This window comes from Gopherus evgoodei, chromosome 5 (assembly GCF_007399415.2).
Source record: "Gopherus evgoodei ecotype Sinaloan lineage chromosome 5, rGopEvg1_v1.p, whole genome shotgun sequence".
Classification (NCBI taxonomy): domain Eukaryota; kingdom Metazoa; phylum Chordata; order Testudines; family Testudinidae; genus Gopherus; species Gopherus evgoodei.
In genome coordinates, this window is record NC_044326.1 from 103,394,710 (window position 1) to 103,683,067 (window position 288,358).

At 40.6% G+C, this 288,358-nt stretch overlaps 3 protein-coding genes across 15 annotated transcripts; all 3 read left to right on the forward strand.

The window, feature by feature from the left end:
- Positions 1–1,469: 1,469 nt before the first annotated feature.
- NDNF (neuron derived neurotrophic factor) lies at positions 1,470–30,710 on the forward strand. The gene is made up of 4 exons (XM_030564978.1): positions 1,470–1,799; positions 25,339–25,527; positions 26,836–26,960; positions 28,613–30,710. Exons 2-4 carry the CDS (start codon positions 25,340–25,342, stop codon positions 30,007–30,009), a joined length of 1,710 nt encoding a protein of 569 aa, XP_030420838.1. The 5' UTR covers positions 1,470–1,799; position 25,339; the 3' UTR covers positions 30,010–30,710.
- Positions 19,896–20,733, forward strand: LOC115652637 (protein Hikeshi). Its single transcript, XM_030564979.1, has one exon. It carries the CDS (start codon positions 19,977–19,979, stop codon positions 20,568–20,570), a length of 594 nt encoding a protein of 197 aa, XP_030420839.1. The 5' UTR covers positions 19,896–19,976; the 3' UTR covers positions 20,571–20,733.
- Positions 30,711–71,243: 40,533 nt separating the features above from the next.
- PRDM5 (PR/SET domain 5) lies at positions 71,244–235,493 on the forward strand. 13 transcript variants are annotated; one of them, XM_030564630.1, is made up of 19 exons: positions 71,244–71,273; positions 71,964–72,076; positions 89,421–89,504; positions 104,254–104,376; positions 120,857–121,061; positions 121,797–121,971; positions 124,098–124,190; positions 124,453–124,574; positions 134,153–134,232; positions 139,187–139,271; positions 140,526–140,683; positions 145,654–145,740; positions 147,930–148,023; positions 161,614–161,774; positions 162,039–162,116; positions 171,706–171,799; positions 193,919–194,004; positions 220,931–221,035; positions 232,700–235,493. In XM_030564630.1, the coding sequence occupies exons 2-19, from the start codon at positions 71,984–71,986 to the stop codon at positions 232,862–232,864; spliced, it is 2,088 nt and encodes a 695-aa protein (XP_030420490.1). In that variant the 5' UTR covers positions 71,244–71,273; positions 71,964–71,983; the 3' UTR covers positions 232,865–235,493. The 13 variants fall into 13 exon arrangements, with proteins under 13 accessions (XP_030420490.1, XP_030420489.1, XP_030420492.1 ...); XM_030564629.1 differs by lacking the exon at positions 71,244–71,273 and adding an exon at positions 71,780–71,869; XM_030564632.1 differs by lacking the exon at positions 71,244–71,273 and having other exon boundaries at positions 71,882–72,076; positions 120,857–121,052.
- Positions 235,494–288,358: the final 52,865 nt, after the last annotated feature.

Consider the following 288,358-nt stretch of genomic DNA (forward strand, 5'->3'; position numbering starts at 1 on the left):
GCCATGGAAAATTGCAGAAAAATAATTATGGACCTTATTGTTTGCAGTAATAAATTCTCATTATTTTTCTGAGATTTTTTTCTGCTGTTGGCTGCCCAAGGCTGAAAGCAGGGGCTCCCACTGTCAAAACCGAGTTGGAAGCCTAAAATTGCAGATTCTGCAATATTGCAAGTTAAGCAGGGGCTTAGTTATATATCATTTAGAAATATGAATATTTTCCAAAGAGTGTTGGATTTTTTTTTTCTCACTGGCATATGCAGAACCCATGACAGTGTGGTGTGGTATAATTTCTTTTGGCACTCTGGGATAACTCATTGTTTTGTCACTCTTGAGTAACGTTGCTATCCCAAACTTTCATATCAATCTAGATTAATACAGCTCTTCTAGAGATGTGTCTGAGCCAAACCTCCAGAACTGATCAACCCAGAATATTGGGAAGAGGTAAAAGAGCTCAGATCAGAACTGAGGTCAATTTCTAAACTTCACAGCTGGGCCCCATGTCCTTAGTAGACTGAAGTAAAATCATGTCTCCAACCGCCCACAAACTTTAACAGATTTGAATCCACTCATCTTTTTTACAAAAGAGGGCCTCCTTCCATCATTATTTATACAGTGTTATAAATGAAACATGCCTCCCTCAGTGACTTACTGTGTGACCTTGGGCAAATCACTCAACCTTTCTGTGCCTCTGTTCCCCATCTGTACAATGGGGATCCTATTAAAGACAATGCTAATCATAATCGTTTACCAACCTGGGAGAGGTGCAGCAAGGATATATTTAACTATATATTAGTGAGCCAGTAGGCTGCCCTATGGACACGGGTACAAAGGGAGTTAGGAGTGTTGCAGGACCAGGCTAAGAGCAGACCTGTTGAGGCCAGTGGAACTATGCTTGCCCGTAGGCACTGAATCTATGAGCAGTGGCCTGGAGGGTCAGCTCCTAGCTAAACTAGGTTCCCTGTTCTGCATGCCAAGTGCCATGCTCTAGCCCGGAAAGCGCTCACTCCCTAGCGGGGGTGAGTTGGTCTATAGCCCCAGGCTCTTGCCCTGCCCTGCCTAGGCTCTCCAGCCGGGGGAAGCCCTGGCCCTGGCGCTTCTCCACCCTGGCAGAGCCCCTACCCTTGTTCTCCCTGCGGGCCGGGGCGGTGATAGGCTTTGCTCGGTGTCCCTGCGCTGTGTGTGTGGCAGCGAGCGGAGGAAGGGAGGAGGGAGGGGAGCGGGCTGGCTGGGGGAGCGGCTCTGCGCTGCACCAGTGACACTCGGTGAGAACACGCTCCTCACCCAGCAGCCGGGGCGCCGCGCTGCGCCGAGAGCGTCACCCAGCGCTTCGCGTGGCAGCCCCACGCCCAGAGCATCTGCCGGGCGGCGGCCGAAGGACCCTGCTCGCCCAGCCGCCGCTGCCTCTGCCCGCGCCGCAGCATCCTCAGCCCCGCGCCGCCGGCCGGCGCTGCCCCTCTCCGCCTCCGGCTGATGCTGCTCCAGCCGGGGGCTCGCCAGGAGTTGCAAAGAGCCGAAAACAGCTTGTCGCCGGCTGGTGCGGTCCCGCCCGGGCCACTTGTGCACTTCTGCAAACTTTGTCCGCCCTCCTGCCCCCGCTGCTCTCTCCTGGGGGCCGAGCTTCCCTGCCCGGGTCGCTGAAAGGCAAAGCGGGGACTCGCCTTCCCTTGCCGCTGGGATCCTCGCTGTGCTTGGTGGGAGGGAGGCCAGAAAGCAGGACAGACGTTCCCAGTGTCCTGTAACCAGCACCTGCGAGCCCGGGGCTTTTACACACCTCCCCGGGAGGAGCAAGACTTTTAAAGGTAAGCAAAGCGGAGCGACGTGGAGTTCCTCTTGTGTGTGTCCCGGGAGGAGCTGAGACCAGACCCGGGGAGAGGGGGCTCATCGGGGGCGTTAGAGAGGAGGGTCCCCCATGGATGGGGAGGGGGGGAGTCATGCAGCGGGTGTCCTGCATCGCAGGGCTATGAAGAGAGGGGGACCACGCACTGGGCACCAGGAGAGGTCCGATGTTTTTAGGCGGTCGCCCATCTCGTCCCAGCACTGCCTCCCAGTCTGTGCGCAGGGCTAAGGACTCTGGGGAGTGGGATGAACTCTTGGGCAGCAATGCAATGAGGAGTGGGGCCCCTGACTCCTGGGAATCCCGGGGCTGAGCAGTTGCCTTGCTTGAGAATTACCAGAGTTGAGGGGTAGGAAGACGGGACGATTGGGTACCAGGAACGTTCCCGCTTGATCAGGCACCGGTGCTGCTTTACTCCAGATTTGGAATGAGCTTGGGAAAGCAGGATGGTGGATGGGAGCTGGTTGGTTAACCTTGTGTGCCCCTTCCCCCCTCCCCCCCCGACACACACCTCTTCCAGCTGCGGGACGCTTCACTTAACACACCAACCCAACCCACGGGGATCCAGTGGCAGGAAACGTTTGCCTTATGAATAGATTGAAGCAAAGCCCCATTTAATGAGCAAAACCTCGTGTCTGTATGCCCTGATCCTGCGTCTGATCTTTTGTGGCTTCTTCCCTGCAGGGGCGGAGGGGTGAGAATTAGCCCAGCCACAATTAAAATCCGTTTAACTATTCAGGGTGCCAGCTGCCATGCTGGAAACTCTTTGTAAGGTGCTCTTGTTTTATGCGTATTTCTTACTAAGGGAGAGCGATGATTCGGGTGATGAGATGCAGACAGCTCAGCTGAAGGGATCAACACAAGTTCAACCACTGGAGGCCTCTATATACCAGCTGTAGATACTTGTCTAAACGGGATGCCATCCGCTCCCCCACGGGTTGGATTTCCCCCCTCTCACAATTCTCGATCCAATCCCGTCCTGTCCCTTCTTCCCATCCTATGCAGGGTCAAATCCCTGGGGCCTCAGGTGGGGTTGTGGACCAAGCGGTCACACAGCTTCGGCTGTGGAAGACTGCCTCGTAAAGTCACCAGGAGCATGCGGCTCTGATCAGATTTCCTCTGTTCTGTGACGTTCGTTCGGTAGTCTTGTTTTGTGTCTTTTTCTACTTTCTTTAAACTCCCAGTGGCTCTCCCTACATTCCTCTGCCGCATCCCAATACATCCACTTGAGAAAGAACACTTTGGCTCCCAATATTCTCTTTCTCTCCCCCCACCGGGAGCAGTTGTTGGGGAATTGCTGGGGTTTCATTTTTTATTATGATTATTATCTCGAAGAATAGGATGGATGGAAAGGTGAGAAGGATATAGGCCAGGGAAAGTCATGCTTTTTAATATACTTTAATGCCCCCCCCTTCTGTCAAGCTCTGATCAAACAGTGCTAAAATCTCTGTTTGAGGGAGTGCTCCGGGTATGACACTTTCCCGCAGCTCACCGCATGTTGCTCAGAATAAATATCAGTCAAACTACATTTTAACGCTGAAGTTGGAGTGATTACTTGAAATGCTGGGCTAAGGTTTTCAGTGGGATCTCAAGGTCCTTATTTTTCTCCTTCCTTTTTTTTTTTTTTTTTTTTTAATTTTAACCATAAAAGGGACAACTAAATTATTTACATTCCCATTTTCAATGTCAGTGTGCTTTAGGGATTATTTTCAGTTTCTTCCAATACATTTTTATTTTGATAGGATGAGAGAAGATGTTTTAGATAAAGTTATATTCAATCCTTCTGGGAAACACTCCTATTCAAGAGAAAGAAAACTGGCTACTGACACCTTACACCCTCCACCCCCACCAACTCTAAACTATAAATCCTTACCAAACACTCTAGAAACAAACATTGTTTTCAGACAGTCTATGTTGTTTTTATTTTTGTCTGCACTTTTTAAAATAGAGTGAAGGGATACATCAACGAAGAAAGCAGGTCAGGCAATCACAGCATTTGAATTAGTAACTATAATTTAAAAAGAAGGCTGTAGCAAAATGAAATTTCTGCAAATTATGTGTAGTTTGGGTTACACGTATTTCAAAAGAACAGAGACAAAGACAATATATAATATTTTAATCACTTGCAGATACAGCTGCTATCGCTTTTAAAAAGTATTTAATTGAAGGGTGTCTCTAATCTAAAAAAGCCAGTTCCACAAGTTTATTTGTTCTGGACCCTTTTAACATTCAAGTGGTAAAGCATTGTGCTTATTGTTATGGATAAATGTAATATCCTTGCCCGTGTCATAATGACAGAATGCTACATTAGAAATAGCCACAGCGGGTCACTCTAGGGATAAGGTAGTTTCTTTAATTATTGGTTTCAGGGACCCGCTGGTGCAGTTTTCAGTGCCTTCTTCCCCAACCAAAGAGTGGGGAAGAGTGTCTTCTTCCCCAGACTCACAGAATTATATCATTATAATTGCTTTTTTTATGGATGTCTATTAGTGTGCTGGACAAAATCTAGAAGAAGACACGGGCCCTAACAGTGAATATATTCTGTTTGTTTGTCAGTCTATCAGACAAGGTTTTATGACTCAAATGGAGAATCCGTTCTCAATCCTGGGATCTATGCCAAGGCCCATGTAAGGCAGTGGTTACTCCAGCTTTACAGAGTGTAATTCTGCTGATTTTTAAATCTGATGAAATTTAAATCAGTAGTTATATCTGGGTAACACTGGTGTCCCATCACAGTGAATCAGATACAAGATATCCAGTTGTAGGCTAATATTGAGCTATTATATATCAGCTGCTGACAGGTAATGCTGATTTACTCATAGTCTACCTTGCATAAAATAGTACTTAGATCCGTGGTGATGAATGCTATCAGCATGTGGAATTAGAGATTTCCAGATCCACTTGAAGCCCCATGTTCCTATTCTATCCACTCCCAATTGCTGTGACTTACCTATTTTAAGAATGGCAAGTTTCAGTTGATTCTTGTCAAGAATAACTTGTGCTCCCCACACCTTTCTCATATTTACTCACGAGATAGGCAGAGATATGTACCTGTAGAAGTAGATCTGCTGAGGTCAAGCTCACAGTACCACTGAAAAAGCCTTTTTTATGTATTTGGAACATTGTCAAGAATTTGTTAATATTTGAGGGTGAAGGGAGTTTTGACTGATGTTGTCTCCTCTTTCTCCTACAGTTTTGACCTTGTTGTTAAACAGAACTTGACACTACAGAATATATGCACAATCTTGCTTCTACATATTATGGTATTTAAAGGGGAACGGTAACAACTTTTCTCAGACCTACATTCTGATATGTCAAAAGATGACAAGTATGTCTCAACTTGTATAAACTCTAAAATGTGCCAGAAAGGTGTTTGGGTTTTGTTGCTGTTTGGTTGGGGTTTTTTTAGTGTCATCTTTAGGCATGTCATATTTCCAAGATGAGAACGAAACGGTAGAGATCACAGCAAAATAAAAATTGTTTCTCTAATTTTAGTGTGGGTAATTCAGCTCTTTATCATATGCATGTAAATGAAGTGAAGATATGTCACACATCGGTGTATAGACTGCTACATGCTATCTAAACTGTATCAGTCTTATATCAAATTAGCAATAGCATTTCATGGCATACATGACATGTCTGAGCCAACAGCATGTGTATGACATGTTTTTAATTTAATAGAAATATACCACGTTACATAATGCTGCAACCAACTTTCCTTCTTTTGGAAGCTTAGCACAATGATAATAAGCACAATGTAATTGAGAACAGAAATGTTACACAGTACAGGGTTGAACAGCATCTATGTTGTGGAGCATTTACTCATGCGAGTAGTTCTGTTGAAATTAATAGGGCTGCTCACCAATATCAGGAAGAGTTCCATAGTCTAGTCGTGTGTGACTATTTAGTTTTGGCTGACTGCTTTGGAAAACATTATCTGAGTATGGAACAATATTTAGGTTTCCACAACATTTAGGTTCAAACAGCCAAGCAAGCTGTTTAAAATCATGTAGTGCCTGTGCTATGTCGCCAATTAAGTTTAGATGCATTATTCACCATATATTCGACATTCGGCTGCTAATTGAAGATCCCAGCATAAAACTATGGACTATCTGTCCTCTTTCCCGTGTTTTACAAGGTGCTTCTAATTCTCATATCAGCTCCATTGGAGGTTCAGGATTAGAAAGAGTCAGATCTCCGAATATTAATTTATTAAAAGGTCTAATCCTGCAAGGTGCTGAGTAGCAACTCCCATTTAGGTCAGTAGAAGTAGAAGATGCCTAAAGTCATTCAGGTTCAAGCTCCAAAATTGTAAAGGCAGAGGGGTGTGTGTAAGTTCAATCTGTCACCCACTCTGTCCTTAGTCTTTTTTTTGTTTGTTTTAATTTTGAATTAAATTTATTACACTCAGAACTATGCTTTTTTTCTTTTGTACTTTGTTTTGAAAAGACCTCAATAACAGTTTACTAAACGAAATCCCAGTTCCTTTCTACAAGTGATTACACTTTAAGATGGCATCACACAGATCTGTAAGAGACCACCTTTTATGCGTCTCATGTCAGTTAAATGATTGCTAGAAAAACAATCCAAAAATCTGACCAGGTTTTGATAAAGGAGAGCCAGTAATGTGTTTCACTGTATGTGGTATTTTTATGCAATGAAGCGACAGATTTAACCACAGAACATCTGGGTACTGGCTTCTGTTACAGTAAAGATTTTTAGGGGAATAACAAGCCTTGTTTGATTTTGCATTCATTTTGAAGTAATTAAACTTTACATTAATAATAAAAGCATATAACCATTACATCACTATTTTCAAGGGGTAATGTCAATCTTCCCTCAATATCTTAATTTTCAGAATCTGCATTTGTTTTGCTATGTGTGTATTTATCTTTTCACTCATTCTTCAAATTTCTTTTCAGGAGGTAGACTTAGTAATTTATGCCAGTGGATACGGTATAGATTTAGTGTTTCCACGCATTTTTGCTAACTTGGCACTTTTCCCTGCATTATAGGTAGTCTAATGGAAACAGCACATTTAACATTGTTCAATACATAGAAAACTTAATTAATGTGGAACAATATGTAGGTTCTTCGGACTGCCTTTTCAAACACTAATATTTTAAAATAAAATATATTTGGGTTGTTTTTAGCTTTCACTGCTTGACTATTTCAATCCCACTCTGTCAAGGGATAGAGGGTGTGCATTTTATTTACAAATATGCTTGTAAACAGCAGAAATGCCTAAGAATACTCTTGATGTATGGTTTTTATTTAATTACAAATAAGTAATATGCAGCTGGAATAAGGGGTATATAATATAATGCATGCACTATACATATGATGTAATGATTACAAACATGATGAAACTGATAAGGTCAAAGTACTTTTAAATTGTACAGTTCAATATCTTTTAGTGTGCCTTATTTTAAATGAAAATAGAAAATATTCTCCTTTCTCTTACATCAGTGCAAATCAGGAGTCACTCCATTCAAGTCCATAGAGTTGCTTTATTTTTACATCTTTGTAAGTAAGACTAGAAGAGAATCAAGTCCTGTGTATTTAATGTTTATAAATGTTATGTTTCCCCAAATGCACTTTTCTTCATAATTGGAAATAAACTCACTGATAACAATGTTTAGCCCTTACAAAACAGAAATATCTTCTATATGCAGATGCTTTACAAGGTGAAATAAATGATAGTTTATTTTAGTGCTTGTCTCAGAAAGAAACTAACGATGTTATAAAGAACTGTGAAGGCTGAGGAATGCTTTATTTTTGAAAACTTGAATGAGGGGGAAGTATTTGCCCCTTAATCTGGGGAATGAGTTAGAGAAATCAACTCAATAAGAACATTTTTAAAAGATGAAAATAAAAGAAGCTCTAGTAGAGGTATGCAGTTACTCTAAAATATGTAAAGAACAAGAGTAAATACAAAAAGAATTTGGTTATTTTAGGATAAATTACTTAACCTTAGCTTTGTTAGTTCACCCACTGGACTGTAGAAGAATCAATGTTTTAGCACACTGTAGTGAAATGTAACCAAAAGAAATTCATATGAGCTACATAGATGGCTTTGATTGTACTCTTGCACGCAGGTCATGTGTGAGGTAATTTAAAAGCACAAAGTTCTTGCCAGGGATGACAACATATTTTTCAGAGTAACTTTCTGGATTTCAAAATGCATGTTTAAGGAAACAGGTGTGAAATCTGATACTACTTTTTTGAGAGAGAACAGAAGTGTTTTATGAGAGGGATACTCAGTGTGTATAAATCAGCATGGCTCTGTTAAAGTCAATAGATATATACCAATTTACACTAGCTAAGAATGTGGACCTCTAAGTTTTCTGATAAAACTATTGTGTTAGCTTGAAAACATCATTTGTATTGTCTAACACTAAATGTTACTGTATACTTAACAGATACCCAGTGTGACTTTCATTTTCTGCATCTCATGGGTACACTGAATAAATTCAGATAATTTTCAGTGTAACTAATAGTCTATTGAAAGTTGGAATAGTCTGTTGAGATTCTGATAACTGAGGTTCTGGTAATCAGTTTTGCAGTATGACAAATTATACCACCCTGCTTTTTGGATAATGGAATCCAGTAATTTAGAAGATGTTTGTCTGCATTATGGCTGAGATCAGAAGCAGTAGTGCTAGCCCGCAACACCTGGAAATCTGAAAAACAAAAGGCAATAATTTATTTCTTCCACTTCATTCCCCTCACCACTGGTTCCGGATATGAGTGCCCTTCTAAGTATGACCCTCAGACACTTACAACGTGGCACACTAATGAAACTGACACTTCCACCATGAATCATTGTCTTCTTAATTAAGTATATTATTACTTCTTTCCAAAAAATAACTTTAAAGAATGTTATAATTTTATTAGGCTCAAAGTTTGATACTTTTTAATCTCCTTCAATTTTAAACTCATCGCTGCCAAAAGAACAGTGTTAGAGAAACTGTTTCCTCTTCTATAAACTTTAATAGTTAAATGAGTCATACTTACTAATGGGGTGTAACAGAGTCCCAGGTTCTTTGTACAGATCAACAAGAACGAAATAGACTGCCTCATTTTCCAAAATTTCCATGATGGCATGAGGTTGAGAGCACATTGCTTATTTGTTTAGATAGGGCATATTTACTACTAATTTGTTTACATTCAGCCATTCTAAATTTAATTTGCATCAGGATTCTGGATTTCAAAATACTGAGAAACTGTTTACAAACTGGGGTGGTGATGATTGTTTAAGAAAGCCAAATATCTTAGAACTGCCAGCTGGGGTTAGGATGCAAAGGGAAACAAAAGGAAACAGACCTAAAGGTTCCTATTCTACACTAGTTCTGTTCCTCTAACAAAACATAGGGTTAAAGAAAATAATTATTCCTGAAATGGAGGATTGGCTACTAAAGCTAGGCTCAATTCTCATGGGAGTATGTTCGTGAGTAGAAATTGTGTGTATGAGTAAAGGTTGTAGGACTAACAGTGACTTGTATTTATTTGGGGAAGAATGCTCTTTGTGTCTGCTTTTTCGCCAATGGCAAATAATTAATTTTAAAAAAAAACGTCACTCACTGAAGTATAGTGCCAAATCCTGTTTGCTTTATTCACGCAAGGTGAAAAGGTTTTAACTATACTTATTTTTAATATGGTAATTTTAAAAAACTTCTTAACTACTCCTTAACTTAAATATAAATGTTTTAATTGACTGACATAAAATCTTTCTTATGAAATTAGAAGTTCGATATCCCACATGACTATACATTTTTTTAAGCTTAATGTAACGTATGGAATAATCAGGCATTTTAATCCAAAATATCACATGTTCCTTGAAAACATGGAATATTTGAGATGGAATGGCTGAGAGCAAACTCTGTAAAAGAAGCATATCAGTTTAAGAGTACATCTACACTACCTGCCAATCCAGCGGGTAGCGATTGATCTATTGGGGATCGATTTATTGCATGTAGTGTAGACGTGATAAATCGATCCCTGATCACTCTGCCATTGACTACTGAACTCCAGCAGTGTGAGAGGCGGAAGCAAAGTTGACGGGGGAGCCACGGCCATCAACCCAGTGTTGCGAGGACGCAAAGTAAGTAATTAATTTTAATTCAATCTAAGATACATCGATTTCAGCTATGAGAATAGCGTAGCTGAAGTTGCGTATCTTAGATCAGCACCCTTCCCTCCCCCCCAAAGTTTGGCACAGGCCTAAGAAAAGGAAGCATTTTCAAACTCTCCATCAAAAATAAAACAATACAATAGCTTGTTTCGATAGAAAGCTCTAAAAGTTCCTAACTCCCTGTATTAGAGCATGTATGAACAATGGGCAGTAAATTAATATTGTTAAACCTCTAAGGGTATGTGTACACTGCACGCTGTGCCTGGGGCCTGTGAGACTTGGGCTTGTGAATTTGGCGTTTCCAGGCCCATGCTTGAGCACCCACACTGAATTGTAAACATAAGTTTACAATTGCTGCATCTGGGTCCCATAATCATGCTGATATGTCCATGCTGCATGAAGCAGACCTCTGACTCAGTTCTATAGCTTGAGCTGCATCCACACTGCGAAGTGACAGGGCTGGGACCCAAGTCACAGCAGGATCCAGGCTCTAACCTACCCCCTAACAAAGTGCTAGGACCCAGGCCTGAGTGCTTGCTGATCTGAGTCAGACTCATCTGGGTATAGATGGAAGGAGGGGCTTGGGCTCAAAATATACAACAGTCACGTCAGGAGCAAAAATTGACTTGAAGTTCTTGGAGATATTTGGGGTCTGATTCTGACCTTATTATCATCAGTGTAAATTAACAGTAACCTACTGAAGTCACATTATGGTAATACATTCATATGATAACGGAGACCAAAATCAGGTTCTTTCCTAGCTAAGTTTTTAGTCCTAAATTAAAAAATAACAAACAGACAATTTATTTGGCAGTATGGACTTTACATTCTGACAAATGTAATATTCTTTGAACCTGAAATCCTATCACTGGCAGCCTACCTTTTTGCTGATAGTGAAGAAAACACTTAGCCAGGTTTCTGAATCTTCATGTCTGGATACAATAACAGACAGCAGTAACTAGGTCCCCTCTTTAATTTTACAGTAGCTGCATTAACAATAAAACAGTATTTTGTGTTGATTAGTAACTTTCATCCAAGGATCTCAAAGTGTTTCACAAACATTAGCTAAGCCTCATAACACCCTTCTGAGGCAGGCCTTTGGCCCTCATCAAAGCTCTCACTACATCTTCTGCTTCTGGAAAATGAAATTCCCTTGACACACATACCAATCATCTCTTTATCCAGAAATAATAATGCAAGACAAGAAAGAACTGAGGCAGATCTCCCACTGCCTAGTCTCTACATATGTCCTCGAAATCCCCTGTCTTTGCCAGAAGCATGAACATCCTGAACTTTGAACTAATTAAAGCCTTTCTTCCAGAAACTGTTTTCATTCTTTTTTTTTTTTTTTTTAAGCGATGTTAAAGCTCACAGATGAGGAGGTGGCATGGTGAACATATAGAAGGTCTGAAGGTTTCCAAATTGTTTCTATGGCCATTCACCCAGAACAGTCTGACCTATCTGCCTGTATCTGTTCCTTCTGGTTTTGTTCAGAGTAACTACATAAAGAACTAACCTTTTCACCTGCAAGGCTGGACAAATAAACACTAGATCAGCAGCAGAGTGAAGCTGATACCTATCCCCTTGATAATCTGATTTTGAAACCTCTTATCACAGCTCCGTATTTGACAGTTTTGAATACCCCTTAGCATTCATGTTTAGACCGTAAGTCTTTTCAGTCTCAGCAGAGTTTTTGCAGCTTGATCTCACAGTAAGTACATGACTAGAGCTGTTTAGAAAACTGACACCAATCAATCAAAAAGCATCACAGTGACTCGGTCAATGTACTCAGGCCTCAAATATGTCCCCATCCCATGTCACTCTTACATGGTTCTAGTCCCAAAATGACTCTGGAAGGAGAGTTACAGCATCTTAAAGTCAAAGGAACTAATTTCCCCTACTTATACTTCTACCTAGGAAGGAGCACAAAGGAAAGGATGTTATTCCACCAAAACAGTGTGTGCAGCCACTGAAATGGTCATGGGCAGGGTTGGGCTTGACAGCAGTGGTTCAACTTCAGAAAGAGCCACAGATGCTTACATAGGAGATTTCCCTCCAACTGCCCAGTATAGCAAAATTGTGCTGATACTGAAGGAGCCTCACAGGGAAAATAGGATAGGTTCAAAAGATGTAAAACTAAGCTAAGCAATCTAAGAAAGGAAAAGAGCGCAAGGGCATATGCAGGGTTAATGTGAATATCACACTGTTTGTTCTAGCACTGTCAGCTGTGTTCTTCCACTCATGCCTCACCTGTACCACTTAAGGCTCACCCTCAGGTTAGAACTCTGAATGCAGACTGACCTGTGTGGGAGGAGTTTCAGGGTCTGCTCTTTGGGCACAGTTTCACCATATGGAGGCTAGTACCTTCTCTGCTGCCTGGGTTCTTGGTCCTGGAAGCATGGAGTGAAGCTGCCTGCTTCTACCTACTTAAGAGCTCACTCCATTGTCAGACAGACTACCTCTGGGAGTGTGGTGTGCAGGTCATTGTCTTGTGGCGCCTCCGGGAAGTCAGCATGGCTGTTTTTCTGATAACACACTTGACTTTTTGGGCAGTACGGTAGCTTGGAATACTCCATGTCTGGGGAGTAGCCATGGGAATAATATCAGTGCACTCTTTTTGGGGCTGAGCTCCCCTTTTAGATGACCAAGAGGTGCATGTTGCTTGTTGTTTTTCTCTCCCTTGTACAGAGTGACTAGGCAGCGAACACTAGTTCCATAAATTTTAGGATTCACAATCCACACAAAACATGGCCAAAACTTGGTGAAACATTAGACATTCCATTTCCCTACTGGGAAAACAAGAGAACCTTAGAAATATTAAAAGTTGAACATTCTGGAGGTAGAGTATGGTGGTCCGTTCCCACAGCTAGACTGCTTTGTTTCTAGTAGCATTTTTTAATGCTGCTGATGCATCATTAATAGAATGATATAAAAATTACTGTAGATGCAGATAATTTGTATTGACAAAGAGGATATTAATGTCCATAGCTATTGCAAGCTCTTTTGTCCTGTAGCAAAGCAATTATAGCAGAAAACATGACAATTGGGTTCCTAGCTGTTCGGGTAATACAAATAATAATAATTGCCAGGGAAAATATTGTCAGCACAACTGGGGGGGAAAAACAAAGAAAAACAAAACAATCATCCCCATCTGGACTAAGCAGAGACACTTATAGGAAAAAGTCATCAGTGGTGAAACAGAAAATAAGTCTAAACCTGCAAGTTTCACTCATATGACTAGCCCTATTGATGTCAAAGAGACTACCCATGTGAAGAGAGCCCTGTGTGAGTAATGCTGAAGACGGTAAGCAAGGGCTATGAGTGCAAGTAAAGCTATGCAAGACTTTCTCTCTCTTGAATCCAGATGGGGATGCTTGTTTTGGTTTGGGGGTGGGGGGTTTTCCAGTTGTACATATCAATGAACAAAACAAATAATGCCAAGAATATCCCAGCGAAGCTATAGAGAACTTAATATACAATAAACATTCAGGGAAGAAATTGCAGGGATAACAGTTTAATTTATATTATGGACATATTTGAATGTTAAGGACCTTGCTGTGCTCTTGTTCCATGTACACAACTCCCAATGACATCAGCTGCAGCTGAACCTAAGGACCAAAAGCTGTATGGCCATGAGTATGACATTTTTCAGGAGTATGGGAATCAATTTAGAGTTTATCGACCTTCACAGTGTCATGAAAAGTCTTTGTTTCTGTAACTATGGATGATGTCTGAGTGTATAAAGAAGGGACCATCCCATCTCTTCAGTGCTGATATGATAGAGATATGTAACTAGTTGTTAATATTCTTAGCACGTACATAACACTTTCCCATTTCATAATGCTCTAATACATCCCTCCTAACAACACTCCATTTTATAGCTAGGGAAAATTAAGCACAGAGATTTTGTAACTAATAACAATAAGAAGCAAATAATTAAACCATCAAACATAGCATTTGGTCCCATATTCAGTAAGGACTAGTAGGGGTACTCTCATGCCTGTGCAGTTTGAAGGATATAATGTTAGAGATAATCCAAAATTTGGCTCATAAATTCAAATTCAGATTAAATTTTGTAATTTTGGATTCTGGTAAGTGGCTGAATTATAAAAACAAAACTTCTGTAATCCATCTGTATAATTTATATTTATGTGCCCAGTAAAGAGACAAGTCCTGACTCTCAGCTAATGTAAATTGGCATAGCTGAGGATCTGACCTATACAATTCAGCTATATCCAAAAATAAGGCCAAAAACAGTAAAACAGGCAAAATTTACAAATTTAAATATTTTCTCCAAAATTAAATAGTCTCCTTTCACTCACAACTACTAAATAAACTACCGAGCCTTCCAGAATTTAACAAAAGCCAGTAGCCCCAGTTTACAGATGTATTTGGAGTGGGTTGTCAAAGTTTTTGAATTGTGCTCCATGGCTAGTTCACTATTCCAAAGGACAAGGGTTCATGTGAGGGCCATAACAAGCCACCCATACAGGATACTGCTTCACTTGCATTTCAGTCACTGGGTCAATTACCATGGAAGCAGGGAATAGCCTACTGGTTTCATGCAGTGTGGTATGGGCCATTACAAAGGCTACTGCTCTAGTGCTTTGCTCTTACAACTGAGAGATAGCTAAGAGAGCGGTTGTTACCACCCTGGGTGTTCTGGATGTTTGTGCTAGTAGTTGTTATCTTTTAGACAGGAACCACTTGTCAACCATTGAGAAACAATAACCACAAAAGCAAGGTATTGTAAAATTACAAATGAGGAATTTGAGTAGCTATTCAAGGAAAACAATTAAGAAAGGAGGGAGAAATAGCCTTTGTGTGCTTTCCAGACTCTTCATAAAATAGTGGAACAACCTCTCCCTACCTCTAACGCACCAAAAAGTAATACAAAAATGTGAGGAGTTTCAGTGCACTCACAACCACTGTGCACAAGACAAGTACTCCTTTGTAGACACACACCTTTGTGAACTCAGCCCGTTTAGCAACAGAATGAGATGCAGAGGTAATTCAAATCCAGATTGGCCCTGCCCTCCCCTGCCTTTGTTCCGTGCTCCTGCTTTGGGCCCTGTAAATCAGAGTTAGCCTGGAGACATGTTCAGTGCTTCAGTGCTTGCTCTCTCATAACTCCCTGTGTACTCAGTCCTTTTATTTTTTCCCTCTTCTATAAACAACCTCCTCAGCTGCTGGGATCTGCCAAGGCTCAGCAAACAAGTGCTCCAAGGCTACTGGTTCAAGTAACTATAGCTGCTAGTTTATACAGGTTGTTGTTTATTCATGTGGAGAGCCTTCTGAAGATCCTCTCTTACCTCCAGCCACAAATCCCAGTAGACTGATAATGGCATCCAACAAGAAGTGTAGGCCCTGTTAACTCCCCCAAATCTCTGTTTGGCTTTTCATGCTAACTTTAGATCATTCTAAAGTCACCACTGATAGTCCAGGATTTCTGCAAAGACATTTAGTCCCATCATCGTTCAGAACTGCCCATATCTGTGCTTCTATAATAATAGTGACAAACTTGGTTTGATCCGAAGCCCATTTAAGTCAAAGGAAAGATTTCCATTAACTTCAATGGGCTTTGGATCAGACCTCAACGAAGCATTCTGAGATCAGTATTTGACATGGAAGACTAGACTTCTGTCAGGGGAGGTAATGAGCTTTGAGTTTGTTTGTTTTTTTAAATCATTTAAAAAAGATGTTGAGGGCTTTTGTAAGGTTTTTGCAGGGTGAGTTAATATGATGGTAACAGTTGGACCAACTTTTATTCAGTCTGCAAAGTGAAACTCTAGGCTGCTTTGGAGACTAGCAATGAGCAGGTGCTCATCATTATTACTACAGTGACATGAAACACAACTCTCACGAGGTGCTCTAATTCCTCCAGGGCAGTGGTTCCCAAACTTGTTCCACTGCTTGTTCTGTGGCCAGTACCTTCCTCGGCCCGCGCAGCTTCCAGCAGCTCCCATTGGCCTAGAGCAGTGAACCATGACCACTGGGAGCCGTGATCAGCTGAACCTGTACGCGGCAGGTACACAAACCGGCTCAGCCTGCCAGGGGTTTTCCCTGCACAAGTGGCAGAACAAGTTTGGGAACCACGGCTCCAGGGAATTAGATTCTCTCTACAGAAAGATATACAAAAAAGTCAATTCATAATTGCAGTGCTGAGTGCATTTGCAAAGGGATTATTGCCAAACAGGAGGCCAGAGTCTCCTTTCATTTTCACCAGTGTAAATCAGAAGTGATTCCACTGAGTCACACCAGTGTAAATGAGAGAAGAATCAGGAACATTGTGTGTGTGTGTGTGTGTGTGTGTGTGTGTGTGTGTGTGTGTGTGTGTGTGTGTGTGTGTGTGTGTGTGTAATATATCTATAATGTCTTTCCTCACAATTTACCTTCCTGGAGCTCTAGCCTTTTGATGGCAGTATGTAGAGGCTGAAATGTGTTGGTTAACCTTTCTCTGTAGCATCAGACAAGCTGGACCAGTGGTCTGCTCCAGAATGGCAACTCCACAGTAGTCATAAGCTATTGTAATCACATGAAAAGTAGAAATATAAATCTTCATTTAGAAAACAAAATACTCCTTATAGCTTTTGATATTTTTGGTACTATATTTTCATGAATATTTCTATTTTCCTTTTCACCATGCCTACACTGAGACATTTCCTGAATATTACTATAACAAAATCTCATCACTTTGCAGGTACCATACCCTATTTGTTGCAATACAAGTCTCTAATGGTGTTCAATCCATTGAAAATATAAACCTGACATTTATTGTATTTTTATTTTTCTACAGATTTTTCTTTTGTATGCTACTGTGATTCCCTTTGTTAAAACAACATTTTACAGCAAAAAAAAAAACAAGGTTTGAATTTGAATTGCAAGAGAAGGTCTCTTAATCCACAGATGATTGACATGATGGATCCTAAAAGCTTCAAAGGGGCCATTATAGTCCATTTTGTCAGTCTGGATTTAGAGAGCTTTAATCCACAGATTATGGAAACAATAGTGCATAAGTGCTCTTTCCCCCACAGTTATAGTCTGCCACACCAATGAAATATCGGATGTTAATCTGGACACTGTGTTGTACAAGCCCACTCGTTATGTGTATTAAAAAAAATCTTCTGAGAAAAGTAAATACTGTGCATGCCCTTATAGCTGTTTCCTTTTGTTTGTCTTTCTAATCTGTACTTCTGGACAAAGGGGCAGATTCTGAAAGGTGCCAAGCACTTTCTTCAGTAGTCCATGTGAATTGAAGTGAATGGAGTGGTGGGGAGAGGGAGTTTGCTGAGCACCTTTCACAAGACCCTGAGCACTGATCAGACCTAAATATGCAAAATTAAACTATTTTAAAAAACAGATACTTGCTGGAGAAACAAGTAACCCTTCCTCAAGTAATTTGAAAGTACAAATTGTCCATTTTTCTCCCTTATATACTAATAGCCAAATACATTTCAACCAAATTTGATAAATAATTTTTAAAAAACGCTCTCTAGCTGAGACTGTGTATTGTTCTCTGAGAAATTTTTTTGCAGATGAATTATAAAACCCTGAAAAATAGGGGTTTATAATGGAAAAGCTTGTAGATCCTTAACACTAGTGTTCCTACAGTAAGTCAGAGATGACATAGCATGTCCTTTTATTTTCCAAGGCTATGTTCTCTTTACAGTTAAATCGGATTCTACAGATTTATTATCAGAAGTGACACAAAGGAAAAATGAATGCCATTAATTTTAAAACTAGGCTGTAGATTAAAAAAAAGTTAACCATTCATACAATAAAAAGAAAAGAAATACAAAACAGGAACCTCTGCGGCAGACTGTGCCTTGAAATTATCCTCACTAAATTACAATCATGCACTTTCCACTCCTTGTAATTAAACATTAGGTTTTATTTATTCCAGATGCATTTGCTTCAAGTAAACCCAGATCCTTTTTTGTTATTGTAAATCTTTTACAGGACTCTCTGACCTGCAGATAGTTGGGGAATAAAGGAAATATTTTCCATAGATAAGGCATTTGATGAATAATTTGTGTATTACAATTTATGATCAATGCAATTTGTTTGGCAAATCTCTATTGGTTAATCTAATATTCATGCAACCTTGTAAGAGAGTATTGTGTGCCTTGTAAGAGAATCATGTGTATATTTGTCTATATACAGACCTATGTGTATAAGAAGTAGATGTGCAAGGAAATTTTTTTTTTAAGTATTTATTTTCACCTTTGCTCTGACCACAAACAGCAAAGCAAAATGGAATTACAAGCAAGCAAGTAAGTTTCATAAGAGATTTACGAAAATCCAGAATCCTAAGGATAGTATATCATATCACATCTCTTACCATCCTTGGTAGATTAGTGAGTTTTAAGAAGTTTTTTATTTATTCTGCTCAGAGAATGATGTTTTATTTGCAAATAAGCATGTAGTTTAGATCTGTCCGAAAATGTTTGCAACTCAAATTTTTTAGATGAAAAAAGGGACTTTTTGTTCACAAATTACAGAAAAAAATGTATTCTTTTTTTCAACCAGCTCTAATTTAAATCAGTATGTGTTTTGTCGAGAAAGACAATGTGATGTTATAACTAATTTAGGGATAACACTTGGCTTTCGCAGAAGGAATTCCATTGACCTGAAAACTGGATAGGCCCAAGCTGGAAGCTAAAATATGAAACATGCACCCTAAATTTTGGGAGAGGTCTCCATATGCTGGAAACTACTACCCCTAAGGTTTTGTTTCTAGGTTTTACCAAAACCAGGACGAGTCTATTTTTGGATCTGGTTCAGATGCAGCCCAACATGTAAAAATTTCTTACTCCCTGCTTATCTGCAAGAATACTACCATTTTGGCTCAATATTTTGTGAGAATATCTTGTATGGTTTTGTTGCTGTTGGACCTAAACTCTAATCTAATTTGGCCCCAAACATAAATTCAAAACACAGGCTAAACCTAAATCTAATCCAGATCCAGAGACTTATTTCTCTCATCATTCTCCCCTTCCCACTCTACTTTAAAAATACAAATTATCCAGATGTTTGTATTCACTTTCTGAGCCCTAAATATATAGGTAAAGTGCAATTATATAAATGTTTTGAAGACCATCCAAAATGTTTATGTGATTGGACTTTTGGATAAATGAGATTGTTTGTTTGCATATGAATTTTGCATTCAGGAGACAGACATTGAATTATAGATAATCACAGCCGAGATGATCAGGTTTAACCTATATAATTTTCATGCGTGTGTTTTTGTTCATAAAAATACACAACATGTCATACAATATTCATTTATTATGGCATTTTTGAAGGAACAGTATTCTATCTGTCTATCCATCAAAAGGTGCCTGCCATTGTGGCCTCTAAGCTGTTTTATTTGCTATTTTGAATTTACAAATTAATAGTACTGTATGCATCCATTGATATATTTAGATAACTGTTCAGAAGCATATACTTTTAGCCCATTATACAGTGTACCCTGGTACTGCATTTCTATTAGAATGAGTGAGTATTCAAACTGTTTTAAAAGTGGTTAATTTTTTCAGTGGCGATTTGTTTGGCTCTTTTTATTCTAGGTCTAGGGCCTGTGTATGTGTGTGTGTGTTTGTTCTTTCTGTATATCTGTCTGTCTCTGTCATTCAAATGGTGACTTATTTTTCTTGTCCTTCAGTGAGCTATTTTGCTTGCTTCGCAATATTTTTTTCTTTGTTTTGTAAATTAGGAAGATTGGAGTTATGACATTGTAAGAGTGATAAATGGTCCCATTTCTTTTTGAAGTTAGCAGGAAAGGCCATGTCAGTATTTGCCCTTCTGAGGAACAGCAGCACAAGCCATGTCTCCTACTCTCCTGTCTTCCAGTTCTAAATATCCAGAATTTAGAGATCACAGAGGCGACCAAGCATCACATTCACATCCAGATTCAGGCTTGCAGGGGGGTCCAGGCATTATGTAGGCTGCGGAGTGGTCCGGTGTTTCGCGAAGCTTCTGCGGCTGTAGGGCTCCGCGACTGCCGCCATGTTCGGCTGTTTGGTGGCGGGTAGGCTGGTGCAAGCAGTGGCACAACAGGTGGCCCAGGATAAGTTTGTATTTGACTTGCCTGACTATGAAAACATCAACCATGTGGTGGTCTTTATGCTGGGAACTATCCCATTTCCAGACGGCATGGGAGGATCTGTCTACTTCTGCTTTCCTGACCAGAGTGGGATGGCAGTATGGCAACTCCTGGGGTTTGTCACCAATGAGAAGCCAAGTGCCATCTTCAAAATTTCTGGTTTAAAATCTGGGAAAGGCAGCCAACACCCCTTTGGAGCAATGAACATCCCTCAGACACCATCTGTAGCCCAGATTGGGATCTCAGTGGAATTGCTGGAACATTTGGCCCAGCAGACTCCTGTAGCAAGTGCTGCTGTATCATCAGTAGACTCATTCACTCAGTTCACTCAGAAGATGCTGGATAGCTTCTATAACTTTGCCTCGTCGTTTGCTGTCACACAGGCCCAGATGACACCAAATCCCTCTGAAGCTTTCATTCCTGCAAACGTGGTTCTGAAATGGTATGAGAACTTCCAGAGACGACTGGCTCAGAATCCTTTCTTTTGGAAAACATAAACTTCAATCAGGTCTTTGGAAGTCCTTTCCAACTATAGTCATGTCTTAAAGATACAGTAAATCACCCCACTAAAGAAAATTGGTGGAGTAATCAAAGTCAAAGCAGACTACATGGATTTTATAGTACCACTGAAACTTATTTAAAATTAAAAACCTGAAAACAAAAAAAAACAACAAAAAAAAAAAAAAACTAGAGAGAGAGTTGTGCGAAGGGGGAGAGGAAGGGAGGGGGGAGATAAAGATGGGCCATTAGAGGGCACTTTTGCAATCCTAGAGAAGGAAAACTGTTTATTATTTCACTTAGGACTGTCTACTCTAGCTTTTGCTTAAAATCAGTGATAAATAGCAGGCAAATCCTTCCAATCAGCAGGAATATATCAATAAAATATTGATTCTTGCTTTAAAAACCAATCAAACAAAAAAGTAACCAAGATAAACCTGCAGAAAAGGGAATAAAAGATATTTAGGAGGTGGCACAGCCAGGAGAACAAGAAGTCACACAACATATTTCAGATAGTTGTACAGTTTCAGAGTAGCAAAGTTTAGGCCTCTTCTTGTACATGTGTTCTAAAAATAAACCAGGCTCCAACCTGGTTACACAGAACAAATAAAAACATTCTTGGCTGAATGTTTCCAAGAAGTGGGGATGGGGAAGGGGTGAGGTGGTTTGGCAATAATTATGCACTCTCAAGCAGTAAATGAATTTTAAGAGAGATGTCATTGAAATCAATGGAGTTTCACCCACCAGTGCCAGTGGTGAATCTGACCAAAAATATATTTACAAGGAAATAAAACAAGAGGGATTTACGGCCACAATGCATATGTTGTGTGAGCAATCTGTACGGGGTGTAACTCCAGTCTATGCCAAAATGTAACTGCTCTGTTGTAGAAAATTCTGTTAATTAGGTTTAGTATGAAAGGATTGTGCAAAACTAGTGCCTTAAATTTTCAAAACCAAATAATGATTTTGGATGCCTCAGTTTTCCCATGTCCAATTTCAAAAAGTGTTGTCCAAGAAAATTAATCCCCTTTAAAGTACCTCAGGTTGGGTATTTGAAAATGAAGGCACCTAAAATCACTATTCACCTTTAAGTATCAAGGCGAGGGATTATAAACCATTCATTTTTCATTTACAATTTTAAAGGGTATAGAGTGGGCTAGGCTGTCGTCCTCACTCAGGTAAAATTCCCATTGACTTCATTGGGTGTCATGCCTGAATAAGCGCTACAGAACTGAACCCAACATATCGCCAGTGTTGTTTTTAATCCAAGGAATACTTTGATAATTAGATACAGAAAATGAAGGTAAAACTGAATCTTTTCTACCTCTCCATTGTTAAAGTTGACAACCCATCCACAAGGGTATTTAAAGTGGATTATCTGGCGAAATAATTTAAGAAGTCTAGCTAATCCTATAATCAAAAGTAGTTTATTTTAATAAAGGTTAAATTGCATTGGAGCTGACACTAATATACAGTATTGGGATATCAGGGGGGGTTAATTTAAAGGATGCTGTCTTCAGAAACTGTCAGCGTTTCTTACCTTACCATCGTCTGCTGTAATTGTTCTGGTTAAGTCAGAATTCTTCTCCCCATTGGTTGAGGATAATACTTGAAACATAAATAAACAAAGTGTTTCATCATACCCACAACTCATTCAGCATGGTACAAGGAAGGAGGTTTTTTGCTGACTTTGGTGATTTGAGTCAGCAACTATTTTGATTTACAATCTTTGTTTCCAACATGTCAAATATCATTAGCTTTGCTGGTAAGTATCAATGTTTCAATCTGAATTCAAGAAAATAGGAGCTAGTTAGGATGAAATTTGACAAATTTTGGAGAGACGGAATCATGATTTGACTATAAAAGAGGCTAAGAATTTGTGACTTCCAGAGACCTCTATGATATTTGTGCTTCAGCCCCAGGGCAGCGGGGCTGAAGCTGTCAGCAACGATCCCCTGCAACTCCCAGCTACTGTGGAGAGGTCGGTGGTGAGGCCTGCAGTCCCGAGCTGCTGCAGCTCCCAGCTCCCATGTGCAGCAGAGACTCCTGCAGCTCCAAGCCACTGCCGGCAGGGGGATTCCGCAGCTCCCAGCCAGCATGGGTGGCAGATGAAGGACCGCACAGCTCCCAGCCACCATGAGCAGATCCCACAGCTCAAAGCTGCTGCTGGAGACAGGGTGGGACCCCATGCTCTCAGCCACATGGGTGGGGAACCCTGGAGCCCCAGCAGCAATGGGTGCTGGACTCTCCTCCCTCCCTATTTCCTCATAGTTATTTTTAATAAAAGTCAGGGACAGGTCACAGACTTCTGTGGATTTTGGGTTATTGCCCATGACCTGTCCCTGACTTTTACTAAAAATAACTGTGACAAAAATCTTAGCTTTAACTGTAAACAGTAATGACATTTTCTTAAATAAAGCACCCATGCCTTTTTTCCTACCAAAATGCTTAGCACACTGCAGCATAATAACAATATAATTAATTAAAAATCAGTGAAGAAGAAGAATAGAACATGCATTTTAAAATACTGCAAGTGATATATATGCAGAGGAAGGGAAGATGCAAAGAACGGGAGGGTACATGAAGGGAGAAAGTTTAAAAGGACCATGTGGATGGAAGGAGCAGTTAAATAGCAATGATATTATAGGCAGATGTTGCAATTTAAGGGAACAAGAATAGTATCAGATTTCTTGAGAGTTGAAGCAATCTATAATTCTTGCTGTGTATGAAAGGGGAGCTGACTATATCACAGAGAGAAGATCTCTGAAGCTGTTCTCAGGGCAGAATTGGGGAAGGTGAAGATGGAAAAGAGGAAGAGGCCTTGCTTGTGGTCCATGTGACAGGAGTAGAGAGGAGAGAGCTGTTGGGGCCCAATGTCCCTAAGCAAGTTCTACCAAAAGTCTGTGTGGAGGGAGGAGAGGGAGGCTGCCAGTCACCTCCTCTGTTGATTGCCTGCTACCACTCTTCAGAGGGAAGTGGAACTTGTGGTAGACTGGCCCCCGGAAGGGAGACCCTGCTGGGGTTCCATAATGTGGAAGGGAGTGAGGGGGAACCCTTGGGATCTTGTGTCCTTGGTAATCTCTGCTGAGGGTCCAAAGGAAGAGAACAGGGGCTGGGATTAGAGAGAAGGGGGTACACTGGCTGGCAGGGACCTGCATTCAGCTCCTTCTGGCTGCTGATGTTCTTTGGGAGCTGTAGTAGGCCATCCTCTGGAATGGGAAGGAGGAGGCCTCTGGTGCTCCCATTGGGGCTGAGTGTTTATATTTTCATAAAGAAGTTGAAGGGAAAGAGTAGGTTTATTATGATTGAAATTACACACTCTGCTTCTCAAGGAGCCATGGGTTTGATATTTCACATAAACTGTCAGAGAATGGTCAAGTAGGGGTAAAAAATATTTTGTAAGATTTGATCTAAAGAAGAAAGTGTGTGTTTATAGAGATATAATCAACCTACCCTGTAGAATAGAAAAATATTGTAAACCCATATGCATAGCCCTAGTAATAGCAAGGAAAGTAAAATAAAAATGACACTACAAATTAGTTCCCCAAACTCACTGAAATACACATGGCTTAGGAAGCGGACTAGAAATCTCTCAACTAATTTTGTAACTGTTATCAAAATATAATTTAAATGCCCTTTACTATTCTTGTAATTGGGGTGTTCTTTTTTATTTTTCTATACCAAATCCATTGCATATTAGATCATGTCCTGTATTGAATGGAGAATTTAATTCCATCCCACTGTATATCTAGGGATAGTCATTACTGATCTAGTTATAGGCATAATAATGAAAGTCTGGTCTTATGAATTATTGTGCCTAATTTGTAAAGGATTCTTTGCCTTTGTGTTTTGGAATCCCCGTCAGGCCTAAGGACTAAGCACTGCTGAATTGCATGCTAATATCAATATGCTTTAAATGTATATGGGATAATATTTCATATTTTCCTAATTCACTATTTATATAAAGGGTAATTTGACTGGAAAAATTTACTTGTCGAAAGGATTGCTAGGAGTCCAACCAAAATCTATGGAAAGTGAAGTTGATATAACCTCTATCTACCATGTGTTAGTGCTCGCTCCCAGGTCCAGCAAGTTATATTTCATTGTGGCAAAATGTCAAATTATAGATCTACAAAAATATGTGGAAGGCTTTGCTCACTGTTAAAGAGTAGAAAGAGAGAGAAATACCAGACAATGGCTCATTTTGAAATCGGTGGGTAAGCTCAACTTCATAGAAGTTGGAGATGGAAAAAAAGTCTATTTAGATTGTTCCTTACCATATATATTACTAATGCTTGTATAGTTAGCCACATGAACTGAAAGAGCCCCTGAAATATAAAGCGCATGTGTAACTACTAACATTAGTGCTGTGTGTGCATATCAGGAATATATTAGACTCTTCAGTTTGGATCCTTGCTAAAAAAAATTTATTATTTTTTTTACAGCTTTGGAAAACATCTACATATTCTAGTACCATTTATTTTAAATATGACTTGCTTAAGAACACAGTAGGTATAAAGGGCTAGGTCCTCAACTGGGGTGAATTGGTGTAAGGTGCAACATCAGCTTATAATATCTAAGAATCTGACCCAAAGTCATGAGAAAAATATTGCTTTATCAAAATTTCATCTTTTCTGAGTCGATATATTTGCATAATAATAAAGCCATACAATTAAAATGGAACAACACTGTATATCAAAAAGTAGCAGTTACTAGTGAACTTTTCATTTAGAATTCATCAGACATGAATCCCTTTTGTTGCTGTAGGATGCTCTTGTTCCATTGGTTTGTGTTCTTGCTGCTGCTCCCGCTCAATTCCAGGACACAGAAGCTGCCTACCAGAGATGAGGAACTTTTTCAGATGCAGATCCGGGACAAAGCATTTTTCCATGATTCATCAGTAATCCCAGATGGAGCAGAAATTAGCAGCTTTCTCTTCAGAGATACACCTAAAAGGTACCTTGACTAGTATAATTTATAGGGTTGCACGTGGAACTTAATATTTATATTTGTTTTGGATTTTTTAGAATCAAGTTTTAGATCCAAAAATGAAAAATACAAATATCTTCTTGCATCAAAAAATAACTGTGTTTCTGTCCCAGTAGGTCACACTGACCCAGGCTGAACCCCAACCCTATTCAGTTTATTTTCACTATCAGTGTGATTCCAGAGGCCACACAAACCACAAAATTTTCCTGAAGTGAGGCCACAAACCAAGTCAGGGGGTGGGTGGGGGAAGGAAAAGGAAACCAATTCTGTAGAGGGTCTCTAACCACCCTATTTTCATATACTTGTACTGAGACCCAAATACACACAAAACAAACCCCAATCACCCCACCAAAAATAACATAAAAAATAACAACCATCTTCAATAGAATTCTCTCTCCGGTATGTGGAAACCAGAGTATTAATTTCACTTTACAGTGCCTGTTTAATCCATTTAGTAATGTGATAAATTGAAGAGAACTAGTCATATCCTACTGAAAAACAAAACAAAAACCAACCAAAGAAACAAACAAAAAAACCCCAAATAAGTCCAGGATTATACATAATATTTAACCAACCACAAATAAAGGGTTAAGTGAACACTTTTTGATATTTTGACACCCCACTTTGAACTAAGTATGGAGAAAATAAATTTTCAGTTGGTCTGAAAGGACATTGAAGGAATACATCAAGTGTGAAATCAAATCTATAAGAGTTTTGCCAGTGTCTTGAGTGAGGGCTGAATTTCACCTCCAAGTAAAAATTGTTGTAGTCTAGAGCTGATGATATACAAAATAGAAAACATTGCTTTTCAAGGATTTGTGTTTTCCAGCTTTCCCTTCCCCCTCCCCCATGTAATAATATCTACAGAAAGGAGTATAAAATAAAAGCAAAATATGATTGTTCATTTGAAAGCACAAAATATTTTCACTCACTTTGGGGGTAAAGCAAGAACTGTTTACATGGACTTCATGGTACTTGGTATACATCAAACAGTTAATAAAAGCATTTTAATATGCCAGAAAGAGAGGAGGCGGTTGTGTGTGTGTGATATTTTATATGCTTAGAGAGTCCCATTGTGCTAGACACTGTACAAGCACATGACAAAGAGATGGTCCTTGCCTCAAAGAGCTTTCATCTTAAGTGGTAGGTAACATCATATTTGTCCTCGTTTACACCTTTCTCAGTTACCCATGAGCACCAGTCCAGAAAATTTGTCAACTGCTGTTTCTTGTCATTATAGTTTATTAATGTTATACTTTTGTTAATCTGTCATAGGTATTTCTTTGTGGTTGAAGAAGATAACACTGCCTTAGCAGTTACTGTAACACCATGTGATGCTCCTTTGGAATGGAAGCTGAGCCTGCAGGAACTTCCAGAAGAGGCCAGTGCAGAAGGTTCAGGTAAAAAAAAAAACCAGTGAAAACTCTAATTCTGGGACTTTATGGGAGAATTGATAATGGGAGACTTTAATCTCTAGCTGATTCAAGTCTGCCCAAATGAGTAGTGATGTGATACACACAATTTTGTGGTGTGTGTAACATTTAAGAGGATGTCTGAGTCCTTACTGTTTGAATATGAATCCCAACCTTACATTAGTTTAGAAGGCAGGCAACAGTCAGTGACATGGAGAGTGAAAGAGAGGAATACACTCCCTTGGGTTAAATAAAGAAAAAGGTGACTCTGTCAGTCCTCCAGGTGAGTCTAACACATTGGAAAGCACTAATCTCATCTAAAGGGAGCTTCAAGAGAAAGAACTAGGAGTAAACAGATCAGAAAGTACATTATAAATCTAAGCAGAGCAATGACCAGGGAATGTAATGGAGAGCAGAGGGAGGGAGTATGCATATTTGAAAATAAAACACTTAATTTTATATGGAAATATCATAAAGTAAAACTTTGCTTATTGATATCATGTGGATTTCATTTGTTAACAAACCACATCATTCTGAACACTCAGCCTGATCTCCTGTGTAACATTGGCCATAAAAGTTCCCCAAAATTATTCCTAGAGCAGTCCTTCTGGAAAAACATCCAATCTTCATTTAACAATTGTTAGTGATGGAGATTCTACTCAAATCCTTGGTAAATTGTTCCAATGATTACTTATTCTCATTGTTAAAGATGATTTATTTCCAGTTTGAAATTGCCTAGCTTCAACTTCCAGCCATTGGATTGTTTTGCAACTTTATCTGCTAGACTGAAGAGCCCATTATCAAACATTTGTCCCCCATATAGGTATTTATAGACTGTCATCAAGTCACCCCTTAACTGTCTCTTTGTTAAGCTAAATAGATTGAGTTCCCTAAGTCTATTACTAGAATATCAGAGGAGTAGCCATGTTAGTCTGGATCTGTAAAAAGCAACAAAGAGTCCTATGGCACCTTAAAGACTAACAGATCTATCTTTAAGGTGCCACAGGACTCTTTGTCTATTACTGGAAGCCATATTTTATAATACTTGTGGCTCTTCTCTGAACTCTCTCCAGTTAATCAACATCCTTCTTGAATTGTGGGCACCAGAACTGGACACAGTATTCCATCAGCTGTTTCACCAGTGCCAAATGGATTTGAGTTCTCTCACTTCCCTCTCACCCCTAGTGTGTTCCTTTGAGAACATACCTATTGTGGGCTATTGATATGGGGAAGCCTGCAATTGGGGCTTCTCTCCAAGCGGTAGCTGTTCTAGAGAGAAAGAATGTGATATTTGATTTCCAGATCCTTTTGTAAAAGCATTAAAAACCAAATACCTGCCTTTAAATACAAAGTGAATCAGTCTTCAAAAAAAAATCACATACCGTACAATTTCTGTTGTACTTGTAAATAATAGGATCTCTAAATCAGTTTCACTGTGTATTAAGACTCAAGTACTACTTGCTCAAAAGTGGATTGATTTCATTAATAACTGATCATTATTTATGATTGGAGTATCCTATGCTCCAGAAACTGTTTCATCTGCTCTGACATTTTACTTACAAGTAGCTATTAGAGTTTCATTTTCCTATATCATCATATCTTGACACATTTTTTAACATTTTTCTGTGTTCATATTCTAGGTGAACCAGAACCACTTGAGCAGCAGAAACAACAGATTATTAATGAAGAAGGCGCAGAGCTGTTCTCTTACAAAGGCAATGATGTTGAATACTTTGTCTCTCCTAGTTCCCCATCTGGTTTGTACCAGTTAGAACTGCTGTCAACTGAGAAAGATACACATTTTAAAGTATATGCCACGACAACTCCAGAATCAGACCAGCCTTATCCCGAATTACCTTATGATCCAAGAGTTGATGTCACCTCTCTTGGACGCACAACAGTCACATTGGCATGGAAACCAAGCCCTACAGCATCTTTACTGAAACAGCCAATTCAGTATTGCATCGTCATCAATAAAGAACACAACTTCAAAAGCCTCTGTGCTGCTGAAGCCAAACTCAGTTCTGATGATGCCTTCATGATGGCTCCAAAACCAGGCCTGGATTTCAGCCTCTTTGATTTTGCTCATTTTGGCTTCCCTTCAGACAACAATTCTGGCAAAGAACGTAGCTTCTTAAAATCATCATCAAAGCTTAGTCGCCAAATGTCTTCGAAGCCAAGAGTTGACCTGCAGAAGATTTGCATTGGGAACAAGAACATTTTCACACTATCTGATCTGAAACCTGATACACAGTACTACTTTGACATGTTTGCAGTAAATGTTAACACAAATATGAGCACTGCCTATATTGGCACCTTTGCCAGAACTAAAGAGGAAGCCAAACAGAAGACAGTTGAACTGAAAGATGGGAAAGTTACAGATGTGTTTATCAAGAGAAAGGGAGCCAAATTTCTACGGTTTGCTCCTGTTTCATCACACCAAAAAGTCACCTTCTTTGTTCATTCATGCCTGGATGCTGTTCAGATCCAAATTAGAAGAGATGGAAAACTTCTCTTGTCTCAGAATGTTGAGGAGGTCCGTCAGTTCCAACTTAGAGGAAAACCAAAAGCTAAATATCTAATTAGGCTGAAAGGAAGTAAGAAAGGTGCTTCCATGTTGAAGATCTTAGCTACTACAAGACCTAATAAGCAATCATTTCCTTCTCTTCCTGAAGACACAAGAATCAAAGCCTTCGATAAACTTCGCACATGTTCTTCAGCCACAGTGGCCTGGCTAGGCACACAAGAAAGAAACAAATTTTGCATCTACAAAAAGGAAGTGGGTGACAATTATAGTGACGAGCAAAAGAAAAGAGAACACAACCAGTGCTTGGGTCCAGATACAAGGAAGAAATCAGAAAAAGTCCTCTGTAAATATTTTCATAGCCAGAATCTACAGAAAGCAGTTACCACAGAGACAATTAAAGGCCTGCAGCCTGGCAAGTCCTACCTGCTGGATGTTTATGTTATAGGGCATGGAGGACACTCAGCCAAATATCAGAGCAAACTGGTGAAAACAAGGAAGTTCTGTTACTGACCTGGTGTATAGAAATATATGGAACTCCAGTCTGAACATTATCCTACTTTCAATAAAGAGATTGACTACTTTCACAACTGAGAAGTTGTGACCTGTATTTGTACTGTGTAGAAAAATATCAACTTGTATATTTATGTTTACATAAATAATTGTCTGGAGAGACTAAGCCCGGTGCTTTCTGATGGCATCTGGCAGTTGTATTATGTGTTCGGTGGTCCACGTTTGATGCTCAGTAGATGTTCAAGGTAGCAAGAAACCTTGAAGGAACTTCCATTCTTTTGCTTCCATATTGCATGAACTGCATCTAAATTATTTTATTACTTAAAAGGCTGAGGCAAGTCATTCAACTGCCTTGTTATTCTCTCTCTCTCTCTCTCTCTCACACACACACACACACACACACACACACACACACACACACACACACACACTTCCGCTTTACGTAGATGGTAGGATTTCTGTAAATTATTTTATAAAGTTTCATTTTAAATGTTTGTTTATATGATTGTAAACTAATTAAAATCATGCCCATCAAAATACAGATTTAAACTAAGTATTAACTGGACTGCACATGAGTCTGTTTCATTGCTATTGTAAATTCTTATCTGGTTGATTTTAACGTTTAAATACTGTATGTATTTCGTGTACAAAGTTGTCATACATTATATTCCTGTACATAAAATTAAAAATATTAGATTATATATTACTTCTCTTCTCTCGGTATTCTCAAGAGGAACCTAGGCACCTAATACATAAAAGTGTGACCATGAACTAAGAGACGGGGTAAAGCCGATTGCTGCAGAGGAGAGTCTATTGATAGAGAGTCTCTAGGTTTTAGTCAGGAGGACAGGATGGAAGAGGATAAAGTAGGGGCCAGATCAGACAAGAAACATTCATATAAAAAAGAATCTGACACATCAGAAAAGAGCAAACAAATAAACAGTGACAAACTTTTAAAGTGCTTGTACACAAATGCTAGAGTCTAAATAATAAGATGGGTGAACTAGAGTGCCTTATGTTAAAGGAGACTAGTGATATAATAGGCATCACAGAAACCTGGTGGAGGGAGGACAATCAATGGGGTACAAAATATATTGGAAGGACAGAACAGGTAATGCTGGCGGGGAGAAGTGGCACTGTATTCTTTGCTTCAGTCTTCACAGCTGAGGATGTTAGAGAGAGTCCCAAACCTGAACTATCCTTTGTAGTGAGGAATTGTCACATATTGAAGTGTCATTAGAGAAGGTTTTGGAATTAAGTTTAACAATTAACAGTAACAAGTCACCAGGACCAGATGGCATTCACCCAAGAGTTCTGAATGAACTCAAATGTGAAATTGCAGAACTATTAACTATGGTTTGTAACCTGTCCTTTAAATCAGCTTCTGAACTCAGTGACTGGAAGATAGCTAATGTAATGCCAATATTTAAAAAGGGCTCTAGAGGTGATCCTGGCAATTACAGACTGGTAAGTCTAATGTCAGTACTGGGCAAATTAGTTGAAATAATAGTAAAGAATAAAATTGCCAGACACATAGGAGAACATAAATTGTTGGGCAAAAGTCAACATGGTTTCTGTAAAGGGAAATCATGTCTTACTAATCTATTAGAGTTCTTTGAAGGGGTCAACAAACATGTAGACAAGGGGGATCCAGTGGACATAGTGTACTTTGATTTCCAGAAAGCCTTTGACAAGGTCCCTCACCAAAGGCTCTTACATAAATTAAGTTGTCATAAGGATAAGAGGAAAGATCCTTTCATGGATTGAAACCTGGTTAAAAGAAAGGGAACAAAGGGTAGGAATAAATGATACATTTTTAGAATGAAGAGGGGTAATTAGTGGTGTTCGCCAAGGGTCAGTCCTCGGACCAATCCTATTCAACATATTCATAAATGATCTGGAGAAAGGGGTAAACAGTGAGGTGATAAAGTTTGCAGACGATACTAAACTGCTCAAGATAGTTAAGACCAAAGCAGACTGTGAAGAACGTCAAAAAGATCTCACAAAACAAAGTGATTGGACAACGAAATGGCAAATGAAATTTAATGTGGATAAATGTAAAGTAATGCACATTGGAAAAAATAACCCCAACTATACATATAATACAGTATGATGGGGGCTAATTTAGCTACAGCTAATCAGGAAAGAGATCTTGGAGCCATCGTGGATAGTTCTTTAAAGACATCCACGCAGTGTGCAGCGGCAGTCAAAAAAGCAAACAAAATGTTAGGAAACACTAAAAAAGGGCTAGAGAATAAGATGGAGAATATCTTATTGCCCTTATATAAATCCGTGGTATGCTCACATTTTGAATACTGCATAGAGATATGGTATCCTCATCTCAAAAAAGATATACTGGCATTAGAAAAGGTTCAGAGAAGGACAACTGAAATGCTTAGGGTGTAGGAATGGATCCCATATGAGGGGAGATTAAAGCGGCTAGGACTTTTCAGCTTGGAAAAGAGACTAAGGGGAGGGAGTAGAGAGGTTAGTAGGGGTTCGTCTCTCCCTCTGGGGTGATGGGGCAGCACACCGCCTCACTAAATTGGGGAATAGGTGTTGCGGGGAATTAGTCCGGCCGCAGGAGTCATCCTCTGAGGCCTTTGTGAAGGTAGAAATAACAAAGTAAGCCCAGGCCTTAGGTAAGGGCAGAGCAATGATGAGTCAGGTGCTCAGGCCCTCAGGTAGGGGCTGAGCAATAACAGTATTTAATAGCTGTAGGCCCAGGCCCTTGGCTCCGAACAGCCTGGGAGAGGGAGAGACTGCCACCAGCGAGTTGGGTGGCAGGGGGGACGCAGGCCCTCCCACTCCACTGTGTCCCAGCCCGGGGCCCTAGCAGCGGCAGAAGACCCACTACTGTGTCAGTGGGGATCCTGGCCACAACACGCTGACATGGACTCTGGCAGTGCCGCAGCCAGACTTGGATTGGCTGCCCCCGGGCCACTTCCAGATTCCCCCTCTTGCGGTACCTGGGTCAGGTTGATGTCCTCAGGGCGGGGGTCCAGCACCATGGGTTCCTCAGGATAGCTGGCAAGGAGTAGACTTGGCAACTCCTTTGGGTGGCTGGTGAGGGGCAGGCTCGACCACTCCTCCAGGTAGCTGGCATCAGGCAGGTTGGGCCAGTCCTCGGGTTTACTGCAGGCTGCTGGTGTTTCCCAAGTGCGAGCTATGCCAGAGGCATCTGGCCTCCCCAGCGGCTGCTCGTTCAGTGAGCCCTGAGGTCGGACCTTTATACTTCCGGGGCAATGCCTGACCATGTGGGGGGTGGGCTTAGAGCTCCCTGGCTCCGCCCACTTGTCTGGATGGACTTATCTGTCTCCGGGATGGTGGGGAACCATAACGCCTCACTACAGGAGATATGATAGAGGTATATAAAATCATGAGTGATGTGGAGAAAGTGAATAAAAAAAAGTTATTTACTTGTTCCCATAATATAAGAACTAGGGGCTATGAAATGAAATTAATGGGCAGCAGGTTTAAAACGAAGTGGGTATTCACCCACGAAAGCTCATGCTCCAATACGTCTGTTAGTCTATAAGGTACCACAGGACTCTTTGCTGCTTTTACAGATCAAGAGTAACACGGCTACCCCTCTGATACGAAATAAAAGGAAATTCTTCACACAGCGCACAGTCAACCTGTGGAACTCCTTGCCTGAGGAGGTTGTGAAAGCTAGGACTATAACAGGGTTTAAAAGAGAACTAGATAAATTCATAGAGGTTAAGTACATTAATAGCTATTAGCCAGGATGGCTGAGAAATGGTGTCCCTAGCCTCTGTTTGTCAGAGGGTGGAGATGGATGGCAAGAGAGAGATCACTCGATCATTACCTGTTAGGTTCACATCCTCTGGGGCACCTGGCATTGGCCACTGTCAGTAGACAGGATACTGGACTGGCTAGACCTTTGGTCTGACCCAGTATGGCCATTCTTATGTTCAGTTAGGACTTGTGTGTAGTTGAGTTTTTAATGTGTTTAGAAAGGGATGTTTGAAGAGCTCTAGAATTACTAACGCTATTGAGGAAGTTTGTTAACATTTGTAATTGAATATAGGACATTGACAAAAGGGCTTCTGTTGCAACATTGAGATTGCCCTGATATAAGTGTTAGAAGAACAGGACAGCATAGAAAGTCTTTAAAATATACTTTGTGATTGAAAATAGATTCCATTTTGTTGTGGATTTTTTTTTTGAGTGCTGATAGTATGCTTGGCACTGTACATTGTCTCACAATCTAAACTGAACAGAGTATAGTTCAAAGATATAACATGCCAGAGGACCTAATGATATGAAAATGGTTTACATATGTATTTTAAAAATATTTTTGACAGATTATAATTGAAAGCTTTTGTCTTTTGGACAGATACACCTTCTGTTATAAACCGCAGAAGTAAGAAACTCGGAGGATTTTTTTCCATTGATTCAATCGCTGTTGCTAAAGTATTACATTTAAATGAAAATATTCTTCAGTTCATACCATGGTGAGCCATGGTTGCTAATAGGAGAATTATCTAAAACTTTCTGTTGCACATACTTAACTCCTAGGTTTAACTTGTTTCCAATCTTTTTTAATTCCTTTGGTTTTAAGGTTTCATTTGTTTAGACTCAAATCTTTAGGCTTAATATTAGGAAAATTTCTTAACAGTAGTAAGAACAAATGGGTAGTGAAAAGCACCCCTAAGAGAGGTAGATAACACAGTGTCACTCTAGACCTTTAAGCGAAGGTTAGATACAGCATTGGTGGGAATACTACAATGAGATTCAGGGCATCAGAAAAAGATGTCCCAAGTGGTCATTGTGTTATTTTCTGGTCCTATATTACATATGAGTGCACTGACATATTACAATGTATATTTGAAAAGGCATTTTCATGACCATTTTGGGTCATATAGGTACACTTGAGCTGTCTTTCTCTAATTGGACTTGCATCCAATGCACCTTACTCTTCCATGCTCCAAGCATTTCCTTGGCTGGTCAGAAAGTGGAAATTTTCACACACAAAAATGTGTCCCTCTTTTTTTACTGAAACATTTCAAGAGTGATATTTTTCATGAAAATGTTCACCAAAAATTGTCCCTTTTTGTTTGAAGAAATTTGTGGGATTTTTCGGGTTTTTTTGACCAGCTCTATTTATTTTTTCTACTGGGTGCAGCAGAGAGAATACTTACATTGTTAATAATCACTCTAGTATGGGCCGTCTGTAATGCAGTCAGGTAAAGTAGGCATGAAGGCAGGTCGGTCTCACTTTCGAGGATGGATTAGAAGAAGAGTATGGATCTTTGTATGAAAATATGTCCATAAACGGAGGTGGAAACAGAGTGGAGAGCATTTTAATGTGAAGTAAGTGCTGACAGAAAGGTCCACTTTGTCAGTGCTGGAAAGCAATGCCCTCAGATGGACTGTAACGGGCAGCAGAACAAACTTTCTTGCCATCGGTATACCTCAGCCTTGATCTGAACTGATCACTTCTGAACCACAGTTCAGGCTATGTATCTGTCCAGTCTTTGGGTTTTTTTGCTGATGTCTCTCCACTGAGAGCTAAAAATGAGCTTAAGAACTCATTTCACACAGTCACAAAATAGTTGTTATCTGGCAGTACCTTTTAAGCTACTGTCATGGACAGGATCTGATGCAGTCACCATTCTGGATCCTATTACTAATTTCCTGAAATATCCAGTATCCCAATTTTTATAACAAAACCTGAATATGAAGCACCTCAAAAGTATCACAGATGAGGATCTGTCATGAGAGGAGATTTTTTTTTTAAGATCTACATCTTTTAAAGCATATGGTTCAATAGGGGGTAAAAAAAACAAGACTCTGAACCTAGAAACAAGAAAGTGCAAGGAAAACCCATGCCTTGGGAGGGAAACCAATATCACATGCTGGAATCTGCTGGTGGGGAAAGAGCCAGGTTATGGGAAAACAGCATATTTTAGTGAATGTGGGTGACAGACTCTCATTCAGAAATATGTAGGGCAGGAATGTGTAATAGAGAAGATATACTGTGTCTTTTTTTCATCTCAAAACCAGTGAGGAGTCACAGAGCCATTTTACACCACATCAAGACAATCTTTAACATCTTCATCAATCAAAGCCTATCTAATTTGACTGATTTACTTACTGACAGAAGCCTTACATTTACAAGCTTCAAACAGCCCATGAGACAAAATGGTTTATGAATTACAAAACTCAAATGAAGTTTTTGATGGTAGGAGCAGTGGGAGAATAAATCAATGAGCTATAAACAGCTTTATAATTATACTTTAAGAACAGCAGCTATGAAAATTATCTCTTTGCCTCAAAGAAACAGTTGCTTGTGTAGTAATTTTATGACCTGAAGCATGCAAGGGAAAAATTCCCCCTTCAGAGCAACAAACTATTCCCTACCATAACACCTCACAAAATGTCTTGATACATTGTGTGTTGTTTGCATCAAACATGTAGAAATAATAATAATGACGATAAAAAGAAAAGAAACAACACAACCAAACAATAACTTTGCATTTGGGGTTATAATTTTTGGCCTAAAATTTGAACTGCCAAACAATTATTATAATCTAGTAGGGAATAGCTTCTGGATTCTAAGTGCCACATTCAGTGGGCCAATGATTCCAATGGAGTTATATGAGGGAAAGCCCTCATTCTGTATCTTAAATAAATAACCAACCCCAAAACTCACTTTTTAGGTAATGCTTACATATTATCTGATCACACCCATGCAAGTCCAGAGATTTCATTAGTATGTCACAGATGTATAAAGTCTCAGTGTCTTTTGTCTGCTTCAGCAGAGCCAGCCCATTCATCAGAGGAGTCAAACACACCTCCTCAGAGCTGTTCTGGAATCATGGATGAATATAGCATGCAGACAAGACAATATGCAAGGAAGAGCCATATTGCTAACAGCTCTGGAGATTGGTTTGTATCTAAACTGTTTTGTCTGTATATTTTAGGCCCTATAATGGGATCCCCATACATTGACTGGGGCAGGGGTCTGTCTGGGCAGATCCAGTTACAGGATTTGGGTTTTAGATTGTAAACAGGAGAGGGACTCTGGTCCAGATCCTGAGGAGCTGGTCCTATGTCTTCCTCTATGGATTGTACAGGGCCATGCAAAGTGACAGCACTCAATAAATAATAAAAGGTGTGAGATAAATTATATGAAAATTATGTTGCATTTTCCAAGACTATATTTGACTGGGACTTTTTGCAGTAGTAAATTTTACTCTTCTTAACCCCAAAGTAATTGCTTTCTGTGAACTAAAATTGACCATTTAATTGTATATTTCTATTTTATTTCCTTGCTCCAATTTTACAGCGCAAGCATTCCTGCAGGTCTAAGTTAAAATGCACATTTAAATTCCTGGGCTATGCAAAGAAAATATCTGATAAAGTTTTGGGTGCCAAAGAATACAGGAGGCTCCTGCACCATTCTGGAAAGTTAGAAAGGGAAGGAGCACCTCTGAGGCATTAATATTTTCTTTTATGTACTATTCTGTTTCACAGTGTTAGCTATTACTTTAAAACGCTTCTGGCATTCAATGATCGTATAAAGGGGATAGGGAAGTGTGAACGTTCTTTCTTGCCTTTTTTGCAATTCTAGCCCTCTAAATTTTAAATCAAATACATCTGCTTAAAAGTAGGCAGTAGCATTAGAAGGGAATATACCAATACATTAAACAAACTCAGAATCTTTCCCCAGTGGCAAAGCAAACACCCAGCATCTTGGTAAAAGATAAGTGGCCACATAAAGGCTGTTGGAGGTGGCCTGTGAAGCCAGTTACTATTCACAGAAAATTCAAAGACACATATGGCCTGATTCTCTATTGTCCTGCAATTTGTATCGTCGTGTTCAACAATGCAAGGTGAGAGCAAAATGGGTGTAAAATTCTACCAGATCAGAGTGGTGGTATTTCACTCCCACTTTGGTCTCACATTACACTGGTGTAAATGACTATGCAAGGTGCAAGGCAATGGAGAATTAGGCCCCTTGGGCCAGATCCAAAAAAGGACTTAGGTGCCTAAAGCTCAGATTTAAGCACCTAAGTCTCACTTTTCTGCAATCCACAAAACCTCTGCTGGGCTGCAACCTAATTCTGTAGGCACCTAAACTCACTCAGGCCTGGTCTACACTGTGCGGGGGGTCGATCTAAGATATGCTACTTCAGCTACAAGAATAGCGTAGCTGAAGTTGCCATATCTTAGATCAACTTAGAATCACTTACTTCACATCCTCATGGCATGGGATCTACGGCCGTCACTCTCCCATTGACTTTGCTTCCGCCTCTTGCCGAGCTGGAGTTCAGCAGTTGACAGGACAGCGATTGGAGATCGATTTATTGCGTCTACACTACACGCGATAAATCGATCTCAGATAGATCAGTTGCTACCTGCCGATCTGGCGGGTAGTGTAGATGTACCCTCAGTGTCTACTGTAAAAGTTACCTAGCTGCCTAAGTTTATGCCTCTGGTCACGCATACCCAAGGAATATAGACATTTCTCTGCCTGAGGGTTCCCTCCATCTCAGGCAAGTGGACTATAGGCTATTGTGATGTAGGCCTCTCTCTGTTTCTCTTGTTGAGTCATTCCATGTTAGTGAAATATTAAGTGGGCCAGAGAGCGAGTCTGGAGGCCAGTAGTTAGGGCATTCACTCACCTAAGAGGTGAGAAATCCCTGTTCAGATCCCTTTTCCTCATCAGGTAGAGGGGGAATTGAACCAGGGTCTTTTACATTCTAGATCAGTACCTGCACCCATGCCTTCTCCTCTAGCCGGTTTGTGGCAAGTCACTAAGCCATTCTCACAATAAACAGCTCTACCTAAGCCTAGCCTAACAGGCACCTAAACCACCTCCAGAAGAGGGGTTCCTAGTTTTGGATAATAAACACAAATAGGTACCTTCCTCCAGCCCAGATTTGGCACTGAACTCTGTGGGAGGGGCAGAGCTTAGGACACACCTATTTCATCAGCCTTTCCCATTGGCTACTTTAGGGAGCTCCCTGCATAGCATGCTGGCTTTTGTGGATCCCATTCTCAGCATCTATGTCTCCCCCTCTGTTCATTGTATAGAAGCCTTGGCGCCTAAATAAGGCTCTTTAGATCCCTGTGCTTTTCTAGTTGCCTAAGTCTCTTTGATTCTAGTGGAGTCTCATGGGTCTCTGGTAGTGGCACTCTTGAAGATTATCTGGGTTTGAGTTCTACTCTCTCCAGTTCGTCTATGGCTACGTGGAGGCAAGAATGCCTCATTACTAACTCAAATAGTATGGTCAGGTGACCTTGTTTCCTCAAACAAGCCTTTTAAGGTGAACTATAAAAGGTGCCTGTTCTGGTTTAGAAAGGTAAGGAAGCTGGAGAATAGTGTTAGGCTTTATTCTATAGGGAGTGCTGTACTACAGAAGTTGTGTTCTAGTTTTTGTTTGCTATTAGTTTTGTTGGGGGGAGTATATCCTAACAGTACTACTGTTATTTCAGCCAGGTGTTTACAAACACACAGTAATTATAACACTATTAGGGTTTTTTTTCTTTCACATGAAAACCTATATCTGTGTCACCTTGTCTTTTTATCCCTATTAGATCTCTCAAGCTAGTCTGGGTCTCTGCTTAACTGTTCCTAGGAGAGGACTCTTCAATGTGGCAAGTGCTGCAAAAAGTCTTTATTTCTGGATGTGACTCTCTTTCCTCTGAGTGAGTAGTGACTTAATGTCTGTGGAATGGTAAATCTGTCTCCAAAACTATTGTAAACCTGTTACAGAAAAGTAATTCTAACAATACACTATTCCCTAGCAGCAGGTGAGGATGCTGACTCAAAGTGTAGACTGTTACCTAATGGGTATTACAATACTTCCTACAACATCTGAGACCTATATATCTATCTAGGTTCTTATATGGTGCCCATATCTGAGTGCTGAATTCAGATGTCTCCCAACCATATACTGATGAGCAACCCAGATCCTTCTTTGTTGAGGGGATCATAGATCTAGGTAGCAGAGCTGCAGGTCAGGCATTGATTTATTTCTTGCTACTAAATGTTGTTTGCTTTCTTGCCTTTTCTATTTTGTTTAATTACAGTTAAGTCAACTGTAAGTGCTGGATGTACTATTAGCTTTATATCTATTAATCTGTTTTATAAACCTTAAAATGCTTTCTCAGGAAGGTATATAATTTATCTTCGTTAGCAACAGATATGTCAATATGTTCCTTGGTCATTATATCCTATAAATATCTGCAGGAAACAATTTCCTGTTTCATATAGCTGGAGTGAAATTTGGCCCCAGTGAAGTCAATGGATTTTGTCTCTGTTCTTTACCAATCATGTATTTATCCAATAATAAATCTTACCAGCATAGGCAATACTGCAAGTAACCTCAGACATTAACTTATTTTTTCCATTGTAAAGCAAATGAGATTTAGGAAGTAGTAAGTAGTCTTAGTAATTAGAGGAGATGTTTTCAGAACCAGTGAGCCCCTTATCCCATTATTTTCAATTGTGATAGAGTTTGGCAAATACTGAGATGTAGATCCGAACAGGTATCGAGGCACCAACTTACACTGATGTCATTGGAAGTTGGGAATCTAAATGCCTTTGTGAATCTGGGCCTGAGTTCTTCAGAAAATCTCACTTGCGGTGTCCAAGTCAAGAGTGAGTAAGTATCTGGAGAGTACAGAGCTTGTACAGCAGTTTGGCCTGACTTGGTTGTAGTAGTTATCCTGCTGCACCCATCTGAATCTCCTCTCAGATTTAAGCAAGGTATAGGAGGACATCCTCCCAACAGAAACAGATATGTGCAATTGGGTTAAATCTGTGTTCATTGACAACTGAGGTAAGTGAAAACTGCTTTCATGGTTTAGTTAAAATAAGTTTGCTGTAACAGGATTATTAACTGTTAATTTTAATAAACTTGTTACATGCACTTTAAGTGTAGCAAGAGTGTGTCTCTGACTCTAATGACTAAGGCTCCTGTCCTGCAGTCCCTAAGAGTCTGGCCTCTCAGACCCAACTGTAGGACAGGGCCCAAGATGACTCTCCTGCTGTAGAAGGAGAAGCACCTCTTTGTTTGATGATTCAGGAAGCCTCTTTATATCCTGTTATCTGTGAATTTAATTAACCTGCTTTATTTCCTCACGTGTGGGGGACTATAAACACAAGAGAAATAAGCTCTGCTTGTTTTAAAAACAAAATGTACTTTTCAGACAGCACAAAAGCTAGGAGGACCTGAATTAGAACATGCAACACGATTAAATATGATTCAATGCCTGTTACTCATTGGTCCCATGTAAGTCCTGAAGCTTATAACAGTTTTGATATCTGTGCTCTTGTAAAGTGTGGGATTGCTTTAAATGTAACTGAACTTCATGAATATAGAGTTAAAGCTAAGTGAAGTACAAAGTATCATGAACAAAAGAGCATCTCTTATTTTGAGGTTATAATGCTTTGCTAAATGAAAGGTTTTCACAATTTCTAACAGCTTATTTTTCAGTTGCTCTAAATGTTTCCAGCATGCTTATTTCTATTTGTTTTGTTCACTCAGAGCTGCTGTTTTGCATATGTAGCCTTCTTCTGCTGAGCAGCAGCAGCCGTTGATGGCTATGTAATTTAAGCTCACATGTAGTACAGGCGGCTCAGTTTTCACATAATTTTCTTATTAATTTTTTTCCAGTTGTTCCATATTTATGCCTGTCATTGGGGAAAGCCTTTGATTAGTCTCCTTTGGCTACAGTATGGATTTACAATACATTTAACAGCTTTGGATTAAAGCAGATATATGCTACTATTAGCAATTGGTACAATAAAGAGAAGATTTAGCCTACTAAACAAAATAATGTTTAAAGTAATTTACAAACATACAGTATTAATTCAGCTGGTGATGATACAAATTCCTATTTGACTTCAATTATTAAACAGTTTCAGCGCAAGAGTTCCAGATTCTACTATCCTGCATCATGGTTTTTCTCTTCCATCTGCCTTCCACCTAAATCGTTATGGCTATAGGCTGCCCTCAGCCTGCGCAAGCAACAACTTTTGTTGTCCATGTCAGTTGCATGTATGGATTCTATTTCAGCATTTTTCCTTTAAGGCCAGCAAAAAATGAATCATCTTTAAAGTTAAATGAACTAATAATGGTGATCACTTCCTAAACACAGATGGCTGTAACTCCAGTACAAATAACCTTTTAATAACAGATTTCCTATCTGTAAAATCGGGACAACAGCACTTACCTCCCTCACAGGATTGTCATGATTGATTACAGTCCTAGATTTTAAGGGAACAAGGGACCACTAGATCATTTAGTCTGATCTCTTGTATATCACAGGCCACTAAGTGCCATTCCGCACAAATCCCAACCACCAGAATTAGACCAAATTTTTACAGCCTTAGGAAACTTTTGTGTGCCACAGACAGAGAATGGGCAGTACACTGATGCCCCTGGCCTCTGCAATGGCAGGGAATTGATTAAGTGAGAGAGATCCAGATGATCCTAGCAAGTATCCTGCAGTCCCTGCTGCAGGAAAAAATTAAAAACAAAAAACCAAGGTCTCTGCCAATCTCACCTGGGGGAAAATTCCTTCCTGACCCTACATATGGCAATCAGTTAGACCTTGGACATGTGAGCAAGACCAACCAGCATCTGAGAGAGAATTCTCAGTGCTACGTGAGAATTCATTTTTATGTGCCTGATCTTGCATTCCTTACACATCCAACACTCCCACTGACTACAAATGGATTTCTGGGTGCTCAGAGAAATGCGGAATTGAGGTCCTTCTTTGTGAAGAGCTAAATAAATGCTCATGATTCATCTCAATTCTCTCTCTCTCCTAGAGCAATTTGGTCAGTGATATTATCTGATAAAAGAAATGTATGGAAAAGGGTGAAAATGTTCAGACTTTAAAATGCTCTGCTTATAATCATGCTTATTTTTGTTTATTAAATATCTCATTCATGGCATGGATCCTGTGAACATTTATTACTGGGTGAAATGCTTACTTCTTTTAATTACTTGTATTTAATTTTACTTGTGCAAATTGCTTACAGGCCTGAGAAAAGTGCCATGTGGTGCCACAGTGCCCCTGGGGGAGTTCTGACTAGGAGGCAGAATTTCTCTCCCAGTGTCTCTGCTGCTGCATCCTTTCAGATGGTGCAGCACACTCTGCAGCTGCTGTTTGCCAGTGCAGTTGTGGCCTTTCTCATCCGTTTATGGATGGATTGGGGCATAGGGCTAGGACACTCCTTGGGCTTCCTCAAGAATAGGGTCGGCGATAATGGCAGACCCTTATGAAAGACATGGATCCTTGTGCCTCTCCCCTCCACCATCCCTCCTTCCCATGCACTTGTTTGAGTGCCAGCCAGTCTGGTTCTCCCCCACACCAACTCCCCCATGCTCCCACCATTACTGTGTTTAATTTTTGTTCAGCTTCCCAGATGCTCATGATGGGCAATTTAGGAAACAATAAAATAAACACAAATACCATCTGCTTCAAGATATCCTGTATAGCATTATAATTAGACACAAAGAAGCCAGGACAACTCTCTCCCTGGATTGTTTGGTGACACATTGTTTTCTCCTCTGTTCTTGTTCTCTCTGTTATGCTGTTTCTTTATGGTTTCAAGTAGTGATCTTTTTATAAAGATCTTTAATGGTTAATGAACTGTGCTGATGCATATATGTTAATTGCACCATAATTTTATTTTGCACTCTATATAAAACTATAATATAATCGGTTTTAGAACCATTCACAGTGAGGTGTTTTTTTTTGTCAACTACCCTGCAGATGCTGACTGAGTGCTTCCATTACTTCTCCTCTGATTCCTTTTGGCTGGTACTGGGTAATGGCTCATCAGCCCTTGGGGTTTTCTGATGTCTGGTTCCACTGGCTTCCTTTCTGCTACCCCCTGCTGCTCAAGAGGTTTGCTGGGGAAGATGGCAAGAGAGCTTGGTGTAGGCTGCAATACCATTAGTATGTGGATGACACACAACTCTACTATCCAGCTGCCATGGGGAAAAAAAGATATATAGTGCCTTTGTTTTCCAATAGCTGGTCAAATGGGGTCTTGGGTCTTAGTGATAAATGGTCACTTACACTAAGATCATAATATTCAGGTTGCTTCCAGTCCCAAGAGACCAGTCACTTAACCTAAATCAGCTGCTACCCTAGGTCTGACACCAACGACAATGCCTGTAGCCAATCCTGTAATAAACTATTTAAAGTTTTATTAACTCATTCCCCCCCTCCTTTTAGTTATTTACCAGGTTAAAGCAAGCAAATATATACACATAAATGAGGTTACCATCTAAGGTTCCTTTAAGTCCCAGACATTAGTAATCTGCACATTCAAAATGTCTTTCAGGGCAGACTCAGGTTGACCATGGGAATATCTGCTTTCATTTAGTGTCTCTGGTACTGTGGCAGCTCAAATTACAAAGAGAACCATTTATTTTTGTAAGTATTTTTATGTCCTTCTCCCAGAGTTCAAACCGATGAGAGGAGGGCTCCTGAACATACCTGCTTCATGGGTGGATGGGGCAATCAGCAAAGCTTTTTGTCCTGTATGGCCTATTAAGTCTTGATAGCCCTTCTTGAGGAGGAGTGAGAGGCGGGAACCATGCTGCCCAAGTTTACAAGTTCAGAGCAGGCATATTTAAAATTATAAAATAAACTTATATTTTACCTTGTAGCATGAAGTACAGACATTACAAAGGAGATTAATGCCTGTAGCAACTTACAGCATTTCACAGAGTCGAAACACAAAATACATTCTTATAATACTAATACCTATTTTGAACAAAACTAACATATGGGTGAGCCGGTTTGATTTCCAGCCAGGAGTTTCAGTTCTTGGCTAATGCCTATGGCCTTGGCCAGAGCTAGTACTTGATTTACCAGCATCAAATACATGTGTAAGTGAAATCAGTTTCTAAATAAACCACCACCATCATGAAAATTATACAAATATATAACCTGTACAACAGTTCTCACCATCAACAGAGAAATAACAAAATTGTTTTAAAATGTTATGGTAAAGATATTAAGGAGCTGACCATACATGAAAGGAATAACCAAAAAACAACAATAAAACTAGTAAAGACCCATGCTTATTAAATGAAACTAGCTTAAACAGTGACCTTTATGACAAACCACAAAAGTACCAAACATGCAGCTGTTAGTAAGGCTTTCCTTTTGGATTTTTGCACACCTACCCCCAGGAAGCTTAATTCGGTACAAATGTTTTTGCTGTTGCTGTGGTTGTGCATTTCCTCTTTGCCACATCTGTTCAGATGAACAAGGGGAGGTTTTCAGGTGACCCAGACAATACAAGACTATTACCTGAAGCCCCCTTCCCATCACTCCTTTTTCCATTCAGACATGGCTTTCTGTTTTGTTTGTTTTACAGTCCCAATATTCTCTGCTCTCAGAATTTTTGGTGAAACTGTCTGTAGATTACTTATCCTCAAAAGGTGAGTGTAGCTGTGACAAGGTTATTTTACCCAGAATTTTGGACCTACAGTCTGGAGCTGTTTTGTTGTGATGTTGTAATACATTTTAGTAGTATAGTACACTGGAAATAGATCTCTTGATTTTATCATGCCTAGAATTTTGTTACTTTTAACTTTACATATATTTTCAAAATGTTTAGTGGCCAAAGTAAAAGGTGGGTGGTATAAATTAGATGGGTTGACAGTGAGTGATGGCCGGATCCCCATGGACTAGATGGCAATGAAGGGTTCACTTCCAGATTTTCTAATATTGTTTTTGGTTGTTTTTTTTTAAAGGGTGTAGAATTTTTGTGAAGAAAATCATTAAAAAAAAGGTCTTAATTGGACTTTGTTGAAACACTTTTAGACTGACTCTTCACTAGCAAAGGGGTGTTTGTTTTGTTAGAATGGTCTATCAGATCCAGTAACTGTTTGGTTCTTATGTCAGAAAGCTCTTGTGTGACTTTTACCTGTTACAACGATGTGCATGTTATGTTAATAACACAAACTGTAAAATGGCAAAACTCATACCTAGAACATTGTGAAAATTAATTGCATTTATCTAAGGATAGATTATTAAGGAGGACAATGCCTCCAATATAAACATACCTCCACTATATCTGTTTAACTCTGGCTCTCACTTCTATGATTTTTTTTTTAAATCCCTTACACATACTATGCTGAGTGGTGTGTAGCGGTTAAACTTCGGCTATTAAAAAATTCTATTGCCTTTAAACATTTTCATTAGAAATAATGCTTATACCTAATGGCAGCAAATCGATGATATGACGAAACACACAGGTTTAGAGGACCAGGAATTAGCACCACTCAAATTTAATGTCCTTGTTTCAGAACGGAAACTCCTTTCTTTCCCTATCCACCTAGTACATTTGCTTACTACAGATGCAAGATAATCTTTTTTTAAAGTACATTTTAAAAACAATTTTTTACATATAGGGCAAAATCCAGTGACTCCAAATTCAGAGAAAACAGCATGTTTCCACTATAGAAAATGGTTTAAGGAACTGGAGACCCTATAGAAATTCTTTGCTCTTTGCTGGTGGCTCTCCCTTTCGGGGGGAAGACTGTATGTGTGTTGGGACTGTTGGAGGTGTGACCAGTGGATTCGGTAATTCTGGTCCAGAATTGGGTTGCAGATCTAGTGGCAGCTCTGTAGTGGTTGCTCTGTATTCTACATACTCTTCTTTTCCCCCACAGCTCATTTAGGCTCTGTCTACCCTACAAGAATAACACAGTTGAGGCCAATCCATGTTAGTCATGTCATAGCCTTGGTAGCAACAGTTATAAAGGTTTCTGTAATATATTGTTTTTCTGTTAACAGACAAAAGAATAAACCATATTCATAACAGAATTTGGCCCCAGCCATGTTTAGCCAAGGGTGTGTACATGTTTAGTTCTGAAGTATAGATAGTGTTATTCAGGTTTTTTGTGGTAAGTTATTAAGGCTTAATAACAGACACAGACTTTAATGTAAAACCACTTCATAATAGGGGCACTTCTTCAATTCTTTGGAAGGCCTCCCTTTAAATAAGATACAGATATGCTATATTTTCAATCCATTTTCCACTCCTTCTTCTTTAAGAGAAGAGATGACTGATCCTTATTTAAGGCAGTACCAAGTAGTAGTAATTTTTCAAATTTATGTGGAAACCCAGTGACTGAATGCCTCTGGGCACTTGACAGACTAACTAAAAACATAATGCTAAAAAGCAATGTGACCTAACACACCACAGAGTTGATGGAGAAACAGAAACCTAATTGCACAATAAATAAAACAGCATCCCATAAACAGTACAATTTGCAGCCTGACCCAGAAGGGAACGTAGTTGATCTTTGAGAAATGTGAAGGAGAAGACTCTAGAGTCAAGAATAAGCAGGAGTTCAGGTCTTCTCGTATGATGCAGTAGAGTCAGTCATAGCTGTAGAATTTGCTGCTGCAGCTTGTTTCCCTTCTTAACCTAAGAGAGATATTTAAGAAGAAACAACTTACATTTCTAAGTATTTTATTAGAACCCCTTCCTGGGATACCATATTGTTTTTTGTGTCCCCTTTTCCATAAGAGGTGCACAGATTGTATTTCTTTAATTTCCAAAGAGCTCTTTCTCAACAAATGTATTTGGAATAATATGTTTTAACACTTTCAAAATGACCCTAGTTACTTTCCCTCCTTTTTCTCATGTTTCTTTAATTTATAATGGACACAAACCATGACATAGTCAATCCATAGATTATTGCTGCTAATGCCTATAAACACAGAGCTGTACACTGTTACTCCTGCTGATGATAGCTCATCTCAATTGATTGGCCTCTTACAGTTGGTATGGCTGCTTTCACCTTTTCTCTGTATGTATAAATATCTTCTTGCTGTATGTTCCAGTCTATGCATCCGATGAAGTGGGCTGTAGCCCACGAAAGCTTATGCTCAAATAAATTTGTTAGTCTCTAAGGTGCCACAAGTACTCCTGTTCTTTTTGCGGATACAGACTAACATGGCTGCTACTCTGAAAACTGTTACTCTTGTTAAAGATTTCTAAAGCCAGAAGGGACCATGAAGATTGTCTTGTCTGACTTCCCACATAGCATAGGCCCTGGAATCTAACTCACCCCTTCCTGTAGGGGAGGAAATTATTCTTTCCCACTACAGAGATATTGTGAAAGATTGATCTTGTGCAACACTTCTCTCTCATAATAATAGCCCTGTGTTTATAGCTTTTGGTAGTGGTAGCTTTTGTTCTTGTATCTGGAAGTAAAATAGCCTACTAAGTCTTACACACAAACAGGACTATTTGCAAACAAAAACCAACTAAACAAAAAAGCATGTTTCAAAATCAAATATTGACCCTGAGGCATTTTAATTAAATGGCACTGACAAATAGCAAACAATGCCCCCCGAAGTTCCTTATTCATAGTCTGTGTCTATGATGGTATTGGAATATGTTGTGTATCTTGCCAAGGGATGGTGAAATTCAATTAAAACATTCATTCCAAAAATGTGCACTTTCACACAGATATAATAAATTAAATGGATTGCCCAATTGACAGGTTTACAACTCACTTCATTTTGCATCAGTGTTATTCAGTGGATGGCCATGAATCAAATGGCAGATTTTTATTGAAATAAGTTCCCCCAAAATGTTATTAAGTTGCTTTAAATGTTGCCAGAATATAATCTCCTTTTGTGTATGTTCTGTACACAGTGTATTTAGTGTTCTGTGCAAGTTCTGGGCCATATGGCTTCATGTAGTATTAAATATGAAGACAACAGTGCCCACTATCAAATGCTAGATTCAAGCCAGGTACCTGGATGTAGCATACACTCTAAAAAGGTAAGTGCAATATTAATAACCATAGCAGACACTTGGCTGTTTGGCAAAATAATTTTTACTCTTGCAAAAGAAAGCAATCCATGCCACAGATTATAAAAATTCACACACAATTCTACATCTGTCTCTGTGAGTTTGCAGTTTCAAAAGATGGCTTGTGAGTCTGAGTGCCTCTAATCTGGAGCATAGCTAGGCCACAGCCTTCAGAACTCCTAAGCACCCATAGGCTGAACTGAAATAAATGGGAGCTCTAGCTGCTCAAACATTCACAAGTTGAAGTTCCCAAAATTGGAAACCATTTTTGAAGAGTTGGTCCTAAATGCTTATTAAACACCTAAAAATCATACTAAATACTGTTTTGTGGTGTGATATATATATATATATATATATATATATATATAATGTGTATGTAAAATAGAATCTACGTGTTGGTGTATATATATCATTCAGGTCCTTGAACTAAGGAGTTCATACCCAGTTAGTCCTACTAAGATACATTATTTAAACAGTTACAAAAGTCTTTATTTTAAATTGGGGTATACAGCACTGTGCAGTCTAACTTTCCCCTTTTGGAAACATACAGGTGCAGCTGGAATTGGGGTGGTCGTAGAGTGTTGTGTTCATCTATTCTGTAACATTCCTTTAAAGAAGCCCCAGAAGTCACCATTTAAGACTATGCCATTACAACATCAGTACTGTCAGAAACACAGTCAGTATTTATTGAGTTATTAATCCTCTACCCACTGTTCTCCACTAAAAGCCTTATTGCTGTGAATTAAAAATTATATGTGCAGAAGCACCATAGCGAGGGTACTCCCAACTGGCAAAACAACTTCTGCCCATCCTTAAAACTGGTAGCTCTTGCTTGGGTAATCTAACCTAGAAATTAATTAAATGCCCCAGTAACATCCAGATTGGGTACGTCTACACTGCGATAAAAGATGCCGTGGATGACTTAGGATAGCAGGGTGTGGGCTGCAGGGCTATAAAATTTCAGTGTAAATGCTCAGGCTGGAGCCTAGGCTCTGAGCCCCTCCCTCCGTGGGGGAGTCTCAGAGTCAAGGCTCCACCATGAGCCTGAATATCTATATTGCAATTTTTAGCGTGTGAGCCCAAGTCAGCTGACCCAAACTCCCCCATCACCAGCCCAGTGGCTGAAGCCTGGAGCTCTGAGCCCCCTTCATTAGGCCCTGGATTTTTTATAGAATGCAAGGGGTGGGGCTTAGAGTAATAATCTGAGAAATTATGGCCTGCAATAATTAGAGATTTAGCAAAATAATATTGCTTCAAAAATCATGAAAAACCAGAAGTCTGGCTGGTGAGGAAGTTTGATTTATACTAACAGATTTTGGACAAATACGTTTTTTAAGGAGGATTTGAATTTTGCCTTTGGCAAATGTTCAGACAAGACTTTATATGAATCCAAGAACAGTGACTTCTGTTTGTAAAGAAAAAAGATACTGATTCCTTAAATACCTATCTGCTAAATGGAGATTGAGTTGGTTTTCCTCAAATCATTTATTCTGACCTTGACTTCAACAGATAGTTTGTAAAGTTGTTGTAGCCATGTTGGTCCCAGGATAATAGAGAGACAAGATGGGTGAGGTGACAACTTTCATTGCACCAACTTCTGTTGATGAAACAGATATGGTGACCTGAAGAAGAGCTCTCTGTAACTTCAAATCTTGTCTTTCACCACAGAAGTTGGTCGGATAGAAGATATTACCTCATCCACTTAGTCTTTTCAACAGATCGGACAATTACAACAAGAATCTACTCTGAGTTAGAAAGCTCACATGAGAGATCAGAAATAAGACTAGAACAGGAGCAACTTTTAACTTGTAATACAAGCAGGGCTCAGTAATAAAGGTGCTGTTTCACAGTGATATGTAAAGGCATAAAACTTTATCTACATCTATTAATGTAAATGCAAATTACAGGACATGTAATTTAAAAAAATTAGCAACACTTAAATGAATGTGTACTAAAATTGACTTTCCTGCCACTCTTAGTGTGGTTAGCGGTATTGCGTATACTATTGGCAGTTTTTATGCACGGGACTGGTCCTGCATTTTAATTCCAGCTCTGGGACTGTTTAGCTTTATTGCGTTGGATAAGTTATACCACAAAATATTGAGAACATGGATTCCAATAGCCTTAAAAAAATCAAAGGACTCAGTTGTAATAATATATATATTTTTTAATAATTGGAGGTATACCAATCTCCTAGAACTGGAAGGGACCTTGAAAGGTCATCAGGTCCAACTCCCTGCCTTCACTAGCAGGACCAATTTTTGCCCCAGATGCCTAAGTGACTTCCTCCTCAAGGACTGAACACACAACCCTGGGTTTAGCAGGCCAATACTGAAGCCATTGAGCTATCCCTCCCCCTGTTATGCTCTTGGATATGCACATTTGAAGTCCAATGAGAGTTAGGGTCGCAAACCAGGAGGCACAGAATTGGTTTTGGCTACCTGATTTTGTTGTGTGTTTCATTAAAAAAAAAAAAGCCAACAAAATCACACCAAAATATTATGGAAAGATATGAATTAAACACTTCATAAAGAAAAAACAGAGTTGTAAAAACATGAGCGTTAACTGTCTTTCATTGCTTCCAGTTTCCACTTCTGGGCATATTCCCTTTGAATCCAAGCTTCACAAGATTAGTCTCAATTTTGTAGCATTTCTGGTGTGGAGGGTGCGTACAGATAACACTGATGTGACCAGCACACAGCAGGAAGGTTTGGAAGAAATGTTCTGAGATATTAAAAATACTGATGGGCTGGAAAAACTGTTTTCAGCCCAGCTCTATGGCTTTCCTCTAAAGGAGATAGGGGGACGCCTTGTCCCAGGAGGGGCTGTAAGGGAAACAAGGGCAAGGTCATTGTAGGAAGTGTCCCTCGGAAACAGAAACAGGGTAGTTTTGAACTGAGGGTGAAGTCCGTGGTGTTAGGGTTCCAGGCCCCAGGGCTTGTAGTAGAAGGAAAGCATGGCCTTGTCTTTTTAAGATTAAACTCACTCCCAACCTATTTCAAGAAACTCTCATGCTTATGCTGCGTGGCGTTGTGTAATCTCAGCATCCCTAATCATCCCAAAATCATGAGACTGGCTTAACTTTTCTGAGTGTTTTATTTTTTTGTTTAATGTGTTTAATGAATTTTGCAGTTTTATTTGCCTTCTGGTTTCTGAGCCTTTAGGTTGTTCTAAGATCACATTTTCAGGCTTTTCTCTGCAATCATGAATGAAATGAAAGCTGAAAATCTCTAATCACTTGATTCCAGCAGTGGGTGCTTTCAGAAAAACATCGGATCTGAAAGGCTTGCTTGAGTTAGCAATTCCACTGTTGCCATCTGTTATTCATGGTGGACTGGCCAAATGGTAGAGTTGCAGGGCCTGTACATGCTGTATCTAGAATGGTCTGGAAAGGCTGGGGGTGGTAACTAGCTGCTCAAAGCAACAGAAAATCCTCCCTCCTTCTGCTAGGCAATAGGCAGCTGAGGTACAGTGATGCTCCATAAGCCCTTGTAAATGGTTTCTAGGTAAAACCAAGGGTTATGTTCCTGGAAAAAGAGATATTATCTTTTTTCTTTAATGGCTTAAAGAAAACACTCAAAAGGTAGCAACACCCTCTAAGAAAATGAGTCCAAATCGCTTCTTCTAACCCACCTAATTACATGCAGTAGGGTCAGCCAAAATAAGGATAAAAAGAAATACCATGTGACCAGGGCCGGCTTTATGAACTGTAGGCCCTGATTCGAATACTCGGCAGCAGTCCAGGGCTTCGGCGGCACTTCGGCAGAGGGGGATAAGCTTCATGCAGCTATAACTAAAATGCGAAAGCAAGTGATTTGAAAGCAGAAAACTAAATTTTCATGGATTTCATGTGAGGTAGCAAACGATATTATAACACAAGTTTGATAAACAATCCACAATGATTTTTTTTTTAAAAAAAGAAACACACACATTGAATACTTTATTGATTGATTGGGAGGGATTTTTTGGGGTAATAATCTATACTGAATTCATAATTAAAGTCAAAAGGCTTTGAAAGAAGTATTTAAAAAAAATGCAACTCTTTTTAAACAAAAAAACCTTTAAAAGGCATTTGCTTCTAGCAAATCAAAGTGTAGTAGAGAAAGAATAACGTATGTTTTTCAAATCACCCACAATGTAGACAAAGCAAACAACATAGTAGATCTGAAAAAACTGAGACACTTTCCTAGGGCAGAAGGGGTTTGCTTGAAGCCTGACAAAAGGCCTGTTTAATTGTTTAGGAAAGTAGATTACGTCTTTGATTTCTTTTATGGGATTCAGAGTTCAGAATCGGTAGTGTAACCATGTGGTTTGTGTTGAGTCCATGTCAACACAATTTGTTCCAGGTCTCCTGTCTATAACTGTCCTGTTGCTATCAACACCAGACTGAGACGGAAAAAAGAAATCCAGGAGTTGAGACAAAATGGTGACTTAAAAGATAAAGTGTTCAGCACAAGAAGTCCTTCATGTCACCCTTTCTGGTTGTGCCCTGCAGTGATTCCACAGCTTTTAATCCTTCCCCTCCTAATGCTGCAGGGGGAATCCCCCATCATGAATAATTAGTGCAAAGAGACAAATAAAAGTGTCACTAGAAATTACTTTAAAGCGGCAGTGTCACTTCAGCTGGCAACTGTGAGGACACTGCCATAACTCTAATCCACTGATTCAATGTTCTCACCTCTTTTATTTTTAACCAGATGTTCTCTTTACTGAAATGGCTATCTTAAATATGTCTGGCTCTAATTTTTTTCCTATAAAAGTAGACTTAGAACAATTGCTTATTTCATACTTACAACTTCTCTGATCTTTTTGTTTGTACACAGTCTGCATCACAACCCTACACTGAAGGGAATTATTTGAGTGTTAACAGAGAATATTATTTACGGAGCTATAAAGAGCAGTCCTACAATATTTCACATAGTCATCAACCTTGGCTGTGAATGAAGTGACTACATTACCTTGATTCTCGTTGCCTCAGTTCTACTAATACAGTAGAACCTGAGTTATGAACACCTGGGGACTGGAGGTTGTTCATCGTAACTCTGAAAAAAATGGTTGTTCTTTCAAAAGTTTACAGCTGAACATTGGCTTAATACAGCTTTGAAACTTTACTATGCAAAAGATACATGCTGCTTTTAACCATCTTAATTTAAATGAAACAAGCACAGAAACAGTTTCCTTACCTTGTCAAATCTTTTTTTAAACTCGTCCTTTATTTCTTTAGTAGAAACGTAGTACTCTATTGTATTTGCTGCAATTTTTTTTATTTTTTTGGTCTCTGATGCTGCCTGATTGCACATTTGTGGTTTCAGATGAGGTATGTGATTGACCGGTCAGTTCATAACTCTGGTGTTCATAACTCTGATGTTCTACTGTATATGTAATCTGTAGAGCATGTCTAGTTCTCTCTATCAGTGTGTGAGAAAGGAACATGAATGATGGGAGGAGCTCTTAAATAGGCTCTTGGGGCCTGATCCTTCACTTTTAAGTCAATAGGATCTGGATCAGTCACACAGCCAGAGACTCCAGCCAGTAGAAACAGCCACAGAAACAGCCAAAGCAGGTACTGCTACACGGGTGGGGGGAAAGGAAGTACAGTAAGGTCCAGCTGAGGCTGCTCCTTCCCATAGGACCCGCATGATGTCAGTCTCGGGTGACCAGATAGCAAGTGTGAAAAACCAGGACAGGGGGTGGGAGTAGTAGGTGCTTATATAAGACAAAGCCCTGAATATCGGGACTATCCCTATAAAACCAGGGCATCTAGTCACCCTATGTCAGTCTCCCCCACACTTTGTGGCCTTAAGTGGAAAACTGCAGAGAGGAAACAACCAGAGACTCCATTTGAAAGGAACAGAAACAGTCAAAGCAGGAACCTGGCACACAGAGAACTTTCTACAGTTTCCTTTGGACTTTCTCTGCCCTGGGTTGCTTCCTCCCCCACAAGTCTCATCACCTCTGCTTCACTCCACACCTGTCCCTCTTACCCTCTTCTCTCTGTGTCCTCTCTCCTTTCCCTTCTCTTTCCATTTATCTGAATCCCTCCCAACTAACCCCTTTCCACATCAATCACGGTTGTATTTTAGCACCTTCCAGGAGTGTCTTAAGCCACGTGACACTGATCCTTGAAACACTGTATTTGGCCGTTACTGCCAGAGCTCCCAGGGACAGAGAGAGTCCGACTAGCCCCAAAGTGGGGCAGTGCTTGAAAGGCAGAAACTGGCTCTTTTTAAGCTGTGGTTTTTGCCTTTAAGTCTGTAAAGTTGTAAAGGTTTCTTTTTTAAAAGTTAATATCTTTGTAAAAGTACTACTTTGTCTGTGTGCTGGGCAGAGGATTGGGCTCCAGGGCCCCCATCTTCAGCTAGTTGGACATGTTTCAGCCAGAGCTTCTGCTGCTTGCTCTAAAAGAGTGTTCTTTCTCTACGTATTTGACTGCAAACTCTTTTCTGTTCACCAGCATGATCGTGGGGAATAATTAAGACAATGTGAAAAAAAATTGACTCTGTTTTAAACCACACTCTGCTTGGCTGAGCAGTGAACAAAGCATAGAGGGCATGTCTACACTGCAGCTGGCAGTACAGTATGCTTATTGTGGCTTGGGTTACAGCTTAGCCTCTTCAGGAGTGGCGCCAGGATTTCTGGCGCCCTAAGCAGAATTGGGGGGGCGGCATTTTGTGCGCTCCCCACGGGGCGTGCAGGAGCTTCCAGTTCTACTCCCATCGGGCCGCCTAAGAAGGACCCTCCGCCGAAATGTCGTAGGCCACACCGGCAGCCATTGAGCCACTCAGTTGCCTGCCGCTGTTTTCCGCGGCACGTCGGCAGAAGGTCCTTCTTCAGTGGCACGAGGGGAGCGGAACTGGAATTTCCCGTGCGCCCCTGGGGAGCACACAAAATGCTGCCCCCCGAATCCTGGTGCCCTAGGCGACTGCCTAGGGTCGCCTAATGGAAGTGCAGGCCCTGAGCCTCTCAAGCCTAAGGGTCAGGTGCACTTGTCTGAGTTCCTAAGCCTTGCACAAGTCTGTCTCCTGGCCTGGAAGGCTCACTCCTAGCTGCAGTGTAGACAAACCACAGAGAGACCCAAATTGCCCTCCCAGCTCTAATATGTTGCATGCATCAGAACCTTCTATGTTGGAGAAACATGACTAATCTGACACTTAAATGCTCAGTGATCTAAAATGCAAGGCACTTTTACTGCATGGAAAAAGAAGCAAGTCCAAAATCTGCAGTATCAAGGGTCTGTGGTGAAAGGCATTGAGGGATCTCAAACAAAGATAATGGCTGTGATCACAACCCGAAGAAGCTCATTTTTTAAGCTCTAGGAGAACATTTGATTGTTGCTGCTGCAAACCTGGCAAGGGCTGAAAACTAACTGGATTTTGGGGCTACACTTGTGAAATCTGTCAGAAGGAAACATATACACTGGAGACTGAGGTGTATGTTTATTAGAGGTGACGCCCAGCCTAGCCCATAGCTGACCAGAATATACTGCCTTCATTTTCACAGAGCTAGAGGGGGGTCAAAGAGAAGTCAGGTTCTGAGAGAGCCACCCCAAACAATATTCACAAATACTCTAAACATCATTACGGGCTCCAGTGAAGAAATAGGTGCTTTTGTAGAGCACTGCATCAGGCTGAATGTATCCATCTAAAACACTCCTATAGGATCCATATGCAGGAAGGAGCTAAATGCAACTGGGAACACTGGGAATACATCAATCTCAGACATCAGAGATGATAAGGTAGAAATATTGAACATTTCAAGAAATCATTACAGGGACAAGGGCACTTGGTTCCCTGATCTCATTCTAACTACCTAAAGTGGAGGAAAAAGCTGTCAAGACTCAAGCAAGCTTTTCAGGATGTTTCTATACCTTGCAGAACAGTCATCCATGACTGTGACACGCTCTATCTTTAAGCCACTGGACATGTGCTTCTGAAAATTGCTGGCCAATTTTCTTCTGGAGTTTTGAAAGATGATTCTTCCTAACATATTTCTGTTTCTACTTAAATTTTGACATGCTAGTTTATAAATCTGACTATTAATTAACATTTTTCTCTGTTATAATTAAAGCTGGCTAGAAGGAGACAATTCCATTTAATGACAATTTTTAAGATTTCAAATGTGTTTTTGTTCTGCATTGGAATGAAATGGAAACATTTTGAACAGGATTGTGTTGAAACAACTGGTTTTGGATAGAAAAGTTCAGATTTTCAAGTCAGGCCTCAGAAATGACCAGAGAACCAAAAAAAATCTTCAAGACAAAAAATGGTCAAAATCACCACCCTTCCAACATGTTTCAGCTTTGATAAAACAGCATATCTTGTCAAAGGCTCTGACCAGCTCTAGTTCTGGTGTTGGAACATATGGACAGTGATCTGAGCAAGTAACTTTTTAGAATTATTTTTATTTGCTAACACAAATTATGTATTCCTTCCCTTCGATATTTCAATTGAGGACATAATAGTCTTGATCGTTGCACGAGCAGCTTTATCCTGACAGTAGCTCAAGTGTCCTATTTTTCCTTCCAAGAAAATTACACAAATAGATATTGACACAGCCTATTAGGTTTAAAATGTGAAGGCTGCTGAATACTTTTGTATTTTTATTGTTTTTCCATAATAATTTTGATAAATGTCCCATATATTTGTAAACAAATAATTATAGATCAAAATTTGTTCATCCATCTCACTATGTACTTTGAAAGCAATAGATTCTTCAGATGCCAACTCCAATGCATCAAATGCCCCAATATCTATGTGGCTGAAACAAGACAATCACTAGACTCTCAAATCAACTTACACAAAGTGTTTTTGTTTCATTAGTATTTTTCTATCTTCCACAGGCAAACACTTTTCACAAAGTGATCACTCAATATCTGACCTCTCAGTCCTCATCCTCAAAGGAAACCTGCACAACACTTACAAAAGACAAGCTTAGGGACCTAAGTTCATAACTGTGCTGGACTTAAAAGATACAAGTTGTCATGAGCCATAAAAATCAGTGTAACATACCCTACTGGCTACTAACCGTTAATTGCCCACCTCTCTTTAACTGGTCTCCTGCAGCATGTACCGAACCCAATTATGTTCTTAACAATCTGTACCACCTTGCATTTAGCTTAGACACTCTGGTTACCTTCCTCAAACCTGAAGAAGAGCTATGTGAAGCTTAAAAGCTTGTCCCTTCCACCAGCCTCACATTCTGGGACCAACACGGCTACAATAACACTGCAAACAACTCCTTTGTCCACATTAGAATTGGGTTACGCGCTGAAATGCTTTAGTTGTGCCCAGGGCCGAAACTGGCAAAGACTATTTCCCGTAGGCCCCCCTGCCCCACATTCGGGGCACTGAGCTTCAGCTGCAGGGTAGGGGGGAGGTCTCTCAGGGCTTGAGCCAGAGGTGGGGGGGTCATCTGTGTGTGTGCCATGGCTTGGGGCTTTAGCTGGGAGGTCTGGCAGGGGCACCACGGGGAGGCGCTGATATTCCTGCAGGTTTGAAAATATTTACCGGAGCTCTGCTCTGGACAGCTCTGGCTGAATTTAAACCCTGATTGTGCTTCAAGGAGTATGATTTTCAAAAAGTTTCAGCATTGGCCTAACTCTGATCTCATTGAATTCAGTGGTAAAGCTCCCATTAGCTTCAGTTTTAGGCCAATAAAAATCCCATCCTATTGCTCCAATTATGCATAGTATACTATGGATTTTTTATTTCCATTTTTTTGTGTAATGGTATTTTTTAAACAGATTATTGATATTTATAGCTGGTTATCTATTTTTAATTAGCTTTGGATTATTTCAAACAAAAGGCTTGACATTCGCTGAAATAATGACTGGCAGAAAAGAGAGAACCCTATCATCAATGGTAAAAAAATAAATTAAAATTGAAAATAACACCCTGCTGATATCCCTGACATGACATTACAAATATGACAAGATGTGCTATTAAAATCCATATGGAAAAAACAGACAAGGGGCGTTCAAAAAATCTGTATCAACCTACAAAATGGGGAAGACTAGTTTTCCCTAATCTGGTTTATTATTTTTATTATACATCACAATTAAAAGATGCGTATTTTCAATATTTACAAGTCAAACATCTTACTGTGAAATCTGGATATGAGATGGCTCTATATCAATGTTTAACCACATTTGAGGCTGACCAAGGAGCAAGCTGGAACAAAACATTTGACTTCTAAGGTATATACAATTTTGATTGAAAAAGATGTTAAGTAAACAACTTAGCTGAAAAAAATGGGAGAGGGCTTTGGACAAAGAAATTGATCTCAGTGAGTAGGTCTGTATATGGGAAAGGGGATATATAATTTGTGTAGCTCATGAAGAAAATGTTTAAATTACTGTATAGATAGTATTTGACTCCAGTTAAGATCCATCATATGTTTGCTACTAGGGAGGCATTCTGTTGAAGAGATGGCAGGGAAAGGGGAATATACTTGTACATGTGGTAGATGTGTCCAGGAATTAGTTGGTTTTTGGAGGAAATTAATAGATACTCAGCTTAGACACAATGCCAGCTTCCTAGAGATTCCCTGATCTGCTTACTTAAATTAATGGATCTGCATTTTAACTAGAATGACAAATTAATTTCTTCTTTATCACTAGCAGCTAGGATCTGTATTGCCCATTATTGGAAATATGTGACCCCCTTCTCCTATGGAACTGTGGTATAGTAAAATATGGACTGTTCTTGTAATGGAAAAGCTTTCACACCAAGTATGTGCACCAGAAACAGAATAGGTATCTAGAAGTTTGGTCACCCTTTCTAGCATACTCAGAAGAGGTGGGCTCACCAGCCAGCAAGCCAGACACTTTTTAACCAGATTCTTTGAATATTATCGTGCTCCTGAACAGTTAATGTACAATGTAGTATGTTAATGTTTTATTGTAACTTTGCCTTAATAAAAAGTAAAAAAGTGAGAATAATGAATGAATACAACATGAATGAAAAAAATCTGCAAAAAAAAAGGTAGCATGACGTCAACAGCTGGGAAAAGACAGCTTCAGCCCACTCCTAGAACTTTGTACTAAAACCTAGGTTGTCCTGGCTGGTGCAAGCAACTTTTACAGGTGTTTGCTTTTAAATTTCATATCTGAATTCCAAGACTATTTTCTGTCATATGCTAAGTTTGAGAAACTCTTCTGTTTCAGCAATCCCAAGTGCTAGATAGATGAAATGGTCAGTTACATGCATCTAAACTAGTGGACATGGTTACACCCATGCCTTATTCAGCCTAAGCATGTTCTTATGACCAGAGTCAAGTGAAATATGCACAAGGAATCTCAAAACCACATGAAACTCATCTGTCTTCACATTTCATTACAAGCATGATAATACTCAACACAAGAAGAAGTCCTGCAAAGATGGAAGGAATAGTATGAGACCTTGCTAACCATCCTGAAGTGACTCCGGCCCAGATCTCGACACGTTAATAGTAGATGCAATCCCTGACCCTGAAGCCTGTGTAGATGTACCTGTGTTGGAAGAGTACATCTTTAATTAATAAAGAAATTGTGAAGCGAGTGTACTACTAGACCTGATGGCATAACACCTAAACTTCTTAAGTGTGCTATAGAGCCCATAAGTGTAGCATTATACTAACTTCTTCTCCGGGCATGGACTACTGTGAAGATACCAGAGGAGTGGAAGGAAGGGATCATCATCCCACTTTATAAGGGGAAAGGCCCACACACTGAGTGCAGCAGATACAGGCCAATAACTTTGTTTTCTATTCCCAGAAAAGTTTTTACACATGTTCTACTTGCTTGGCTTCAGCCTCTCCTTGTGAAACATCATCACCCAGAAAGATTGGACTTCGCTGCTGGGTGATCTATAATGGATTCTCTACTTGCTCTTTGTCCTTTATTTGAGATTCATTGTAAATTCACTTGTCCTTCAACAGCAGCATATGTAGATCTAAGACAGCCTTCGATTCTGTTGTTAGAGCTGCCCTGTGGAAGGCCCTACAAGGCATCAGCATTCCCAACATCCTCTTGAGGTTAATTCAAAATAATGATTCAGGGTCACGAATGTCATATGGGACCCATAATTCCTATACTAGATCAAGCATAAAGCAGAGATGTTTTCTGGCCCCCAGCCTCTTCTGCTAGGCAGTGGATTGGTTTCTTGTACAGATCTCCAAATATATAGGCATAACTGTTTGGTTCAACTCCTTTTACTGACCTGGATTATGTGGATGTCGTCCTCTTCGGCCAGAATGCAAATGACCTTAAAGATACACTTCCAGCACATGGCAGTTGCCCTTGGATTACGGGGTTTCTTGGGCGAAAAGAAAAATCCAGAGTGTTGGTGCAAAAGTTGTGATACAAGAGATCTGCGCTGCTGGACAAACTGTGAATGTAGTGGATGACTTCTTCTATTTTAGGCAGTAAATTGTCGTCAAATGGGTGCAGCCAGCCAGCCATCCTCAGGTGAATCAGTTTAGCAGCCTCAATTATGAAGGACCTGCATAATGTAAGGACCTGTGCCAAAAGTAGGTGAAATTACATACAATAGTATGGATTTATCAAACCTGTGTACTTCTGGTCCTCTTACGCAGATCTGAAACATGGGCATTGCTTAAACTAGACAGCAGGAGGCTGGAGCATTTCATATGCATTGCCAACAGCGATTGTTGGGCATTTTTAATGGTTTGATTTTTATCAGTAATAGGGATATATTATTTAGAACTGGCCTTGAGAGGAGTGAAGGTCTCCTTGTTCACTGCCAGCTGGCACTTTTTGGTCATATAGCCTGCCTCAGAAATAAAGTCCCTGCACATTGAGCCTTGAATTAAAGTCAGGAGGGGACATTGCTCTGCCATGGACAGGTGGCAGCCTCATGGTCATCCATGATTAATTTGGCTACCCCAGATCAGTAATAACTTTGCAGAACTTTTAAATGCCTAGAATAAAGCCACACAATGTAGCCATGGCCATGGCCATTCAGTGCTATGGACTCTCGCTGCCAAGTGTATTGTCGTTGCTATGAAAGTCCCCTTGGGTACACTTAAAGGTTAACAGAACTTTCAAGCAAGCATGAGTTGTTTTAAGGCTTTTCATGAGAACCAAGTAAAATTCCCCCATTTCCATACAGTTTCAAAGTTTCATCTGTTTTGGTTTGATATTGTGGATTCATTCCAACAAGAAACATAAGGTAAAGTGTGCGCGTGTGTGAGTGTGTGTGTGTGTGAGAGAGAGAGAGAGAGTATGTGCATGCGTGTGTGTGCATGCATATTCCTTTCCAAACTGAAAAGGACAAGTATTGGCTCTAGTTCTGGCCTGTTTTGAAGTCATTTATACAATGAGATCATAGATTACAGAAACTCTTATAGTGCTCTTCTCTGTATGCCTATGCACATTTAACCTTATTTATATAAACTGAAAATCTCTCCTTCAGTAGATGCTGCGATGTTGGCAGACCAGGCCCTAGCTCATGCCAAGGTCCCCATGTCTGAGCTGGACACTGACAGATAAATATCTGAAATCTTTCTGGCTCTCTTATGGGTTAATACAGTGTTGATAGAATAGGTATTAAAATTATAAGAAATTGTGTAGTGTTTGGATTCTATTGAATGCTTGTGAATTGCTGAATACGTTAATCTTACTTGTAATAGGTAAAGGGACATCTACATAGAACACATCATCGGACATCAGCAATACCAGGAGGGATGAGCTGGAGTGCTGATGATAAGCGCAGCGGGGAAAGTAACTGAAATACTTTCCTCACGGATTGTATTTTCTGAATGGACAACCTAAATTCTCAATTACTGAGAGACAATCTTCACTCATTGCTATATTTGCTTTCCACAACCAACTCTGTGTAACTTTTCATGAGTGATGTATCCGAATACTTGGATGCAACTATCTAAACTGTATTGTTAAATTTATTCACCTAAATTTGGGTTATTGCTAATTATGTACAATAGGTATCTTATAACTTTTAACAACAAACTTTGTATTTTTGGATAATCTAAGTACCATACCCAGATTTTCAAACACTCTTTCCTAAACCTGTGTATTATATATATATATATTTTAACTATTAGCTTTAATAACATTTTGTAATGTAATATTTGAGCAGGTGTATTCTGAGCCTCCATTACAGTCTGAATCGCCACACAAGAGAGGCATTAGTCTGAAGAGCTGCTCTTCTACAGAAATAGTTATGCCCATCCTGAAAGAGGAGACCCATTAATACCAGACAGGCTATGAGTAGATCTTACAACTGGAAACTCCTTAAACCTGAATTGAGGAATCCTCAACAAAGGACTAATGACTCTTATTGTTCTCCTCTGCTCCCCTCGAAGATGAGTTATGCGAGTGGCCCCTCTCCCATTAGCTGATAAAAACTTCAAACAAAAGGAACTAGGTATCCCTATGCTGCTTGGACTTGGGGAGGGGGGAAAGAGGGGGAACAAAGTGTTTTGAGAGATCTCCAGCTGCTTAGCCTTGGTTAGCCCTAAAGGACAAATAGAGCATTCTGATTATAGAAGCCTCTATTACTTTTTTAAACCAAAGATTGTAACTCAGTTTTGTGTCTATATTTGCTTGCTTTAATCTTGTAAATAACTTTCTAATTTCCTTTTCTTATTTAATAAATCTGAATATATTTTACTCTAGGATTGCCTATAAGCATTGTCTTTGGTGTGAGACCTAAATTGCAATGGACCTGAGGTAAGTGACTGGTCCTTTGGTATTAGGAATAACTTGAATATTGCTGTGATTCTTGGTGTAAGGGGCCATTTATCACAGACATACACTCACCTGGGTGTCAAGAAAAACTGGAGTACCCAAGGGGACTGTCTGTGACTCCATGTTGAGTCTGTAAAAGTGCCAGAAAAGTTTGCACTTGGTAAGGTTCAATGGTGAAATCTGAGTTTAGAACTCAGAACCAGTTAGGGATTTGTGCCCTGGTTTTTAACAGTCTGCCCTTAATTTGGTTCTCATGCTCTTGCATCACCGTTGGGAGCGTCACAGATGCAAAAGCCACTGTCTTTATTTTTGGAAGTTGATCTACTGTAGCCCAGTTATAGTAGATTAACTTCCACAAATGATCACAATAGCCCAGAGCTACATTAATGCTAGCACACATTTTAAGTAGAAGCATGCAATCTCAAAGAAAATAGTCATTTGAGTGTTCTAGGTAAGTCCTTCCTTCAGCATGGACACCTTCTGCACATGATATCTTGTCCGTCTTGTGGGTGTATGTTTGAGTTATGCTCACTCACCAGTTTTCAAGACTTTGATTAGGGCATGGATGCCACCCATTAGTTTAATTAAACAGACTACATAACAAGTTCTACTTTTATGCAAGAAAGTTCCCTCCTCTGTATTAAAGCACATGCACATATTCTTCTACACTCAATTGCACCTGTAAGGGCCAAGAAAAGAATAAGTGAAAAATGGAGGAAAGAAACAGACACATTATGGCTGCCAACATGAGTTGGTTAGCAGTAGGTTCCTTGAAAATATATGAATACCACTAGCAATTGGGGAGGGTGAAGGTAATTACTGAATTCTACAGAACTGGTAAATCTTGCCAGCAGAGACACTACATGTTTGAGTAGTCTCATTTGTGAGATGAAAACAACCAGGCAAAGTGAATTATAATCCAGAGCCTAAAAATACCGATGGCCAGGAATAAACACAGAACGTGCTTTTTTCACTCTGAGGCTACGTCTAGACTACCCGCAGTATCGGCGGGTTAAAATCGATTGCTCAGGGATCGATATATCGCATCTCATCTAGACGCGATATATCGATCCCCGAGCACGCTCATATTGATTCCGGAACTCCACCAACCCCAACGGAGTTGCGGAATCGACAGGGGGAGCCGCGGACATCGATCCCGCGCGGTGAGGATGGGTGAGTAATCCGATCTTAGATATTCGACTTCAGCTATGTTATTCATGTAGCTGAAGTTGCGTATCTAAGATCGATTTCCCCCCGTAGTGTAGATCAGCCCTGAGACTCTTTGCAAGTGGGCTGATGTTCTGTCCCTTCCTGATTTGCTTTGCAGAGTCAATACAGGGAATTGGAGAGTGCTAATGAACTGTTCCATACTAGTTAGATAATACAACCCCTCCACACACACACCACTCCTAAGTTCACAGGAGCTTTTGATGCCCAAACCTGAGTTAGAGTCATGGCAGTTGGACTGCAGAAGATGATTCAGGAGAATCTGTGGCTTACACTACAGATAAGACTTTTTGCCAAGCCATACCTCTATTGAGTCAGGGGTTTTCTGATCCCAACAACCACTTTTTGGCTTCCTTGAGAATTATCCATCAAATATGGAGAACTTTAAAAAAGTTCCATAGAGAACTTTAAAAAAAAGTTCAGTGAATATGCTGTGGTTTTTACATAGATTCAAAAGGTCTTCAGTATTCCTCTGAGTTGTAATGTTTCCAGATTTAACATGCTGGAGGTGCCCTGGTAGTTAGGGTTGTGTTCTAAAATAGTCTTAAAATGGGGCATAAATCACTGTCTTTCCTCTTAAAGTAGGTGGCCTTTCGGTGTGAAATTATATACAGGATAAATTTTTAGACTCTTTGAATTTTCTGAGCAATTTTGGTTTGGTTTCTGCTCATGTGTTAATAGGAAGGGTTAGAACTTTGGTTCGGGCTGAAACACTTAGTGATGCCAGCCTTCCATGGCCATATTTAGCAAACTGCCTTTGCAGTTAGCATAGCAAACCACTACTTCCAATAGTGCAACAGTGTTAGGTGGTGGGGGGAGGGTAGATTGGTAAACATGTATATGGAGAAGGGAAGCTTGAGGGAAACAGAGTTAAGGATGCAATGTCTGGCTGGTGGGCATAGTAGTCATGGCATGATGAGGGGTTTGCCTGTGGGTGAAGGAAAAGAAGAAATGTACTGTTAGGTGGCTTAACTTTTCACTTCCTTGCATCTGTGGGTTTGTATCAGGTATGTTGTGTGTAGAGCAACCCTAATTACTTAACACTAATGGCAAGATGGGTACGTATTTATTATTAGCCTATCAACAAAGTTAGGAACAGAGAAAGTGAGATCAACATTTTTAAACAGTGGTAACTAAAGGTAAGCACTTTGGCCTGAATTCAAGAAAGTATCCCTACTTGAGAAGAAAAGTGCTGGACTAAGATGTCAGGAGAGCAGGGTTCTATTTTCAGCTATACCACTGACCGGCTGGGTGACCTTGGGCAAGTCGCTTCTCTTCTCTGTGACGCTGCAGCTGTAGAATGGATATTGATAGTGACCTCCTTTTGTAAAGGGCTTTGAGATCTGGTTAAAGCTCTGTATAAGAGCTAAGTATTACTATTAAAATTAAGCATGTGCTTAAGTGCATTTCTGAATTGGGACCTTTGGGCCTGATTCTAATAAAGGCAATAAGAATATAGCCGTTGCCTTCAGTGAGAGCAGGGCCAGCTATTTAATCCACGTTTAGGCAGTTAAAATGGTGCTTTATTTTCAAAGGTGCTGAGAAGCCACAGCTTCTATTGACTTAAATTGATTTCGCCACCCACATTTGAAGTTCTGGTTTCTACTGACCACAAATGAGTGGCAGTTCTAGAATTAGAACTTAGGTGTCCTCAAATACTGTTTCCAAATTCATTTCTCTATACATGCTGCATATAACAGAAGCAGCCACCCAATAAGCGCACTCTTCTCCTAGTCCCCACCCCATGTCCAGATTTCCCTTTGCAGTGGCCTCCCTCAGAACTCCCTGTTGAGGCATGCCTACACTGCAGTTAAACAGCCTTTTAGCCCAAGCCAGCTGGCACAGGCCAGGCTTGGGTATCTAATTGCAGTGTAGACATAACCTTAGGGTATATCTAGATTACACACACACACACACACACACACACACACACACACACACACACACACACACACACACACACACACACACACACACACACACACACACACACACACACACACGCCAGGGCAGCAAGTATCATAGCCCAGGATTAACTGACTCAGGTTCACACTATGGGACTGAAAATAGCAGTACAGATGTTCCTGTTCATGCTCTGAAACATAGTGAGATGGAGTGGGTGTCAGAGCCCAACCAGGAATGTCCACACTGCTGTTTTTAGCCCTGCACCGTGAGCCTGAATCAGTTGACCCTGGCGCTGAGGGCTTTTGGGGAGGGGCAGTGTAGGCATACTCTTAAGAACACCACAGCCCACAGGTAATTCACACTATTCCCTCAATTGGTCCCATTTAGTTTTCTGGGCACACACAGGCCCTTCAGGCCCTAAGATCAGTTCAGTCTCTCTCGATAATCCAAAATAACACATAGTCTTTAAAAACAGAACACTAAGGGCATGTCTACACTTACCTCTGACACGATTGATCCAGCGGGGGTCGATTTATTGTGTCTAGTGAAGACGTGATAAATCGACCGCCAAGCGCTCTCCCATCGACTCTGGTACTCCGCCAGAGCGAGAAATGTAGGTGGAGTCGACAGGCAAGCATTAGCAGTCGACGTGCCGCAGTGAAAACACTGAAGTAAGTGGATCTAAGTACATCAACTTCAGCTATATTATTCACGTAGCTGAAGTTGCGTAACTTAGATAGATCCCCCCATCCACTGTAGACCACATCTAATTCTCACAAACTTCTTCCAGTTTCAATTAGGCTCCGCCCCTGCTCCCTGAAGGCCTGTTTGCATCCTTCCCACTAGTTCTGCACTGTAGTTTTTCTTTTCTCATAGGTTTTCCCTAGAAATTAGCTACCCTGCTGACTCAGGACCCTATAGGAAACTTCTTACTACTCACTAAGCTGTCTACAACCATAATTACAATTTCTTGTTCTTCTCCCTTCATTGTAACTTCCTGCTTCTTTTATAGTGGAATCACCTACTGCCTCTCAGGTGGGGCTCACTGTGAATCAGGGTTAGCTTAGCCCCAGGTTCTCCAACCCATGGGGCAAGCCACACTGTTATAATGCACAAGAGATTCTATATTTCTTTCAGTTTTTTTATTATTTTTTGCTATCGGGTAAAAAGCATATCTAGTCAGGAGTCACATCTGACTTATTATAACTGTTGTCCGTGTATCAAAAGAAGCTGTCACACAGGTAATTTAAAGTATAAAGGCAAAACTTGGTTGTTTGAACGGCTATAAGAAATCATATGCAAACTAAAGCATGGCTATTTTTAAGAAGTGATTGGCTGCAATCTAAATGCCTGTCACTTTTGTAATATGTAGTACATATATAGATTACTGTAATATATAGATTACTGTAATATGAGTACATATATAGATTACTGTAGTGATTTGGAAGAGTGTGATAGAATATCTGTGTACAGTACAATAAAAAAAGGCACTCTGTGTATTGTAATGTTGCACTTAAGCTTCAGAAGGCATCTCCATTCTAAGGGCTAAGTCCTGCTTCCATTTCTGTCGGTAGAAGTCTTTCCACAGACTTTAATAGGAGTTGGATGGAACTCTAATCCCTTACTTTCAACTACTTGTAACTTCCTCCCATCTATAAATTAATTTGTGGAAGTCTCTAAATACTACAAGGAAAATAAAGAAATTATACGCTGTGAAATACTTTGCAAGGGCTGCTATGTTAGTGAGGCCCTTCACAAGACAGCATAATTCAAAAGAACAAGTGGACTACTTATTAAAAGTATAAGATATGAACACAGAATTTTAAATATACAGTCTAAAATACCAAGTGTTTATCAATAACTTTTTTGATCTTTTCCCGTCCCTTCTGCTTGCTTCAAATGCCTTTACACTTCCTTGTAACTTTACAATGAGATTTAAACAAACCAACCTCTCCATTTTTCCAACCTTCACTACATTTGGTAAATTGTTTATATATTGAGGCAGCTATATGCATTCTGGATTGAATTTACAGCTAAATTTAATCTGTTTATTAATGAATAAATTAATTCATTTGTAATACTGCAGTCTTACAGTTTATTATATTATCAAACTGTTAAGGTGGTTAGTATTCAAACTAGGTCTGTGTACAGTACTTTTCAAAATGTAATGTCACAGTTTTTGCTTTATTTTTAACTATATATTTAATTTTACTGTACAGAAAAATATACAGATTGGCAGATGTTTTCGGTTCTTTTTGCTCATGCTTTCTACGTTTCTGAGATTTTATCTAAACTTCTTTGAACAGCAGTGCCTAGAATTGTAGCGTTAACTGATGTCAAAAGTGAAGGTAATATTCAGAATTTACCATTTATGCAGTGAGTTTATAGCAGGGGTGAATTTGCACTAATACAGAGATTGGTAAATGGTGTCTAAGTGTCTCTCGTTAGTTAAAAATGTTTAGGGACATGTCATGCTCATAAAAGGTACTAGCTTGATAGACCATGTACTATGAACAGATTTCATTCATCAAGCACAGGCAGCAGACATACAAGTTAATATTGGCTCGGAGATGCTGTAAAAAATATCAGTACTTGTTTCAACTTTTATCTATGCAAGAAGAAAAAAAGCTTTTATGTTGATAACATGCAGATTATGGCTTTCATTTTTATATGAAAATATAAAAGCAAGGAAAAATAAAGTGATTTTTTTTATGTATATATTAGGGCTGACTGAAAATTTCCCATCAGCTTTTTCCAACAGAAAACTGGGTTTTCTGTGATTCCTCCCTCAACCAACTCTATTTCCTGTAGTTACGGTTGAAAACGGAATTATAATAGAAAGTGTTAAGCAACTGTCAAACTTTCAGCAGGTCAGGCTGAAAGCTTCCATGCTTGGTTTCTGCTTCAGACGGATTTTTTGTTGTTTTTGTTTTTGAAAGATTCATCAAAAATAGTTTAGCTGTTTCTAAAAATGAGATAAGGGAAACAGGTAGTTTTTTCAGTGTTACTTGATAAGGAAAGGGCAGCATAACACATTAGGGAAAATTCCCTGGTTGACAAGGGCAATTAAATAAAACATTGTTGTTCTAACCACAGGAACAAATATGAAACAATACACTATACTATTGGCAGAAATATTACACTGGAAACACTGTAGATACTATATAACATAGTCTTTAGTCCAGACAGGTGGTCGTCTGGGTCTGACAGGCAGTCTCTCAAGCCCCGGTTCCAGTGCAATGTCTTGTTGTGTTGATACTACAATGAAGTCAACCAATGCAGACTGGATATTGGGATAATCTCCTCTTGGTGCATAGGCAGGTGCAAGATAAGAAGCATTCCATACCCACCTATCAGAAAGTCGATAGGTATAAGGTCCCTTCTTCTCTATGATTTTAAGAGGAGCTGTGAATTTATGGTCCCCTTTGCGTAAAATTCCAGGTTTTTGTATTCTAACGAAGGAACCACACTCAAACTTTGGTTCCTTATCACCCAGCTGCTTGTCTGTGAAAGCCATATACTTTGCTTGGTTCTGTTCAACTGTTTTTCTCACATCATCCTTGGTTGGGGCCTCAGGTCATGCCTTTAACAATCCAGCAATGTTCAGTTAAGTATTCATCTGTTTCCCATGTAGTAACTCTGCAGGTGATCTTTGCGTTGTGGCATGTTGTATAGCCTGATATGCTTGCAAGAAATCAGTAGTGAAGAGTATCCACAATCGCCCTTCCAGTTTAGCTGTTGTCAAATTCTTTTTCAAACGTCTGTTAAACCATTCAATTTCCCCATTGGCTTGAGGGTAATACAGGGATGACCTTCCGTGTAAAATGCTGGCACATGCCCCTCTGCCATGTACACTGGCCAAACTGGACAGTCTCTACACAAAAGAATAAACGGACACAAAACTGACATCAGGAATCATAACATTCAAAAATCAGTAGGAGAACACTTCAACCTCTCTAATCACTCAGTGACAGACGTTAAGCTGGCAATTTTGCAACAGAAAAGCTTCAAAAACAGATTCCAAGGAGAAGCTGCTGAACTTGAATTAATATGCAAACTAGATACCATTAGCTTAGGTTTGAACAGAGACTGGGAATGGCTCGGTCATTACACTAATTGAATCTATTTCCCCATGTCAAAGTATCCTCACGCCTGCCTGTCAACTGTCCAAAATGGGCCATCTTGATTATCACTTCAAAAGTTTTTCTCCCCTGCTGATAATAGCGTCTCTTAATTAGCCTCTTGCAGTTGGTATGGGTCCTTTTACCTTTCCATGTTTTCTGTATGTATAAATATCTTCTTACTGTATGTTCCTTTCCATGCATCTGATGCTGTGGGCTGTAGCCCACAAAAAGCTTAAGTTCAAACAAATTTGTTAGTCTCTAAGCCCTCGTCCAGACAAACCCGCGGCATCGGCGGGTTAAAATCGATTGCTCGGGGATCGATATATCGCGTCTAGTCTGGACGCGATGTATCGATCCCCGAGCGCGCTTACATCGATTCCGGAACTCCATCAACCCGAACGGAGTTCCGGAATCGACACGGAGACCCGCGGACATCGATGCTGCGCCGTCCAGACAGGTGAGTACCTCGATTTTAGAAATTCGACTTCAGCTACGTTATTCCCGTAGCTGAAGTTGCGTATCTAAAATCGATTTTAATATCTAGTCTGGACGTGGCCTAAGGTGCCACAAGTACTTCTGTTCTTTTTGCTGATACAGACTAACACGGCTGCTACTCTAAAACCAGTCAATATTATGCAGGATCTCAAAGTTATGGATCTTACTTATTGAGCTAAACTGGGTCAGGGGCAGCCTAAGTTTCCTCTCTCGTTTCCCCCAAGACCACCAAAGGATCGGGCCAAATACGTGGGCCTGCCTACCTTTCTGTCTCTAATGGGCTGAAGCAAAAGGGGCTGGATCAGACCATCACTAAACTTCCGGAAGATCCTGAGCCAGATCTCGTGGTTTCGGCCAGTTTGGGACTGAGCCCTGGAGTGTGCAATTTGGGGCGGCTGAAAAAATGCCACCCCCCCCTCCTCGCTGCCCTAAGGAGCGGCCAGTTCTCTCTGCAGCGATCTCCTCCGACCAACTTCCAGCCAATTGGAGCCCAGGATTTCCCATCCAGCTCCTGCAGCCGCCTTTGACTCCGCCCCTCTCCTCCAGGAGCCAGCCGGGGTAATCCTGCAACCGGCCCCTCGGTCCCTGCCCCCTCCCCCATATCCTGCCCTTTGCAATGAAAGCCCCTGTTAACTCCTCTCCCCTTTCGCAGGCGGCCCCAGTCAGTGCAAAATGCTGGGCATGTACGTGCCGGACAGGTTTGCCCTGAAGTCGTCTAAAGTTCAGGACGGGATGGGGCTCTATACGGCCCGGAGAGTGAAAAAGGTGGGTGATTTCGCTGCTGCTCCTCGGCACCCATGGGGTCGGCATGACGGGGACACCAGGGCGCATAGGGGGCTGTGTGCTGTCTGGTGAGTGTATTGAAGAAGCAGCTAGGGCAGCTGTGTAGCTTGCAAGCTACTCCGCCCCCCCCGCCTAGTTTCCAACATGCTGGGTTCTCCAGAGAAAGCCTGCCACGTAGTACCGGAGTTCACTGCAGCGCCTTCCCCTCTCGCTGCCTGCAGGGTTTTCGACTTCAAACTGAATCCCAGACTCACTTCGCCAGAGCTCACGCCACCGTCTGCTTTGCAGCAGGCAGCGTCTTGCTGAAATGAAAAAAACCTCAGCGTTAAACTGAGGCATGTTCTGGTGCATTTCACAGAATCTGTTGGCGCGTGAGGACTGAAGCCGGGGTCAAAAACAACAAAAAAAGACACCGTCCCCTGGGGAGCTTTGTTTCTTTGGGGAATGGCGTAAAATGGCTAGCCCAGCTTGGCAAATCCCCGGCCCTGTACATGCACACATACAAACAAAGAGTGGGTTAATCGTGGGCATAGGAAGGGGTTAGTAGGAGGTTTTTATTTTGGTTTGGTGTTGCGTTTTTATTTGTGTTTTAAAACAATTTTTAAAACCCAGGCAGTGCCCCTGTCCTGACCTATTTCTCCATTTCCATCTCGTTTTCCATCTAAATATCCCTCCCTCCCCACCAAACTCTTCCTTTTTGTTTTCACTTTTAACAGAATAAATGATTTAATTTGCTTTGCAGAATAGTGAAACTTTGGCTGCAAAAGATGTGATACAACTGAAGTGTCAATTAAGTGCAAATCCCTCTTATTCAAAACAGGTCACATCCCCTGACAGCTGTTAATTAAATTGAAAATTCTCGTGACTATCCACAATCTTAGTTATCCAGAAATATTCAGTGTCCCCCATTATATTTAGGTAATTGAAGTGGTACAGAACTAAAATGATCAGTTCCACATTAAATTAAGCTTCTATCTTTTATTTTGTGTGTCTGTCCCATTTTTGGATCCTATTGGTTTAAGAGAGGTGCTGTTTGGGCTATCTTGTGGTGTGTGTAATTCACCTGACTCAATAGAATACAGTGAAATTCATCAAAATTATTATCTATTTCAATAGCCATTACAATTTTGGGCCTGATTTCCCTCTCTCTTAAGTATAAATTTCACTGGTGTGAAACTGGTGAAAAAGGAAAGTAGAACTTGCCTACACTCAGTGCCAGAATTCCTCCATATTGTTTAGGCAGGTGGTGCTTTTACACATAGTCTTCCACATACTTTTTCTCAGTTTGGCGGCAAATGTTCACTGTTAGGAAGGCATTCTGTTAGTTTGTTATGCAAGGCTCTGATTAGAGGTATCTGTGTAAGCAGCAGGCCTTGCTCTCTTCCTTGGTCAATGGAGGCTAGTGTTACTTCCTGGGAACCGAGCATTGGTGTATGACTGAGATTCCTGAAAGAAGGAATTGTCCTGCATGCTATTTGTGACCACCTCTGTGCCAGGACTGGTGTACATGCATAAATAAAATAAACTGTTCATAGGATGTAACCAGACTCCATGTCACTGGGGAGCCTACCTCAGCAGAGGGGAAACAGTACTAATTATACTATAATATAGCCATCTGTTGTAATGGCCACTAAAGTCATTCTATTAACAATTTTTGGGAGGAGGTGCTGAATGTGAAATTAGACATATATTTCTGAGTAGCAAATTCTGTAGTGTACTCTGTGTTGTCTGACATCTTAACTGTATCTTTCTTTCCTGTGGTTAAAGTGCTCCCTTCAGATGTCCTTATGTTATCACTAGTATTGCTAACCCCAACTGCTCAAAAATAATGAGGCACGCCCCTCAAAAATTGAGTGATTTAAAAAAAAATACTGTATATACTTGTTCATAAGCTGAACTTTTTTAGTAAAAAAGGGAAGCACCAGAGATGGGGGGCGGCTTATGAATGGGTATAGAGAGGGAGAGGTTGGACACAGCCCCTCCCCCAACAGTGGGAGGAAGGAGGGCAGCACAGGCAGCAGAGCCAGAAGGGAAGAGATGGGGCCAGAGTCTCTCCGTTTCTAGCCATGCTACTCTCCCACCAGCCTCCAAAGCAGCTGCAGCCATGCCGCTCGGCCCTGCCCCCCAGAGCAGGCTGTGGCCATGCCGCCCGGGCTCTGGAGTACCTGGGCCATGCCGTGCCGCCCTGCCCAGCCTGCTGGACCATGCTGCAGCTGTGTCGCCTGGTCTGGCCTGCCAGAGCCGCTCCAGCCGGGCCAGAGACATCCTCCTCTGGCCCCCTCCCCAGATAAGATGGGAAGGGAAGGGATGGGGAGAGTGTGGGGGTCCCGGGCTAGGGGTGGGGTCATGTGGGGGGTGGTCACAGGGGTTACCCCCCTGACACTCAGCTTCCCCTACCCTCCAAATTTCCCCACCAGTTGCTGTCCCAGCCCGTCAGGGTAAGCAACTGGAATGCCGGGACACTTTATTTACTGAGATTTACCTCCATGCCTGCGGGTGCTCGAGGTAAACAAACCATCTCGACCCACCCGCGGCTTATCCTGATGGCCCGGGAGCCAAAGTTTGCTGACCCCTGAATTATAGGGTCGGCTTATGAGCAGGTTATAAAAATTTTCCATTTTCACTTATCCATCTTGGGGGGAGGGGGGGTTGGCTTATAAACGAACCGGCTTATGATCGAGTATGTATGGCAGGGGTTGGCAACCTATGGCATATGTGCCAAAGACGGCGTGTGAGCTGATTTTTAATGGCACGCTGCGGCTTGCTAGGGTCCCCAGGACGGTAGCAGACTGGGTGGGGCCGGTGGCCGGGACCCCAGGAGGCAGCAGTGTGCCATTAAAAATCCTGCCCGGCCCAGCCTACTCTTCTCCGCCCCCCTGCCCACCACTCTCTCCTGCCGGGGCAGGGGGCAGAAGCTTGGTCCTGCCGGCTGCTGCTGCAGGGCAACCTCCACTGGCAGCCAAGCTCCCTCCTCCTCCACCTCTTCCCCCAGCATGCTGGGTTCCTGCCCTTCCTCCTCTCCCTCCCTGCGGCCAAACAGCTGATGGCCTTGGAGAGGGAGGGGGAGAAGCAGAGCTGGAACCACAGTTGCAGCTGCTTGCTGCTCTGGAGAAGAGGTGAGGACAGGGCCTTGGGGAAGAAGAGTGGAATTAGGGCATATCCCCTCCAGCTCCCTACTGTAAGCTGCTCAGGGTAGGGGGCTGGGAGCATTTCCATAACTCCACCCCACACCCGAGCTCCCGCCCTGACTCCTGAACCCCCCACACCCTGCCAGCCCTCTGCCCTGAGTCCCGCACATCCCCTGGCCTCTGCCCTGACCTGACCCCTGCACCCCACCACAACCCCAGCCCTGACTCTGGCACCCCCACATATACCCAGCTCCCCTACACTCCATGCCCTGACTCTGCATCCCCCTCACACGCCCCAGCCCCGGCCCTGACTCCTGCACCCTTCTCACACCTCCCCCATCTCCCTGCCCTGACTCCTGCACCCCCCACACATACCCAGTCCCCCCCACCCTGTGCCCTGACTCTTGCACCTTTCAACATTCCAACCCCCACCCTGAGCACCAAACTGAAGCTCCTGCACCCCCACCCTCCCATTCTCACCTGCACCCCTCATGCCAAATGGGAGCTGCCCAGGTAAGCGCTCCACACCCAAACCTCCTGCCCCAACCCTGAGTGCCCTCCCTCAGTCTAGCTCCTGGCCAGACCCAACACCCGAACCCGCAGCCTGCTCCTTCACCCCAAGCCCTGTGCTCAGTGCACTCCCACCCTCAGCTCAGTGCAGAGAGAGAGGAAGAGAATGGGCTAAAACCAGGGAGAAGATAGGTACCCACTGTATGTGTCAGGGCCGGGATCTCAGACCAGCAGCAGGCTGAGCGGGGCTGGCAGCTGGGAGCCTGGTTGGCAGGAGCTGGCGGATGGAACCCCAGGCTGGCTACGGGTTGAGCTGCTCAGCCCACTGCCGGTCTGGGACATTAGCCCTTTGCCAACTGGGGTCCCGGGCGCAGGCCCTGCTCAGCCCTCTGCCGGCCTAGGTGAATGGAACCCCAGGCTGGCAGCAGGCTGAGCGGGCCGGTGGCATAAGATCAGTATTTTAATTTAATTTTAAATGAAGCTTCTTAAACATTTTGAAAACCTTGTTTACTTTACATACGACAATAGTTTAGTTATATAATATATAGACATAGAGAGAGACCTTCTAAAAAATGTTAAAATGTATTACTGGCACGCGAAACCTTAAATTAGAGTGAATAAATGAAGACTCGGCACATCACTTCTGAAAGGTTGCCGACCCTGGTATACGATAATCCATTTTGCATCCTTTTTAATTTGCCTTTGGGTGTGAACCCTTAGGTTGCACTCAGGTCATGTTTTCAAGGTTTTCTCTGTTATTACAAGGGCTAGAAACTTCATATTTTATTTATTTTTTTAAATGAAAGCTGAGATTCTCATGTAATCTCTTCTCTCTATCAGCTAGACTTTAACTCAGACACCCAATATCACAAAACTCTTGATACAGTCATAAGCATTGGCAATATTGGTTTCTCAGTGCTTTGCTGGAAATGGAACAAGATCATTTGTTGTTGCCTGACTTTCTTTAAAATTGATCCCTACTGTATTTTCTGCCATTTTAGTGATATTGCAGTTTGTCTCCTTTTAGTCACTGTTATGATAGATGTTAATGTGTAGTTTCATTCATTATTTTTTATTGACTTGAGAGGAAGTGAAGTGTAAGAATCTGGTATTAGTTAATATATATTGGCATATAATGGAATATTTGTTTGCTAGAACTGGTAAATGTGTATATATCTGTAGAAAAGAAACTTGTAGTCATCAAAAAAGGCTATGTTACTTATCTCTGGGACCATTGTGTTGCAGGACATATTGGCTAGCTGCCTACAACAGGGGTTCTCAGACTTTTGTACTGGTGACCCCTTTCACACAGCAAGCCTTTGGTTTAGCTACTCACCAGATTTATCTGGAAAACAAACTTTTAGTCATGATCTCAGCTTATGTTTATAAATTCACACATAACACTGCTATGTGCATTTTGTCGCAATATTACTGATCAGGAAATTCAGTTTTTAAATGATCCCTCACAAGACTCGCTTTGTGCAAAAATATTACACTAGCATGTAGGATTTTAACACAGGGGCATATTCTGTCACAATGAGTATGTATACTCAAGCAGGGAATCACACTCCCAGCTCCAAGTGTAAATGTAGCCTAAAGGTTGCAGTAGAAGTTTATTGGTTTTGTGTGATTGATGTATGAATCACATGTGGTATTCCTGACTTCTTGTCCTTCAACGTTATGCAGTATGAAACTATTGCTGTGTTCCACCCCAGAGATAGCTGCGTTTTGATGGTTGGCGAAGTGATTCCTGTCAGTACTTTGTAAGGTTCCTGGGGATCCTTTGGGATGAAAGGATTTGTATAAATGTAAAATAGTGGAGCTAACTGATCCAGGGACAGATATAGTCAGTGTCCCAGGGCAAGTTTATACTATATCAGTGCAGCTGCACTGCTGTAGCATGTCTGGTGAAGACGTGCTATGCCAACAGGAGAGCGCTTTCCTGTCGGCATAATTACTCCACCTTGGGCAAGAAGTGGAAGCTGTGTTGGCGGGAGAGTGTATCCTGCCAATATAGTGCCAGTGGGGACAGCATGAAACTTGTATCGCTTGGGAGAGGTTGGAGGGTTCACATCTCTGAGCGACATAAGTTGTATTGATTTTTAGGCTGTAGTGTGGACCTCTCCTTAGTCTGCACTACAAAGTTTTGTTCACATATGTCAGCTAAGAGTGTAAAAAAATCATATCCCCTAGCACTGGCACAACTCTTCTTCTCCCTTGCATTAATTCCATCATATCTACAAGTCCTGCCCCCATCACTCCCCCCAACAGTGCTCTGTCCAGTACCATATCCTCTATCACACATCATCTTCCTTTATGACATCCTACCACTTCTTCTTGGGTTGGCCTTTCTGGGTTTTTTCCTTCATTCTTGATCTGTTGGACTCTTACCTCGTAATTGTCAGGACTGTGCTTAAAACGACCAACCCAACTGAGCCTGCATTCTCTTATTTTTGCATTTATTGGTAGTAATTTGAGCATGTCTCTACATACACATTCTTCACATGGTCTTTCATTCATACACCATTCATCCATCTCGATAGTCACCTTTTTGTGGAACAGATCATGTGCTCATATTTCTTTTATGTTGCTCAGCACTCAGGGCCACACATTAAATGTGGACAGACCACTCTTTTGTAGATTTTGCCTTTTAATCTTACTGGTATCTTCCTGTCACACACTACACCACTTAGCTCTCTCCATTTGGGCCCACACATTTATTATCTTAGCCCTAATTTCATCTTCCATTTCCCCATTTTCCTGGATTCTAAAACTCGGATACTTGAAGCTTTGCATTTTCAGAGTTGTCTGCCTGTCCAGTTTCAAGGATAATTCTTCAGTATTCATATTATTGAAATTATATGCCATATATTCTGTTTTTTTTCTCTGTGTATTTTGAGCCCATGTCTTTCCAACAAATCTCTATTTTTCAAGAACCTATCTTTCTCCTCACTGCATAGAATATCGTGTGCACCAAGGTGCCGCCTTCTGTATGTTCCTTGTGAGGGTGTCTAGAATGAGGACAAATGCAAAAAGGGCTTAATGCTGACGTAGCTGTGCTGCAAAATCCTCAGTGTACACAACACTATGCCAACAGAATGAGTTCTTCTGTCAGCTTAGTTAATGTCATTCAGGGAGGTGGTTCAGCCATGCCGGCAGAACTCCTTCTGTTGCTGGTATAGCTATGATGGCAAAACATTTGTAGCATGAGAAACTGAGGGTTTGTCTAATCTTCCTTCCCTCACACACCTATGAGGACAATTATATTAAATATTGTGAGGTGATCAGATACTGTGATAATGGAGGCCATATAAGTACCTGAAATAGGTACATTCAGCTTCTCATCCTCCCTTTGAAAGTTTGCAAGTAGATTGTTTTCTCACTGTCCTCCTCACAAAACAAACCTGGTCATGATAGTCAAACTTTCTACATTGTTAATTGGAATCAATAATTAAGGTTCTGCAGATAAAATTATGTCCTCACTTTGAGCCATGCAGCTCTCTTGGGCTGGATTCTGCCTGCTGCTAAGGCTATCTTGTGCTATGTCCGTGGCTGGAAAAGGCCCAGTGGAGAATTCCCCTACAAAAGGGAACTTCACTGGCATAAAGTTGCCGAAAGTAGCTTTACTGCCTTTTGTGCCAGCCAGTCCCCGTAAGAGGAAGGATGAGCTCTGTTACACCTGAGCCGCCACTGGCATACAGTCCTTGCACAGAAGCTAATTTGCTATGAAATTGGGTTGCCCTACATCAGGAAACCCCAACCAACTTCCAGGCCGCCACCTCCTGCTCCATCTAAGCACACGATGTGGCAGATTAGGCCCATTGCTCTCAGATTATGCCCCATATAACACTGCACCATTAGATTTATGTAGGTTTGCTAGGGTGTCATCGAGGGCATAAACTGAAAACAATGAGGTCTGCATGGGTGTAGCTGTGCGCCTAATTTGACCTGCAGAACTTTCATTATTGGTGAGGTGCAAGAGGGAGAGAATCAAGTTTCAGAACCAAGGATGGCATGCTGAGGACATTTGTTATGGAGATAAGTGAGGCACGGGGAATATGGAGCCTCAGAATGCCAGCATTTACACTGTCACTTTTCGGTCTTGCCTGTGTGTACATCTAATCTTCATCTCCATCATTCCCTTGGGCTCCAGTCTTCTTGTTTTGCTGCTCTCTCTCTTCCTGCTCTTGTTGTGCCTTCTTTTCACACAGCTGTCTGCAATGACCTCCTCCCTGTGCACCAAGTGTCCTCACTCTCCTCTTTGAAATCTCTCTTCTGCGCTCCATTTGCCTGCTTTCCAGCGCCAATTTCTCTTCTACTGCTGTCCATTCCTCTTGCAGCTTTTATTTTAAAATATAAGAATTTACATTGCCTGCTGTGCAATCTCTTTCCTTCTCCCATACTCTTAAACCTCATCTATCCTTTCCCAGGACCCTTCCTTTCTCTTATTTTAGTATTCTGTGTTTGTCTCTTGCCCTGCGTGGGCTACCCTTATTGCCAATTACAGAGCTGTGGAGGGTGTGGCTGGGGGGAACTGATCAGGCACTGCAGGACTGCCTCTGTGGTGGGTGGGGCCACGAGGGGTGGGGTGGGAGTGGAGAGGTAGGCAGAACCATGATTCTCCTTTCCCCACAATTCTCTGGCCAGAGGAACCAAGGGTATGGCTACATTTGGAATTTCAAAGCGCTGTGAGTGTAGTCAGAGCGGCAGCGCTGGGAGAGAGCTTTCCCAGCGCTGCATGTAAACCACATCCCTTATGGGTGTAGCGTGCAGCGCTGGGAGCCGCGCTCCCAGCGCTGCTGCCCTGATTACACTGACGCTTTACAGCGCTGTATCTTGCAGCGCTCAGGGGGGTGTTTTTCACATCCCAGTTGCAGCGCTGTAAAGTGTGAGTGTAGCCAAGCCCTAAGCCAACATAAAAGAAGTAATCTGCTGCTGGAGAAGGGCAATCACAGACTACTTTGCCTCTGAATCAAGACAGAAACCAGGGAACTAATTGTGAGAGTCACAGGCGTTGGCTACACTGGCACTTTACAGCGCTGCAACTTTCGTGCTCAGGGGTGTGAAAAAACACCCCCCTGAGTGCTGCAAGATACAGCGCTGTAAAGCCTCAGTGTAATCAGTGCCGCAGTGCTGGGAGCACGGCTCTCAGTGCTGCAAGCTACACCCGTAGAGGGTGTGGAGTACGTGCAGCACTGGGAGAGCTCTCTCACAGCGCTGGCACTCCGACCACACTCACACTTTAAAGCGCTGCCACAGCAGCGCTTTGAAATTTCAAGTGTAGCCATACCCACAGCCCACGTCCACACTACAGGGTAAAATCGATGTTATTAAAATCGATTTTATAAAGCAGGCTTTATAAAATCGATTTTGCGCGTCCACACTAGGGCTACTTACATCGATGTTGAGCGTCCATGTTCCCTGGCGTCCATCTTTTCCCTGAGCGTTGCACTCTGGGTACCTATCCCACAGTTCCTGCATGGGTCCCTGGCCTTTGGAATTATGGGTTACTACCCCAGTGCATGATGGGGCCAAAATCCCCGTCGTGGGTGGTTCTGGGTACAGCCTCACCCCCTCCCTTCCTGTCAGCGGAACACAGTCACTTCGCGCGGTTTTTACTGGCTGCAGTGAGAAAACGCCATTTTGCAGCAAGCATGGATCCAGGAGTGCTCTTATCCTTGATCGCGAATGCTGTAAATAGTTCACGCATTCTCATGCTATCCATGCTGAACCATGAGTCAGAAATGCAAGAGAGAATGCTTGACTGCGGGGACGACAGTGATGAGGACTTGGAGAACGAGATTTCCGACACCCCGGGCCCCTGCACTTTGGAGCTCCTGACGGTTTTGGGGGAGGTTCTACCCGTTCCGCGCCGCTTTTGGGCATGGGAAACAAGCACTGACTGGTGGGACCGCATAGTCCTGCAGGTATGGGACGATTCACAGTGGCTGCGGAACTTTCGCATGCGTAAGAGCACTTTCTTTGAACTTTGTGACTCGCTTTCTCCTGTCCTGAAACGGCATAATACCAGGATGAGACCAGCCCTCACAGTGGAAAAGCGAGTGGTAATAGCCATCTGGAAGCTTGCAACGCCAGACAGCTACCGGTCAGTCGGTAATCAATTTGGAGTGGGAAAATCTACTGTGGGGGCTGCTGTGCTGGAAGTATCCAAAGCAATCATTAAGCTGCTGCTTCGAAAGGTTGTGACTCTGGGAAACGTGCAGGCCATTGTGGATGGCTTTGCTGCAATGGGATTCCCTAACTGTGGGGGGGCCATAGATGGAACCCATATCCCTATCTTGGCACCGGAGCACCAGGGCGCCCAGTACATAAACCGCAAGGGGTACTTTTCAATGGTGCTGCAAGCCCTGGTGGATCACAAGGGACGTTTCACCAACATCCACGTGGGATGGCCAGGAAGGGTTCATGACGCACGTGTCTTCAGAAGCACTACACTGTTTAAACGGCTGCAGCAAGGGACCTACTTCCCTGACCAGAGAATAACAGTTGGAGATGTTGAAATGCCTATAGTTATCCTTGGGGACCCAGCCTACCCCTTGATGCCCTGGCTAATGAAGCCATACACAGGCAGCCTTGACAGTGCTCAGGAGTTGTTTAATTACAGGCTGAGCAAGTGCAGAATGGTGGTAGAATGTGCATTTGGCAGATTGAAGGGAAGATGGCGAACGCTTCTTACTTGCTCAGATCTTAGCCAAACCAATATCCCCTTTGTCATTGCTGCTTGTTGTGTGCTCCACAATCTCTGTGAGAGTAAGGGGGAGACCTTTATAGCGGGGTGGGAGGCTGAGGCAAACCACCTGGCCGCTGATTATGCGCAGCCAGACACCAGGGCAATTAGAAGATCACACCAGGATGCTGTGCGCATCAGAGAAGCCCTGAAAAGTAGCTTCCTCATGGGCCAGGGTACAGTTTGAATGCTGAGTTTCTTTTCCATTGATTACCACCCTCCCCATGTATTCAGTCCTGCTGCTGCAAGCTGCATTCCCTGCACCCTTCCACAACTGCTTGCTTACGGTAATTAAAATAGCCATCTGTGTCTGTGGAAAACATTGAATTCTTTATTAAAAGACAGTCACTGTAAGCAGCGCACCCTCCCTCTTGCATTTAGAAGCCTGTGAATAGAATTACAGTAATAGGGTTTTTTTGGGAGAAGAATAGTAAATGGCTAGGGTTAGGGAGGGATGTAGGAAGGAAAGACAAAGTCAGTTAAGGAAGCCCAGAAGTGGCTTCATGGACCAGGGAACAGTGTGATTGGTATGTTTATTTCCCTGTTATTACCTACCTCCCCATGTCTTGACTCTGGCTGCTGCAAACGAGCTTCCCTGCACCCTTCCTTAACTGCTTGCTTATTGAAAATAAAGTTACTGGTATTTGTTAAAGAAATTGAGTTCTTTATTAAAAATCAGACCCTTTCAGCAATCAATCATCATGCTTGCTGTTACAATCCTGTGCATGACATTTCATAACTCGGGGTTCTCCGGGGAAGGGAGTGAGGGAGGTTTGGAGGAAGGAGGAGGGAGGTTGGTAAGAAGAAGGCGCATCAGAGAAGACATAACAAGATTTATCATAGACCATGGTACGGTATGACTGCTTTGTTTATTTTCCCTGTATTACCCACCTTCCCATGTGTTTACTCCTGATGCTGCAAACTAGCTTCCCTGAAGCTTTGCAAAGCTGCATGCTTTATTTCTTTAACAACCCACCCTCACACTGCCTTTGCATAGCATGTCCTGAGAGTAAAGTAAGTAAATGGTGCCAAGGGAGAGGTTTGGGAGGAGTACAGGAGGGAAGAAACATAACATTAAGGGGTTTTCAATGTAATGACAGCCTTCTGGTTGGACTGTCCACAGGGGTGTAGTTGGCTGGTGCAGATAGCCTTCCCCCACGCGTTCTTACAGGCCTGGTTCTGGAAGGTGTGGGACAGGGTGAGTACTGAGGGAGGTTATACATGGGCTGCAGAGGCAACCTGAGACCACGCAGCTCTTCCAGCATATCGCGGAGTATGTCGGTCTGATCACGAAGAAGATCCAGCGTTGCTGCCCGCCAGCGCTGCTCTTCCTGCCACCTGAAATCATTTTTAGCATCCCTCCTGTCTTCGCGTTGACTGGCAGCCTCCCTGTACTTTGCGACCAATTGTTTCCAGTCCCCCTGCTGAGCTCTCTCAGTACGGGTTACTGCCATAATTTCTGTGAACATCTCCTCACGCGTCCTCTTTTTTCTTAGCCTTCTTATGTGACCTCCCCGTCGGACAGGAGAAGGGAGAGGGAGGCTGGAGAAATGTGCAGCTGTGTGGGGGGGTGGGGGTGGAAAGAGTGATAGAAGAATCATAAGAGACATTTCATAGAACAATGGATACAGTCTTTCTCAGTGAACTGCGCTATTCACCGTACCTTGAGCATGTAACTTTACCACAAGGTCGCCTTAGGATTCTTTTAATACTTATTGCTTGTGGCTGAGGACTGAGATTTCAGCTCAGCCGCAGGTCAGGGGAGCACACAGACCGTGTCCGGAGACAATGGTAAGTTATTTGGTAGTGAACCGTGCAGTGGCTTGTAGTACCCTGCACCCCCTGCTATTATCAGGTAGCATGAACAGTAGTGAGGCAAAGCGCTTTAAGGAACAACACTGGTTTCTTTTCTTAAGCCATGGAAAAGGTGCAGCACAGGGAAATACAAGTTCCCTCCCACAATCATCTGTGCTGCACTTTGGAGTTAGCTTTAATGCCATCTACCTAACCCCATCCCCCCTCTGCCATGGCAGTTAATAGGGATGATTCATGCTGGCCAAGTGCTAGGGGACACTACCGCGTAGGAATGAACAGCTTTCTAACAACCACCACCTGGGTCATTGTTTTAGGAAAGGTTTTTCATTTACTGGCTCAGCACAGAAGAAAGGAATGAATGGTCATCTCTGTTCCCAGACATGTTAACGGACTGTTCCAGTAACTCTAATTCCAGCTACTGCATGCAAGCACTCATGGCAAATCACTCACTAAAAAAGGCTTGCATTCATTCAGCCTACGCTTTTAATAAAAAAAGTGCACTCACCAGAGGACAATTCCACAGCATCATTTTCTGTGCTACTGGCTTGAGAGGGCTGGCAGGGTACTTCTGTAAGGGTTAGGAAAAGATCCTGGCTGTTAGGGGGAATTGAATGCTCTGTGCTCTCTGCTGTTTCGTCCTCCTCTTGGTCCTCATCGTGATCTTCGCTGTCCTCTAAATCTTCGGCAGTGGCAGAGATCACTACCCCCACCTCTGAATCCACAGACAAGGGGGGGGTTGTCGTTGCACAGTTCCCCAATATTGCGTTCAGCTCCTTGTAGAAGCGGCATGTTTTGGGGCCAGATCCTGACCTGCCCTTTGCTGCTTTGGTCTTCTGATACGCCTGTCTGAGCTCCTTCACTTTCACCTTGCACTGCAACGAGTCTCTGCTGTGTCCTCTCTGTCTCCTGGCATTAGAAATCTTTTCAAAGGTTTTCTCATTTCTTCTGCTGGACCTCAGTTCTGAAAGCACTGACTCTTCTCCCCATACAGCTATCAGATCCTGTAACTCCTGTGTGTTCCATGCTGGAGCTCTTTTCCTATTCTCAGGAGATTGCATTGTTATCTCTGCTGCTGAGAGCTCCACGCTGGGCAAACAGGAACTGAAATTTCAAAGTTCCCGGGGCTTTTCCTGTTTACCTGGCCAGCAGTAGAGTTCCTTTCCCTGTGCAGAGCGGCCACCGGTGCACTATGGGATACCTCCCGGAGGCCATTAACTTCTGTTTCCGTCCACACTAGCATAAAATCGATTTTATAAAATCGATTTTAGGGTTACTCCGCTCGTTTAGGTGGAGTACAGAAATCGATTTTAGGGACCCTTAAAATCGATTTACTGTACTCTGTAGTGTGGACGGTTACAGCTTTAAATCGATTTAAAGCTGTTTAAATCGATTTAAAGCTCTAGTCTGGACCTGCCCACAGTCTACACGCTGGCCTGCTCCTGGGGCAGTGCAGCTATGCAATGTAAGAGCTAAGTAGTAGTATTAAACACTTCCCTTTACCTGGGGGCAGATTGCAAAGTTACAATCCCATCTTTATGTTATAAATTCTTTTGACTAGTGACTTTTTAAAGATCTCTGTTCAGAACCCTCCAAAATTATGGAGCTATACAAATGTTTATCAACAGTACCCAAATTAATCCGTAGGTCTACACCAGGGGAGGAAGTGTATTTTTAACGTGTGTTAGCAAACACATATTAACTAGTGTAAACAAAGCAGTTACAGTTTTAACATGATTTGACTGGTAAAGTAAACCCTTACCTCATCCAAGAAACACACATTAAAGCTATAGCTGCCTTGTCTACACTAAAATTTTAACATGTTTGCTAGCACATGTTAAAAATACTGCACAATTTTTCCAAGTGATGACAAGGCCTAAGTGTATGTAATATTGTGCTTGCTGATATTAAGGTTTAACAATATGTTTTCTAGAACTATAGTGCTATCTTGTGATAAAGGAAAATCTGGCATTATATTCTTTTTGCTTACAGGAACTAAATTATAAAAGTTGACTTCTTAGCTGTTAAGGTTACCTTGGCAGACAGGTCCTATTTAAAGTGCACTCATACATAGACTACTTAGGTATTTAATTGGGTTGTGTTGATACATTTTTATCTCTGATTAGATCTGTGCTTTAGATTTCTGCAGTTGTTTTATCCAGTTCCAAGAATAAACGTTGCATTAGGGACACAGTGATAGAGATAGATAGTAAATAGAAATGGATTAACGAATACTGGACTGACTGACTAATGGCCTCTAAGCATTGCTAGCCTTACTGCTTTAGTATATGACTAATGTTAAAAGATGGTGGAATATTAAAACTCATATTGAGAAATGGAATGAAAAATGAGAATTAAATACTAAAAATAAAATATAGTTTTCAGTCAAACTTCTAGAGAAGGACAATACACAGTATGATATAAGTAGTTGTTAATTTGCTGGGGATTCAGTGCCGAGAAGTAAGGGGTTGGATGATTCTATTTGATTAAAAGCAGGAGCCCTTATTCATTGTCTTTATACTTCTAAGTATAAAGACAACTAATTTATTATAATATTGGTTTGGCTGAGCATAGCAACACAGAGCCTTTTTTATGTAATCAGCTGCAGCTATTGGAGTGCAGTAATCATCATCCTGTTTCTAGTTTCTGAGCCTCCTTCCTCTCTCATTTTTACTTAAGTGCGCCTAACCTCTAGACTTCAGCCTATGCTGCTGATTATGCTTCCTCCAAATTGCTGCCATAAATGTTCATTCTTCCCTCCTAGAGGTTTGATCCTTGTCCATTACTCTCCCTCTCCAAGCTCTGTGGAAGAGCCCTGTGGCATTGTCTCTTGTCACTTGGTGGGAAGGAAGAATAGATATCCTTTCCAACTTGTGTGACACCTGTTACTCTTTCTTCTATGGCCTAGAGCAAAAGGGGACTGAAGATCTTGGTGTCAGGGAGGAGTATGTCCATCTTGCAGAAGAAGGGTACAAGGGGAATACTCTCTGTGTTCCTAGCTGGAACTCTTGAAGACTGAATAGCATGTTGGTGTTGTCTCTTGGAAAGATGGGGGAGAAACAGCCATACCTTACAAACTTGGGCCTTGATCTTATTTAAAAAACAAAACAAAACAAAACAAGGTAGAAATCACACTGATTTAACATCACACCTTTAGTTAAACCAGTGCAACATTGTGTGTGTACACTCCCATGTCTGTTTAAATATAGCTTATATCAATTTAGCTGGAACTACTTGAGTGAAGTTAAGCATCTGCGTAAAACTTTGCAGGATTGGGGCCTTGATGCCTTCTGTTACAGCAGAACTTTTTGGTTTATGTCAATTCACATGTGTGTCTTTTTACACTTAAACTGTTCTCAGTTTATAAATCCAGTCTTTGGATACTGCTAAGTCACAGTTAACTTGTCACTTTATTATACTTCAGCAGCGAATAGCCATTTCAGTTAGCCTGTACAAGACTGGAATACTTAACTTCTAGTATGGGAATTTCATCCTACCAAAATTAGTTTGGAGAAGAGAAGACTGAGAGGGGACATAAGTTTTCAAGTACATAAAAGGATGTTAACAAAGAGGAGGGAGAAAAATTGTTCTTAACCTCTGAGGATAGGACAAGAAGCAATGGGGTTAAATTGCAGCAAGGGTGGTTTAGGTTGACATTAGGAAAAACTTCCTAACTGTCAGTGGTTAAGCACTGGAATAAATTGCCTAGGGAGGTTGTAGAATCTCCATTATTGGGGATTTTTAAGAGCAGGTTGGACAAACACCTGTCAGGAATGGTCCTGCTTTGAGTGCAGGGGACTGGACTAGATGACCTCTCGAGGTCTCATTCAGTTCTATGATTCTATGACTACCTGGAAGAATTTTGAGGGACTAGGTATTATGTAATGTGGAAATGTGACTTGTATCAGGTAAATTGAGGAGTTTGTACCATGAATTACAAATCTTAAGGACTCTTCACGATATCGTTTTAATCTCTCTCCTACCATTTTATACAGTTGACCTTATATCTCCTGTTCTTTTCTGCTGTTTCGAACAAACCTTGTCCCTGAAACTTCCTTGTTTTTCCCTGAGTTGGCCTTCTGTGAGTTAGTCTGAGAAAGTTACAGAGCATGGACGCTGAAAAGCCACCTAATCTGATTGAGTGTAGGGAGGCAGGAAAGGGATATGGTAGACAAGAACATATATTTAAAAATGTGAACATATACTACATAAATCCCCCTTTCAAGAGAATATTATGTCACAGAGCAAGGAACATAAAGTATTTCAGTTAGGATAATGCCTACAACAAAAATGTATTCTGCAGCCCAACAATATACAAGGTCAGTTGCAAACTGAAGATACTATTATGGGAATAAAGTCCTAGTTAAATGGTTCACATGCTGCTAATGTGGTATGTTTGGGACAAAACTGTTGGGGGAACATATCAATTCATATTTTCATGGCATGTGTTGTGAATAACAGGTAATATTTTTAAAAAAATATTTTGTTTACATACGCTGGAATTAAATTATAGACATGTATATGCTCAGTGCTACTTAAACAGATTTTTCTGTTTGTTCAAAAACCTCAATGTTGAGTATTTTGATTTGATATTTCAAAAAGCAGTGTTGTAATCATGCAAATAAATCTAATGTAAACTCTATAGCTGCCAAATACTTTACCCTTTATAAGGATGTCTGTTGCAAAATACTCTTTTATAAGCTTATGCAGAGATAACCTTGGTGCTGACGTTTTGTAGTTCTTTATTAAACAAATGTCATGTGAATTTCAGCCTCTTTCAAAATACAGAAAAATATGATTTGCCAAATGGAGGATATATGTGGTAAGGGAAACTGTTGTAAAATAATAATGTCACAAAATATGAAAAGGAAAAACCCCAAACAGATTAGCTCATTGTATAATGATGTCTGTAGTTCTACATGATAGATGCTTAGCCTTAAATTTGCAAAGTGGTGTATGAACTTTAAGTTTTAGTCATCCAGCTCTCAGCTGCAACCCTGTTTAATGTGTGCTCCTTAGGAGGATGTGAGGCAGATAGAACAAAATTGTCTTTTTCTTCTGAAGCTAAAGGTGATTCAAAAGATTGTAGTTTGGTAACTCATGCATTCTTTGTGTAATCATTATTTAGGGTGAAAAATTTGGCCCGTTTGCAGGAGAAAAGCGAATGCCTCAAGAACTGGATGAAAACACAGACTGCAGACTGATGTGGGAGGTGAGATCTGTGGGGCCAATTCTGCAAACACATGTAGTGTTTGCTACCCTGAGTAATCCCAAAGTGGTATTGCACTCAGTAGAAAGCATTTGCAGAATTAGGCTCTTAATTACTATATTAAATAATTTATTAACTTTGAGGGACTATTTTGACCCCAAGTAGGAGTTCTTACAAAGCCTAACATCAATATAAATGTTTCTCTGTTTTTTTTTAAAATATATTTTAAGGGAAACCATTTCCTTTTAAGGGAATAAGAAATAACACCAAAATCCTGCTAATTTATGAGACCCTAAGAATAAAACTGATTACCATCCATGCTGAGGAATATGAAAAAAGTAAACAACAAGCAAGGTGAAAAACTAAAGCCTTTTTAACCTTCCCCCCCAATTACAACGTATGTTAGTGATAGAGTTAAGAGACTGTTTGTTATGATTATTATTATTTTATTAAAATTTTAGCCTGACCATGTCCCTTTAAAAGCTGAACATATTGCAATGGAAGAGATTAAAAAATTATATTAGGGACAGGTTTGTGGCCTGATCATTGGGTTTGAGATACCTAGGATTAGGTCCTGTATTTGCTAGTGTTTGAAAACTTTTTCAAACACTGTTTCAGTCTAATGTGGTTGTAAGACTTTTTTGGGCCCCAGCCTCATGCTGCTTTTGAACTGTTCCAGTTGTATTGTAGATCTGTGCTGTAGGTTAGTGGGTAATTGGCTCCTCTCTTCTCTCCATTCTGCAAGTGTAGAGGAAGATAAAGAAAGGAACTTGTAAAAGGGCCTAAAAATTGCAGAAGGGAAGGAGCGGTGGCTGCATGGCACAATCTCCTCAAGCTTTGGAGAAGTGTAGCCGGGTTGGTGGAGCTCTGTGGGACTGATGGGAGGGAAGAGCCATGGATCAGCTACTCTATGGCATGCTCCTCCCAAGATCCCACAGATTGCTACAGAAAAACTGCCTTAATTTTATATAGCACTTACTACGTTCAAGGTGTTTTAAGCAAGGATATTTGAAAGCAGTATTCAATAAATCTGGAAATGTTTTTAACTCTTCAGTGATATGAATTGGGCACTGTGTTATACAGGTGGCTACCTTTTTTTTTAATGACAATTGCAGTACAGTATATAGCTGTGATGGGTTAGACTCCCCCCATCCAGGATGCTACCTGATGTACTGGGGTTTCCACTGAGCCTCTCCTGCTCCACCAACCTGGATTCCCTCTCCCTGTTTTACTGAATTAGGTCCTCTGGCCTCTTGCAGCGCACACACACAGGTATGGCCACACCTAGATGCAGACACAGATTGACATCAGCTCTGTGAGAGAGGACTCACCCAGCACTCACGTGCATGCTCCTTTTGGGGGATAAACCCAATATAATACTGACTTGCACTGTATAGACAGATTTGCACAGAGCAAGCTCATAAAAATTCGCCCTCTCCCTCAATGTGGAGAGAGATGTGCACAATTTCTTGTCTCTCTCCCCCCCGTCATAAACATACAGCTAAGGGTAGCATAAAATCCCTCCTTACCTGTAAAGGGTTAAGAAGCTCAGATAACCTGGTTGGCACCTGACCAGAAGGACCAATGGGGAAAGAAGAAACTTTAAAATCCGGGGGTGAAGGGGAGGCTGTGTTGTTTTGGTGGTGGTGGGGGGGAAGCTGTGTGCGTGTTCTCTCCGGAGACAAAGGGAGAGACCAAGCAAGTAATCCAGCCCCCACTGAAATGATACATCTAATATTACAGAAGTAGTAAGTAATAGCAAGGAAATGTGTTAGAGTATCTTTTGTTTTAGCTTGTGAATTTTCCCTGTCCTAAGAGGAGGGTTTATTACTGGTTTTTTTTTTTGGTAACTTTCAAGTTTTGCTTAGAGAGGAAATCCTCTGTGTTTTGAATCTTTTGTTTCCCTGTAAAGTTATCTTCCATCTTGATTTTAAAGAGGTGATTCTTTTAACTTTAAATAAATTCTTCTTTTAAGAACCTGATTGATTTTTTCATTGTTCTTAAGATCCGAGGGTTTGGGTCTGTGTTCACCTTTATCAATTGGTGAGGATATTATTCTCAAGCCTTCCCCAGGAAAGGGCTTGGGGGAATATTTTGGGGGAATAGGACTCTAACTGGTCTTTTCCCTGATTCTTTGTCTAAATCACTTGGTGGTGGCAGCATACTGTTCAAGGATAAGGTGGAATTTGTGCCTTGGAAAAGTTTTTAACCTAAGCTGGTAAAAATAACCTTAGGGGGGCTTTCATGCAGGTCCCCACCTCTGTACCCCAGAGTTCAGAGTGAGGAAGGAATCCTGACACTCCTGCCCCCAGATATGAATTGCATAAACTGGGTTATGTTATAAACAAGAAATAAGTTTATTAACTACAAAAGGTAAATTGTAAGTAGTTTATAAGGGGTTGCAAACAGATCAAAACAGATTACCTTAGTAAATAAACAAAAAACGCAAATTGAACTTCACACGCTAGATAGGTAACATATAAATTAGCAAATTCTCACCCTGAGTAATAAACAGGTTGGCAGATTCTTAAGGCACAAGTTGTCTTGGCTTTCCCAGGTTTTCATTCATAGGCTAAAAATATTTCAAGCATGGGACCATCACGTCCCACAGTTCAGTCTTTGTTCCTTGGGCATTTCCAGGTGTGGTGTTGTAGTGAGGAACCCCCCATACTGTCATTTTCCTCCTTTTATATCTTCTCCTCACTTGCTGGAAAGCTCTTTTGCTGTGACCTGGGTCAAATAGTTCCCATTGTGTAGTGCTATCTCTGAGAAGTTTCTATTGTACACAGTTCCTGGGGTAGTCCTTGTGCTTGTGTGCATTTCCCCAATAAGCCATTAACACTATTTGGCCTTTTTACTGTCATCTGTGAAAGGCTGCTTGTGGGTGTTGTCAACCTCTGGACATGTTTCAGCAACACACACATAGCCAAACTTCATAACTTCACACATGACGATACAACATACAGTCCAACTAGATATTACAGTCTAGCAGACTGAGACTTTTAGAATAACACCTAACAAGGCATACTTTGTATAAGACTTATCTTAACTACATGGCGGTGAATATTGGGGTGTCACAATAGCTTAATGATAGTCCAGCAGGACAGAAAGCTCTGAGCTGCAGCCAGGCACACAATGCAGCAGTTTTCAGGTTCTCTCTGTGATCCCTTGGTACTATTCCTCAAATGTAAATTGTACACAGTTAGGTCCTGATGATGTAATCAGATTCTTGAAGGCAGAACCTTGTACCCATATGCAGTCCTACAGAAGTTAACAATGTCATTAGGGCTCCATGGAACCCAGAGGGGAATTAAATTCTGCTGGCATAGATCCAATTATCGGAATAGGGCTTTTACTAAGAAAATGCATCCAAATAAAAAAACAACTTAAGAGAGAATTTCTGCTGTTCAGTGCGTATTAGTCTGCAGTTTTGATCTTGTTCCCTGTTAGTGCCCCTCAAAGCGACAATATATATGGCTGCTTCCTCCCTAAATATTTCTTGCCATCCATTTATATGGAGAGATTTTTTTCAAGTTCGGTGATTGTAGTCCTGTTACACTAGATCCAGTGATTGGAAGCTTGGTTTCTTTATCCATTGAAGCTCTCCTTTTTAGGAATTTATAGCCATAATCAATTACAAATTTTAAAATTTGGCCTGGCTGAGGCAGGCAAAAAAATTTCTGTGAAATTTAAATGCAAATTGTCACTAATTTTGTTCCATGGCATTTTCCTGAAAATTTCATTTTCTTTGCAATTTTTAATGCTCCAAAATTCCCGATTTTATTTTTCTCAGCATAGCTTGCAAAATTCACTTCTAAATGAAAATATGATTTTACACATTCAAATTGTCATGCCTAATTATTATGGCTGGCTTGTGGTCTGAAGATGGGGAGGGATAGAACAACATAGGCTGATTTTCCACCAACTTTCATCTTATGAGGTCGGAGGCATAAAGGTTACTATAACTTGTTTATTGTGCTGCAGCAGATGAAATGTCCCATTTCCACCATATGCTCAAAGAATTATCTGTGCACTTACTAAAATGGAAGTGAGGTTTTTTTAAAAAAAAATAATTTAGTATTAACATAGACTACACACACAATATAATCTGGTCTCACCACAATCAAGCTATCTGTAAAAGCATGCTAGAAATCAGATTCTGCATAGCTAAACAACTTATGAAAGAATGCTAAAAGTCAGTCTCATTATACCCCAAATCAATATAAATCTAGTGATGTGAGAACAGCAAAAGGTTCACAATTGGATGGTTTATGCAAGTCTGTGAAGGCCTTCACCACTGATTGGTTCTCATTTTGACTGGTTATGAGAGAATATATGCAGTGCAAATACACCTATGCTCCTTCTTTGTATGAGCTGGTTCTATATTCCAGGAGAGCAACTGATAGTTGTGTCATGGCAACTGGCTTGATTTCATTGGCCTTCATCAATTAAAAAAAGTATACATTTGATGTCACTTGTACTGAATGCCCTATAATTTGATATTGTAGAACTATCTCATTTTTTCACTACATTTCTACAGGTTACCTTCAATCAATAAGAGATCCTATCTGGGGTAGACTTTAGAACACATTGGATAGGTAAAGGCGCTAAGATGAAGGCCTACTAACTTAGGTTGCTCATGGAGTGCAATTATCTTTCAAATGCCATGTTGCTAATGTTTATATTGAATGTATCCTTTCTTTGTAAGGCAAAAAATAAAAGCCAGACGTGTTTATTGACAAAATTAACATGACCCCATTGATAGCAAACCAGAAAATGACGGTTTTTTTTTGTGAGTTGTTCTAAAACCATTGCATGACATCTTACTCTAGCCTTGTTTTAAGAGTCTTGAAAAGATCCCTGTATACCAAATTTTATGATTTCCTGAATGTTTGAACCCAGGCAGTCTGTGTTTATTGGAGTTGATCTGAATACAAGCTCTATAATGTAATTTTAGTCATGCTGAGTAGCCTGGAGTTGAAATTTGGTGCCAGGAATTTATAAAGCAATAAGCAGCTGAAAAGTCAGGGGAAATATGTAGTCTTTCTGCTGGGCTCACCTGAAAAAATATTACCAACATACACCTCTACCTCGATATATCACGACCCAATATAACACCAATTCAGATATAATGTGATAAAGCAGGCTCCGGGGGGCAGGGCTGCATGCTCCAGCGGATCAAAGCAAGTTCAATATAACGTGGTTTCACCTATAACGCGTTAAGATTTTTTGACTCCCTAGGACAGCATTATATCGGAGTAGTGATGTACATTTCCGGTTGTGCACCATATGCAGTGGTCTGTGCTTGATCTGTGATGAGAACAACATTCTGAATGATTTTTTTTTAAAAGGTCACATTGAAACAGAATATACTTCCATGTTTTTCTTTGGTCTTTGTAAAACATAGTACTTAAAAGAATTATTGTGTTCCAGTGATCTGCAGTAATTTTGTTAAATAACGATCTGAGAATATCAATATTTGTGATTGTTATATATAGCAGAATGTCCTTATTCTGCCTGCAATTCCTATGCGACTTGTACTCTTTTGAAGAAGTCAAACATTTACACTTGCTCATTCAAGAGACTCTCTAAAGGATTAATACAAGAGCATCCTGGATTCAGCTGTCAAATTCAACTCAGCAACAGCTGCAGCTTGCAATTTATTATTGACGAGTTAAGGGGGTGAAAAAAATGTGGGGTAGATTACCAAGTAGTTAGAAATCATTTGGAGAAAATGTTTGAGTTGTATTTTTTTAAGTATCAGAGGGGTAGCTGTGTTAGTCCAGATCTGTAAAAAGCAATAAAGAGTCCTGTGGCACCTTACAGACTAACCAGGGCCACCCAGAGGATTCAGGGGACCTGGGGCAAAGCAATTTTGGGGGCCCCTTCCATAAAAAAATGGCAGTACTATAGAATACTATATTCTCATGGGGACCCCTGTGAGGCCTGGGGCCTGAGGCAAATTGCCCCACTTGCTCCCACTCCCCTGCCTCTGGGCAGCCCTGAATCTAACAGACGTATTGGAGTATAAGCTTTTGTGGGTGAATACCCACTTCGTCAGACGCATGTGGTGGAAATTTCTAGACTGATTCTTGCCTGCATATTTATACCTGCCTCTGGAAATTTCCACCACATGCGTCTGTCTTCACCCACGAAAGCTTATGCTCCAATACGTCTGTTAGTCTATAAGGTGTCACAGGACTCTTTATCACATTTTCTCTAAGGTCATCAGTCTCTTGGACTAACTGCATGTCATACTGTTTAGATGCAACTAATTTTTGATGATGATCTGTGAAAGAGAGCTTTGGCCTCATAATTTTTAGGGCCACCCAAATGCCCTGATGGAATGTATATATTCACATGCTGAAGTCCATCTATTTTATTTAGAATATAATCCAAAGCATGGCAATTTTAAACTTTGCTTTATTTGCCCAAAGGGAAAATAAAGGCAGAACAGAATACTCTTTGGGCATCATATTATTTTACATAACTTTTTACCTCGGGAGGCTACTTTAATGTTACCCCCAGTATTTGTTTTCTGCAGGCTATGTGGGAGGAGGTAGGTGTTCTCTTGCATACATTTTCTCATTTTCCCAAAACCAAGCAAGTGGCTTTTCATTTTGAGTAATGTTGGAATATGGCAAATGTTGTTTTAGTATTGATTTTTGGCAAACATTAGTGTAGAGAGGACTGGAAGGACTTAGTCCTTTCCAAATTTCCTGACAAACCATGAAGATATGTTGGTCAGGATAATATCGCACATAATACACTTATAGCAATGAACATTATATAATTTAGGTTTGGCTTCTGTCTATCTGCCAAGATAATACTGTAAATTAAATATGAGAGGAGCAGACACATGCTAAAATCAGTCTTTTTATGGGAGCTACTGCTTATGTTTATTTATATTAGAGAATGAAATGAGCTTTTGTTTCTGCTACTTACTCTCAACACTGTTGCACTGACTAATTGGTTAGAGTTTTAAGAACTGACTTTTTGACCTCAGTGGGCTTAGGATCAGACCGCTAATGTTTCTGTTCAAGGTATGAAAAGTTAAAAGTTTGTAATTAATCTTTGGTAGAATTATATCATCTTTCCTGCTAATCAGAAATGTGAGCTAGAATGGGAGAAGTCCCTTTTATACACAGTGCAACAGCTCACAATATTTCTGAGATTTCATAAAGAAAAAATCTTGAACTGAAGCTTGTTATATTTTCTTGCTCAGAAGATTAATGCTTGCAATGTCAGTGAAATAGGATTCAGCAATGCAGTATGAAGTTCTTCTATGACATGATGGAATGTTCTTCTGATGCTTTTATTCTTTAGAGAATTTTTACGTTTAAGGCATCTTCTAAAATGCTTTGCTTTTAATGGCTCTGTAGGCAGCTTTGTTTACTCCTCTTTCTAGAAATATTCTTTGTCTAACTATTTCCCCTGCCATTCTCACAGTCATGCACGTAAATGTATGTGCCTGTATTTAAAATCACCACCACATCCAAGCTCAAACATTGAAAATAGAGTTTCCAGTTGTTTTTCCCTTCCCCGATTTTAATTTCAATTTTCAAATTTTGGCATAAATTTTGAATCTTATAGAAATGCTTTTTTATGGTCATCCTAATTTGACCAGTAGTAATTTTTCTTATCACAATTTTCATCAGTTATTTAGTATAGATTCACGTATTTATATTAAGTGCTTGGTTTAAGCTTGATTTTTATCACCCTTACTCACTTTAGCCCTAGTCAAAGATATTTACTTCAGTGGTCTTTGGAACAGGCCCATTGAGTAGCACATTGCTACACATTTAGTCTAGTGACTCCTGTGGGACTACTCGGAGGAGGTATTGCTTGTGGTGAGTGAAGAACCAAGCCCTTAATTATTAAACTTCTTTAAAATATTAATTTTTTTAAAAATGGCTTTAAAAATCCAGAGTTGATTGAATTAAGTGTTAGTACTCCAGTTTAAACTTTTGTTATAGTAGATCATACAGTACATTTAAGTGGATCCTTATACATAGGGCTCTTATTCATGGCCATGAAAAATGCGTCATGGACTGTGACATCTGGTCTTTTCTGTGCTTTTACCCTGTACTACACAGACTAGTGTTTCTCAAACTGGGGGTCCTGACTCAAAAAGGGGCAATGGGGGGAGGGTTGTTTTCAAGGTTATTTTAGGGGGATTACAGTATTGCCACCCTTATGTCTGGGCTGCCTTCAGAGCTGGGCGGCCAGAGGGTGGTGGCTGTTGGCCAGGCACTCAGCTCTGAAGCCAGCAGCATCACAGAAGTAAAGGTGGCAATACCATACTATGCCACCCTTGCTTCTGCACTGCAGCCTTCAGAGCTGGTTGGCCGGAGAGTGGCAGCTGCTGACTGAGGGCCCAGCTCTGAAGGCAGCAGTGCAGAAGTAAGGGTGGCAATACCATACTATGCCCTCTTTATTTCTGCTGGCAGCGGCTCTGCTTTCAGAGCTGGGCTTCTGGCCACCAGCAGCCGCTCTCTGGCCACCCAGCTCTGAAGGCAGAACTGTGGCCAGCAGCAGCGCAGAAGTAAGGTTAGCAGTACTGCAATCCTCCAGCCTTTTACAATAGCCTTGCAACCCCCCACAACTCCTTTTTGGGTCAGGTCCCCTACAATTACAACACTGTGAAACTTTAGACTTAAATATCAGAAATCATGAAATTTGCGATTTTTAAAATCCTGTGACCATGAAATTGACCAAAATGGACTGTGAATTTAGTAGAGCCCTACTTATACATCCTTACCTTTCTCTGGAGAAAGATCAGCAAGATATTAATAGAAATCTGAGAATTTTCTTTTAGAGACATGAAATTGATCACCTAAGTCTCTTATTTCATTTATTATAAAATAAATTTGACTGAATTAACGCAGTAATGTATTTGACACCACTGTGTTCAAGCTTAGATAGATATTTTCCAGACATTAATATGAAAAGCGTGCTATCATCCACTGCACACTGCAGATATCTTCGTGCATTTTATATATCTAATTATTTATAATGCTCTACTAGGATATTACCTTACTGCCGCTGATGCTAGAACATCAGGCTCCACCTGTCTGCAGATTTGCCCTTCTGTTTAGAGGGCTGCTGGCGGGGAGGATGGGGACCATGTCCTCTCTCTCAGTTAAATTAAATCCATTCTACTCGTTCATGGAAAAACTTTTCAATCAGAGGACTGATTTTACAAAAATAATTTGATTGCAGTGTAATGGTAAAAGGATATGTTTTTTGGCCCAAATATTGAGTTCCATTTCCAGCTCTGACACTGATGTTCAGTGTGACCTCAGGCACATCATTTAACTTTTCAGGGCCTCATTTTATCCATGGATAATATTGTAGATGCCTGAATATTTATTTACCTCACAGGGGTCTTGTGAGGTTTTAAAACACTTCAAGTTTGACCTTGTTAGGAAACCATTTTAAAAACCATTTCAGCTGAAATAATTGCCAACTCTGTGCCTGGATATACTGTTGTTTGAATGGTTTTTAAAATCCTTCCTTGGACTACGAGGCTGATCTTGGATCACTTGCTGATTTTCAGGAATTGTACTTAAAACTGGGCATATCATTTTGCTGGACACAGACTAGACCCATTATTACCAAGTCGGAAAATATAATTTCAAATATATGTAATGATTTATGCAGTCCGGCATCCGCATCCTGTTTACTGGCAAGGTAGGGAACATGAACATACTGCCACTAGCAATATAAATGTTGTCTTCTTTTAAATAGATTTTCTGCAGTCTTTTATGAATGGTCACTATTCAGATATATATTTGGGGGTGTGGAGAATAGGTAATACTGCTCTGTTACTCTTTGCAAAAGGCTCCCTCGAACACATCCAGCCTGAGTCTGTGATACATGTGAGTTTCCCTGGTTAAATATTCTTTCCTTCCATCGGTTCCATACAATTTCCTTTTGACAATAGTAGTGGCAGGCAGATTCTCCTGCAGCCTCTAGTTGTGGGGTGGTTGGACATATAGGGAGCACATCACTTCTGGTCATAGATTCCAATGCCAGAAGGGACCATTTTGATCATCTGATCTCTTGTATAACAAGGGGTATAGAACTTCTCCAAAATAATTCTTAGAGCCGATCTTTTAGAAAAACTTCCAGTCCATGACCCTTGGTAAATTGTTCCGGGGTTAATTATCCTCACTATTTAAAAAAAAAAATAAATTATGCCTTATTTCCAGTCTGATTTTGTCTAGCTTCAACTTCCAGCCATTGGATCATGTTGTACCTTTCTCTGATAGATTGAAGAGCCCTCTATTAAATATTTGTTCTCCATGTAGATACTTATAGACTGTAATCAAGCCATCCCTTGATCCTTAAAGTCTTGTGTGGGAGTGTGTCACCATTGGTGGGTGGATGGGAATAGGGGCCTTTGGAGCCAGGAAACCCTAGTTTATGTAGAAAGGGTTGGGGTAGGGTAGCGAGTATCTCTTAGCTGAGGGGATTATAAGTGGAAGCCATTTTCCCCAGGGTGGTGGTGGGGAGAGGGCAAGTGTAGGCTCCATTTTCCATTCCAATATTGGCTCCTGAGGCTCTAGTGCCTGCCTGCCAAGCCTCAGTCTGAGGGAGAGAGAGGCGAGCTGTTGTGTCTTCAGGACTGTTGCCCAACTGGTGCTTGGCACCATCTCTTGTCTTCCTTTGTCACTTGCACAGCTGGAGCAGCTGCTATGGTGTGGGTGAGATACTGAAATTACATAGTACATTTCTTATGCTTTCCTAATGGCACTGGTGGGATATGAAGGAGGGGAAACCCCTTTGCTACAGTGGCTGCAGCTGTGGCAATTATGAGCACATCTGTAATACAGCAGCTGTCTGAGTGGCAGCCATCTTAGTGCTATCGCCTTGGATGGCTGAACAGTTTTATCAGCACATCTGAACATAGGATTTTAGCACACATCTATGAGATGTGTTTTTGAATGTCTCCTACTCCCCCAAATGTAACTTATTCCTGTGCTCCATGGTCACACCACTAGGCATGGGGGCCAGCCAGAGGATTTTAGGGAAATGATTCTTGGAGGTATACCCCAAACTTAATTACTGACGTTTACATTGTCTGCATTTAGGTTCCCCATGCCTCAAACTGTAGAACTGGAGTCCAACTGTTTGTTCCTAGTGATTGATTTGTACTAGTTTACAGTTTTAGGGCTATCTTGGCAAGGATAGTAGCTGGAGGCATTCTTTTATAAATAAAAGTTGTTTTCTTTCTTAGGGGCTTAGAGGCTAGCTAGCTCTGTTAAGAAAGGGCTCATATGAGCCCCTGCTGGCTCATCAGTGAGAACAGGGCATCCGTAAATGTCTCTAATCCAGTCCAGTGTAACATACAATGTTTTGAATATATTTTTCTTGACTTTTCCTCTGTTTCACATCTGTATATTTAATGCAACATTATGTCTTTATGAGGTGAAAAAAGCAATAGAAAATCAAGCACATGTCTTCAAGGGTTTTATGGGATTGTTTTGGTCAATAGTTTCCTTATGTGTTAAATCCTTGATGCACATTTGGCATCTCTTCCTGCATTGGTAGGCACTGAGAGCGCCCAACTGAGATGACTGTAAAACTGAGATGAATATAAATTCTTCCAATATAATTGAGGATTAAGCAAATGAAAAAATAGATTAAAAGGAAGGTAGAAGAACATATGGATTTTATAGAATGAACTTGATTGTTTCTACTTTGCAACTCAAGTCAAGATCTGATGAAAACCTTTCTAGGACCAGCTTGGTGGGCCTCCCTGACTCCCACTCTTGATAGTTATTGCCAAGTCCCAATGCCATTAGCTTGTCTTTAATTGCTCAAAGATGTAAATCTGTGCTGTTAAACATTTTCATACAGAGACTGTGTTCTGTAGCTTACATATTTAGAACAGTGTGGGCATAGCAATGAACTATCGCGGTGCTCACTTATGGCTTTCAGGTCTTTTTAGGCTGTGAGAACAACATAAACTTGTGCTATTGTGGAAACACAGAGTTTACCTGTAAAGTGTGAATATGTGAATTCCATCTATATTCTTACTCCAAACAGACATATTTTGTCACCAACCCCCAGATGTGTTTTTAGAATGAGGAGTGAAGAATAGTTTAGCCTGTTGAAACTGCAAGTGGAAACATAAGTATTTGCATTCTGCCAACCTGAGTTGGAATGTGGACAGAACACCAGGGATGCTTATGGAAAAAAACGCTATGGAATCTTTAGTGATTTCTAGCAGTACGTGGCTTTGTAGGACAAGAACATTTCATGCACTAAACCTTCTGTGTGGTTCTCCCATCCATATACTGACCAGGCCTGACCTGAAAAAATCAGACAAGATGGCCTGCTTACAGATCAATAAACCTTGGTAGAGAGGTTGATTTTCCCAGCACTGACATTTTAAGGTGGAATGAGTGTGTTGTGCAACTGATGAATGAGTGATCTTGTGCAGGTAAAATGTACCTTTTGTGAGCCAGTGCAGTCTTTTGAAGTAGCCCCTTCACTTAATGATTCATTTCCTTTGCACTCTAATTAAATAACTTAGAGCCTTTCCCTTGCATATTACATTAATTTAATTTTTATCATATCCTCCACAGCTCAGGTGAACGTTCAGCCAGGTATAATTTAAGATTGAACAGTGATCATTTGGGGCCACATGTTTATACTTGGTGTCAAGATTAGTATAGAAAACAAAGCTTAAGGAAGTGAAGGGACTCAGAGGAAATGCACAGTATGTTTGTACATGGGCCTTGACAAAGGAAAAGTCCCTGGAAATGATAAAAGACAAACATATAATTGGAGGATTTAATGAGAGATGTGTTACAGGAAGAATATGACTTTATGAAAAGTATTTGAATAAGTTGGTGGGAGAGATGAGATTCAGGGGGATAGAAGGCTGCAGCTCAAAGGTGGGAAGTATTTGGAGATGCAAAACTAGACAGAGCTAGAGAGGTGGATTTGGGATGCTATGGGTAGGATGGGATCACCTAGAGAGAGAATGTAATGGGAGAACAACAAGGGAACCTAGAGTGATGGCAGCTATGAGAAGAGGGGAGGATGAAGAGCTACTAAGGGAAGAACAATATGGCAAAAGGAGAAATAGGAGGAACAAAAGCTCAGGGAGAATGAGAATGAGATCATTAGTGCTGAAGGCAGCTCACCAATGAAGGGATGCGAGAACAGAGAGATGTTCTCTTAGGTTCTTAGAAAAAAGATGATATTGGTGGCCTTGGTGAGGTAAGTGATAGTGGAATAGACAGGTTAGAAGCTACATCAGAGAGGATGAAGGAGTGAGTTAGAGGAGGCAGTCTGCTCAGATGTCTCAGAGAATAAGGGGAAGAGAGAGATAGGGTAGATTAGATTAGGAGGAAAAAATCAGGATACACAACAGGTGTATTTTGTAAGTGGATAGAAAGGAGCCAGAGAAAAGTGAGCAGACAAAATAAATTGGTAGGGAGGGGATGAGTGGGACAAGAGACAGGAGGAGAGGCCAAAAATCTAAGAGACAGTAGGAGTGATATCTTGGCATCAGAGATACGTGAGGGACAATGTTCCCTCTAATTTTCCCCACACGTGTGGAATGAATTTTGTTATATGCACCAATATGGAGGTGACATGTCACACACACCTCCATATTGGTGCACATAACAAAATTCATATGGTGGGAGTGGGGCTGAGGGGTTCAGAGTGTGGGAGGGGGCTCAGGGCTGAGGCAATAGGTTGGGGTATGGGCTCTGGGATAGGGCCAGGGATGGGAGGGTTGAGGCGCAGGCTCCCCTGGGGCTAAGGCGGGGAGAGAGGACTTCCCCCCAGCCCTCTCTTCCTGCAGCAGCACCTGGGCTAGGGTGAGAGGCGCCTCTCCTTGCCTCAGCAGCTCCAGGACTGGGGCTGTGGGGTAGGTGCCTCTCCCCCTGGCCGCGGCAGGTCTGGGGCTTGTGGGGAGAAATGCCTCTCTGCATCTGAGGAAGTGGGTATTCACCCACGAAAGCTCATGCTCCAAAACGTCTGTTAGTCTATAAGGTGCCACAGGATTCTTTGCTGCTTTTACAGATCCAGACTAACACGGCTACCCTCTGATACTCTCCCCGCTGTGGCAGGTCTGGGACTCGGGGAGACATATCTCTCCCTGCCGCAGCCCTGAGCACCTGCGAAGCACTTAATAGGCTGCTGCGTAGCTACGCAACATAGAGGGAACATAGATGAGGGAGGTGAACGAAGGTGGAGTGAGAGAGGAGGAGGATGTAGTAGCAAGGGAGGAGGAGTAATGTGCCCTCTTGATTGTAACAGTTTTTGTTTTCTGAAACATTTGGTAAGCTCCTAAGCAAGAAGGAATAGAAGGAAGTATGTTTGTGGAGAGTCAGAGAGAGGAGGCAGATGGGCATCAATCAGGAAAGAGAGAGGTAGAGTTCAGTAAGGAAGAGATTGAGAAAAGAGAGAGTAAACATAGTGGAAGAAGCTGACACGGTTGCTGGAGTTCTGAGTAGTGTATCCACCGTGAGATATTATTAGCAGATAATGCATCATGTGCCTGAAGGCAGAAAAAAATGTTCACCAATATCTAAGCATATGGGCTGAACACAGGATTCACCTGCCAAACACCAGGTAGACTGGACACTTTGTTCTATATCTAAAACATACAACAAAAATTAATCTAGCACTTTGTTTTTTTCTTTACATATAAGATTTAATCTTTCCCCTTTCTCTGAGATACTGTTTCTGGTGTTCATTTGTTCAATGATTTTTAATATTTCAGGTTCGAGGGAGTAAAGGCGAGGTCCTTTATGTTCTGGATGCTAGCAATCCACGATATTCTAACTGGCTGCGTTTTGTCCATGAGGCACCATCACAGGAACAAAAGAACCTGGCTGCCATCCAGGTACATTTGTTGAATTCTTAACATTCACTTCATGTTGTTAATCTGTTTAAGGTTTGTGATTATATATCTATCTGAATCAGGGCTAATTATTTAGGGGTTTATCCTGTATTCCTCACACCAAACTCCCACTAAAGTCTTTAGGAATGCTCAGAGAAATCAGAATTTAAAAATAATTTTCAAGCAAATAGTCAAAGATATAAAAACAAACAAAAGATACTTGAAATATTCCAGTTGAAGCGTTAAGAGATTTAATGGGTTTGCAGGATTACCAGAAGGTAGTAATTGATTAGTCATTGCAGAAGACCTAAATGATTATTTTTTTCACTCTTCGTCACAGATGTTAGCTATCTACCTACTCTTTTCAGGTAATAAAGATGAGACACTGCCAAAAATGTAGGGATCAAAAGAGGGAGGTGCAACTTAAATATATTGTGTAGCGCAGCGTTTCTCAAACTGGGTTCCTGGGGGTCCACAAGCTCCGCTACTCAACTCCTCCCCTCCCTTCATCCCTCAACTTCTCCCGCTCCCTTCCTCCCAGTACCTCCTGCATGCTGTGGAACAGTTCCCCGGCATGCAGGAGACGCTAGGAGGGAGGGGAAGGAGCGGGGATGGGGCATGCTTGGGGGAGGGGGAAGAATCATGTCCAGTGCTGCTGGCCCCACTGATCAACTCCTCCCACCCCTTCCAGTGCCTCCAGCGGGGAACCAGCGGCGTGCAGGAGGCATAGGAGGGAGGTGGAAGAGCGCTTGGGGGTGGAGGCAGAAAGAGGTGGGGAAGAGAAGAGGCAGGGGTGGAGCTGGGTGGGAAGAAGTGGGGTGGGGGCAAGGCCTTGGGGGAAGGGGTGGAGTGGAGGTGGGGCCTGGGACTGAGTGGAGGACTTGGGATTCATGAAACAATTTAAAATCAAAATGGGGGTCCTTAGGTTGCTACAGTTTGAGAACCACTGGCGTAGCATGCAAGTTGTGTGCTGTGCCCACATGGATTCAGTTGGCTAGAGTGGGGCTATGTGTGGGCCTAGCAATCCAGCTGTATGTTGCAGAACTGAATAAAAAGTCACAAGGTATAGATGATTTAATACAAGAGTTCTTAAATAATTTAGGAATAAAGTGCCCGAGCTGCTTATGAAACTATGCAATCTCATTAAAATCATCTACTGTTATTAAAATCAGGTGGGTGAATGGGCAACATAATGGCAACTAAGAGTCGGAGAGGATGGCTCACTCCTGGAGTATCAGCAGGACCCAGGTGGATCCATCCCCAGAGGAGCCCAGGGCAGTGCAGCATGGAGTAGACTGTGGATCCTTGCCCTCCCTCCCCATTGCCCAGTGACTCTTGGTGCCGCAAACAGGGCCGGCCTTAGGATTTATGGTGCCCTAGGCGAGATTATTAAACTGGTGCCCCTGTGCCTGATCTGCTCTTAGCAACACAAACATAAGCTTATAGTATTGGAAAACTTGCCACATTCACATTATTAAAACCAGTTTAACTTAATTGAGCACACTGCAATGCTGATGGACTAGCACTAAAGAAGCAGCACTATAGAAAAAATTCTGATATGACAGAATGATGCAAATAATATATTTTTAATTTATCAAAATTTTATTGGAAATTTATATGAAGAGGTATTGAAACAAAGATTTGTTTTTAATTAAAAGCAATCTTTCTGGCTTTTTTGGCTGCAAAATCAGTAATAATGTCATCGTATGACAAAGACAAAGTCGTGTTTTGTTTGATCGCAAGAACAGCAAGACCAGTCAAGCGTTCCTGACTCATTGTAGAGCGGAGATAGTTTTTAATGAGCTTTTGTTTTGAGAAACTCCGTTCTCCTGATGCTACTGTTACAGGAATTGTCAGTAGAATATGAGTGGCAATGTACACATTAGGATATATGTCAACAGGTTTGCGGGTATGAATAGACTGTACAATGTCCATCACCGATTTTGCATATGGCAACATTGATGACAGTGTACTCAATTCTTCGTACAGTTCAAGTCCATTTAAATCAAAACTATCACCATGCTTCAGGAGGCTCTCTAGATTCTTGCACTTTGTCATTAGTTGCTCTTGTTTTCCTATTTCGTTGAATTTAGTTATGTCATACAAAAATCCAAACTGTTCATGGTGTACTAGCAAGGTATTAAACCTTTCATCAGCAGCAGATACTGCTTTATCCATCACAACATTAAAAAATTCAACCTCAAATTTCTTTTCTGGATCATCTATGGGCATGATCTGCTGTACAGATTCTTCACAAAGAAGTGTCCTTGGCCTTTTTAACTCATATTAACTATGTATTTACTTTATGAAAGTTGGAGAAAACATTGTGAAAACGTAAAACATTGGCTGCCCAACTTCTGGGCTGGCAAAAGTTATACTGACTCACAAGGGAAAAAAAAAGCAGGAGAATCTTAGTACAACATCTGGTCACTCTATACCAGGGGTCGGCAACCTTTCAGAAGTAGTGTGCCAATTTCACTGTAATTTAAGGTTTCTCGTGCCAGTAATACATTTTAATGTTTGTAGAAGGTTTCTCTCTGTCTATATTATATAAATAAACTATTGTTATTATCTGAAGTCTTGGCCACTGGTCCTGCTCAGGCCACTGCCAGCTGAGTAAATGAAACCCCAAACCGGCAGCGGGCTGGTGGCTGGAACCCTAGACAAGGATCCCAGGCCCTGCTCAGCCCGCTGCTGGTCTGGGGTTCTGACCACCAACTCCTGCCAGCCAGGATTCCGGCTGCCAACCCCTCCCCACCCCCCAGCCCGCTACCAGCCTGGGATTCTGCTCACCCAGGCTGGCAGGAGGCAGAGTGGGGCTGGCAGCTGAGCTCCTGACTGGCAAGGGGCCGGCAGCTGGCACCCCGGAGTAGCAGTAGGCTGAGTGCTGCTGGCACCCCAGACTGGCAACAGACTGAGCCACTCAACCCCTCACCCAGCCCTGCTCAGCCCGCCACCAGCCCACTCAGCCCGCCACCAGCCCACTCAGCCCGCTGCCGGCTGAGTGAATGGAACCCCAGGCTGACAGCAGGTTGAGTGGTTCAACTGGTGTGCTCAGCCCACTGCCAGCCTGGGGTTCCTTGGGGTTCCCCGGGCCAGCAGCAGGTGCTGAGTGGGGCCGATGGCTGGTATTCCAGCTGGCAATAGGGCAGCAGCCGGAATCCCAGAGCAGTGATGGACTGAGCCGCTCAGCCTGCTGCTGCATACCATCAAAAATCAGCTCACCTGCCACCTTTGACATGTGTGCTGTAGGTTGCCGAACCCTGCTTTATATACTAGTAAGGAGATGAGCATTTTACAGTTGTTGGAGGGCTCTTATCAGGAGTAACAGGCTATAGGAAAGTCGGTCAACATTTTTTGTTTCTCTGAAGAAAACTGACCCACTCCCTGTCTCAAACCAAACCTGTCACTAATAATTGTCGTCAACTTAATTTTCTGTTTTTGGCTAAGATATTGATTTTTTAGGAAAAAAAATATTGAAATTGGATTCAGGATTGTTAGCAAGAATTTTTGGCAAACAAAGTTGTTAAATGACAATCTAAATGGCAGCACAGTACTGCTTTCATGCTTGGCTCACCTCGCAGCCTGCTGGTCCAACAGCTGCAGTAGAGGAGGAGATAGGTGGAAAACTGCAGGACCCCAGAATCCACCTCTTGGGGTGCAGAGTGGCAACAGCAGCAGCAAACCCTGAGGTCCAATCACACGCCAATGGGCACCGCCGCCAGCCCAACAGACCATGGTGAAGTTAGCACAGCATCTGATCTCAGGGACGGGGCACCCATAGAGCCACAGCAGCTCATCCTGCCCTGTGCAGCTCCCCCGGATGAGATGGATCGCTGGCAGCTGCCAGCCCAGGGGAGAGGCACTCCCCAGCTAGGGTGGCCAGATCCAGATGTCCTGATTTTATAGGGCCAGTCCCGATATTTGGGGCTTTGTCTTATATAGGCACCAATTACCCCCACCTAGAGTGACCAGACAGAAAGTGTGTAAAATCAGGATGGGGGTGGGGGTGGGGGGGTAAAAGGAGCCTATACAAGAAAAAGACCGCAAAATTGGGACTGTCCCTATAAAATAGGGATATCTGATCACTGTACCCCAACCCCCTATCCTGATTTTTTCACACATTTGGCTAATCCCAACCCAGCCCTGTGTGACATTCCAATCCTGGCTCCCTGCCCAGGAAGTGAGTTACTTTCACTTTCATTCCTCAGCAAGCAGCCAGCCAGCCTCCTGTCCCCACCAGCACCTCACTCAACCCAGCCCTGACGGAGGGGAGGGAGGAGGGAGAGAAGGGTGCCACAGAGCCTGCCTTACCTCACCTCAGCCGGGGGGAAAGAGTCACACTCACAGGTGAGCTCCTTTCCCAACCCCTCCCCCCTCCCCTTCCCAGAGACCCCAGCAGCCAATCCCATTCCTCAGACTGTGCTGCATTGGGCTCTCTCTAGGACCCAGCAGCCCTGCTTCTACACTGTTTGGGCTGCCTGCAGAGTGCTGCCCCCAGGGAGAGTGAGGCCCTACGCCGCTGCCTATTCTGCCTATGCCTAAGGACGGCCCTGGCCGCAAGCTCCAGAGGATTTAAAATATATGGGGCTGCAACCAGCTGAGTGTCCAGGCCAGGGCTGGACAGCAGTGGGCTCAACATGCTGGGAACCCCCAGTGATCAGGGAAGGAAGGAGGGGGAGAGCAGCAGATTGCTAGTGGGATAAGGCAAGGCTGAGTGGGGCAGGGTGGGGCTGCTTGTCCTGCCCACCCCTGAATCATTGAGACTGCCTGCCCAGTCTCCATCTGTTGCCCTGCCCTGACTCAGATACCTAGCCAGCCCCGTGCCCCTCCTTGTGCCCTCTTGATAACCTTGTCATGCTCCCCCGGGGAGGGGGGGGGAGACGTTCCCCAGTTCGAAAATAAATGCATTAGAAGGACTAGTTTGAACAACTCATGGCCTTTGCTGGATTCTAAATTAACCTGAGCCACTCAGCAGAAAAAGAGGGGCATCCCTGAATGGACATTTTAATTGAGCTGGCTGCAGTATACAATGTTTAAATAAACCAACTGCACAAACAAAACACCCTAAGAAAGTGTTAGGTTGTATAAATAACGGAATAGAAAATAATACTTAAAATATTATATAATTTGCAAACTGTATAGCCTTGAATATTGGATTTCGTTTTGGTCTCTGTGTCAAAACCAGGGAGAAATGGAAGGAGTTGAAAGATGGGTGACAAGAATGGTTAGAGGCATGGAAAGACTCCCATATTAGGAGATATTGTAAAGATTGGGAGTGTTTAAGTTAGTGAGAAAACAGAGTGGACATGGTAGAGGTATAGGAAATAATGTAAGGTAAACTGGGCGCTCCTGTTTCCAAGTTGCCTTATAAGTCTTTGGGCATCATCAGTAATGGTATAATAAAAATCCCAGATGTTTTACTGATTTGTTGTACCCTAAGGCCCCAGTACTGCACTTCATATATGTGCTTAATGTTACACAGTGTGAGTAGTTGAAGGGACTACTCTCAGTGCATGAAGTTCAGTGCATAAGTCTTTGCAGCATTGGAGCCTTCTTTAATATATAGGATGCCAAAGCTCTGACATTCAGTGTAATTCATGAGAACCAACCCATATGCCTTTAATATGGAAATGTTTTGGTAGGCTAATGTTTTTACTGTTATGCAAATTTTGGGCCAATTTCTGTAGATACTCCAGGCACTGGATCAATGGGAGTTCTGTTTGTGGAATGGCTCGAGTAATGGAACCCTTATTTATTATTAAAGCTAAATACAATATCTCCCTGTATAGCCGTTGTGACAGACTGACAGTTTCCTGCAGTATCCTGAATGGACTTTATTGAATTAAATTAAACCTTATTGAATTAGTCTTTGGAGTTCATTGTACTAAAAATGTAATTATGTATGTGTTATTGTACAATTGTATGTATTTCCATGGTGAGGGTAAATAGGAAAACAGCAGGGGGTCATTAGGCAAATTGACTCATGTTGTTACATCTCCATAGAAGCCACCCCCGGGAAAGGTATGCATCTACTTGTTCAAACTGGATTCTCCCGGGACCCACTGACAAAGAAGGTTTTTGGTTGAGTAGCCTGGTTTTTAAACTGGCTAAGGGCTTTCTTCCTGATGTAGTAAATGGACAGTTGGACTGAGCCTGCCAGAATTCATGTTAGGGTTAAGGTTAATTCTGGTAAGCTTGTTAGCATGAGTGGAGATTTATTGTTTTTAATATTTTTTTTCTGTTATGTTTTTAAGCTAAAGAATAAAGTAGGCTTGCATAGGAAGTCTGTGTGGTACTTGCAGCAACTATAATTATTATCCATCTCTAAAGAGAAAGCAAGCAGGTGTCCTGGGGCAATCTATTTTTGCTGGGAAGTACACAGTGAAGCCAGGGAACTGTGCAGCTTGGAAGCACCCCTGTCAGAAGAGGGGGAGATGTGGGTCTCCAGTCAGAAAGGCAATGGTCAGGGAATTGAAAACCCTGAGCGTGAGTGCCCTTGCTGAACCACTGAGGGGAAATACAGATGTGGTTTCCCTGAACTGTGGCGGCCTTCATAAAGATACTGCAATGATACTGTTTAGACCATGTTTTGCAATCATTGCAAATAGGACATTTCTTACTTTACATCAGCAGAGAGAATTGAACTTTGATATCAACTCCAGTTACTTAGCTGCTGCTGCTACTATTACTGAAACTTATTACTGAAGTTACATTGCTGAAAAAGCAGTAAAACAATTAAAAACATTAAAATGATTCATAATACAGATTATCTATATCACACACAAGAGAATCCTAATCTTAATAGTTCAATTGAATAAAGTGGAATATGTTGTCATACTTACATAGAGCACAGGGCTAATTTTCTAATTACCAAGAGAAAATGGGCTTTTTAAATTCAGATGGGGTTCCAGACCTCTTGTTCTAACTGGCACATTGTAATTACCCTCATGAAACATAGAAATTCTCATAATGTTAACCTCTCAAGACATTTTTATTGTATGAGAAGGAGGAGTTCTTGTGGAGTTTGTTGGGATTATAAAGCTACTACTGGATTTTAATTTTGTCTTACTAACCCATTGTTCAGTTTTCAGACTGTGCTATGGGTAAATGCTCTAATGATGATTTTTCGTTACCTCAGACTATATAGTTAGGAATAAAGATTTGTTGCTGGTACTTAACGATGAGCTATAAAATATAAGAATACTGGTAATTAGAGAGCAAATATGTCTTAGGACAGAATGCTCTCTTGGTATCACGACTGCTATAAGCTTATCCTAACTTTGATTGCAAAGGATACTTTACAGTAGCTTTTTTTGAAGTCAATTACAATATCCCACATGAATTACCAGAAATGCAAACAGATGCTAAATTGCAGCTCCCTTCACTGGCAAAGCTTGTCTTTTCAATTTTCACAGAATATAGGTGGAACTTCTTGATCTAAACTGTGGAAAAACCACAGAACCAGATTCTGTCATGATAATTATTGCAGAGTAGTATCATATAAGGCCTTACTCAATATAAAGGTGACAGAATGAGCCTGATAGTTAATTCAGTGTTTGTAGAGCAATTCATGGTCTTGGAATTAAAAGGGGATGAACTCTGTATATGTGCCCCACACACAAATAAGATGAACCACTTCACTGAGTGAACTGGAATACATACAGAAGAATATCTCACCCTGAGATGATTCTGTTGAAGGATCACTCTTAAATGTCTAGGTTTTAAGATTTGTACAACGTGCTTCCTTTTGTGCATATAAAGGGAATTTACTAGCCTGAAGATGCATTTTTTGAAGTAAGCTGGTTGTGCTATGTCCCTGATTTGCTAGCTCGGGTAAAAGCTGTTTCTGGTATTGTTGGAGGAGTTTAGGATTCTGTAATAAAATAGGATGCTTAGATACTCTTTTGAGTCCAACAACCAGAAAATATTTCTAAATAGTTGTTTAATAACTAATACTGGCATGTGAGCACCAGGAACAGACTGAAAGGTGGGGGTGTACTTCTGGATATACCAATTTTCATTTCAGTGTACTCTACAAATCTGAATTGAATTGTGGGAGGCCTTTCTCACCTATTCCATTAAAGGAGCTTGTGACAGAGGAAGTGTGGTCTGTTCCATTACCCTGAACCCAAAGAGGAAAAATTCAACACAGAAAAATCTCAATAGACAATTGAGTTACAACATTTATCCTCTGTTAGTATACATCTATAGAGCCATTACTCATGGATTGCATTTATCTGGGCAAATCTTCATCAGTGTCATCAACAGTAACACCTGATGGTGTGAACTGGAATCTAGGCCATGCCTTGCAACTGACACACATGTGACCTGTGAAATCCAAACAATCCATTGTATTTGTCATGATCAAAAGCAAAGGGCTGCTATTAAATATCTTATAGGAGCTCTTTAAAAACAAATTAGTCTGGAATAGTATTGTATTTTCAATATTCTTAATGCTGTGCACATACATTGATCTGCTTGCCAATTGTCATTTTGTGAAATGATCTCTGCTGTAGACTACTGTGCAGCAAAAGCCACTTGATTGTTAATGTCAAAACTATTTTATAAATAGAATCATAGCCAACCAGAGCTTTAAATTCAGATACTTTGTTCATTAACAACCAGACATTGTGGTGGTCTGGACTAACTCAGCAGACTATGAGTTAGAATAATGAAATGGCAAAGGTTAATGTGAAAGGAGGTATTTACTGTGAAGCAGCAGAGTGGTTTAAAGTCATACTTAACAACTGTAATACTGGAAGATTAGTATTTGAGAATCAGTCAACACTGTAATAAATATAGTGCAACTGGACTATCTCAGTCTAACAGGCGAGAGTGAAGCCAGGGGGTGGAGGGAAAACACAAGGAAAGCAAGGACAAACTGGTAAGCTTCTTAATAAATTTACATATTACAGGACAGTTTATTGAAAGTCTGAAATCTACTAGTGTCTTAACTACAAAGACAAGATTCACTTGTTATGCAAAGTAAGTAATAAAATTAACACAGTGTTAACACCCTGGATGCTCAGAGGACAGAATTAAAATGGCTGCTTGATGCTTTCTTCTTTTTTTAGGAAAAAGACTGAATTATTTAATTCCAAGATCATACACATTTATCAAGTTGTTGAATACACAGCGTGTTTAGTGCTTTTCAGATATTCTGTTACTTACAAAAACGAGCTAACAAAGTGGGCAGCTTTAGAAGAGTGAAGTAGCTATTTTTCTCCAACAGGTTTTTCAAACTATAGCTGCATTATCAATGTAGTCTGATATCAATAGGAGTTTGGGTTAAACTTGATGAATATGAGCCTGAGAAACAGTAAAGCCGCTTAGCAGCACTGTGGCTGTTAGAGAAGTCTTAAGGTGAGTGTCAATTTAATTTATGTTGACTTTAAGACCCCTTTTTACTGCCAGAGTGGTGCAAAGGGGGCATTAGTATAAATGAGAATCAGGCCCCACATTATTACTCTATGGCTTTCAAAAGCCTGTCGGTGGTTATTTGTTGGTCAGTCTAGCTGCTGTTAATAGTTTTGTTTGCTGAGGCATAGTGTTACAGTATTACAAGGTAGAAATTAAAAAAATAACTTTTGCAATCAATACTACATTTACCACAGTAATTTCCTCTCAACTATTTGGAAAAACTGTTGCCATCTGGGTGGTACTTTATGATAAATGCTGACTTTTTAATGGTGATTCTCTTGGTCTAGTTATGGGAGTAATTTTGAAATGGGAGTGGGGGCGGGAGAAGGTAATATTTACCTTTTGGAATTAAAGCCCTGTTGCGCAAGAACGCTTAAGCATGTGTGTAACTAAGAACATGGGCAAGTAAATGGGACTTCTTTTATGTCTTGTGTATTGTCTTTGCTTCTCGGGAGTCAAGTCCTTGATAGACTGTAACACATTTTGTCAGCCAAAGAATCAAGATGACCTAATCTTTCCTTCTGTAGCTTCAAATGTGGTTCTGGTTCATATAAGGCTTTATAGAATTGCCTCTGATGTTGGTGGGAGTCTTTCCATTGTTTTCAGTAGGGACTGGATCCAACCTAAAAGGCTCAATCCTGCAAAATCCTGTGTATCTCCTGGAGGTGCCATTCCCCAGTGTGCTGAGCTCCTGTAATATCCATTGACTTGAATGGGAACTGGGGCACTCAGCATTTCCAGGAGATGCTCAGCACCTTGCAGGATTGAGCTTGTGAAGATCTAATTCTCTTTAAGGCTTGTTAAATTGTTGATTTTGATGATTTCCTGTGGCAGTGAATGTTTTAGGTTTGAACTCTGTATTGTGTTGCAGCGTCCCTGTACTTTTTATGTCTTAATAAGTCAGCCTTTCTTAAGTTAAATAAAATAATCTTTTAATCAGTGATGAATCCAAACTGGAACAGCAAACTTTGAGGGGAGCTAATCTTCATGACTTTGGATCATCTGTGTTTTTTTGGTTTTAACAAAAAATAATTACATACTCTCTTCTTTCAAGGAGGAAAAAGTAGGTCAGATCACCCATGGCAAATCCTGGGAATAGAGACTGGCATTAGCATTAATGTTTGCTTTATTATTGGAATGTTGGTCAACATACTTTGAAATATAGACTGCAAAAAAGCAGCATAATCTCACCAAATCCATGTTAGGGAATGCCTGGCATACCTGATGTGAACATGGATATGACTTTAAAGAGTGGGTGCAATTATAAATGAGGGATTCCAAAGCTAGGTAGAGAAGAGGGACTTCAAACCAGCCACCCAGAAATCTGCAGGCAAATAGTGTCTCTGAGGAGATGAAGCATGGCACCTTGCATGGTCATCAGACATGTAGATGGACCCTGGGCCTTCTGGTTCTTAAAGCATGAACCTCTGCTGCCTGAGCAAAAGACTTTAGTTAGTCAAGGCTCTAGCAAGTTCATCAGCCTCTACAGGTGTCCTAGTTATCGCTAGAGGGGGACAGAGTTCCACTTGGAGTGGGTGTAGGTTAGCCAGCCTATTAGAATGCTATGGGAGAGACCCTACCTGAGAGAGAAGACGGTGATGTATAGAGCAAGTTGGAAAATGGATTTTAATTTCCACATAAAATTTAGAGTAAAAAATCAAAACCCAAAATATTTGGACCAAAAATTGAATTAGTTTGATTCAGAAATGCCATTGTGGTGCATGCTGGGAGTTGGGGTTCCTTGTGCTCCCAATCTTATCTATGGACCAGACTTCCTGGTTGGACCACACTTCCCAGAGGCATCACGGCTCCTCTCTTGGGTATAGGAGGCCATGCATCATGACAGTCACATAGCAATGTCTTAAACTATGTGTTAGCTCCAAAAGTGCTGTCCATTTTTAAAGTGTACAGAGGACAGCTTGGTTACTTACCAGATCAGCAATCGTGCGTCACCAGTGTCCTTAGATGTTGATAAATGTTTGGCTGTGTGTGTGCTGCCCCAGCCCTTCACAGAGAGCTGGCTTATAGATAAACTAGGAAAGTACAATTTAGATGGGGCTACTATAAGGTGGGTGCATAACTGGCTGGATAACCGTACTCAGAGAGTAGTTATTAATGGCTCCCAATCCTGCTGGAAAGGTATAACAAGTGGGGTTCCGCAGGGGTCTGTTTTGGGACCGGCTGTGTTCAGTATCTTCATCAATGATTTAGATGTTGGCATAGAAAGTACGCTTATTAAGTTTGCGGACGATACCAAACTGGGAGGGATTGCAACTGCTTTGGAGGACAGGGTCAAAATTCAAAATGATCTGAACAAATTGGAGAAATGGTCTGAGGTAAACAGGATGAAGTTCAATAAAGATAAATGCAAAGTGCTCCACTTAGGAAGGAACAATCAGTTTCACACATACAGAATGGGAAGAGGCTGTCTAGGAAGGAGTATGGCAGAAAGAGATCTAGGGGTCATAGTGGACCACAAGCTTAATATGAGTCAACAGTGTGATACTGTTGCAAAAAAAGCAAACGTGATTCTGGGATGCTTTAACAAGTGTGTTGTAAACAAGACACGAGAAGTCATTCTGCCGCTTTACTCTGCGCTGGTTAGGCCTCAACTGGAGTATTGTGTCCAGTTCTGGGCACCGCATTTCAAGAAAGATGTGGAGAAATTGGAGAGGGTCCAGAGAAGAGCAACAAGAATGATTAAAGGTCTTGAGAACATGACCTATGAAGGAAGACTGAAGGAATTGGGTTTGTTTAGTTTGGAAAAGAGAAGACTGAGAGGGGACATGATAGCAGTTTTCAGGTATCTAAAAGGGTGTCATCAGGAGGGAGAAAACTTATTCACCTTAGCCTCCAATGATAGAACAAGAAGCAATGGGCTTAAACTGCAGCAAGGGAGATTTAGGTTGGACATTAGGAAAAAGTTCCTAACTGTCAGGGTAGTTGAACACTGGAATAGATTGCCTAGGGAAGTTGTGGAATCTCCATCTCTGGAGATACTTAAGAATAGGTTAGATAAATGTCTATTAGGGATGGTCTAGACAGTATTTGGTCCTGCCATGAGGGCAGGGAACTGAACTCGATGACCTCTTGAGGTCCTTTCCAGTCCTAGAGTCTGTGAGTCTATGACAGACCTTGAGTGAACCGCCCGATGAGGGACAATGTTTATTGTTGATTAAACATGGTACTAGTATCCTGCAGACTTTACCAGACCACTAATACATGTGTGCCCATAACAACGGACCAGCTTAGTGCATGGCAGGACTTTTTTGTTTTTTTCCAGACCAGAGGAAGATACTTTTTTTGAGATACATTTTTATACTCTAATACAAACAAGTTAGTACTGCCTCTCTGATATAGTTACTGCCTCCTGACATGGCTAATTATTACTCATTACCTTGTACTTGTTGGTTTGTTTAAAACATTTTTATTACATATTGTCATCCTTGACCTTTCTTTTAGGAGGGATCAGTGTGTTCTTGTTATCCTTGGGGAATGTGTTTGTACTATCCTTGGTATCAGGATGTTCTGGTACCACTTGATATCGGGATGTGTTTGCGTGAGAACTTTGTGACTAGCACTTTTTAGGAATGTGTATTTCTGTAATATCAGCCCTGTTCTTGCCAGATTCTGTGAGCAGGTCCTGCCTCCATACCAGGGCAGCCCTTTGCTACAATGACTTATGTTTCAGGCTCTCTTACTACTATACTCTTGACTTCCCTGGAAATTCTGTATGTGGAGCAGCTGCAGATTAAGTCCCCGTAATATGTATTGTTACTTGCACTAATAATTATTTGTCTAGCACACAGAGTGCTAGTTGTACAGATTGATAAGAAGACAAAAGGTCAAAATTTCAAAGGTATTTAGGAGACTAAAGATGCAGATGTCTAGCAGGATTTTCAAAACCACGTAGGTGGCTAATGGTTGATTTCAATGGGAGTTAGGCATCTGAGTGCTTTTGAGTTTCCCATTTGCCACCTATTTGCATCACTAGGTGCCTGTAATCTTTTAAAATCTGGTCCAGAGCCCCTGCCCTGAAGAATTTTCAATCTAAATAGTCAACAAGCAAAGGATGGAGGAAGTTTCTGCAATTGAGTGGTGAAGTTTAAAAAATGTCTTGTAGTCCACAGTATTTGTATGTTTAGTAAACATCAGTGGGAATACACTCTTTAAAGGCAGAATAGTGGATACTTCATATGAGTATTAAATGCTTGGTGTGTAAGCAAATCGTATATTTTACTTCATTTATGGATGTTTTTTTTTTATTTTTGTTTTCCAGTGGTATACTTTCCCCTATAAGAAACAGCAGGTACATTTCACCTACGTGTGTAAAATTGCCTTGCTTTTAGAATGAGTTGGGCTGTGCTGGACAATGGTATAAAGAGAGGATCTTCCAGTGTTTGCATTCTGTCTTTGCCGACAAAGAGTGGAGAGAGTCCTTTTTACCTTACTTCAAATCAAAGCTACAGAAGATATATTTGTTTTAACTTACATCGTAGTAAATTAAAGTTCTCTGAAGCACATGACAGTGTTATATAAAAACCAGCGCCTCTTAGATGTAGGCAAGAGTTAGGATGGTAAATGGATAGCTTAGATTGCACTTTGAAATACAGATCTTGAAAACAAAATGTGTAATTAGATTTCTTTTCAAATGCCTTCACTGATACAAGGGCAAAAAATGAGGTTGGTCCTTGAAGATTGCTGCTTACATCTAGTTTATTGAATTAAGTAGTTTTCACTGTTGTATGAAAATTACTTTTTTAATATATTACAGACCTTCTGAAGTATTAGAAATACTATATTCCTGTTGACAGTTTAAATTAATCTTAGCATATCACAACATTAGAAATCATTATCTTGTCCTTGTGTTATGAAGCTTGCTACAATCTAGATATACTATAAAGAAGGTTCTATTAACTTTACTGGATGTTAATCAGATAAGCATTAAGATTTATGACAGCACTTGGAAATCTTCATTAGGTAAACATGATTCTCCTTTAGTTGCCTTGGGTAGCACCCAAAGCACTTGGCTTATGTACAGCAGAAAAGGCAGTCTAGTAGATCAGCTTATGAGGAGACAGCTGCTTTTGTTAAATGGCTTTATATATATATAAATATATATAAATAAAAGCTTGGGTTGGGTTAAGTAAACATTGTGAGACACAGAGTAGTTAGCTCATGTATCTATTTGGCAGCTTACTGTTCATTCCAGATGCTTCTGGAGATAATTTGGGGCTTTTTTTTTTTTTTTTTTTAAATCAGGTACAGTATCTGGGCTGGAACTTCAGTTAGTATGAGTCAGCATAGCGACAATAATTTACACCAGCTGAGGATTTGACTTGAAGATTAGTGTTTTATGAGTGTGTCCGTTGTAATTCTGTAGTTTAAGCTTATATCAGAGTAGAAAGCCTATTCAATAAGAAGGCTGGGGTCCTGTGGAAAAAAATGCTATGTAACCATGTAAGTGAAGGCTGTATTATAAGGCATAGCTTGGGTTGCACAGGCTACTTTCATTCTAGCACTTCCTAATTTCTGACTGCGTCACTTTCCAGCCCTAAAATTCTTTGTGTGCTGAGGATGACGATGATAGAGGAGGGCAGAGGTACATCACCTTTACACAGTGAAGAGCTGCCAAAAAATTAACAACCGGTTCCCCCCTCCTCCTCACCCCATGAGGGGGTCATGCCCCCCCCTTGGGACTCCTGCCCCATCCAATCCCCCACATTCTTTGATGATCCCCCCCCGGATCCCTACCCCCCTTCCCTGTCCCCTAACTGCCCCCTGCCACCCCACTCCAACCCCTCCTCTCATTCCTGATGGCCCCCCAGGACCCCTGCCCTATCCAACCACCCCTTCTCTCTGTCCCCGACTGCTCCTGGAAGTGGAATCCCTGCCCCTCACTGGCCCCCACCACCCCATCCAACCTCTGATCCTTCCTGACTGTCCCCTGGGACCCTTGCCCTCATTCAATCCCCCTGTTCCCTGCCCTCTGACTGCCCTGACCCCTGTCCACCCACTCCCCCTGAACTCCCCTGTCCTCTTCCAACACCCCCTACCTGCTTCCTTACCATGCTGGAGGCTGGGCCAGGGGTGCTGGACCAGGCTGGGGCTGAGCCGGAGTCGCTTGGCAGGGACCAGGCCCGGGGGAGAGCCGCTTGGCTGGAGCCAGGCTTGGCAAGGTAATCTGGGGCGGAGGAGCGAGGAGGGCTTCAGGGAGCACGGCCTAGCCCAGTCCTGCTCCGGCCAAGCACCCCGGACCTGGCCTGGTCCGGGCCTGGTTGAGCAGCCCGAGGCCGGAGCGGCTCTGGCCCCAGCCCGAGGCCAGAGCGGCTCAACCAGGCCCGGGCCTGGGCTGGAGTTGGGTCACTCGCGGCCAGAGCTGGGGCGCTTGGCCGGGCCGGGACCTGGTGCTGGGGCGCTCGTAGCCGGAGCAGGACTGGGCTAGGCCGCGCCACCTCTCCCTGGAGCCCTCCTCGCTTCCCTGCCCCAGCTTACCTTGCCAAGCTGCTTCTTGCTTCTGAGCCCTCCCGAGTCCCAGGCTTCCCGCGCGAACATCTGATTCGCGGGAAGCAGGGGCGGGGGAGGAGAAAGGAGGGTCAGAGCTTTCAGAGGAGGAGCTCAGGAAGCTGAGGTAAGCTGAGGCCAGGGGCAGGCCACCCTTTTAGAACCGGTTGTCCAGGAACAGCCAGTTCTAAAAGGATTTCTGAATTTAACAACCGGTTCCTTGCAACTGGTGAGAACCGGCTCTAGCTCACCACTGACTTTACACACCCTTAACTTAAGCCTATCCCTTAGCAGAGGTCATAGATCATCCTCAGAGGATGTTCCAGCATCCAGGCCTCACCCAAGTGCAAGGGCCCTCCATCCACACACCCTACACCAGGAGAGAAAGCTGAGAAGGGCTATGCCAGCTGGTGCCACTTGGAGAATTGACTCTGTCACCTGCATCCTTCAGTAGCTATTTAAGCTGGCTTTGTGCCAGTAGGATCCAGGACCTGACTCTAGAGTTATTTTTTTTCTGTCATGGTGATTCATTGCTTGTATTTACTCATTGCAATAGGAAGGTGAAAACATTTTCTATCTCGCTGTTGAAGATATTGAAACGGATACAGAGCTGCTGATTGGCTACCTTGATAGTGATATGGAAGAAGCAGAGGAGGAGGAGGAGGAGGAACTGATCCTTAACCAAGAAGATGAAGACAATACTACTACTACTAATAATAGTACCAACGGCAATAAAGAACTACAACAAGCTGGTGAGAAAGGTACAGATGAGACATGAGTGAGAACTAAAGTAGCTCTTGTGTGTTAAAAACTATATCAAAACAAGGAAACAAAAACTGCTGACTAGTGAGAAATTGAAGATGTCTGTACAGATATTTTACTCATTTGTGTGTCAAAACTGAGGGCCCTGTCCTCTGCTCCCTTGCACGTGTGGAGTCATCTACCTTCATTGAAAGAGAGTGCGAAATGGTTGTAAAGCTACCAGAGCAGAATGATACATTGCTGCAAATGCCAAAAGTGGGTAGAACATTGATGAATTGGTGCTCGACTTCAATATTACTTTTTATTCCTGTTAGGAAAGGCAACGCACAGAGGGAGAGTGAGCTGGATTCTGTATTTTATTGTGGAGAATCAGCAAACTTCAGTAATCTGCACTGAAGGGAATGAGGTTGCATAGGCATAACTGAAGGCCGAACTTGGCCTGCAGACCACCGTTTGATATGATGATGTACCAAAAGGAAGGAATCCAGTTTTTTTGCAGTGTTGGCATTTAGCAAAAGTAACCTTACTTGTCCTGGGATTTGGTATGGATAATCCTTTGAGAAACAATGGACCCACTGAACTCCGTGAATCTCATGAGGTCATTTTACATAGTCCCTTTTCAGAGTAGGAGCTCACTTTTAAAGTAATCAGAAATATAATTGCCTAGAAAGTATACCTCTACTAATGTGGTTTTTTTTTTCTCTCTGCTCCCCCTCCCCCACCCAACTGTGTAGATTCTCTCAGCTGCAAAGAGGACCACACATGTCCAAATTGTGAATCCAGTTTTGCCAGCCAGGAGATCCTAGCTGAACACCTTCAGACGCTGCACCAAAAACCTAGTGAGGAAAAGGAATTTAAGTGCAGGAACTGTGGAAAGAAATTCCCAGTTAAACAAGCCTTACAAAGACAGTGCGTACACACAAGAGTGCTTTCTATAAATAAACCTTTAAACCAATCAGTAAGCTTAGTCACATCATTAACTGCAGTTTCTGTTGCCTGCAGCTTTCATGCCTCTTTTCTAATGGTGTTGTGATTTAAGAGATTAGGGCTGCACTAAATTTCATTGCCTTTAGTAATTGAATTAGCCTTTCATACTTTGCCCAATACATTATTTTTTGAATATGTTGACTTGCTGTACTTGGTACAGACCTTTAGTTTGAACCACTAGTGCTATTAATGTTTAAATAATTGGCGCCTTTAGGAAGCCTGGTCTAGGGGAAGAGGCTGTGTAATCCATGTATTGTATTGCATATCAGAGCTGTTGTGCAATGCTGGAACTTTGGTCTACATCAGTGGACTATTTTATCAAGGAGCCTCATGGAAACAGATGGCAACTCAGCTATCGCCAACGAGTGCCATTGTGGAATTAGAATAAAACTTTTAAGTAGAGAGATGAAGATGTAAAAGGACAAAGAAAGAGGAATAAAAACCTCTTGATTTAATTGAACCTTTGTGGGCAGAACAAAATATAAATTGAAACCTGAAAAAGAGGCAGGATTTAAAAGCAAATTGCTTTCAGTTCTGTCCATTATTGTGTATATTTAGCTTTTAAAGTCATGTACAATATACTTTACATGAAAATTTTCCTAATCTGATTAATATTATCCTGTGTTTTTCTTCTAATACACAATGCTTGTAAGTAAATCAAATTGTGGATGAAATGATGTACCACTTTTTTTTAACTGTAGATTTGGTTATAGAGGGTACCACATTTAATCTGTTTCATATTGGAAAAAGAGTAAAATAATATTATATAGCTGCATTAAACTGTTTCTGTAATGAAGTGATCTGTTGTTTTCATGTAGATAACATCATATTCATATCTTAAATAATTATATCTTACTTATAAGCATATGCTCTGTGTGCTTTTCTGAATAATGTGATTTTCTGGAGTAGTATTTTGTAGAGGGAACAAAATGTTTTCAAGCAAAAATAAACTTTCGTCCTTCTAATCTATAATTTGCATTTGATTTGTGCTAGGTGACTAGTTAAATGTATTTAAAACTAGGTGAAAGCCTTTGCTGTCGTCTTGGTGTAATTTGCAAAGTGTAAAAAAAGCCAAAAATGGCTGAGAACTTAAAAATGGGATGGTAACAGACTGTGAATCACAGTGATGATTGAACCTGATTGAACATGTTTTCTAAATAAAACAAGCTCTCAACCATGCTTGTAGCTCTTTCCATTGCTTCCGATTGATTCAGTTGATTTTTGTGGAATCCATATTTTTTTTTTATATATATATATATAGAGAGAGAGAGTACTTGGGGAGAAGAAAAGTGCATTGGTAATTGAGAATAGCTTTCCATTTTATACTATGGCCCCAAACTTTAGCTGTGTCAGTCCCAGGATATTAGAGAGGCAAGATGGATGGGTAATATCTTTTATTGGACCAACTTCTGTTGATGAGAAAGACAAGCTTTCAAGTTTAGACAGAACTCTTCTTAAGGTCTGGGAAAGGTAATCAGAATGTCATAGCTAAATATCAAGTAGAACCTCCAAAGATGAGCCTCAAAACTTAAATTCATAACTTTGTTAATCACTAAAATTCATGGACTGAATAGAGGCACTAGATTTATGGCTCATTACAACAACCTCCAACAGTTAACCTAATAACAGCTCCTATAACACTCCCAAGCTGCTTTCACACCACTTTTCTTTCCCTCCTTTGATTGAAGGGGTGTAAATGGGCCACTTCACCTTGAATGGTCCCTTGAAATATGAATTAATTACTTTTTGCTGAACAATCTGCTCATCTTGTATTTAGCTGTGACACTCTGAGTATGTTTCTCAGATCTGAGTAAGAGCTCCATGTAAGCTCGAAAGCTTGTCTCTCTCACTAACAGAAGTTGGTGCAGTGAAAGATTACCTCATCCACCTTGTCTCTTATATTTATGCATGTGAGTAGTCCAACTGAACTCAAAGTTTATAAAGTTACTCGTGTGTTTGTAAGATTGGGCCTATGTTCTCTAACTGTTACAGTCAAAATGTTGTTTAGAGAATATTTGCCTTATATTTTGTTTTATCTTTTCCCCTAGTGTCCTTCAGTGCACAGAGAATGTCAATCCAGGAGACACTTCGAGAAGTTTTCAGTGTTCTGTTTGCAATACGTCCTTCAGCTCAGAGTCGAGGTTTTGTGTCCGAGTTACTGGACTGCTGATATATCATTGCTGGCTTCCCTTTGCATGTTTGCTTTCAAGCTTATTAGTTTATGTGAATCCTAACAGTGAAAGAAGTGAAATACTTTCATTCCTACCAGCTGAAAGTAATGCATGACGTGGCCCTGGAACTCTGCTGTGTGGCATGTGTTAAGCTCAGAGTGCTTGCTATGAGTCCGTGTTCTCTAGCTACGTCTTCATGTATTATTTTTCCTTTGCTGGTTATCCAATATAGTTTTGAGCAGCACAAAGAAGCATGCAGAGGGGATGCTAGATTCATATGCAAGGCTGATAGCTGCGGGAAGAGGTTCAAGAGTAAGGACGCTCTGAAAAAGCACAAGGAAAATGTTCACACTGGTAAGAAATTATTGAATATGACATTATTAACAGGATTGCTGATCTGTTGCCTAACAGACAACTTTTCATTCACAAACCAAAGGAACCATTCTTTCATTCCATTTTAAATAGTATTCTTGATACATTTTCATTTAATTGCATAGCCTATTTCTGTAATGTTTTGATTTGAATAAAATTAATGTAACCTTCCCACTTCTTCCAAAGCCTGTAGATATAACTAAGTATATCAGGAATAAAAGAAATCTGAACAATGGTAAGTGGCCATTACTAGAAGGAGATGGCAAAATTGTTAAAAATGATGGACAAAAGGCAGAATTGTTCAATAACGTCAGTTCTGTATTTGTAAAGAAGGAAGATGTTGTACTCATCTCTCGTGAGGATGATGAACTACTCTTATATCCATTAGTAACTCAGGAATATGTTTGCATTTACTAGGCTAGACATTTTAAAGTTAGGAGGCCCATATGACTTGTACTCAAGAGTCCTAAAAGAGATGGCTGAGATGTCTGGCCTCCTGATGTTAATTTTTAATAAGCCTTGGCATACCAGGGAAATTCTAGAAGATTGGAAGAGTGCTAATGTATGCTAATATTGAGAAAAGCCAGGCAAGGTGACTTGGGTAATTAATTATAAATCAGCTAGTCTAGCATGAATCCTGCGCAAAATAATGAAAAACTGATACAGGATTCAATTAATAAAGAGCTAAAGGATGAGACTATAATTAACATCAGTCAATATGTTTGGATGGATAATGGGTCTTATCCAACAAACCTCATTTCATTTTTTATATCATTTCAGATTTAGTTGATAAAGTTGACTGCATAGATGTAATATACTTAGATTTTTGTAAGGCATTTGACTTAATACCTTGTGGCAATCTAATTTCAAAAACAGCACTATACAATATCAGTAAAGCACATCTTAAATGGATCAAAAACTACCTGACAGACCTAAAAAAGTAGTTGTCAATGAAGAATCATCTTTGAATGGGGTTGGTTTTTTCTGGGGTTCTCCAGAAAAAGAGATTGGGATTGGTAGTAGGTCCAACACTATTGAATATGTTCATCAATGATCCAGAAGTACATAGAAATCACTGATGATATATCTTGCAGATGACCTAAAGATTGGCAGAGTGATAAATAATGATGAGACTAGAGCAGTCATTCAGAGCAATCTGGATCACTTGGTAAGCGGGCCCATTCAAACAAAATTTGTTGTAATACAGCAAAATGTAAAACCAAAGGAACAAAGCATGTATGCCATGCCTACAGAATGTGGGACTATATCCTGGGAAGCAGAGACTCTCAAAAAGATTAGGGGTCATAGTGGACAAGCACTAACGTGACCTCCCAGTGTGATGCTGTAGCAAAGAAGGCTAATGCGATCCTTGGATGTTGGAGAATCAGGGAGATAGCTGTATATGTTTTATATGCATATATGTTTTATATGCATTTTATATCAGTTTACCTGCTTGATATTATTTTGGCTGACTGCAGGGAGTTAAATCAAAAGAGGCTGTTAGAGAGGAGCAAATAGAAATGAAACAATAACAGAGATGAGATATGTACAGGGAGAATATGCGGGGTCCTTAAGAGAAATAATGGGGGAGTTAGCCAGTGGGAAATGCCTACTTGCTTGTTGCCAGAAGGGCCAGAGATTGAGATCAAAAGAACACTAAGCAGTTAAAATTCTCTGCGTAAAGGAAAAAGGAAGTAGGTTGGCAGCAGCCGCTCAGGGAGAGCAGAACCTTCCATTTTCTATTGGCATTGCATAATTAGGGCCAGCCTTATGCAGTCATGCAGGGGTATCAGACTTCACCAAACTTTCCTGTGGCCTCTGTGCATTACCACTTCAAGCATGGCAGGGAGTAGTCACCATGGGGCTGCTACTTTTCTGCCTGCTTAGGTGGGGGGGGGAGGAGTGGGCAGAGCCTTGATTCTGCCCCTCCACCATACTGGAAAGCACAAGTGATAAAAATGCCCGAGGGAAGGTAATCTACTGGTGAGGAGCAGTAGCAGATTATGTCACTGTCCCACACCTCTCAAGGAGGAAGGTAAGAGCAGGAAAGGAGTTCCCTGGGCTTCTCCTTCTCCATGTACAATGAGCTGTTTGTACATGTGCTCCCTGTACATGGATAATGTGCCCCCTATACAGGACTTAGGCACAGTATAGCTCTCAGAGAGAAGTTTGTAACTCTCACTCTCCACTTATTCCCCCCAAAATCTCGCTAGTGCTCTGATATAAGGAACTAGGTAGATTTCTTAATAATGGTTACATGAAAATGTCTTGAAGGAGTCATGCCTTGGAGCTCCCGAAGAGGGAAATAAAGCAATTCTTTATCAGTTACAAATTCAAAATAAGGACCGATGAACTGATGACTGAATATATTGCAGTAAGGTATTTACAGTGTGTAATACAAATGTAATCTGCTCTGTGTACATGGACAACCATTTCTAAAGATGATTTCACTTTCATTTTCAATAGCCATTGTGGCAGAGCCCCAGATCCTCAAAGATATTTAGGTATCTATCTGCCTTTGAGGATCTAGGCTAAAATAACTTCTTTAAAAAAAAAAAATTGTGTAAACTGAGTATTCAAGGCTCTTGAAATCTTATGCATTAATGTTTACAGCATGCTCTTAACTTGTTTCATTCCTGCATATATTGAGTGCATTGTGCAAAATGTTCACTAATAATATTAGTGTTAACTGTGGAATAGAACTGGCATAAGAAAGATGATCTGGAAAGAGAGAGAACACTGTAGACTTCCCTTCTTAACTACAGGTTTTTGGTACATGGCTGTGATATATGCTGACTTTATTTTTTAGCTTAATGTCTTTTTAGTTTTGTCCTAATCAATCTTCTGCTGACTGAAACACCGAGGATTAAGACATGTTTTGTTAAATGTAGTCCCCACAGGCTATGAAGTGTTCCAGTTTCTAGCTACCTGCAGCTGTTGCTCATTTGAGATTAGAAGTCTTTCAGCATTTTTAAGAGGATACAATTGTATATTTTCATACAGTGCTTAAACAATATATTGTAGTAAGATAAATAATGTATTTAAATAATTTCAATTTTCATGTTTGAGTAAGTAGGCTTTTTTTTCCTATTTATCAGTATTTTATATTATCAGTTGAAGCTGAAATACAGTATGGATGGTGTTTGATTTGAAAGTAGACTAAGTGCACCCCTGCCTTTCTTCCATCAAAAATCAAAGGGGGTAGAAGAGTAGATTATGATTTAGCAATCATCTTGGAATAAGGTGCCTTAGGACACTAGATACTGATGTTGGTGGGGATGTCCAGGATGATGATGATCTTTTGTCCCTTTTTCTGTGGTGTTTGGTCATCCCAGAAGCTACCCATCTTCTTTCTCATTAGCTTTGCTTTGTGTGTCTCACACAGTAACATCTCCAGCAGCCAGCTGTCACCAGTTTTCCTTGCCAGTCGCTTCAACTGATTACCAGGGAAATGAGATGCTTTAGTTGTAGACCAGGACACGTTGCACTAGCTTGTGTTCAAATACAGAACAAGCTCCCTAAGAAGCTTGAAATACAAGTATAAGACGAGAAAGAACAGATGGATACAGAAAGAATGAGACAATATTGGTCAGCATGATAGGCTCTGGTCTCCGCACACCAGTAGCCTAATTGTTGTCAAGTGTTTTGTCATTGTCCATGATTCCTCGGGTTCAAGGACGATCTCTTCCACAAGTTTTATTTTTATGGGTCCTTTGGTGAGTAAGGAGTCTAATCCCTGAGCCACAAACTCATTGGCAGACGTTGAAGGTGATGTTGGAAGGCAGGGATGGGCCATGATTGCTGCATAACAGTCATCTGTCCTTTCTTTTCTGGCATTTTTCTGCGACAGTGGTAAGGAGATTTTCCTCAAGTGATTGTTTCTTCTCTGGCAGGTGTTCGCCAGTGAGCCCTGTCCTAGGCTACTATCTCCCAGTGCTTGGTATTGATGCCTCATCTCTTGATGTTTGTTTGAGGGTGTCTTTGAAGCATTTCAAACTGGCCTTCCAGTTTTCTTTCTCCTTCGGTGAGTTGGGCATACAGCAGTTGTTTTAGTAGGCATGCATCAGCATGCACACAGTGTCCACTCCACCTCAGCTGGTGCTGAATAATCAAGGCCTCAGTACTGAAGGTGTTGGCCTCTGTAAGGACACTGATGTTAGTGTGGTCATTCTTCCACTTTATGTTGAAGATTTTTCCAGCGAAAGTTCTAGTGTTTCAGGTTCTTCAGGTGTGTTCTGTAAGTCACCTAAGTCTTTCACCCATACAGTTGAGATTACCACCGGTTTATAAACTAAAAGTCTAGTATCAGAGGGTAGCCGTGTTAGTCTGGATCTGTAAAAGCAGCAAAGAATCTGTTTCACCAGCCTTGCCTTTGGCAGCCTGTCTCGGCTGTTGTGTTCAACAATTATGACATCAGAACACACACTAGACTTCTAAAAGCAGCAAAGAATCCTGTGGCACCTTATAGAGTAACAGACGTTTTGGAGCATGAGCTTTCGTGGGTGAATACCCACTTCCTCAGATGCATGTAATGGAAATATCCAGGGGCAGTTATATATAGGTGTGCTAGCAAGCAAGCTAGAGATAACGAGGTCCTAATGTCTGATTTGTGTCCATTTATCCTTTTGTATATTGCCATTCCTAATGTCTGATTTGTGTCCATTTATCCTTTTGTATATTGCCATCCTATTAGGAATGGCAATATACAAAAACCTGTAGGAGAGCACTTCAACCTCCCTGGCCACACTATAGCAGACCTTAAGGTGGCCATCCTGCAGCAAAAAAACTTCAGGACCAGACTTCAAAGAGAAACTGCTCAGCTTCAGTTCATCTGCAAATTTGACACCATCAGCTCAGGATTGAACAAAGACTGTGAATGGCTTGCCAATTACAGAACCAGTTTCTCCTCTCTTGGTTTTCACACCTCAACTGCTAGAACAGGGCCTCATCCTCCCTGATTGAACTGACCTCGTTATCTCTAGCTTGCTTGCTAGCACACATATATATACCTGCCCCTGGATATTTCCATTACATGCATCTGAGGAAGTGGGTATTCACCCACGAAAGCTCATGCTCCAAAACGTCTGTTAGTCTATAAGGTGCCACAGGATTCTTTGCTGCTTTTAAAAGTCTAGTGTGTGTTCTGATGTCATAATTGTTGAACACAACAGCCGAGACAGGCTGCCAAAGGCAAGGCTGGTGAAACAGATTCTGTGCTGAATCTCAATGTCTATGTATGCCCTCTGTGAGAGGTGGTTGCCAAGATAGGCAAAGTGTTCTACATTTTCCAGTTCTTCTCTATCAGTGTAGAACTTCCTTGCTAGGTCTCAGGATTGACTGGGAGCTGGCTGGTGGGGAACTCTTATTTTGACAATGTTCAGTGTTAGCCCTAGCCTTTTGTAAGCTTCAGAGAAACAGGTATGGGCTGTTTGTAGATTTTCCTTTGAGTGTGAACAGTCATCAGCTACTGGAGTTCAGTTATTGTTTCTGATGTTATTTTAGTTCTGGCATGGAGGTGAGTGGTTGAAAAGGTTGCCATCAGTCCCATATTGGATGCCAGTGCCCTGTAGTGGACAGTCTTGGATTAGCCTTTTCAGAGCTGCTAGGGTAATGGAGAAGAGGATGGGTGACAATACACAATCTTGTTTTGTGCCAGTTCAGATGCAAAGAGCTCAGAGATAGAGCGACTTCACAGGATGGAGGCAGTCCTCTGATCATGGATGTCTTGCAATGGTGGTAAATTTGCTTGGGAAGCGAAACTTTGACATGATTTTTCACAGATCCTCACCATTGACAGAGTTGAAGGCTTTGGTCAGATCGATAAAGGCCATTTACAGCTCGGGGTGGTGGTGGTTTTCCTGGATCTGCCTGGCTGCGAGAATCATGTTGGTGGTGCCGCATGATGGTCTGAAGCCACACTGGGACTCTGGAAGTACTTCCTCTGCAAGAGGAGAGCAGGCGAATAAGTAAGATTCTATCAAGAATCTTCCCAGCGATGGAGAGAGAGGCTATGCCCCGATAGTTGTCACAGTTGGCCCTGTCTCCCCTTTTGAAAATGGTGACAATGTTAGTGTGACATAAGTCGGTGGGGATTTCTTCGGTGTGCCAGATTTTGAGGATCAGCAAATGAAGCTTGTTAGTCAGTGTTTCTCCCCTCACTTTCAGTACTTCCGCTGGTATGCCATCAGGACCTGGAGCTTTATTGTTCTTCATTTGCTTAATTACTTTGCAGACCTACTCAGGTGTTGGTGGTTTGCCAAGTTTCCCAATTTGGGTACGGAGGGATGGAGTCAATGGTGTCATCAGTCACAGATGATTCTTGTTTTAGAAGCTTTTGGAAGTGTTCCTTCTAGTGCTCTTTGATGCATTTGTTGCCTTTAAGAAGCGTGCTACCCTCTTCAGATCTTAGCAGTGTGAGGCCACATGCGCTTCATCTGTACAAGGTCTTTGTCTCAGAAAAAATTGTGCATAACATGTCTGTCAGTAAATGCTTGGATTTATTTTACATTGTCCTCCCACGATTTGTTTTTGATTTCTCAGATCCTCTTTTGAACCTCAGCTTTAAGCTGATGGAAAGAGCTCTGCTTGTGACTGGATAATGGATGTTTCTGCCAGTTGCAGAAAGCTTTCCTCTTCTGGTCCAAGAGTGCTGTGATCTCAGTGTTCTTGTCATCTAATCTGTCCTGATGGCAGCGGGTAGCAAGGCTGATGGATTCCTCATGGATGGTCTATTTTAGGACTTCCCAGACTTCTTTGACGCTTGTGTTGTCATTTCCAGGTATGCGTGTGGTCAGTTTTTCACTGAGGTGTGCTTTGAAGTTCTCTTGGTGACCTGAGGATTGAAGTTTTTGAATGTTGTATTGCCGTCTGTGTGATTTGAATTGCCTTCTGTGTTCTGGTGCTATCCTGATGGACATGACTGACTTCACCAGGCAGTGGTCAGTCCAGCAATCATCTGCTTCTGAGTAATTTGGATGTCTTCTAGATCCTGCATTCTTACAATGACTTAGGTAGGAGGTGCCACTGTTTTGAGTGGGGGTGTTGCCAAGTTGTTTTTTACTTATTGCTTTGTCTAAAGATTGTGTTTGTGATCTCAAGGCCATCCTCTGCACATTTGCTGAGTAGAAGGATGCCATTGGAATTGGTCTTACCCACTCCTTTCTTCCCATTGGTGCTGCTCCATAGATTAGAGTCTCGGCCCACTCTTGCGTTAAAAGTCCCCTAAGAAGATTATCTTGTCTGATTTTGGAATTGATGACAGACTTTTGTCAAGGTCAAGGATTTTATAAGCCTCAGAAGAAAGGAGAATTTTAAAGATGGAAGTCCTTTCTGTTCCTGATTGAAGCTTAGAAGCTAGCAGACTGCAGCAGGAGTAAAAGCAGTTCCTGTCAGGAAAAAGATCTTAACTTTTGTCCAGGCCCTGGCAGGGGTGGAGAAGAGAGGGACAAGAGGCTTGTGTGAAGAAGAAGAGTATGAGAAGATATTTGAGATGGGAAAAGGCATAAGACAGACCTAAAAATGAGGTAAGACGAGAGAAAATGAAAGAACAGAAAGATGACAAACGCACACAAATCACTAGAAGAATAAGAAATAAGGGATGATTGGGACCCAGAAGAAGTGGGAAGAAAAGTAGTAAAATATAAAAAAAGAGCAAGGCAATGCGGGAAACGGAGTAAAGATATACACAAAGGATGAGGCATGGGAGGAAACTGTATACAATGGAGATGGGAGAGACAAGAGTGGGACAAAATGGCAGTAAGGCAAAATGGTTTGTAAACATGTATGCTCTACAAATGGCATTGTTCCCTGCAGCCCTGGCAGGCACTGAGAAAAAGGCTTGTTCTGCTACCAAGGTATCATACCTCAGAATCCCTAGTTCTTTTCAGTAGCAGCATGCTGGCCTTCACCAAGTTTACAGATTCGAGGAATTTGACCCCACTTGGCTGTAATCTAAACATATTAGTGCACCTGCATTTTGACAGAGGCTTCTGTCTATAGTCTTGCTATGTATACAATGGAAGTCACTAAAAGGTTTATCATGCTAACTTACCAGAAGACCATGGCACAGCTCTTAGAAGAGAATAGTCTGCCTCAAGGTCCGATGATAAATAAATACTTGGATAACTAGCTTTTAGTGCCCTCCTCTGTAAGTGAGAATTGGGCTCACAGAATGCCGTTTGTCTCTGAAATCAGTGTCAGTGAAACAAGCCCTTTTTATTTCATCAACCAATTCCTTGTGTTCAATGACTGATAAAGACCTGAATGCAGTAGAGGTTAGATGCCATCCCTAAGCACTGGCAAGGCAAGAGTGAGACTTTGACACAGTTATCCAGGCCTTTGTTGCCTCAAGATTTAGGTTGACTCAGACCAATGTCCCATGATCTATTCTAGCTTCAAGTAAGATTGTTGGAGGAATTCAGGATGTCGATTTTAACTTATAAAGCCCTAAATGGTGTGACACCTGGTTTCCTGAGAGATTGGCCCTCCCTATGATATACTGCCACAGTTGAGAACAGCAGTGGTGCTGAAACTGAAGGTCACTCAGTAGAGGGAGCAGCAGGCAGAGCATTTTCTGTGAGGCGTCCTCCTTTTTTTGGGATAAGAGTCCGGATTAGTTAACCTTCTGAGCACACTGTAAAGCCCATCTTTGTTCCCTCATTGTTAAGGTGCTGTGAACTGAGGTGGGGTATATTTATGGGCAGTCCTTTGTCTGTGCTTATGTTGTAATTTTTAATTTATGGGCTAGGTGCCCATACCACTCATATATTTTAAATATTTGAATGAATAAACAGATGGGGGGGTCTTTATTATTCTTGTTAAACTGATTTGTGTGATACATGAATTTGAAACCGCAGTAATTAATAGACAAACCTAATTAAATGCTCTGTCACTTTTTTAACGAACTGTGAAAAAGGAAGGGAAATGCATTTGGTAGCCGACCTTTAACTGGGTTTATAGTTTTGCATGATAGATTAGATTTGTGTTCATGATGCAGTTCTATTACAAATGCCCTAAGTTAAGAAAATGTTAATGGAATTCTGTTTCTTACTGCACACCTAGCAGGGTAGAATACTTACAACTTTTAGGCCAGGCTGCCATTATAGAAAATGGAAGCTTTGGTGTTGACTTCAGTCTGCATCTTATTTTCTTGTTGTTTTGCTGATTCCAAACATTCATTTGTTAACCTGTAACATGAAGTTTTTGTGGATGATAATTGTTTTAGCTTCTGAATAACAATGTTTTTTAATTGTGACATGAAGATTGGTATTAGATGATACTTCAATTTTATCACATTCTTTTCTTAAAAAAAAAAGAAGAAAAAAAGAGAGAGAGAAAAAGAAACATTTCTTGATTTACATTCCATTGAAAAAAATAGCTTATAGGACACCTACAGAGAACTCTTGTAACCCAATACCATGAAGATGGGTTACAAATGTAAAATTTTCTGTCAGTCAGATGACCTGTGAAAAATCACACACCCAGTGGAAACTTTTGGTTTCTTTCTTTGCACTTCCTTTTTAAGATGTTTCTTGTTAAGATGTGTTTTGTTTCTGTTCTAGGAAATTCTAGGAAGAAGTTGGTGTGCTCTGTGTGCAATAAGAAGTGTTCCTCAGCTACAAATCTTCAAGAGCATCGAAAGGTCAGTAAGATGAAAGCTGACCCACAGCAGGCTTTGACTTCACCAAGATGTAAGGCCAGGGAGCAGGAATCACTTGAGAGCTGCTGTAATACAAACTATTGGGTAGTCTTTTTCGTGGTTACAAAAGCAGTGCCTTTTCTTTGATTATGAGTATTTATTTTTGTATCTACAGTAGATGAAACCAAAGCTCCTGGTTTCATTCTAATGTATCTTTTTTACCAAATATAAAATTTCATGTGTGTCATGTTCACATTACCAAGCTAAAACAAAATTGTCTGCCGCCCTCCCCCATTTTTTTTGTCTGCAGAGGGAAGTGAATCCAAGTGTATTTTAGCCATTAAAGTAAATCTGTGAATCTCTCTTCCTCTGCATAAAATGCAGACCAGTTTTGTCTTATCACCCTTTGTGAAAATAACATCACAGTCCTAAGGGTGTTGTACACAATCTTTTTGAGTTATTTGGTTAGTATAAACAGTACCACTTACCAAAAATACACAACCCCCCCCCCCACATTTTTGTACCTATATTGAAAGAGTGTAATCTTTAATAACCTGCACAGAAAGAGTTAATATTCTGAAAATAATGGAATTAGTATAGAAATACAGGGTTATGAATATGAGATTCAGAATCCATTCTCTGCAAAGGAAGACCCAGCAAGATTAATTTGATCACCAAAACCGTACATTTTAATGTTTATCAGATTAACTACAAGTCTTTAATAAGTCCTAGTTATAACCTAAATCCAGTGAGAAAGCAGATGGTATCTAAAATGTTGCAAGGGGAGTGGTAATCCCTTGTACTAGCTTTTTGTGATTTGCTTGCTAGTGTTAATGTTCTCTTGTACTTTTTCTTGAAAAAGCCTTACAAATTCTACCATGCCTTCTCAAACATAATCAAAATGCATCCTATTTTGTTTTAGCATAGTACTCACAAACCATTGCACGCTAAGGTAGCCATATGACCCTGCAAACCAGGAATGTCCCACTTTTGTAGGCACGTCATTGTTAGGCTAATAGATAAGATCATTATTTCGTCCCAGTTGTTATAAATCCCTGCAGATCCTGCCAGCCAAAGGATCCATTGACAAGCTTTGCCTGTGACACTAATGGCAGATTGACTGAATGCCTATTCAGCCCTAGATCCCCCTCAGACTTGTCACACATGGAAAATTACAATAGGTTGATAGGAGCAATAAGATGGAAAACAGTTGGGGAATTTGCCCAACATCTTAGATGTATGTGCACAAATGCAAGGAGTATAGGGAAGAAAGAAGAGGAACTGGCATATTAGTCCATAAAATAAATTAAGACTTAATTGGCATCACTGAGACTGGGTGGGATAAATCTCATGACTGGAGTATTGGTAAAGAGATGTATAGCTTGTTCAGGAAGGAGAGACAGAACAGAAAGGGAGGAGGTGTTACATTATGCATCAAGAATATACACACCGGTAGGAGGGGAGAGGGAGACCCATTGAAAGTCTATGGGTGAGGATAAAAAGGGAAAATAGCAGGGCCATCTCATGGCAGGGGCCCCCTATAGACTACCAAATCAGCAGGAGGTGGTAGATGAATCATTTCTAGAACATATAACAGAAATATCCAAAATGCAAGACCTAGTAGTTATGGGAGACTTTTCCAATAGATGTCTGGGTAGTTAGTTAATACGCCAAAACACAAAATATCTAAGTTCTTGGAATGTATTGGGGACTACTTCCTCCACCTTCTGAAACAAGAAGTTATCAGGAAGGCAGCCATTTTAGACTTGATTCTGCATAAGAGAGAGGAATTGGTTGTGAATATAGAAGACAATTTAGGTGAAAGTGACCATGACATGATAGATTTCAAGACTTGAAGTAAGGGAAAGAATGAGAGCAGCAGACACACAATAGACTTAAAAAACAGACTTTGACAAACTCAGAGAACTGCTAGATAAGGTCCTATGGGAAGAAAATCTAAGGAAAAAAGGAGTTCAGGAGAGCTGGCAGTTTCTCAGAGACAATATTAAAGGCACAACAGTGACTTATCCCAATGAGAAGGAATAGCGCAAACATGTAGGGATAAAATGAGAGGCTAAAGTACAAAGGAGCTCACAAGGGACACAAAAGGCAACAAGATGAGGTTGTATAAATACATTAAGAGCAAGGTTAAAGATGAAGGAAAGTATAGGTCCATTAGTGGGGAAGGAGAATTAACAGATGACATCACGAAGGCTGAGATGTTTAATGCCTATTTTGCTTCAGTCTTCTCTAAAAAAGTTAATGGTGACCAAATACTGAACACAATTAATATGAATAGCAAGTGGGGAGGAACTCCTGTCAGAATAAGGAAAGAACAGGTTAAAGAATATTTAGATAAGTTAGATGTAAACAGGTTGGCAGGGCCTGATGAAATTCATACAAGGGTACCTAAGGAACTAGCCAAAACAATCTCAGAACCATTAGCCATTATCCTGAAGAACTCATGGAGGATAGGTGAGGTACCAGAGGACTGGAGAAAGGCAAATGTAATACTCGTCTTTAAAAAGGAAAATCCATGTTGGCTATTTACCCCCTAACTCACAGTGAGTAATATCCTTCCTCCACGTGTGGTCTCACTGACCCCAGTGGAACTGGAGTGAGGTAGCTCAATGTGAGTAAGTTTAACAGAAGCTAGCCTTTTAAAAACTATACTTTTCAAAGTTAATCCACCTCAGGTTTACCTCCGCAAAGTTATTCAAAGGACTTTTGTCCTTTTTAATAGGCCAAATGAAGATTTCTGAGCGTGTCACTTTTTTTTAAATGAGGAAATATGACTTGTTGAGGGTACATAGACCTTGATCAGATAATCACAGTTATAAAAATGTGTCTGACTTTTTAATCCTTCTTGATCTGCCCTTTTAGGGTTGTGTGTGCAACCAAATACACCCCTACCCCGCTGTAATGTGACTCGATATAACACGGGTTCGTGTATAGCGCGGTAGTAGCGGGGCTCCGGCGGCACTTTAAAGGGTCCAGGGCTCTGGCTGCTACGGGGAGCCCTGGGCCCTTTAAATCACTGCTTGAGCCCTGCTGCCACTACCCCGGGGCTGCGGCAGCAGGGCTTGGGCAGTACTTTAAAGGGTCCAGGGCTCTGGCTGCTGCAGGGAGCCCCAAGCCCTTTAAATCCTGTTGGAGCCCTGCCACCGCTACCCCAAGGCTGCAGCAGCGGGGCTTGCCAGCGATTTAAAGGGTCCGGGGCTCTGGTTGCTGCGGGGAGCCCAGGGCCCTTTACATCACCACTGGAGCCCTGCCGTACCTACCCCAGGGCTGCAGCAATGGGGCTCGCCAGAAATTTAAAGGGCCATGGCTCCCCACAGCGGTTGGAGCACGGAGGTCTGTAAATCACCACTGGAGCCCTGCTGCTGCTGCCCTGATATAACGGGGTTTCAGATATAACGCGGTAGGGATTTTTGGCTCCCCACGACCGTGTATAGTGGGGTAGAGGTGTAATTAAATAAAACTCTTTCTGTGTGAAGTCATTCGTGATATAGGGAGAGGCAAAAAAGGCTTTTTTTTTTCTATATATAGAAATATTTCCCCCTGTTTAATTACCTACTAAGACTGCCACTTCCTTTTTAGGAGAAAAGCAAATTGGGTATAACAGAAGTTCATAAATTGAAATCAGTCAGTCACATGGAATTAGAGAGCAATCTAGACTCTGATGCATTAAACAGTAGTCTACGCTAAAGAAAAACAAACACTCATCTCCTGAAATAAGGTGTCTTAAATATTTGGGGAGGAGTTTCTATATTGTGAGGTGACAGGTCTGTGGAATTCTACAAATCTGAACGTGAACCCCAGAAGAAGAAAAACCAAGCTGAAAAAGAATACAATAAAACCACATGAATCAATAGGGAGCAGGGAATATGGAATTTATCTGAATAAACAAGGAATTTTTCAGTACAAATGATGTCCACTGAGGGGCATAACCTAATTTTGGATAAGAGTTTTTTGGATAAATAAGCCTTTTGTCCTGTTTACATTGAACAATATGTAAATGGAAGAGAATGGAAGCCTTGTGGAGTATTATAGCTGGTCTTTAGACAATTACAGTATTTAATTTGCTTCAAAATACAGTCATTATTGCAGCATCAGGTCCAGGCCCTAGATGATTGCTTTGACAGATCCATCCTGTTGGGTGCATATACACACTTGATGTCTTTGCTAGAACTCTCTAGAAAGCTTTGGCCACTGTGGCTGTGCATAGTATGGAATGCATTTATTAATGTAGTTGAGGGAGAAGAAGAGTAGTGTTTGATATCTGGATCTTATGATTCAGTACTTGAAGGCTAGCTCTTTAATTGTGGATTAAGTCATTTTATCCTTATCTACATTATCATTGATTAACAAACTAAAAACATTAGTAATCCGATATTCTTGATAATGTTGAAATATATTTTTATTTACAGTGGACTCCAGTAGCATTTCATGTTTGTTATGCTTTTTGAAAATTATTGCATGTGTGTTATTTTGTTAGAGAGACATGGTGAGTGAGGTAATATTTCTTACTGGATCAACTTCTGTTGGTGAGAGAGACAAACTTTCAGTCTTTTTTTTTGTTATTTATAAGCCCATGCTTACTGGAAATAAATGAACTGAAAATATTTTTGCAAGGTTTTCAACATTTATTTATTTTTTGCTTCATGTTTCTATATTGATGAGTTTTAAAATGAATGGAATATTACATATTTACATAATTTTCATTCCTGTGTGTTGTCTTAGTGATAAATGTTGGTTCAGAAGTATGAAGATTTGATTTCTGAGACACACTATTGTTCAGCATGGGATAATTAAGAAAGAAATCGCAATATCTCCATGAGTATTAACATAGCTACTAGCTAAGAAATAATTGACTGTTAGAGATGTTCTGTGTATCTAAGATGTGTGATCTTGTTTGAGACACATATTTAATTATCATTAAACACTCATTTTGCAGGTTCATGAGATCTTTGAGTGTCAGGAATGTGACAAGAAATTTATTTCAGCTAACCAGCTAAAACGTCATATGATAACTCACTCAGGTAAGAAAACCCTGTGTTTTTTTCATGTATAGCAGAATTGGTCCTTGAGGTATATTGCCTTATGTTATTTTTTATAGACGTTTTGATGGATTCTGCAGTGTCTGGGGGCTGGTGCAAGTAAATCTGGTGCCAGCTAACTCTCTTTGCAGCAGTGGAAGGTCCAGATTTAATGGTGCAATCTCCTGCTCCTGTCAACTTCTTCTATCTTCTCCTTCAGGCTAGCTGGGATGGGAGCATGCAATGCTGTTGGGTTTGGGGAAGAAATAACAGTGCTGCTTGTTTCATGTAGGAGTTTAGGTGTCTAGTGGTTGAATGCAAGGGGTGCAGAATTGGGATATGACCCAGACAGGGCTGTGATAAAAGGAGAAACGTTCAGATTCTCTAATGGATTCGCATCATGAGCACAGAGCTCCTAGTCGGAATAAAGCAGTTTAAACTCCACTCCATGCAGTAGACCACACATTAACACATCAGCCTGCCTGATGTTTGCTGGAGCAGGTCGCTGTGGCTGGCAGCATCCTGTGTCTGCAGGTCTGGCAGTATTATATGAATTGGCACTGCCAGCATTTTTGATCATTGGAACCTGGCGTTTCTAGGTCTTTCATCCAATAATTAGAAACATCAACGAACACAATGGAGGCACGAACTTGGTTCTGTCAAATACATTCAGGTTTAAACATGCAGGATTTTGTAACAGCGGAGCCTTTTAATATATCTGCTTTCTTGGTTTCAGCATACTGCAATCACATTTATTTTAAAATAAGCTTTATCCAGAGGCTTTTAGCTTATTGATGCTTTTGGGTGAGACTACAGGGCTCGGGTTTGAGTAACCAGTTCAAGCAGAAAGTGTTTTGCATAGCAACTTTTGGTTTTTGAAACTAATATGATATGTATATTGTTAATTAACTTTTAAAACATTTAAACTGTCATGCCCTCTTTCACATTTGTAATCTGGAAGCAGGCTTTTCCTCTTTGAAGTCATTCTCTTTTGATTTAAGCTAATTAATCAGAATTTAGTGTTAGCAATGATTATTGCAAAGAATGTGCCAATTTCTTGAGATACACCATAGCTCATCTTTTATGAAGTGACTTAACTGTCTAACATAAAGGGCATTAGATGTCTTTCTAATTGGTTTAATCTTAATTGGGTTGACTTAATTGCAAAAATCTCTCTGAGAAGATGAATGTCTCTGCCTTTCATCTTCTCCCCCTGTATAAACAGGAGATTAAATGTCCCCCACTCATTTTCTGCAGAAAAACGCCCCTACACCTGCGAGGTTTGCAATAAGTCCTTCAAACGACTTGACCAAGTGACTGCACACAAAATAATACACAGTGAAGATAAACCTTATAAATGCAAGCTTTGTGGAAAGGGATTTGCCCACAGAAATGTTTACAAGAATCACAAGAAGGTAAAGCACTCTGCTGTTGTTGTTTACAGGTCTGCCAGCCTCAGATATGCAGCTATTTTTCTTTTAAATGGTTGATCATTAAGCTCTGGCATGCTTATAAACATGAGATTAAAGTATTGAAAATGTATTTTCTAGTGTTCTTTGTTATAACTAAGATCTCAGGATAATAAATGATTCCAGTAAAATACAAACAAGCACACAGGAATGATTCTTCTGCTAAATGCGCTGAATAAATCCCCATTTTGATTTTTCTCGTTTGTTTTTATATGTTATCAAGTCAAATATTTATCTGATCTAAAAGATCTTCAGTTTTTGGCTTAAAAAAGAATGGTCATATTTGAACAAAATGAGCAATAATGCCATTGCAGTCATTCCTAATCATACTTATCAGGAGACACTTTCAAACAACATATTATTTGCATTTGGCAGTGTTAAATAATACATTACTGAAACAGCAGAAGAAACACGACCCCGAAAATGTACACATGAAGGGATACTCTACTTCTGTTGATTTAAGCTCAAATCTGCCTGTCCTAATTTCTGTAATGCCTGTCATTACTTTTAACCCTACGTTACATTTTCAATGGCAAGGCTACCCATGACTGCTGCTTCAGAATTACAAGACCATAATAAATAAATAAATAAATAAATTTCTGGCTGATTTCCTGCCCAGTCTTTGGATCCCCTTGCTTTCGCCCCTCCACTTTGATAAACTGATATACTCATACTTATAAGGTTTTCACAGTGTGGCTCATGTTATATGCCATCTGGGAATTTGGCACAGGATCTTTGCAGCATCTCTTGTACTTTCAGATATAAATCATATGAAAGTAATAATAATGTCTCTTACAGGATGAAACAGGGATGACTCCCCCCCCACCCCCAAAACAGAATGCATGCACAAGCATGCTGAAAGACAAGGCTAGCTGCCATATATATTATGATCATAACTCATGTGTAACTTCATTTAAAAAAAAATAACAGCAACCAAAAAACAAGACCTCACCAAGTGGATACAGTTTTATGAAAATTCCTGTAATACATAATCTGGGCAGCCACTATTATCTAAAATCTAAGAAAATCTACAAATTTTGTTATGATAACCTTCATCTGATGTCCATAAAGAGTTTTGCCTGAACAAGAACTTCAGGATCAAGCAACAATAATGAATGAACTGCCATATCATTTTGGCCCCATACTGCAACCCTTACTTAAGTAGGTGGCTTTGCTCATGTAACTAAAGATTCAATGAATAAACCTGTCAGGGTTGGATCATATATTTGCTGAAGATGACAGATTCTGCTAACTGAGAGAAATATGCAGACTTTATAGTTGATTATCTGGTAAATATTTTGTTTAGTTTTGTCATAATTATTTCCACACTTTGCAGTAATACTTACTTATTTCTTGCGTCTGCGTGCTAGTAATGCAGAGAGTATCTTTAGTGTCATTAGATAAAGACAATGGACAGAGAAACAAAAAAATATAAGATCTGTACATTTAATGACACAACAGCGACAAGTCCTGTCAACCCTTTCAAGTCCAAGCAACTGACCTTCGTTAAAACACAGTAAATCCCTGTGTACATTGAACAAATAGTGTGGCACAAACTGTATGATAGAAGGGGTGTTAGTCTATTTGTATGGCCATGATTTTGAGAGGACTGCACTATGCACAAGAGGCAGAGGGCTCAGTGACTTATTGACAATGTAGTTATCCCAATAAGATGGAAATTTAAAACTTCATATCATCCCACTCCATCATATATTTTATTTACGCTTTTTTATCATATTTGTGGTTTTGTTTGTTTAAATCTCCATTCTCCTGATTGGGGTGTGTGTGTATATATATAATCCTATGGGAATACTGTATCTCTTTAATTTTCTTTGGGTGAAAGTAAATGTTTGCACCCAAATCGGCCAACACTGCTTTTTCAGTTTCAGAATACTTTTACTATACTGAAGCAGCTTGGTTATAAATGCGCAGTAGGAATGATGTGTGCTATGGTTAAAAAACAGATAAACGGTATATAATGGAAAACTGTTTTCAGTTTTGAAAAACCGTTTTGGCTTTTACACTGCATCTAGCATTATACAACAGACTTTCATTTATAATAAGAAACAGGATGGAAGTGTTTTGCCCTCTTTGAATTTTATATGTATCATTTAGATGAAGGTTTGTGTTTTTGTTTTTTTTTTGTTTGATTAATGTATAGAGGATACTTAAGCTGGTGTTGTGTGGAAGTGTCAGAATAAAGTAGTACTTTTAAACATGGCTGAGGTTTTGGGGAGTGCTGCCCATTGTGCAGTTTAAGACTGGGCTTTTCAAAGAAGCTGAAGAGAATTAGGTGCCCAACTCTCATGGAATGTCAGTGAGAGGTGGGAGTTAAGTCACTTGGGATAAGTCTACACAGCAAAAAAACACACCACATGGTAATGAATGTCAGAGCCTGGTCAACTGCTTTGGGCTTGTGCTATGGGGCTAAAAATAGCAGTGTTGACATTCGGGCTTGGGCTGAATCCCAGACTCTGAAACTCAACCAAGGGGGGAGGTTTTTGGAGTCTGGACTCCATTCTGAGCTCAAATGTCTACACTGCTATTTTTATCTCTGTGGTTTGAGCCCTGTGAGTCTGAGTCAGTTGACCTGGGCTATGCGACCTGTTGCCATGTTGTTTCTTTTTTGGGTGGGAGTTGTTTTTGTGGTTGTACCCTTAGGCTCCTCTGAAAAGCCCAGTCTTCAGAATTAAATAGGCATTTGCTATACACAGTTCCTTTCTGTGGAAGAAGAGAGCAGTAATATTTAGGGGAGGTGAGCAGTGTTGGAATTGTGCTGGAGGGAAACCCTGTTACCTTTCATGATGGAAGGTCAGACCTGACAAAGATGGGCGTATAGTACAAATTATTTTTGTACGCAGAAATATCTGGTTTTGTTTCCCTCACCTGTTCATTGCTTGTTGACTACATGTTGCCGACATTGTCAGGGAAGAGAATGTGAAGATACATGACCAATAAACAGTAGTAACTCAGTAGACACAAGATGCAGAAGGGCCTGGAGCTAATCAAGGGATATTCACTCAAGAAAAGACAGATAGTCGCACTGATGGCACTATCATGGGGTTTCTACTAGAATAAGCAGCTGTATGCTGGGGTTAAGAATAGAATTCCACAAGACCCGTGCTAGTTAAAGCTTCCTAGGGAGTGTTCCATAGCAGTTCTTTCCACAGCTGCCTTGGTCTCATCACCCTCCAGAACAGAAGCCAAGCCCTTTTAGAATTCCAGTGGCTAGCTGCAACCCCCCCGGCGGAATAAGAATTGTAGGTGTCTTGGGTGCCACATCCTCCCTCTGTGACAGACTTTCTAACATGAGGTGCCCTGTGCCGGCTCAGATTCTGAATTAATCAAGTCTATAGTATATGCATTTCCATGCCATGCAAAACACTGGAATGTATAAGCAATGGTTTCCTAATAAGGATAAAATTCAAATGAGGGAAATTATTTTCAAGCATCTTTGCCTGTGTTGCACTTTCCTTTATTTACGTTACTGAGTGAGATGTACTAATGCAGTAAAATGCTTACAAATATCCCCAGTGTAGATAGACCTTTTCTGTGCTGGTACACTTTCAAAAAACCTGGGTTCAGGCCTGTATCCAAATTTTCAACATATTTCAAGGCTCGGTTTGCCACTGACTTTGTAGAAAAGCGCTTTGGATAGCAATTGAGCGGATTAGATACTTTTCCAAGGCCCTGATTCAGCAGTGTACTCAAGCCTGTGGATAGGGCACTAGCCTAGGACTTGGAAGACCCATGCTCAGTGTCGTGCTTTGCCACTGACCTTTTGTGCAAGTCACTCAGTCTGAATGTGCCTCAGTTCTCCATCTCTAAAAATGAGGATGATAAAACTTTTCTACCTCACCAGGGTATTGTGAGGATAGGTACATTAACAGTTATGAAGCATTGTGAGGTCTGTGGATGAAAACTGCTATATATTTAGCTTTTATTTAAACATGTGAATAGTCCTACTGAAATCAATGAAACTCACATTGTTAGTATTAGGCAGTTGCTTAAGTACCTTGCTGAATCAGAGCTTAAACTGGTAAATGCAGCCCGAGGAGTTCTATAAGGATAATGGGCACCCTCCTTTTAACTGCAGAAACTACAGGTCTTGGTGCTTGCTGCTACAGCTTGCTCCCAGTGGAGGTCAGCTGCATATGAAAGCAGCTGCAATCTGTTCTGTTACATTCAGATTAGGGGCAGCTCCCCATGCGGCCATCACCTGGTTGGGGGAGGAGAGGAGGGAGAGAGAAATTGGATATATGATAGTCTACACTTGTATGATTATCTCCTGCTCAGTGTTTTTGCTACTGCATGTATATTAATCGTATCTTTTGAAATACAAAAGTTGGTGTATTGTATACAATATACTGTGTGTGTGTACTATTATACAGTATTTTGTATATTTATTATATAATGTTAGATGTAATTTTGTAACAGCAAGCAAAGCCTTATTAGTTGAACCTTTAAATTTCATGCGAGCACAACAAAAATACTAGACCAGTTCTCCAATTTGGAGTCTCCTACTATAGAACCCATGTGCATTTCTAGCAAACCCAAACAACTCATTGTGTGAGCAAGTGAACATGTGATTGTGAGAAGTGTGTGATCATGACAATGAGGCATTCATCTCAAGGTGCACTTTTGCATCTATTACACATTTAGGCATTCGTCTCAACTATAAGGTTTAGAAACGCAGTTGGGCTCTTATACTGTAGCTAAAAGGCCATATATGAGAGAAGCTACAAAGGGCTTTTAAGTGATAATGGAAGGGTCCTGCACCCCTAGAATTAACAAAACAGAAAAGCATTCTAGAGTAGGGTGTTTTAGAGAAAAAAAAAAAAGTGACTTTTGCGCTCGTGAAAAGTGCCAGATTGACAGCCCTGGAGACTGAACCCTTCTATTTATCCACAGAACAGGTACAGCACAGACAGCAGCACTGCAAGCTTCCCCCCAGTGTCTCATCAATATGTCTCAACCCTGTTCTGGATGAACCACCTATTGAGGTGAGAAGGTAGTTCAGTCTCTTCATGCCCAGTCAATCCTTGGCCTCTCTGCTGAGACTGCCAATAAGGATATCAACTAATGCTAATTATGATATGAGCCACTAAGAACCAGACTAAAATTATCAATTTATTTTACATAGCTATTTGATGGTCATTTAGTGGCCTTTCTGCTATATGTGACTCTCTCGTGGATATACACCAATAAATAGGTGTAAAGTAGCAAGGCTTTGTTCTGTAATAACAAAGGAATGTTTGAAAGAATAAGTATCTACGAATGAAAGAATCCTGTGCTGTTTGTTTTATTTATCTAATCATTGTTCTGGCTGTGGTTTTTGCAATCCACTACAGATCCAACACAGGGATTGGCAACCTTTGGCACATGGCCCGCCACAGCAAGCCCCCTGGTGGACCGGGGCAGTTTGTTTACCTGCCGCGTCCACAGATTCGACTGATCGCAGCTCCCACTGGCCATGGTTCACCGCTCCAGGCCAATCGGGGCTGTGGGAAGCGGTGTGGGCCGAGGGATGTGCTGGCCACTGCTTCCTGCAGCCCCCATTGGCCTAGAGTGGCGAACCGCGGCCAGTGGGAGCTGCGATCAGCCGAACCTGCAGACACGGCAGGTAAACAAACTGGCCCGGTCCACCCGGGGGCTTACCGTGGCAGGCCATGTGCCAAACGTTGCCAATCCCTGTGTTGGATCTGTAGTGGATTGCAAAAACCACAGCCAGAACAATGATTAGATAAATAAAACAAACAGCACAGGTTTCTTTCATTCGTAGATACTTATTCTTTCAAACATTCCTTTGTTATTACAGAACAAAGCCTTGCTACTTTACACCTATTTATTGGTGTATATCACGAGAGAGTCACATATAGCAGAAAGGCCACTAAATGACCATCATGTGCTAAAGGTTGCTGATCTCTACTATAACATCTTGGTATTGCTAGACATTTGGGTTAAAAATGAATGAGAGTATGTGACCCAAAAGGGTTAAAGGCTGCATGTAAATAATTTTACTGCCCCTTTTTCCTCTACCACCTCCTGTTTGTGGAGTAGCTATGAAAGTCTTATGACATTAGGGATTTCCCTGCCACGAGGAGAAAATAGATTGTGTGTTTATGTACTATATTCATGTTTATCCTCAGGCTTTGAGATTCATTGTTTAATATACATAATTTTATTAACCATAATCCCTGTGTGTGATAAAACACTTCCAGCCACTCCCCTTACCCTTGGGGCACAATAGCTTTCAATTAAGGTCCTTGTGAGCTAAATGTGGTATTTAGAGACTGATTCTTTAAAACTTCCCATTATCAGAAAATTATAGGCAATTTGGTTAGATAACATATTGTACAGCTTCATTTACTGGCTATAGTGGGATAGTACTTCATTGCAATAAAAAACAGAGGAAGTGATTTGAAATTTACAGAAGTAGGATAAAAGCTGATTCTTTCACAAGCTCCAGAGATCAGCATCAGCAGCTATGAAGTTTGTTTACAAGATTCAGCCAAGCTTAACTTTCCATCTTGTTTGTGACTTTGATGTGACTGTTTCAGCTATGATGAATTTTTACTGAGGTAAGCAAGGCTCTCAATACAAATACTTCTGTCTTCTGTTTCAAATTAGCAAATGAAGCTGAGACAAGAGGATGGGGATAGGTTCTAGATTTGAGAGATTTAATTTGCTAAATTTTAAATTGGTGTCTTGAGAATTAGCAGATCAGCAGTGGGCTAAGAGTGGACTGTAATTAACTGAGAAAATGTGCTTTTGAGGGTGCACTTTATTTTGATGATGATAGGTATTATTTGGTGAAACAGCAAATTCTAGCTTGTAGCTTTCCTTCAAAATATAGGTATTCTTTTTGTATATGTACACACAGGCAGACACAGATGAGTGCGCTATCTGTCTCTTTCACACACGCGCGCACACACACACAGACACAGACACACACACACACACCAGAATTCCAACGATTTGTGGTGTACAGCTATTTAATAGCTGCCAAGTTGTCTTGCAAAGTTCCACTTAAATGAAGCGTGATGGTTATTTGAATCCTTTGTCACCTAGTATGCAGAACTACTAGGATGTCTTCTCTGAATGTAGCCTGCCAGGTTAGCTACAGTTATTGTAATAACGCCTAATCGATTTCCCTGATCCTTCCCCCTGACTCATTCTCTTTCGTCTGCAGACCCACTCTGAAGAGAGACCATTCCAGTGTGAGGAATGCAAGGCTTTGTTCCGCACCCCATTCTCTCTGCAGAGACACCTACTAATACATAACAGTAAGTGCTAATTCAGAGAGGCAGAGGGCTTCATCAATTCACATCACTGACTTGTGGGAGGAAATGCGCTGTTACACAGTACAAAATTAAAGTACATTCTAATTCTGTCTTGCTCCCGAATACACTAATTTTTTTTCAGTTATTATAAAGTTCAATCCACAAGAGCCAGGAAATTCAATAAAGTCTGAAAGTATACCCTTGATGACTCCTGCTGCACAACATGGAGGCTACAGATAATCTAGTGTTGTTCCGAAGTCCTTTGACAAAGGACTTCAGCATCTTCCAGATTAAGTAGTTGTATTATACCGATTTTATAGATGGGGAGCTGAAATCTTGAGAACTGAATGACTTGTTCAAGGTCACACATGAAGTCTGTGTCAGATTTGGGAACTCATGTTATAGCTTTTAAGTCCCAGTCCAGGCCCTTAGTCACAAACCAAGTCTTTCTGTCAGCAGCATAAATGCTAGCAGACTAGACAAGTCCCTATGTCCCCTTTGGCCTACAAGCTGTGCCCTCTTGGACCTGTATCTAGTCTTCTCAGTCATTGTTAAGAGACCTTGCCTTGCTTTGAGGTTTGGGGGCAGAGGTGCCCTCTTTACCTCTTCAGCAGAAGACAGGGTTTAGTCACTTATGAGAGTCTTAATATCTTTTATATTTTGTTAAATGAGTTAATTAAAAATACCTTTATAAAAGTATATGGAAATTTCTCACGATTTTACTCCTAAGATCACTGTAGCTTTGAAGACAGTGCTATGTTTTGGGGCAAACTTTTATTTACTATAATTTTAATATACCAGTGTTTTGTACTAAGTGAATATGCATTAAAGAAATTTTTGGAACAATGTTTTTTTTAAGGCTTTCAGAGCTGCTCTGATCTATTGTTTCAGTGAGTATTTAAGTTTGTAGAATCTTGTTCTCCTGATAAACTTAGCCAGAATGCTAAAAATCTTTATTCAATGTATATATACTCCACTGCATAGAAAACCCTTTTAAAAACACTAATTTAGGGACTGATCTAAAGCCCATTGAAATAATTGTTTTCCATTGACTTCAGTGGGCCCTGTCTCCCCTCACCTCCAAAATATCCAAAAGTAGTAATGCATATTGAGTTACAGGCTCTTGCGAATCTCTATTTAAAATATATCTTTTGGTTTTGCAAATTCCCAGAGCTCAAAAATATTCAAAAATTCTTTTTGTTTTGTGCTTTAAACATCTTCGGGGGGGGGGGGGGGAAGGAGAAAGCACACTTTTATGTCAAGTTTATTAAAATAAATGTTCTGGCTCCTGGCCTCAGTACCAACACTAATATATGTGTAAGGCAAACTTTTTACAGTTGTTACAACATCGCCTCTTCCTTTATAGTTCTTTATAACAGAAGTGCTGACAGACCATTAGCAAAGTGAAAGTCATCACTATCATGTACCGAGTAAAAAATAGTTTAAATACAAGATAGTGGCTAAAACAAGGGTCCCTGTTATAAGAGCAGAGCTTTTGTTCCAGGTAAAGAACATTAAAACTCTAGCCCTTCTGACTTCATCCTGATATTCATTATGACTGTGGCCATGATTATGAGCCTGACATTTATTTAATAACTCAAAAATAACTGAGAATCATAGGCACTGTCATACTAGAGCAGACCAGTGGTCCCTCTTCCAGCATTGAACTATGTGTGCTGCTTCTGAAGAAAGAGAGCAAAACAAAACCAAAAAAATCCACGTACTGTTAGTTTTACAATGCTGTGTCATCAGGAAGGAATTGTGTGGGAAACTTCTTCCCCACTGAGCAGTAAATTCAGGAAAGCATTGAAAACTCAGAATTAAAGCTTAACCTCCATCATAAATTCCATCTAAAATCAGTAGGCAAATTGTACACTGTGTTGTTACTTTAAAAGTGGGGTACTCTGCAGGCAGTGGTATCTACTTAAACTTTTAAAAAATAATGTTAAATTAGCACAAAAATAAATATATTTAATAAAAGAATGCCTAGAAGTACGGTTCCACTCTGAAAAGTGGATCTATGAAAAATGGTATCATGCATTATGATGATGATTATTATTATTATTATTTTTGTCTTTCAAGATCAAATGTGTTTAGTTTAGAAGTAAAAGACTTCCCGCTGTCCCCAGCTGCCAGCTCTGCAAATTCAATCTGGATCTAAAAGTAAAGCTGAGTTCATCCCTGTTCTTGCATATCTCTGCAAGATTACTAGGTCCTGCATGCTAAATTATCAGGGTGGATTTTATTTAAATCATGATTTAAATCACTAGTCAGGAAGACTCAATTTAATCATGGATTTCTACATAAAAATGTCAGCCAGGTCAACATGAGAAACATAAAATATTGGCTTCTACAGCTAACTCAATCGTCTTCACCTTCATTTTCCTGTTTGTTCATAATCTGGAAAAGAAAAACAAGCTTTCCTGCTTTTTCAAGTCCCAAATAATTTCTCAGTTTGGAATGAATTAGTCCAAAGGAAGAAAATATTCTTTCTACACCAGTAGAAGAAGCTGCTGCTATTAAGAGAGATTATCACTTCAACAGTCTCTGAATCCAAGTGCTTAAGTGACTTCCACCAATTCACTGGTGTAACTTTCTTTAAAACATCATCAGCAAACACATATTTCTTGAATGATTCACCCTTAGCTCTGAAGTTTATTATAGTTGGCATTATGGAGGGATGATTGCTGAATGTCCATGTCATAACCAACTCCTCTTCTTCAGCAGTTAAGGCTTGACCCTGGTACCGAGTATTGAGAATATTTGCAAGAAAATGAGCTGGAGATAGTGATTGTCCCATTTGGTTTTTAATGCTTGTAATTTAACGCTGTCACTGCATATTTCTCTTTTTAAGATCTCACTCAGTTCCAAATTCAACAGCGTCAGCGGTAAAACAGCTATTTCCGTGCATTTTGTTCAAGGCTACAGAAATAGGCTTCAAGATACTCAGCATGTGTTCAACATTTCTCTTAAGCCCAATGTTGAGAACTTTGGCTGTGACCGTGCTATCTATTTTTTCTCGCTTTTGTTCACAAACGATTTTGTTCACAACCAACTTTTTTCATGATTTTGTTCATCAGATTAGGCCAGTTCTTGATATAGTGCTCAAAACAGTCCACTACTGAGTTCCATCGCACGTCTTGTGGGAGAGTTAACTTGGTTCCTCCCACTTTTTTCAGAGCAGCTGCTGCAAAGTGGTTGTTATGGAAGTATTTTGCAATTTCAACAACATTAGCCTTTTTTTTTCTGTAACAATGAAGTCTTTGGCTAGGAGGTGCATCAAATAAGCACTGCAACCGTATGTTGTTATCTCGGGACTCTCTTCTAAATAATTTCTTCTCATCTTGGATATATTTGCAGCATTGTCTGTGACCAAGCTGCGTACGAGACATTTTGAATTTTTTTTCACAGTTTGTTATAGCTTTTACTGCCATTTTTTGTAAGTATTCTGCTGTGTGTGCATTTCCTGATGTATCAGTTGTTTCTGTAAGAAGACATTCCCTTCTTCTGTTGTCTCTCTCTCTCACACACACGCGTGCGCGCGCGATCATTGTGGACATTGCTCCGCCCATCAAGACTCAGGTTAACAATTTTACCCTGTAGACCTTTTGCACACTGCTCAATTTCTCTTTCATACACTTTATCCAGCAATTTGACTGTGACATCTGCTCTGTTGGGTGGACTGTATCCTGGTCTTAATGACTAAACCATGTTAATGAAGTGTGGGTTCTCAATCATATGGAAAGGAGAGTTTGTTCCATAAACTAACTGGGCAATTTTCCCATCAATTACCTCTTTTTGTAATCTGCTGGTTCTTATCACAAACTTATCTGTGGTGGTTTCTGGATGCTGGTGATTTTTTTTTCTTTTTGCTACATGTGATATATTGTGGGTATGTGACATACATAATGTTACTGAAACACTATAATTGACAGATAACTTTGAAACTGTAGAAAATGATGGTGATCTTGAAGGTGGATAGTCTTCAGAATCCTGTATGTTGAGGATAAATTCTCCTAAACAAAATAAGTCAATGCAGTTATTATTATTACCATACTGCTCATTTAGTATTACAGATTGCATTCACTGACACTCAGTACTGCTTTAAAGGTGAAATTATAAAAGGAAGATCTGCCTATTTCTGCTATTTATTTTTTGTCACAACTGCATCTAAAATGATAGTACCATAGAATAACTACTATATTTTTCGCTCAAACATGAGAATTTAAGACTAGTCCAGAAGGAAGACAGGCAGTCCTTAAGAAAGAAGTATGAAATAAAAAAGTTTATCAACCTGACGATCCTGCATGTTCAGACACCGTTTCTTTCATCATCTTCAATGCAGCTTCCTCCTGAGAAGGAACACTTCTCATGATGTTGTTTCATTTGGGCAACCAGGCATTGCATTTCTTTGTTGCACTGTTTGCATTTTGCATACATGCCTGTCTTACCCACATTTAGAGGAACTTCATTAAAATATTCCCAAACTGGGTCTCTTTTACAGCCTGCTACCTTTATAGGTTTTCCCTTCTAGTGAGAGAATGGTATGGTAGATCTCAAATCCGTGAAGGCTACACTCAGAAAAACCTCAAGACTTCTGGAATATTCTGCTCAAACAGTTTCTCTTTTGTTTCTACTGCTTTGTCCTTCCCTTCTCACATTTATCTCCAGACTTCTTCTCCTTGTCCTGATCTATTCCGCTCCCCCTCCCCCATTCCTTTTAGTCATTGAACTTTTTGAATTTTTTCACTTTTAGAGAGAGGTAAGAGATTGACACTGTGTACACAAATTTGCAGAGGGACAATAAGGTTGATGTCTGTTATTTCTCACCTCTATATACTATTTACTTATTTGAAAACATTTTTGCTGTTAACAGGCATGTTATCTCTGGAGACACAAATCCACAGTTTGAGAACTGCAAAACTAAGCATCTCTGATGGTATCTTCTAGACTAAGCACTGAGTCCCATTGGGTAGATAGAAAGATTAACCTAAATAATTTATACAGCAGCCCCAGGAACCCTATAAAATTGGGTCCCTAATCCATGTACTACTGGAACACATTTACAAAACTTTTCTTAAACATTACATGAATATATTGTCTCATACCATAGAATTAGAATTTATAATCCTTATTCCATGAGACATTATAGCTCAAAGATATATCTTCATTAAAACTATCTTTAAATAGACTTTTTCCTCAAAGAGCATTTTTTCAAAAAAATCTGATTTAAATAAAAAAATCTGATTTTTAAAAAAATCATTGATTTTTATCCACTTTGTAAATTATGCTCTCACTAACACTTGTGCAGCCCTTCTGACTTCAACAGATTTACTCCAATGTAATTTATAGATTTTAGAAACAGTTCTGTTGATAATACATGAGAAGGAATATAATCCATGTTATGCATCTCAGAACCAATGAGAATTAAAGAGTGAACACTTACTTTGGTTATTAAAGCAAGCAAGTAGGACTCTAAATACGTACATATGTAAGAAGTTCCACTGAGCAAGAAGACCTGATTTTTACATACTCACTTTCCAGAGTACAAAACTACACTTGTAAAAACATAATAATAAAAAATTAAAAAGCTCGTGCTACTGTGTCCAGCAGCAGAATTTGTATGAGTGAAAGTTGGGGAAAGCTTCTCTCCAAAAAACACAGTGAGGCCTATGTTCCTTATAATCTGTACCAGAAGGAGAGCACAGAAATGGGCGGAGCAAAGCCCATGAGGCATGATTCCCATGTAAACCATTCAACATAATCAGTACATCTGGGAAAAAGACGTTTTTGGGTATATTATATCAGTGCTCCATTGGGTCCCTGTTTTGTTTTTGAATGCAATTATAGGTACAGATTTTGCATGGTAAAGCTCTGCAGTTTGGGTCCTAGCTGTGTGAGAAACACTCCCCTCCCTGTGCACTGTCACAAGAAAGTAAGATGCATTTTCACTTTTATTCTCTAGCTTTGACTGTCTGGGCTAAAGGCAGAACATTTTTATTAGTATGTTTTTAATTTTAAAATTGACTTCCCCTCAATCCAACAGAGCCAAAGTCTGTTGACTTGAAAATAGAGAATGGAAATACTTCCCCTGTTTTGTATGTATGAAATGACTTTTTTTTTTCCCAATAACTCTAGAGCAGCGGTTCCCAAACTTGTTCCACCACTTCTGCAGGGAAAGCCCCTGGCGGGCCGGGTTGGTTTGTTTACCTGCCGCATCCGCGGGTTCAGCCGATCACGGCTCCCACTGGCTGCGGTTCACTGCTCCAGGCATATGGGAGCTGCTGGACGTGGTGGCCAGTACGTCCCTCAGTCTGCGCCGCTGCGTCCAGCAGCTCCCATTGGCCTGGAACAGTGAACCGCGGCCACTGGGAGCTGTGATCGGCCAAACTTATGGACGTGGCAGGTTAATAAACCAGCCCCACCCGCCAGGGGCTTTCTCTGCAGAAGTGGTGGAACAAGTTTGGGAACCGCTGCTCTAGGGCAGAAGTAGCAGGTGGAAGAAATTTGGCGGAGAGATTGTCCATAGCCTGCAGACATGCTTCACAGTAGTCTAGTGAAAATAGGTTGTGATTTATCAAAGTAATGAGGTGTTATAAAATATACTTTGTGTACTGTAAAAATATATACTATGCACAGTGGATTTTGCAATGCAGTCTTTTCAAATGTACCTAAGGGATACATCCGATTTGAAAATCAGTTATACTAGTGCTCCTAAGTCCTGTAGAGGTTTTTGAAAATCTCCTCCATAACTGTCTACTGATGTTCTATTGCTTTGGTGCAGGAGTTGTGGAAACTCTGGCTGAGTTTAGAAGGGGATTTGAGCAGTTGATGGAACACAGACATGATGAGGCGCAGGGGACAAGCTCAGACGAGCGGATAGAAGCAAGACCAAAGGACTCTGAGGAGGGGCTGCTGGGTGAGGAAAGTGGACGGTGGCAGCATGTGACTAGGAGAACCAGGCAGAGGAAAAGACGGGCCAGTGATGGAGACATAGAACTCAGGAACAGGTTTGCTGAGTTGGGAGATGAAGATGGAGCACAGCAGGCTGCTGAAGGACAAAGGGCGAGGAAGAAGAGGCGAGCAGCTAGTCCTGCAGAAAGAGGGGAGGAGTCGATGGAGGCGACACCAAGTGGGAGCCCTAGGAGGACTGTAAGGGCGAATATAAATCGTAAGGAATTGCGACCACCTGCTGTGGGGGATAGACCGCAGAATCGCACTGTCGCCAGGAAAAGGCAAGTTTACGTGATTGGAGACTCTTTACTGAGAAGAGTGGATAGGCCTGTAACTAGACCTGATCGGGAGAACAGAAGGGTGTGCTGTCTGCCAGGGGCTAAGATACAGGATGTGGACCTGAGGCTGAATACGATCTTAGCAGGAGCGGGAAAGAATCCATTGATTATCCTTCATGTGGGAACGAATGATACGGCTAGTTACTCGCTGGACTGTATCAAGGAGGACTATGCCAGACTGGGGAAGAGGCTCAAAGACATCGAGGCTCAGGTGATCTTCAGTGGGATTCTGCCGGTTCCTAGAGCGGGGCGACGAAGGAGTGACAAGATTATGGCGATCAACAGATGGCTTAGGGAGTGGTGTTATAAGGAGGGCTTTGGGATGTACGGTCACTGGGAAGCGTTTACGGATAGACGACTGTTCGCTCAGGATGGACTTCATCTAAGCAAGGAGGGAAATAGAATTCTAGGATGGAGGCTCGCCGACCTCATCAAGAGAGCTTTAAACTAGGAAGTTGGGGGAGATGGTTGGGAGATGTTCGGGAGATCTCCACGCCAGAATGTAACCTGGAGAGGAAAGTAAACAAAGTGAGAGGGGATACCCTTGTGGTCCCAAGATTTGATCCAAGGAGGAATAGTGGAGAAACCAGAGTAGCGGGTGATGCTGGTGGTAAAAGGTCTCTGCACGACGGGGGAAAGAATGTCACTGATGCCAAACGCCAAAAATTAAAAGGCCTGTACACTAATGCGAGGAGTCTAGGTAACAAGATGGAGGAACTGGAGTTACTAGTGCAGGAAGTGAAACCGGATATTATAGGGATAACTGAAACCTGGTGGAATAGTACTCATGACTGGAGCACGGGTATTGAAGGCTATGTGCTGTTTAGGAAAGACAGAAAGAAAGGCAAAGGTGGTGGAGTAGCCTTGTACATCAATGATGACATTAACTGTAGCGAAATAAGAAGCGATGGAATGGATAAGACAGAGTCTGTCTGGGCGAAAATCACATTGGGTAAAAAAGCAACTAGAGCTTCCCCTGAGATAGTGCTTGGCGTGTGCTACAGACCGCCGGGATCTGATTGGGATATGGATAGAGACCTCTTTAATGTCTTTAATGAAGTAAACACAAAGGGGAAATGTGTGATTATGGGGGACTTCAACTTCCCGGATATAGACTGGAGGACGAGTACTTGCAAGAATAATAGGGGTCAGATTTTTCTGGATGTGATAGCGGATGGATTTCTTCATCAAGTAGTTGAAGTATCTACGAGAGGAGATGCCATTTTAGATTTGGTGTTGGTGAGCAGTGAGGACCTCGTAGAAGAAATGGTGGTAGGGGACAACCTTGGTTCGAGTGATCATGAGCTGATTCAGTTCAAACTAGATGGAAGGATAAACAAATGTAGATCTGGGATTAGGGTTTTTGACTTTTCGAGGGCTAATTTTAAAGAGTTAAGGAAATTAGTTAGGGAAGTGGATTGGACGGAGGAATTAGTGGATTTGAATGCGGAGGAGGCCTGGAATTACTTTAAGTCGCAGCTGCGGAGACTGTCGGAAGCCTGCATCCCGAGAAAGGGGAAAAAAACCATGGGCAGGAGTCGTAGGCCAAACTGGATGAGCAAACAACTCAGAGAGGGGATTAGACAAAAGCAGACAGCTTACAGGGAGTGGAAGAAAGGCAGGATCAGCAAGGAAAGCTACCTTGGTGAGGTCAGAACGTGTAGGGATAAAGTGAGGAAGGCTAAAAGCCGCATTGAACTGGACCTTGCAAAGGGAATCAAAACCAATAGTAAAAGGTTCTACAGCCACATAAATAAGAAGAAAACAAAGAAAGAAGAAGTGGGGCCGCTATACACTGAGGATGGAATGGAGATCAAGGATAACCTAGGCATGGCCCAACATCTAAACAAGTACTTTGCTTCAGTTTTTAATAAGACTAGTGAACCTTGGGATGATGGAGGGATGATAAACGGGAATGTGGATATGGAAGTGGATATTACCGCAACTGAGGTAGAGGCCGTACTTGAACAGCTCGATGGGACGAAGTCGGAGGGCCCGGACAATCTCCATCCGAGGATATTAAAGGAACTGGCGCGTGAAATTGCGAGCCCGTTAGCGAAAATTTTTAAGCAATCGGTAAACTCGGGGGTTGTGCCGTATGATTGGAGGATTGCTAATGTAGTTCCTATTTTTAAGAAAGGGAATAAAAGTGATCCGGGTAATTATAGGCCTGTTAGCTTGACGTCTGTAGTATGCAAGGTCTTGAAAAAAATTTTAAGGGAGAAAGTAGTCAAGGACATAGAGGTCAATGGTAATTGGGACGAATTGCAACACGGATTTACTAAAGGTAGATCGTGCCAAACCAATCTGATCTCCTTCTTTGAGAAGGTGACGGATTACTTAGATAAAGGAAATGCGGTAGATATAATTTACCTAGATTTCAGTAAGGCGTTCGACACGGTTCCGCACGGGGAACTGTTAGTCAAATTGCAAAAGATGGGAATGAATATGAAAGTTGTTAGTTGGATAAGGAACTGGTTAAAGGGGAGACTCCAGAGGGTCGTATTGAAAGGTGAATTGTCAGGCTGGAAGGAGGTCACTAGTGGAGTCCCTCAAGGATCGGTTTTGGGACCGATCTTATTTAACCTTTTTATTACTGACCTTGGCACAAAGAGCGGGAATGTGCTAATAAAGTTTGCGGATGACACGAAGCTGGGGGGTATTGCTAACACGGAGAAGGACAGGGATACTATTCAGGAAGATCTGAACCACCTTGTTAACTGGAGTAATACAGGATGAAATACAATAGTGAAAAGTGCAAGGTTATGCATTTAGGAACTAATAATAAGAATTTTGGATATACGTTGGGGGCGCATCAGTTGGAAGCGACGGAGGAGGAGAAGGACCTTGGGGTGCTGGTTGATAGCAGGATGACTATGAGTCGCCAATGTGATACGGCTGTTAAAAAAGCAAATGCGATTTTGGGATGCATCAGGCGGGGTATTTCCTGCAAGGATAAGGAGGTGTTAGTACCGTTATACAAGGCATTGGTGAGACCCCATCTGGAATACTGTGTGCAGTTCTGGTGTCCCATGTTCAAGAAGGATGAATTCAAACTGGAACAGGTTCAGAGACGGGCTACAAGGATGATCCGAGGAATGGAAAAACTGCCTTATGAAAGGAGACTCAAAGAGCTTGGCTTGTTTAGCCTGGCCAAAAGAAGGCTGCGGGGGGATATGCTTGCTCTATATAAATATATCAGGGGGGTTAACGTTAGGGAGGGAGAGGAATTATTTAAGTTTAGTACTAATGTAGGCACGAGGACGAATGGGTATAAACTGGATATTAGGAAGTTTAGACTTGAAATTAGACGAAGGTTTCTAACCATTAGGGGAGTGAAGTTCTGGAACAGCCTTCCGAGGGAAGTAGTCGGGGCAAAAGACTTTCCTGGCTTTAAGACAAAGCTTGATAAGTATATGGAGGGGATGTTATGATAGGATTGTTAATTTGGGCAATTGATCTTGGATTACCACCAGATAGGTCTGCTCAATGATCTGCGGGGAGATGTTGGATGACATGGGAACTGAGTTACTGCAGAGAATTCCTTCTTGGGTGCTGGCTGGTGAGTCTTGCCCACATGCTCAGGGTTTAGCTGATCGCCATATTTGGGGTTGGGAAGGAATTTTCCTCCAGGGCGGATTGGCAGGGGCCCTGGAGGTTTTTCGCCTTCCCCTGCAGCGTGGGGCACGGGTCGCTTGCTGGTGGTTTCTCTGCAGCTTGAGGTCTTCAAACCAGTTTTGAAGATTTCAATAACTCGATCCTGGGATAGGGGTTGTTATAAAATTGGATGGGTGGGGTTCTGTGGCCTGCCTTGTGCAGGAGGTCAGACTGGATGATCAGATTGGTCCCTTCTGACCTATTAGTCTATGAGTCTATGAGTCTATGTTGGTTAGGAAAGTTTTCCTGTGTCTTTTCTGTGATTAATGAAGGTGTATTGTGAGGCTAAATTGATTACTAAAGTAGAGAAAAGTTTCTACAGAAAGGAGAAATTACCTATTCAGTACAGTGTTTGGATGGCATATAGTTAATGAGGTATGGAGCCACACACTGAATAATTAGGCTTAGAAAAAAATATTGAATAACTTCTTTGTTCACTGAGAGCTATTCATCTTGTACATTCTGGCTGTTACTCTGTATAACACTTGAAAATATGTGCTTAACTTTAAGCTTGTGAGTAAACCCATTGACTTTTGTGTGCTTAAGTGCTTTACTGGATTGAGGTGAATACATAGCACTTTAGAAGATCCATTAAGGTCTTTTGGAGAAAAAAAAGTACATAGTCCATGCAGTTAAAGACTGACTCTATCATAAAGTGTGCACACAAAGGGACAGAGTTAAGGTTTTGTCTGCAGCCTCAGTTTTGGCATTTCTAACTTTTGGGTGCTTCACTTTAGAACCTTAAAAGAACATTAATACTTTTTAAAAATGGAATTTATTTATTATAGAATTGTTATATCATTGTGAAAATACAGAACTGAAGCTGACTGGAGTGATTACAATTAAAAGTGTTTTCAGTATTTTTTCTTTAATGAAGCAGTAAGAGCTTGCAGATTACTTTAATCAGAATAACAACAAGGAGTCAGGTGGCACCTTAAAGATTGAGAGATTTATTTGGGTTTTTGTTACCACGAAAGCTTATGCCCAAATAAATCTCTCAAATCTTTAAGGTGCCACCTGACTCCTTGTTGTTTTTGTGGATACAGACTAACATGACTATCCCTCTGATATTTAATCAGAATGTTAATTGACTTCACTTGCACTTAACACAGGGAGATGTTACTAAAGGAAAGGGATTCCAAAAGAGACATCAGGCCATGAGTTTTAAAGGTTGAGAATGAAGAATTTCATTAAATATTTTGGTGCAGTTTTGGTGTAAAATCTTGTCTCCAATTGCCTCAGATGATGGTGCTTTTGCTCCCAATTGCAAATTAAATACAATTTTTATGATTGATGTTATTGAGGCTGAACCATTAAAAAAAAGTTCTAATCTTTATTGGCTCTATGGGTTGGATAATGCTGCTTACCAGAAGAGAATAGGTACAAGATCTATTTCCATGACAAGTAGAGTCTGTTATGAGTAAGCACTGTTGCTAATGGAAAAATGAAATGTTTTATTTACAATAGTTATGTTTTTAAATAGTAATGTCAGTGAGAGGTGGATTCATTTGGTGTCATCAACGTAAAGTTATGCAATAAGGAAATGAGTACTTCAGCACCATTAGCATGTACTATCAGATTGGTCTTTACCCAAAGGCCATTGAAGCAAACAGGAGTCTTTTCATTCATTGGCCTTTGGTCTTAGCCCAGAATGCACAAGGAAAATGTAACCCAGGGGAACTGAGATGGCTGTACTGTCTAATAAGTGGTATTGAGAAAGTATCCTTGCTAGGGTTCAGGAGCCTGGCAGATCAAAAAACTGGATTGGGAAGTGAGAGGTCCAGGGGATAATGACTTCCTTGGACTTTCTTTTCACTTTGACTGCTCTTTGTTTTTTATTCAAGTGCATGGAAGTTACCTCAGGACAGATGCACCTTGATTTCCTGTTTTTACTAAGATTCTGTGGGCCTATAGCTATTTTAAATATGAAGGAGTTTTGAATGAATTTCATTTTACAGATCAATACATAGTAATATATTTAGCAGAAACCTGAAATTCACTTCTATATTTAAGGTAATGAGAACAGTAAGATTTTGTAACTGTTTACCTCCAGTTTCACCTTCTTGGATTTTCTTATAAATTCTGTGTAGATTTTCATAATATGATACTTCCTCTCCTTTATTTTATTTTCTTGATGGCAATTAAAATATCGTCACTGGCATCTGAGTTAGCATTCATGGAAATGAATGAGGCAGTTCTAATCTCAAAGCTATTGTTAAGGATTCTTTGCAAACTCAAGCAGGCATCTCTGCATCAGTTATATACACTTATCATTTTGAAATTTTTCTTTGCGACCATAATAGCTAGAGACTTGCGGTGTTGGGTGTGCTGCTTTTTCAGATTAGATATAAACCCAAAGGTCCTGACCACTTGTGGTCATTCAAAATCATTCACTTTCGGCAAGGGTAGAGAGGTTAATCCCAGCTTCCTGTCTAAATTATTTGGGTGATGACATTCTGCTTTCTTAAATTGAAATTTATATTGGATATGGTGTTCTTTCACTTCTTGTTCCAGGGACATGTCAGTACAACTTCCTCCATGTGACAGATTTATGCACCATGTTCCTTCTCTCAAGAGACTAGAGAGTTAACATGGTTCCTGACATTGGTTGGTGTGTTTACACCTTGCTTTTCTATTTTATTAGGTGAGAGGACCTTCAAGTGTGATCACTGTGATGCTACTTTCAAAAGGAAGGACACGTTAAATGTTCACATCCAAGTTGTGCATGATGGACATAAGAAATATAAATGTGATCTGTGTGACAAAGCCTTTGTTACACCTTCAGTGCTTAAGAGTCATAAAAAAGTGAGTATAATCAACTCCCCTGCATTTTCATTCATTTCCTTGTTTGTTTACCCTCAAGACTGTGAAATAACATAATATCACTCAGTGGTGTTTTTTTCAGTAAAAAATTATCAGTTATTAACAAGAACAAACATAATGTATTGAAATAAACAAACTGGGTTGCTGGTGGCATCCAGAGTTTAGAAGGTTCATAGGTAAAAGTCCTTTCTAAACACTCCAGCATTGGGTGTGTAGCAGAGGTGACTTGTTGCACTGCTCTTACAGCACTCCTATCTACCAGTCCATAGAGCGGCATTGGTGTCAGCTTTAGAAGAGGCCACTTGCTCAACTTCCTGGCCAGAGGTAAGGTGTCAACTTAAGTAGATGTTAATGGGGTGAATGTGGAGAAAATAACTGAACAAAATGACTAGCCACAATAAATGATCTCCAGTGCTGCCACCAAAATGTAGAATATGAGAGAATCTGCTAAAAAAGCATTGTGTATGTTTTTAACTTTACAGTTTGAATTGGCATATGTGTGTATGTTTAAAACTTTTTTTAATAGATTAATAGCAAAACCAAGTGTAATTGTGGTATTTATGTACAGCAATTTAAGCATGAGACTGTATGAAGCACTGCTTCTTTACATTATTATTAGGTTCCTACCAAATTCATGGTCCATTGTGGTCAATTTCACGGTCATAGCATTTTTAAATTAGTAAATTTCATGATTTCAGCTATTTAAATCTGAAATTCCATGGTATTGTAATTGTAGGGGTCCTGACCCAAAAAGGAGTTGGTGGGGGCGGGAGTGGGATGGTGTCACAAGGTTATTGTAGGGTGAGGTTGAGGTACTGCTACCCTTCTGTAGTGCAGCTGGTGGTGGTGCTGCCTTCAGAGCTGGGCAGCTGGAGAGCAGCTGGCTGGGAGCCCAGCTCTGAAGGCAGAGCCGCTGCCAGTAGCAGTGCAGAAGTAAGGATGGCATGGTATGGTATTGCCACCCTTACTTCTGCGCTGCTGCCTGCAGTGCTGGGCTCTCATTCAGTAGCCACCACTCTCTGGCTGCCCAGCACTGAAGGCAGCGCAGAAATAAGGGTGGCAATTCCATGGCCCCACTAAAATAACCTTGTGACCCCCCTGCAACTCCCTTTTGGGTCAGGACCTCCAATTTGAGAAATCTTGGTCTCTTCTGGGAAATCTATATAGTATAGGGTAAAAGGACACAAAAGACCAGATTTCACGGTCCGTGACGTGTTTTTCATGGCTGTGAGTTTGGTAGAGCTCTAATTATCATGCAAGCGAGTTTAGCATTGAGGGTGCTTATAAAGACTAACTACAAAAGGGAATTTAAAGTTTGTTGCCACTCTGTCCTTACGTTGTCTTATGGTCAGTGCTTGTGTATGTGTTAGCACCTACCTTTCAGCCCACCGCATAGCCTGGGCTTGATCTTGGACCTCTGAATTCTTGAACATAGTGGACTGCATCATCTTAGTTTTGTATGGCACCAAGCACACAGTCACAGATTACAAATAGTAATGGGGTCAGTTAAGGATAGAATGGATTTTTTTTTCCAGTTTTAACCTTTACTTAAATATACAGGGAAACCCCACTATAACACGCCCCACAATAACGCGAATTCGGATATAAGGTGATCATAAGGTGGCTCCAGCCGCCCCAAGCAAAAAAAAAAAAAAATACAAAAGTGGCCGGAGCACCGCAGAAGCGCAAAAAAGAAAAAAACCGCCAGAGCGCAAAAAAACTTGTGAAAACTGGTAGATGATGGGCGTCTTATGTTTAAGCTTTTCAACAGCTTGGAGTTTGGAGAATTCTTGTTCCTTTTCCACATTTTATCTTTGTTTAGTTCTTCCTCATGTTTCTTGTTCATTTTCCTTCTGCTCCATCTCTCCCTCTTTTTGGGATGTTCAAAGGACTAGGGCATAGGCAGTTGGCCTAATGGTCACAGCTGGGCTGATGTCCACAAATCAAGGATGGCCATGAAGTGAAGTCAGCAAGCAGGGATCAGAGTAATTGCTAGAGGCAGGATTGGTAAGCGAGAGTCAGGGTTAGGGCCAGGCTGGGTCAGAGACTGGAGATCAGAAAGCAAGATGAGATCTGAAGTTACAGCAGGCCAGAAGTCTATGCAGCTGTCTGGGCAACTTTCTTGGAAACCTCCAGGGTTAAATAGTGGGCATGGGCCAATCAGAAGACCACAGGATGCTGTCACTAGAGCTCCTTTAGGCTCCACAGGAAGTACCATCCAGTCTCCACAGTACTCCTCAGACACGGCTCTCTATGGCCTCCTGCTGGCAATGTGGGAATGTCAGCTGTCCCCGGCTCTGCAAACCTGGGTTCTAGTTCCATGGAGCCTCACAGGATGTGACTTTTTAGGATGTGCCTATCAAACATTAAATACTTTGGCCAGCCCTGTCCCCTCAAGAAAATGAATGCTAGATTTTTGTGAAAAAACGTTAGCCAATTTCACCCAGTGCTTATTAGTATAGTGTGTGTGTGTGGGGGGGGGGGTTATGCTTGTTGATGCTGGTTTATAGTAAGTTGGTTATGATTACTAAATGAAGCTTGTTTGCTGAAAGCTTCACTTGTAATTTTCTGTATTAGAGCATATTAAAATAGTAGAATAAGATATTAATTCTTTGGTACAATGATGATCTGCTCATCCTCTGACAAATATCATCATACTCATCAAATGGCTATTTAATTAGATTTTTGTTTGAAACTGCACTACTTTGAGATACCGCAACAAAAGGGATTGCTTTCAATATCTCAAATTGATTTTTTAATTAGTAATGATATGTTGAGTAAACAAAGTACATTAAAATTGTTGTCTCCTTCTCATCAAGAAAATCAAGTTTGTTTTACAGTCTATATATTTATTTTTAACCACAGTAATACAGAGTGTAAAAACTAAAAATAACCTAAGTATTTTTTTTCAGTTTTTTCTTTCCGTTTTAATAAATGAGACAGGAAATGTGTGGAAAAAGAATTTGTGACTCCTCTGATCTACCACATATCATCAGGGTTGTGTGTGATTTTTTTTGTTTTTTGTTTTGTTTTTTTGAGACTACGGGAAAAATGTATTTTTAAAATAAGATTGTCATGGAATACTACAAAAATAGCAGAATCCACCTATAAAAAGATGGACCTACAAGGGTTATAGGGATAGTTTATACTGCCACTGTCCAATCCTTTATGCATGTAGTTGTTCTCAGCCTGGAAACCTTGATCCCTTTTATAGGTACTGTTTAATTGCCTAGAGAGTTTGAGGGTAGATCAAAGTTGAACTACTTTATTCTCTCTAATATATGTTATTATGTCTAAATATATAGAAATAATTTCTAAAAGGAAGATTATAAACAATAAATATTTAATACTTTAAATCCTATTAATTGAATAATAAAGTTAATATACTTTATATTATATAATAAATATTATTTACGTAAACAAACAATCTAAGGAACAAACAGAAAGGTCTTTAAAAAAACATTTCTGTGGACACTGTTTACCTAAAACACAGTGAGCATATGTTTATAGCTGTAGTTATGAAAATGCAAACTTGCCCTTAACACTGTCAAAACATAATGGAGGAAATAAGTCATTCCTATTAGTTATACACACTGCTAAAAGTTTCTTGGGATAACCTGACCAATCCATTTCTTTCCTTAATCAGCCCTTGTGTCTAGTATTATGCTTTGAAAGATTGTTACTCCTTGATATGCTCAGTAGGACTGATGAATGATGGAACTCTAGTCCCTCTTCCAGGAAGTGACTTCTGAGTTTTGGGTTCTCAAAAAAACAATGTCACCACATCCTTTCTTGAGCTGTGGGCAAATACAGTATCTCAGTTGCCTTCTTTTCAACTGGTTTCTTCCTGTCTGTTACCTAAGCAGAACCTCAGACTTGCAAGCAAAACAATATCATTCAGAATGTTCTTTAATTTGTAGGTCTTATCCCCTTCACAAAGCATTATGCCAGCTCTTTTTCTTTAATTTTGTACATATGCAGTACTGGCTAGAGCGAGGCACGTTGTAAGCATTTATTCATGTAGACCTGCCTTGTCACACTGTGCACTTCTGTATACGACCTACAACATCTCTGCTTTCCAGTACTAAGCAGTTTTCAGATGAAGATGGACATTCTGCAAACTATGGAATGGTTTTGTTTTGTGTAACTAATTCCCTTTTGAAGGCTGGAAAAAGCTGCCAAACTCCTTTTCACCCGTGACTGGTCTCAGACATGGTTTGAACACAGGAGTCCAAAAGTGAATAGTTAGTGTAGAAATATATTGTGCTACTTAGCTATTCCTTTCTTATGTCTATTGTAACTGTTTACAAATGATCAGTCATTTCTTTATTAAGGGCCCCATGCAAGAAGGTGCTGAATCACTTAACTCCCACTGGAATGAGTAGGAGACAAGGCCACTTACCAAATCTCAGGATCCTGGCCTAAAAAAGATGCCTTTGTGACTGTTTTTGAAGCTTTTGGTTTATTTTCTATTAGTTTTTCTATTAAAAGATTAATTTTAATTTCAAATGCATCTCTTCAACACCGATCTGAAGTCCTTTAATAAGTCTTTTTACAGGCATATCTCCTATTGAAGTTCATGGGAGCTTTGCTTGTGTAAGACCTGAGAAGTGAGTTCAGAATCAGACCCTACTCTATAGTATGTATCTTTCTGTTTTTGAGTTTGTTATACCTTCATTTTAAAATAGCTGAGATGACAAATAGTATAGAATTCTGATCCTCACATTAATATGGTTTGTGGAAAAAATAGAAAATGTTAAGGATGTAAATATAGTATGCAAAATATCTCATTTACTTACAGATAATGGCATCTATTTCTTTTAATTGCTTTTAACTGAATTTCTGAAGCTGCAAAAACATTTCAGAGATGTGCTAATGATGACAGAATTTAATTAATCTTAATTCTTATATTTTCAAAGTTTGAATGAAATGGTAATATTTGCTCCTTCTTTGAATATGAATCTATGCTGATATATTTGTGCATGTAGATTTGAATCCATATAATTTATATAAGAACTGTGATACTAACTGTATAGTGATCAATGTCATGGGAATACTTATATATGTTGCACATACACACACTTTATATATTTGTGTGTGTGTGTGTATGTATATATAAATAAAATATATATATACACGCACGCACACAAAGCCATAATTATATATGAGTCAACATTTTGAAAAATGGCTTCTAATTTTGTGGGCACAATCATACGTCCCTCCTCAAAAGATACAGTTTGTGGTTGCAAAACCAGTTGCTTTGTGTGCAAATCTGAGAGATATCTGTCTATTCAGCTTGTGCTCATGCAGATGTTTGAAGTAATTGTGTCTTTTATGGGTGCAATTAACGGTAATGAAAACTGTTGGTAAAAATTTACAGCATTGATGTCCGATGGAAGATATTTCTCATAGTTTGCATGTAACATTTGTTTTAAAAGCACATTAAATCCTTTATCTGAGAAATATAAATTCTATTGTCAAACCAAGGTCACTGGATGATTTTTGTGTGTGTGCGCAACGTTGGTCTAATTATGCAGGGGAAAATCCTGAAAGGTCTACCAAGTGATAGCCAGTAAAAACACTATATGAGATTTTAAGAGGTTACATAATAATTAGACACAGACTAAGACCTTTGTCTAAAAATACCTTCCCGGAGTCCCTTGAACTTTGAAGCAATTCCGATCTGAATCTAGATCCAAATTTAGCCCATCTCTAACAATAACTTTGTAAATGTTACCTGGTGAATAAAGTTCATGTGACAGCTGTACATCACTCTACAATGTAGCCAGGACGTTAAGGCCCAGTATCCCCAAAGAGAACCATTGTCCTAACTATAAATCTCCCCCATCCAAACTAGTCCTTTACCTTCTGAAGAACTGGGTTGATATGAAAGAGTGTCTGTCTTATTCTTATCACTAGGTATTCTGTGTATCATAAAATAGAAAATTGTGTAAGAGTCAAACAGCTAAATTCTAAAGTTTTTACTTATTCCTCACACTGCCAAATATTCCTTTGAAGTCAATGGAGTTTTGCTGCAGTAAGGACTGAGTGAGAACTTCAGGGCATTTGATCCGTAATTTTAACAGTTTTTATTGTTCAAAAAATTTTGAAAACACACTCTCATTTTAACCCCAGATGACTCTGAGAAGTTAGATCTAAGAAGCCAAGTTAGTCTCAATGAAGAGACTTAGCTGTTCTTTATTTTTCTTTTCATCCATGTGCATTAGTCACACAAACTTGCATGGAGAATTGATCCATAGTGTATCTAAGATTAAGAATGCAGGACTTTTGGGTACCTGTCCTTTATTTTGTTGGTCCCTTTGGTTCATTCTCTATTGTAACCACTACCATTTTGTGCTGCTATTACAAATAAGACTGGCCATGTATTTGAGCAGCCAAGAACTCCTGCGGAAGTTATGTATTGTTTCAGGGAATCCTGTGATTTTTGGTTCTTTGGAATGAATTAGTAGTTGTCTATCTGGAATCCCCCAATGTTGCCATAAAAGATATATAAAACTTCTAAACAACCTTATTCTAATCAAGATGGATTTAACATTCATATCCCTGGCGTCATGAAGTGAAAAGTGCGTGTTTGTTGGATTTTGAAATTGTATCCCATTTACTTTAACTGTGACTACAGTATAATGCATACCATGTGAGTTAAGGTATTTACTGAAGAATAAAGAATGTATAACTTTATAATGGCTGAGGATTTTTCAATCAAAATGAGAATTAATTTCCTGACCTGTGAAGAATTAAATGCAAAGTTTTAAAAACTGAATTTGTTAGTAGGATGAATGGTTTAGTAATCTTACCTCTGCTATCCCATTTGAAATACAGTCTGTAATTCTAAATGAAGAATATTAATGTTTTCAAACAACTCCCCAGAGATGGGTAGACACCATCCTGTGTGTATACAATTCAGTTGACAGATAAATCTTTAGTCAGAAAAGAAGGCTAGAGGTAGCCCTGAGATGGGAATTGCTGTTTCCCAGATGCTCACATTGTAACTGCTAGGTAGAATCCCTTTTAATTCCAACAAGTTTCACAACATTTGTTCAAATGGTTCAGCCTTTCATTGTAGGGAAGAGAATCAGTTTGAGCTTATTGAATGTTTTCTGCTTTTTCACAATTAATATTTTGATGTTACCTTTTATTTTTGTATTGAAAACATTTTTGTCTAGATATTCCTGATACCATGAGTAGTAAATACACAGTTTAGACACAAGTACAGTCAAATCACTTCAAATGACTAATTGTTACCGTCAGTAATTTCTAAAAATAAGGACCAGATTTTGACATCTTTACTGTCTTTTGAGTAGCACCTTCCATCATGAGTAGTCGCATTCAGTAAACGTGCTTACGTGTGGAATAAGTTGCTGTAAATCAATCTGTGCTGTTAGTTTCAGCAACATAGAATGTTTAGAACCAAATGGGAGAGCATCTCTTCCAGGTTAGTTTGAGCTGTACTGTTAGACCCCAGTTAAGGAAAACAACCATATTAACATTAAGCACATACTTAAGCACATACTTAAAATGCTTTCCTGAATTGGGGCCTCAGATCAATATGTGAAAATCTGCAAGAATCCAGGCCCACAGCTTTCACTGGAAAGTGGTCCTTCTGTTATCTTTATGTTCGAGGTGGTAGTTTTTGTTCCTTCAGAATAGCTGTGCAATATACCAGTATGACATTCTAGCCATAAAAGGGCCAATTATGCAAAGGTAGTGAACACGACCTCTAAAATTCTGAATGATCTTAGTTCCCATTGAAGTCAGCGAATGTTACAAATGCTCAGCATGTCACTCAAGATGGGTTTTTATAGTTGATAGGTAAAGGTATTTAGTCTGAACTTTTTGATTCTGCTGTGTTTCTGTGCTGATGCATTTGATAGGACGAGCTATGTCAACATTATATATCTCACTAAGGCTTTTAGTAAGTAAAGTAAACATGGAAATTGAATTTTCAATTGTTGTAGGAATAAAATTATGGGGAGGGGCAAAGAAACCTCAAGAAAGTCATGTGTTCTATCTCTGTATGACTGATGGTGAAATTTATAATCTTAATTAGATGATCAGTTACGTTAAATTTAAGAAAACAAGTTAGTGTTTTCATGGTAAAACGTATCTGATAATAAAATACAGAAAAGCTGAAGTTAAAGAAATTTGCTGCTCTTTCAGATAATGATGAAAGCTGTTTTCCCAGGAGAGGAGTGTGCTCTTCTATTATCCACAGGGAATTTACTACATGTGTGTACACACACACACATATCCGTTTGACTTACCATAACTAATATTTTTCTTATTTATACAATAAAAATATTTAACTCTTATCTCGGTAAACCTGGAATATAACTGTTAGGAGTAGGAGGCACAGTCTGAAAATATAACTGCATACAAAAATAACTCCAAATAACTATAATTTCTTGTCTACAGTATTTCCTAAACATGGCAATCTGTATTTTTCTTATCTGATTTCTTAATTTATGTATGTCATTCAAGTAAATTTAGGTGACATACATAAATGATAGAGCTGATCTTTTTACACAAAATGTATACCAAATTAAGGGATTTTTCTTGCTGTTTTTAAGCCAGCTGATAGCGGTCCAAATAATTTTGAGTATTCAAAATGTAGACTACAATTTTTGTATGGAACGTGTTCTGAGCAAAAAATAGCTATGGTCTAACCTCAAAAGATGCTAAGTATCTAACAGTCTGGGTGGTTATCTCAACTTTGCAAGGTTCATGAATGTCTCGCAAGAAAGTCTGATTTTTATAAGATCTCCAGCATTGCGTCATTTGGTTCAAACTGGAAATACCACAAGAACACAGTCTTGCAAATGGAGATACATATGAAAATAATTGTATAGAATTTGAAATTGTGCCCACAGATGTTCATAATTGGTTTATAGCAATTCTTGCCTTGCAACAGACTTTTTCTCTTCCAAAGCTGCCAGTTAACACAAGCATACCCTGAAATATACACTTAAGTAGATTCCGTTTCAAAGTACAATATGCACAAAAATATTTTAAAGAATTTTCCATAGATGAATTAAACTAATGTTTATCATGCATTAAATACGTAGGGTCCAGTCTTGCAATCCTATGTATTGAAGTGAATTAGAGTTTTGTATGCTGAAGGACTGTCCATGTTAGTTGAGTTATATTTAAACTCTACTCCAAATTATCTTACAATTAGATCTCATTATTATAAGCCAGTTAGAACCAGAAGTTATGGAGAAAGTTCCCCCACCTTTTCTCCAAATGAAATTTCATAACACCAATTCCAGTTCTTTTTCCTAGAGAAAAAATTATCTGCAGGACAAATCAAACTCTATTCTATTTTGTAATAAAATAGGACTAGACAAAAACACAAACTTTTAAGCAATGGGTTCATTTTTATTAAGGTTAGTGGTGCCTTGAAGAAATCAATTCATGGTTTCCTGTTTTGTACTATTAATAGTATTTGGCATTGAAAATACCTCACCCCCCAATTGGGTATTTGCAAAAGCACATAAAGATTAATCAAACATTTATAAACCAAACTATTTAAGTAATTATAAACTCCGTGAAACTGTAGTTAGATTTGATAAACAGGTTTATTTTACAATCAATAATGAGATTAGTTTAATTAGTTTAGAAACTTTAGCTATTTTGTGGACTAAAAGGACATCCATGATTGATTTTTTAGAATCTCTGCCTGATGGTGTGGAATCAAATATGTAATGACTGTGGAAGGAAATATAAACTTGGAAGAAAAGAAATACAATAGAGAAAGAACAAAAGAAAAATGGTCAATGTCAAGTATATTAAATAGATCCTAGTTCTTTAGATCCTAGTTCTATAGATCCTAGTTCTTTAAAGCTATGCAATATCCTCTTTTCTTAACTTTTTGTTTCCTTTCCTCCCTATCCAGACACACACAGGGGAAAAGGAGAAAATTTGCCCATATTGTGGACAGAAGTTTGCAAGCAATGGAACATTAAGAGTTCATATTCGGAGTCATACAGGTACAGTAAATAAAGAGAACTGTGATAAAGAGAACTTAATTGTTTAGACATATAACTATATTACAAAAATACTTCTTGCAATCTAAGTACTGTTTTACACACAAGGTGACTGAATACAGCATTTTGAGATTCTTAGTGCTCTTTTGCCTGATTAACTTGAAGATCCATAGCTACCATACTTCAAACATACAATTACAAAAATCCCATTAGACTTTCTGATTACCCATGTTTGTCCATAAAAGAACTTTTCTTACTAATTGGACTGCTGTTCTGGCCTGATTAATTTAGAGCCAAATCCTGCTACCCTTGTTTGTGTAGCCCCACATTACTTCAGTGGAGCTATCACATTTTGCACTAGTTGAGGATCTGTCTCAGTGACTTGAATGGAACAACTCCCATAAGTAAGGCAAGCAGGATATGGCCCTTAGTGTTTTGAGACGTCACCATAGTTCCCATGGTAAAGAATATCTGTCTATCAAATATGAGATTGACTAAAAATTGATTACATATACATTAGATGGTCAGTTTTGTTGTTTTCACCTTTGGAAGCAAAAATTGATTCTATAAATATATCATCATGTTAATGATTTCTGGTTCTTGTGGGCAGTATAAGATGAGGTGAAGCCAGAGAGATGCTTCACACATGCCAGAATATTAGCATAAGGGACAAGTTTGGTGAGGGCATATATTTTGTTGGATCAGCTTCTGTTGGTGGAAGGGACAAGGTGGCAGGAGACTGGCTCATAGGCAGTCTGGTGCTTGGAGCAAGAATCAGGTCGCGGACTAGGAGTCCGAATGTCTGAGCACAAAGCCAAAATAGAGTCAGAGATGGTGACTGGAGCCAAAGGTCAAAACTGAGTCAGAATCCAAATACCAGCACCAAGGGTTGAGTTAGAGTCAGAACCAGAGCAAGAGTCAGAACCAGATTACGTCATGTCAAGGGAGGCAGGAGCAAGTCTGGGACAAGACTGGAACAAGAGTGGGTGCATGGCAGGGTCTAGGCTGGAGCAGAGCTGGGAGTAAGGTGAGCACAGGGAGGCAGACAATCTGTGGGTGTGTGATTATGCAGCCACTGATCCTCGCAGCTGCTGGGCTTAAGAGCGAGCCACTTGACTGCCTTAACCAATCAGGTGGTTCTGCTGTGGCCTAGCTGTGATTGTCTGCCTGACAACTGGGCAGGTGCAGCTGCAGGTCTTAATTCCTGAGAGAGTCTTTCAGGCTTACACAGAGCTCTTCTTCAGGTCTGGGGAAGGTAACCAGATTGTCTGAGCTAAATACAAGGTAAGACAGAGTGCTAAGCATAAAGGGTTCATACATGCTATAGGAGACCACTTAAAATGAAGTGGGCAGTTAAGGGTTAGCAGGCAGTAGGACATTACAAATTGTTGTCATGAGCCATAAAACCAGTGACTCTGTTCAGTCCATGGTTTTTAGTGTTTAGCAGCGTTCTGCATTTAATTTCCTCAGCTTGTCTTTGAAGGTGTTGTGCATTGAGGGGCATGTGTTGCAGACAAATTCTAGAATCTACCAAGACTGTCTTTTAAGGACAAGTGGAAGGATCCTTTTGGGGGTCTTACTTGCTGCATTAGGAGAGTGTGTGGGGGTCACTCTTGCCCTGTTAAGACTCTTTGGCCTGAATTTACAAAAGGAGCTAGGCACCTAAGTCCCTGTTTTGGGACTGCTGCAATTTACAAAACTCCCACTGAACCTTGTAGGTGCCTAAACTCACTTGATGCCTAAGTTTTCAAAGTTCCCTAGCAGTCTGTTTCTGCCTCTGAGCATGCTTCCTCCCTGTAGGTACCTGCATACCTATCTCTTGCCTAAGCCCAGGAGCAATTCACAAACCAGGGGAAGATAGGCATTCCTCTGCCTAAGTCATGTGCAGGACTTAATCCAGTAAGCATGCTCAGAGAGCACCTATTGGATCAGGCGCCTTGGGTGAGTTCATACAAAACAGCTGGTGTGGGGCAGGTCCCACTGCGTAGGGTACTCAGCTGAGATATAGGGGACCACCAGCTGAAGTCCCTGTAATGGGATAGATCACAGAACCCCCCTTGGGAGCTGCAACCTGATGTGCCAAGACTGCTTATGCCCCTGCTTTCCCTGCCAGCCTGGGATCCCAACATCCTGCCTTGCTGAGCCAGACACGCCCGTCTGCTCCAGCACAGACCCAGGGTCTGAATTACTTGCCCAACAGCAGCAGGCTTAACTGAAAGCATCTAAGAAGTGTTCTTGTCTTTAACACTCAGATGCCCAACTCCCAATGGGTCTAAACCCAAATAAATTCGTAAACTCATAAATTGTTCGCCTTCTATAACACTGATAGATAGAGATGCACAGCTGTTCCCCCCCCCCAGGTATTAATACATACTCTGACTTAATTAATAAGTAAAAAGTGATTTTATTAAATACAGAAGGTAGGATTTAAGTGGTTCCAAGTAATGACAGACAGAACAAAGTGAATTACCAAGTAAAATAAAATAAAACACACCAGTCTGTGTCTAATCCCACTGAATACAGATAAAATCCTCACCAGTTCCAGAATGCTCCCCTTTACAGACTAATCTCCTTTTGGTCTGGGTCCAGCAATCACTCACACCCCTTGCAGTCACTGTCCTTTGTTCCAGTTTCTTTGAGGTATCTTTGGGGGTGGAGAGGCTCTCTGTTTGGTCAGCTGAAGACAAAATGGAGGGGTCTCCTCTGGGCTTAAATAGACTTTCTCTTGTGGGTGGAGATCCCCCTCCTCACTCCTATGCAAAGTCCATCTACAAAATGGGGCTTTGGAGTCACCTGGGCAAGTCACATGTCCATGCATGACTGAGTTCCTTACCAGCCAAGCCACATTCCTGGGAAAGCCCAGATGTGGATTGGTGTCTCCAAGTTCATTGTTGGCTTAAGCGTTTCTTGATTGGGCAGTTACTGAGAATAGTCTTTTCTCAGGAAGCTGACCAACTGCTTAACTACAGCCTACTTTGAATCAAACAAGTATGCAGCCAGTATTCATAGCTTCGAATACAAAACTGAAACATGCATACAAATAGGATTAATAGATTCAGTAGATTATGACCTTTACAGAGATGTGTTACATGGCATATGTAGCATAAAACACATTCCAGTTATGTTTTTATTTACACACACACACACACACACACACACACACACACACACACACACACACACACACACACACACACTCTCTCTCTCTCTCTCTCTCTCTCTCTCTCTCTCTCTCTCAAGTATATTTCCATAAAACCTGATGGGTGGCACCACCACAGTCCCCTCTCCATCTGAGGAGGAAAAGGAATTTGAATTGGAATCTGTTCAGGTGAGTGCTGTAATCATTGGGCTGTGGGATATTCTGGTATATAGCTCCCTCAAGGTCTTCTGGTGAAGCTGTTGAATTCTGAATAAATAGTCATTGGAGCAGAGGGACCGGATCCTGGGTCTCCCACCTCACAGATGAATGCTCTAATCACTGGACTATAGAGTGATTCTAAAGCTGTACTTCCTCTCGGGCCCAAATGACTCTGGGAGAAAATGGTAAATGTACAAATCTTCTTGTGACCATTTTTAAATCTTCATAAATGAAAAGATCCCAACAGCAGGGTCTCTCAAATCTGAACCCTTTCAAATTTCAGATAATGTAGTATGGGTTTGAATCCCTAGATCTGAACTTCACCTCTATCTTTTGGTTTCTGAGTTGAATCCAGAATGACAAGGGGCCTGTTTCCTAGTTCCAGTTTTGATATGTCTGAAAGCTCCAAAGAAACTTGCAAAATTGCAACAGTATAAAATCCAAATTCAGACCTGAGTCTTGATCCAGCCTCAGATTCTAACCATATCTTATATCTAATCCAGATCCAAACACGCCATTCCTAAACCCAATGCTACTCAGTTGTTTTAGTCACAAAGTCTCTTTCATTATAACGTCCTGATACCCAGTGTGTGTCACATAATCTTGTATACATAATTGCACCCAAACCATATTATTTTTTTCAATGTACACAAGATTTATACAAACAAATCAGTCATACTGGAGGATTTCAGTTACCACACAGTACAGATTCAATTCAAGGAATTGGCACGTAGCTGAAAGTTTTAGTGATGTTTTGCTTCCAGCATGAAAGGATGTAAGTTTGAGTTTGACATGCAAAGCTGCTGTTAACAAATAGGCTTCCCGTGACAGTCTGTTCACTTTTGCATAAACAAATTTGGGTAGCAGAAAGATGACAGCATGTGTATGTTTAATCACTTGGCTTTCTACTATGTTTAGTAAAAGTCTTAATCACTTCCCTCTATCATGGCTATCTGTTAAGATAAAAGCTGTTTGGTTTGTGATACAGTTTACAATTCTAAATGCATCCAATGCAGGATACTAGTAATTTCAATGGTCCCACATCTGATCATGTAGCCAGACAAAAATCTTTTATGGACTGGCTAAAAGGATGAAATTAATTTATATTTTTAGCTCTTATTCTCTAATAAATGTGAAAGTTATCACTTGTAGCAGGTGTAAAAAAGAGAATTCTGCTGAAATAGTTGTATATCATTTAGCTAAAGAAAATAAAAAACAAACTAGAAACACAAAAGGAAAGTAAGGGCAGGGCAGACATAATAATAATTGCAGTGCAACCTCTCCTTTCCTCTTTCTTTTTCTGCTTGTTCTGTCTCTGACAACCCAACTTCTCAAACTCTTTGCAAGACTTTCATCCACAGCTTCCTCCTTCTATCCCCTAATTTATCTGTGTTTCTTCTTCTGTCCTCCATATCTGTTTCTTCCACAACATTACAACCAATGGGAGCTTCAGGTGCTCTCTGAGGTGTGAAGGGCAGCAACCTCCTTTCCTTGTCCCCCTGTCCCCGTAAAACTTGGAGCAAATGGCCTGTGAGTGAAAGAAGCCTGTTGTGGCTCTGCCCTCTCCAGGAAACTCCTCACCCTTGAGGGGAATATGTGAATTTTTGGGGGGGGTAGAGGGGAATTGTGCGTTACTATGCAGCATCTAGCAAAATGGAATCCCAGCCTAACTGGTGTCTTTGGCTGCTTTCACAATACAGATAATTAAATATAACTCCAGTAAGGAAATGGGCATGATCTAATATATGTTGGCTTTATACATTATTTCTGTTTCATATTAGCATTATAACACACTGTAGGCCTCACGTATAGTTCATAGCAGAACCACCCTCCCTTATAAAACTTTCTGTACATATATTTGCAAGTCAGTGTAGGGCTTGCGGCTTTATGTTTGTTGATCACCATATGTCTGGATTTGTTGCTGTACTAGTACGGTGTCAGATTTTCTTCAGCCTACTCTATTTAAGGACAAAATTGTTTTCGTTTGCTTCCACCAGATGTTCCTTAGGCAAGTGTTGGCTGATTATTATCTCTGTTATCCTTTTTAGGAATATGGCTGTCCTTGAAGACAAAGTTGACATAGTTCAGAAAAAAGATATTTTTTTAACCAAAAATATTTTTTCTTCCTCACATTGCCATCCCACAAGGAACTCTTTCACCTTTTAGTTTTCCTATATTTTTGAATACTGGACATGAGAATTATGAGTAATTTACTGCTTTTCCAAAATACTGTTGTCCACTATCTCACAGTGTTCAGGAAATTTCAATATATTACTCCGTTTCTTCATTAAAAACTCTGGATTCCCACTCCCCAGTTTGTTGAACGTAAAATCTTTTCACCTGCATGGCTGCATAAATCATTATTTGCCTTGCTTGGTATAGATAGATTATCATAGATTATCTGTGTGTTCCAGCCCCATCTTTTAGATGAAGTGCTTTAGTTTTCTCTCCTCACAATCCTATTATGCTTTTTAAAATTTCTGTTGTAGACTATTGTTTGTTCTTGAACGCCACACCTTCCCTGTTTCTATGAACTACAGATGTTAGACTTCATTTCTCAAGTGTAAAGTGGTGTTAGTTACTTTCAAATCAGACAACAGATCTCTTTTGAACAGAGGGGATTTTATAGCTGTCAGATTGAAAATTCTATTTACATGTACAGCATTATCCATGACACTTAATGCTTTGGCTCCTTCAAGCATGATTTCTCAAATTTTGAGAAAAGGGTTCATGAACCCAGTCCTTGCAAGACCTCTAATGGGAACTATGATAAAGCAACAATTTGGAGCCATAACTGTACCAGAAACAATAACTACGACATTTTAGGAGGCTTACTTGAATCATAAAGGAGTCCAAAAAAAAGTATATTCACAGTTCGATGTGAGGGATGAGCCTGGCTGAAAGATTATGATCTACACAAGAAATTGGAGAAATATGCAGGCTTAAGTAATTCTTTGATCAATAGATAATTGAAATGCTTCAGTATTATTGCTGCCATTAAAGAAAGGGGATGAGAACTTTCAAGATTTTTGTATCTTAAGCTGGAAACTTCTCCGTCACAGAACATGACAAGATAACAGCCTGGTCTACACTATGGGGTTAGGTCGAATTTAGCCGTGTTAGGTTGATTTTAAAAATGAATGCGTCCACACAACCAACCCATTCCATCCACCTAAAGGGCTCTTAAAATCGATTTCTGTACTTCTCCCCGGTGAGGGGAGCAGTGCTAAAATCAACTTTACTGGGTTGAATTTGTGGTATTGTGGACACAAATCAATAGTATTCTCCAGGACCTATCCCAGAGTGCTCCATTGTGACCGCTCTGGACAGCACTTTGAACTCCAATGCGCTAGCTAGGTACACAGGAAAAGCCCTGGGAACTTTTGAATTTCATTTCCTGTTTGGTCAGCATGGTGAACTCAGCAGCACAGCTGATCAAGCAGTCCTCCAAGAAGCATAGAGTGTAAAATGTTTCTACACTCCCCCTATCATCTCTGTCCCTGAGGTTATCTCAGATTAGAAGGCAAAAAAAACACACTCGTGATGCCATGTTTTCTGAGCTTAAGCAGTCCTTCCACACTGATAGGGCACAGCTTAATGCATGGAGGCATTCAGTGACAGAGGCCAGGAAAGAATTAAGTGAGCGCAAAGAGTGGAGGCAGGACGCGATGCTGAGGCTAATCAGAGAGCAAACATACTTGATGAATCATCTGTTGGAGCTGCAGGAAAGCCAACGAGCACAGACTCCCACTGCATCCTCTGTATAACCGCCTACCCTCCTCCTAATGTTCCATAGCCTCCTCATCCAGATGCCCAGGAACACGGGCAGGGAGGCTCCAGGCACCCAGCCACTCCACTGCCAGAGGATGGCCCAAGCAACAAAAGGCTGTCATTCAAACAATTTGATTTTTTTTTTAGTGTAGCTACAATAAGCAATGTGGCCTTGTCCGTTATCTCTTTTTTTATTTTTATTTTTTTAAAATTAATAAAGAAAGACTGCATGCTTTCAAAACAATAGTTACTTTATTTTGAAGGGAAGAGGGTGGTTGGCTTACATGGAATTAAAATCAACAAAGGGGGTGGGTTTGCATCAAGAAGAAACACACACAACTGTCACACCACAGCCTGACCAGTCAAGAAACTAGTTTTCAAAGTCTCTCTAATGCACAGCGTGCCTTGCTGTGCTCTTCTAATCACCCTGGTGTCTGGCACAAAACAATTGTCTGCTGTTGCTTTCACAGAGTGGGGGAGAGAGGGGAGAGTGACGTCATGTACCCCAAACCACACACAATAATGTTTTTGCCCCATCAGACATTGGGAGCTTAACCCAGAATTCCAATGGGCGGAGACTGCAGGAACTGTGGGATAGCTACCCACAGTGCACCACTCCTTAAATCGATGCTAGCCACGGTAGTGAGGACGCACTCCACTGACTTAATGCGCTTAGCGTGGACATACGGAATCAACTGTATAAAATCGATTTCTAAAAATCGACTTCTATAAAATCAACCTAATTCTGTAGTGTAGACATACCTTAAGTCACTTGCAGTACCTCATCATCATTAAGAACTGTCTGTTTGCTTGTAATAGACTAATTATTGCTACCAAGTCATTAATATTTTGCATGGTGTTTGTGATTCACGTCTTTCCTCTCTATGGTTCACCAGATATATATTAGTAAATCTACAGAAATAGACAGCTAGATACAAAGTTTCTTCAGACACTGATTTTATGCATTCCTTTTGGTTCCTGACTAATTCTACAGTTACCCTAGTGAAATTTGAAATAAAAGGGAATAACTTTAGTGTTATGCAGTTGGTTAAACTGATTGCCAGGTTTTCTGGTGAATGCTTTTACACCATCTTGCATTGAGAGAAGAGTTCAGCTTGCCCTGGTAACCAAAGATGTCAGCAAAGTTTAGACCATGTGTAAAAACAACAAAGAGTCTGGTGGCACGTTAAAGACTGACAGATTTATTTGGGCATAAGCTTTTGTGTGTAAAAAAACACTTCTTCTGAAGAAGACATATTCTGTCTTCTGAAGAAGTGGTTTTTTTACCCACAAAACCTTACGCCCAAATAAATCTGTTAGTCTTTAAGGTGGCACCGAACTCCTTATCGTTTTTATGGCTACAGACTAACATGGCTACCCCCTGATACTAGACCATGTGTGCCACCAAGATGAATTATTGAAGTTGTCAAAAAGAGGAGATTCATTGTGCTGTTCATTGTGGACAATCTGTACTTCTCTAGTTAATTGAAAGGGTCAAAGTAGTGCTTCACCTTCTGAGGGGCTACATCACTGCAAAGGGAAATATGAGTTGCCAGTGAAGGTAATCCCTGTCATCATGGTCTTTAATAATAAAGTTCATTACTTTGAACTGCTCTGGGAAAGACCTGACACAGTTTTTTAGTTTTTCTGAGCAGTGAGAGATCTTGGCTGCGTATTAAACATGAAGCCATGGTTTCTAAATGTTACAATAATTTTAAAGACTTCATGCTGTTGGCATTCACTAAACACTGTGGTTTTGAATGAAATCAATTCAAAATTATACCCTCCTATGTTTGTCATCACATTTCTGCATATCTCATTTCATTCTGAGCTCTGAATGAAACAATCCATCTTCCTGGGTCATATCTCCCCCCCCCCCCCCCCCCCCCCGAGCCAGGGCTGAGTTTTGACAAAGACTGAACATCACAGTTGTGAATGACTCAGAAATGCCCTCAGGCCTTAGTGATTACAGCTGATGTGGCTGGTGTCCCAATTCAGTGACGTGGGTTGTCATGTTCTCTCAGCATGGGTACCGGTGATTCATGTTTTATATAACTATGTTCAGCGGGGCTTGTCTTGTTTTGTATGAGAGAAATCCAGGCACACACGGGCTCAGATTAATTTTCTTTTATTAGTAGGGGCTCTAGCATCCTGCATTAATCCACACTGAACTCCTACATGGGATGCTCATGTTACAACACTACGTTGGCCTGAAAGTGGCACACCATTACAAGTCTCATGTTATGGATCCAGTATTATCATATGCTATATTGAATTTATTTTATATGACCTATTGTGACCCACCTTGACCCAATTTGCAATCTCACCATGAGCCACAGTTTGAAAGACCCTTCTTTACAAAGTATCGTTCCCAAGCACTGTAACCCATCTCTAAAATTTTAAAGCAAACCTCTTCACTGTTGTTTAATACATGGCGCATGTTCTCAAATGGTGTTACTCACAGATGTATGCACGCTCCCTCAAATAAGCAATTTTCTGTTCCCTTTTATCTTAGAATAGGCCTCTGTAAATGAGGCCTAACAGTACTTGCCCTTTCAGCTGTAACTGCCAGTTTGGGGTGAGTGAAGCCGTCTGTGTGTGCATGTGTATAAGAAGGTGGATGTTTGGGTCTGAGCCTGGCATATGCACTGTAATTCATCATCTGGGTTTCCAGCCCTGGAATGACAGAGACAGCACTCTGTAGGTCAGCAGAAACACTATAGCACATTCTCTCCCTGCTATATCCTGTTGGTTTATGGCTTCTCAGGGTCAGAGGGAGCTGGGGTTAATTCAGCAAAAGAATTCTCTGACTATGAAATAAATTCCACTGATTGTTCATAAATTGTGAAAGAAATTCTATGAACTGCTTTTGGGGGTTTTAAAGCTCTGGGCCAGGAGGTTAATTATTTGCCTAAAGTTTCAACTAACTTTCAGTGCTAACAGATACCGGTTGTTGTTTGTGTTTTCTTGCATCTATCTTTACACACAGTTATTTAAATGTGATAATAAATCACTGTCTCATATTTTAAAAAAAATAATTGTATGGCTGGTCTCCTAATTGATTATGCCATCTAAAAAAAGAATAGAAATCTTAGGATACCGTATTTGAAGTTGTGCATCACAGTTTGGTGTGTGATGAGTTTATTTTTACAGCTGCTGTTTTTCAATGCATAGTAGCAAGGATGTGCTGAGTGTAAAGTCATTCCATTCTTTACCAATTCCAATAAACAGGGCTTGGGGGCTGGTGATGGACAATCGATGATCTTGCACATCAGATTTTTGAAGATATTCATGTGTGTGATGATGAGTTAAGCATAGAGGGATAGACTTGATTTTTTTCTCTGTTTCCCCCCACTTTTAGCCAAGGAGTCTAAGGCGAAAGCTCAATTAAGTCAATAGAAGGACTCCCAAAGAATTTACTTTAGTTCAGGCCCTAAATGTTGTCCCAACATATTTATTTCTTTAATGTTATATCTTTTTAAATTAATCCATAGCATACAGTGTAGCTTTCCTATATATTGTTACACTCTGTGCAATAAGCTAGCTTTTAATTCTTGAAATAATGTTGAGAGAATTCCTTTAGCTCTAATTCAGAGTAGATAAATTACAGATAATACTAAAGTTGCATTAAAATGACAAAATCAACTGGAACCTTGATTCTACATCTTAATTGCCAAAATATCAAGGTTTTTCTTCCCATTGTTTTCTTTTCCATATTTAATAAATTTTTGGCAGTCTTTTGAAGTTCTTTTCATACTTTTAGAAAATCATATTTGAAGATATTTTCCCCTTCGCGTGAACCTAACTGTGTTTAAAAATTGAGGGCCAAATTCTGCTCTTATATTATGCAACTTGTTAATATGAATTGCACAGATATAATTAAGAGCAGAATTGGCTCTGCATATCAGTATCTTTATCAAAAGTATCTTGTCCATGAACAGCTTCCAAATATCTTTAAATAGGTTGTCTCTGTTCAATAACCTGTAGATACACTTTCTTTTTTTAAACTAATAGATTAAAAAAAGAGATCAAGACCCAGAGCTAAGGACTCTGCATTCTTAAACCTTTCAGCTTATACATCATTATTCTGTTTATCTCCATGCAAGAGTTATATCTTCAAAAATACCTGTAAAGTCTCATGAAGCTGTCAGCTTCTTGTTGTCTACTACTAGTGGATGAGAAAGATATATTCTTAGAAAGAATAGTTTTCTTGAATGCAAGAAACTTCTTTAGATCAAATGAGTTACACACCTAATAGTTTGATTAATGTGTATAGTTTAAAAGAATACCAGCACTGGGTTCACGGAGGTCATAGATTTTAATGCTCCTTTCTTGGGGAAGCAGAATCATTCCATTCCACTGATAAGTGAAAAGAATCGAACTTGAGCTGTTCTCATTCTTTTAAGTAATGGTAATGTTTGGTAGAGTTATGGCTAAAATTATGAATTTGATTATAAAACTAGTAATATTCTGTGTCTGATTAACAATTTGCTTCTTCCTTACTTATTGACTTTTGCAGAATTGTAATTTCTGATTAGCCTTTGACTTTTAAAACAAACAAACAAAACTCCTACCATATGACGAAGCTTTTGATGGTCCCTCCTGGTTGGATGCTTATCTGAAACTAATCTAAACACTTCAAACCTCTTCAGTCTGCAAAATTAAACTAGAAATCTCCAAGAACAGACTTTCTCTATTGTCGCTCTAATGCCCAAGAATAAGAGATAGCTGAGCACATAAGAAGGAAAAAATACTAAAAGGTCTGGTTAAAACAACCTAATTTCTTTTCTTTTTTGGAAAGAACATTTTTTCAGGATTTCTCTTTTGGTAGTTCTAATTTTACTTGAGAGTAGGAAACACATTTGGTTGAGTCACACAAAGCAGTTATGGTTCTCCCTTGTAGCTGAGGATATACAAGTGTTGCCTCTTGGCTAGGGAACATCCACAAACAAAAAGGTTCTGTTTTTATAATCAGGGGAGCAAAAACAAAATACAGAAATACTTGGCCACTTGTGTTCAGATCATATCCAGTTAGAATCCTGATTAGAATGTAGGAAGTATAGGTCCTTTCAACAAGAAACCTCCAGCCCAAGAAACACCTCTTAATGAACCACAGCTGAAGACCTTTTCTCCATTTTTGGCATGTAATGGAATCATTATGTCTCAATGCAAGATCTCTTCTCTCACCCCAGTGAAGGAATATAACCCCACCCCTCATATCCAGCTAAGTTCAGGGTATATAATTGCACAAGAATTTTGGCTTTTCTGGTTCTGGTCCCAATTGGAAACCAGAAATATTGAAAAACCTGTATTGTATCTTTCAAACTGTTATAAAATAGCTTGGCTTTTGACATGAGAGAAATTTTTAAGCTATTACTAAATGTTTTCGTTTATCCCTTCTGAAGCCCTGAACATCCAATGCTACATTTAAATGATTGATATTAAACCAAATGAGCAAAATATTTGGGAAGGGAAAGGGTAAAAACACCTCTCTTATTTATCGTCTGCTTTATCCATTGAGCCTAATTGTTGAGTTCGTATACAGAACAGTTAGCTACGGTGTTTGGCCAAGATCACTGCTTGAATACTGACCCATTTGGTATTACTGAGTTTGGCCTTGCTAGTATCCAATGGTAACAATTTCAAAAGTGCCTTATTTACCTAAGCCACACACAGGCACATTTGAAAATTTGACCCCATAACTGTAAAATTGGGGAAATGGAAATTGCACCTTATTTGCAATGAGATTTTTGTCTTCTCTGAGTCAATAAATCATTTTGCATTTAGAAATAAATACTTAACTGAGTATTATCTTAATGTATTTGGAAGTTGAAAGAGTGCTAGAGAAACCAATATTACGTATTTAATCTTCACAAGATAATCCACCTGTGTGGTGATTTTCGTTCCCAGTATTCCTTATTAAAGTCAATGGGAGCTGTCCCGTTGATTTCAGTAGACAGTGAATCATTTCTTAGTGACTGTTGTGGATTTTTCTCTCTCTTTCTCTCTCCCTCTGATTATAAAATAATAATCAAATCAATGCTCAGTATTCTTATGAACACAAAACTATTTACTTTAGTGGAAGCTCAAGGTGTGGAACAGTAGCAGCATAAGGTATATGTGTAAAGAGTGAGGCACTCCAGAACAGATACAATTCTAAGCATATGCCACAGATTATAATTTTGTTCTATCTTTTAACCTTTTGCCCATCTCAACTTGCTATTGAATGCTGTCATCACCCCACATTATCTCTGACTAAAAGGGGCTCTTACAACTCCCTTTCTGGACTGCCCTATTGATCACCTGGTAGGGGGTGTTGCATATGTGATCCAGATGTCCCTGTTGCTTAACCACTTCTCCCCAGGAGAATTGTCTCCATTCCACCAGAATTGTGTGATGATGGATTTTTTATTTTATTTTTGAACTCTAATCAACTTTAGGCTGCTCTCAAATCAGGTATTTAAACCCAGGGAATTTCAGAGCTGCAGTTCAACAAAGTCCCTTTGAAAATCACCTTTTAAAAATAATACACTTGAAATGCCCCTTATATAGAGTCTTTAGTAATCTTTATAAGACAAGTTCATTGCATGTATATGAGTTGATCCTACAAGATGCTAAGTGCCTTATGGAAGGTTCTGAGCATCCTCAACACTCAGCAGGATTGGCTCCTTAAAAATAATTTTCTGCAAGGTCATTTAAAAAAAAAATTTTGATTTTAAATTAAGCATTGGGCCTGATCCAGTGCTCACTGGAATCAGTGGAAAGGCTGCCTCTGACTTCAGTTGACCCATTGTGCAAAATCTTCAACTGAACCAGCATTCAAGGTTCATATACTTTTAAACATACTATCTGATACATTGGTGCTCTAACTCTGTCAAGCTCTAAATTAACTAATATAAAGCAACTCCAGTAAATCAGATAGAATGATACAAGGCTAGATGAACCACTCAACACTAATAATGGTAACGAAGAATCACCTATCAGTGAGAGAAAAGCTACACATTAACCAGTAGAGGTATCTCATGGATGGATATTATTTTTTTTTAAGAGAAATTAAACAAAATGAATGCCAGTGCAATGTAATTAGGCTTGGAAGTATTTGTTTTTTATTGGTAAATGTCAGTAAATATTGATTTCACTGTGTACACACACACACAAGCACAAAATATTTCCATTGATCATGACTGAAATTTACAGGTAGGCAAAGTAAGAACAATGCTGCTTGAGAACTAGAGTTTGATTTTAAGGATATTTGCTTTGCATATTTTGACCTATAATGTGGGAAATTTGTGCTTTACCAGGTATAAACTTTAACTTTTTGAATCTCAATGTCTGCTGACATTAAATAATTGTCTGACCCCCACCCTTAGTTTCCCACAACTGAAAATTTAAATAGATAAAAATTTAAAAAATTATTACTACCAAAAATTTTGCACTATGAACATTTTTTAAAAAAATGAAATAAACACTGAAAAAATGCTTAAAAATAAATATTGATATTATCCATTGAAATTATTGAAAATATTTTTTGCCAAACCTAAGTGAATGAAGATCCTCATAAGACTGCTTCATTGTATATACAGTAGTTCTTCAAATAGATGCCACATTTCTGGCTCTTGTCTCTATGCCTGTTGCCCTTTCCACTTTTTGTCTTGTCTAATTAGATTGTAAGCTCTTCAGGGTGGGACTCTGTCCTATTATGTGTTTGTAAACTGTCCTGATTTCAATAGAGATCTTTAGACCAGTGGTCCCCAAACTTTTTACCTCGTGCCTCCTCCTTACCCCTGTCTGTGCCTCCCCTCTCAGGCCGCGGCTCCAGGAGTGGGGATGTGTGGACAGGGGTAAGGAGGCTGGGCCAGCTGGGAGTGGGAGCAGCCAGGGCCCCCGGGTGCAGGGCCAGTGGCCAAGAGCAGGGCTCCCAGGCATGGGGCCAGTGGTTGGGGCCAGGAGCAGAGCTGAGTGGCGCTCCTTCCCCACCTCCTACCCCCTGGTGGGGGCTGGCCCAGGCAGCAGCTGTGCCCTCCCATCCCCCAAACGTTCCTCCTTGCCCCCTTAAGGCGGGCGAGTCCCACGGATTGGAGACCTCTGCACTAGACATTACTGTAATTTTTTTAAATGATCATTTGTTTAGTCTTACACAAGAGGTTGTTTAATAATTAGTAACTTCTAACAAAATATTATTCTAATGATTTTTATATCTAGTTTTCCCCTAGATTTTTAAAAATGAGAGTCAATTTGGGGAACTATGGTTTATTACAGTGACAGCAAAATAAGTAGGGAGGTACCACCAAGTAAGACACATTTTAGTCCCTTGTCAAAATCCTGCTGCATCATCAGGCTCAAGACATTTGACCATAGCTGCTGAACTCATTGGTAGGAAAATGACTTTTTTATAGTTCCAGAAGATATGAGAAGTTGGGGCCAGATTCTGATATCCAACTCATGTTGTAGTTCCTTACTCCACAAGTGGTCTGATTAAATCAGAGGAACTGTTTATAGGGTAAGATCCTAGAGGATGTGAATAAGAGTGGTGGAATCTAAATAAATTTTAGTTTTTAAGCTGTATTAGTGTCCAGTACATATTGTGAATGATCTCAAATTGAAATGGCTAGGTCTTTAAATACATACACATTTTTAAAGTAATACATGGAAATTTCATCATGACATCTTACTTTTCATAAAGCTCCCATATCGTTTTCTATCATGTAGTAGTTTTGTTTGATTCCGTATTATGATTAAATTTATTTTTATTAAATTGAAAGTTTAGTTTTATTTAAATAAAAACTTGAAATAGTATGTCTAGACCTGGGGTCAGCAACCTTCAGCATGCAGCCCATCAGGATAATCTGCTGGCGGGCCGTGAGACATTTTTGTTTAGGTTGATCATCTTCAGGCCACGGCTGCCGCTTCCCACAGCTCCCATTGGCCTGGAGTGGCAAGCTATGGTCACTGGGAGCTGCGGCAGGCCGTGCCTGCGGATGGTCAACGTAAACAAAATGTCTTACGGCGCCAGTGGATTGCCCTGTTGGGCCATGTGCTGAAGGTTGCCGACCCCTAATCTAGACTTTGAATTAATTCCAAATCCTAGCATGGTTTCTCTGAGGCATCTGATGGGTTTTGTCAGAGGAAATTTAAGTAATTTGTTGAACAGTTTGACTTTAAACAATGGAGATATGACAGTCAGTGAAATGTAACTGGAGGGATAGCTGCAGCATTTACTACGTTTGTCACTCAAGTTTGTTGTGCTCTTTTTAGTAAGACAGCTGCTATTTTTTTATTTAGTTGATTATTATGGGTGTCAGATATCATTTGCATTTATAAAATTATTTTGGGTATGTTGTTTGAGGATGTTAGCAAATGTAGTATGGTCAGATATAGAAACTATGTCTGGTGAACACTGAATGTAGGAAACCTTTAGCAATGTTCAGATTGGGGTATACAGATCAGATTGGCTCACATGGGACTTACTAGCAGGGCTGCAGCTGTCAGCGGAAAAAAAAGTCAGACCGGCTCTTATGAGGATTATAGGCATAAGGGTGTTGCAAGTTTTTTTGGTTAAAAATTGGCCTGTGTCATAGATGTTTTTTAAATTATATGTATCCGAAATGATATTTTATTAGATAAATATTAGGGGATGGGAAGGATTTTTGCCAACACCTCATCCTTCTGTGTTACACATAAAATAATTAAATTAAGATCTTTCATTTTTCAAGAGAGATGAGTATTTTAAAACATTTTAATTTGTTTACTGCAAAAAACAATGATGCTACCATAGACAAGACCACAAATTAGTCCATCTCCAATGTTCTGATCCTGAAAATGTTTTATTTTTTACTGCCTATCTCGGAACTTAGAGTAGAATGGTTGATGTTGATGCTAACATCCTTTAGTCTAAAGATTCTACTCAGGAGATTTTTCTCAGGCCATGTCTACATCTAAAATTTTGCAGCGCTGGTTGTTACAGCTGTATTAGTACAGCTGTATAGGGCCAGCGCTGCAGAGTGGCCACACTTACAGCAACCAGCGCTGCAAGTGGTGTTAGATGTGGCCACACTGCAGCGCTGTTGGGCGGCTTCAAGGGGGGTTCCGGGACCGAGAGAGCAAACCGGGAAAGGAAACCAGCTTCGCCGCGGTTTGCTCTCTCGGTCCCGGAGCCAGCCAGCAAACCGCAGGGAAGGAGACCTGCTTGCTCGGGGTTCCGGGACCGAGAGAGCAAACCGGGAACGCCGCGGTTTGCTCTCTCGGTCCCGGAGCCAGCCAGCAAACCGCGGGGAAGGAGACCTGCTTGCTCGGGGTTCCGGGACCGAGAGAGCAAACCGGGAACGCCGCGGTTTGCTCTCTCGGTCCCGGAGCCAGCCAGCAAACCGCGGGGAAGAAGACCTGCTTGCTCGGGGTTCCGGGACCGAGAGAGCAAACCGGGAACGCCGCGGTTTGCTCTCTCGGTCCCGGAGCCAGCCAGCAAACCGCGGGGAAGGAGACCTGCTTGCTCGGGGTTCCGGGACCGAGAGAGCAAACCGGGAACGCCGCGGTTTGCTCTCTCGGTCCCGGAGCCAGCCAGCAAACCGCGGGGAAGGAGACCTGCTTGCTCGGGGTTCCGGGACCGAGAGAGCAAACCGGGAACGCCGCGGTTTGCTCTCTCGGTCCCGGAGCCAGCCAGCAAACCGCGGGGAAGGAGACCTGCTTGCTCGGGGTTCCGGGACCGAGAGAGCAAACCGCGGCGAAGCTGGTTTCCTTTCCCGGTTTGCTCTCTCGGTCCCGGAACCCCGAGCAAGCAGGTCTCCTTCCCCGCGGTTTGCTGGCTGGCTCCGGGACCGAGAGAGCAAACCGCGGCGTTCCCGGTTTGCTCTCTCGGTCCCGGAACCCCGAGCAAGCAGGTCTCCTTCCCCGCGGTTTGCTGGCTGGCTCCGGGACCGAGAGAGCAAACCGCGGCGTTCCCGGTTTGCTCTCTCGGTCCCGGAACCCCGAGCAAGCAGGTCTCCTTCCCCGCGGTTTGCTGGCTGGCTCCGGGACCGAGAGAGCAAACCGCGGCGTTCCCGGTTTGCTCTCTCGGTCCCGGAACCCCGAGCAAGCAGGTCTCCTTCCCTGCGGTTTGCTGGCTGGCTCCGGGACCGAGAGAGCAAACCGGGAAAGGAAACCAGCTTGATTACCAGAGGCTTCCTCCTTCCACGGAGGTCAAGAAAAGCGCTGGTGAGTGTCTACATTGCATTACCAGCGCTGGATCACCAGCGCTGGATCCTCTACACCCGAGACAAAACGGGAGTACGGCCAGCGCTGCAAACAGGGAGTTGCAGCGCTGGTGATGCCCTGCAGATGTGGACACTCTCAAAGTTGCAGCGCTGTAACTCCCTCACCAGCGCTGCAACTTTCTGATGTAGACAAGCCCTCAGTGTGGTGAGATGACCTGCATATTTACACAGTGTCTCAATACCAGTCTTATTAGTGGTATATCTAAAAAAGAAACTGAGTGTGCTGTACAAAAACCATGCTACATTATTCATCTTTGTTTCTTTTTAAGGTTAACTTTTTTTTTTTTTTCGGTAGGGAGAGGAGAAAAGAGGTGGATATGCAAGATCTGGGCAAACATGAGTTACTGAAGATTTTCATTTCTTAACATTATTCATCTTATTTTTAATCTCTTCCACAAACACAACAGATCGATTCCCTTCCTGATCAGAGAAGGTTTACACCTGCAAATCCCCAAGTATTTATTGTGGCTGAATTGATCTGAAGCTAGGCTTGGAATTTCAATGTTTACATTTGACTTTTGGTGGTTTTTGGTTGATCACAGACAAATCCCAAAGCATAGATGGATAATGTCACCTCCCCAGCAGCATTTATTATATAGCACTGGCTGCTCCTGATTTAATGTCCAATACTTCTTAACTTTCTTAGAATGAGAGAATCTCTCATTTCAAGACTTAAGATATATTCCAGTATGAAATACACCCTCTGGGCAAAAGCTTAACAGGAACACACAGAAGAAATATATAATTTTTATTATTTTTGAATATGCTTTGGAACAAAGGTGTTTTTCTTCTTTTAGGACAACTTGAAATTTAGCCAGTTGGGCCAAAAATGGGCTTTATTGTGCAGTCTGCACACACATTTGAAAGCACCTGTTCACTCAGATAGTCTCGTTAAGAAATCCACTATTGGGATTCTTTTGTGAGCAGGTGATCACTCACTGATGTAAATAAGGGTAGCACAATATAATCCAAAGCGAGGAAGGGAAATTTTGGCCAGGTATAATGAGGATTGTATACATCCCAACTCTTGAAATCCAACTCAAGTTTCATTTATTCAAGGGGTGGGGGAGAAGCATGTAATAATTTTAAAAGCTGACATAAGACTTTTTCATTCCCCACACACACACATATACATACACATATACACACTCATTTCTGGGTCAGTTACAAAGAAGTTAGGATTTTGGGGTTGTACTAAAGGTTCTGTAGTTGCAGATTCAAATTTGGCTTGAATAGGACCCATCGTTAATCCTGCAGAACCCTAGGGATATATGTGGGAGAGGGAGGCTCGTAAATAGCATGAGTAACTACATGTTGCCAGTTTGCATGCCTAAAAGGGCCAATTGCTCACATACGAGCATATTTTGGGCACATATATTAAATGTTTTAGAAAATTTAACTGGTAAAGAAACAACAAAAATAAGAATAAGTATAAAATGAGTTAGGATCTTATTAAAGATGTTTTATCAGTCATCACTGAAGCTATAGTTATGGATGAGAAGACACTTGTATAATTCACTAAAACCTCAGGCCACAATGACTTGTAGCCCCATCAACCCACAGTCTCCATGTCTGTTGAATGGTAAAAATTAGATAGGAATTCTGAGCTGCATACCGAAGAGTTGTAAGGTGCAAATTTACATTGTGTGATGGCTGATCATAGGCAGGCTTTATCAGGTATATGTTGATATAAAATCACAGTGTTGCCCTCTACTGGCATCCGCTGAAAGCTGTTAAACATCTATTTATCAAGAACCATAAACAACAGGATACATTTGTGAAGGACAGTATTAATAGATTTCAGACCAGGTCTAAGCTGTCCCTGTAAGCAAAAGTCTTCCTCTGTAAGAAGAATGGGGGGTAGCACTTAGCTGTCAGCACTCATCTGCTTGCAGACCTCTGCAGACTTTACCTTCAAAATACAAAAGCTTTAAAACATAAAAATGTCAGCTGGATTAATTAAATGTTTGAGCACCAGCGGCTCCTACAGAGTTCGAAGGCTCATGGCATAAATTAGGGACATCAGGGGTCATGAGAGATAGTGTCATGTTTCAAACAGATGTGAAACTTCTAATTCAGAACACACAGAATCACACAGCACCCTTGTTAAAAAATACTTTGCCAAGTCCATACATTTGTACTTAATAAGATAAGGCAGGGTGGAGGAAAGGGGAGTGTTTGCATTTCACAAGTACTCCATTGCCTTTATTTCTGTTGTTTTTTCATTTAGGTGGGATCTTTCCCCACAGGCATTAAAGAATGGGCCAGCCTATTAAAGGCCAAGGCTCATAGAAGGCTATACATGCAGCAGTGAAACCCAGTGGGTCAGCTGTAATGTAATCAAAGTGTGTCACTTTAAAAAACTATTTCTCTAGGCTGGCTCCAATGCACACTTTTGCAATTCCTCAAGTTTTTGTTCATACAGAATAAAACATCCAACATCTTTCTGTCAAGCACTCAAAGATAAGCACCTCAAACAGTGAAATGAAAACTGGAAAGGGGGCGGGGGAAGTCTGCCTTGCTCCAAGTCAGAATGAATGTCCCCATAGTTAGCTGTGCCATCCCTTCATTCGCTCTGTGGCCTTAGGCACATCATTGCAACTTGTCCAGAGTTTTCCCGTATTTAAAATGGAGCTAATCTTACTTATTTACTTACCATGCAGTGTTGCTGTGAAGGTCAGTTAATGTTTATATAGTGCTTGGAACCTGTCAAAGTTCTGCATGCATGTAAAGACTTTTTTTGTGACCAACTGAGTTTTCCTAGATTGGCTGAAAGGGGTTCGTTGTATCTGCACATAAAGGAGTGTTCTCCAGGCAGCAATGTGATTAGCCGGAATAGATTCCATTTAGCTGGAAAATTAGTTAGCATAGATTAGCTTGTTGAAAAATATGTTTGGTGATGGAAGCAATCTGATTTTGTTGATAAGCCTTTTGTGTGCAATTAGCCTAGGTGCTGGAGTCTTATTCCAGGACATTGCCTAAAATACTCAAAGAAAAATTTACGTAAGAAATTGTAAAATTTATCATTAGTTTTAAATTATAGAATTGCTACAGAAAACCTCTACTGAGTGGATCTGAATGGCCTAGCCTCTGAGTTTCATGGTATAAATTCAGAGTGACTTCACTGAAGTCAGCAGAAACTATCCTGATTTACATCAATTTAAGTGTCCAATCCTGTGAGGTGCTGAGTGCTCTCTACTCCCACTGAGGTCATTGGGCACCTCACAAAAGCTGCTGTACCTCCCATAGGGCAGATCTTGCTCGCAGCCTGTTTGTTAAATGCAACAAATGAACAGAAGTGGGTTTTGTAATTAAATTGGCTTGTGACACTCAAATGGTTCTAATGATGAATAGATGTGAAGTGAGGGAAATGTACTGTACTTTGAGAACAGTTAGTGACTAATCATAAAAGTGACCATGTACTAGCCACAATAGAATTCATCCTAGCACAGTTGTCACCAAACAGCTTTTTTTAATCCCTTTCTGCATGTTTTCATATTTTATGACAAAATCAAGCAGCTGAAAGTGATACTTTGATCCAGCCTTGCATGCTGTCCAAACAGATCTTTTGTTCTTTATATGTAGTTTCCCTAATGCTCAGATCTTTTTCTCTCTGTTTGAACTGAACATGAACACTAGAACAGAAAAATGTTCGACACGCAACCATGCTGTGCTGCCTTGATGTACTGAGGCAATAGTTTCTTTCCTCTCTGCATTTGTTGACTCTGATGCTCATCTTATTTTCAGGTGAGCGCCCTTACCAGTGTCCTTATTGTGACAAGGCTTTCAGCAAGAATGATGGACTAAAGATGCACATTCGCACCCATACAAGGGTAAGCGTGGCCCACTTGCTTTAATTGTTACTTAAGAATGGGGGTCGGCAACCTTTCAGAAGTGGTGTGCCCAGTCTTCATTTATTCACTCCAATTTAAGGTTTCACATGCCAGTAATACATTTTAACATTTTTAGAAGGTCCCTTTCTGTAAGTCTTATAATATATAACTAAACTATCGTTGTATGTAAAATAAATAAGGTTTTTTAAATGTTTAAGAAGCTTCCTTTAAAGTTAAATTAAAATGCAGAGCCCCCTGGACTGGTGGCTGGGACCCGGGCAGTGAGAGTGCCACCGAAAATCGGCTCACGTGCCACCTTCGGCACCCGTGCCATAGGTTGCCTACCCCTGCTTAAGAACCGTGATTGTCCATGGACAATGCAGGGAAATAAATTATTGCTATTTGTATAAAGGGAGGATGTTTCAAAGATATTATTTGTGCTTCAAAATGGAGGGAAAGGGCATAAAAATTAATAATCTTAGAATTCTATTTCTGATTCCTACATTGATCTGTGTGTGACCTTGGACAAGTTGGGTTCTTCTTCGAGTGATTGCTCACATTCAATCCAGTTAGGTGTGTGCGCCGCGCGTGCACATTCGTCGGAAACTTTTTACCCTAGCAACTCCAGTGGGCCGGCAGGTCGCCCCCTAGAGTGGCGCCGCCATGGCACCTGATATATACCCCTGCCGGCCCACCCGCTCCTCAGTTCCTTCTTACCGCCGTGTCGGTCGTTGGAACTGTGGAGTGCAGCATAGCTGTCCTCCACGTCCCTAGCTCTCCTTGTTCTACGGTTGATAGTTGTAATTAGTAGTTAAGTGTAGTTAGTTATATAGTTAATAGTGTAAATAATATTGTAGATATTTGTTAGCTGGTTTGGGCCGTAGCCCTTCCCGGCACCCGGCTTATGCCTGGTTCGCCGGGCTTCAAGCAATGTGCGGCCTGTAAGAAGCCGATGCCGACCAGCGACCCTCACGACGCGTGTCTAAAGTGCCTGGGGGAATCGCACAGATCGGACAAGTGCCGCATTTGTAAGGCTTTTAAGCCTAGAACAAAGAAGGAGAGAGCCCAGAGACTTAGGACTCTCCTCATGGAAGCGGCACTCGACCCGGCAGCTTCGCAGGCCGTCATCTCGGCGCTGGCACCGGAAAGACTCCCCGGCACTGACCTTCCCCGGCACCGGGTGCAGAAGCAAGACCCTTGAAGTCTGCAACTCCATCCAGGCAGACTCGAGTGGAGCGCCCGGCACCGACATCTGCCGCGGCGCTACCGGCACCGTCGACTCCGGGCCCGGAGGGTCCGTCGAGTCCGGTCCCGCCGAGCTCCCCCATAAGATCTGGGGTTGAGCTATTGGTCCCATCGACGCCGGAGACCTTCGCCTCGGCACGGGACCTCATTGCCCTGACTGAGTCAACTCAGCCTCCACCTCCGGTACCTCCGGTGCGGGTAGCATCCAGGGGCAAACCTATGATGAAAGCGCCGTCTTGGGACTCTCGCTCGCTGTCGAGGTCCCGACACCATGGTCGCTCAAGATCCCGCCGCCGCTCGCAGTCCCGGCACCGCTCCCCTCGGCGGTACCGGTCGTACTCGCGGCACCGATCGGCCTCCGGACAGTCACGGTCTGGTTCCAGCCACCGATACCGGCACCGGGACTCTAGGAGCCAGTCCTGCCATCGATCAGCGCACCGGTCGACCTCCCGGCACCGAGCTGGTGGCAGGTCCCGGTCCCGGTCGACCTCCCGACACTGCGTCGGTGGCAGGTCCCGGTCCCGATCCCGGCACCGAGTCCAAGACAGACCCCAGTCCCGATCCCAGCACCGGTATGACTCCCGGTACCGGTCCCCGGCACCGAGAACATCTTCGGCGCCAGGACGCGGAGACTCTTACCAGCCATGGTCGGCCCCTCCATGGCCTTCCAGACAGCCATCGGTGTCATCGCAGGCGGACAGTGTATATGCGCTGGACACTGACAGACAAGCAGCCCTTTTTTAAGACCCTCTGCAACAGGACCAGGGTCCGCAGCAATGGGGGTTCTGGACACCCTGGGCGTACCATAAAGACCAGGGCCCCCACAGCCTCCTCCTAGGCCTGCAACGGCAGAGCACAGGGCGCCGGAGGCGTCGTTGTTTCGCCCCCCTCCTTCCCCGGACGTGGAGGACGGGTCAAAGCAACAAGACCCTGATCTCCCTCCTGAGCCAGAGGCGAGGGCTGAGGCAGACCCCCGGCTGGACACTCTCTTGCCGGGGGTCTCCTCATCGTCTTCTCCCGATGAGGCGGTGGCTGGCACTTCCTCTAATAGCCCTCCTCCGCTAGATCTCAGGGCACATCAGGACCTCCTCAGGCACGTAACACAGAATTTGAGCCTGCAAGCTGAGGAGGTCTCTGAGATCGAGGACCCCGTCGTCAGCATCCTCTCCTCCGATGCTCCCACCAGGGTCGCCCTGCCCTTCATTCGGACGATCCAGGCCAACGCCAATACGATCTGGCAATCGCCGGCCTCCATCCCCCCTACTGCACGGGGCGTCGAAAGGAAGTACATGGCCCCCTCCAAGGGTTATGAGTACCTCCATATTCACCCGACACCATGCTCCCTGGTGGTACAGTCGGTGAACGAGAGGGAGCGTCATGGGCAGGAAGCCCCAGCCCCCAAATCCAAGGAGGCCAGGCGTATGGACCTCCTCGGCTGCAAGGTTTATTCGGCTGGGGCCCTTCAGCTCAGGGTTTCCAATCAGCAAGCCCTTCTTAGCCGCTATGCCTTTAACTCTTGGGTGGCAGCGGATAAGTTCAAAGAGCTGCTGCCACAAGAGGCGCGTCAAGAATTTGCGGCGATTCTTGATGAGGGCAAGAAGGTTGCACGAACCTCGTTGCAGGCCTCCTTGGACGCTGCAGACTCGGCTGCCCGTACCCTTGCCTTGAGGGTGACGATGCGCCGCATCTCCTGGCTTCAGGTTTCTGGCCTTCCACCGGAGCTCCAATACACCATCCAGGACCTCCCGTTCGAAGGTCAGGGCCTGTTCTCGGAGAAGACAGACCCCAGACTGAAAAGTCTTAAGGACAATCGGGTCATTATGCGCTCCCTTGGGATGCACACGCCTGGGACGCAACGCAGACCCTTCCGGCCGCAGCAACAGCAGCAGCGTCGGCCGTACCCCCAGTTCCGCCAGCGGCAGGACCTTAATAGGTGTCGCGGCAGAAATGGCAGGCGCAGGTCGTCGGGCCATCAAGGGGGGCAAAACCAAAGCTTCTCTAAAGCCCCACCTGGACCCAAACCTTCGTTTTGAAGGTGCGCCCGAGGGCATAGTACCAGTATCCCCCATGGATCCTTCCCCCCCGTTTTCCAACCACCTTTCGTTTTTCCTCCAGGCGTGGTCCCGGATAACATCCGACCGCTGGGTCTTACGCATGGTGCAGACAGGATACCATCTGCAGTTTGTATCTTTTCCTCCCTCCCGCCCCCCCACCCTCGTCCCTCTTCAGGGACCCCTCTCACGAGCAATTCCTCCACCAGGAGGTACAGACGCTCCTCGACAAAGGAGCTATGGAGGTGGTTCCGGAGAACGAGAGAGGCAAGGGGTTTTATTCCCGCTACTTTCTGATCCCCAAGGCCAAGGGAGGCCTCAGGCCTATCCTCAACCTGTGAGAGCTCAACAAATATCTAGTAAAGTTGAAGTTCCGCATGGTATCCCTGGGGACCATTATCCCATCCCTGGATCCTGGAGACTGGTATGCCGCCCTCGACATGCAGGACGCTTATTTTCATATTGCCATATGGCCACACCACAGACGTTTCCTTCGGTTCGTGGTCGACCGCCATCACTACCAATTTGCGGTCCTCCCATTTGGCCTTTCTACGGCTCCGAGGGTATTCACAAAATGCATGGCTGTCGTTGTGGCACATCTTCGGCGCAGTCGCATTCACGTGCTCCCTTACCTCGACGATTGGTTAATTCGGGGCACGTCGGAGCTGCAGGTCCGCAGCCACGTCCGCAGGATCACCGGCCTGTTTGCTACCTTGGGCCTCATGATCAACGTGGACAAGTCCACCCTGCTCCCCTCGCAGAGGGTGGAGTTCATTGGGGCCGTCCTGGACTCCACCGTGGCCAGGGCCCTTCTGCCGTTGCCCAGGTTCCAGTCATTGTCGGTGATCGTTCAGCGCTTGCTGGCAGCCCCCCTGACATCGATACGGACATGCCTAACTCTGTTAGGCCATATGGCAGCCTGCACGTTTGTGACCGGGTATGCACAGCTCCGCATGAGGCCCCTCCAGTCTTGGCTCATCGCACATTACCGGCCGGCAAGGCAGTCACTAGACATGCTGATCACAATCCCCCAGGGGGTGTTGGATTCTCTCAGTTGGTGGCTAGACCAGTCCGTCGTGTGTGCGGGGCTCCCATTCCACCCACCCCAGCCCTCGGTGTACCTAACGACGGATGCCTCAGATTTCGGCTGGGGGGCCCACCTGGGAACCCTGAGGACACAGGGCCTGTGGTCCCCACAGGAGGTGAAGCTACATATCAACATGCGGGAGTTGAGAGCGGTCCGCCTTGCTTGTCAAACGTTCTGTCACCAGCTTCGGGGTCGTTGTGTCGCGGTATTTACCGACAACACGACGACCATGTACTATATCAACAAGCAGGGTGGCACCAGATCCTCTCCCCTATGTCACGAGGCGATGCGACTCTGGGACTTTTGTATAGCCCACTCCATTCACCTCACGGCTTCCTTCCTCCCCGGAGTATGGAACACGCTGGCGGACCGCCTGAGCAGATCCTTCCTCGCACACGAGTGGTCCCTCCGCCCGGACGTCGCCCTCTCGATTTTCCAGAGGTGGGGTTGTCCCCGCGTGGACCTCTTCGCGTCCAAGGGGAACAGGAAATGCCAGGCGTTCTGCTCCTTTCAGGGCCGGGAACCCGGGTCTATAGCGGACACCTTCCTTATTCCGTGGACAACCCACTTGTTCTACGCGTTCTCCCCGTTCCCGCTGGTCCACAAGGTCCTTCTGAAGGTGCGCAGGGACAGGGCCTGCGTGATCATGGTAGCCCCAGCGTGGCCCAGGCAACATTGGTACCCCATGTTGCTGGACCTGGCCATAGCCGACCCAGTTCCCCTGCCCCTTCACCCGGACCTGATCACCCAGGAACACGGAACTCTCTGTCACCCGGACCTCCAGTCGCTGCACCTACCAGCATGGCTCCTGTGTGGCTGACCAGTTCCGAGTTGCGCTGCTCCACCCCGGTACGTGAGGTACTCTTGGGCAGCAGGAAGCCTTCCACTAGAGCGACGTACTCAGCCAAGTGGAAGCGTTTCTCCTGTTGGTGCGTGGAGAAGGGTCTCCTCCCGATGGAAGTTTCGGTGGCCAATATTTTGGACTATATTTGGTCCCTTAAGCAACAGGGCCTGGCGATATCGTCCCTGCGGGTCCACCTGGCGGCTATCTCCACCTTTCACCCGGGTGGGGATGGCCGCTCCGTTTTCTCTCACCCGACGGTGTCTGGATTCCTTAAGGGGTTGGAACGGCTATACCCTAATGTCCGACCCCCTGCCCCTACCTGGGATCTTAACCTGGTGTTGTCTCGGCTCATGGGGCCCCCCTTTGAGCCGTTAGCTACTTGCTCCCTGCTCTATCTTTCTTGGAAGACTGCCTTTTTAGTAGCTATTACCTCAGCTAGACGGGTGTCGGAACTCCGGGCTCTCACGGTAGATCCCCCGTATACAGTCTTCCATAAAGATAAGGTGTAGCTGAGACCGCACCCTGCCTTTCTCCCCAAGGTGGTCTCAGCCTTTCACGTCAACCAGGAGATCTTCCTCCCAGTTTTTTTCCCGAAACCTCATTCTTCACGCAGGGAGCAACAACTCCACTCGCTAGATGTCCGTCGGGCTCTCGCATTTTATGTGGAGAGGACCAAACCGTTCCGCAAATCCCCCCAGCTTTTCGTGGCAGTAGCGGACCGCATTAAGGGGCTTCCCATTTCCTTGCAGAGGTTATCCTCGTGGGTAACGTCCTATATCAGGACCTGCTATGACTTGGCTCACGTTCCTACGGGCCGTGTGACTGCGCACTCTACCAGGGCGCAGGCGTCGTCGCTGGCTTTCCTCGCCCGTGTGCCCATCAAGTAAAATCTGTCGGGCAGCGACCTGGTCATCGGTCCACACCTTTGCTTCCCACTACGCCCTGGTCCAGCAGTCCAGAGAGGACGCAGCCTTCGGATCTGCAGTGCTCCATGCCGCTACTTCTCACTCCGACCCCACCGCCTAGGTATGGCTTGGGATTCACCTAACTGGAATGGATGTGAGCAATCACTCGAAGAAGAAAAGACGGTTACTCACCTTTGTAACTGTTGTTCTTCGAGATGTGTTGCTCACATCCATTCCACACCCGCCCTCCTTCCCCACTGTCGGAGTAGCCGGCAAGAAGGAACTGAGGAGCGGGTGGGCCGGCAGAGGTATATATCAGGTGCCATGGCGGCGTCACTCTAGGGGGCGATCTGCCGGCCCACTGGAGTTGCTAGGGTAAAAAGTTTCCGACGAACGTGCACGCGCGGCGCACACACCTAACTGGAATGGATGTGAGCAACACATCTCGAAGAACAACAGTTACAAAGGTGAGTAACCGTCTTTTCTTTTTTTGTGTGCCTCATTTTTCCACGTATAAAAAAGGGTAATTATTACTGTCTTCCTAACAAAGTTGTCTTGGGACTTGTTCAGTGTTTAAAATCAATTAATAGGTTAGTGTCGCTATAAAAGCATCATTATTAGTAAGAGAGAGAGAGTTAAATGCCCTACATTTTTGTATTTCTTTTATCTCCAGATCTAGTCTCTGGCAAACTGTCTGTCTGTCTTAATAACAATAATGGCATGGGTAGCGCTTTTACCCTAATTACTGTTTACAAATATCAATTAAGTCTTAAAAAAAACCTTGTGAAGAAGGTAGGAATAATATCTGTAATGCAGGCTGGAGATGTCTCTGAAGATTATTCTCTGACCTTAGGATCACAGATATCCCCGGAGTCATCTGTTCTGGTTTAAAAGGCTAGTCATGTATATCTGTTTACTGAAGACAATCCTTGCTCCCACTCTCTCCCCCTTGTGCCTGTCTAGCGAAAGAGGTGGCTTTAAACAGGCAGCTATGAATTCTGCTTGCATATGAGAATCCCAAGTGATGTAAAGTTGTCATAACCAGCTTTGTGCTATTTATTTCTGGTCTCCCCCACCCCCACCAAGTTGGGGACAGATTCTAGGCTGGATGTGCGCTGACACCCTTTGTGGAATAGAAAAGTATTGTAAATTTCACTTTGTGTAGATAGATCTTGATCACCTGCATAATGCAGACAATGAAGTGCTCACAGAAGCACATTATTTTTGCAGTCTAAGGAAATTAGTCATTTCAAAGAAGTAAGAAGCTTTTATTTGCCAGAACTGGAATACTTACAGAATTGCTCTTCTGAGAAGTGTAATTCATTAGGATTTTCCTTGTGTTATTTATGTACTTAGATATCCATAATAAGTCACCTCTGTAAGGAATTTTTATACATAATACACACACACACACACACACACACACACACACACACACACACACACACACACACACACACACACACACACACACACACACACACACACACACACACACACACACACACACACAGTCTTCTCAGTCTCGCAGCTCACTAGAGCCTTTTTACTTAATACATTGCTTACATGTGTTCCCATATGTCTTTCCACATTGCCACTGTTGTATGTAAGCAAAACACCATTAACATCTTTAAAACTTGCCAGCTGGCATTAAAAGACATGTAAAATATGGGACTGAATGAAAGATGGCTAAGGACTTACGTGAATATGAGGTAGGAGGAAAAAGGAAATGCTTCAAGCTCTGCTTCTGCATGACAGAACAGCTCAACCAGATACACTCATTAGTCAGTCTGCAGCAACCAGGAGACATTGGTATTTGGATTTTACTGAGTGGAAATTTGTTTTCTATAAATAAAGTTCTTCAAGTGATGGTCTCTACATATATTCTGTTTGAGGTGCTTATGAGCCTGAGATCAGAAGATTTTTACTAGCATTAACTGGAATTTTTCAACATATGTGGTCCCTAGCTATATTCCACTACCCACCTTCCTTCATCTCTGCTGTGGAGTCTTATCCTGGGGCTATTCATGGTAGAAAAGTAAATGGAGAGGCGGTCAGTCCACGTTGCCATTTATGCGCTAAGGAGGAGGAGAAGAGCACAGGTGCAGACCAACAGACACCGCTAGCAAAAATCTTCTGGTCTCAGGTGCACAGTGTGCATGCTCACCTGGTGTGGAATACATATAGAGACCACACATCTCAGAGAACTCCACTTATTGGTCAGGTAAGTAATCTTTCTATTTTATGTTTAAAATAGCTCAAACAGAATTTATTGTTGTAATAATTCAATTATTTAATCAAAATAGCATCAGTTCAGAAGCCGAGAAAACAGCATTTCCTCAGCTTACTCAACTCATGTCATATGTAGTATGATGATTTCAGTACATCTGAGTTGTCATGACTGCCCAATAGGAGGCTGGAATGTCCTATTTCTCCTCTTTTTTGACAAGCAAATGAGTGGAAATCCTTGCAGCCATGTTGTGGGCAGACACAGAATTCTGTTTGAATTCCTGGTTTTAGTGCTGTCAGGTTATTTATATACCACTTAACCCATAGTTCTGAAGTTTAAAAGTCAAGTTTGTTTATATATGAGTGACATTTTATATAAACTCACACCTGAGTAGGGATCTGTCATTTCAAAATAGTGGGGCTCAATACTGGCATGTTTTGAGTAAACAAGCTTATCGCTATAATTAAGTTGCCCTCATGTTTCCCTCTCCTTCACACCCCAGCTCCATATTTGCATCTGGATAGCAGAAAACTTAATTTCTATGAAGGTGTCATTGTTTGAAAGGTAACTAATAGTATAAAATAAAATACTGTTGATTTTAAGACCAGAAGGAATCATTATAATCATCTAGTCTGACATAAAACAGGTCATAGAATTTTACCCAGTAATTCCTGCATCAAGCCCATAAGTTCTGGCTGAGCTAGCGCATATATTTTAGAAAGACATTCAGTCTTCATTTAATGACTTCAAGACTTCATGTGATGGAGAATCCATCAGTGGTTGTTCCAATAGTTAATTATCTTTGCACATATTAGCTTAATATTAACTTAATATTAGCTTAATTCAGATAAAACATTGGAAACTGTGATTTTTCTTAATGAAAGTACCTTCCATCCTGAGCGCTTCTGAAAATTCTAGAGAAATTTCCACCATTCAACATTCCCTGTGCCGTCAAACCACTTCTGCATCTCTGAGGTTACACACTGCAAACCCCAGTTTGAACAGCAAATAGCTTATTCAAATTTCAGATACTTTCAGGTTCAAAATATTGAGACGTATTTGGTTTCTTAATGTGGATATTAGTTGATATGTTTTTACAAACTTTTATATACATTTAGATACCCTTAAACCTGTAGTTCCTTATGGACCTAGATCCATAAACGGACCTAGATGTTTAAGGCCAACACTTAGGTGCCACTGAGATCCTCAGAACCCCTGCTCAGCTGACAACTAACTCTGGAGACACCTAAAATTCCTTGATCCTGGAGAGTGTACCATTAAAGTCCCCTAGGTGCCCAAGGATATGTTGATATTGCATTGTAAACCTACGTCTGTGGAACTTGGGCTTGTGGACATGGTGTTTCCAAACCAATGTTTGAGCATGCAGACTGAACTGAAAACCTGAGTTTACAATTCCTAGACCCAGGTACAGGTCTCACAGCCATGCTGAGGTGTCTGTACAGAACTACACAGACCTTCTGACTCAGGTCTGTGACTTGAGCCACATCTACACTGTAAAATGACAGGGCTTCGACCCAAGTCACAGCAAGACTCAGGCTATGACTCACCCTTTTAGCAGGGTACTGAGTGCTTACTGACCTGAGACGGACTGATTTGTGTGTGGACAGAAGGTGGGGGCTTGGGCTCACATCTGAATTAGAGCCCAGGTTTAGTGTGCAGTGTAGACATACCCTAAATTTCTGCCAGTGGGCATACACACAGTTGCGTCAGTCTAGGAACTCGAGCAGCTAAGTCTCACTGGGATCCTGAGTCTAGGATTTGATACACCTATATTGCTTTTGGAGCCAACATCCATTAGGCATTTTCAGAGCATACCTTAACCTCATGCTGGTGGAAGTGGGGTCAAGGGAAAGAGGAGCTCTCCCTTATAACCTTTAGTACAGTGGTTTGAGCATTTGGGATGTGAGCTCACCTCTGAGGTGAGTGTTCTAGTATGTTGGGACCCTGGGGCACCCAAGGCTTCCATGGTTCAGGAAGGCAGCCTACCCGGTGAAGTGCCCTGGAGCTGGGGATTCATTCCCTTTCAAAATTTTGGGGTTTTGTTCCAAATCAGAACTAAATCAGATCTTGAAATACTGAAATCCTTTGTAAAACCAAATTACATTTTTCCACACAGCTCTATTCCTAATGTTCACTTGTATGTGTAGGTATTTCCTGCTGTGATATCTAAAAGTACAAAGGCTTTATTTGTTGACAAGTTTTCATAGTTTGCTATGAATGTATTTTGAACAATGTAAACAATAGTAAGGTCAAAGTTTAGATGATGATATTTAGTGAAATCTTTTCTAAGATCACAGAATTCAATAATGTCCTTCTAGCAACAAACATGTGTAAAGCATTTTAAACAATCACTGGTGACCAATAGCTGAGTATTTTTTGCTTATTCAGACAAACTTTTCATTCAGTTGTCATCTGAACAATTAAACATGGCCTGGATACTTAAGCATACAAATATTGTATACTGATGATGTATATAGTATTTTGCGATGTGAAATGATTCATTATTGTGTCCATGTAATAATGGCCTGCCTATTTTTCATACAGTGTATATTGTTGAACTGATATTAAGAGATGTGGAAGACATCCCACAAATGAAATAATTAAGTTCTGCTCAGTTCTGCATTTAAAAAAAAAATGGTGCTGAAAAAATTGCATTAGTTACCTGTAGAAACAGGGCAACCCTTTCTGAAATCTAATGTTTTATAAACTCAGCTAGAATATGATAATAATTGGTATTCAAGAGAACCTTTTCCTCTTTATTTATTTATATTTTGTTAAACATCATTTTGAGTTTTATAGAAAAATAGACCTTTTTAACCCAAAGTCAGCTAAAGGAGTACAATCAAGACTGACAGTCTAAGGACTTGTCTACATTACCCGCTGGATCAACAGGCAGCAATCGATCCAGCGGGGGTCGATTTATCGCATCTAGTCTAGACGTGATAAATCGACCACCAAGCGCTCTCCTGTGGACTCCGATACTCCATCAGGGCGAGAGGCGAGGCAGAGTCAATGGGAGAGCATCAGCCATCAACTTAGCGCAGTGAAGACACTGTGGTAAGTAGATCTAAGTATGTCGACTTCAGCTACGTTATCCACATAGCTGAAGTTGCATAACTTAGATCAATTCTCCCCTCCCCCCTCCCATTGTAGACCAGGCCTACGTGTGACCACCATTTATATCATCTTCCTCTTCCCCTCCAAAGTGGAAGTTGTACTGATGTGTTGAGAGTAAAACATGACTGTGCAAAACAGAATACTTTTATGAATGTGAGCAATTGCCATTTTTGTTGCTGCCTTCTATACATTCCTCTCTATAAAGAAATTTCTCTTGTGTTTCCACAGTGCTATGGAGCAAAACCTGAGTCTAAAGGCTTTGCTGCACTGAAAATTAGTTGAAATACAGCAGGGCTGAAGAAAGAAAAATATTTCTGTTTCATGTGATCTGTCTCTGATTAGGTTCTTCTGGGAATAGGGTGACCAGTCTAATTACTCGTTTTCAACATCAGGTTTCATCCTTATGGCTTTGTTCAATGTGTTCCCTCACTGTTCATGCCCCCAGCATGGCCACTTCTCTCTATTCCTTACAAAGGTCCTTGTGGAAACATATGACAGAGTCCTATTGCATGGATTCTCCACAAGGCTGTGTTTCAGCTTGGTCCTAGTGGATTTGATCCAAAGCCCACTGAAGTCAAAATTGATTAGACCCTATGTATGCACAGATGCAGGTTGAGGATTTGGGTTCCCTGAAAAACGGAGCAATCTTCAGCCTCACATGAAATAAAACCCCAAAAGTACTTGACATTTTGACTGAGTTTTGCTTAGTTATGATTATCTTTATCCTTTAATGATATCCTTTCAGAGGTTAAGTAAAAGCACATTTAAGAGTTTAAATAAAAGTATAAGATACATTGTTTCTAGCAAACTGAAAAATAAAAAGACAAGTTCGTGAACAATTACTCTTTCAAAAGCAATTTATAGCTCTTAAGGAAAAGCAGAAAAATGTACATCATATGAATAGGCCAAAAATCAAAATTTAGATTTGCATTTCCAGTAATTCTTAAATATTTTAATAAAAATAGAATAAATAAACCAATAAACATTCTTAAGTGGCAACATTTCTTGGAGTTATTTTGGGTTAGATGGCTTAACAGAGTTCTAGGTTTAATTTAGTGCACACAATTCACTGTAAAAGACTTAAGGGTCTAAATTCTGTTACATCATCTCTAATATTCTAATTTAACTTTAGTCATATCGCAAAAGATTACAAATTTCAGTCTGTGATTTATGTGCCATTCCTTCTTCACCTTCCACCCCACCTTCAAACTGATTTTTATAGTATAGTTGATTCTCACATACATTGCCACATAGCTAAAAGTCTAAAGAGTCATCTGTCAAGTATTTTTGCATTAGCTAATCACAGAAATGTGGAATTTAAAAAAAAAATAATTTAGCACTATTATTCAGAAGCCTTATACATGGTTCTAATGAAAACAATGCTTTGCTTAAACCTTTGAAATGGAAAATTGTAAAGTCTACTAAATGCAATAACAAGTCATGCACTTCACCAGTGTGCACTTCATCAGTGGGACTAGGTTGCAAACCATCCACAGAACAAGAAAGGCTGCCGGAAAAATCATTGCAGAGTTTGATTTAGACCTTGCAGCTGCTAAATAGTGCACACTGTGGGTGGCCCTAGGTGTCAGTTCTAATACTGGAGTAAACAGGAAGGGGGAAAGACAGAAGAGCAGTCAAAACCTCCTCTAACAATGAAAAGAGGAGAAAATACCGGCAAACTTGACGTTAAATTTTTATGTAAGTGTGGATTTGTTTTAATAAAAGCTATTATATTTTTTAAAAGGAAAAATAGAAGCACCCAAAGAATTGTGAAAGGGGAATGCGTAGAAGTTCTTGATGTAGTGAGCTTAAAAATCATATTAGCTTTGAGGACATATCATGTTCTACCTACCTACCCAGTGAAGTAGGTTTTGGGTTTGTTCCAAAATCATGTACAGTATATACCATGATGCTGCTTACCGCAGGGCCCAAAGCTTAATTGTTGAGAAGAAATAGCTTACTGCATTTTACTCAGATACATTTTTGAATATTATTAAATGTAACCATATATGTGTACTCCAAAGACGACATTGTGTTGAATCAGCTTTTTCATTTTTTTTTAAAAACACTCTTATTATATTAAGTTCCAGATTGTACATGGCAATAATGGAAAACAGAAAGAAGAGAAGGGCACCCCCGAATGCTGTTTCATCACTTGTATTAAATATTATATATATATATATTATATTTAATATATAATATTTAATACAAGTGATTTATATATATATATGTATGCCCTTAGAAAAGATAACATCACTTGTATTAAATATTATATATATAATATTTAATATATAATATTTAATACAAGTGATTTATATATATATATAATATGTATATGTATGTATGTATGTATGCCCTTAGAAAAGATAACAATGAGACATATTACTTTTGCCATTCGTTTTAAATCTAATTACTAGTGGTTTGAATACTGCTGACTAAAATGTTAAGGATACAGAGAGAAATTACAGTATAATGTGTGTTATGTTTCATTCTGTTACCTCCGTAGGTTCCTGAAGTTATGCATCTAAAGCAATGTTGAGACACACTAAACACATGGCTTGGTTTTCAGGGTTCTCCCATTGAATGAATGCAAGAATAGTTTCAAGCACCTCTGCAAATCAAGCCAGTTATTTAGGTGCCTAACTTTATTTACCAAAATTTGACTTTTTTGGCCTGTTTAATTATTAGACAATGACCAAGCAGAGGACTGTTGATGCAGAAGACTGCTAATGAGGCCAACTAGTTTTTCACATTTAGGCCACCACATTTGATACTGCCTTTGGTAGCTTTAGCTTAGAGGCTAAGACTGAGGGCTTGTTTGCAGAAAGTGTTTTTGTGAGAGAGAGTGAGTGAGAGAGTTTTTTTTCTCTCTCTCTCTGTAACATTTAATTCATTTGGAGTTTTATTACTAACTTCAGTGCGAACAAGTTCAAGCCATGAATGAGCATGGAGGCTAAGTAAACTCGCCATTGAGGAATTCCCTCCAAATCAGAATTGCATTTTATTGGCAGGACAATGGGGGAAAGGCTATCTCTGGTGCTCTCATTTGGCAGAGAACTCAGGGTGATTCACTTGGTCTGCCAGGTGTTTCTTCCTTACCTGTCAGGTAAGGCTGTGCAGGTTCTCACAGACAATACGGCCTCGATGTTCTATATCAACAAACAAGGATTAGCTTGCTCCTTGGCTCTGTGTCAGGAGGTGCTACAGGTGTGGAAATTCTAGTCCAACATGCAGCTCGTCTTGAGGTATCACTCCTTCCAGAGAACTGGAATACACTGGCGGATCACCTCAGCAGGTCCTTTTCCTATTGCCATGAGCGGTCCCTCCACCTGGAAGTGATCAATGACATCTTCCAGAGGTGGGGGACTCCCCAGTTGGACCTGTTCACCACGAGACATAACAGGAATGGCCTTTCTCCCTCCTGTTCATCACTACAATTCATCTTAGACTATCTAACCCACCTAAAGCATCTTTTGTCAATTAAAGGCCACCTCTGCCTTCCATCCTTCAGTGTGTAGTATATCAGTCTTCTCCCATGAGATGGCGATCGGGTTCCTGAAAGTATTAGAGAAGCTCTACCTGCAAGTTTGCAACCCGGTCCCCCACTGGGACTTGAACCTGGTGCTGACGAGACTCACTGGTCTCCTCTTCGAGGTGCTGGCTTCCTGTTCTCTGCTGCTTCTCTTGTGGAAAGTCTCCTTTCTGGAGGCGATCACTTTGACCAGAAGGGTCTCCAAGATTAGAATATTGCCATCAGAACCTCCTTATATGATGATCTACAAGGACTATATACTGCTGTGCCCCCACCCAGCTTTCTTAGAAAAGGCTGTGTCACAGTTCCACTAATCAGAACATCTTTCTACCAGTCTTCTTTCCAAAGCCTCATAAGACCTGACAAGCACTGGCTGCATACCTTGGATGTTAGGCGGGTCCTGGCCTTCTACTTCGAAACAACTAAATCTTTTCACAAGTTGACACAGCTCTTTGTAGCAGTAGCAGATGGAAAGGTCTGGTGGTCTCGTCCCAGAGAATCTTGTCTTGGATAACCACCTACATCAGGTTCTGCTCCAAGCAGGTTAAGGTGCCACCCCTGACGATCATGAACACCCATTCCATGAGGGTGTAGGCTTCATCAGTAGCCTTCCTTGCTCAGGTTCCAATTCAGGTCATTTGCAGAACTGCTACTTGGTCTTTGATTCATACCTTCACCTCCCACTATGCCATTACACAGCAGGCTTGGGATGACTCCAGCTTCATGTTACAGACTGCATGTCTGTGAACTGAGTCCACCTTCGGGGATACTGCTTGGGAGTCACCTAGCATGGAGTCAACATGAAGATGATGATGATGGCTGGCTACCTTTTGTAACTGTTGTTCTTCAAGATGTGTTGCTCATGCCCTGCACTCCTGTCCCTCTGTCAGAGTTGCCAGCAAGAAGGAACTGAGAAGGTCGGGGGCTGTCAGTGCCCCTTTATACCAGTGCATAAGCGCAGGATTGCGGGAAATGCTAGGACCGGCCCTACAGATACTACTAAGAGAAAAATCTCCAGTAGCCGTGTGCATGGGTGCGCACACACCTAGCTTGGAATGGTCATGAGCAACATGTTTAAAAGAACAGTTATGAAAGGTAGGTAACTGTTTTTTCTGTTTATATTTTCTCATTGTGAGACATGAGTGAGTTCTCAAACATCTGTCCTCTTGAAGATGATGCTTTTGCAAGTACTGTGGTTGCTGTATGTGAAATCCCTTTGTTTGCATACAGGAGATAGAAGTTATGAATACCACAGGGCCTACATTTTCACACCTTTTATTTTCTGGAGTTGACTGATGACTTTTTTTCCAAGTAGAGGGAAAATATATTTTGAAGTAGATGTTGCTCTTCTTTTAAGGATAGATCAACATCTGTTCACATTTTGTCGTGATTGTTTAAATAAAGCCTCTTTTCACTGAATCTCAGGGACGGAAATTATTTCAGGTTATATAGAACTTCTTTGCAGTGGATTGCCATAAACAGGTAGAGAAACTGTGAAATACAAGAAGTGAATGTGATAATAAAACCAAGCTACAGTATATACTAGAGCTGGTCAGGATTTTTTTTTTTTTTTGGTGAGAAAAATTTCAACATTAATTTTTTTTCATTTTTATCAAATGTTCTTTTAAAATGTTCAGTTTTTTGTTTAAAACTGAAAAATTTTGCATTTCAGTTACTGAAAACCCAAAAATGTTTTTGGTTTTCAATTGTGAATAAAAAAAAATTGAATAAAAACTGACATGTTTTGTGAAAATGTCTGTTTTGCTATAAAAACCATGTTCCATTGAATACTTGTTAAATGGAAATTTTTCAATCAGCTTTATTACATACACAATACAGTACATGTAAATTGAAAGATTTCTCCTGCTAAATTTTGGCAGCAGCAGATGCTATTCTTAATTTAATAGTAGAAAACATGCTATTCATAATCTAATGATCTCTTGTCTATGAATCTTAAAATAATTTAAATCACAAAAGCTTAATATTTCTGTCTGGCCAGTCCAAGCATTAGGAATTCCTATCAGTATTTGATCCAAGTGCCTATTTCCTGAATAAATGTTACACTGATGATTGTATACATGTTGGATACTTTAAATAGACCTCTGTCTGTGAAGGAGACATTTGCTCTGATTTCTAAGCAATCTCCAATGGTTGAAAAGACATTTTATTAGTTCTTTCAGATTTTTCATGTTAGTACAAAACTTGACCTCATTAACTCATACCATCTGTGATCTAGGTGACTTATCCTCTCTTCTCAACAGGGGATGTTACGCTGGTGGAGGGGACCTAACAAAATATTGCCAACTTTTTTTTGAGACATAAATCAATTTGATAGCTTCTGTAAGACTAAAATGTAACTGTATAAAAATCAGCTAGATAAGTGGCCCTTGTTGCAGCAGACATGATTCTGCCTTTACCCCCTCTCTCCCTCAAATCCTTCATTAAGAGGAAAGTTGGTCCTTAAAAAAAACAGACAAATGCATTCTATGTTACCATTTGATTGGTAGTAAAATTATCCTTAGTCCCTTTTTACTTGTTAAAAAATAAAAACAAAAACACCCTGTCACTGCCACTGGAATCCACAGATGCTCAGAAGTCTGTTGCCACAGCTGCTAAACTAATAGATTTTTATGTAAAGAACTACCCAATAGCCATGCCACTGCATCATCTGGTAATGTCTACAGGGGGTTTCTAGACCTTCTCAGGACTCTGTAAGATTTTCATTGCTTATTCATTCATTGTCTGCTTAACTGTGAAGTAGTTTGCTGTTAGATGTTTTATTATGATAATTTACACATTATTAAATACATCTTTGAATGCAGATAGTATCTCATACAGGCAGCTCAGGGTGTTTTACCAACAAGGGAAAAGAAAATGCCTTTGTTTAATAATAAAGCATTTTAAAAAAATCAGAACATACTATTTAAAGGCTGCTCTATCACAAAATTGATTTTAAAAAAATACAGTCACTTTCATAAAGTCCAGGCTTATAGTTTTTTCTCTAAATGTGTTTCTTCCATTGTGAGTGAATATGGGTTTTTGCAAAAGCACAACTCTACACCACATTTGCACAGGACTTTGGAGATGATTGGGCTCAGGCTTACACCACCCACATATCATCAACAACTACAACCCATACTTGATGGGGACCACACTCTGAAAAAAAAAAAAAATCATCCCTGAGCCCCCTCTTCTGGCCTTCAAATAACTCACCAGGCTCTCCAAGCTCATAATCAGAAGCAAGCTCCCCACAGACCAGGTCACACCAACTCAAAGTGGAACCAGACCCTGCCAGAACAACAGATGCAAAACCTGCAGACATATCTCCAATGCTACAATGATTAACATCCACCACAAAACACCTTTCAAGATCCATGGATCCTACAACATGTTACCTCATCACAACATGTGGTGTACCTCCATCCAGAGCACTAAGTGCCCCATTAGCAACTAGGTGGGTGAAACCAGCCAAACACTATGCTTTCAAATAAATGTACACAGGAAAATGGTGAGACAAAAACACCACATCACATGTGGGTGAACACTTCATTAAGCAATCACTCATCTGACCTGTCAGCCCTCATCCTCAAACAACACTTTCAAAAGAGAATTATGGGAGCTTAAATTCATAACTCTGGTAGACACTAAAAACATGACCTGAATGGATTTATGGCTTACTACAACAATCTGTTATCCACTAACAACCTTCCCAGCTGCTGTCCCCCATCCTCTTTCCTTGCCTCCCTATGACTGAAGAGGTATTAACGGGCCACTTCACCTTGGCCTCTTGAAATATGTGTTAACTACTTATGCTAAACATTCTGTTAAGATCCTGTATTCAGCAAGTGACACTTTGAGTTAGTTTCCCAGACATGAAGAAGAACTCCATGTAAGCTTGAAAGCACGCTCTCTCCAACAGAAGTTGGTCCAAAAACAGATATTACCTCACCAACTTTGTCTCTCTAACCAGCCACACTTTACATACATGTATTGGAACCCAGAATCAAACTAACTTTTACCTAACCACATACTGTTTTTCCCCTGGCCTTGACAACTTTATACCCTTACACTGGTCTAAATTACATTAGTGTGAGCAATTTTACTGCACAAGGTTTAGGAAAGTGGAGATTTGGCCTTAAATTGTGGTTTGTGTCTTTGTACAGCCATTTTACACTCAGTTGGCACAGATGTGTGAACCTGGGCATGTGTGGCCTATACAAGAAAGGGGTGCATGTGGTGGATGGGGAACTGAGGCCATGTCTACGTCTAAAATTTTGCAGCGCTGGTTGTTACAGCTGTATTAGTACAGCTGTATAGGGCCAGCGCTGCAGAGTGGCCACACTTACAGCAACCAGCGCTGCAAGTGGTGTTAGATGTGGCCACACTGCAGCGCTGTTGGGCGGCTTCAAGGGGGGTTCGGGGAACGAGAGAGCAAACCGGGAAAGGAGACCAGCTTCGCCGCGGTTTGCTCTCGCGTTCCCCGAACCACCCTGCAAACCGCAGGGAAGGAGACCTGCTTGTTCGGGGTTCGGGGAACGCGAGAGCAAACCGGGAAAGGAGACCAGCTTCGCTGCGGTTTGCTCTCGCGTTCCCGGAACCACCCAGCAAACCTCAGGGAAGGAGACCTGCTTGCTCGGGGGTTCAGAGAACGAGAGAGCAAACCGGGAAAGGAGACCAGCTTCGCTGCAGTTTGCTCTCGTGTTCCCCGAACCACCCTGCAAACCACAGGGAAGGAGATCTGCTTGCACGGGGGTTCGGAGAACGAGAGAGCAAACCGGGAAAGGAGACCAGCTTCGCCGCGGTTTGCTCTCGCGTTCCCCGAACCACCCTGCAAACCGCAGGGAAGGAGACCTGCTTGTTCGGGGTTCGGGGAACGCGAGAGCAAACCGGGAAAGGAGACCAGCTTCGCTGCGGTTTGCTCTCGCGTTCCCGGAACCACCCAGCAAACCTCAGGGAAGGAGACCTGCTTGCTCGGGGGTTCGGAGAACGAGAGAGCAAACCGGGAAAGGAGACCAGCTTCGCTGCGGTTTGTTCTCGCGTTCCCGGAACCACCCAGCAAACCTTAGGGAAGGAGACCTGCTTGCTCGGGGTTCGGGGAACGAGAGAGCAAACCGGGAAAGGAGACCAGCTTCGCCACGGTTTGCTCTCGCGTTCCCGGAACCACCCAGCAAATATCAGGGAAGGAGACCTGCTTGCTCGGGGTTCGGGGAATGCGAGAGCAAGCCGGGGAAGGAGACCAGCTTGATTACCAGAGGCTTCCTCAGGTATGCTGGGATACCTGCTTATTCCACGGAGGTCAAGAAAAGCGCTGGTAAGTGTCTATACTTGATTACCAGCGCTGGATCACCAGCGCTGGATCCTCTACACCCGAGACAAAACGGGAGTACGGCCAGCGCTGCAAACAGGGAGTTGCAGCGCTGGTGGTGCCCTGCAGATGTGTATACCTCCTAAGTTGCAGCGCTGTAACTCCCTCACCAGCGCTGCAACTTTCTGATGTAGACAAGCCCTGAGTGTAGAGAGAGGTTTGGGAGTTGGTCGTGATCAGGATTAACTGCTGAAGTAAATGGAGACACACTGGTTTGAAATCAGTGTAACTAGAAAGATTAGGTCCTAGATATCTCTGGTATGGTTTATATGCTGCATATGTGAATTGTACTTGCCACCTTGTGTATGAAATGTATTCTTATCTCAGTCTAATTTATTTGAGTTTTTAGAGGGTTTCTGGAAAAACAAGCATCAATCTAGCATCACTTTCTTGTCTTTACTGAAGAGCTAATATTTTAATGTTCATTTTGCTAAACAATTCCAAGTTCCTAGGAGGATTTAGAAAATTATTTGGAGACATTCACACAAAACCACAGCCATGTTTTACTTGTTTATTACCTAAACAACACAATAGGTATTATCTTGGTAGTTTTACCATCAAAATGCAAGAACAAGCAACCATATATGTTAATTTGTATATGTTATATGTTTTTCTGTAAGAAAGACATAAGCACCCATACCAGCAAATATTTCTAATTTTGTGTATTTTCATCCATCATGGTTGTAAGAGACTGGACACACATTGTATCTATTCGATAAATATGACATAAGGGAGGTAGTTTTAGGTATTCTTGCACAGCTCTGAGCTGTAATCTAATAAAAGACATTAATGCAGTTGCTTAGAAGTCAGGGTCATGATCCATGATTCCTTAATTTAAAGACAAACAAGATTTACAATTTTGAGACCAGCAATCTTGAGGCATCTGTCTATCAGATCTATCCGTTCAAATACTAAATGTCTCTAAGTGTTTACTTTTATAAGGCCAAGATGTTCAAAAACAGGAGCCTAAAGTTAGACTGCTAAATCCCATAGCTAGGGATCTACTGTTTTTTCAGAAAAGGCCGAGCCTCCAGTCAGGCTCTCATTGGTCTCTTTATGTTTTGGAAGAAGGAAGGTTTTTTAAATCCTGTTTTTTACCATAAATGTTTCTATTTATGCCTATGTACTTGAAACGTGTAATACTAAATCACTTTGTTAATTACATTGTGACTGTCTCATGTCTTATTTATCTAATCAGTACAAAAATACATAACTTTGCTGCCAGTGTTGCTGTAGCTTGGGATCATGCGGCGTTTAGACAATCTGGATTTATAAAGCTAGCAATCCTAGACTCAAGTGAAGTCCGATTTGTTATCTTCCCAGCGACCTTCTGCTTGTTAATAGTTAGCAATGTTTTCCTTTGCTTTATGCTCTAAATCTTTCCATCTTTCTTTTAATTTCTTCAGTGTCTCCATTGTTCATTTCCAGTGACACTTATTTTCTGTCCAGCCTGTTGCTAGTTTTTAATCTGCAGATTTTCTAGAGGGGAGGTTGCATCAAGCACCATCTTCTTTCTCCACATTACAAATTTTCTCTTCTCCAAGTATCAGTTTCTTGTAACAGAAACTTGGTTAGTTTTTTTTTTCTTTTTCTTATAGTGTGATTGGTTTTGTTTTGAAAAAGCAGTCCTTTATAACGTAAGGTCATCCTCCAAGACAGAAAAGTTGTTCTTCAAGTGCTTGCTCATGTCGATTCCAGGTGTGTGCGTGCCCACGTACACAGTTGTCAGAGACTTTTGCCTTAGTGGTATCTCTAGGGTCAGCTGTGGGTCGGCATATCAGGTACTGCCAGTTCTATGCCCTCTCAGTTCCTTCCTACCGCCAATGGTGATTGATCAGAGTGCCTCTCTCCTTTGCTTTGCAAGTGGTCAGCAGTTCTTTCCCTTTCGACTTCATGTTCCAGCTGTAAATAGTTCTGTTTATTGTAGATTAGTTAGTTAGTAGCTGTGAAGTACTGTAGTTAGTCAGTTAGGGCATGCCCCGTCTCCGAGTTTTACACCCTGTGCTGACTGTAACAGGCCTATGCATGGCATGGCAGCTGTCTGAAGTACCTGGGGGAATCCCACATTAAAAAAAAAGTGTCGCATCTGTAAGAAATTTCATCCTAGGACACAGAAAGAATACGACATTCGCTTGAGGGCCCGCCACATGAAGGCCGCTCTTTGCCCAGCCTCGGAGCCAGATGCAATGCCAGCACTTTGGCCTCGGTGCATAGGGACTGTCCTGTTTGACTGATGTACATAGAAGAGGGGCATTGCTGGCACATGATGGCGTATATAACATTGCTGGATGTGCAGGTGAATGAACAAGTGATGCTGTAGCTGATCTTGGGAGGCAGGCCAGTCCTTGCCCACAGACAGCCCTCCAACCTTAAGGATATTCTCACCAGCAACCACACACGGCACCATAACAACTCTTACTCAGGAATCAATCCATGCAACAAACTTCGAAGCCAACTCTGCCCACATATCTACATCAGCGACACTAACCAGGACCTAACCAGATCAGCTACAACATCACTAGTTCATTCACCTGCATGTCCACCAATGTAATATACGCCATCATGTGCCAGCAATGCCCCTCTGCTATGTACATCGGCCAAAATGGACAGTTCCTACGTAAAAGGATAAATGGACACAAGTCAGATATTAGGAATGGCAACATACAAAAAACCTGTAGGAGAAACACTTCAACCTCTCTGGCCACACTATAGCAGACCTTAAGGTGGCCATCCTGCAACAAAAAAACTTCAGGACCAGACTTCAAAGAGAAACTGCTGAGCTTCAGTTCATCTGCAAATTTGATACCATCAGATCAGGATTAAACAGACTGTGAATGGTTAGCCAACTACAAAAGCAGTTTCTCCTCCCTTGGTGTTCACACCTCAGCTGCTAGAAGAGGGCCTCATCCTCCCTGATTGAACTAACCTCGTTACCTCCAGACTGAGTCTTGCCTGCATATTTATAGCTGCCTCTGGAAATTTCCATTATATGCGTCTGACGAAGTGGGCATTCACCCACAAAAGCTCATGCTCCAATACATCTGTTAGTCTTTAAGGTGCCACAGGACTCTTTGTTGCTTTTTATGGTTGTGAGTTCATCCCATTCCTATGTCGCCTGGGTGTGGAGCCCTAATTTCCTAGAGAAGTTCTTGCCCTTTTCTCCCCCAAACAGCCCAGCCACTCCTGTCACCCTTGAGCACCTGTAAAATGGGCAGGAGAAGCTGTGATGGCATCAATGCTCCACTGATTGGGAACTAGGTGGGTTTCCTGCACGGACAGAGAGGCAACAAGTAAAGCAGGTAGAATTTACATTAAGGAATGTTTTGGCACATCAGTGATTGCCATGGAGTATTTATAGGCCACACAGATGTATAGACTGTTTACTGTGTTTTGTTTTGAGTTTTCTATGGAAGAATTCATTTTCAGAGAGTTTACAGAAAATGTGGTTTCCATTAACCACAATGCAAAACCAATTAAGAGTGTGTTGTGGAAACCTGCTTTTCATATGGTTTATCCATAAGTTTCCCCCAAAATTACAGGACCTAGTCTGTGAAGTCTCTACTCAGTCCGGCAAAATTCCCATTGACGTAAGAGCTTCAGGACTGGACAGACTTTAAAAAAAAAAAAAAAAAAGTTCATTGTTTGTGCGAAAATGGGTATGTTTTCTTGTATGTTGAAAAATCATGCAAGCCACAAAAGTAAGATAGTGTATGTGGTTTGTGGCTTTTTAAAATCGTTATGTGTGAAAGCACTATCCTGCACAGCACACTTATCTGTCAGAATCTAGTCACTGGTTGCACAAACTGAGCTACTAGTAGGATTGTGATTTGTTTTCTCTCTCAATTTATGTACATTGAATATTAAAATCCTGGAGAAGTATTTCTCAGTAAGTGTAAAACTTGTTACATGCTTGAAGTTAAGCATGTGCTCTGGTGCTTTGCTAGTTGGGGCCAGACTGCTCAGCACCTTGCCGGAATACACTATACAAATAAGCCATCTATTGTCTGCAGCTGGAGGGCCTTCAGTTACCCCTGTGACTCCATCACCTAAGCTTGGAGGATTGATTCTTTCCCTCACTTCTCTGGGTCTGAGTGTATCTCCCAAAATGAACTAATGCTGTATGATTTGTTAAACCAAACTCTACAACACTTTCTCCTCCTTAGCTGCCATTCTCCACTCTGGAAAATATTTGGACAGAAACATTATCTAAATCTCTATGAACTGCACAGGCACTTACATTACTTATAGCATTAGTAGTTTCACACTCCCTCTGGGCACACGTACAGACTGCTAAGCAGGCTGATTTATTCTCTTGGACTCCATTTACTTTTTAAATAGTTGTACTTAGTTTTAAAATTCAGTGTAAGCTCCTAAATAAATGCCATGTGCTATATAAATATACATTTATCTCAGTGTACTTATATGAGGGAAAATGTATATTTAGGTCTGTATATTGATGTGAGGGAAGATGTCTATTTAGATCTGTGTATTGTTTTGGTTTTTTGGAGGGGAGAACAGATGTGTGTGTTTGTGGATGCATGCACAAAGACCGTAAGCTCCTGAGACACTGCAAGACTGCATGATAAAGGATTGAGAAAATGTGGGGAATTTGCCATTTTATTTCCGGAAAAAAGTGTATCCATTGGAAATATTTTGATCATCTCTATTTTTAATTAATTGCCAATACTACACTCTGATTTTTTTTTTTGGAGTTATTTTTAAAAAGAGGTAAAGCTTCATTACATAGTTTTCAGATTGTCGCTGAATTCTTGTTATTCTTCCAAAACAATGCATTTTAAATGATTCTCAGGGGACAAAGAAAACATTGCAGAACAGGCTTATGTCAGAACTACGCTACCTTATCTCACTAGGCTGTTTAAACATTTAAAGTGACAGGTCTTTAACATGTTTCTTCAATGCTCTTTAAGGACAAATTCCGTGCTTGATGTTGTGGACCAGCACAAGACCCTCCATATCTCTTTTAACCTTAAACAGCAGCTGCACAGAGGGACTGTAGGCAGAGCAGTCATCCTGGATGCTTGTGTAGCAACCATGTTGTAATCAGATCTCCTGATTCTATTACAGTTGTAGTGTAGATGGGTCATTGTAACATACCTGTTTAAGTAAAACAAAAGATAAACCAAGAGTCTCATAAAATACCTTGGTAACTTTCCAGAAATGACTCAAACCAAATAGGGTGAAATCCTGCTCCTATAGAACTCAATAGCAAAACTCCCATTGATTTCAATGGGATCAAAACGTCACTCCCAATCTCTTAATATAGAAGGCCTGATTCTGTACTCAATTACAATAGCTTTCTGCCACTGATTTCTTTGGAACTGTACAACTGGAGTAACAGTGTGATGAATGAGGCCTAGAAAGTGTCCCCAGTCAAACTTTGAGTTTATCAGAGACTGAACACTTGAGTAGTGTTTAAGTGACTATTCGTACTCCTTAAATGCCACTTTGCATATCGCACAACTTCAGCTATGAAGTCACAATAATGATTTTGTATTACTGGGTTACATAGAATTTGTATTCACTTCCCACTTACTGATGTTTTATCATTTATTTTATTGTTGTTTTAATTCAGAAAACAAAATCTGATAGTTTTGTTTTCTCAAATAAATCCACAAATTTTGAAATTGAAACAACATGAAATTTTGGCCAAACAAAAACCTCATGTTAAGGTGAATGACTAGCAGTCATTTGACTTTGAAAGGCCCTTTGTGTATTTAAAGCATTAAAAATGACCATTGACTGTAAGTGCAGTGCCATTTTTATTCATTCAGTCACTTATTTTTTCTGTTATGCTTTTGGACTACTGTTAATGAAGAAGGATTATGTCTTCCCATATAAGGTCTTTGATTAAGTTAAGTTTAGGAAGGTTGTAAAGGGCTTGGAAGAAGAAAATCACTATATAAGCAGTTCTTGATAAAAGTTCTTTAAATGATTTATTCCCATTAGATTATTGCAACTGTTACAAATAATCGTGGGCTACAGTAGCCACTAACTGATAGTTCCAGTGAAAATACAGATGAGTTGGTGATTCTGTATTTTATTGGGCGATCTTGTGATGAATAAGTGATTAACCTTCTGTCACCAACTTTTTAAGAGGGTTCCCTTCCCCTACTACCTACTCCCCAGAAAAACATGGATGGAAATCCTGAGAGTCTAATAGGTAACTCACTTGTCTTTATGCTTTAACCTTTTATAGAGGGGAAAGGAAAGTACACTGGGATTTTGTTTTTTGTACCTTTCACATTATGAAAAACAGACCCCAAAAACTGCTGTGTTTGAAAGACTAAAACAGATAATTAATTCATAATGGGTGTTGAAGTGGAAACTGTCAGGCCACAGCTTTCCCAGCTTTCACTTAATCATTTGAAACTCATTTTCTGTTGTTTTCACTGACTGCAATCCCTTAGAGAGAATATAAAACTTGCACCATCCAGCATGGAATTCCACTCACTTAATGCCTTGTGCTCTGTGTAAACTCACTTTCACTCACTGTTGTCATTGCGTACAGGAAAAGCCATACCAGTGCTCTGAGTGCAACAAGGCTTTCAGTCAGAAGCGGGGTCTGGATGAGCACAGGAGGACCCATACTGGAGAGAAACCGTTCCAGTGTGATGTGAGTTGAGCTTTCCCTTTTTCTTCTTGAATTCAACCCAGAAGTCAGACTTTATTTTCCATAAGAGTATTGGCCTATATGTATTTTCACTTTACAGTTACGTGCAACAGCATAAACTTACACTGTTCTATGGTCTTTGATTGCTTATCTAATGAGCTATCATTGAAGTAATTTTATGTAGCCTCTTGTGTTTCCAAGAGCATCACTGCACACATTTTTTATATGGTTTATATCCCTAAAGAATTGTTTGCACCATTCTTAATGTAATTTGGATGTTGTGCAGTGCAAATTCATTACCATTTGACGCATACCTTTTGTTCATAAGGCCTTGACAAGTTAATAGCTGGAGATTAGTCTGGATGGGAATATCATTTACTATATTACAGTAGAATCTGAATGTCTATAATATATATTTTCCATATAATGATCATAATGTTGCTGAATAACCGGAGTGAAAATTCAGAATTTCCAGTTTCTGCTAATCAAAATCTGAATTGAAACTGATAGTACTTTGGGACATGGTCACCTTGTTAAAAAGTTGTGCGTCTTGGGTAATGGCTGGAATGCAATTATATATTTTTATAATATATCACTAGCATGCTCTTTGCGATCTGTAACGTCCCACCTCATAAATGGTGTAGAGTCTCTGTGCATGGGGTTTGCAGATGAGAGTGCTGTATCGCTCAACTTTTGAAAATTGATAGTCATCTAAATGGTTGGAATAGCCTTTGGAAAGGTTTTAGGCAGAAGTACTAAATGCCAGAATAAAATTTGTTACTCAGTGGTTTTAAAAAAGTACATGACATTGATTCTGTGTTTTTTGTCCTTTTGTGAATAGTTCACAAAGACCACGACGTTTACAAATGTATTCCATATTCTAAAGTGCTCAACTAATAGTTGTGAACAAGTTTCAGACAACTCAGAACTAGATATGTGAGCTGTGTGATAGCTCACCTAAGAGCTTCTCTACATGGTGCGTTAGTCCACACCAGAGGAGTGTAAATTCTAGTGAGCACTAGAGTGTTGTGTGGAGCCTACTGGTGTGCACTCAAAGTTCTCTAGCACATGTTAACATAGTCCCATTTCAAACACTACTACTGTAATGCACGGTAAGGAACTTTGAGTGCACACCTGCCAGGTCCACATGGGCCAGTTAGTGTGCAACATGCTAGTGCAGACTAGAATTTACACCCTTCTGGAGTGGACTAAAGCACTGTGTCGACAAGCCCTGTTACAAGGCTCTGTTTACTGATTAGAATGATATGGCCTTTACAAAGTACTTCTGATCTCCTTTCATCAGTAAATAAATATACTTTGTTTCTTGATTAAAAGACTTTCCACTGCCATGCCTAAAATAGACTTTCCATAAACTGTGGCGGTGATGAGTGCTTGGGACAGAGCCTCGCTCTCTGGCTGACAACTCCAAAATAGATGAGTTAGGCTCGATCAAACTGAAGATCCCCTTCATGCCCCAAACAGTGAGTGGGTTGGAGAAAGGGAAGAAACCCTCCAATAGTATCAACAGGTGTTTGAGGGCTTCACCATCTCTGGCTAGCAGTCGGGAATCAGCAGCACTCCCAACTCCTGATCCCCTTCTTCAGTAGTGGTGAGGGTAGGAGAGCACCCCACCAATGATCACAGGGCTTTAAATAAAAGTTGTGCTGTGGGTGTTGGGAGTTTCTCACCTTACACCTTGACTGGGCAATGCATATGGGTTATTTCAGGGTTAAAGTAAGGATAACTCCCATGGGGATGTACAGACCCTGTGTGGAGAGAGGATTTGTGGTACCCAGAAATAAGGAGTTCGTTTACATGAGCTTTAACTCATAGCCACTATTCAGCTCCCTCATGTGATGATTTCCTCCATTTTTAGCCCTGATTTGGTCAGGTCTTGTCCTTTGTATGTGCTGGCCCAGTGCAGAGTCAGCACATGGGACTTGCTGAGGTTTGTGTGCTCAGAAGACTGTGTATTTTGGTCTGGATGAGACTGTTATTCTGTAAGCCAAAATCCTTATAGAATTGTGGAAAATTATAAGAGCCATGATGTTCACTAACCAGTGTGAAACCATAGTATGATCTTATCAAATATACAGAAACAGAAGTGAGTCCAGCAAGTGAAAGATCAGTTGTTTTCCAAATGACACCATTAGAATCAATTCCAGTTTCATGTTGAGTGCAAAAATATTTTCTAGGCCACCGCAATTTGCATTAACAGCAACATCTCAAATAGTGCACACATCTACAGATATTTAATCCCTCTTACTGGCTCATACAATATTCTGTTGGAGCAATCCTACTCCAGTTTATATAGGATTTCCTTAATTTAGAGTCATTGTCAATGCTTTCTACAGCTTTTGGATTGCTGTACTTCATCTCAATTTTTTCAGCCAACTTGCAGTGTCTGTGTAATTTTCCTATAGTGGCTGAGGCTAATGTCATCATCCATAATTATATGCTTGGCCTGCACACACCTTTAAAAATATCTATTTGCGGAACCTTTTTTGAGTATTACATACCTATGTGGTGGTAGAAGCAAAATGGAAAAATTCAGTCATGCTCCAGCAGCCCTCTATATTTGCCTGATTAGTCAGAGGGAATAGTGTCTTCTCTAGCTTTAAAAAATAAATAAATAAATACATAAAAGTAAGAATTAAACTAAAACTTAATCCATTCAAAACAGGCTTTCTGTAAAGGAATTCTTTTTTTTTTAACTCATCCATCTCCTTTCTTTTCCCATAAGATTTTTTCACTCTGTATTGTAAAAAATAAATTACTGCCCATCTACCCAAATTAAGCTTCATTGACATTTTCTTATCAGCTCCACACTTCTAGCAAATGCTACGTTTCTTCAGGTGGTATTACCCACAAAGAAGCTTCCACATTAGAGTGGCTCAGACATTACTCAGTTACGCATCATTATCATCTACCACTGAATGCAGAATTAGAGTGGATAGAGAGTTTTCCTTCCAGTTGGAGTCCCAGGTGAAGACGTTACGAACATAGAAACCAAACACTAGCATTGGTTAATCTAGTCCAGTGTCTTGTCTCACATGCAGTCTAGTACCAGAGTCATTAAAGAAAGGTGTAAAAAGCCCAAAAGTGAATAATCTGCCCATAAAAGTTTCTTCCTGACTCCCATCAATTATGAGTTAGTTTATGCACTGAAGCATGCAAATTTATATTATTTGCGATTTTTTTTAGTCCTATCTAAGGTAATAGTCAATATTCTCATTAGCTGGTAAAAAAAAAAAAATCTTACAAAGCTCTTGGCCTCAAAGACATCTTTAGTCAATGAGTTCCACAGGTTAATTAGCCATTTTGTTTTTTGGGTTTTTTTTTAAAATCCTTTGATCAGTTTTAAATGTCTTGCCATTCACTTTTAATTAATGTCCCCTTGTCGTCCTTTTGTTATAGGAAAGTGTTAATAGGAGTGCATGATTTTACTTTATATCATTCATTATTTTATTTACATCTATTGTGTCCACTCTTATTCTTCTTTATCTGTGAGCTAAATGGTGTCATTTTTTTCAGTCTGTCCTCATGAAGACTCTCCATGTCACTAATCATACTTCCTGCTATTCTCTGGACTCCTATTTTAGAGACAGTAAAGCATCCAGGATAGAGTAACAAATGCTCATTAAGTCCTTTTTATAATGTGCTTTCGTGTATGCAGGGATAAGGATTGAGAGGTCGTATAGGCCAGTTCTGGCAAATCCTTACTTAGGAGGGTAGTCCAGTAGAGCTACAATAGTTGCAGTGACCAGGCCAGTAAAGAATCATTTTAAAGTACAACAAATTTAGGCCTTGGCTACACTCACACTTTACAGCGCTGCAACTGGGGTGTGAAAAAACACCCCCCTGAGCGCTGCAAGATACAGCGCTGTAAAGCGTCAGTGTAATCAGAGCAGCAGCGCTGGGAGCGCCCAGCGCTGCACGCTACACCCGTAAGGGATGTGGTTTACATGCAGCGCTGGGAGAGCTCTCTCCCAGCGCTGCCGCTCTGACTACACTCACACTTCAAAGCGCTGCCGTGGCAGCGCTTTGAAATTCCAAATGTAGCCGTTTCTTTCACTGACCATTCTATTTACCAGTTCAAGCGTATATGTGATCATATTGAGGGGGGGAAAAAAAAAGTCTTGTAATGAATGACTGATTTTTCTTACCTGGTATCAAGAGCAGTCATAATGACTAGTCAGTGCCTTTTAAATAACCCCTTTATTCTAGGTGTCAAGCTTTTCCATTGTTAATACTAATGACTTTAGCATTTAGCACCAGGAAATGCCTCTAGTGCCAAAGGGTTAAACAAGATCAGGTTTCATCTGTTGAAGTAAAGCATTTTTATTAGCCTCATGAAAAGGCTTCGCTTGGCCCCTAACAGAAATAATTGATGCACCTTTACCTTTGAAAATGCTCCTTGGGTGTAAATATTGTTGCCTTCTGGAACCAGAAATAAAACCAGCAGCTTCTTATCCCCCCACAACACACACCCCGGAGCAAATTTGATGGATGTTATAGTATTGGGCTTTAGTAAGTCAAAGTAATCCATGCACTACTCTTGATTAGTATATTATATTTATTTTGAAATCTGCTTACTTTTTAATCAAAAATATTGTCAGGGTTTTTGTTTTAATGACTTCACCTTCATAAGGGTAACAGTTCAAAGTTGAATCCTGCACAGATCTCATTAATATTAGTGGAAATCAGCTTCCCACATACTACAGTGAAAATCTTAGCATATCATCTATAAAAAAGGGGGACTAAACTGGAATTGTTTTAAATGATATATGTCCTCTGAAAATACGCATGTTTTTATTAAAAAGACAAATGAACTATAATTGCTTTTATAAGCAACAGATGCTTGATTAGGAGCAAGAAGGGCATGCATTGCCTATCCTGGTTTATTTCAGGTATGGTACAATCTCTTCACACTGTTCTTTCAGTTGACCCTAAACATACCTTTGCGTGTTGGCTATCACCATCTTCCATACTAAAACCGTTGATCATTGTAATGAGATTTAATGTTCAAGTGAGCATATAGTAGGACTCCATAAATCAATAAAATGTAACAGGTTAATTACAAAATTGAGATGAAAAGCAAACTCTTTAAAATAATTTTACAGTTACACAGAAAGCATCACAAGAAGGATCATATATTCAAGTAATGATTGTTATACTGTCTGGTCTCTGTTCCTTTCCAAAAAGATGATAATTAAAACGGTTTAAGGGCTTGAAGCAAAGCCTGTAACGTGTAATGCTAGATCCCATCATTTGTATGGTCACTGAAAATGAAATGTGTTCTTAGTACAACCTTAAGTTTTTTTTTAATGTAAAAATATAGAGGCCTTGATTCCGCATTACATGGGAGGCAGTGTTGCTTAGTGGAAAGAGCAGTGGTCTGGGACTCAGGAGACATGGATTCAATTCCTAGCTCTGCTACTGAGCACTGAGTGCTTTTGCCCCTTCTATGGTAATATAAATGGCTGCCCTTTTGTAAAGCACTGTGAGATCTTCTGCTGAAAAGAGCTAGGAGTTATTACTTAAGCATGTGCTTGTTCACTTTGCTGGTTTAGGCAATTAAATTGTCAGCTTTATCAGCCGAGTTCGGAAACCTTTTCCTTCAACATTCCATGGTGTTTTTCTACTCCAGAACTGCTTTTCAACCAGTCAGAAAGCTCTGTTGTCATAATGTGACTTTTTACAACATGTAAACATAGTAATAATCAGGAAATGATGCATTTCATTTTAGGTGAATTACATTTGCAGTTTAAAGCAATATTTCTGACTGATAAATCTTATTCTTAACACTGCTACATTTTGTGGCCTCATTCTAAGGTTTAATCTTGGTAATGCACTCTTCTTTTTGCATGGAATTTTGCGATGTTGCCATTATTGAATATCAAGAGGAATTAACATTGGATAACCTGTGTCTGTAAGCAGTTTATCCTTCTCTTATGGCAGACAATCTGCCATTGTTAAGCTGTCATCGCTGTACAGTGGGGATTCATTAGAAATTACTTACTCAAAGGTGAACTTGACATACTGCATTTTATTCATAGAGGTACTCATATTGGTTATTGTACAGTATCTAGGTTTTGTGTGCATACAAATATATGTATGTATATAATATCTGTGTGGGCATATACAATGTCAGTTTCATGGCTGTTATGATTATTACAAAAATAGACATTACATTTGACATTTTTGGATTTGTGTATGTGCACGTGTTTGAGTGGAACATGATGGTCACAGCTGGACAAACTTTACTCAAGCCTTAAGAGCTACAAGGTTACTTCCTGGGTTGTACGGGAGTGTAGGAGAGAGCAAGAGATCAGCAAAAGCCACTGCACCAACATAAGACCAGAGCAATGGCCTCTATAAGTAACTTTTATTTTCAGAGGGTCATAGGGTTCTCCTGTTGCCTGAGGTAAAAGGATAATTGCTTGATCACCACATTTGCTATTCAAAAGGTCAGAATTGTTACGTCATCTCATCTATTTAACACTATTCCATTGTAACAGCATATGTACTATTCTTGTTGTTATTTTGAATACAAAATATTGCCGTTGACTATTGGCCTTTTCTGTATGACCAACCTATGACTTTTCCTTAATTGGCATGAAACAATTACATTCCAGGTCAGAATAACCTATTTATATAAATGTACTGAGCTGGTTTTATTGAGTTAGAAGGGAGCCCCACCATTTGAAATGCAGCACCAGCACTAGTTAGCACAACTACAGCTTTAAAACTCCACCTTTCTTGATGGTGAGTTCCACCACTACTACTACCAAGGTCCCATACTTATAAGACACTCCTTTGCTGCAGGAAAGGTGGATGTCTGTGATCCCAGGACTGCAGCTGTTGTTACAAGAGTGCAACAAGTTTCACTCTTCAATCACCACAAGGACATGCTTAAAAAAAAAAGTTACCGCCTAAGAAGTCCATACACAAATACCAATGTACCAAGATGAAAGTCAATATGTGAAAATATACCTGCAGTCTTTCAAAACAACTATTAAGCTATCCTACATACAGAAGAATTAATTTCTGAAAATGAGTATGCAAAATTGATACCCCTTAAAATGGTGTTGACAGATCAGCTTAGATACAAACTGGTGGCATAAAGCCTAGCATGGTGGACATCTCTCTTCTCCCCTGGGGCTCCTCATCATCATCACTCCCATAACAGCATTTGTTCATTGGGGTGCCATCATTGATGAGTAATCAACCAATTGTCTCCACCCCGACGACTGTATGTCAGTGCTTGAGTCTCTGCAAAGTCCATTCCTGTCCACCCTTTTATGTTGTCAATCCATCTCTTCTTCTGTCTACCTCTTCTTCTCTTCTCCTGTATTATCCCTTGGAGGATGATCTTGGATAGGCCACATGAGCTTGTTACATGGCCGTACCATTTCAGCTTGTGCTTCTTCACGGTCATCAGGAAGTCTTCATACGTTCCAGCACATTGATATTGTGGACCTCTTCATTAGTGACATGATGAGAGATGTCCAGTATTAGGTTATGTGTGCATACAAATATATGACGTGAGTAGGAGATGCCCAGGATTTTACGGAAGCATCTCATCTCTACTACCTGTATTTTCCATTCAAGTTCTGCCGTAAGGGTCTGTCATAACATTTTTCCCAGATCTGGACCTTAGCATCCAAAATATGGGTGTTAGCATGAAAACCTCCAAGCTTAGTTACCAGCTTGGACCTGGTAAAGCTGCCACCAGCCAGGAATCTATACAGTGCCTGGCGCACTGTGGTCTTCCCAAAACCTTCCCTGGGGGACCCCCAGACTCAGATTCCTTGAGTCTCACAACAAAGGGGAATAAACCATTTCCCTTCCCCCCTCCAGGTGTTCCCTCCCTGGGTTCCCGGAGAGATATACAGAAGCAAGCTCCGCGAATCTAAATAGAGGGACTCCACCCTCCCTGTTTCCAGTCCTGGAAAACATAAGTACTTCCCCCCTCACCCAGAGGGTATGCAAAGTCAGGCTTAGTAAATCTAACACAAAGAGATTTTCCCTCTGACTTCTTCCTCCCACCAATTCCCTGGTGAGCTGCAGACTCAATTCCCTGGAGTCCCCACTAAAGAAAAAACTCCAACAAGTCTTAAGAAGAAGGCTTTATATAAAAAAGAAAGAAAAGGACATAAAAATGGTCTCTCTGTATTAAGGTGACAAATACAGGGTCAGTTGCTTAAAAGAAATATGAACAAACAGCCTTATCCACAAAGAATACAATTTAACACATTCCAGCAACTACACACATGTAAATACAAAAACCAAACAATATAAACCTACTGTTTTATTTCTTTGTACTTACAACTGGGAAACAGAAAATTAGAAAGGCAGGAGACAGAAAGATCACTCTCAGAGCCGAGAGGGTCAGACACAAGACAAAGGACAAAGAAATCACACCCAAAACTTCCCTCCACCCAGATTTGAAAAAGTCTTGTTTCCTGATTGGTCCTCTGGTCAGGTGTTTCAGGTTACTCCTTTCCAGGTGAAAGAGACATTAACCCTTAGCTATCTGTTTATGACAGGGTCCATGTCTCGCACTCATACAGAAAAATGGAGATGACAATGCATGCAGCAGTTCCAGTTTGGATTCCAGGGAGATGTTCTTATTCCTCCAAATTGGCTTTAGATTTGTTACTGCTGCTGTTGTTTGCGCAGTTCTTGCCCAAATTTCTGCCTTGGATCAGGGATGATTGCCCCCAAATACTTGAAATGTTTCATTGTCTCCAGCTCTTGTCCACTGATAGTGATATGTGAGCTGATCACATCAGTCATCAGCTTGGTTTTCTCTGTACTGATTTCCATGACACATTTTGCGGAGGTTTCATCCAATCATTTTACAAGGTTGGCATGGTCATCTTTGCTGCCTGCCAGGCCATCAATGTCATCAGAGAACTGAAGATCTGAGATTGTTCGCCCCCCCCCCAATGGTGACTGTGCATATGTGATCTTCTGGGGCATCAGTCATTATGCAACCACCAGACAAATGGAGATCCTAGTGTCTTAGACAGCCTAGGTTCAACAGAGGAGGATGTCTTTCCAATACTACATGAAGAAGTGGAGACAGCTGTGAAATCACTCAAGAATGGAAAGGCTACAGGTATTAACAACATCCCAGCTGAACTGATGAAATTCGGAGGAGAAATAGTAATAGATGTACTCAGCAAGATCTGTAACAAGATCTGGCAGATCAGTGACTGACCCTCTACATGGACACAGTCACTAATCATCATTCTGCTGAAGAAAGGCAACCTGCAATTGTGTCACAATTATCAGACCATAAGCTTAATTAGCCATCCCAGCAAAGTGATGTTGAAAGTCATATTGAACAGATTGAAGCCACAAGTGGAAAATATAGTTGAAGAACAGATTTTTTCAACCTTCATCTTCTATGTTACAACACCAGCAGGACATCTACCATGTCTTTTTGTTGACTTCAAGAAGGCATTTGACAGAGTATGGCATGAAACTCTGGGCAACCATGAAGTAGTACAATGTTGGTTGTAAGCTTATTCTTACCATTAAACAACTGTATGCCAAGGCCAGCAGTGCATTTTTCATCAGTGGCACAATAGGAGAGTGGTTTCACACCACTGTTTGAGTCCGGCAAAGCTGTCTTCTTTCGCCCACACATCTACTTGGAGCACATAATGACTGATGCCCCCTCCCTCCCGGCTACAACAATACAAATAATAATAGTAGGAACTTACTGTAAGACCTTGTCTGTGTGAGACATTTTTGTACCATGGCATAGCAAGTGTGCTCATGTACTCTAGGCCACCATTATTCTGAGATCATCTCTCTCTATATATATTTCAGCACAATGTTTTTGCAACAACTAATTAAAATAAAAACTTACCGTGTCTGTGTTTCTCTGCTTTGTATTAATTCATTCCTTTTCTCCTCTGTCTGACACTATTTCCTCAGTCTTTGTCTATTCTATTGCCAGTTAACTTTCCTCTTCTCTGTTTCCATTCTTTAAATAGCTACTACCATTCCCTTTGTTCTTTCACTCCCCCATTTCTATTTTCCTCCTTTCACTTCATCCTTATGTGAAAGTCCTCTGAAGTTTAATAAGTATAGATATGATTCTATACACATTACTCTTTAAAACGATACAATAGTTTATTTCTATTATAGTTTTTTAATATTTCTGTGATAAAGGTTTAGACCCCCAGTGTGTGTGTTTTTAACTGAAATATATAAGGAGCTTTTTGTTGGTGGCCACCTTCATTTTGTTCAGCTTGTTACTGTTCCTCTTCACTAATATAAGCACAGCATTGTGATTCTACTCCAAGTCCATGCACACACAGTTATTTCATGAGGGAGAACAATTTTCTTCTAACAGACATTCACAGCAGTAGCACAAAGAATGCAGAAATTGCTTACAAAACAATGTGCTTTCTGTACAAATGTTCTTTTGTTTCGGGTTTCCCAACAGTGAAAGTCCTTCTTTAAAGTACATACATAGCACTTGAAAGTTCAGTGCCTTTCATCCATCTTGCCTCTTGATATGCCTACAATAATTCTAATTTGGTTCCAAAGTGCTATGAAAAGCATCTAATCAATCATTATAGTTTAATTCTGGGCAAGCAAGCGCAGTCAGGGCATGCAGTGAGGTTTTTTTTCATTTTTCTGGCTATGGGAAAGATCCTGTAACTTACATGTAGGAGTATTTTTTTCTTGACTAGTTGCAGTGACATTAACGCACTTACTTGTATACTACCAGTACTCAATATGAGAGAGGGTTGCAGAATCAGAACCGAAGTTAAGGCAACATTGAAAGAGCAATAGGGTACTTAGTGGATTATTCCCTAATGATATATTTTTAGGTTCAAATCCAGCACCCAGTGCCCAACCCAAATATCTGGGCAGGAAGATTGGCAGGTATACAGTGAGGCAGGAAGGAAAATCCTCTGCACTTCTTCCAAACCATGAAATGGCTGCAGAGCCCTCTGTAGAAGCTGTGCAGGGTTGAGGGGAAGAAATGGAAATAGTACCATGTGACTGATATGACCAATCATGACTAACAACCCAGTTCTTATTTCAGATGACAAGTGAATACCTTTCACTAGCTATGCAAAGAGTTTAACATTCATTAAGTGAAGGCAAATAAATAATTCGGAAGAAATTGCAATCTGACAGTCAACATGCAGAAAAGCTAAATTTGTCCACTAACATTTTGTTCAGTTATTCAGTTGGGCTTGTTCTATGAATTCACAATATGCAAGACGTATAAATTTAGGGCCTTAATTTTCCAAATATGTGCATGTGAGTACTTCCCCCACATAAGCAGTCCTGTCAGCTTCAGTGCAATTCTTTTGAAGAACTAGGAAGTCATTGACTTCAGTACGACTATGCATATGAACAAGTTCCTCAATGCTTCCAGCAGTGTGGTTTTTTAAAATAAAATAATTGCCCATCTTGCCAACTGTTAACCTAAGAAGGCAACGATACAAGAAACAGAGCAATATAACTTAAAAGGACTTAGTCTTCCAGAGTCTCAGCTCATGTTCTCAGTTTTGCAGACACATAATGCTAAAGCTCATGTGTCATTGCATTGATTTAAAATAAGTAAAATGTTTTACACATATTCAGGTTTTTTGAATTTTTATTTTTGTCTTGTTTTCCCTGCTTTAGGTTTGTGATTTATCCTTCAGCCTGAAGAAAATGTTGATCCGACACAAGCTGACTCACAATCCCAATCGTCCAATGGCTGAATGCCAGCTTTGCCACAAGAAGTTTACAAGAAATGACTACCTCAAAGTGCACATGGAAAATGTCCATGGAGAAACTGACAGCTAACCGTGGCTTATGCAAGAAGAGTGTGTCTAGTGTTCAAGAGTGTTCCATTTGTACATGTACAAACTCCAGACTTCTCACCTGATGATTGATCAGAGACAGGAAAAATAACTGTAATATGTTCACAATCTTTTTTCCATTTGGCTTTGTGTTTTACTTGATTAAAAAAATCTAGTAACAAACACAGTTTGAAGATAAAAGAACTTTTATTTCTCTTATAATCTACAGAGTTTTATTTGCAGCCTTGGTACCTTAGATCTTGGTGGTGTTATCCTGAAATTTTGGACATAGATCATATCTGAAGTTTCTGGAGCACAGTAAATGCAGTTGGATAAATTCACTTTCATCCTGATTGATCCAAATAAATTTTATTCAGATCTTAACACCACACTTTATTAGAACATAGTTTCTTCACACTTTTAGTGCCTTTAATTATTAGATAAAATGGACTAACTTTGTGGCATCTCAAGGTCAATTTAATGTATGGTACAGAAACTGCAGGAGTCTGCACTCTCACGCACTTTAACATAATCAGCAAGAAGGACGTAATTTCTTCTAGTTGCCATTGTGTGAGACAAGCCAAGAGCAAAAGCTGTGAACAATTTAGGTTTTAAAACCATATTAATGCCCACAGTTGTAACTGGCAGGGCTAGGAGGGAAAAAAAGCATGGCTTCTGCAAATACAGTTGTCTGGTTAAGGAAAAAAAATGTGTGTTTAATTTACTGGGAAAAATGCTGTTCCCTGAGGTTTTAGCCTGTGGAAATCAGCTGCCGTGATTGTCCCACTTAAATGGCTTTGGTTTTCATAAAACTGTTAATGAGCACCAGGAAAAAAAATTGTGTACAACTGCATAACATTCAAATTCTCCCAGATGTTAGATTAAGATTTGTATTCCACAGTTCTTAAAAATAATTCTCATATGCTATCCATGTATGCTACTGTATAACAAAGAGCTCATTTTTACCTAATGAGACCGTGAAAAGCATAACTCTAGCAGTAGATTGCATTTGAGATTCTATACAATTCCTCATTAGTCTTCACAGCTAAACATTAGGGCTCTGCTTTTGTGCTCACATTCATTTGTGGACCAATATTCTTAGGAATAATTTGTAACTATAAACCTTGTTCCTGCTAAAAGCTTATCTCAGTTGCTGATGGGAAATGTTGTAAACTTCTCCTTGGATGGCAATAGTGACCAGACAAGACACTGGATGGATGAGCAAGAGGAAACAGAAGGTGAAATCCTGGCCTCACTGAAGTCAATGGTAAAACTCAATTTGACTTCACTGAGGACAGAATTTCAACCACTGTTTCCATTCTGGAAGGAAATGAGGGGGCCATTTCCCTATTAATGGTCTTATGTGTATTTTGGATCCTATTCCACTGGACTGCCTATAGTCAATTCTCAAAACTGAAGAGAAAATTTGTAATTATCAGTAACATTATTAATTTTCAAACATGTGAACAGAACACCTCATGGGTTCCTGTTGAAACTAAAAAGAAAGCATATCACTAATAAGTGTGTTCTGAGGAACGGACTATTTCAGGGGGTTGCCCACATTTCCATAGTGTTCACCATATTTTACTACAAGACTATTTTTTGGACCACCTCCCTTCCCATTAAAGTTGTATAATACTGTGGGGCAACTGTGGCAATTGTTTACATGGTGTCATTTTGTAAGAAATACTTTTAATGTACTTACCTGTCTTTTAATGCAAATAACTAGCAAATAACTAGCTGGAAATAAGATGGAAGCACCATCATTTTGGGCCAGACCATATACTCCAATGGCCTTTTGTTTAGGCACCATGTGACCAGCCAGGTCACAAGGGACCCTGTGCTCTTTCTGGATCACACTAAAGTCTGTCCTCCAAAAACTTGCTTGTAAAAATAGAATAGACACAGTAATAAGCCAATGGATATGATGCTACACATATATAAGATGTAATTATAATGCATGGGCCACTCTCAGTTCCGCTAATGTAAATCCAGTGTAGCACCATAGATTTAACAGTAAATGAAGGAGAATTTATCACATGCATATGTTGTCATTTTATATTTGATATATTATAACCTATGATATTTAATTTTAATTAAAATAGAACTTATTTTTCTATATTTTATAACAGTTTGTGTCAATGTCATATTTTAGGCACAAAGTAGGTGTTTCATTTTATAATTCATTATTCAACAATGGTTGGTTCATTTTATTGCATTCTGTTTGATTTTCGAAATACATATTGAATCTTATTTTATTGAATATGGCATCTGTAAATTTGGGAAGAGGAGAATAATTGGGAATGTTTGTTAGTTTGGAATCTCAGCTATCTTTGTGACACTTCTTAATGTAGATTTCTTTATACATAGTTTGGTTTCTGAGAATCTTATGACATTGAAGACTTACCAATTTTGTCTGCTTAATTATATATATTACAGGTGTGTCAGACAAATACCGCAAAAGACTAAGTTGAATTTATGTTTACTCCTCTTTTAGGAAAGTTCTCGTGAGGGAGTTTACTGGCAAGGATATTTGCAGAAACAGATTATTTTAAATTAACTTGCTGCTGTTATTAGTACCAGAAACCTGATACCAAGAGTTACATTCAGCCAATAAGTGAACAGAAACATAACGTGTGTTGTTGACAAAAATAAAATGAAAACAAAAATTTGGGTGGGATTTGGTTTCTTTCTCCCCTCTCCCTTTCTCCTCCTCTTTTGTTTCCCCACGTTTTAGTGATAAAATATGAAGAGGAAGGAAACAAACCTGAAAAAAAAATTTTTTTTTTAAAGTTTCATTTGAACATGTGTTCCTTTTCAAAACCCCATGGAACACTTTTTTCAATTTAGTAATCATTTCTACCAATTTTTTTCTAAAACAATTTGGTGAACAATTTTGAATAATAGTGATTTTTCTCAAATGTGATTATCTGCATGAACATGAAAAATCATTAATTTTTATTAATTATATTTAGTGTCAAAGCACTACTGAATAAATTGCAGCAAAAGTTCAATTATACTTGTATGTACTGTAACTGATAGTTGCAGCTGTATATTTGACAAGCTCTCTCATTAGCAGAGATGGTTATGGTAAATATTTGGAGGAGAGACCTGAAGGGAAAACATAAGCAGGAGCTGCAGGAAGTGATGCTGAAGTTTCAGCAGGCTGTAACCTACCTCACAGCTGAATCTTGTAATGATGCCCATCTGGAACTTCAAGAGTTTAAGTATATTAAGAACAGAAAGAATCCCAACAATGGTATTGGTCCATTACTAGATGGAAATGGAAGAATTATCAATAAGGTAGAAATGTACAATAAATATTTCTGTTCTGTGTTTGGGAAAAAACAGATGATACCATATGATATGGCTAACACTCTTTCAATTCCAATTTAACATCATCCTGAGTTACAACAGCAACTATTAAAGTTAGACCTTTTTAAATCAGCAAGTGTGGCTAATATGCATCCAAGAGTTTTCAAAAAGTCTTAGAACACTGGGGAAGTTCTAGAAAAAGAGAGCCCACGTTGTGCCAATATTCAAAAAGTGACTCAGGTTATTTTAGGCCTGTCCGTTTGACATCGATCCCAGCCAAATTAATGAAGTAGTTAATATGGGGACTTGATTAATAAAGAATTAAAGGAGCGTAATACAATTAATGCCAATACATATAGGTTTATGGAAAATAGATCCTGTCAAATTAAGGTGGTACTTTTTTTTTTAATGAGATTAAAGCTTGGTTGATAAAAGTAATAGTTTTGATGTAACAGACTTCTCTAAGGCATTTGACTTGGTACTACATAATAATTTGATTAAACAAACTAGAATTACACAACATTAACCTGGCACACACAAAAACTGTCTAACTGATAGGTCTCAAAATGTATTTGTAAGTGGGTTCTAAAGGAATTATTTTGGGGAAGTTCTGTGTTATACAGGAGGTCAGACTGGATGATCTCAAGAGTCTCTTCTGGCCTTAGAGTCTATGAATCTCTGCATTTACTCCTGGGCAAAAATGTTTGCAGAGCAGGCCCTGAGTCAGTAAAGAACCAATGCCTGTCTTTAAAGCTGCAGGTAATTCTATTATAGAGCTGCTGAGATCTATCCAAGGGATATAGCTCTTGGATAGAACACTGGTTTGGGAGGTAACGTGACCAGTATTACAGTATTCACAATACTGAACTGTATACTGAGTTTATATCAAGGATACAGCACAATTATAAACCCTGTTTCCAGTTGGCCATAGCTTTTTTAAAAACTGTTCTTTCAGAATAAAAAAAACAACTTTCCATTGATTGCCTGATACCATATATGATTTTTTTTAAGCTAAAGAAAATTCCCTTCAACCAATTTTTAGTAATGGGAGAGTGAAATATGCCATTTTATATCTCCCCTCCCCCCCATCCTGGTCACCTCCCTCCGCGTGCGCACACACTTTTTGGGGGCGGGGATGGAAGGGTGGGCTCTTTGATAGTCCAATGTAGCAAAACAAAAATATTAATTTGTCGGCTGTCTCTGACCCAAGACATATGATTCATGTCAACTCTTCCAAAACAAAACATCAGTGACAGGAGACAATCAATCATATGTAAAGGAAAAAAAAATAGGTATGTGTAACTTTCTTCATATCTTAGCCTTCTATTTTTTCTCTTTGTTCTCACTGCAAAGTCCATCCCAATGTAAACTGAAGAACTCTTGCTAAGAACCCCATCTTGCAGAAAACTCCTATATGGCACACTTGGAAAAGCTTATATTTTTCCCCAAACGTTTTTCTACTGTTTCTTATACCACTTAACGGGGAAGATTCTGAAAAACAGTCAGCAGAACGCATACCTCATTGTGAGGAGGATCTCTTCAGAGTAGCACACTATTTCTTGACAAATACAGCGTTCCTGTGCCTGAACCTAAAATACTCTGCCATCACCACATTTCACCTGATTACATGGCTTAGCAGTGACTATACAATCCAGCACGCTGGACTGGCTCATAACAGAATAATGTTTGTGAGCAAGAGCGAACCACCAAATACCAGTGGAATGTTGCAATAAAGTAAGTCAGTATTTATAGTCTTTTAAACTAGAACGCCCAGGTCTGGCTATCAATACAACTGACAGGTGGCGGTCCATTTAGGAATGATCTCAATATAGACTAGGCACAATAGAACACTGAATCTCAAATTACAGAAGCCAGAGCCTGTAAAACAATATTTGAACCCACACTGGATTACTGAACTTCAGCAATGAAGGGCTGAAACCTGCCCCCTGACTATGTCTTTGTATAAGATGCCATGATGCATGCCATGTAGCAGAGAGCAGCAATAAATGGTGAACTTTTCCTTCTTTAATACAGCATATTAACATAAGAAACAAATATAAATCCTTGGATACAAGTTCCTGTTGCTCTTTTGTCTTCTCAGAAAAGAACCTTTTGACTTTTCAGTTGATCAGAATGTTCCTCCTTGTTTAGGATAACTTTCATTACTTTTTAGGATGTGTTTTAAAATAAAGCTTGAGACACCTATTCTAATGCTCAGATCCTAATACTGATAACCCAAGATTAATGTAACATTTCTTTCAGGCCTCAAGATAATTTACATAATCATAAATTATGGCATCAATTCTGCAAATTGTAAATGCTTAATTTTATGTACTGTGATAGTCCTAGTAAATTAAATTAAGCAGAATAGTGGCCTACATACATACAAACAAAAAATAAAGGTTAAAATTTTAAAACATGTCAGAATATTATGTTCTAAGAGTAATATAATTAATTATCAGAGGGGTAGCTATGTTAGTCTGGATCTGTAAAAGCAGCAAAGAATCCTGTGGCACCTTATAGACTAACAGACATTTTGGAGCATGAGCTTTCGTGGGTGAATACACACTTCGTCGACATGCATCTGATAAAGTGGGTATTCACCCACGAAAGCTCATGCTCCAAAATGTCTGTTAGTCTATAAGGTGCCACAGGATTCTTTGCTGCTTTTATAATTAATTATCTCATTTAGGACATGTATTTTCCATATTAAACTATTACTATATATCCAAATATACATACAGTATATTGTATACATATGAGGTTACTTACTCTACCCTTTTCCTTCCTTGTGTGTAGAAATTCATGACATAAATTAAACTCATTTAATGCATTTAAAACATATTCTTTACAGAATAATATTTTGCTTGGGCATATTAATATTTTATGCTCATGACAGCTTTGGAGAATTCAACTCTTTGGAAGGATTAGGATAAGGGAGAGGTGAGTTCACAGCTTTGCTGTTGCTAATGTTAGATGGAATATATTTTTGCAGAAAAAAAGTTAGTCTTATGCCACCCGTTGAAAGGCTGTAATTTTTAGCTACCGGTGCCCGAAACATAACATTCACACGAGCCTCGCATTGTCCTACGTTAAGACCAGTGCAGTCACACAGCTCCAAAGTTTCAGAGTGGAAGCTGTGTTAGTCTGTATCAGCAAAAAGAACAAGGAGTACTTGTATAAATTTGTTAGTCTCTAAGGTGCCACAGGTACTCCTCATTCTTTTTACAGTTCCAAAGGAGACTTTAGGAAACACTGCCTCTCCAGGAGATGGAATGCCTCTCCGACTTTCCCAAAGCACATGGGGATTACAGCATGCACAATCCATTTCGCTGGCCATCTCTGATAGATGGAGATGGGTAGAGGAGGGGTGCACCATTAAGGATGAAAAGGACTGTAAGTTGTTGTGGGCCAGCTGGAGGCTTCAGAGCAACCCACCACTGCCTTTTTGGCCAATAGTAGTTCAGAATTTGACTAAGACACTGTAGCCAATTGTACTTATCAAGCCAATTTTTTAATTTGACCCAATCCCATATGAATTTTTTCAGAAAAAGGTAGATTTTAGCACCACAATATCAAAAATATTAACAGGTGATTTGACCCTAGATTTTGAGGTGCCCCATGTGAAGTAACATGCCACATCCAGCTTCCCCTACCTCCTCAATAACCACCCCCCCAAAAAACCCTCCCCATCTGCCTTCTCCCTAATCTTTTTGTCCCACAAAACCTATTTCCGAGGCTCTTCAGCTTCTAGTGCCCCATAATATGGAATAGTTGTCTGAGCACAAGAAAAAGTTTCTAAAGACAGGGTCCAAGTGAATAATTCAACTACTCCTTTTGTGTAATAGGGTCAGAGTCAGATAGGGCCACATGAAGAATCAGATGCACATGGGATTGCACAGATCACATAAACCATAAGGCTGTAAGCTGAAACTGAAGTTAGCTGATCTTTTAATACCACATAAATAAGGAACAAAATGGATATACTGCGTCACAGCAAGGAACATGGTGCCTAAAGCATTCACTGCCACTGCCACTTTCACGCTCTTCTATTTGTTCTGCTCAGGTGACATTTATATCTCAGGCTACTACGGCACTGCTTAACCTTAGCTACGTCTCCAGTTACACTAGAAGTGAGATCAGAGGCCTTGTGAGACGTGCATTGTCATCACCCTCCAATGAGGAAAGAAACCAGAAAGAAACAACAACCCAGAATGGCACAGCTAGAGAGACCAGATGCTCCGTTTCTGACTGAGGTAGGAGGGAAAGCATTTCTGGACCTCCTTTACTGGGCAAAAATCACACTGGGAAAGAAAGCTACTAGAGCCTCCCCTGAGATAGTGCTTGGGGTGTGCTACAGACCGCCAGGATCTGATTTGGATATGGATAGAGACCTCTTTAATGTTTTAATGAAGCAAACACTAATGGGAATTGTGTGATCATGGGAGACTTTAACTTCCCAGATATAGACTGGAGGACAAGTGCTAGTAAAAATAATAGGGCTCAGATTTTTCTGCATGTGATAGCTGATGGATTTCTTCTCCAAGTAGTTGAAGAACCAACAAGAGGGGATGCCATTTTAGATTTGGTTTTGGTGAGTAGTGAGGACCTCAAAGAAGAAATGGTTGTAGGGAACAACCTTGGTTTGAGTGATCATGAGCTAATTCAGTTTAAACTAGATGGAAGGATAAACAAAAATAGACCTGGGACTAGGGTTTTTGACTTCTCAAGGGCTAACTTTAAAGAATTAAGGAAATTAGTTAGGGAAGTGGATTGGACTGAAGAACTTGTGGATCTAAACGCGGAGGAGGCCTGGAATTAGTTTCTGCAGCTTCGGCTTAAAGTATCAGAAGCCTGCATCCCAAGAAAGAGGAAAAAAAACATAGGCAGGAGTTTTAGACCAAGCTGGATGAGCAAGCATCTTAGAGAGGTGATTTAAGAAAAAGCAGAAAGCCTACAAGGAGTTGAAGAAGGGTGGGATTAGCAAGGAAAGCTACCTTAGTGAGGTCAGAACATGTAGGGATAAAGTGAGAGGCTAAAAGCCATGTAGAGTTGGACCTTGCAAAGGGAATTAAAACCAATAGTAAAAGGTTCTATAGCCATATAAATAAGAAGAAAATAAAGAAAGAAGAAGTGGGACCGCTAAACACTGAGGATGGAATGGAGGTTAAGGATAACCTAGGCATGGCCCAATATCTAAATAAATACTTTGCTTCAGTCTTTAATAAGGCTAACGAGGAGCTTAGGGATAATGGAAGGATGACAAATGGGAATGAGGATATGGAGGTGGATATTACCACATCTGAGGTAGAAGCCAAACTTGAACAGCTTAGTGGGACAAAATCGGAGGGCCCAGATGATCTTATCCAAGAATATTAAAGGAACTGGCACATGAAATTGCAAGCCCATTAGCAAGAATTTTTAATGACTCAGTAAACTCAGGGGTTGTACCGTACGACTGGAGAATTGCTAACATAGTTCCTATCTTTAAGAAAGGGAAAAAAAGGTGATGCGAGTAACTATAGGCCTGTTTAGTTTGACATCTGTAGTATGTAAGGTCTTGGAAAAAATTTTGAAGGAGAAAGTAGTTAAGGACATTGAGGTCAATGATAACTGGGACAAATTACAACATGGTTTTACAAAAGGTAGATCGTGCCAAACCAACCTGATCTCCTTCTTTGAGAAGGTGACAGATTATTTAGACAAAGGAAATCCAGTATATCTAATTTACCTCGATTTCAGTAAGGCATTTGACACAGTTCCACATGGGGAATTATTAGTTAAATTGGAAAAGATGGGGATCAATATGAAAATTGAAAGATGGAAAAGGAACTGGTTAAAGGGGACACTCCAACGGGTCGTACTGAAGAGTGAACTGTCAGGCTGGAAGGAGGTTACTAGTGGAGTTCCTCAAGGATCAGTTTTGGGACCAATCTTATTTAACCTTTTTATTACTGACCTTGGCACAAAAAGTGGGAATGTGCTAATAAAGTTTGAGACAAAGCTGGAAGGTATTGCTAACACAGAGAAGGACCAGGATATCATTCAGGAAGATCTGGATAACCTTGTAAACTGGAGTAATAGTAATAAGATGAAATTTAATAGCGAAAAGTGCAAGGTCATGCATTTAGAGATTAATAATAAGAATTTTAGTTATAAATTGGGGACACATCAGTTGGAAGCAACAGAGGAGGAGAAGGACCTTGGAGTATTGGTTGATCACAGGATGACTATGAGCTGCCAATGTGATATGGCCGTTAAAAAAGCTAATGCAGTTTTAGGATGCATCAAGCGAGGTATTTCCAGCGAAGATAAGGAGGTGTTAGTACTGTTATATAAGGCACTGGTGAGACCTCATCTGTGTGCAGTTCTGGTCTCCCATGTTTAAGAAGGATGAATTCAAACTGGAACAGGTTCCGAGACGGGCTACTAGGATGATCCAAGGAATGGAAAACCTGTCTTATGAAAGGAGACTCAAAGAGCTTGGCTTGTTTAGCTTAACCAAAAGAAGGTTGAGGGGGGATATGCTTGCTCTTTATAAATATATCAGAGGGATTAATATTAGGGAGGGAGAGGAATTATTTAAGCTTAGTACCAATGTGGACACAAGAACAAATGGGTATAAACTGGACACTAGGAAGTTTAGACTTGAAATTAGATGAAGGTTTCTAACCATTAGAGGAGTGAAGGTCTGGAACAGCCTTCCAAGGGGTGTAGTGGGGGCAAAGGACATATCTAGCTTTAAGACTAAGCTTGATAAGTTTATGGAAGGGATGGTATGATGGGATAGCTTAATTTGGGCAATTGATATTTGATTATCAGCAGGTAAGTATGCCCAGTGGTCTGTGATGGGATGTTAGATGGGATGGGATCTGAGTTACTGCAGAGAATTCTTTCCTGAGTGCTGGCTGGTGAGTCTTGCCCACATGCTCATGGTTTAGCTGATCGCCATATTTGGGGTCGGGAAGGAATTTTCCTCCAGGGCAGATTGGCAGAGGCCCTGGAGGTTTTTCGCCTTCCTCTGCAGCGTTGGGCATGGGTCACTTGCTGGTGGATTCTCTGCAGCTTGAGGTCTTCAAACCAGAATTTGAAGACTTCAATAACTCAGACATAGGTTAGGAGTTTGTTATAGAAGTGGATGGGTAGGGTTCTGTGGCCTGCTTTGTGCAGGAGGTCAGACTAGATGATCAAATTGGTCCCTTCTGACCCTAAAGTCCTTGTGGCATAAGGTTAGCTACTCCAGAATGATACAGACAGCAAGGTCGGGGAATAAAAGCAAACAAACCCTATGTCATTTTTAGTCTTTTATTTATTTGTTTATTTTTCTGGTGGTGGAAGCAAATGTTTTGTTTCTTTTTTAATGGTAACTTGTTTTGATGCTCTTTTGTTTTGTTTTTTTGTTTTGTTTTTGTTTTTTTTATTAAGAAGTGGCTTTCCAGAGAGTGGTACAAAGTGCTTTATGACTGACAAACCTTGATCTGAACTAACTGCCAGAGAGAGTGCAGCAGGGGTTTTATGGCTATGAAGCATTCCAATAAAAGGGATTTTTTAAGTAGAAACCTTCAGCACATTTCCTGAGAGTCTGTCCCTCTTGATTATTTTAAAGAGGCTGCACAGTGATCAATAGCAACCAAAGGAATCAACTTACGTTTTGAAAAGTTTCTAATTGCTGGAGGTTTAAGTGTCTCATAGTAAGCTGAATAGGATGTCATAAAAGCAATGTGACTTGGTACAGTACAACAAATGCTTGGTACAGGCCAGTTGAAACTACATCATCCAAGGAAACTATGTGCCTATGATTCTTCTCCCCCGCCCACCCCCCTACACACAGTCTCTGTCTCTCTCTCTCACACACACCCTTACAACAGAAACAAAACACTCTGCCCAGGCCATTTCTGAATGAGAAATGTCTGAAGTGAGTGGCCCCCAAATTATGCCTCAAGCCATCAACTCTTTCTAACAGGTTGTTAATCTTCAGGAAATACCCTGAGTTTAGTCATTATTGTTTAATTGAAATGAAGAGTAAGAGATAGAAGAACTGTCATCTAGGTTTCTGAAAACAATGTTAAATCCCAGCTCAATCCTGCAAACATTCAGAGGAGCATTATTCAGAAAAAGAGCATTGTCATTGAAGTAACTTATTAAGCAAGACACCTTTTCCTGACCAGGTGTAAACCCCAATTAAGCAAAAACATGCATTTAAGTCTATTCATGGAAGAAAAGCAGAAGGTTAAGTGTTTTGCTGAACAGGGATGGGAGGAGGGGGGGAGCATGTCTACACTACAGATGCTATTGTGGCATCCTTACACTCTGTATGGCCATAGTGTAGAGATGCTACAGCAACAGAAGGGTTTTTCCATCACTGAAGTAACTCTATCTCTCTGAGCGATGGTAGGGAGGTCAAAGGAAGCATGGTTCCGTTGACCTAGTCGAGCCAAAAGGAACTGGACATTTAGGTCGCTCTAGTTTTGGCACTCAGGGATCTGAATTTTTCACACCCCTGAGCACCAAAACTATCTCAATTGTTTTAAGTTTAGGCCAGGTCTTAAATCTGCTCTCTCATCAGAGTAAATTGGAAGTGATACTCTTTAAGTCAACAGTCACACCAATATAAGAAAAAGAACTTTTACTCTATCAGTATGACTTCTGCACAGCTAAACATATTATAACTGCCAAAGGAGAATCAAGATAATTGCATTTAAAAAAACAAAACCCACAAAAACATTATAAGAAAGATTGTAATAATCAAGCAAAATTGAGGTTCCAAGCATGGACTCTTGTATAAGGCATTTGACTGAGAGTCAGGAGCCCTGGATTCTATTCCTGGCTCTGCCAATGACCTGTGTGTGACCCTGGACAAGTCACTTCACTTTTGTGTCCCTCTTTCCCATCTCACTGTCTTCTCTATTTAGACTGCAAGTCTCTTCAGGGCTGGGACCTTTTCACTATCTTTTTATACAGTGTCTAGCACATTGGTGCCCTGCTCTTGGTTGGTGTCTCCAGGTGTAACTAATACAAATAATTGTTAATAATAATAGGAGCATTTCCTCAAAATTACTAACTTGGGGGAGGCACTTGATTGTTGAAAATGCAGTCGAGGACTATTCATCTAAATTGGCCACTAATCCCCAGGAAATGCCCTTCATTGGGGTTGTTGCTGTTGTCCACTGGAAAGGAAAATAACTGTTTTGTATGGACTTTTATTTAATAGATTATGCAGTTTCTGTTGGCTTAGTATTAATACCCCATAAATGCTACCAAAAAAATGAAAAAAAAGTTTGTTGTCTTTCTCATTAAACATACTTTCTCTGAAAAATATGATTTAATTCATAAATGTTTTGTTGCATTGTCCTCAGAATGTAACTCTTTGGAGCAGGGACCATATCTTGTTAGGTTTCTGCACTATGCCTAGCACAAAGGGGCCCCAGGAACGACTATACTATAAATAATAACAATATTTCTCTCTTTTGAAATGTTGAATAGTGGAGGAAGCGCCCATACAGTTTGCCAAACAATGTTTTATTGGAGTGAGTTTGTTTTAATTTGTGTTCCACCTCAAATAGGGCATTTAACAAGAAGGGGACTATTAATAAAAAAGGGTCTTATTGTTCTTTTATGAAGGCAAAGACTATAAGCCCTTAAATCCACAAACTCATTTCCAGTTTAACAGCTGTTTAAACAAAACTGGGAGGAAGTACAACAACAGGTACTGCTGCTGCTGCTGGATTTTAGGCCTTCACTGGTGTTTTGTCAAGGTTAACCCTTTGGTGTGCACCGTGGTCACTTCTATTAGTGTCATGTCTTCATATTTTAACATATTCTTTAACATATTATACCTGCCAGATTAAGAGTCTTTCATGTATCGGCTTGAAAGGCAATGGAATCCCAAATTCTTTCACCAAATAAACTCTTCTTAGTAGATCTTCCAGGCTTGAAAGTCCATTTATCTTTACCTAATATGACATGTACAGGGCAAGAGCTAACTTTTCAAGCCGGTCATTTATACTGTGATAAAACATGGACATTTCTTTGCCTGCATCTGTGGGTGACATGTTCATTTTCATAGCAGACAGATAGATAGAGACTAGATGTTATTAGGAACTACTTCATAAGAGGAAAAGAATAAGTAGGTTGGAATTAAATGCGAGTTCAGAGAAGATACCCTGATACTGAAAGAGAAGAGTTTTGCAGTTGAGTTGTAAGTATCATACAATAGTAGAATCTGAGATTGGAAATACCTATCTGATTATTGAGCCCAAATCCCAGCAAGTGCATGATGGAGGTGGTAATAATAATTAAACTTTTGCTATACTTGACCTTACCCAACGGACTAGCAAAGAATTTTCTGTGAAAGATACACCAATTATACTGTAACAATCAACTAAACTGTTAAGTGAACTGTAACATTCCTAGGTACAATAAGTCACATATGTAATGTTACTGCTGCATGATAGCTTCTAGAACTATGAGTGAAACACTAATTTCAACAAAACCAAACTGATATTTTCCCTGAAAGGAATCTTACAATCTGCCTTGAGTAAGGGGAATTGTGTAGTTGCAATCTGTTCTGGAGCAGAGCAGGAATGAAATTTGTCACTCTTTGACTCAGAGTCCAGTTTGCTCCTTCTCTCCTCTTGTTCCAGGCAAGAAGTAAACTACACAAGCCTTCTTCCTGGCATAGCTTACTTCCCCATCTGTACTGGCCAGCACATGGAGCAGAGGGACAGCTCAAAGCATCTGTCCACTCCTCACCCACTTGCGTGGACTGGGGAGTCAGGGCTTGGCAGCAGCTGCTTTCTCCCCTGCACTGCTCCTTGTAATATGGGTAGCAGTCATAGCAAAGTAAAAGGGCCTCCTTAAACCGCATGTAGCCAGGTTGATTGCTTACTAGGATATTTATCTAAGAAGGAGAGAATATCTACTTCCCCAGTCCTAAATAAATTACTGGCCTTTAAAACTTAGGACTTGCCTGTGATTTCTCCTCTTGGTAAAACACTTAGCTTCTCGTGTTCAAACATTTGCTAATCCAAATTAAAGTGCAGTAACAAACATGAATGCAGCTAGTAAGAAAACAGCTGATAAAGATGACCAGTTTGCCATTGAAAGGCAGAATTTTCCTATGTTCTTTAACCATTAAGGGCCAGATTGTGAACTCCTTATTTCTTTTGGTGAGCTCCTACTGAAGTCATTGAGTCTATGCTCATGAGTCAGTGCTTATTATAATAAAGGCTCTACAATCCACCCTAAAAAGGAAAGATCTACTAGAGAACTGAAAATGAACTTTTCCTAATAGACTGACCTTCATAGTTCCTGCTCATCTCTTTTGTGAGCATAAAAGCCCAAAGTCAGCATTAAATTTTTTTCCTAATTACAAGTTTCTTCTAGTTGATTGTGCAGTTTCCTAAATTAGAGTCCCAGCTGGGTCTGGTCAGGATATGGGCTACAGTCATATCCACAAGGATGTGGTTCATCTAGCTAGAGTTCATCTCTCCATCAATGGAGGATAAATATTTAGATGCTTTGCTTCGAAAGAGCTCTTCAGAGAGATAAAAACAACCTTTACAGGCATTTACTCCAAAGGAATTTAGAGCCCACATAGTTAGTGTGCTCCAAACAGCTGTGGCGTTAGCCTTTTTCTAAAAGCAGATCCTTGCTAGATAAAGCAGCTGGTTTAACTGCTCTTTCTCCACCCAGTATCCCTCATGACATGACTGAGAAGAGCCAGACAAAAAGAACAAAAAAAATGTACATTTTCTGAAATCCAAATAAAATGTATCACAGATGAGTCCTTGGGTCTTTATTGTATTTCAGACTTGTAATAGGTGAATCCACAGCTGTTCTAGATTTTGGCAGTATGTTTGTAGACATACTGAGCACATAGTCTGAGAATCACAAAAATCATTCTCATCTCATACTGGTTTAACTCCACTGACCTCAAAAAAATAGAAATCTTTAATATGTTCACATGGAGAGAGAGAGATACACATATAGTAGCAAACAGCTTTTCTCAAATTCAGAATTATTTAAAAATTGAGTGTTAAACAAAATTTAATCTGCCTCTATCCTTTTGTCAGATGGAAACCCTGCCTACACGAGAGGCTGGTTTTATGGTCTGATTTTCATTTTATATTTGTTTTAGTCGAGTTGGGCACAACTGACTAAAGTTAGAAAGGCCCTTTCCAATTAAGATGTATTGAATAACCTGTAGAGAGAAACAACACAGCTCCAATTGTGTGGGATAGGTGGAGTTGAACATCTAGTGTATGAGTAAAATGTTCATAGTACTAAAGTCTATTTGCAAAAGTGACCTTAGGCATTCAAGGCCAGATTTTGGACTTTGCAGCCCTAGTGGGCTCTGTGCCATCCATGCTCCCTACAGAGTGCACGAGGCTAGTTTAACACCAAAGAAAGGGATTTTCAGAAGCCAGTCAGCTCTCTCATGCTCATTCATTTCCCTCTGTCCCTTGCAGTCTTTTGTGCAGGTACTGTGCTATTCTCCCCCACCGCCAATTGTGGCCTGCATCTGACAGATATCAGGTCTTGGACTCACAACATACCTAGACCTAGAGGATGGGCCCTGCTGGAAAGACAGGTGTTCCCAGCCTAGGGAGCCTCCAGAGCTTTGACTTCAGCTAGGGCTGCTAGCAGCTTCTTAGCTGGGGAGGGGTACCAGTAGGGCACACGCTGCTTTTGTAAATACTGACCAGCACAAACGTAGGTGCCCCAGAGACTTGGGAACCTACGAGAGGTTAGTGGCATCTGAGCTGTTGCTTTGAAAATAGCAGTGGCAACTACATGGTGGACTTAGGCACATATCTGCCCCTTTAGGGACTGAGTACCTTTAAAAATCTGGCCCCTAATTCCCAATGAAATCAATAGGATTTACTGCCAGATTTTTAAAGGCATTTAGTCACCTAAAGATTCAGATTGGTCCTTTGTAGGATTTTTCTCACGCACCAAAGTCTCACTGATGATCAATGAGACTTAGGCTCCTAAGTGCCCAAGTCACTTTTGAAAATGAGACATAGGTCTCACAATGCCTAGCACAGCAATGATTCAATACTGTTAACAATATAAGTGTTAAGTACTTCTGAAAATTTTACCCAGTCTATTTAAATCCTACCAGCACACAGTGTAGGATACCTCATAGGAGAAACAAACTTCAAAGTTCCAGTTTTGAACTGGGGCAGCTGTTCAACAAACTGATTGGATCATTCCCAAGAAGAAATCAAAAGGATGACCACACTTTTGTACATTTGTAAAGTTACATCTAGGGCTGGTAGTTCATAGTGACTTTGCAGTTGAAATCAATGCTCAAATGTGAGACTAAAATTGGGGTAGATCAGCATCACAGATTTCAGAACAAATGAAAAACTGAGACTACTTTTGGAAATGGACTTCATATTTTCAACATGGGGCAAGTTTGTGAGTTCGAGCAAACACAATAGCAACACGTTTTCCACAGTACATGGCCAGTTCTGCTTTAAATAATGTCAAATCATTAAGTACATAGAGCACATGCTGTAATGCTCATTACCTTTTTTCCCCTGGTATATTTTGTCTATTCTACCAGTGCACCAGTTTACCCGTGTTTCTGCCCTCTTATGGATTTGAAATGTAATAAATCCAATAAATCTAAATCTACAGTATTTAAGTATCTGTAAGCATTTTATGGTTCTCTAATTTTCATTATCTAGAGAAAAGAAAATGAAATTAGTGTGTGCTGTGGCTCTACTGCATTTATTTGTCCAAAAAAACCCAAAAAACCAAAACAACCCCCCCCCCCAAAAAAACCTTGAGAGTAAACAGTATTATAAAGACACAGATTAGTAAAAATTGACATAATTCATCAGAAACTTCAAATGTGGTCTTTATTTCTGATCTTGCCTATTTTCATGCAGTTACTCTTCCAATTTTGACTGCTTCAGGAAGTCAGAAGTAAAAACCAGGATGAGATGTATGAAATATCACGTCCTTATTCTGAGGCTCATAAAGCCCTTGGAAACTTTTCTAAGGTCACTAAGCAATCAGAGCCTTCCACAACCCTCGCATATAATATATAATCTGTATCTTGAAGATTGCTGCATGTACAGAAGAAGAAAGCTTCAAAGCCAGATAACAAGAGATTAGTCCCTGTACTAGTAAGAGCCAAGAGGATCAGGCCTATGTCAAGCCACAAGGTGGAATTCTGAAAATGATGCCAGGAAATCTGAAACCCAGGCTTGAATATTAAAAACAATATCAGTGCAATGTGTGGCTGTTCTGAGTCATTCAAAATATCTTGGCCAAGTTTCTTTTATTTCTCTGTATGTTAAACATACAGATAGTCCCATAACTTTGCGCAGCATGACACAACTTAAAAAAAGCCATGGTCCCTGCCCCACAGCATTCACAGTCAAAGGTCCAGACCCTTCAACAATCATCACATGGGTGGACCCCTGAGCACTAACAGTGCCCCCATTGCCTTCAATGGAGCTCTGCATGGCTGCAGTTGTCCACGCCTGTGGTTTGGTTCCTCTGTCAAGATCAGGACCTAAATTAGACAAATATAAAACATGAAGGTACCAGGTAATGGAAGGGAATAAGGGAAAGAAGAGTGAGGCATAAAACAAACAAATCTTATATATTTTGATGCTTTTAAACAGAGATTAAGGTAGGGCAAGAGGGGAGGAGTGCAAGTCAGCAATAGAGAGCTAGGGGATATATTTCTCTGTACCTAGTGTTTATTATTCACAATCCCACACTGTCCAAGGTGCTGACGACACCTTTTGAGATATACAATATCAACATTATATAGCCCTTTTGGAGCATGAGCTTTCGTGGGTGAATACATCCGACGAAGTGGGTATTCACCCATGAAAGCTCATGCTCCAATATGTCTGTTAGTCTGTACGGTGCCAGAGGACTCCTTGCTGCTTTTACAGATCCAGACTAACACGGCTACCCCTCTGATATTATCTAGACCATGTCCTGTTTTCTGGAGCAGGAACAGACAGCAAAGGCCCTAGTAAATCCTTGTTACAAATCCTTACTAACAGATGGTTTTGATGCACTCACTGGTATTTTAGATGATGATTGTGGTTAAGCATTTAAATACCATTGATGTTCAATAGGACTTAGGCACTTAAATCAACTAGGATTTTTTCTTTTAATTGCTTTTTGAATGCACGAACATATGAAGAACAACTGTCCAATGGCCGTTTCTCTGTTTTAGAATGAGTCTGAGTTTACATGGACAGCGAGTACAATTCCTATAGCTTTTTTTAAAGAAATAAATATATGAATGTTCAGTGTTAGATTATTAACTTCAATGGCCTGTATTCACCTTTTGTTTACAGCAGTGTAAATCAAAACTAAAGAGCTAGTGGCCCACTGTTTTAAAACAGCCACCCATTAATGCATAATTAAGGCTTCAATATATGTTACATCACTAAATTAAAAAAAATAATAAAGTCCTTCAGAATTTCCTACATGCTAATCCCATCGCTTTCAATGCTGTTTATTTTCATTCCTATTTATACAAGGTGTACATTGAACAACGTTATGTACGCCTAGGGTGCACAGAAGCTTAATTTCATTAGTATTCCACCTACTGAGAGGCGCAGATGTCCTAGAATCTCTTCTCTCAGCCCCATTCCCTCTCTTTTCAACATTCAGCAAGGTCTTATTTATCAAGTTCTTGACAAACTGCTACAATCTGACAGGATCAAAACTGGTAATTGTTCACTGTCTTTAAGCTCCATTTATTGTCAGTAATGGCTCTTTAGGATCATTTGGGTCTATACATAAAAACCGTAAGTGCTGCTGTGCAGATGCTTTTGTTTCCCTTTTTTATGGATCTCTAGATACCCAAAGCTGTCCATTGGCCATGATGTACCAAGCAGCTACCCCAAGCTTCTTTCTGGTAATAAAATCAATTCATAAACCATAGTTCTGCTTCTGTTTCAACTTTAATGATTTTTTGGGGTAAGGCTTGAAATATCACTTCATTAATATAATGTTTTATTAAATGATTGCTAGATTCTACTCCATGCTTCAGTAACTTTTGCTTTAGTATGTTATTCAAGATATTGGGGATAAATTCTTAGATGAAGCTATAACTAACCGTAACACAGCTTATCAGAAGATGTAATATTAATGCAATGCACATCATATGCCAGTTTAATACTTGAATGTAAGGTTAGTATAAAGTAAACTGTAAACTTTCATATTGTTTAATCAGTTACGCTAGTCAAGTATTCATAAATGGAGCCATACCAGGAAATGTCACTAGATTCTCATTGTGCCAGTTTTCAAAACAGCACCTGCCTTATAAGTGGAAAGCACAGTTGTTTGTAGTTAGCTGACTGACAAATGATAAAGCCAGAAGGTTTGGCAGCAGAATCAGAGACTTCAGACTGCAATTAGTTTTTATGTACTCAATGTATTTATTAAAATTAGAAAATTTAGTAAAATGTGAGGCTGGGTGGCCTCAAGGACAAGCACCAGACTAGGAGCCTTTTTTTAACTGAGTTCTAATCTAGGTTCTGCACTGATGCATGAGTGGCCTTGGGCAAATCACTTAATTTCTGCCTCACTTTCTTCGCTTGCTTTAGGGTCAACAGCACACACTTAGAAATTATGAGACTAACAAGACAAGAGAGCTTAAAATAATAAACATCAATTTATTTTTATTTGCCCTCTAGGCAATAAGCCTTTAGGCTTTGCATTTTTGATCTTATCTCACCAAATGTGAGGGATAGAAATTGACTTAAAAAAAAGGAAAGCGGACATTCTCAGATAATTACATGGGGCTTTAAGCGTGAGACTTGACTATAAAGGCTAAGTATTATGATGATTTCTGAGTACAATGGTTATAACTATATCACCTCATAGAACAATATCGTAGGTCATACTGTTATGATGCTTTCGAAACATAGCCCCGCTGTTGGTGAGGTTATTATTCCATTCTCTGCATAAACAGGTGTGGTCTCACTAATGCACCAGTTGAAGAAAGGACTGAAGAACGTGCTTAAGTTCCACTGAAGTCAGTAAAAATAACGACGTGTACTTGTGGCATCTTATAGACTAACAAATTGAAGTCAATGTGACTTAAGTACAAGTTGGCTGTTAAACATGTGCATGAGTGCTACCCTGAACTGGAACCTTAGGCTCAGGTTCTGACATGCTTATTAATGCTGCATAGTGACTTATGCTGCAAGTAGCCTCTTTGTAAAGCGCTACACAGTGTGAACTGGGGTTTTAAAATCCATCCCTCAGTACTATCGTAGTGACTGGAAAAGCCTCTTCTTCTGTAATCATAACATTTCTCCTTTAAGTGAAGAAAGATAGCTCCTAATCCACCAACCTCCCACTGCGGCTCATCTTGCAGGTCCCATAAATCATTCTTTCAGCCACCTCTCTTTACATCTTTATTTTCACCACATTTAGGTACTTTGTGGGGTTGTGTGTTGTTCTAGCCTGGGCTCATTGTGAGACATTAATATAGCTCTGACAAGGTACATGAAGTGGAACATTTTGGTCTATAGCACCAACGAAAACAGATGGGAAAGCAGAGCCACGTGTGACGTAAGACTGTGGATCTTTCCAATTAATCTCAGGATGCTGCTGACAAATAAGTGACAGTAATTGATGCAGACCTTTGAGAAGCCAGCTGTAACTACTGCACTCTGGGAAAGCTTTCTTTTGTTTGTTTGCTGCATTAATGTCAAATAACTGCCTTGTTCAATTGCTGCCCAACACTGCTTTATGGGCTAACAGTGTCAGTGACAAGCCCTACACTAAGTTCATCATCACTGATAAAATTGCAGATGACACAAAAAATGGTGGAGTGGTAAATAATGAAGAGGACAGGTCACCAATTCAGAGCTCTCTAGGTGGCTCAGTAAACCAGGCAAAAGCAAACCTATACATTTTAATATGGCTAAGCGTAAATGTATAGCTCTGGGAACAAAGAATGTAGGCCATACTTACAGGCCCTACATACTCTATTCTGGGAAGAAGCGACTCTAAGAAAGATTTGTGGGTCATGGTTGATAATCAGCTGAACATGAGCTACCTGTGTGACACTGTGGCCAAAAGAGCAAATGTGAGCCTGAGATGAATTAACACGGCAATCTCGAGTAGAAGTAGACCACTGCTAGAGGACAGTTCTGGTGCCCAAAAGAGATGTTGATAAATTGGAGGGGTTCAGAGAAGAGCTACTGGAATGATTAAAGGATTAGAAAATGTGCCTTATAGTGACAGATTCAAGGAGCTCAGTCTATTTAGCTGAAAGGTTAACAAAGAGAAAGTTAAGGAGTGATTTGATTACAGTCTGTAGGTACCTCTGTGGGGAACACATTTAATATAGCTGAGAAGAGTATAACGTGCTCCAATGGCTGGAAGTTGAACCTAGACAAATTCAGACTGGAAATAAGGTGTACATTTTTAACAGTGAGATTAATTAACCATTGGAACAACTTACCAAGAGTTGTGGTGGATTCTCCATCACTGACTATTTTTAAATCAGTATTGGATGTTTTACTAAAAGATATGCTCGAGGCATTATCTTGGGAAATTCCAAGGTCTGTGTAATACAGGAGGTCAGACTAGATGATAACAATGGTTCCTTCTAGCCAGGTTAAGGTATAAAATAATGAAGCTACATCTTAGGGCCTCACAATATGTGAGGCCTCTAAAAAAGAAAAAACTGACTCCATTTTAAATTTTTTCAAAATCATTTGATAAATAAAAGGAGAGATAGGAAAAAGAAGATTCTCTCTAAATGCAGACATTTTCAATAAAATGTGACAAAATAAATGCATCTGGCTACACAAATACCCTTAGCCTTCACTAATTGTTCGCTATTGCCTGGCAGAAGCCAGAGGTGAGGGGAAAAAAATGATAATTGCACTTATAAAATTAGTATTTCTATAAGTAAGTCTGCTATCAGTCTCTAGGGCAGTGTTTTGTTGGCCAGCTGCTACTGGTAAAATTCTGACCATGTCTTCATAACTTCTTTAAACACATAAATAATCTCATTGCTGATAAAATGGGGAAAAATTAGGTCAGAGATGGCAGTGTTGTGAAGCAATCCCGCCAAACTCATATTCCTGTGTTACTGTGTTCTTTCGTCTTTTGATCTGTACATACATACAATTGTGTATTTTAGCATGCATGCCGCTTTCTGCTTCATGCACTATTCATGCTTCACATGTTTGTAGGTGATCGTCTTATAGACTTGGGTTGAGTGGATCTTAAGGAGGATAAATTTGTGTTGGCTTCCCTCCATCAGTTTCGGGAACCTTCACAGTAAATATCAGAGAGTGCTGACAAAAGGATAAATAGAGGGTTTTGAGAGAAGTGAAGGAAGATATACATATATATCAAAATATTCTGAGTACTTGGTGAGCAAGTTATTTCAAACTATGTGATATATGATTCATACGCTATTAAAGCTTATAATATTCATTATATTTGCTTGAATATAGGCTAGTTTTTCTCACTTTCTTAATGCCTCTAGAAATTACCAGTCTTTTTTCTGGTAAATTCTCTTTCTTTTTTGCACATATAGCTTTTTGTCACTCTGTGTTTGAGGTGTTTACTCAAGATTAATTAGTGGTCCTGCGGGAGACAGAGGATAGATAAGCAAATGTAAAGAGAGATGTCTGCCTCGAAAAAAGACTGGGCTTTTCTGCTTGGCAGGTTTGGCGCACGCAAAATAATATTTTATTATAGTAGTATGCTATGTAAAAATTCTTATATAAACGTAGAAATCACATATATGCATAATACATTGTATTTTAATAGTATGGCAAAATAAATATCCCAAAATTTATTGTTTCATAGCTAAAATTAAATTGGAATAAACATTTGTAAATATATTTTATATATAGTCTGGATAAACTTTGCATTTCCCTAACAAAATTAATCAAACATTTTTCCATTTATTCATGTAAAAAGGATAATTTTCCTTATTCATGGTATAAAAAAATTATATATCCTCTCTTGTTTTCCTGTGAGAACATAGGGCTTGTCTTCACTATGGAGGTAAGTCGACCTAATTTACGCTATTCTAGCTACATGAATAATGTAGCTGGAGTCGATATAGCTTAGGTCGACTTACCCTGGTGTCTTCACTGCATGTGTCAATGGAAGACAGGAAACCAGCCCATAGACAAAATAGCACTCAGGCCTGGTCTACACTTAGGGGGTAAGTTGACTTAAGTTACGCAACTCCAGCTACGTGAATAATGTAGCTGGAGTCAACGTAGCTTAGGTCGACTTAATGCAGTGTCTACACCATGCTGGATTGATGGGGGACACTCTCCCATCAACTTACCTTATGCTTCTCGGTCCAGAGTACCAGAGTTATGGGGAGAGTGATCTGCAGTCGACTTAGCAGGTCTTCACTAGACCCACTAAAATCAGTCCCCGGTAAATTTAGACATGCCCTAACTTTCACAGAAATATCTTGGTAAAACAACAGGTTTTGGGCATATATACATTAATAAAAATAATATCTGTTATATAGATATGAAAATTAAATTAAAATTTTTATTGGTTTCAATACAAACTTTGTTAGTAATTTTAGTACCAATATTAGGTAATCCAGCATAACCTTCTATAAAAAGAAAGCAGCAAAGAGTCCTGTGGCACCTTATAGACTAACAGATGTATTGGAGCATGAGCTTTCGTGGGTGAATACCCACTTCGTCGGATGACATGCATCTGACGAAGTGGATATTCACCCATGAAAACTCATGCTCCAATACGTCTGTTAGTTTATAAAGTGCCACAGGACTCTTTGCTGCTTTTACAGATCCAAACTAACACGTCTACCCCTCTGATATAAAAAGAAAAATCAATTTATTAGAAAAATACAACCCCCATATAATTTTCTCATGGTTTGCTTATTACCTAAGTGTAATTCATATCAACAAAACTAACAGTTAACCTTTAAGTTTGTGGTTTACCTGCATCCTATATTCTCTATTGCCTCTTGTATCCTCTATTGCCATCTTATAGCGTTTTCAGAAAGGAGTTCCACAATTTAGATGCCCCAAAAGAGAAGAAAAATTTCTTGAAAACTCTTCTAGTAAATTGTATTTTTCTTGGTTTGTTTTTTATTTTGTATATTGTATTGTTTACTTCTACTTTACTTACATACGCAATTAGTTCAAAGAATGTGTCTAAAATTTATTTTTGTCATGAAGATTATTCTTCAATTTTTATAACTTCATCTTTGTACATATGCAAATATAAACATGAAAGATTTATATAATGAGTGTCCTTTCTGTGAAATCAATAAATGCATTTTTTTATGGTATGTAGTCTCTTATACTTGACATAGTTTAAGGCCTCAGAATGTCATTCTGGCCCTGTGTCTAGCTTTAGGATCTATGAACAGTTAACAGTATCGATCTGGCTAATTCCTGTGTGTTTTCTAGTCCCACAAGCTAGTGAAATTCCAGCCTCAATGTCTGTCCACTTTAGAGCCGGACATAGCACATCCTATACACATACAGGTCAGCAACTATTTGCTGTGAATACTCTACAATCCTTCATGACTTATTTGCTAGTCAGTCCTAAACAGGTGACTTATGTCATCTTATGTTTGCCATTTAGGTGGTGGAGTTAGGGTTTTCAGGATGCGAGCAGATTCCAGTGATGCAATTTCTTCCCTAGCCAGGAACTTGTCTATGCATCATTTTTATATATATATTAAAAACCATAGTCTGCTGCCCAAATATTGTTTATCCACAATGCTAGAAAGTGAGTTTTCTGCTGCCTGGCAAGGAGGAGAATCAGTGACTCAGACCCAGGCATAAGATATGAAAGGTGTTTCCATGTAGTAAAGAGTCACTGAATTCACTCTCCAGTAGGCAGCGGCCGTTCCCATCACTCTGCAGGAAGTTTCCTTCCAAGAGTCACTGGGGACACAACAATGGACTTCATTATTACTGGAGGCCGGCCAGAGTATTTCACTACAGTGCAATAATATTATTACAGTAAAAGAGCTGCTGAATGAGGCCTCCTGTGACCATAACAGTTGCAGCCATAACCACTCCGTTCCCCATCCATGATTTAGATCTGAGGCCATCTTGCTTGTGATTATCAAGCACAGAAAACTAATGAACAATAACCTTTTCCTCAGTTTCCTATTTGCTTTCATAACCTCTTCTGGCTGCAGCAAAAAGGTGTGCACAGCTGCAAGAGAGGGAAGAGCAAAGCAAAACAGGAGGCTTGAGTAGCAGTGAGGAAAAAAGCATGAATAAAAAGAAACATATGCTTTGAGTCCTACGGCTGGTTGCTCTGGTTATTCTGTCACATAGTAGTGCAACTACCGTGGCATGTGAAGTTAGTGAGACAAAGTAACTGATGTACACACAATTACAGTCAGAAGAAAACATTCAACATGCAATAGGGTAGAGTGCATAGTCATATTTGGCACTCAAACAGCTCTTTTCCTCAGAGACTGTCCAAGCGCTTCACAAAGGAACATATAATTACTCCCATCTTACAGAGGGGGAAAATTGAGGCACAGGGTGACTAGTGACCTGGTATTTAGACATACTTAGCACTCACATCCCCCATTGATTGGAATAGGACCTGTGGGTACTAAGGACGTCTAAGAATTGCAATTATAATTGACCTGCCCGTGCAGTGAGACTAGAACCAAGGGGCTAATTCTCCATTGCCATGCACCAAATCAGAAAGGAAGCAGTTAGTCCCCATTTTGCACAGGTGTAAATGGCTACAAGTAAATAAAGATGAGGAAGAATAGCATCAATACTATGATCTTGTAATAATAACCCTGCCCCTTTTGATTCCTCACTCAACCCATGAGCTAGTATGACTGCAGATACGCCATGGCAGAATGACATCTTCAATTTATACAAGTGAAATCACTCTGACCATCTGCAGCTGTTATTTCACTAATATATATCAACAATGCCAAGATTACCTACCACAGCTTGCCATCCACCAGAGAGACTGTAAATACTATGTAGGTGTGCTTATGGGGCAGTGGTTGTGGGGAGGGAGAGAAGCAGTATCTGCTTCACAGTTTCTATGGGTTTAGTTTCTCTCTTTTTTCTTTTCAGTACATCCTGCTGGTATTAAGTACAGCATCAAGGCTGTTATATTATGCATGCAGCAAATGATTCCAAAAACCTAAGTTTAGGACAGCAGGGCCCCTGCAAAGCAAGACATGTGGGGCCTCAGGCAGATTTCCATAACTCACCTAACATGACTGGAGGAAGCAGGGACTTTGCAGCTGGACAGATCAAGGACAGTGGCCTTTAAGGCACGGGAGGAAAAGCAAGCAGCTGGGAAATGAGGATCAGGGAACTTGTCATTACAGATAAGTCAGAAGTGTTTCATAAGTGAAATGGGGGGAGAAGGGAGGGCATTGGATATTGCAAGAGTGCTGGCCAAGCACAGTTCCTCTTTCAAGGTTTCTCCCCAGTTATTTTGTGTTCACACACACTTCACTGCACAAGCCCTGTAGTGTGCTCAAAATACAACAGTGTCCTCTCTGTGATTCCCCAATAGAACTTCTCCCTCTCCCCATGTCCCTTCTTTGCCTTTTCCCTCAATGTTTTGCGGTTGTAAAATTCCGGTCTCACCCCTTTGTTCCCTCACTCCCATGTTTAGATCTTCCTCCAAGAAATCTGGAAAGATGCACTCATCTGTTTTCCTTCCAAGTACAAGAACAAAAGCACAAAATGACCCTTGCCTTCCCTGCTGATTTCCCAACTTGAACCAATATGATTCACAGTGTTTATGGAAGCTTTTCTCCTGAGATACCTGCCAGAGCTCTTATGGTGGTGATCAAGCATTGCTGCTGATTCCCGGGATAAGAGCTGACCTAAGAAACTGTTACAGCACTGGAAGAAGCAAACATGTTTTTTCACCTTATGAACTGTCAGGCTGATTCTCCACTCTGGCACTTTCAGTGCAGAAGGTGGGAGCCCACAAGGATTCTAACAATTAATAGTGGCCACTCCAGGCTTGTATTAAACTCCCAAGATTACAGCTTCTCTTTGACCTTGGATGGGTAGATGCTGCCACTACCCAAGTGCAAATCCCCCCTTGAAAACCCAGAAAGGCGCATTTGGGAATGCCTTCCTGTGGGATACCCTCAAGCCCTTTCACCCCTCTCCCCCAGGGAAGAGCTGAGAAAGAAGAACAAAGAAAATCAGCTGTTGCTACCAGCTAATTAAACAACATGTGCACAAATCTCTTAGGACACATAAATCCAATCCTGTTCTTAAAAAAGGTAAATTTTATTAAAACAAAAAGAAAGAAAATACATCTGGAAACTCAGGCTATTGCTCAATTTAAAAAGAGCAAATACAAGGATTAAGCATCAAGAATAGTTCTTGAGGTCCAGCTTCAAGGTTACAAGCAAAACAAAAACACCTAGGGTTAGCACAGAGTCCACAAGCCATAAAGAAATTTAAAAAAAGATAAACTAATTGCGTCTTCGTAGACATTCCCTGATCTACTTACGTATCTGGGGTTTCAAATGAGTAGTTTCTAGATGTGATTTGATTATTTTTCATACCTGGCTCAAAGCTTTTTACACCACCTCTGCTCTGTTCCCTCTCTCCGGAGAACAAACAGACAGACAGAAAGAGGGGATGGTTTTTCCCCCAATTTTAAAAAGTTCTAGCCTTCCCATTGGCTCTTTTGGTCAAGTGTCCACTCCCTTACTTTTACCTATGCATCGCAGGGAGACTTGTTAACCCTTTACAGATAAAGAAAGTAGAGAACAGCTACTAAGAAGGATTTTATAGCTAACCGGCTGGCTGGGTGTCCATAAAAGGGAGTTTACCGCCCCCCCCACACACATTCATTTATCACACGGACAAAAAAACACACTTCACACATGAGTCTGTTTCACCATCATTCAATAGGGTTTGAATGGTCTGAAAAGTGGCATTTCCCAATGGCTTCAATGGACCACATTTCAAAGTCTTGTTAGTTATATCACAAAAGTAGTAGATTAAATTGCTGATTAAATACTTGTTATATGATGGATGTGATTAACTATTTAACTAATCTGTCAGTACTATCAATCAGAGTTTTGAAACCACGTTTTTTATAATGTTCTCAAAATTGCATACATATATGCAGTGAGCAGCCTATTGTCAGATTCATTAGTTCATTCCAATACAATGTGCTGTATATTGACTGACATCTTCAATCCATTCAAGAAAGTATCCCAGTTCAAGAAAGCACTTAAGCACATGCTTAAGTAAGTGCTTGGTTGAATTGGGGCCTCTGAGGGTTTGGCTGGAAGCCTCCTGGAATTGGGCTCGAGCTCCCAGAGGCTACTGAAGCCAATCTGGGAGATTTTAGGCCGCTAAAAGTGCAGTGGTGCAGCGGGGGTAAGGCAGGCTCCCTACATGCCCTGGCTTCGTGCCACTCCTGGAAGCAGTGACATGTCTGGCAGCAGCTCCTAGGAGGAGGCATGGTCAGAGGTGTGTGTGTTTCTGCACCCTACCCCCACCCCGAGTACTGACTCCACAGCTCCCATTGGCTGGGAATGGGGAACTGTGGCCAGTGGGAGCTGTGGGGGCAGTACTTGCAGGCAGGGGCAGTGTGCAGAGCCACTTGACCACCCATGAGCCTAGGAGCCACTGCCAGACATGCAGCCACTTCTGGGAGCCACCCGAGGTAAGCAACAACCATCTGGAACCTGCACCCTGAACCCCCTCGCACACCCAAACCCCAGCCCTGAGCTCCCTTCCACACCCAACTCCAAACACTCTGCCATATCCCAACCCCCTACCCCAAACGTGAGCCCCTCCCGCACCCAAACTCCCTCCCAGAGCCCACACCCCGAGTCTCCTCCTGCAGTCCAACCCCCTGCCCCAGCTCTGATCCCGATTCCACACCCAGAGCCCCCTCCTAAACCCCAACCCCCCTGCCCCAGGCTCAACCCAGAGCCCCCTCCCACACTCCAAACCCCTTGGCCCCACCCTCTTATCCCAGAGCCTGCACCCCAAACCCCTGCCCCAGCCTGGTGAAAGTGAGCGGGGGTGAGGGAGAGCGAGCGATGGAGGGAGGGGGGCTGGAGTGAGCAGGTGGCAGGGCCTCAGAGAAAGGACAAGGCAGGAGTGTGGCCTTGAGGAAGTGAGAGGGGACAGGGGTGTTTGGGTTTGTGCAATTAGACAGTTGGTAACCCTAACCTACACTTCAATAAAACACCTGCTGCTGCTGCATCAGCTGACTCAGGCTTCCAGGGCTCAGGTTGCAGGGCTGTAAAATTGCTCTGGGTCCCTGTGAGGGGCCCAGGCTCCAGCCCAAGCCTGAACATCTACATTACAAATGTATAGCCCCATGGCCCGAGCCCCAAGAGCATGAGTCAGCTCATGTGGGCCAGCCGCAGCTGTTTTATCACAGTATAGACAAACACTCAGAATACAACAACCCATTTTTAATTAGCGTATCTGAATGGGAGTGTATGACAACAATGGTCTGTGCCAGCTGCCTGCTGGTCTCTGGGTGGAGGATAAGGTGTTGGTTTTGATTAATAAAGCTTTCAGTGGCCTGTGACTTGGCTTTTTGAAAGGCCTCCATGCCATAAGACAACATTTGAGATGTTACGCTTGACCCTCTTTCCTCACATTATAAAAGAGAAGGGGCAGTGGGATAAAGCATTTGCTTTGGGGTTCAATCACCTTCTTGGTGTGAAATAGATAGATTCAAGGCATGCTGGAAAAACGATCAATTTGAAAGGGCTTCGGGGATAGCTGAGGGGAAAAGGTTTTGGGTGGATTGTAATAGCACATATTTTGCCTCTACTTGCCAGCTATGTAACTTTTCTTACTGTATTTTATGGCTGGACAATATTTCTCTGGATTGCAAGTTTTTGTCAGTGTGCTTAGAGCTCATACATTGGTATTAAAAAGGAGATAGACGGTAATAGTTTTTAAATGAAGTGATTTAGAGCCTAACTCCCATTTCCAAACGATTTTCTAAATGTTATGGGACCTAGGCTCCTAAATCAGTTAAGTGCCTTTGAAAAAAATTAATTAACTTTGGCAGCCTCCTCAAATTTGTGATATCAATGGGAAAGGGACTAACCAGAGTATATATTGAAAAAAATAGTTAATGATTTTATGAAGAATATTTACAAAGCTGTCAAAAACCCCATATTCACTTATTGCAGATATTTTGTTAGGAAATAACTGTGGTAAATCTGAAGCATGTCATCTGTTGGCAAATGTAGCCTTTCTAAAGATATCCATGGGAGGGGGAGTATTGGAGGGCTATCTTTTTCATTGTTCTGTAATATTATTTAAGATTCAATTCAGAATGGTGTTCACAGGTTATATAAATTGTTAGCCATTTCTCTATCAGATTCATGAATCATGTACATGTATGAATTCATAAATCTAAAAAGAGAGATTGCTGTTTTATGATTCACGATTCTAATAAAAAGCTATGATTTCTTGGTGATTTAGGAGCCTAAGCCCATTAACTTTCAATAGGATTTAGGAACATAAGTAATTTAGTTGCTGTTGAAAAGTTTACCCTATTGTGTATACTGTATAGTATTCAATCCAGATTATTGACAGTTGTATTATGGTAGTATATTAGGCCCCAGCCAAGAGCAGGACCCCATTGTGCTAGTCACTGTTCACACACATAGTAAGATACCATCCCTGCCCCAGAGAGCTCACAATCTAAGTTGATCAAACTGACAAAGGAAGTATTATCATCTCCATTTTACAGCTGAAGAATTGAGGCACAGAGAAATTAAATGACTGGGCCAAGATCTCACAGGAAGTTTGAGACACAGCTAGGAACTGAACCCACATCTCCTGAGTGCAAGTCAAGTGCCTTAACTTCAAGGCCAACCTCCCTCACTTGAAGAGAATTGTAACTATTTGAAAAATTGATAGCAGTTTAGCAGTTGCAGTTTCATTTTTATATTGTGTAACTCACTTATCAGGCCAAACACTGTCCTAATTTGTACATGGGTATCTAAGTTTCTCCCTTTCCTGAACAGCTTTTTAAACTAGGTTTAAAAAAAAAACAAAACAAAAAAAACATCACCAGACCCCCTGCCAAACAGTCTGCACATGCACATGGTTTAAGTGCGCTTACTGCCAAGGAGCATGACATTCTCTGTGATGCTGGGCCATCAAAAAAGCATGAAGTGAAGTTTGGATGCGACAGTAACTCAGCCAGTGTTTATGCAAAAGAAACAATGATCTTCTTGTTATGGAGATCATTAATGAAACATCAGCACTGATCTGCAAATGCTATCATGTTGTGTGATCCAGCTGAAAAAGCAGCTTTGTGTAATATGAGTATATTGAGTAACTTACGAGCTGGAAAAAAAAAGTTTGAATTTTCAAGGGCTATTTATTTTTTAACTCAAGGTGAATGAATAATCCAAAATGAATAATGTATTTGATTAATTTAGCCTATTTTTCTGCTCAAAGTATATCTATCTGGGGACTCTCACATGTATTTGTAATTCAAATTTACTTAAATATTTTTTTAAAATCTTTTATTATATGATGGATCTCAAATATTTGAAACCCAATCTGTATTTCTTACTTCTGATTGGTCAGATAATTCACATGGTATTACTTCCATTGCTTGATTGGATGAGGTACAAAAAACACTTCCACAGTAAATATATGTCTGAGTATCAAAATTTGGTTTGCTTACATGGTGCAACTTTGAAATTTGCTTATTATTAACTCTTTCAATGGATTAAAAAGCATTCATTCAAATGTTTGTAATACGCAAACATGTGGTTGAATGAATTCATTAAAACATTCTTATAATTTACATTATATGTTTATCCCACTGTAATTAAACATTTTCGAAGCAAATCCATATACAACAAAATCAGTTTTCCTCAAATTTCTTCCCAGCTTCTTCATTCTGTAGTTGTATTTCATTACAGAAAAAAAATCTGTTGCCAAATACAACATCGGGGAGGTCAGAGATACATTTATAGTGAAACCAAACAACCTTTCAATCCTCTTCTTACAATGCTCGCATTTCCAAAAGTGCTAAATACCTACTAGCTTTCAGTGAAGTAAATATCAGTTAAGAAGCCTGATTTTAGACACTCAAGTTTGAATATTTTTGTCAATGGCTTTAAAACTGCTCCTCTGATGTTTTCCAACTCTCCCAGTAAAAAGACTTCTTTGGGATGAGATATGGCATGTGAAATTTCATCTAATTACTGAGTCTCATTTGGGAGGCATTGAATTGGGGAAAGAAGGATGAAAATCTGATTCAAAGTTCAGCTTAGCTTCATCTTTAGCTATGGAAAGGCCAATACTGTTCAATAGTATTACTGCTAATAAAGAATACACTTCTCAGATGGAAAAAGTTTTCAGGCCAGATATTCAGATATTGTAAATTGACATATATGCATTGAGTTCAATGGACTTATGTTGATTCACATTAGCTGAGGACGTGGCTTTGTGACCCCACTAATGAGAATATAGGACAATTTTTGTCAACCAAGGAGAGATTGCTCAGTCATAATAAAGGGTATGTATATGGAACAGGAATCAGTAGCCAGCACAAATTTCATCTTTATACTTATAAATAGTGATAGTGATCTTTCTGAGTAATACCTCTATGAAATGCTGCATGTCACTAAAGACATTACAATATTCAAAAAATATGGGTCTCAGCCTGCAGCCAAGAATCCATTTGTTCTAATTCAAGCTATGACACTGTATTTCTGTGAGATCTTTGGCAAGGTATCAAACTTCTCTGCCTCAATTTCCCCATGTGTAAAATGGTGATGAACTTTGAAATAAAATGGAAACTATTATGTCTGAAACTGCCAAAGTGCACATTCCAAAAAGTCAGACCACACCATGGTTAACTGAGAAGGTGGTTCAGCAGGTGGAAAAATTACACAGAGTGAAAGGGAATGGCTTGGAGATGGAGGAACAAAGGAGAGAATATAAAGAACTAACAGACAGATTCAAAGGCAGACTAGAAAAGACAACAGCAAATATATAAGGGCAAAATGTATGGACGTCAGAATCATAAAGAAAGTAATAATACAACAGGTGTGTTCACAGTGGTCAGATTTCTTACCGCAAAGGTTTTCCCCATGATCAAACATAATAAAAGATCATGACAGAGTCCTCACGGAGGGTGTTATTAAATGCAGGTGGAGAGATTATGCTGCCACTCTGTATGAATCACCAGAGCCACTCTTAGTACAGAATGACAGAGAAGGGAGTACAGAGCTGGAGCCATCAGTCCTGAGAGGGAACGTGGTATGTGCTATTATGAAAATGAAGTGTGGGAAAACAGCAAGGGTCAATAATATGCCTACAAAATTGTTAAAAGCAATTTGCAAATGCGGTGCTGATCTTATGTGGAAAATTTGTAATGAAGTAAACATGATGAGAAATTGGCTGCAGAACTGGATAAAGGGAATTTTTCTGCCCTTTCTGAAGGAGGGAGACATAACAGTATAGTAACTATCATACAGTCTCCCTGATATTGCACATTAGTAAAGTTCCATTCTAAATAATCCAGGATTGCATGAAATGGAGGACAGAAGCCAAACTACCACTACAACCTTGTTTCAGAGTGGGGCGAGACACACGTAACTGAACTATGAATGGAATTCTGTGGCACCTTATAGACTAACAGATGTTTTGCAGCATGAGCTTTCATGGGTGAAAGCTTGATTCTTGCTTGCATATATATACCTGCCTCTGGAAATTTCCACTACATGCATCCGACGAAGTGGGTATTCACCCATGGAAGCTCATGCTCCAAAACGTCTGTTAGTCTATAAGGTGCCACAGGATTCTTTGATGCTTTTACAGATCCAGACTAACATGGCTACCCCTCTGATATCAAATTATGAATATCCATCACATCATTGAAAAAAGCAGAGTACATTTACCCATTGATCATGTGCTTCATTGACTACTCAAAAGTGTTTGACACCCTCGGAGGATACTGGCAGACATGGGAATTCCAAAGCATCTCATTGAACTCATTGCACGTCTCTTCCTCCACCAACATATTACTATGGGAACAGCTGTAGGTGACAGTAAGTGGTTTTTGACTGGACAGGATGTGAGACAAGGCTGTATTTTGTCCCCAATCCTTTTTAACATATACCCTTTATTATGAGACAAACCTTGGAAGGTTTTGACAAACTGGAGGGAGGTGGGATTTCCATCGATGGACTCCTCTTAACCAACTTCAGATATGCTGAGAACACGATGCTACAACTATTGAGGCAATGCAGAAAATGTTGGGGTCCATAAAAACAATTAGTGAGGAATATGGACTATTACTGAATGCAACAAAAACAAAATGTATGTACACTGACATGAATAACAAAAACAGGATATAAGCAGACATCACAATTAATGGACAAACTGTAAATGCAGTAGTAATTTTATTATTTGGGACCATATATATATTTCCAACCAAGAAGGGTGTTCCAAAGAGATCGGAAGATGACTAGTGATGACTCGCTCAGCTAAGGCCTCCCTTAAGAAAATGTGGAAGAACAGTGACATTTCAAAATGTGCAAAAGCCCAATTTAGTGAATGGTGAAAAGCCTAATCTATAGCACAGAGATTTTTGGATATATATCCTGGGAAGCTGATCCTGCTGACAAGAAGAGAATTGAAGCTTTTGAAAGGTGATGTTGACAAAGACACTTGCATATCTACTGAATGGGGGAAAAGGCAAATGCCTACATTAGAAATACTGTTGGAGAGAAGCAGACTGATGTCAGAACTTGACAGCGGCTTATTTGTACTATGTACATGACACAGAGAAATAACCTTAAGGAGGAATGGTGGAGGGTCATTTTAGTAGTGGATGATGAGTAAGGAGATAGATGAATGGTGTGTGCAGATCACTGGAAAGTCAGCTGCTGAGTGCTCAAAGTTAGCAATAGATTATGATGATTTCCAAAAATTCTTTTCTGATGTCACCAATATTCAGACATAAATAAATGCATTTTCTTATTTTAAATTGGTGATAACAATCCTCGTCTACCTACCAAAAATGTTGGAAGATACATTACTAATATCTGTGCAACAATATGAAAAAAATTTACTATGTAAAAGATAAGCACTTTTCAGACTTTACTGGCACTTTACAGAGGATATAAGAAAAGGTTCTTAAAAACTGTAGATATAGGAAAGACAGAAACTTGGATTTTTAACTTTAAATAAAACAACTTTTTGTGTGATGTTTAGTTATCACATTTTAAAATGTTTTTCTCCAGAGCTGGCAGTTATCCAGGATATGTTTTATTGGCTCTAAGGATGAATTAATTATATATGGTACAGACTTTGTTTTACGACTCTTTCCAATAAATATTAGCATGCTAAAGCTGAAGCTCTTTACAGTTTCAAAGCTGGACAGAAATGCCAGACACACTTTCATTACAACTTTTTAACTTCTGTTTTGTTACTGTTGCAGTTGATATTTATTTTACAAGCTTCAGCTGCAGTACAAGTCAGAGTACATATGGGTGGAAAGGGTTCTTGTCTGGTGCAATCAGCAGTCACTGGGTATGAGAGATGCTCATAGATAGGAAGAAAATATGTGCAGTTGGATCTGAATCTACCAGATGTCTCCACCATCAGATGTGGCCTTTCCCATCATCAGTCATATGTGTGAGTGATTAGAAAACATTTGACAATGGATATAATTATCCTCTGATGTACAGAAGAATTAATGTTTCCAGCTCACATTATCTGTGCTCACATTGATGGTATAAACTAAACAGTATTAAGTATTGTGGTTTATTTGATCAATATAAGTCCCTCTTTCCCTGACCACAGATGCAGCAGTGGTTTCTTAGTTGAGTGAAGAGACCATATCATTTATGGTAGCCTGGGGATTATTTTATGGAGTAGTATCTAACTTTTAAAATTTATCTTTGTTTTTGCAATTATTAATTTTCATTTTAATTTTCCCATATGGAAAAAATATGGTTTTGATATATGTTATTGCACATATATTTCAAATGTGACAATATGCACACTACATTTCAAGTACTGCAATACTGGCCATTTTGCAGACTGATTTAGATTTATGCACTGACAATATATTCTATAGTCTTATGCTATTTGACATTTGGCTAATTTTTGTGTTTTAATGTATATGTCTATATAATAAATGTTTTCAAACAAAGACTAGATGGAAAAGAGTTTTTCATTAAAGAAGAGCTGATGTTTTAGAGAAAATATTCTATTTAAAACACAATTTCAGTGAGACACTAAACTCTGTATTTTCTGATTTCTTCTTTTTCTTATTTTATTATCTGTATTGTAGTAGTACTTAGAGGCCCCTGCTCTGTGCAACTATATAATGGGAAGATGGTCCTTGCCTCAGAGGATTTACAGTCTAAATAAAAGAAAAACAAGAAGTATTATTATTGGTATAATAGTGGTAATGTTCATTATTGGTATTGATTTGAGGGGAGAGATGAATATTAATAGAACGAGCTACTACCATTGTGGCGCTGGTAGGCATCTTCTGGGAGTTTATTCCTCACTTGAAGTCAAAATCCTATCTCTGTGACACCAACAGCCATTTCCATAGCAAGTAACTGTGATGTCACAGATAGAGGATTTCATAACCTCAGGTGGGGAATAGGCAGCAGGAGCAAATGACCTAAACAATAAAATCATCTTTCCTTTTAGATGACATAGGCAGAAATGGCTCTAACTAGAATATTTTTCAAAGTTTTCCAAGAGATGTCAATGGATTTTTAAAAACTTTCTATTTTTTCCACTCGTTTCATACCTATTTCCATGTTTTACAGCAAGATATTATAGAACAATGCCATGTATTAGGAGGTTCATTCCTACTTTCACTGTTGGAAATCAATTTGCATAGAAGAAAGACAGAAGCAACATTTGGCTAATGATGAGCAAATATGTTAATAGTATTGTTTTACAAAGGGTGAACAAAGTTATGCCAGTTATCTCAGAGTCTCAGTCTGGTTCCTGCCCAGGTTCTGGAGCAGTCCAGCTATACACTGTCCCTTACGTAGGCTAGATTGTAAGGTTACAAATCAGCCATAAATAAATGTGTGAGAGATAATCCTATTAAGACAAAAATGGAGCAGAAGATGAAAGCCTTAAGGGAATAAACAAGAATGTAGGTCAGTTTCTGACACCCATGAATACAAAGAACATCTGACATTTCAAACGTCAGTGGAAGCAGCATCTGACACACAAATTGTAAGAACTTTGGTCCTGATTCTATGAAATGTTGAGTAGGTCTGTCTCAGGGTTCACTCACTGCTAGTGAACCTCCTGCTGGCTATCCTGGGAATTTGCTCTGCGTGGTGTCGCACTCCCTGTCCTGTGGTGTCTTCCCCCGTACTGTCTCGCCCTGCGGCCCCTCTCACTTCAGAGACTACAGTCTCCTCTTGTCATAACTCTCCTACTCAGATCTGAACCTTAGAGTTCAGAACATGAGAAGCTAGCATGAAACCTCCAAACTTAATTACCAGCTTGGATCTGATATCGCTGTCACCAGCCAGAAAAATTCCAGTGTCTGGCTCACTCTGGTCTCCCCAAAACCTTCCCTGGGGAATCCCAAGACTCAGATGCCCTGAGTCTCACCACAAAGGGAAATAACCCACTTCCCTTCCCCCTCTTTACCTCCTCCCAGATTTCCCCGCCCTAGGGACCCTAGGATACTCCCTACTTCAAGTCCTTGAAACACAAGTACTGAGAGATCAAATCTCTCTCTCCCCTCACCCAGAGGGTATGCAAAGTCAGGCTTAGTAAATCTAACACAAAGAGATTTTCCCCCTCCCTTCATTTCTCAGCCTTAACCAGTGAAAAACAGTCAAACAGATCTTAAAAAGAAAGCTTTATATAAAAAGAAAGAAAAAGGACATAAAATTGGTCTCTGTATCAAGGTGACAATATACAGGGTCAATTGCTTAAAGGAAAAAATGAATAAACAGCCTTATCCAAAAAGAATACAATTTAACACATTTAACACATTCCAGCAACTACACAACTGTAAATACAAAAAAATATATAAACCTATTGTCTTACTATCCTTGTACTTACAACTTGGAAACAGAAGATTAGAAAGCCTGGAGATAGAAAGATCACTCTCAGAGCCAAAACTTCCCTCCACCCAGATTTGAAAAAGTCTTGTTTCCTGATTGGTCCTCTGGTCAGGTGTTTGGTTCCCTTTGTTAACCCTTTACAGGTAAAGAACATTAACCCTTAGCTATCTGTTTATGACACCTCTTCATTATTTGGCCCTCCTGCCATGTCACTAAGGTCCTCCCTTCCAGGGAATTTAAAGCCCTTCCAGACCCACTATATGGCTGGCATCTCAAATGCCCTTGCCACTTCCCAGCAGCTGATAGGGAAACCTATCTGCCCAGGGACCCTATAACAAGCAGGCAAGGTCTCTGTACCATCTGACCCCTTGCTTAAAACAGGAGGGGAAATCTTTAGGAAAAAGGCCATTTTTCAGTGAAAATGTTGAGTATCTCCCGAGAGGCCATGAGTGCCCTCAATTTTCAGCAAGTTCACTGGCAGTACTCTGGAAGGAGAGACAATCTAGAAGTACTGGTAATTTCCTGTAACTACTTTACTCTGTGATCTATCAGACTGAGGCAACGGTAATTGAAGCAGAAGTAGCTTAGCCACTGGAAATGAATAAAGACAATCAGGGTGAATGTATTTGGGCAAAGAATAAGGATCTTATCAAAGTCCTGTGTATTATCAGATGTAATTCCCTATTGTAATAGAAGATTGCATGCTAGTGCACATGTTTTTAAACAGGTAGCAAGCCCATTACCATTTTTTTTAACAGAAGGACTAACTTCTGTTCAGCAGCCCATCTTTTAATAGAAGAAAGTTTAAAGAAATGTAAAGCAAATGTCACTAATCCTATTGAACTTCTGAATTCATGGTGCAAGTTCATGGTGTCACTTGTAAAAGTGATGTAATATGCAGAAAACCTCTAAACACAGCACATATGCTATGTGCAAAGCAAGTTGCAAAGTTAACTGGAGCACAGTGGCTGAAACATGTACTCTTTATCCCCCTCCAAGGACTAGACAAAAGGCGTTTGAGATAAGGACCTAGACTTGGTAATGATCTCTATTTCCTGACCTCAGTGACATGTATAACACTTGTATAGGAACAATAATAAAAACAGAATGAACTTTTTTGGTTAAAATTGGTACTGATTTGAGGAGAGAAATGAATATTAATAGCACAAGCTCCAAACATTGTGGTGCTGGTAGGCCAGATGCAAGCCCTTGCCCAGGCTGCAGGTGTTAGCTAAGTACTTGCTGTGATAGGCTGGATCACAGAAACCCCCTTTGGGACTGTCACCTGATGTGCCAAGACTACTTCTGAGCCCATTTTCCCTGGCAACTTGGGACTTTGGTGCCCTACCTGGTTTGAGCCAGACATGCTTGCCTGATATAAACACAGACCCAGGTCTGAACAACGTCCCCCAAAAGCTGCAGACTTAACTGAAAACAGCTTAAGAAGCGTTCCTGTCTCCAACATTCAGATGCCCAGCTCCCAGTGGGGTCCAAACCCAAAATAAATCCATTTTACCCTGTATAAAGCTTTTACAGGATAAACTCATCAATTGTTCGCCCTTTATAACACAGAGAGAGATATGCACAGCTGTTTGCCCCCCTCCCCCCCGGTATTATGCATACTCTGGGGTAATAAATAAGTAAAAAGTGATTTTATTAAATACAAAATGTAGGATTTAAGTGGTTCCAAGTAATAACAGACAGAACAAACCATTAACTGAGGTTTGAACAGAGCCTGGGAATGGCTCGGTCATTACACTAATTGAATCTATTTCCCCATGTTAAAAGTATTCCCGCACCTTTGTGTCAACTTTCCAAATGGGCCATCTTGATTATCACTTCAAAAGTTTTTCTTCCCTGCTGATAATAGCTTCTCTTAATTAATTAGCCTCTTACAGTTAGTATGGGTACTTCCACCTTTTCATGTTCTCTGTATGTATAAATATCTTCTGACTGTATGTTCCATTCTATGCATCCAATGAAGTGGGCTGTAGCCCATGAAAGCTTATGCTTAAATAAATGTTAGTCTCCAAGGTGCCACAAGTACTCCTGTTCTCTTAGACAGAACAAAGTGAATTACAAAGCAAAATAAAACAAAACACGCAAGTCTAAGCCTAATACAGTAAGAAAGTGATTACAGATGAACTCTCACCCTCAGAGATGTTCTAATAAGTTTCTTTTACAGACTAGCCTCCTTCTAGTCTGGGTCCAGCAATCACTCACACTCCTGTGGTTACTGTCCTTTGTTCCAATTTCTTTCAGGCATCCTTTGGGGGTGGAGAGACTATCTTTTGAGCCTGCTGAGGACAAAATGGAGGGGTCTCACAGGACTTTATATAGACTTTCTCTTGTGGGTGGAGACCCCTTCCTCTCTCCTATGCAGAATCCAGATGCAAGACAGAGTTTTGGAGTCACATGGGCAAGTCATATATCCAGGAATGACTCAGTTCCTTACAAACCAGACCACATTCCCAGGAAAGCTCAGATGTGGATTGGCATCTCGAAGTTCATTGTCAGCTTAAGTGTTTCTTGATAAGTATTCACTTACTGAGAATACTGTTTTCTCAGGAAGCTGACCAACTGCTTCAGTGAGGCTACTTAAAATTAAACAAGTACGTAGCCAATATTCATAATTTTGAATACAAAAATGATACATGCATACAAATAGGAAGAATCTATCTAGTAGATCACAACCTTTGCAGAGATGTTACATGGCATATCTAGATAAAACACATTCCAGTTAAGTTATATTTATACTCTGAACCATATTTCTATAAAGAATTATGGGATGAAGCATCACACTTACATAGCTTTAGAACAGAGCGGGTACCTGTATGTGAGTTTTGCTCAGAATAGATATTAGTCTCATCTGAGTGAAATTACTCATAGACTAATAGACTCTAGGACTGGAAGGGCCCTCGAGAGGTCATCGAATCCAGTCCCCTGCCCTCATGGCAGGACCAAATACTGTCTAGACCATCCCTGACAGACATTTATCTAACCTACTCTTAAATATCTCCAGAGATGGAGATTCCACAACCTCCCTAGGCAATTTATTCCAGTGTTTAACGACCCTGACAGTTAGCAACTTTTTCCTAATGTCCAACCTAAATCTCCCTTGATGCAGTTTAAGCCCATTGCTTCTTGTTCTATCGTTAGAGGCTAAGGTGAACAAGTTCTCTCCCTCCTCCTGATGACACCCTTTTAGATACCTGAAAACTGCTATCATGTCCCCTCTCAGTCTTCTCTTTTCCAAACAAAATAAACCCAATTCTTTCAGCCTTCCTTCAAGGTCATGTTCTCAAGACCTTTAATCATTCTTGTTGCTCTTCTCTGGACCCTCTCCAATTTCACCACATCTTTCTTGAAATGCGGTGCCCAGAACTGGACACAATACTCCAGCTGAGGCCTAACCAGTGCAGAGTAGAGCGGAAGAATGACTTCTCGTGTCTTGTTCACAACACACCTGTTAATACATCCCAGAATCACGTTTGCTTTTTTTGCAACAGTATCACATTGTTGACTCATATTTAGCTTGTGGTCCACTATGACCCCTAGATCTCTTTCTGCCATACTCCTTCCTAGACAGTCTCTTCCCATTCTGTATGTGTGAAACTGATTGTTCCTTCCTAAGTGGAGCACTTTGCATTTGTCTTTATTGAATTTCATCCGGTTTACCTCAGACCATTTCTCCAATTTGTCCAGATCATTTTGAATTTTGACCCTGTCCTCCAAAGCAGTTGCAATCCCTCCCAGTTTGTTATCGTCTGCAAACTTAATAAGCGTACTTTCTATGCCAACATCTAAGTCATTGATGAAGTATCTGCAAGACTGGGCTCTGACTCACCACTGCTCAATAGCCTCCATTCCCAATATCCTGGTTTCCCTTTCAGATCCTTTCCCAGCATCATCACAAATGTTCAGACTCACCATGTGTTATCACATCATTAGCTTTTTCCTCCAATATTATTTCAACCACCAAGGGGTTTTTCATTGCTCTTAAGCCAAGCAAATGCTATAAAAGAATGTCATGTAAAATATTATCAAGATTTCCCCCCCTTTATCTTTCCTTTTAAGTTTAGTTTGTATGCAGCTTCTCCCAGGATAGGCTTTTTTCCTCCCAGGCTTTTTTTAAAAAATGGTTAGGAAAACAATGCAGCAATCTGAGCAGCTCTTCAAAACCATACCAGTGTTCTTGAACAATGGAGAAAAAGCATTAGACCTATATGGACGAAGAAGCCATTTTAATCTCCCAGGGATCTGTGACTCAGACTTCAAGGCCAGAAGGGACCATCATGATCACCAAGTCTGACCTCCTGCACATTGCCGGCCACAGAGCCTTATCACTCCAGAAATAGATCCATAAGCTCTGGCTATGTTACTTAAGTCCTCAAATTATGATTTAAAGACTTCCTGGTAGAAGAATTCACCACTTACACTAGTTTAAACCAGCACGTGATCCGTGCCCCATGCTGCAGAGGAAGGCAAGACACCTCCAGAGTCTCTGCCAATCAAACCGGGGGGAGAGGAGGGAATTCCTTTCCAACCCAAAATATGGCAGTCAGTTGGACCCTGAGCATTTCAGCAAGACACCTGGAAAGAATTCTCTGTAGTAACTCACAGGTCTCCCCATGTAGTGTATGTCATCACTGGTCATTGGGGATATTTGCTACTAGCAGTCACAGATTGGCTAAATGCCATTGTAAGCAGTCTCATCATACATCCCCCTTCATAAATTTATCAAGCTTAGTCTTGAAGCCAATTAGGTTTTTTTCCCCGCTGCCACCTTTGGAAGGCTATTCCAGAACTTCACTCCTAGGATGATTAAAAACATTCATCTAATTTCAAAGCCTAAGCTTGTTGATGGCCAGTTTGTTTCCATTTGTTCTTGTGTCCACATTGGCACTTAATTTAAATAACTCCTCTCCCTCCCTGTATTTATAAAGAGCAATCACCTCTCCCTTCAGCCTTTGTTTGGTTAGACTAAACAAGCCAAGCTCTAAATCTACTCTCAGAAGCTACGTTTTCCATTATTCTGATCATCCTAGTAGCCCCTCTCTGCACCTGTTCATCTTTCTTAAACATGGGAGACCAGAATTACACACAGTATTCCAGATCAGATCTCAACAGTGCCTTGTATAATGGTACTAACACTTCCTGTTCTCTATCGGAAATATCTCGCCTGCTGCATGCTAGGATCACATTAGCCTCTCTCATAGCCACATCACATTGGCAGCTCATAGTCATACTGTGATCAACCAATACACCCAAACCTTTATCCTCCTCTGTCACTTCCAACTGATAAATCCCCATCTTATAGCAAGTGAAAATTATGGGAAATTCCTTGAGAACATCATTTTAATTTTGATAAAAGGAAACTCTTTCACTTTATTTTTTTTTATTCCTTCTGTAGTGAATGCAAAAGCTACCGGCTAGCAACAATACAGAAAATTGAGTTGAACTTTTTGGTACCAGAAGATAGCTGACAAGCTATCTGATGTGATGTGACTCAATGGATTAATGCATCCATTAGCGTGTAAAGGGCTTAAAGGTAGCTAAAGAGCCACATATTAAGGGCACCTAGTAGAAGGATTAGTGTAGTGTATTACTTTCAGACACTATGTCTCTGTTTGCACTCCAGAGTAAAGAAACATATTGGAATGCAATGCCAAAAGAGTGTACAATCGGGGGAAAATGCCTATAAAGACATAAATAATAGCCTATTTTATGGGAGTGGGGCCTTGGTTACCTGCTCCCAGCAACCAAAATCTTTTCTTGCCCTACACAGTCTGCTACAAACATGGATAAAGGATCTTTGACACATTTTCGTACAGTTCTAGCAAGCAGGAACCAATTGTATGCTAATTAGCACAGTTGACACCTATATGTTATGTGCTTAGCACATTTCCTGTTGAACACTCCCATGGGGTCCTCAAGTGGTGCTCAGTATCAAAGAACTGGGCTCATAATTAGGACTATGGTAGATAGAATTGAAAAAAGCCCCCTTGTGGTAGATGAATCCATCCCCTTGCATGAGAAAGATTAATTCATTCTCTATCAATGTATTATACTATACTGCTCTTAATGTTAGTCAACCCTTTGGTTGACCTGTCAAATATATGCAGTACATTGAGGACCTGATTCACCATTTCCCTGACTCTTATATAGTCATACACACTAGTGCAAAGTGAGTGCAATCCCCTGCCAACTCAGAGCAGTAATGTTTGACACCAGCCTCTGTACTCATTTATAGCTATGCAAAATAGGATGGCAACAGTGAATTGAGACTGAAATATTCCCCAGTTTTAAACACCCATCATCTAAACCTGCCAGCTTTAGGAACTTATGCTATACCCATGGTTGTTTACAATGTAATTGTCTCAAACAGGAGCGGCAATATAATCAAGGTCCTTTATAGTGAAAAGAAACTTAAAGCTTGATTTGTTTTGATGCTCATGTTCGTGCTGATGTCTCAGAACCTAGCTCTGAGCAAAGAATATGTTGCAGGAAATAGACCTGTAATCTCAAGGCAAAGAAGGTAATCCTGCATCCTGAAGGATGAACAAAAATAAATTCCATATGGACATTGCTGTCACATTCTTTTACCAGGTGCTGGAAAAGCACAGAAACTCCTCAATAGATAGCTTGCATGCAGTCACACCTATTTTTTAGGGTATCAGAGCTTTTCACCTAACTATGGACACTAAATATATCCAGTGCTCAAGAAACATAGAGTAAACTGTTAAAGAGTCAACAAGGGTAAAATGAAAGGGAAGCTACATGAATTGACGTAAAATGATGTTTGCCACTGGAACCTCCATGCAGAGCACACAGTGTTCCTCCTCTAATCAGAAGCAGACTTCCTCTTCCAGCTGAGCCACATACTCTGTTTATTCACTTTTTGTATTAGCAGCATGGATCCTTCAGTGAAAACTTCATTTCTCATAATATCTTCAGGGAAATCCATGAGGCTGGTGATAGATTATCACCTCTATTACCACTGTGTAACAGCTGATTCTTCCCCACTTTGCTAGGTGAAATGGTCTAGCTGTGTTAATTGCAGTGATAACAAACCAGGTTCTCAGTGGATGGCCACAGGATAGCAGGAGCAACTTCACAGACATGGGCTTTCCTGCCCAGTCTTCAAGGCCCATATTGTATAAATTCAATACAGCGCCAGATATCCCTGAATCCAGACACCAGATAATGACTTGAGTCCACCTGCCTGCTGTACATCACCTTCCTCCACCTGATTCTTACATTCTCTCTCCATCCCATGTCTTCTTTTCTCCATGTCTTTTCTCACCTAACGGCTCTCCTCACAATCTGTCTTCCTCCCCCGTATTGCACTCACACAGCTTCCCTCCCTTCTGTTACCAGAGCTCGAATAATTCTCTATCCACCATAAAAAAAAAATCCACTTCCTAAATTTAAACAACTGGAAAGCATGTGCATGTGTGCGCATACCATGGCAACAGCAAGAGATGTATATGATATACTGAAGTAATGGCCTAATATAGTTGCTAGAAAAATTTCTGTTTAAAATCTTTTGACGGCAAGTAGAGTTTTTGATGAACCATTTTTTTATAAAAGCTTTGCTTTCTATAAAAATTTTTTATCTTTTAGATGAATTTTTTTTATTTGTAGTGTTTTCATGAAAACTTGAAGTGTTTCATAATAAAAACAATTTTTCAAACAGGTCTATTGACTAACCTCATATTTGTAACCCGGGAGGAATTTTCATCTCTTCTAATTGAGTCATGTCTTATAACTAAATTTTAAACAAACAGTTTGGACTAATAACTGTGTCTTTCTTATTTGTGCAGCACACTTTTCACAGCTCAAAAACTGTTAATCAGTGACCATCATTACTTAAAATGGATACAGTTTTGTATCTGGAGGATGAACAATAACATTTCTTTTTTTCCTCAGTGACTTTGCAGTGAATGTAGAAAGAGGTAAGGAGGAATCAAAAGATTTAAAAAACATAGAATTATTAGTTTCATACAAACAAAATTTTGGATATGTTGCTATAATAAGTTCTTTTGGCCTCCTCATTTATTTTCTGATTGAATTGCTCATGTAGGGTTTTTTTGGAATCCATAAACATCTGTTTAGAAATTTAGGCACCAATCCTATGGATCTCTATGTAAGAGGAGAGATCTGCTTGTGCAGCATTCATTGCTGGATCAGGGTATTATCTGGAAAAAAAATCCAGATGCCAGACTGATTACATGTTTCTGATATTTCTTCATGTGGTTATGGTGGCCTGCGGTTCTTTCCCCGTTTAGGATGGGATTTTCAACAGGGCTCAGTGTTGGCCTAACTCTGCTCTCACAGAAGCAACTAATAAAATTCTCTTGACTTAATGGGAATTGTTTTATAGACAGCAGATACAATATTATATTTACAGTATAAATGTATCCTGCCAAATTTTGTAGAGAAGACAATTTATGCACTAATTCTTCAGGTGACAAGAGTAGTTATCAGCCAGTCCAGATCATATGTTTATTTAAAAGGTTCTGTAGTTGTTCAGAATGGAAGTTGAGTGTAGAATGGGAGACGTAAATATCAATGTTTGTTATATAAAATAGCTGTAATCTACTCTCTGGTTTATTGCTGATCAGTAGATGTATATAAAAAGTAGAATATAGAAATGATGAACAATTATTAGACTGTCTCCCGTCTCACCTCAATTTCAAGTGTTGGTTTATTCCACAGTAGAGTTTTAAAAGAATAATATATGTATGAATTAGATATTGATTTAGTTTGATTTAGAATATACCAGTGTAAGCTTTTACCTTTTATTAACTAGAGTGGGTAAACTATATAAAAGTATGCAGTGATCTGAAGTTTTATTTTATATTTGCCCACAAATATATGCTCTGTAATCATCTTGTATTACTGAAAACCATTTCATTAAATGAAGGAAGAAGAATAATAAATAGTAAGGGCCAGAATATAATTCCCTTAGTCAGACTGATGGACATGAACAGTCCCATTCCATGGGGTAGCACTGTGGTCCCAAATGTACAGTCCACATCTGAGATTATTAAAATTTTGTCTGGAATTCATACCTGTTATCACAGATAAAATGAACGATACTTTTGGAAAGGTTTTGACAGGTTCTTCCTAGGGATATGAGCCTCAAAACATTTGGACCGATGTTCATTTTTATAAATCTGTTGTCTACAAAATAAAGGAGTCATTGCCATTTTTTCTTTTTAAATACATATTATGTTGAAAATTCAAATTCTGTAAGTATTTTGCTTATATACATAAATGGAAAGTGTTGCTGATGTACACCTAAGGATTGTTTAAGTCCAGAAAACTAGATTTTCCACTGTTTTTCATGTTTCCTGTAATTTTCTGAATTCAGTGTTTGGTTCTAGTAGATGTAGTGTTAATTCTAGTCATTTTGATTGCTCAGAGAGAATTGCTTAAATACATATTAAGTATATATATAGTGCTGTATCCGCAACACCAAAGCCTAATATGTATATACTGTAAATAGACACTGAGTGGCTCTAAAGAAATATTAAAAAGGAGGGAAAATAGTGGACATCCTTATCTGGCACAGTTTCAGCTCAAAGGGATAGGATATGTAGCCAGTTGTTATATAAATGTATGCTATACAATACAGTCTCTCCATCTTTTTTTTTTCTGTTAGGCCCAAACCCAAATTTCTTGATTATAGCTAGAAGATACTGTATGGCCATTCAACTCCATCACATGCCTTTCTGGCAGCCTATATACAGCAATGGCACAGTGTTTTGATTATTAGGTTTCAAGTATTAACTGTATTATTCCTTGAGCATAGTCAGCTCCTAACCTTCCATTTATAAAACCCCACTCAACCTTCCTGTATAATTGTGAAAAAATGGCTGTTTAGGCCTGCAGCCAAGATTTGTTGCTAACGTTTTCCAGTTTACATCTAGGAAAGCAATTGGCTGGAAACCTCTGTGTTGGTTTCCTGTTTTATCCTATTCTGGGATTAGTGTAATCAGAGCTGTTTTCATATTCTCTGGGATAGTGCCAATGTTGAAGAAGTCCATCTACATTTGTAGAACAATTATGTGTTATTTAAAGGTTTTACAGATATTGCACAAAACTATCTAGCCCTGGTCAGTGATAATAGTAGTTGGTTTTTTTATTTTTAAATTGTAGCCTACATTTCTTATTCATGCTGACTATATGGACTTTACATTCAATTGTGTTCATTCAGATGATAGTTTTGAAAGCAGCACCTCTATCTGTCTTTCACAGATATTCATCTAAATGTCAGTTCAACAAAGAGTGATAAAAAAATTAAAAAAATAAAAAAATCTAACAGTATTACTTATAGCAACAGGTTTATTAGTACAAATATAAGAAAGGGAGGGGTTTTCCTTTCCTTAGTGCTGATCCTATAAAAAAGTTCTGGTAAAAAAAAAATTTTTTTTGAAGAAAAACAATATAACTGAATTTCAATTTTTTTTTAACATAACTATCCCGTAATGTGTCAGCATCTAGTTAGAAGGTGATCAGGAAACCCACCAAGTTGCCAAACCTGTAACAGTGAAGAAGGGAGAATTGCTTCTCAGTTATCAAAAGCCAGACAGTTGAAACTCTGCACAGCAATGATATTGGCATATATAAGCTAGACAGTGGGAGATGATGAGAGGATTGTGTCCACCCTCTTAGACAATTGTGGTCTCACAGAGCTGTGCTCCACACCTCTCAGAGAATTAAACACTTAAGTCCAGGCTGCAGGGAGGCACTTAACTCTACTTGTAATACAAAGCTAGGAACCTCACTCCAAGAGTCAGGTGTCTTGAGTACCTAGGCTATTTATTGAAAGAGGTAGTGCCTGTGAACTCTACACAAAATAGCCAGGAGTGGACAGAGGAAATGGAGACCTCCCTTACAATTTATAGGCCAGTGGTTAGGTACTCACCCAGGTTGTGGGAGCCCTTGGTTCACCTCCCTTCCCCACCCCCACCCTCCTGATGAAGAGGAATGATTTGAACAAGGGTCTCCCACCTCTCAGGTGAGTGCACTAACCACTGGCCTATAGAATTTTGGGCCCAAGCAATATTTAATTATTTAATATAAAGTGGAATGCCTTCTACAAGAGAGATGAAGAGTGACTCACATCTGAACATCCCATAGTTCAGTGGTTAGGATACTTACCTGAAAGGTCGTGAACCTTGTTCAAATCCCTCCTCCTCAGGCAGTGGGGGAAAATTAACTGGGGGCTCCCATGTCCCAGAAGCATACTCACAGTACTGGGCTACAGTTTATTTATAAGGAAGACTATTACTGCCCCTAAGAGGGGTGAACCTATTGACTTTGGCCATTGGGCCACACAGCCCAGCTCTTAGGGATGAGTACATTGACTTTTTGCCATTAGACCTCATTACCCTGCTAAGTAGGGTGAGTATATTGACTCTGGTTTAGGAGGTTGTGTGGGGTGCACTCACCCCACACTGGATGGGGTTTTTCCCCAACCCTGCCACATGGGCATGTACCAACTTGCAGCAATAAAGAGCATCGTAGTGGTTTGAAAGTGTCTACGATAGGCACTTATACTGAGTGTTTTGAATATACTTGAAGAAATATTATACAATTGTGATTGTTCTTCTATGTCACATGTCTGGACCACTAACCTATGCCTCAAAATGAAACTCTCAAGGAAATATCCACAGTAGGTAAGGTAGGAAACCTGGAGTGACTGTGCACAAGGAAATCATATGCATTACCAAGTCTCAAGCCACATGCCAAGATTTCTGTACCAGGATCGATCTATTTTGCTTCAGAAGCCAAATCTTACATGTGTAGAGCTGGGAAGTATATACAAAGGGCTTTACAGAACACAGCATCAAAAGGAAAACCCTGATGTGTTGGCTCTACAAGCTTCCTCTAGGGGGATTTTACAGCATCTGTAATGTCCTATGTCAGTACACATGTCAAAATTCTAAAGATACCCATGTTTATCTTGAGAAAAATGGCTACGCCAGCAAAATTTATTAATTTATTTTCCACTGGAAAAGCTATTTCACCATTGTAGTCATCATTTGTAATGACTGGTTACATTGTCCAACCAACTTTTGGAGTTTGCTTATACAAGGAACTTTTCACAGAAATTTAAGTTCTCTAAATTTATAGAGGCAGAAATTGTATTTAGCATGCATCCAAATTCATACTGAAAATGAAGGCAGGACACATTTAGATCAAAACTGACTGTAAGCTGCTGAGCTCACAACAGGGAATTGGACTTAAATGGTTTAAATACTTCAGATTCCTATAAGATCCTCTCTTCCTGTAACAATTTCCTAGCAAAAGAACATCATCCTCATTGCACTGAGACAAACTGAAGCTTTCCCACTCCTTCAGAACATCCACACCTCTTTAGCCAGACTGAGAGAAGTATAATATATACACAAAAATTAAATGGAGGAGGAGGAGGAGGAGGAGGAAGGAGTGTGAAGTAAAACAGAACAAGATTCGCTCTATGAGGAAAAAAGTGATGACCAAGAAACTTGCATCCACAGTAACCTTCAAATTTATGGAGGCAAATTATCAAGAGTCTTCTAAAGTAGTGACCAATTTCACCCATCCATAAATATTCTCATGTGTACACATGAGATAATTAAACATATACTTGCTTGATTTGCACATGAAAAATTGAGTCAAAGTTGGAGGTATCTTTGAAAATGTGGTACATAACATCTATTTTTTAAAACTTTTTTTAATACAATGGATAGAGCCCTGCACAGATACAAAATTTGTATCCATATCCAATCCTCAAACATGGTCCGTGGATATCTGCAGGCCCTGACAATGGATGTTACTTTGGGCAGAAGGCAAATGGGAAGCAGGATGAATCTCTTTACTTCTGATCAGAAAATAATTCACAAGCATGTTCTTTTTTTCCTGCTTCACAGACAAAGTGTTTTTTGTTCTTGCCTTGAACTTTTTACAGAAGCAAAAGGCAACATTCACAAGTGGTAAACTCATTTCACCATGAAAAAGTGGGGTCCCTTTTTTACCCTGCATTCACCTCTTTCCTTCCAATGAATCCTGGGACCATTCTTAGATGTTATCAAGGGTTAGCCTGGTGGCCTGTGCCTGCCCTCCTGTCTTTTACTCTGAAGGTCAAATGGCCACCTCCTGGGTCTTTGGTTTTGAGAGCGGGGAGGGAGATGGTTGCAAATTTGCAGCTGTGCAAATATCCTCTGCTCACGTGTGCATAACATTTCAAACAAAGCACCCAGGCTAAGTCTGAGAAGATTCAAGATACACTGCAAATATTTTACACTGCTCCAAAGGCAATGCCACCATGGTCAAGTGCCTGACATTTCTCTGACTGGGAAACAGCAGGTCACTGATCAGGTTGGCTGATCACAATATATAACCCAATTCTCAAGTCTGAAAAATTAAATCAAGAAACATATCTTGCACTTCACCCCTATCCAACTGTTATGTTTTTCTATATACTAAGAGCTACCATATACTTTCAGCCTGAATGACTTTATTTAGGGAAAACAACAAAAAAAACCAAAACGACACCAGTTGCATAGCTACATACATTACGGTAAAGAAACCTGATTGCATTTCCTAGTGTTGGGGCAATGTCCGATAGTAGTAGCCATCTGTGACCCATTCTGGAAAAGTAATAGCAAAATCCCAGATTCTGTGACTTCTGCAGCTTTACCTGCACCTTATTCATTGTTTCTGTAACATGTATGTTTCTTGAGGCCCTGTGAACTTTAGGGAAAATTATCTTCACTGTATTAGGTTGTTTTTATTTATTTTATTTTTAGAAAAGTGACCTTGCTTGGGCAAAACAAGAACCATCACCTAAACCTGAAATACACTTTTCAAAGGGTTTGGGGGAAAAAAATACTGATTCTCCCTCCCACCCCCCCAATTATCTTTCCTTTTCATTTTTCTCTGCACTTTAGCTTCCTGTCCTGACCAGAACTACAATGTATCTGGGAAAAACCTGCTCTACAAAATTGGGCTGGATACCTTGTAAGAACTAAGATGTTCAGATAAAGATCCAAACTTTTTATTATCTGATACAACCTGAACCTTTTTACAATGACCTATTTATAATCCATGAAAAATTATCCTTGGATTTGTCAGGTGTTGTCAACTTGAGAGACAAAAGTGGAGAGGACCATAAAAAGCCCCGTTGCCATGTCTGTTTCCCATTGATGTGCAGAAAGCAGTAAAGAGTCCCATCCTGGGTCCCAGTTGCCTTTTCTATTCTTTTTACAAATTAATCTGACAATGAGAAGCCATTAACATAACTATGAAGAAGACTCTTTACAAGATCATTCAATCCCCAGGATAAGACTCATTTTCCCTATAACAAAGGACAAGATATTGGATTATGCTATATTCCCTGCCATAAATTTATTATTTCCTTTAAAACCATCAATTTAGAGGGTAATACCATAGCATTCGTTCAAATACCTTTAAAACTGAAACCTTTCCAGAAGGCAGAAAATTAAGTTTCCTGCCTGAGAGCTATTGAGAGATGAAAATCAGCTTTTGCTTCCTGCTTCTCTTTATAAGTCCTGTCTGATGCAAAAATGCCACTTACACTTTTGAAAACTGATATTAGTCTCCTAAGAGAGAACCAAAAGTGCCAAATCTTGAGGCACTGAAAATTATTTCTTGAAATTGGTTATGGTATTTTAGAGAGTTTGTTAGATAAAAAGAAAGGAGTCAGGATGATAAGAATGCAAAACGTGCAAAAGTCATGATTTTATAAGTGGTATAACCTTATGATAATCCAACCTTATCTCTGTTGTCTGATATCAGTTCTACATGTGTCTTGTCATGCCTTAGATCACTGGCTCTCAACCAGGAGTCTGAAGCCCCCTGGGGGCCATGAGCAGGTTTCAGGGGGGCCGCCAAGCAGGGTCAGCATTAAACTTAGAATGTTGAAGCCCCACCGCATAGGGCTGAAGCCCAGAGCCCTGTACCCAGGGCTGAAGCTTAAGCCTGAGCACATGGAGGGGGGGGGGGCTGTGGCATGGGGCCCCCAGCAATTGCCCTGCTTGCTACCTCCTGATGCTGGTCCTGGTTTTTATATGCAGAAAAATAGTTATTGTGGCACAGGTGGGACCTCAGAAAGAAAGAGGTTGAGAACCCCAGCCTTAGATGGCTCTCTATGGCCAGACTTTTTGGAGTAAGAGCCATATCTTTTAAATCCAAATCCCTGGTACCACTGTATAAATAATCAATCATAGTAAATGGAAAAATCTTAAAATGCTTGATTTGATTTAAATGTTAATTTGTTTTTTTTCTTTTTATTTGATATTTTGAGGCCTGAATTTTTAATTGGACTTCAGTTGTATTTTGTAGGTGCCAATCTACAAACCACTTGGGCCAGGAATGAAAGAGGAGCTCAGTAACTCATCCAACTGAAACTGCAGGTGGAAGAATGTAACTGCCTATGTTGGAATTTCACCAAGAAAAGAATAAGTTAATAATCCTCTTCTTGCAAGAAATATGATGGAATCTTTAAAGATAAGTGGCCTCTGTTAATATCCCATGTGAAAGGATTTTGATCAAAGGAATAAAACAATAATACTTGGTACTAACTCTGTTCAGCTCAGAGATGTGAAGGTATCACTTCCCTGTTGAGATTCTACCCATTGGATGTTCACATGATTGTTTCAGTGTGTGAGACACAAATATTCTAATGAGCACGTTTACCTTTCACCCAGGTATCTTAAACAGCAGAAACTGGGATGCAAAACATCATCACAGAAGTGTCAGAACATGATAAATGGTTTCAATTTCTGACTCTGATGCAGCTTTATACAAAAAGTGAGTAGGAGCCTTTCCCATGCTAAGGATTTTTTAAAAAAATATTCTTAACGGTGATTTTATAAAGTAGATGTTCATGAAAGATGAACAACAAAGAAGTGAACAGAAGACTTCAGTGGAGGCCTATGCATAGTGAGAAAGACACTGTCTATATTGGTTATATTGCTGGAACTGATAACTGTCTTCTGTTCTCTGCATTGATTCAAATTTATGAACTAGCTCAAAATCTTGGGTCTAGAAGCAATTGATACGGTCTTCAAAATGATAGTCCTGCAATCATATTTAGTGATACATAGTCCTGTTTTCTTTGAATTCATTTGTAAGGTTATGGAGAGTATCTAGTGTAGGGGTTAGATAAAACCCCAGGAAATTCAGTTTCTAGATAAAATCTCCTTTTCCAAAGACCTGATACATGCTCTTCATCACATCTAACCTTGCTCTCTGAGCCTGCACAATGCCTCAGCACAATTCAATGATCTACTGAATATCATGATTCTGCCACGTGGAAAACAGTAAAAAGCATGTGGTATCAATTAGACCTCACTATTTCCCTGGGAATTCAAACACCTCTTCCTCTCATTTTAATTTTTTATATACGTATGTATATTATACAAACTGCTTATACAGTTTGGATTTACATTAACCAGAAACAGTTGCTGTAAATTTCTATTCAAACTGTTCTACCAGCCCTAGGTACTAAAAGGAATATATCCTCTGCATTTGATGGACTTTATAGGTACTAAGTACTTCATGCTCAGAGGGAACACAAAAACAATACTGGAAAGGAAACTATAGAATTATTTTACTTAACCTCATATTTATCATAATAGTGAGGAGATGTTTGTAAAACTAAGCCTATTATTGTTTGCCCTTATTTTTATACACAGTTAGTGTGCATGGTGATTTACAGGCTCGAATGAAGACAAGAGCCACGCCCTGAGGAATTTACAGTCTAAATTAGATAGCATAATAATAGAAGACAATAGGAGGGGAAAGGAGACACACAGGACAATGAGACTTGCATTTGTCAATAACAGACAGAGTAAGGGGTGGATTAGATCTGACCCTTGCACTGGTGGATAGTCTCTCTCTCTCCTGTTCAATGGTCAGAAACCAATTCAGACCTCTGTGAGAGCACCATCCGAATGGATAGTGCTGGGTGAACACATTTCCTGTATTCTCTGGAAACGTGGGAATGCCTTTAAATGTAGGCCAGGGCCTCTAAGGCACAAGTTGGCCCTAAGCACCCAATTCAGCAAGATACTTCTGATTAATTCTAAGCAG

Excerpts from the sequence above, each read along its gene's own strand:
- NDNF (XM_030564978.1), top strand. The coding sequence starts at position 25,340 with ATGCTCTTGTTCCATTGGTTTGTGTTCTTGCTGCTGCTCCCGCTCAAT. Across the intron at positions 25,528-26,835 it reads TTCAGAGATACACCTAAAAG|GTATTTCTTTGTGGTTGAAG; the intron begins GTACCTTGACTA and ends AATCTGTCATAG. Across the intron at positions 26,961-28,612 it reads GGCCAGTGCAGAAGGTTCAG|GTGAACCAGAACCACTTGAG; the intron begins GTAAAAAAAAAA and ends TTCATATTCTAG.
- LOC115652637 (XM_030564979.1), top strand. The coding sequence starts at position 19,977 with ATGTTCGGCTGTTTGGTGGCGGGTAGGCTGGTGCAAGCAGTGGCACAA.
- PRDM5 (XM_030564630.1), top strand. The coding sequence starts at position 71,984 with ATGCTGGGCATGTACGTGCCGGACAGGTTTGCCCTGAAGTCGTCTAAA. Across the intron at positions 121,972-124,097 it reads AAACAAGCCTTACAAAGACA|TGTCCTTCAGTGCACAGAGA; the intron begins GTGCGTACACAC and ends CTTTTCCCCTAG. Across the intron at positions 124,191-124,452 it reads TCCTTCAGCTCAGAGTCGAG|TTTTGAGCAGCACAAAGAAG; the intron begins GTTTTGTGTCCG and ends TATCCAATATAG.